This window comes from Motacilla alba, chromosome 18 (genome assembly GCF_015832195.1).
Source record: "Motacilla alba alba isolate MOTALB_02 chromosome 18, Motacilla_alba_V1.0_pri, whole genome shotgun sequence".
Taxonomy (NCBI): Eukaryota; Metazoa; Chordata; class Aves; order Passeriformes; family Motacillidae; genus Motacilla; species Motacilla alba.
The window spans coordinates 8,553,623-8,841,980 of NC_052033.1; the positions used below are offsets into that span (position 1 = coordinate 8,553,623).

The 288,358-nt window shown below is 41.2% G+C and overlaps 7 protein-coding genes and 1 non-coding gene across 28 annotated transcripts; 4 read left to right on the forward strand and 4 right to left on the reverse strand.

The window, feature by feature from the left end:
- Positions 1–7,527: 7,527 nt before the first annotated feature.
- On the reverse strand, positions 7,528–13,987 carry KPNA2 (karyopherin subunit alpha 2). 2 transcript variants are annotated; one of them, XM_038156967.1, is made up of 11 exons: positions 13,834–13,987; positions 13,040–13,155; positions 12,809–12,946; positions 11,843–11,931; positions 10,778–11,046; positions 9,814–9,908; positions 9,466–9,729; positions 8,627–8,860; positions 8,363–8,545; positions 8,105–8,254; positions 7,528–8,001 (listed from the first exon to the last, which is right to left on the reverse strand). In XM_038156967.1, the coding sequence occupies exons 1-11, from the start codon at positions 13,934–13,936 to the stop codon at positions 7,909–7,911; spliced, it is 1,734 nt and encodes a 577-aa protein (XP_038012895.1). In that variant the 5' UTR covers positions 13,937–13,987; the 3' UTR covers positions 7,528–7,908. The 2 variants fall into 2 exon arrangements, with proteins under 2 accessions (XP_038012895.1, XP_038012896.1); XM_038156968.1 differs by lacking the exon at positions 13,834–13,987 and adding an exon at positions 13,646–13,814.
- A 1,987-nt stretch (positions 13,988–15,974) lies between these two features.
- TRNAR-CCG lies at positions 15,975–16,047 on the forward strand. Its single transcript has one exon. It is a non-coding gene; the product is annotated as a tRNA-Arg (tRNA).
- Positions 16,048–16,266: 219 nt separating this feature from the next.
- Positions 16,267–23,798, forward strand: C18H17orf58 (chromosome 18 C17orf58 homolog). Of its 2 annotated transcripts, none has more exons than XM_038156972.1 (5): positions 16,267–16,404; positions 19,675–20,262; positions 20,364–20,444; positions 21,962–22,153; positions 22,713–23,798. In XM_038156972.1, exons 2-5 carry the CDS (start codon positions 19,815–19,817, stop codon positions 22,898–22,900), a joined length of 909 nt encoding a protein of 302 aa, XP_038012900.1. In that variant the 5' UTR covers positions 16,267–16,404; positions 19,675–19,814; the 3' UTR covers positions 22,901–23,798. The 2 variants fall into 2 exon arrangements, with proteins under 2 accessions (XP_038012900.1, XP_038012899.1); XM_038156971.1 differs by lacking the exon at positions 16,267–16,404 and adding an exon at positions 17,676–17,879.
- A 3,188-nt stretch (positions 23,799–26,986) lies between these two features.
- Positions 26,987–79,597, reverse strand: BPTF (bromodomain PHD finger transcription factor). Of its 12 annotated transcripts, none has more exons than XM_038156943.1 (32): positions 78,765–79,597; positions 66,563–67,385; positions 59,863–60,086; positions 59,508–59,708; positions 58,828–58,941; positions 56,055–56,219; positions 55,693–55,868; positions 54,422–54,777; positions 54,010–54,141; positions 53,344–53,473; positions 52,689–52,824; positions 51,964–52,185; positions 49,265–51,671; positions 48,932–49,056; positions 48,590–48,718; positions 48,135–48,285; positions 47,253–47,376; positions 45,603–45,855; positions 45,008–45,169; positions 43,899–44,047; positions 43,521–43,644; positions 42,763–42,986; positions 41,406–41,628; positions 40,892–41,205; positions 39,580–39,662; positions 37,545–37,770; positions 36,787–37,130; positions 33,414–33,587; positions 32,336–32,528; positions 31,343–31,427; positions 29,396–29,582; positions 26,987–27,891 (listed from the first exon to the last, which is right to left on the reverse strand). In XM_038156943.1, the coding sequence occupies exons 1-32, from the start codon at positions 79,402–79,404 to the stop codon at positions 27,855–27,857; spliced, it is 9,033 nt and encodes a 3,010-aa protein (XP_038012871.1). In that variant the 5' UTR covers positions 79,405–79,597; the 3' UTR covers positions 26,987–27,854. The 12 variants fall into 12 exon arrangements, with proteins under 12 accessions (XP_038012871.1, XP_038012869.1, XP_038012866.1 ...); XM_038156941.1 differs by having other exon boundaries at positions 43,536–43,644; positions 58,828–59,016; XM_038156938.1 differs by having other exon boundaries at positions 58,828–59,016.
- Positions 79,598–82,941: 3,344 nt separating this feature from the next.
- Positions 82,942–96,488, reverse strand: NOL11 (nucleolar protein 11). Its single transcript, XM_038156963.1, has 18 exons — positions 95,941–96,488; positions 94,421–94,534; positions 93,648–93,704; positions 92,924–93,069; positions 92,574–92,631; positions 91,945–92,083; positions 91,337–91,540; positions 90,959–91,035; positions 90,136–90,259; positions 89,341–89,444; positions 89,020–89,094; positions 86,209–86,393; positions 85,840–85,965; positions 85,469–85,684; positions 84,897–84,975; positions 83,951–84,043; positions 83,536–83,643; positions 82,942–83,235 (listed from the first exon to the last, which is right to left on the reverse strand). Exons 1-18 carry the CDS (start codon positions 96,088–96,090, stop codon positions 83,122–83,124), a joined length of 2,169 nt encoding a protein of 722 aa, XP_038012891.1. The 5' UTR covers positions 96,091–96,488; the 3' UTR covers positions 82,942–83,121.
- Positions 96,489–101,240: 4,752 nt separating this feature from the next.
- PITPNC1 (phosphatidylinositol transfer protein cytoplasmic 1) lies at positions 101,241–176,369 on the reverse strand. 4 transcript variants are annotated; one of them, XR_005259334.1, is made up of 11 exons: positions 176,239–176,363; positions 140,005–140,153; positions 136,207–136,295; positions 135,725–135,732; positions 126,644–126,715; positions 117,410–117,505; positions 109,011–109,166; positions 108,245–108,308; positions 105,349–105,358; positions 104,852–104,970; positions 101,591–102,019 (listed from the first exon to the last, which is right to left on the reverse strand). XR_005259334.1 is itself a non-coding variant. In XM_038156976.1 (10 exons), the coding sequence occupies exons 1-10, from the start codon at positions 176,284–176,286 to the stop codon at positions 102,014–102,016; spliced, it is 807 nt and encodes a 268-aa protein (XP_038012904.1). In that variant the 5' UTR covers positions 176,287–176,363; the 3' UTR covers positions 101,591–102,013. The 4 variants fall into 4 exon arrangements, 3 of the variants coding, with proteins under 3 accessions (XP_038012903.1, XP_038012902.1, XP_038012904.1); XM_038156976.1 differs by lacking the exon at positions 105,349–105,358; XM_038156975.1 differs by lacking the exons at positions 104,852–104,970; positions 105,349–105,358 and having other exon boundaries at positions 101,241–102,019; positions 140,005–140,148; positions 176,239–176,369.
- Positions 176,370–181,889: 5,520 nt separating this feature from the next.
- Positions 181,890–190,839, forward strand: PSMD12 (proteasome 26S subunit, non-ATPase 12). 2 transcript variants are annotated; one of them, XR_005259333.1, is made up of 11 exons: positions 181,890–182,088; positions 184,109–184,168; positions 184,452–184,580; positions 185,752–185,859; positions 186,793–186,897; positions 187,337–187,486; positions 187,662–187,796; positions 188,333–188,445; positions 188,775–188,949; positions 189,395–189,527; positions 190,397–190,839. XR_005259333.1 is itself a non-coding variant. In XM_038156970.1 (11 exons), exons 1-11 carry the CDS (start codon positions 181,981–181,983, stop codon positions 190,604–190,606), a joined length of 1,371 nt encoding a protein of 456 aa, XP_038012898.1. In that variant the 5' UTR covers positions 181,890–181,980; the 3' UTR covers positions 190,607–190,839. The 2 variants fall into 2 exon arrangements, 1 of the variants encoding a protein (XP_038012898.1); XM_038156970.1 differs by having other exon boundaries at positions 189,450–189,527.
- A 6,898-nt stretch (positions 190,840–197,737) lies between these two features.
- Positions 197,738–283,560, forward strand: HELZ (helicase with zinc finger). Of its 4 annotated transcripts, none has more exons than XM_038156953.1 (31): positions 197,761–197,831; positions 214,886–215,113; positions 216,863–216,899; positions 220,264–220,388; positions 222,495–222,551; positions 223,378–223,426; positions 223,840–223,915; positions 227,200–227,398; positions 228,435–228,542; positions 228,843–229,140; positions 232,299–232,566; positions 237,119–237,452; positions 241,238–241,368; positions 243,666–243,845; positions 244,362–244,466; positions 251,051–251,229; positions 252,781–252,899; positions 254,289–254,434; positions 256,898–257,045; positions 259,358–259,541; positions 260,516–260,744; positions 263,876–264,080; positions 268,069–268,120; positions 268,926–269,119; positions 271,504–271,711; positions 272,196–272,272; positions 272,476–273,052; positions 273,435–273,675; positions 274,834–275,347; positions 278,194–278,446; positions 281,946–283,560. In XM_038156953.1, exons 2-31 carry the CDS (start codon positions 214,904–214,906, stop codon positions 282,275–282,277), a joined length of 5,835 nt encoding a protein of 1,944 aa, XP_038012881.1. In that variant the 5' UTR covers positions 197,761–197,831; positions 214,886–214,903; the 3' UTR covers positions 282,278–283,560. The 4 variants fall into 4 exon arrangements, with proteins under 4 accessions (XP_038012883.1, XP_038012881.1, XP_038012882.1 ...); XM_038156954.1 differs by having other exon boundaries at positions 244,365–244,466; positions 281,946–282,277; XM_038156956.1 differs by lacking the exon at positions 214,886–215,113 and having other exon boundaries at positions 197,793–197,831.
- Positions 283,561–288,358: the final 4,798 nt, after the last annotated feature.

The following is a 288,358-nucleotide window of genomic DNA, read 5'->3' on the forward strand; positions in this document are numbered from 1 at the left end:
GCCACTGATGATCAGCAGTGATGCACTGGCAGGTGGTTGTCCTGTTAAATCAGCCCTCGGTCTGCCCAGGTAACACCCAGCTTGCACCACAACCTCTGCTTAATACTTTGGAAGAAGTAACAAATATTCTGTGATTCACCTTCCAGCCATGCAGCCATGGCAAGCAGAGAAGCTTTCCTGGCTCTCCAAAAGCCCTGGAACATTGTCTGATAAGCCTTGATAATTTGGCATAATTAGCCAGTTCTCACTGGCCATCATGACTTATCCAAAACCCAGAGATTAATGTTCCAAGCTGTACAGAATTCCACGTGTCAGGGCTTATGATGAGGTTTAAGAGGAGCAATTTATCCCATTCTAACTTGTTGTGGGGACTAGGGCTGCTAGAGACAAATGCAGCCACAGGCAGGCAAGAGGCTGGCAGCAGACTCCTCTCATGTTGGCAGGGAGAGCATCTTGGGGCAGTGTGAGCCACTTAAAACAGCCCCCACCTCATAGTTCTGATTCTCTCTGTTTCTTCAAGCAAGTGGAAATTTTTCCATGTGTGTCACTCAAGTTACTTACAAATATTTCCATTCAAGAGAAAAGATTAATTCCAGGAAATGTATCAAGTTTTAACAATATTGTTTAGTCCTACAGGTAGTTGAATGTGCAAGGTTCAAACCCAAAAATAGCTCACAAAGCCTTACCCCCATGGGATGATTATTTTCTGCCATGGGGAAGAAGGCACTAAGAGTCAGATGAGCTGTTTCTGGCTGTGCAAACCACATCTACTCACAGTTCTGGGAAAGGAGCTGAAAGGAGCCTGGGCTGTCCAGCTTTGGAAACACTCTGCTTTGTCTTACATGAAGTCTGAAGACATTTATAAACACGCTACGTGAAAACTAAATCCATAAATAAACTCAGTCATTACACAAAAGCATTTGCAGGTTCAATAAGCTCAACAATCCCTCTTTTTTAAAAGAAATCTTATTCCTAAAACCTTCTGAACTGCAGGAATACCTAACCTATCCACAGGCTCTACTGGCTTCTTTTGTGCTTGCTTTTTACAAAATCACCCGCAAGTCCACTGTGAAATCAATTTGAGAGGATTTAAGATAAAGTTATCTCTAAAAATACCTCTAAAATATTTCATTTTATAAGTTAAAAGCAGGGTTTTATACCAGATAAGAACAGCACAGATATTTAAGTAGGTTAGTGGGTCTAGTGAAGCGCTAAAAGTAACCTAAAGCAAAATCTGTCACCATGTATCTTGATCATTGCTTTATTCCACTCTTGAAACCCTTTAAAATAGAACTGGAGGAAAGGTAGTTTTCTCCTTTTCTTTTTAGCATTAATATTCAGGGGCAACATGTCTAATTAGGCAACGTGTCTAATGAAAGATGGGAGGCTTGGCTCTTCAGTCAGATACGATCACCCTGCAAGCAGACATACAGCCCCTCTCTGCACATGTTCTCATTCACTGACTGCAAAATTCAGGCTTTTTTGAGCAAATGCCATCTCTCGTTTGTCCTGCAAAGCACTGCACAGTTTGGTTGCTACAAATTCAACAAACCCTTGGATTATGTTGCTAGAAAGACATTATGTTCCAGTTTGGATCTAATACACAGTGGGTTGGCTATGAGGAAGTAAGCTTACCCTTCAGTTAAAATGGGTTTTGTTGGGTTTTTTATGTCATGTTTATTCCTGGGTTGCTTTCTTCTGTTTGTAACTACAGCACACTGAATTCTGTTGACAGCTGCAAATCCTCTGTGCAATACAGCAGATCGAATTTTGTGTCCTGCAGCAGGGTAGGATATCTGTATGAGCTCTTGGTTGTACTGAACAGAAAAGTTTTTGAAGACAGTTTGGACAAAAGCTGCAGGAGTGGGCTAATCTGAATTTTCTTAAGTAATTTCTAGGATCATTTGCTATTAAAATTGGATTTATTAAAAATTATTAGGTCCCCATTGTCAGTCTCCCTCAATCCCCTCTGTTTTGCCTTTCTGAGTTAGTTTACATCTTGCAGAGTTGTTCCATTCCCCCTTTTCCTTCCCTAATCCCTGTCTGGCCCCAGACTGCAGGTGTTGATATACACTTAAGTACAGATGGGGTAATAGCTTCAGTTTAAGGAACGATATAAAGCAGTATTTGTACACAGAAGAAAAATTCCTGCTCCATTCAAGTCAAGTTTGCAAAGCAGTTCTTCAGAAGTGGAATGTGGCTGTCCTGCCTGTCCCATCCCCCTGCCCTTATTTCCCTAGACTGGTAATGTTCTCTCTCTCACATGTTATATGAACTGCAGCAATTGGGTTTTTTTAGCCATTAGGGGAAAGGAAACGACATACGGAGAGAATTCAAGTCCCTCCTCATTCCTAGAGAGTCTGTCCAGAAAGTCAGTGTGCTGAGCTCCATCCAAGTGTCGTTTCCTGCTCAGAGTTGGGAAGGGGAGCTGGAGGTGGGAGGAGAGATGGATACGTAACATTAAATTGCTGCTTCTGATTAACAGCACATTCTGCACACGATTTCACAGTATTGCTTTGAACAGAACTGAGCCTCTGCAGCCCAAATAAGTGTAGCAATCCAATGATGAAAGGGCTATTTTTACATCTGTTTCATATAGTGGGTAAAAATGAAGTGATTGGGATGGTGGAAATGTGCTTTGGAGATTACTGAGGATTTTCTGATAACTTTGTACCTCCAATCTTCCATATGCCCACAGAGCATTATTAATACTCCTGGTGGTACAGCTATTTTACCACTGTGAAGCTGCACACAAAGCAATCTGTTACAGAGAAAAAATTAGACAGCTCTCCACTATTTTATATATTAATATATAAATGTGTGTATGACCCCGTGATTTCTATATATATAAAAAAAATCAGACCTTCAAAAGATGACCCCATGATTTTCCTTTCACATTGCAATGCAAATTGAGAAAGATATGAAATAAAGGAGAATGATTCCTCATTACAAGCTCAACAAAAGAGGCAGTGTAGTTGTGATCCAAACTCCCCCACAGTGAAGTCAGTGCCATTGATTTTGCTTCCAGTGTGTCAGTCAATTGAAACTCTGTTCCTGGTACGTGATTTACACATCACTTCTGGAGCTGGCCCATTGTTTTATTCAAATGGTCAGCCCAGTATTTTAATGTGGTCAAGCAAGTTGTGCTTGGTAAGAATTAACAGGATTTTTCTCCATCCTGCTTTATTTTTCCTCTCCTCTCCTCATCCCTTTAAATCCCAACGTCACTTCCCTCCCACGAATGACACTCCCCAGGGCAGTGGGTGACCTGCAGCCTGGAGAGGGGCCACGGCTCTTCCACGAAATCTCCCGGCTTCTGCGGAAGAGCGTCCATTTCCTGGAGCCAGTCTGAGACAGACAGTGCTCTGCAGTCAGGAGCAGGACTGCAATCCAGTGACCCTTAATCCATAGGAAGTGCTACGAAACTCACAGCAAATCAATTCTCCCTCAGCTGTCCACAGGCTGAGGTTCTGCCTGCCTCATGTCACTGCCATTCCCTGGATCAGTGAGAAGAAAGTGTTCTACAAACACAATGGACAACTGCACACTTGGGGTGGGAAGGTTCTTGTGAATGGTTTTTCCTGAAATTTCCAGTTTCAGGGGCTGCACCCCACCCAGCCTAAGGAGGGGGTCCCCTAATTCCCTCTTAGCCTTTTTTCCTAATGTTCCTCTGAAGGCCAAAGGGTTAATGTGTTTCCTGTTAGGTTTTAAGTGAAAGTCCTAACATTTTCCTCTATGGGTCAAATATAACTAAACACAATTAACCTTCATTAATTACTTCTGTTTTGACTAACAGTGACTCTTCCTGAATTTACACACTTACCAAAGTTTAGACCTGTACTTAAATCTTTATCATACCTTATTAAAACAGAGCTTCAATACTCCTGGGATAATCCCTTATTCAGCAAAAGAAAAACTGTGACCAGGGGTGCCATGGGTTAACTTACAGGGACAGACATCAGGATTCCCAGGCTCCAGGTGAATTCTGCCAGCAGCTTTCTGAATGTCTATGGATCACTTTCTTGTGTCTCAGTTTGCTCTGCTGTAAAATACATTTAGAAACAGAAGAGATCTGTGAAATATTGTTGGGTAGTGAATTCCTTTTCCTGTAGAACTACGGCTGCTTCTTGCTGCTGATACACCACTGTGGCTCTATGCAATTTAAATCATACTGGATAGAGTAGCAGGAAGCAGCTTTGCTTAAGAGGATAGTTCAGTCTAATTCACAGGAAAAGAAAAAACAGATTTCTACTGATTTAACCATTCCTAACTTTCCCAGAGTTTAAGCTGTTTTTCCTGCAGGGAAAGTGAACAGAGCTGCAGGCCTGCAAAGTCCCAGCTCTCCTTCCAGAGCCTGGCACCTTGGGGAACAGCAAATGGAACAATCAGCCAGGCAGCATCTGCTGCCATCAGAATTTCAGAGGCAGTTACGTTTGCAGAGATCTCAGACTGCAATCTTGCCATCACTCCACAGATAAAATAGCATTAGCAACAACTGCATTCCAAGCCAGTTGATGTCAGCAGGGGTCTGTTATTGTTGCTCTCAGCACAGAGGAGTTGGCAGACTGACACACAGACCACCAGACATTGATTCCAGCCCTTGTCCTGAATGAGGCATTTGACACATAAAGAGGACAAGCTCTTAAAACTGACTGGGCCGTGCACAAAAAAAAAAAAAAAAAAAAAAAAAAAAGACAAACCAAAAATCCCAAACCAAACAAACTAAAAAAACAGGAGCAATAACAATTCTCCTCTTCCTTTTTGCTCCTACCACTTTTTTGAAGCTAGAGATGTATCCTCATGGGTGACTGTGATCCTAACCTCAGAAATAGTTTGCATTTTCTTAGAATAAGGAGTGACTCACCCCAGTCACTTACTCATAATCATTGTAGATTGCTGTTGGTGGAAATACATGCTGCCAACAGGGCTCACTGGTGGATAGGCTGAACACATTTTTCTTGGATAAAAACAAAGTCTCTGGCCTCAGAAAGTTAATTATTAAGCCACTGAGCTGTTAGGCATCTGGAGATCTTGCAGTGTTCTATTATTAACTCAATATATTGGATAAATCTGAAACAAGTGATTTAGAAAAGAAGAAACCGAGAGAACACTATTGCAAAAATGTTCTGCATTTACTATATACAGAGACACAGAAGCCAAATTACCTGCCTTCGCTAAAGAGCAATTAAAGGAGTTGTGTTTTGACGTAAGAGTACTTTGATTTTAAAGGGACTTTTAAAAGGCTGTATCTTATATTCGCTATTGAACCTGGCTGCACACTCGGGAGTGCCTAGCAGCCCTGTGTCAGCTCACGGAGCGCCCGAGGCCGCAGCTCGCGGGTTTTTATTGGAGCATGGAGCGGATCCCCCCGGAGCGCTCCCGCCGGGATCATCCCGCCCCGGGCAGCGCCCTCTGCCGGCCCTGCCGCGGCACAACCGCCGCGAGTCGGAGCCCGCGAGCGCCTGGGCTCTGCCCCGCAAAGCCGCAGACGGCAGAGCCGGGCAAGGAGCGGCTCCTTGATTAAAGCTGACTTGGCATGATTGCTTTTAGAGAGATTAATTCTTTCAGTGCTCTACACTCACAAAGAAAATCATGATTTTCTGACGCTTTTAGGTCAAGGGCGGAGGTTTGACAATAGCAAAAGGACAAAGAAGCTTCACTGCAGGTGCATCAATGCCCTGCTTGGTTGCTTTTCCCCCCAGAAGAGTAAGGCTCCAGCATTGCAAGGCTGGTCCTTTCTTCTGTGCACAGGTACGGCAATACCAGACTCTGGTCCCAGGGGAGCTGTGACCTGTGGTGGCACTTTTCTCCATAGGGTGCCACCTGCAGCCTCAGCCTTCAGTCCAGGGGCAGGCAGGGCTGGGAACAGAGCACAGGCACAGCTCAGCCTCTTTAGACACCCACGGGAAGGCTTAGTACATGCTGCAGCTTTTTAAAGTTGAAAACAGTTAAAGTGGTACAGGCCAAAGTGTGAAGGTCACAATGAATCAGTTCAGGATGGTGTGGTTTTTACAAGCCAGTGTCCTTTGTGACAGGAAAATCTGCAACCCCTGCTGGTACATCAGTGACAGCAATGTGGCACCAGGACCATGTGCTGAGCTGGATGCAGGAACTGCCACAGCTCCAATAGCCCAGCAGGACAATCCTTATGGCAGTGACTCACAGAGATTGCCCTGCACAAAACAGTATTGTTGCTAACAAGATGTATAGGACGGTGGATATAGACAATTATCTGCTGCCCTTTGTAACTTTATGACAATCCAGCAATAGCCAAGCTCCAGAGATCCTGGGGATGGATGTCAGCACCAGCCTCCAGTGAGGGTGGGAACCATTTGCCAGCAAGCGTGGGAGAGGGAACAGCAGACCTGCCCCACACTAATGAAAGCAAGAGTGACATCATCTGCATTAGCAATAACACATTTAAAGAGATCTTTGTTAGCAGCACACAAGAGTGAATTCTTCACGAAGCACACCTGATCTTCTGCAGATTACCAAAGAGTTACACCCAAATCCACTTTTCTAAGCATCTGCATTTCAAAATAAACTTGGAAGCATATAAAAGGTGACTAATACAGGAGACAATACCAGATTCTATCAGGTTCACCTAGCAGAATAAAGGGATTTTTTTTTTGTTTTGTATTTGAGTTTTTTATTCCCCTCCAAATATAAAGGTGGAAGCAAAGCCAATGGGAGCTCTGGGAGAATTGCCTACCTATCAGAGGTTTCCCCATACCTTTTATTAATACAAATGACACACTGTGGTCCAATTAAGTCATGTTTATGAAACATCTAGCCCTGAACTCTGACTTCTCCTATGCCATCACTGGAGCTAGAGACACTCAGTAAGCTGAGACAATGTAGTTATTCCAGCACATTTGACTGCTGGGAGGTTCAAGTTAAATAACTCAATCCAAGTTTATCCAAAACGCTGGGAAACAGAACTACAGTTCTTCCTCTCCATGCAATACTCTTCCCTCCTGCAAAGCCCATCGTGCACAACCCCTTTGAGGGACAAAACGGGTTCCTGTAAGTAATGACTTTACAAATAAAGGAACAGCTGATTCCAAGACAAAGCCTTCATTTTTATTCTCAGGGGCAGGCAACTGCTTCAAAGCATTTCCTATGCTCTGTCAAAAGAGTACCTGAACATGTATGGAACTGCTTAAGTGCTGTACTTGCCTCTCCTCCAAACTACTACTTACAGTTAAGTAGCACTACTAGTCTTTAAATATTTCTCCAAGAGGCTGAAGCTAGTTTAGCTCAGCTATGCACAGGGCAAGATGAATCAGATTTCTATAGGAAGTACCTGGAAAGAAGCAGCAGTTCCTTGCTCCTGTAATAGAAGGCTGCTTTATGCAGAAATCAGAGCTTGGGGTGACCAAGCTGCTTTAAATTCACCATCTTCAGCATTTAATCTCTCATGGCTTGCACCTGCATTCATGCCATTATCTATTTTTGACTAAATTTTACTTACCCTCAGTCAGCTTTTAAGAGACAAGTGACACAGTTCAATTTTATGTACTGACAACACTTTATTGAACTTCAAGTAAGTGTTCCTTAAAAGCCTGTTCAGTTTATTTATTACTGCAACAGGTCATGTAGAGGGTAAGAGGGTATGGAGAGGCCTGCAGAGCAGTGGCTCAGTGTTTTGTGAGAGGCCCGAATTGCTCACATGCTCTTTCCCCAGAAAAGGACAGAAAGTATTTACAAGTATATCACAAAGAATGAGGTTTACATTTAAAAATTCACAGATACATATAGAGTTGGAACTGTTCAAGTATGTTTCAGTTGGACAAAGTGCTACAGAACACAGAAAAAACAGTAAAGGCAAGAGGAACTATTAAGACAAAGAGGTGGCAGTCATTTGTGTGCTAAACCACTTGTAGGTGGTTGCAGAATATGCAAGACCTAGAAGTTGAAAGAATTTGGGGTACTGTCCTGGATTTGGAAAGTGTAGCTGTCAGCAGTAGAGTCTGGTACAACATTTTGGTCTTCCTCTTCCTAGAAGGAAAGAAAAGAAGGTTAGAATAGCAGTAGTATTTGAATCTAGTAGTCAGTGCTGGAATAGAAAATAAAAGTGGAAGAGACCCCTGAAGCCACTTACTTCTGCTGAGAAATATTTCTCAATGATGGTGGACGAGGCTCTGTACACTTGTTCGTTTTCATGTGACTGGAGAGCTTCAATTCTGTCTAGACCCCCACACTCTTCAATCATGAGGCAAAGCTTTTCAGTCTCATTAATCTTCTCAGCAGCCTGCAACAGGAAAGTGTGGAATTACCTCTGGAAAGATATACAGCAGCAGCTACTGGAGAGCCATTAGCAACGACACGGACAACAATCAAGTATACTGCATCCACATACCAAGAAGATGTTGGAAACTGCATCCAGGATAACGAGCACAGTTTTGCTGTCTTTAGTTGAGAGAAGATTCAGTAGGGGTTCAAGAACACCAGCCTGAACAAGGTATACAATCTGGTCAATTGTTCCACCACTTGTGTAGTTTGTCACAGCCCACACAGCTTCCTTCTGAGATTTGAAATCCCCCTGTGAACGTAAAAGCAGAGAGTTTGAACACAGAGCAGTAATAGGAAAAGGCTCAACATCATAAATATAGGCTTTGTTTACCTTCCTCAGAACACCAATGAGGTAAGGCACGAGACCATGGTCTACAACTCGCTGGATCTGATCCTGACGGCCAGCAGTGATGTTGGACATTGTCCAGGCTGCTTCCTTCTGAATGTTGTTTTTGTGATGAGAAAGGAGACTTGGAAACACAGCCAGAGCTCCTGAGTCAATAACGACCTGTGTCTGCTCATCAGTACCAGTGACAATATTTCCTATGGCCCTTAGTGAAGGAGTCTGAAACAAAGATGAATGGAATACTTAAGAAAACTGTTCAAAACCAGATTAGATTATAGTAAAACACAGCTATGCTTGATGGCCACCCACTCTAACCTTCCCAGTTAGCAGCATGACCTGCTATGTACAACTGGGGTTTGTGCTCTTGTTAGCATTCCACAGGCCGACTCGTGTCTGCACGCAGAGACTGCACACCTTCCAAGGTCAGTCTGCAAACAACCACCCATGACAGAGCTTAGGGAAACTACCTGCTAAATCCTAATGCAGTTTTATTATGCTCTAATTATAGTGTGTACAGAGCATACTTGAACACTGTCCCTAGAATTTGGACATGAAACAGCAATCGAAAGGCAAGCTTTAGTGAATGTTGACTGTCGTGCTGGCCTGTGAAGTAAATTCAATGATTATATAAAGCAGCTCGATAGTCAGCAGCAGTCTGTCTCATGTAGGACAGCACCCGGGCAGGAAAGAAACTGATGTCTCACTTCACAAAAATTAGAACAGGCACCTGACTCATGTATGAAAAGAGCCATTCAGTTCCATGGACTCTCCCTACCTTGATTGATTGGAATCATGGCTAGAACTGCACAGCAGCCTGCACTTACCATTATTGGCAGTTCACTACATCCCAGGAGTCTCACAAGTTGTGGCACCAATCCAGTTTTCACAACAACTTCTATCCTGTCATTGGAACCGTCTGTGAGGTAGGAAATTGCCCAGCATGTGTCTGCCAACACCTCCGGGTCATCGTGGTGCAGGAGCCGGACAAGAGTTGGAAGGATCTGCTGGATGGCTTCTATGGGAGGTGCAGGATTCTTATTGCGACACAGGTTTGAGAGGGTCCACGTGACATTGCGTAAATATCCAGACTACAATGGTTGGAACAAATGGTTAGCAGTTGTTCAGCTAGGTTCTACTCAGTCATTGTAACTTGAATCACTCTGCACACTTACAGCCAGGGAAGAGAGGTCAGGAACAGCAAGGAGACTCAGCAGTGGCTCGATTGCACCATACTTAATAACCAGGTCTCTGTAGGTAGAACCATCCCCTGGAAAGAAACAAGAAAAAAAAGCCAGGTGAAGACCAGAAAAAAAGGAATATGTGTACACAGAACCACTGTGTGTTAGAGGATTAATTCTCCTAGTCCTTAAAAAAGGCTAGATAAAGTAAGGAGGAGTGAGAGGACAAAAGGACTACTGCCACAGTTCAGTCACATGACAAGCATGTTCAATCAAGCCACTGAGCTTCACCTTTTGTGTGGGGAGGTAATGTAGGGTGTTTTCTATACAGCTTTTCCTAAAGCTGTATAGCTCATAACCATGCAGGGTCTTGCGTGTTTCTTTGGAGACAAATCTAAGCCCTACACTAGAACAGAACTTTCCCCACTCAAGTCCCAATATAGCACTTAAAATGCATTATAATCATCAGCTGAATGATTGGGTGCTGCAGAATAATACTGATAGCATATCAGAGTTTGACTGAGACCTCAATTGCAGGGTATAATAAATACCTTATAATTGATTTTAAAACTAAGAAAATGGTAATTATTTGAGTCACTGCTTCCTGCCTTCCCCCTTTTAGTCAACACAAAGAGCAGAGCTCATTGCTGAGTCACAAAAACACTGCGATGTCTGAAAAAGGTTTGTGTTGTAGCACGATTAGAGATCCATCAAACCTGAGCTGAAATCTGGAAGCAGTGCCCACAACACAACCCACAGGTTGGGCCAGGCATTGCATGAGCTCTGAAGACAGTTTCCTGCAGCTTGCTCTGCAATGCAGGGCATGTCATGACTGGAAAGCCATTGGGGCAGAGCTTCCAAGCAGCTCAGCACAGGGCATGGCAGAGCAGGAGTGATGTCCTCCCACCTCAGACAAGGGCACAGGTCTGAATCAGAGCTGTGCAGCACGTGGACATACCTGCAATGTTCCCCAGGGCCCACACAGCCTGCTCACTGATGTGAGTGTGTGGAGAGGCCAGCAGGGAAATGAAGGCTGGAATTGCCCCTCCATCCACCACTGCCCTGGTTTGCTCTGACGTGCCAGAGGCGATGTTGGTGAGTGCCCAGGCAGATTCAAACTGGATGGGACTGCAGTCTGCTCTGCCCAGGAACGAGACGAACTTCGGAATCAAACCAGCCCGAATTATGCTGTCTATTGGGGGTTGCTTCTCTCTCGAGAGGAGTTTCCTAAGGAGGAAGACAAACAGGAAGGATTATTTTCGCCTGCAGACATCTGAACAACAAATTAAAGTCTTAAAAGCACCATATGTAAAAAGCTTAGCATTGTCTGAACATGCAGAGAAGGCAACACCACACAGCATGAAAGAGAAATGCAGACAAGCTGAACACTGGCTTGCTAGGCCTCTGTTAACACTGGGTTTGGCACATCTTCACTATGTGAGAGGTTCTGTTCAGACTCTGAACCAAAGCAGACCTGCAGGAGTCATTACACATCTGAGCTGCTAGAGGCTTCCCAGCAGAGAGGCTAGTGACTGCCAGAAGCAGCACTGCAGCAATATGCAAGCTTAAAGGATATTTTAGATTTGGAAGAAGAAACAAACTTGGCAGACTTCAAACCCCAATCATCTTACTGCTCACATTATTCTAAGGTGGATTGCCACACTCATACATATCAGACCTAAGTGTTAACACAGTTTAAAAAGTACTTTACCTTGCTATAATAAAGGGTTTACTATAATTACTCCTTCAAATCTAAGGTGACTACTATTAAATTTGCCACCACTAGAGTAAATTACTTCTACCTACTAAAATATTCAGGCACTTTAAATATTCAAAAGCCACGTGGTTTGAATAAAACTATGCCTAATCCATGGGTACCTCAACATGGTATATGAGATGGTATTTGTTGAAATACTGCTTGATAAGAAAGACATAAGCAGCCACTTAGGCTCATAAGTCAATTCTCTCACCTTGTCCAGTTATTGGCTTGCACAGCTGAGCTGGCTTCCTCTGAACTGCTTACCTGGCAGCTTGAGTAGCCTGTAGCTGAAGCTCCATATTATTACTATTAACTCCTTTGACTATTTCTTCAACTGACCAGTGTGCCAAAACCTGTACAAGAAAACATTACATGAGTGCTTCACTGGGACTGTGGTGTATTCCTGATCACAGGGCTCTTACACAACACCATGAACAGGCCCCAATTTACAGCCACTTCCCTTAGTACCACCACCATGTGATATTTCAAAACCCCATCAGCTACAGCTTCATCTACAGTTATCTACACAGCTGAAAGCTTTTTTAACCAAGTGCTTCATACTAGTTATGCTAAGCTTAAAACATAGCTGCAGCCAGTGATGCCTTGAGAAGGCTAACTTGGAACAGAGGCTAGACAGAGTTAAAGAATAAAGTAGTTATTTATTGAAAGGCCTCAATGGATATGCCTTGGGCAGTACAAGAGCCCGGCAAGGGCTACACCAAAGATGAACCCAAGATAGTCACAAAATGGACCATGGTCACAAATGGCCACAAGGTCTGACACTTTTATAAGTTTTGGTCTATTTGCATATTGGAGTTAATTGTCCAGTTATAGCTTTAGGTTATGAAGTTCCATCCTCTTTATTTTTCTCTTCAGTTCCTCATTGTTTATAATTTTTGGGCCTGGAGGTTGCAATAGTTGTCTTTGGCCAAGCTGGAAAACGATTGTTTTGTCCGCCTACCCTGGGAAGAGAACTTGCTAACACTTAATATGAAGCTCAGAGTTATACACAAAAGCAGCACAGAATCTGAAAAACATGAAAGCTATAACTTAAGGCATCCCCAGTTGTGTGCAAGAGCACTGTCCATCAGAGGTGATAATACAGGCCTGAGTTGATAATGCAGCTGTAGTAGTGCTGTCCTGCCCTCAAGAAGGGGTTCATGCTGGCCTGGCTGCAGGACCTTAGATGGTGAGACCCTCCAAGTGTGTCTATTCTGAGTACCCACTTACCTGGTTGCCTTTGTTTTCCTGAAGGGGAGAAGTAGCATCATCTGGTAAAGTGCTCACATTTCTTCTTTTAAGCATCTGGTCATCTTTCTTAGCTTTCCTCAGCTCCACATTGACTTCGATGCGCCGCCTTCTCATCTCCTGGAGGAAAAACACTCAGAGTAAGTTCTTGGCTTTCAAAACTTAGATTTAAAGGGACACTGGCTGAAGTTCTAATTGCACCAGAGTACTCACAGTGCTGTCCTTTCCTTTGTTCTTGAATCTGTTCAATCGAGCTGATGGTGTATTGGCATTCTCATTACTAGACATCTTGCTTGTTAGATTTTCGAGCGGGACAGATAAAAACAAGCCTGAAAACAGAGTAAAGGCAAATTCACTCCACAAAAGTTAAATTTTAAAAATTGGATCCATACTCAAGAATGAGAGGCATCTGATTGTATTAAAACTATAACGACATCTGACCTGATCAACAGCTGTCTCTTTAAAGAGCCAGATGTTACAATAAGCTCTAGCATCAACACAAAAGCAGAAGACACAGTCACGCGATTTTAGGACAGTTTAAACCAAATACTATTAGTTATTATTTTCAGCAGCAACATAGATTTTCCTTTCCACAGACAATACACACACGCTATTAAATACTATTTTCACTATCACATACCTGTGCTGCACAGGATCCCACCCAGGCCCACCTTTTTGGACGAGAACAGCGAGCTCTCGCAACGGGAAGGGCCCCGGGGGGCGTTTGCAGAGCGGGTGCAGCCAGCAGCACATAATAACGGCTACACGGGTAACGAAGAAAACCCCTGCAGCTCGGCCACCCCCAGCATATGTACGGACCTCGCCAGAGGCCCGCCAGAGCGACAATCCCCGCTGGGATACACCAGCCCTGCCAGCCCCAGTGCAGACAGCGGAGACGCGGGAGGCTCCGGAGAGAGGCCCCAGCAGGACTGCAGGCAGAGCACGGCTCTTTCCAAAGGGGCAGCGCAGGGCCCGCATCCCCGCCACCCCGGTCCCGGCCCCCGCACCTCGGCCGGAGACGCCGCCGGTCGCTCCGCTGCTGCCGCACGCTGCCACTGCCCACGGCCGCCCCACGCGGCGTTTAAATTTCCCGCGGCCGCGCCCTGCCATTGGCCAGTTCGAGCCAAAGCAGCCTTCTGATTGGCCCGTTTGAAAGCAGCCCGGCTCGCGATGACGGGGAATGCCCTCCCGGAAGAGCCGGTCGGACGTGACGTATTCACAAGGTCCGGTACTACAGCTCCCGGCGCGCCTCGCGCACGTAGTGCCGGCAAGCCTCGGAGGGGCGGCGCGGGGCGCGCCGGGAGCTGTAGTGCGCGGGGCCGGGCTGGAGAGACCCCGGGACGGGAGCGGGGGATCGGAGTGAGGGAATTGCATCCCCGGAGGGGTCTCGCCCTGAGCGCTTTGGGGCAGAAACAGCCATTCCTCAAGCAGAGCGCAGATTCTGCCTCAGGAACCAGCGGGGCACTACAGGCTTCCCCCGGGACAAGGGCGTGTAGTGACAGGACGAGGGGGAATGGCTTCAAACCGGAAGAGAGTGGGTTTAGACGGGATATTGGGGAAAAATTCTTTTCCTGTAAGGGGGATGAGGTCCTGGCACAGGTTCCCAGAGAAGCTGTGGCTGCCCCATTCCTGGAAGTGTCCAAGGCCAGGATGGGGCTCCAAGCAACCTGGGGTAAAGGAGGGTGTCTCTGCCCATCCCAGGGGGTGGAACAGGATCAGCTTTAAGGTCCCTTCCATTTTGTAATTCCATGATTCCACGGCTCCATGCCTCACTTATTGTCTCCTAGAAATGTGGTGCTCAGAAATGCAAAGGAAAGGGGATATTGCAGTGGAAAGCAGTTCTACAGCCATCAGGGCAGATGAAAAACAAATCATACGGAGTAACAAAAGAAAAGGATTCCTGCCCCTGTGGCATGGCCTGAAAAGGGATGAGATTGTTTCTGATGGGTTTGGCCTGCTCATGAAGGATGGAATACACAAGAACACTGATTTTCACAGGAGATATTCAAAACAAAGAACTGTAGGGAAAACATGACTCTGACAGCAACTCTGACATTTTGAGACACCTATAAGGTACAACGCAGAGAAGTGTCAGGTATGCACATCCATATGTCTGTGTGCTAAGCCATCACATTAAACCACTTATGCCAATCTGTAGGCGCACACAGGTGTGGAGGATGTTAGCTGAGGAGGAGGAATTACCAGTGACATCTCATATCGCTGGTTTTGGGCCTTCCAGTGCTAAGTTTGTAAAAAACACCCACTAATACAAGAACAGGGAAGCCAAGAGAAGAGAAAGCACATTGCTAACAAATGGAGATATTAAACAAGAGTAGTTTGACAAACAAAAAAAAAGGCAGTTCAAAAGCAGAAATGGAGGTAAAACACCTGCTTTCCTGAAGGACTGGAAGGCTGGCATGAAGAAATTCCATTGGGTCGCTGGCAGTGCATGGTCTGGAGCAGTGAAATCTGGGCGCAGGGATGGGTGTTGAGGGCACGGAGAGGGCTGGCAGTGCCTGAGATGCCCGAGGGAGTGTGTTGCGAGGTGCTGCAAGCGGTGTGGGCTGAGGGAGGGGACAGCTCCGAAGCGACAGAGAGGCGGAGGGAGACTGGGCAGTTGGGGCAGGACAGCGGCCAAGCTGCGGGTGAGGTTGTGGGGCAGCAGAAGGCGCGTGTGAGGCGGGCAGCAGGGCCGTGAGGGGTCACGGAACCCCGGGGGGGCGCGGTGGGGGGGTTCCCTGAGAAGGCCGAGTGTGGAGCCGCAGAGGCTGGATGGAGTTACCGGCCGCAGCACAGGAGCCAGGACCGCGCCCGTGAGGGGAAGTTTAAAGCCGCGGGACAGGGGGCGGCGATGGCCGGGCGGTCCCGGGACAGCGGGGCGGCCCCGGGCGGGTCCCCTCAGGCGGCCGCGCGCGGGTCTGACAGTGACGCGCTCGCGCCGAGCGCGGGAACCCGCTCTGAGGCGCGGGCGGGGCCGCGGGCACGCGCTGCGGGGCGGGGCCTGGGGGCACCACGACCAATGGTGCGAGAGGAGGGAGGGGCGGGGCCGGCCCGCCGCCAGCAGGGAGAACGCGAGGGCCCGCGGGGGGCGGAGCCGGGGCCGCCGGGCGGGGCTCTTAGGAGGCGGCGCTCACCGCCTGTGCTGGGTGACCCAGTGGCCTAATGGATAAGGCATCAGCCTCCGGAGCTGGGGATTGTGGGTTCGAGTCCCATCTGGGTCGGGCCGTAATCGTTTTGTGGCGCTCCCGCGGGGCCACCCCGCGCTGGGCTCCCCCGACTCTTTTACCCGCAGCTGCCCCGGCCCGGCCCCGAGCCCATCCTCCGTCCGGGCCCCGCGGCCGCCGCCCTCTCCGCGCTTCACACTGGTGACCTGCGAGTGGATCCCGCCCGGGGCTCCGGGACAGCCGCAGCCGGGGAACACCCGGGCCCGGACGTGGCCACGGAGCTTTCGGTCCCTGTTTTGCCCAGCGCCACTAGGAAAGCATTTCCATCTCCGCCGCTCGAGCATCCCGGGGCTGCTGGGATGCTGGGAGTACTCGAAACACCGCTACTCTGCTCGTAATGGAGATCCCGCCCAGGTAAAGAGTCTGGGGAAACAGTGCAGACACAGCCGTACGTGAATGAGGGTTGAATTGCACCGCCACCTAATTCAACAGAAAAATCTTTGGCATACAGGTCTGTGGGATGCTCGTGTGTGTACATCCATCCATCCATCCATCCATCCATCCATCCATCCATCCATCCATCCATCCATCCTCCTCCCTCCGCAGTACCAGCCCTCACACTCCAGCTCCTGCTTGCTGCAGGTACCTGCTGCTCACCAAAGCAATGGAGGAGCCCTCCTCTCCCTCATCTTCAGTTTACATTCCTATTCCTGTAATAGCTATCTTGGGATAGTTCTGGAATTAAAAATGTTTCAAATGACAGAGGAAAACAAGGATGAGTAAGTGCTGCAGTAGAAATGTAACTCCTTGAGTAATAGATGTGGTGAAATGTCATTTATTTTCCGCATTATTCTGGTGAATTTTCTTTATCTTCACCCATGGCTGCTGGAGACCAAGCCCTGAGCTTTTGGGAATCCTATTGAAATGCTTAATTAAGGCAGGACAAAACAAACTGCTTAAACTAAGCAATGCTGAATCCCATGCCACAGGCATTGCTAAGGGTTAGATTTTCTGTCAAGGGTGGGTTTCAGGAGCCTTTCAGTGCCTTTATGGAGTTTTAAATTGTTGATTGTCCCTTAAAGTCATGAGCAGCTTCCACAGCACCCAGCAGCAGCTGGTGAGTTAAACTGTCACAATGGAAATCTTGTGTAGCAATAAGGTCACTTAGAAATAAGCCTTCTTAATTCAGTAATCCAAGTCAGGGTTGGCTTGGTGTGTGAAAATTTGCAGAGTTCTTCATGATGGCAAAGAGAGATTTAAAAATAAAGCTGTGTGGGATCAGCAGAGCTTTCCCTTGGACTAGACAGTCACTACTGCATTTTTCAGTCTGAAAAGAATCACTGAAACAGGTTCCTGAAAGTAAAAGAGGAGATTAGCAGCTGTATCACTGGAGGTGGCCAGAAATCCCCAGATATGTTCCATTGTCATGCACATCCTATGCAGACCCTGCATCCCAGGGCTCTGGTGCATTCCAGCATCTCCCAGCTCCCCCAGAACTCTCTCCATAGCCAGCAATACCAGGCTTCTTCCCTATGATTTTTCCTTACAGAGTGCTAGAGGAGGGCAAGACTCTCCCCAGAATAAAAATCTGCTGCAGAACCACGTGTGGGTGTGTTATTCCCGGGACACAGGTGATGCAGCCAGGGGGCTGTTCCCTTTGGGAAGGAGCACATTCCTCCCAGGCAGGGCTGCTGGAGGCAGCAGCTTGGTCTTGCTCCAGTGGGTTGTCCAGCCAGTGATTCCCGTTTCCCCTCAGGCTGCCTCTCATTAGCATGGATCGGGGGAAGGGCATAAAAGACTCCAGCTCATTTTGAGTCTGGAAAAACTTTACTTCAAAATGACAACCCAAGTGTTCTGGCTCCTCTGCTTTGTCATTAGACCATCTTCTGGTAAGTCTGTTACCTCCGGAGCGGGGCTGGGGCGCATCTGCCTCGGGAAGCAGGGGAGGCTAAGGACATTCCTACAAGCCCTTGCCCGGGCAGCCCCCCAGCCTGCAGCCTTTGCAGCAAGCAAGGGCTCAAGAAAGAAACATTTCAACGTGTTTGTGGGATGGGAAAGTAGATTGCAATATTTAATTTGCCAGTATTGGGAAGAATTAAGAGGACCCGGCAGAAGCAGGCAGGGAGCTGGTGCTCCTCTGTCCTGCCAGCCACCAGTGGCAGGTGAAGTTGGATTTGCTTCTGCATCTGGGATGTTTATAATTTGTATGTGACCTTTCTCTTTGAGTCCCCTTCACCTGTAACTCCAGCTGTCTGACTGACTTTAACATGTTCAGTGTGCCCTGTGGCTCTGCAGCAAGCTGTCCTGAACGGATTTGTTTGGGTTTAGTGCCTCACTGACAGAACAGAAATAGCGTTTACATCTGTTCCACTGAGAGTTGGTTATGTTGCAGTCGTATTTCTTAGGTTGCAACAACCAGACAGGAATATGCTGGTACAGGAGGAGGAACCTCAAGGTCTTGAATGGATTGAGTAGAGAAAAATGAGCTATTTCTTGATACAATCTGTGACTGAGAAGGCGTGATAAAGTGGTAGAAGAGTTTATTTACACACCCAAGTCCGAGACACCTGTTCAGAGGGCACAGCTTCACACTGAACCATCTCCAAACCCCCCTTGCTCGCTGCTTTTGGCAGCTTGGACTTCTTCCACCCCTCTCTCCATGGACATTCTTTTGACTTTACGTGTGGCCAGCCCAAATATCAGGGAATCTTTCCCATGACAGCAGCTGGTGAGAGCACAGGGGGAGAATTGGCAAGGTCAGCAGTTGAGTCAGTTATAGGAGATAAACCAGGACGTTGTTCATCTGTGTATGTCAAATCTCTCTTTTCACACGAGGAGCTGGGATCAGCCTCCTACACAGGATAACCACGGCCGTGAGCTCCAGACAGAGGCTGTGTGTGGGTGAGCTGTGTGAAAACTCTGCTGGCTCACTCCAAGCCTGCAGGGAAGGTCTAAAGGAATAGGAAAATAGACTGCCAGGGGAAATTTCTCTTCTGCCTGGCTAAACACTTTGATCATTTTTCTTTGTGAGGTTCAAGAGAGCAAGGTGAAGGTATAAATGAAAGTGTAGGTGATTGCCCAGCTTGTGTGAACAGTGCCATTAAGTTATTTTTTCCCTGGATTCCCAGACACTTCCTCTCTTTCTCAAATGTCCTCTCAAATTAAACAAAGCCTTGAAATAATTGCTACTCAGCAGTACTAGTAATGCCCAAGTCAGAGATCCAAAACCGTGGATAAAAACCTTTCCGGTAGCATCCGAAGGCGCTGGAGAGTCTGGATGATGTTGTCAACAGGCATCCCATGGGTGGGAAAACCAAAGAGTTCTGCTGTCATGGTCTCTTAGACAAGCATCCCAAATGGCAACATGAACCTTGTTTCCTCGGATGCTCCCTGGAGATTCAGGGGTTTGAGAGAAGGGTTTGTTTTTAATTTGCAACAATAATAAAGTAAAAATGCAAATCTCCTGTTTTGCTCACACAGCTGCATTCCCTGTACTGGACCTTCAATATCTGAGTAGAGGAACGAGGAGCTCTGCTGTGCTTCATCTATTGAGCTATTTATTTCTTTTATATCTTATTGTTGAAGGCCCCACTTATGGATTAGAGCCTCAAATCTTCTCATTCTGAAACATTTGGAATAAAAGACTTAGAACACTGATTTTCCCTCTCTTTTTTTTGTGTGTAGGATCCCTGCCCTATGCTGAGAAACCCGGCCAGGCTCTGAGCAAAGATGTTTTCAGTCCAGCAGCTGACGTTCAGGTGAAGGTGCCAGCGCGGGGCACGGGCGGTGCCAGCGGGAATGCCAGGGAAGGGCGGCTCCCGGGAATGCCCTCGGGAATCCCCTCCCTCGCCCCCGACAAGAAGAAACGCGCGGAGCCTTCCCTGGAAAACAGCACGGGGCTGAGGAAGCGCCCGGGGCAGCTCGGGGGGCTCCGGGCCCCGGGCAGCCCGGCCCAGGGCGCTCCTCCGGACCCCGGCCGGGCCAACAGGCGGCACACGGACCGGCGGCTGGCCGGGGCCGCCAACAGCGTGGGGGCCCGAGCCCTGCGAGCCGCCCCTCCGCACCCGAAGGCCGCGTCCCTGCTGGAAACTCATCCTTTCCCAGGCTCTGGAACGGGGCAGTCCGGTGATCCCGACGCGCCGCACCGCTTCAACCGAGCGGGGAAGGGAGCGCCCCGGGAGCAGCCCGAGCGCCCCGGGAGCCGCCCCAAAGCCTCGGGGGTCACCAACCGCTGGGCGCCCGGCCCGGGGCACCGCGGCGTGCCGGGGACAGGTAGGGGACAGGCTGCCCGGAGCTTCCCGAAGCTGGGGACACAGGGCGGGGAGGGGCCCCCGGGGCCCGCGGCTGTCCCTCAGGCTGTGCTCCTGTTGCAGACGCTGACAAGGAGAAGGTGTGTCGGAGCGAGTGCGGGAAGGAGCGGGATGAAGGGGAGGCTTTCTGTGCCAGCGAGTTCGGTAGGTGGTGCCCCTCAACCCACAGGACAGAGCACCTTCTGTCCACCTGCCACTCATACTGCACTGCTACGTTTAAAATACTGTGATTAACATATGGTAAGTATGTTCAATAATTACCAAGTATTCAAAAAGGACCCATCACAGCTCTTCATAAACATATTTACATTACCCTTCCCCTACCTTGGGCTGGTACTGCCCTTTTTTCTGTTTCCTCTGGAGGAGCAGTGTCCTTGGGACTGGTCAATGGAACTGAAAAGACTAATGGTTTTAGATACTCTCAGATTAAACATTGCAGCTGGGTTGTTCATCTCGCACTATTAGAGCAAGCTTGATTTTGGAGATTGAAGTTTGAAATTAAAATAAAATGGTGAACCAAACAGAAAGGAGACTGTGATCTTCTCTCTAGAGAGGATTCTTCTTGAAGTTCCTTAAAATTCAGTGTCTTTAGTCCTTGTGTTCACATTGATGTAACTAAAGATGGCAGGAAACAGCCTGGTATTTTTGTAGACTTTGTTTAAGGACAAGCATTTTCTGACTGAAACCCTGCCTTGTGCTTACAGAGTTGTGAAACAGATACCAACTTTTTCTCACAGTATTTTAAGAGATAAAGAAAATACAAGCCCAGTGGTAACAGATGTTTCCATTTGTAGAACATAAACACGTTAGGAGACATCTGTTTTCTCTAAATGGAGAAGTCAGGAAGTGCTTTCTACAAATGCTGTCCTGCTTTGGTTTTTACCACTCTCACACATTCCTGTCCAACATGGGCTTCACAGCAACCCGACCTCTGTGTGTTTTAGCCCTTAACAAACAGCTCTGCTCCTAAATTGAAAGGACAGGTAGGAAAAAGTCTGAGCAACAGATGAGCCAAGGTTCCAAGGCAGGCATCAGAGAGAGCTTTTCCTTTCTTTATTTGTACAGTGCAGATAAAAGAATAAATGACTGAATCAGAGTTTCCCCCCTGAGGCAGGTGTAACACCAGGTGCAGTAGCCCACTGACACAGAGCTGTTTCCCAGCCCTGCACTCGGCTCAGCACTTGCCAGAGCCAGAAACTGGGAGAAGAGCATGAAGAGGCTGTCTGAGCTCCCAGCACAATCTGCTTGTGCCCCTGTCTCTTGGTATGACAAGGGCCTTTTATTTCAAAAGCAAAAGTGTTTCATTACCAGCTTGGCTTTGTACTTCATTGGCAAGTTTTAAATTTGAAGATTTTACTTTGTTAGGTAAATATGCCCGCTTTTATGAATTAGGATAGAAAATGGTAAAATGGTAAACCCATTGTTTTCCTCCCTAAGAAACATCTCAATCCTGTAAAGCACAAGGTTTGCAAAGCAGCAAAACCTCAGGCAATGACCTCACCAAATGTGATTATTTGAAGCAATTCCTACTGCCCACTCCTGAGCCAAAGGATTCCTGCTGACACTTCCTTTCCAGCATTTCAAATTACAGCCTTCACACATACCCTGAAAATTGCCATGATATAAAATCTGATCCTATTTTTCCCTCTCCCTCAAAACAGCAGTGAATGGAATTGTTTATAACCTGGAAAGCCTGGGGAATGGAGTCCAGTGGATTACCCTCCTGGCAGACAGTGATGGATTGTACAAGATGAGTCGCCTCTATGTCACTCCTGACGCCGCCTTCTTCCGAGTTCACATCTTGGTTGTGGATACTTTAAACTGCAGTAAACCATGTCCAGACTTCAAACTTGGTAAATCATTCCAGCTAAATCCATTCTGCTATTCCTCTGCATGCACTGCAATCTCAGTCTGCCCTACTTTAATAGGCTTAGCCTGGGTTGTTGGGAAAATTTGGAAGAGAAGTATTTACTCAAAGTTGAGGCCTTTTTTCCATCCCAGTTTCTCAAAACTTTCACAAGAGAACCAACTGCATGAAGAAGTCAGGTACCAGCGCAGGCCTTTCTTAATTCTGTCCTGTTCCAAAATTATGGCAAGTTTTCAAGATTCCTAAACAATACAATACAATTCCAAAACAATACAAGCAAGAGCTTGTCTTTGTAAGCCGTTCAGTTTTCCTATTAAGTGCAAGTTTACCAAATACCAGCATTATCCCCAGAGTAAATCATCATTTCCATGCCAGCCCCGCCCCAGGTCCCAGCGGAGCTCCGGGGGCCGCAGTGGAAGCCCCGCGTCCAGGATGTTTCCACAGGCACAGCTTCACGTCTGTTCCCAACCGTGGTGCCCTGGGAGCGACCCCTCCGTCACTCCCCGAGGCTCAGCAGCCTGTCTGTGTCGTTTCTGTCGTTGCAGGCAGCAGGTACATCGTGATGGGCCACATCCACCACAAGCGCCGCCAGGTGCCCGCCGAGCTGCTGCCGGCCCTGCGCGGGCGGCTGCGCCCGGGGGACGGCTGGGTCGGCAGCGGCAGCAGCTACGTGAGGAGATTCAACAGGAAAAGGGATCTCAGGGTGAGGGCAGCGCGCTCCAAGTGTCCTTAAGGCTCCGGGGGCTCCGTGCAGGACGTGGGAGCGGCGGGATTCACCCTCGGAGCGCACCCGGCCGTGGGCAGCGCTCCCGCCCGGAGCCGCAGCGCAGCAGCCGCTTTTGTGCTTCAGCGAACACCGGGGCCTCGAGCAGGCACCCCTGGCGAGGCTCAGCACAGAAGTCACTCTAGGGAATGTTAACTGGCCGGGAATTTGCTCCAGCTGCTTTCAGAGCCACAGGTTATTGTTGCTTCCCCTGCTGCAGTGTGCCCCGAGTAATCTGTAGTAACTGTAATGCAAAATTCTGGCAGTTTTGTCCTCAGTACACAACAACTGCACTTTGAACCCTTCACCTTGAACACATTAGATGATACCACAGCTTTATCTACACAGGATGTTCACTGTGCTTTCACAGTTCTGCCTAATGTGTTCGATTTCAGAGAAACCAATACCACTAAGTACTATTTGCATTGTTTTTATCTCCTCAACCATGTCCACGGTATTTCTGAAAATTACACCATTCTTCCAGCAGAGCTGCATGTTCACACAAAGCATACAGATAGAGTGTAATAATTTGAGTATATGAACACACTGATTGAAAGCAAATCAAGAACTGCAAAACACAAATGCCCAGTTGCATTTACAAGTGATGGTGCAGGGAATGCAAAATGAGCACAGGCTACACAAACCGGGTGTGCCAGGGCACTTTGTCCCGGAGCCGTGCTGAATGCCATTCCCCGGGAGAAATATTGCCAAGCTTGTACTTGCACAAGAGTAAAGTTACTTTTTAAATCAAAAAGACAATATTTTATTACCTTTAGTGTGGTGAAATTGAGATGTTTGTTGTTCCCAGTCAGTATTCGCAAGTAAGTCTGTAAAAGAAACTAATAAAATGCTCATGAGGTTCTGCTTTCACTGTCTCCTGGGTTTTGGAAGACCCAAAATGTTATGTAATGATGTTGCACAAAGGCATCTCCCTGTGTGACAAGTTGGCTGAGGATTTGATACATATTTATATTAAGAAATCTAAAAAATGCAGTACGGTTTAAACCCCCCCACATCAGCGATGTGATGTGACCTGCCACAGGAAGCAGTGGCTTCTATAGAAGCACCTTCTGTTTTGAAACAAGGTAGTTCTGACACACTGTACTTGTCACACACCTCTGCAGCTTCATTTGGTGTCACTGGAAAGCCATGGAGCAGGGGACGGGACGGGCTATGCTGCATCAAGTATTTCTTGATATGGAGCCAAATACCAAGAGCAAACATCCCCTATTTGGGACCCAAAAGGCTCTTACAAGGACAGAAATCTACTCACAGCATGAGTCTACCTGAAAAATACCATGTCTCACTTTTGATATGTGAAAGACTTTGCATGGAGCACAGCATGGATTGATGGAATTTTCCTGAGAAAATCTGAGGGGGTTTTGGTTTGGCAGAAAGACTGTTCTGGCAATGAATCAAAGCTCTGGAGTGACTGGGAGGGACAGAAGGAGGAAGGGTTACATGAGCATCTCGAGTTTCTTTGTTTCTATTTTCAGGGGAAGTCCAGGGACTAAGCAGCAACTCCTCCAGGCATCCCCCGCCCAGAGCAGTCCCGAGCCCCATTCCCGTTATCCTGCTGCAGCCCAGGGAGGCGTGGGCACAAACCCAACCTCTGCCTCCCTGGGGCCGTCTCTGGGAAGAGACAGCCACAGGACACCAGTGCCAAGGACATCCCAAGCCTGAGTTCAGTGCCCATAACAGACACTGAACACTGGGATACAGATGTTGCTCTGGGAGCCTGAAAAGTGATTTATCCCATGTTCTCTTCCTGTGTTACCAAGTCCTCTTACCTTTCCCTTCATGACAGGAAGGTCCCTTCTTAAAATGTTCCCACAGCAGCTGAGCAACAAACCCCTGTGTGTCACAGCTCCACTGAGACAGGGCTGGAGCAGGAGCAGCACTGTTGTCACCAGCTCATCACATACTAAATACACCTCCTGAACATCAACAATTCCCAGATCGAGAGGATTTCCAGTCTTGCACTTGCTATTCCAAAAGCCTCCTAGCAATAACCACACTGGGAACGGGATGGCACTCACGTTCAACAGCTGCCATGGTAATTTTGGTACCTCACAATCAGTAATTTCCTTTCCAGCAGGACAAGTATGGAAAATTCTGCTGCCACCACACAGAAATCTGGGTGTAAGGGAATAACTGTTCTCATCCTGTCTGTCCAGGAATTTACTCAAGACTTTTGGGTAAGCCCAACTTCTTACTGTACTTTAAATCTCCATTAACTTCTGCATGAACTAAACTGAGATTGAGGATAATTGCTTCAAATTGGAGGAGACAGAAAAGAAAAATCAAGCTGGCACAGCTCACATTATCAATATCTTACAACATATAACCATTTCAAAACAACTGTTGCAATAATTCATAAAATACAAAGAAGACAAGGACTGAGCAGAGATCACAAATCTGATGAACTTTATGCTTGATGGCAGGTGGGGATTAATTACAAGTGATTTATTTTCTGTAACACCATTTAACTATAAAACATCACCACTAGTAAATCCAGAGAAGTACCTTGACCTGCCCAATGGACACTGAACACATTGAAACAGGCTCTCATGGAAGCACAGAAGGGTTTGGGTTGGGTGATTAAGCAGCAGCATTCAATTGGATGTGTGGATTATCTCCCTAATCAACCTGATTCACAGTTACATATGATCTGGCAAAGCCAAGACCTATATCCAAGAGCATTATCAATGTTTCATTCGAAACACCACCAAATCCAAGTCAAACACATTACTTTATTTGTCTAGGATGATGTGTCCTATAAGGTACAAAAAAGTACTCTTCAGTTTGCCACAATTTGTTAAAAACAGCAATCTATTGCCTACAGGTAGGAAAGATTTAAACCATGTCAATACGGGTTTAGGTATGAATAAATAAGTACAGAAATGCTGAGAAGTTGGGATGAGATGCAGGATATGTCCCAGTGCTGTTGGAGGTGAGGTTTTTCCTTGTCCCATTAAAACACAATGCTTACAATATGCAGCATCTTTTTAAAACTTCAAAGGACAACATAACCTAAATGCAACTACTCTTCTTTGACTTTCAGAAGCATAAATGGATTATTGTTTCCACACTGAACAATCAGTAATTTTCACAGATTAGTTAAATGACAACATTTGTATGTACAAAAACACACGGGTTTTTAGTAGATAAAATCCCCCCAGAAGAACCTGAACACCTGAGCTGGAAGTGTAAGAAAGGGTGGTCAGTAGCAACACCTTTTTTAAGAAAAATAACAGAGGAGGTTCTTGCATAGCAAGGTGTGAGGTTAAACCCAAAAGGAGCTTATCCATAAATCAGGTAAATCCCAGACCACTGTAGAACAGAAGTTGACTGTGAGTTAGTGCAAAAGCTGGTCAGGTGGGTGAGGAGCTGCAGAGAAACCAGGGCTGGGAACTGCAGACAGGTACCAGAGCAAGTCAGTCACACACAGGGAAGGAAAAGCCTCCTCATCTGCAATTTGCATCTTCTTGGGCTCCAGTTCACCCCTCAGGGCAGTGCAGGAGCCCCCCAGGGACACAATCACAGGTGGTACTCCACATTCCCACAGCACTTGGCAAAGGTCACTGAGCTCCAGTGGGCAGGAACATATCACCAACACCTCCTGCCCTGCCCCAGCTGGACAGTCCTTCAGGCACCCTGTGGGAATGTCTGACCAGGGTAACAGGGCTGGAATCACAACCAGCTCCTGCCCTGCCCCAGCTGGAGTCAGGGCTGGAACCACAACCAGCTCCTGCCCTGCCCCAGCTGGAGTCAGGGCTGGAACCACAACCAGCTCCCGCCCTGCCCCAGCTGGAGTCAGGGCTGGAACCACAACCAGCTCCTGCCCTGTCCCAGCTGGAGTCAGGGCTGGAACCACAACCAGCTCCTGCCCTGCCCCAGCTGGACAGTCCTTCAGGCACCCTGTGGAATGTCTGATGGGGATGGGTCCCGCTCCCCAGCCATTCCCACCCCTGCTCCTGGCAATCCCTGCACTCCTGCACAGATCCCCAAAGTGTCTCACACACGTGGCAGCGCACACTCAAACACACCTACTGCTGTGGGGAGAACAATGATCTCCATTTATTTTGTTTCATATACATCCATATTTTGAATTTTAATACAAAAGAAAAAAAAATTAGAATCTGACAAATGTTTACAAACAAGATACCTTCAAATAGATTTTACTCAGTTCAGTCTGGTGCAGAGTAAATGACAAATTGTACTGTTTGTTATATTCAAGGCAACAGAGTCTGTAGTCCATGACCACTCACAGCCCAAATTTTATGCAAGCTTGTTTTTATCTACCATGAATGATAAACTCCTTGTTGATTCCCAGTCCTGTGTGTGTGCACATGTGTACATAGCAGCTCCTTTCATAGAAAGAAAAGACATCTAGAGGTCTTCTTGTACTTTTACCTACAGGAATCATGTTAAGATACAGAATGGATTACATGGAACCAGGGCTGGATTTTATAAGAAAAAATAATTAGCTGACAAATGAGGGCAGCAATAAAAAAGCGTCTTTTTTGCAACAATAAATAAATACAGTCAAAGTTTTCTGTGTGGACTTTAAACCAGCTTCTTCACTGAAGAACAGACGTGGCATTTCCATGGAGTTAAAACGTGACCCCATTTACTGTATCTTTTTTCTTGCTCTCTTTCTCCTTCAACAAAACAAAGTTTTCCTGCTTCTGCCACAATAGTACAACAATTTGATCTTGACAAGAAAGTGGTGCTGCTGATTTTTATTTCTTTGTCCTTTGGACAAAATAAGCCAAGAATATAATTTGACTGTTGTGACCAATAAAAACGCAGTTTACATCAAGTCTTGTCAGGATAACCTGACTAAAAACATCTGGCTCCTTAATTAAAAATTGTCAGACAACCAGATCCTTGCTCGTGTGTTTGGTTAACACGCTGAACTCTAAGAAGCTGTAGACTGCAGTTTGTTGTTATGGGACCTGCAGAATACAGAAGAAAGTGAAGAATTAAGCACCCTTCAGTTTGGAGAACACAGTTGCTGCAAGGTGTAGCCAAAAATAAACCACAATAAGGGAATTACTACCATGCTGCTTTCATTTATTTTTTCCCCTTTAGAAAAAACAATAATTCCTGCCCCGAATTTTAAGCCCATTTTCTCCTCCAGAATACAAATATTTCAGTACTTGTAAAATGCAGTGTGTCACTGGGATATTCCAAAATGCCTGAAATCAGTTTTACTCACATATTTACATAATAGTAGTCCATCAAAAGGAAAGCAAAAAGACATTTTTAGTTTTTAATACTTATAATAAGGTCTACTTTGCTTAAATTTATTCAGTAAGTCTTTGGATTAACTTAATAGGAAAAAAAAACTGAACAGGCATGTTAAAATCACATTTTTTCTAAGCAGAGTTCAGCAAAACTCCTTTTTGACATTCACAGTTTTATTAGTGACTTAAACTAAAACAGTAAAATACAAGGTTTCCACGATGAATTTTTCATTTTTCTCAATACAGTATTTGAGGAACAGAACAAGTTTTTTGTTAATACAATTATGTTCACCAGTGTGACTGCTGGCAACAGAAACAACATTTACTTTTTAGACAAATGATCTGGATTTTTAGGGCAGTTTAATGTCACTGGATTGTACAATAAAAGAAAGTGACCCCAACATCCAGTTCTGATTCCAGTTAAAAAGTTCAGACTAAAGATATCACAATCTGCAAGAAAAGAAAGAAGATGGATGGTATAAATGAAAAACAAGAACAAATAAGATGCAGCAGTGAAGTCAGTGTGCAAGCACAGGGAGTGCTGGGGACCCAGCTAATGGCAGTGACACAAACATGGGTTGGAAACTACCTGACAAAAATCATTATTACAGTATTGAACTGGAAAGAAAAATGTGTATTCTTTTTCAGGAATGTCTATGCAAGGGAAACACTCTGTATCAGCCCTTCTTCAAGAAAAAAAAAAATAGAAGTTTATTTTGAAAGATAAATTTTGAGCTATGTTTCATTTTCCATACCCTACTTTAAACCTTACTGACTCCCCCGTTTCAAAGGTGGTAAATGATAAAAAGAGGAGAGAAGGAGAAACACTGAAGTATTTTAATTTCTTTCACTGGATTATAAGTTTCACAGCAGGATTGTCTCTTATTTGCATGAGAAGTATTTACTGCAGAGTAGAACATCAGCACAACCCAGACACAGTATTTGCCCTGATCAGAAATTGAATTTTCTGCAGCAATGAGTTGAAGTATCACTCAAACTTTGCTAATTCACGATACCAGCCCAATTTTTAACAGCTCCTTTTGAACAAACATTCCAAAGTAACCTTCATGAAATCATATTTAAGCCTTAATTTTGACAAAATTTTTCAGGAAAGCGCATGGAGCAGCAAATCCCTGTGCAAATACAAGATAAGCTTAGAAAGGAGATTTCAGGGGCCAACACAACACCTGTGGTTAGGAACACTTCAGCTTACCTGCTTGCCTTAAATCCTTTTAGTTTCTGTACAAAGAAAGACTCGAGAACTTCTGCACACTGGTAAAAAGGGGAGTCACTTGGATTGTAGTAACGGCAGTTATCAAAAATTTTGGTCATGTCTGCCACAAACTCCGTGACCTTTTTGTAGTAGCGTTTCAGGATTCTTTCTTCCATGGTAGCAAGGTCTTTAAAGAAACCAAAGATTATTTCAATGAGAGACTTTCATCCTAAACAGAAACCTACATTGTCAAGACTGTGGGAGACAAGGCATTATCCAGATTAGAGGCTTTCCCAGGAATGCTGGTTGTGGCTGGTGACAGCAGCAGGTCTCCCTCAGAAGAGACCCTTAGGCATGGATATGTTGTGTGCAGGTAAATTCAGTAAAATGCAAGAGTCACCATGACCAGGGAAAACCTTTGCAAGGAGCTCCCACTTTTTCTGAAGAAACGAAGGGAAAAGAAGGTCAGACAATCAGGATGCAGGTACCCTGTACATGTAACAGCCATCACCTACTGATTATTCTTTGAGTTCCTGCCTGGCTTTGAATGAGCTGTCAATTGAATGAGTTGAATGAGCTATCAATTCTCATGGGCGTGTGCACATTACACATGGCACAGATGAAAGATTTCAAGTGCAGGGTCATGCAAAATGCCAGAGCTCTCATTCTTACTGACCAGACACATTAAGGAGACAGAAATGGTGACGTGAGCAGTAATTGTCCTATTCTAATGCAAATATCAATTAAAAGCAGGGTGAGGAACAAAACCTGTCAAATATAAATATAGCTGAGTAAATGTCTACTGGCACTTTTAGCCAGAAAAACAACTATCTGCCCTTGGAAAACGCCTTGAGGTGCTTATTTTGAAATACCAGTGATGCCAGAACGTGTGTAAACAACTGCAGATGGGTCTGGATTACCTGGTGTATTTTACTCAGATTTACTTGTATTACAAATGTCTTCTGCTCCTACTTAAGTCAGAAAGGGCTAAATGCACCTTTGTTTGCTCCATCAATAATACTGTTATTTGAGCTCTCCTTACAAACTTTAACCCATCCATCATGGAATAAAAGCTGTTCAGCATTGTCACAAAAGCACAGTCCAAAATTTTGGAAAAGGAAAAGGACACAATTCCTAAACACATTATTATTTTCAGTCAGCATACCACAGCATTTTGCCAAGATACTAAAGTGAACTTTCCTATTTCTAGGATGAGTAAGGAGTAGGTGGGAAAGCTCAAATGACACACTGGCTCTCATTTAGAGATCTGAAAAGGTATTGGTTCAATATTGTGAGGAAAAGAATAACATTCCCAACACCATTTCTATCAGGAGGTGGATTTTGCCAGGAGGTTTCACATGCAAGTGCTTATCCAGTTTTAACTGGTGAGCTCTAAGAAGATCAGAGTAAAGCACTGGAAAGCTGCAGCATCTCCCCTTCCACTTTGCCCACCTTCACAACATCTGAATCCTTTTTCCCCCTGCAGCTTTAAAGGCAAATTACACATAATACAAAATTTACTATACTATCAAGTCGGATGAAGATAATTTTGAACTCCATCTTCAGGTGCATGTCACACTTCCATAGCATCACCTCCTCCTCAGCCTTTGGATTACACATCCCAACCTTTGGAGGAGGAGCTCATTACAAGGACAGAAAAAACCAGTGCTATTTGAATACAGAAATTTAAAACCATGAATTCTATCCTACTGTTGCACTGACTTCCACATTTATCTGTAAGACTGGCAGAATTCAGGGTGAAGGAGTCAGTCTAAGAGTAGATAAAACAGCCCTCATGAACTTCTGAATGTATCAGTGAGAATCACAGCGTTTCACCTGCCTAACCTGTGTATTTTGCAAAATATAGCTGGAAGTGGTCAGCAGGAAATTAACTTGCTATTCCAAAGCCCAAACCCACTCACTCAGGCTGCTCTCACCAACACTTACCCATTGGCTCTTTGATGACACCATAATAATCTGGGGCATCGTTGGGATCTACTGGTTCTAGGAAGGGCCATGCCATCTTGTGAGCCTGGCAAGGAAAGAGGAGAGAATGAAAATGTACAATTAAGTTAAAGTGGGCACTACTAATAGGTAAATATTTTCATCCTTTTATCTGTTGGGGTCTGGAGTTGAATTTCAGGAAGAAGTGCAGCATTATATGAAAAGGAACCAGTTCTCATCTGATGACTGGGTAAAGTTTTAAATGTCAGTGACCCAGTAGTTGGGCTTCAAAACAGGAAACTGAAATTCAGACATAACAGGATACTGTGCTGAACAGGCTGCATGGAAAAGTATGGACTGAATTTACTGAGAGTGCTTTCAAGTACCCTGAAATTAATACACTTTCATAAATGTATGTAAAATACAGAACAGTGCAAAACATTACTTACAGGATTTCTGTTATCATAATTTTAAGAATTTTACCACAATTCTTAAAAATTCCTTATAGTTGTAGCAGAAAAGCCTATTTGGGAGTGACAGACAAACCAGAAATATCAGACACTGTACATAATTCTTCTCATGAGGATGTCATCATTTACATGCTGATAATGAACCCCTGTGAGAACACTCCTGAAATCTGGTAACACTCAATTAAAGTAAGGAAGTGTGGATCACAACCCACAGCAAACTGATCTGAGAACAGAACACTGCACCTTCCATACCCTGTGCAGCTGGGCTCCCACTCTGCCTTTTGGGATTCTAAATCTGCTTCCTTTAGAAGCCTTTCACTGAAGGGATTGTTTAGTTTCACCCACTCAGGAGCAGTGATTTACTAATTATTGTAAATACTCCTCAGCACAGTAACACCAAGCAGGTTTGCAGCTGGCAGAGCTTTACTATTCCCTCAAATCTCAGAGCTAATAAGGAGAAATCACCCCTTCCTCCCAGACCCACTGGGTCTGTCCCACTCCCTGGTGCTGCCACCCTCATCCTCACCTGCAAGGAGCGCAGGACCCTCCTCAACCCTTCATAGTCTTTATCTGTGAGTGGACTGAGCACAGTCATGGCATCCTCTGTGGACTGGCACTGGGGACACACGTACTCATCGATGAGATCTGCCTCGCTCTGCAGGATGCCCACGCAGCGCCCGTGGTACCAGTTCTGACATCGGTCACAGCCAATGTAAAATCTGCAAGAGCCAAACCAAGTGTCAGTGCCTTCATCTAGTTCAAGTCCAGCTTACATTTAACCACATAAACCTGCCGTCCCCTGCACACAAGCAGATACTTGGCATGATTAGGCAACAGGTAACGTCAGATTTCAGAGTGACAAATTCTACTCCAACTGCTTTTGTATTTACAGACCACTTCAAAACACATTCCTAGATTTTACACTTTCAAGCAATCAAGATTTCAAAAATAATTCCTCTGCTTTAGAGATGAAAGGAACAGTTTAAAGCCAGAAGCCTCACCCAGCCAGTATCCAAACCAATTCAAGATGCATTTTGCACAAACTGGACTACAACTAGGGCTTGTTTCACTCCATACAAGCATTTTTCATATGGAAGCTTCAGCCTTGTAACTGAATACAGAGGGAGTATTCTATGACACAAAGCCTTACAGTAAAAGATGTATATAATTCACACATATATGATCATGTACCAACCATATACCCCCCCATACTAAAATTATATTCTCCAACCAGATCAGATTAAAGCACAAAAAAATCCACTAAATACAGCACTTGTCTTTTAGTCTTTCTAACCATCCATTGTTAAATAAAATAAAAAAGAAAACAAATCCCAATTTAAAGCACATGGTGTTTTAGTAGTTTGTTGTTAAGAATAAAAACCACAATACATTTTGACTGCCTTGAGGGATTTGACTTTTCCTAAACATTTACTGAACAGAAACATTTGGGAGGGGGAGACAATTACTGGAAAGCAATTTGTATTACGAATGAATACAATATATGCAGAATAACTCGTTTTTTACTCTTTGCAAGGAACAGGAAAGCACAGTCAGAGCAGTTTTGCTACCTAGACATGGAATAAGAGGTTCTTATCCGAACTCACTGCGACTCATCATAAGGTGTTCTGCAGATACAGTACAACTCCTCACTGCTGCCCTCTTGTGCCCGTTTACACTCATTACAGATGTACACATCCATTTTCTTAGCCTCCTTTTCTGTGATTCCAACACATTCTCCATGATACCAGTTAGTACAAAGATCACAGCCAATATAGAACCTAAAAGTGTTCACAATGAAAATGACAATGTAATTGTCATTTCAAATGGCATGGCACTTTTCCCTGCATTTCTCTCTGATGCACTTGATGCTGGGCTACTTTCTGTCTCAGCTTCCCTGCTCCCTATTCCTTACAAACTAACAACTCATGCTGCAGCTAGACTGGCAGTAAGGTCACTTGGGTCAATTTTAATTTGACAATTCAACAAAATGCACATGTATTAATATGTACATATTAATATGTAACCAGAACTTTGACAAAGCTATGGGCTAAAAATGTACTGACTTCAACGCGTGTGTGAAAAACCGTCAAAGGCACAAAAAGACAAGGCCAAAGGAAAAGGTTTACATTTTCAAAATTGCAGCTCAAAAGCCACTGAAACATTTCCTTATGGTTTGAAAATGTAGGTCTCAGTTAATTTAAAAAACAAAAGCAAAGCGCAAACACCAACTAGGAGTTACGAGTACACTACAAGAACATGCAACCAGCAGTGTGTAGGTACGTCTTGGTGTAACATGATACGAAAGAAAATGGGGTCAGGGCATGATTGTCAATTTTAAATCTTGGTGGGATTTTTGGGGGGAGTGTGCACTGAAAAACTGATAATAAACTACTTAAAACTGTGACAAAGTGGAATTTTGAGTGAATAATGTCTCCTCTCAGACACAGCTGTGTGACAGAACCAGGTATGGTATGACACAAAGTGAAGGGAACCAGGGACAGAATCATGGGGATGGGACCTTGCACAGAATGATGTGACAAAAGTGTAAAATATTATGCCAGGATGTTTGTAACTCGTGTATGGATCTCTCAGGACACACCTATGACCAGTGACAACCAGATGGGCGACGCTCACATCCATTCTCTCTGCCTAAGCAAAAGCAAGCGCACTCAGAACCTCCATCCTCCTGGATTTTGGAGACCTCAACCCCCTGCCAGGTGCTGCTGTAGGAATTCCTGCACCCTGTCAGCCTGCAGGCAACACCCTGGGGACGCCACAGCACCAGCAGGGCAGTAGCTACCCCATGTTCCACAGGAAGCATCTCTGATTTCCTGGGCCTCTGCACACATCCTGGACACTCAGATCCTGCCTTTTCTCTTGTTTTTCAGTCAGGCAAATCCTAAAATGAATATCACACAACCCAATTTCCATAAAGAATGGCTAGACAGATTCTGACAACTATCAGCAACTCAGCCTGCACCCCTTTCCCAAGAGGGGCTGTGTCTGCTCCTGGTGATAGGGGAGCACATTTGCATCCAGGTGTAGATGCTGAACCTTGCCATTGGAATGTGGAGCAGGTGCCACATTATGATTTAACAAGTAAGTTGGAATCTTAGCAGGAATCTTAGAAAGATATCCTTACTGACCACCCTTGAAAACAGTATCAGCAAATCCCTATAATCCTGGAGTATCATGAATGAGAACTAAACATAAGAGATCTGCAATAAAATGCACAGCACAAAACAACTTACAAGGTTTTACTCAATCAAAGAAAACACACAGGGTATTCATAAAATACCACAACTTGGCTTTTCAAGTAGCACACCTATCTTTTCTGAAGTAGAAAAGAGACACCAGCACAAAGAGGATGATCCAATGCCTACATATACATGAAAAACATTTTTAAAAAATTCTCAGAAAACTGTTTTAAAACTCGACTAATTCCTTTCCAAACAGCAAAAGGATTATGTACTGCAACAGTACAGACATCATTTGTAGGAACATCAAATTTAAAATTCACAGAAAGCAAAGCAGCAGAGCTCAATCATATTGCTAAGGACACTACTGAGTTATTAACATTTCTTTTTCTTGAAGTTTTATTCAGTGCATTGAAGCACAGTTCTCAATTCAAGCTACCAAAATTCACTCTATGACCACTGGAGTCAACACAAAGCCTGACAAACAAATCCCTTTACTCACTCACTAAGTCCAGATCAGTAACACGCAGACCTCTGGTATCACAATCAGAGAACAGGGTCCCTCCTAAGTGCACTGAGTGACAGAAAACCTGACACAGACACAAAGTTAAGTGAGGCTGGGGACACCTCTCAGAGGTGACAGTGACATAACAGCCAGAGCATCATTCTGCTCTTCCTGCAGCACTGGCAGTCCAAGGAGTAGCTCCATTTCCCACACTGAAGTCATAGTGCAATGGTCAGAGCTACTCAAAACCAAGGTGAAAAAAACCTCAAATATCTCAACTTTGTTAAAAGATGTCATTAAAACCCAAAAAAGGCTAGAAGGAACCTCAGGAGGTCCCCTAGTCCCTTTGTGGAACAAAGAGCCATGACCCATGGAGTGAATGCACCACTCCAGATCTATGGTTTCCCTGTTATCAGCCCTAAAGTACTATCAAACGGTACCAGTTCTTACTTTGGGTATTGACACTTACTTGGAATTGGTCTGAAGTCAAATTTATCGTTCATACATCTCTACACAGCTCTCAGATGTGAGAAAACCATTACTAACTACTGCTGTTAGTCACCTCTAGCTTAAGAAGCAACATGTAACACTATCCCCGGGAATCCACTGGATTCTCCCCTCAGCACTTACACCATTTCTTCACAAGCACTGTACGTAGCATAAATACTTGTCCTCATTCACAGTCAGAATCAAACTAGAGAGAACTGCAGTTTTCACTTTGTCAAATGCTTGAATATTCATTTTTATCAACCCTAGCATGCAAATAATAACTCATGGAAACCATTTCTCCCTGAAACATTGTCCAAAGTGAACTGCAGTCCAGTGACTCGGAGCCCCCTTTACTGGTACTGCCTTACAAAAAAAGTCATTTATTGGAAGACGGTACCAAAGCTATTTCTGAAGAACATCAGCTACTTCTTCAGAAGAAATTGCTCAAACCAAATTGTCACTTGCTTCTGAGGCAGAGGCAAAACGGCAAAAGAAAGAGTAACAGAGTGGAGGGAAAAAAAGAAAGGAGTATGCGCATGTGAGACAGGAAGGTCACACAATGGAGACATGCAAACGAGTAAAATATAAACCACGCACAGTAACTGCATCAATCGAGTTTGTTAATATTGGTAACTTCTAGTGGAAATAGAGACTTTATTCTCTACACCTCAGTAATCCCTGCAATAACTTGCCACTAGCTCCACTTCTAGCACTACCTAGCACTAAGAGCTGACACTAACCCTTAAGCTAAGGACATGCAGGAGGGGCTGGGGCTTCGCTACTCACTTGGACTCGTCGTAAGGCGTTTTACAGATGCAGTAAAGCTTTGTGTCCTTCTTCGTTTCCTTTGAGGTAGTAGAAATCATTTTCTTTTTCTTGGACTTGGAAGCCGAGGAATCTTTCTCCTCCTCTCGTTTCCTCTTCTGGGAGGAGACTGGCACGGGGACAGTGGTGGAGGAGGAGGAGGTGACGCTGGCTGCTGGCAGCTGTGGTGGTGCTGGTGGCACTGGTGGCGGTGCTGGTGGGGCAGCGGCGGCGGCTGCGGCGGCCGCGGCTGCTGCTGCAGCAGCTGCTGCCTGGGCTCTTTCTTTTTCTTTCTTAATTTTAGTCAAGTCTTTCTTTAGCTCCTCCTGAAGTGTATTAAATGAATAAATAGAGGGAGGCACTTCATATGATTATTGCAAGACAGGGTTAAAATCTAGGCAAAAATCCCCAAGCTTAACCAAAAGAAAACAATTAAACCCATTTAAATATGCATTTTTTCATGTTCTGAACCTATAATTCATATAATATTAAGGGATGACATTCCTGGGCTACAATGGCCCACTGGCTGTAACTTATCAGAAGCTCTCTCATGAAAGAAGGTAATTTCAGTCCAGAAGAAAACCAAGAGGCTCTCAAAGGACATATGAGCAGCTTCGCAGAGATCCACAACCAGCTTCTTCCTGTAAATTCCCTTAAAATCTCACTCAGTAAACAAAGATTAACACAGAGATACCCTCCCCAGCTTAACATCAAATTAGCCTTTGAGACCCTGTCCTTACCTGCACTTCAATCTGCAGATCTTTGTCCAGAAGTGCTCTTTTTTTCAGTATTTCAGCTTTCAGCTGCTCTTTATGCTTGAAAAGCAGAGCTGAGAGCTTGGTCGCGTTCTGTTTGCTCCGCTTCTGCTCCACACTCTCTTCTCGCTTCCGTTTCTTAGCTGCCTGTTTTTCTTCTTTGTCTATCTTATCCAGAATATATTTCATCACTTGGTTGCACACAATCATTCTGGGGAAAGAATAAAGGAAAAGGACATTATGCTGACCTGCCTGTTTATTCCCAGTTGAGAATGCAGAATCAATTCTCAAGTCACTGCAAGCTCATTATTGTATTTCCTAAGATGTACAAGGTAAATTTAGCAACACCCAGTGCTTCCACTCCTGCTTATTTACTAGAGCACTGTGGGGAGAGATCAAGTCCCTTGTTAGGCTCAAGAGGGCCAATCCCAATTTCACTTAAATGATCTGAGTACTAATTGTTCCTCCCCTCCCCCATCTGATTCCCAACAAAGCTTTGGCTTTAGTAGGATGAGAGAGATTTTCGCTCAATTCAGTTTCCTCAATTTGTTTGAAAGAGCTGGATTTTTATTCTGATGCAGGATGAAAGTGAGTTGGAAGTCTGTAACTTCTTCAAAATCAGACATTTCTATGCTCCAGTGACCATGAAATACTACCAAGATTTTGTGTTTTGGCATAAGGACTGACAAGCACTCTTCACTGTATAGAATTCACTATAAACAGTTCCAAATTTCTCCACTAATGACAGCTCAAGATTAGTTTTTCGTCTGCTTGCTGTACCTTCAACTATAATCTATTTTCCTGCTCACTTGTTTTGCACCTTTCATTCGTTTTGCTTTATATTTCAATTAGAAAATGAATGTATTTTTGTTCTTCTGCATTTACTTTTCCCTTCCCCATTCTTTTCCAAAACCATTAGAAAACCAAATGCTTCTTGTTGCCAGAGTGACCATGAAAAACAACTCCCACTGAGCTGAGAGGAAACAGCAGAATAGCAATGGCCAGGACAAGCAGCTGCTGGCAACTCTGTGGTCTCAGATATTTTGTCCTTTGATAGACAGCTGGATTTTGATGACAAACAGAATATGTAGATAAATGTTTGTAGGGTGATATAATTTTGTTTAGTTTGCTCTTTATACCTGCCCTGTATCTACTTGGTTTAGTCTGGTTTTTTGCACAGACTAAAGATCCCCATATTGTATTTTCGAAGAAGAACAAATCAGTGAGATGGAAAAGCAGCTGCACCACAAACCAAGCTAGTTAGAACTATTTTTTTTCATCTTTCTCTTAAATTGGGCTTTCATCAGTCGAAACACCTATTTGGTTATCTGACACCATGAAATGAAGAGCTAACCAATACATCTTTTTCTTTATGCAACTGTGAACAGTAAAGGAGTGGCACCCAGGGATAGTGCTGTAATCAACTGAGCTTGTGATTTGATGATCAAAATTTTATAGAACATACTCTTCTTTTTCTTAGTATCTGACACACACTTGTGATTATCTAATTGGAGCAACTGCATGTGTGAAAAGGAGTCAAAATAATCCCAAGACAAATGACAAACACTCCAAATTTCTGTTTAGCAGCTTCAAGCATAAAATCTCTCAGTTTGTCAATCTGTCTTCCAACTCTTCAGCTCCTTCTGTAGAGTGGGATGTGCAGGGACAAGAATGGAAACACATGGCCACGATAAAGGACAAACAAAACCCAGGCTTTTTTTTTCAGCAGAAGCATTAATTCTCCATTCTGTGCTTCTTTACTTGAGTGTAAAAACTGTGGCCAGCTCCAAACACAATATGTAACATTACTTAAAAGCATATTATCAAAAAAAAATTGAGCTTATACAAGATGAAATGAAGATCATTATGAAAGCTACTTTTAAGTGTTACTCTAACCAATTTTATATTGGAACACTTCTTCAAGCAGGTTTTTACAAACCCACATTTCATTATGATACCATTAAAAGATGCAATAAATGAAAAATTTGGTATCTACGAATGCCCTCTGATGCACATTCACCTCTGATTTTCTTCCCTCTCAGCTGGAGTCAGTGTCTTCTTCTGTTTCAAATGTTCTATGACAGCATTCTGCTTCATAACCACCTGTAGGATGATACAGAATCCAAAATAAAAGATGAAAACTTAGCCAGTATTTCACAGTATTATGAGGAGAACCAGGACATTTCCTAAGTTAAAGTGTCATTTATTTCACTGAGTGACAAAATAAAGCTGCTTTTATCAGGGGAGCAGTGCTTGTTTAAAAAAATTATTTGAAAATTCAAAAAGAAATTGAGAAAGAACACCACCACCCCCAGAATAGGATATTTTGCTTATGTCAAGTTTGAACCCAGGGGCTAAATGTAAATTGACTGTATTTCTTCAGTGACTGGTTGCTTTATTTTAAAAGTGGTAAGAGTCCATTAGATATTTTTTAAGCCCTGCAGCCGTCCAACAGCGTCACATTTCAGATACCTCTTTGGAACCCCAGTTTTCAGGAAATGAAAGTACTGCACGTGTGTTCTGTCCATCAGCTCTCCTAGGTCTGACCTATCTTTCCTGAATTGAGAATAGAGATGGATTTGTCCCAGCAGCTAATGGTAAACTGAATCAAGGTGACAGAAGAATGCAAGCATGGTACAAGTGACTCGATGTACTGAATTAACTTGGAACATGTCATTAAATTGCCAATAGCAATCGCACACTATCTTTGAAAGAATCAAATTAACTGCCTACCAAATGTATTAACATTGTTAACAAGAACAGGCATTTGAAATTAGATTTCTTTCATTCATTAAGTGTTAATTTCCTTCTGTTAACTTTACCTGTTTCTGGATAATGTCACTTTGATTAGAAGCCTGAAGGGTGTGCTCACGTTTAATTTCTATCTGTTGCTTTTTCTTCTGCTGCTGCTCCCTGAGCTGCTGAACTCCGTGCAGCTGCTCCTGTACACTAGCTGCTTGCACTGCCACCACACTGGCCATCTGCTGAGCCTGCGCTGGGCTACTCTGCTGGACCTCAAGAGGGAACTGAAGCTGGATGTGGGGCACGCTGCCCTGCTGGGCTCGTATCTGAGCCACAACACGGGGCTGCAGCTGAGAGAGGACTTCCGCTGGCTGCTGGAGCTGAGGCACTGCAATAACACTTGTTGGAGGCTGCTGAAATTGCAGCTGAGGATAAGCTGGGCACTGCACAGGAACCTGATTTAAACTTTGAGTACTTGCAAGGGTTGTGCCCGAGGTCTCAACCTGAGGCCGTGATTGCTGCAGCCTAGCTGGAATTTGTATGGGAGTGTGGGGCCACATCAGACCGGGGTGTCGGGTTGGAGTTTGCACCTGAGCTGGATGCTGAGCCTGGGCCTGGCCTGGGGACAGGCCCGCGGGCGGTGGCTGCATCGGGCCTGGCGCTGGAGAGAGCCCCGGAGCCTGGGCTGGAGACTGAGCCGGAGATTTGGAGGGCTGAGCTTCGGGAGGGGCTGCAGAGTCACCGGGAGCCTCGGGCTGGCTCGGGGCCTCGGGCTGGGCGCCCTGGGGCTGAGCCCCCGCGGGCTGTGCCGTGGCCGAGCCGGGCTGGCCCGGGGGCTGCCCCTGCCCCGCGGGCACGGCCGGGGCCGGAGGCGCCTGCAGAGCCGGCTTCGCTTCCCCCGCAGCTGTGAACACACAAACCAGGATCCATCAATTGCAAATGGCACGGCTATGAGCCTTGCTAACCCAAACCCTCTGGAACTACTGCAAAGCTCTGCGCAGGAACTCAACAGACTGCAGCGCACTTCCAACATTTCCTGCAGTAACAGACAACCTCCCATGCAATTGAAATGAAGCTTTTTCTCCTGAACAGAACAATGCTTACCCGAGGTGGAAGTAGAAACGGTGGTGGTAGTTGTGCTAGCTGTAGTAGCAGCCGCTGGTAGTGGGGTGAACAGAAATCTCTGAATTGTACCATTCGGCATAGCTGCTTGCATAAGCTGCTGTCCTGGACCAGGTATTACAGTCACACCCTGAGGGATTAATTGTAACTGACCAGTAGTTTGACCTTGTCCCTGAATTACCACAGTTAAGCCTTGACTGCCACCCTAAAAAAAAAGTTAATATTCATGTATTAGTGATGTAATTCTTAGACAGACTTCACTGAAATCAGAACAATTAGGGGTTTGGATGTCATAATTCAGTATTTTTATCACATACCATACTCCTAAAATCTAAAACCAGCATTTGAGATCACAAAATACTCAAGGACTCTTTCAACTATTCTACTGCAACAGATGACTGGGTTGGAGTGACACATTTTGTGAACCCACAGAACATAACACAACTCTGAGTCTTGGGTGTAGAAACTCATAGAATCACAGAATGGTTTAGGCTGGGAGGGACCTTAAAACTCACCCAATTCCACCCACACCTTCCACTATCCCAGGTTGCTCTAAGCTCCATCCAACCTGGCCTTGGACACTTGCAGGGATGGGGCAGCCACAGCTACTCTGGGCAAACTGTGCCAGGGCTTCCTCACTCTCATAGGGAAGAATTTCCTCCCAACATCTAATCTAAACCTACCCTCCCCTTCAGCTTAAACTCCAAGTCTTGTTCCACCTACAAAAAACCTTATCTGGCAACGAGCAGTCTGTACATCGCAATCATTTACATGAATTATTTATAGTCTGAAGAACAGATGTTGTTCACAGACATTTATTTTTACTCAAAAATTGACTCTCAACTTATTTTTTGCCAACAGACCTTCATGATCTGAGCAGAAGTTGTAAGAACTTTTTCCTCTGCTCACAGATACTGCAACTTTTCCTCTGAGATTCTGGATAGCATGAATGAAAACTAGATCTTCACATCAAATCAAAACACAATTAATCAAAATTATGATCTGAATGTCTACAAAACAGACCATACAGAATAATTATGTCCCTTACTACTATTAAAGATTTTTTTCCTTGCTGCTGAACACTCCTGATGCCAGTCACCTTACTGGGAGGTACAACAGGAAGCGAGAGTTAAAACTTTACTATTAAAACTACTTACTTTGTATTTACTATTTATTATATTTATTTACTATTTAAGCTGCTTTCAGCCTGTAATTATGCCAATGCTCATCCTAAATGAAGCCGGACAGATGAATTTAAGGGCACAGACACTACACTGCTGAAATGCAAAGGCAGGATGGGTTAGCACACTTCCACACCCAGGGCTGTCCAGTGCTTTACCTGCCCTTGTGTGAGCTGGGTGAGCTGGGCCATTGTCAGCTTCACCTGGCCCTGCTGAGGGCGAGGGGGCGGCGCTGGGGTCTGTGGCTGAACTTGTTGAGGGGCTGTCCCAGAACTGGTGATGGTTTTCTGCCCAGTGCTGGAAGAAGCTGTGCTGGTACTAGAAACTGCTGTTGAGACAGGCTGACCCCTGATTATCTGAGTCACCACTTGCTGGGTCTGACCTGTAAGAGAAGAATTTGAGCTAAGAAACACATTTTCAGCTTTTTAACCGTAAGCACAGCAAACCTCCAAGTCACAAATTGCAATGGGGTGTGATGGTGATCAGACAGGTGAAACAAACACTGCAGTTTGCACATAAATTTTCTTTACAAACCATTTGTGTGACTGAAAAATGTCTGCAAAATATTTTAACTACAGCTGCATGCACATAAAGAACTTCAAACACTGACCTCTTTAAGAAAAAACATACAAAAAAGGGCTTTCTCAATGCACAGTTACTTTATGTGTTTTTAGGGTTTTTCAGTTTTGTGGGGCTTTTTTGTTTTGGGTTTTTTTTCCCAAATAAATGGACTTATAATTAATGTGTCAATGATAAATAACATTGACAAAGCCTCCAACAAACACATCCAAAAGCTGAAAACGTCGAGCATCAAAATGAGGGATTTTTGCATTGGGACACCATAAAACACAAGGAATTAATGAAGAAACAAACCATGGATTTCACACTGGGAATTGAAATATTAAAGTGAACCTACTGGCTGGCAGAATACCTTGTTGCACCACCACAGGTGTTCGAATGATGGCCTTGCCAAGGGTGGACTGCTGCAGCGGTGTCCGGATCACCGTCATCCCGGGGCGCAGCGGCGTCCCCTGCACCACCTGTGCACACCAGAGAGGAGACCACCTGTCAACTTGAGGAAAAAGCCCCTGGAGTATGCCCTGAATAGTCTTCCACATGTGTTTTAATTTTCCCAGCTGTTGCACCTCTTTGGAGTAAAGGATCCATACACACCATAGCTGAGATGAGCCAAAACCATTGGAAAGTGATTAGCCAGAATTTTTAATATCTGCCAATAACTTGAAGTCTACACACTTACATTTTTTTGAGTTAAATAACCAGAAAAACATCTTACTTGTGAAGTGCTTGTTGTTCCTAACGTCCCTGTGGTGTTTGGCCTAATGGTTACAGTTGCTGTCCTTGGCTGGAATGAAGTAAAGGTTTGACTTGCACCTGTAGTTGATGGAATGATACCCAATACCTTTTGCTGAACTTGAACCACACCTAATTAAAGAAAAATTGAGAATTCATTAATGACATAATGGCCAGCAAAAGAAGGAAATGCAACTCCAGGGTGGCATTTAGAACACAAGTCTGCAGGTTTCTAGTATACCTTTGAGCCTTTCAACATTTCTTGGGAAAGCCTTTGTCATATTGTAAAAAGAAGCAGCATTATACTTTGTCAATAGTCCAACTACATTTTAAGTTAAGAAACAGGTATTTTAGAAAAGATTAAGGAAAGTGTAAAACTTCACAAAGATCAGTTTGATGGTAACTGCAAAGAAGTCCTTGCATTGACAGAGTGCCACAAATTAGTGTTATACAACCATTAAAAGCTATAATCTGATTAATTTCCAATGTAGGAGAGCAGTTTAAACACCTTTCACCTACAACATTGTGGTGCTGAAGAAAATGGGTAATGCTTCTCCTGTCACCTATGAAATTTCAATAAAAAAATCTGCAGCCTTCATGATGCGCTCAGATGCTAAATATAATGGAGACAGAGAATTGAGTTTTTCTGTTCAGTATACATTCACAAATCTCAAAAAAATTAAGTCCTCTTCTTGAGGCAAGAATCAAAAATGCTAATCTTAGTCTGGAGCCAAACTCCTGCTCATCAGTGAAGAGCAGCTGTAGGCATTAATATTTTTGTGAAGAAAGTTTCTTTGTTGATTTAGATAAAAAAAAAAGCATGCTTCATTCCACATTGTTCAAAATAAAGCTCCTAATTTTGTGCTATGAAATGCAGAATAATTTAGAGGCAAAAAACTTGCATTTTTCCCCTTACAGACACAAATATGCAACACAGGGGGAACAAGCCGTTGAAACTTGTATTTTTATATATCTATATAAAATATATTTTTCCCCTTTCACATCATAGTTTACTTCACTGGGAAAATAGTGTCAAAGGAGAATTAAACAGCAAGCTGGAATACAGTTTTTATTCAGTTCCCTTTGCCCTACCTCCTTGAGTTGATGGCACATTGACGGCAACAATCTTGCTGTTTGCAGGGAGTGGCAGCTTAGTTATCACTTTCCCTGCCATCGTTACTGGGCTGCCTGAGAGCTGGAAGGTCTGCCCTGTGCTGGCAATGGTTGTGGCTGAGGTGGCAGCTGTGCTAGTGGCTATTGAGGCACACAGAACAGGCAGGTTTAGAGCAGAATCATTAGTCAATGAAATGACTGTTTTTCAAGCATGAAACAGCAAACTACAGGATTACTTTTACTTTTTTTTTTAATGTGTCATGCTTTCTTTAGTAAAGGTTCTTTTTTGGAAACAGACATCATAGAATGCTTTCACAAATGATACTGGTACAAAAACTGTCAGTAACTAATGAGACAGGTCAGAAATGAGTCTTCCTAGCAGAAGTCAGAACAAGGAAAACTAGACAGATATAATCTCAGAAATGTCCTTCCGGCATAGCAAGAGTTAAGAGCAAAGATAACCTGAAGTGTAACAATGCTGCATGTCTGGAGAAGATGTGAGGTGTATACAGGATGTGATGCATACACAGGATGAACTCCAGCAATGTTCCTTCCATGACAAATGATTCCTTACCTGTTGAAGACTGGCCTTGCTTAACCCAAGTAGCAAAAGTTTGATGGAAATTCTTGTTCTGTTGGAATGTTACTGTAGCTGGAGACCCCACTTTAGTGGTGAGCACTACTTTGGTTCCTGTGGGGACAGGGCCTGTCAGAGGGCCCACCACGACTTTTTGGGGTGTGGAGACTGTAGTTGCAGTGCTGCTGGCTGTGGTGGCTACAGGGACCACACCTCCTGCAGGGATCTGCTTCTGCTGTTCCAGCCGTTTCTATTCAGACAAAAAAAAATGGAATTAAGAGATAATTAGTATTTTCAGATTTTACAACATCAACATTGTCTCTACCCAGTATTGAGAGATAAAGGCCTCTGGTAGGATTTTAGCTCAAATTAGGATTTTAGTTCAAATGTAGAGGATTGAGGAACAGGCTCCTTGATCTCCAGAACTATAAATCTGCTTAGAATACAAAGCCAGAAATTTTCCTTTATAGCAACTTTAAAATCTTTGCCTTATGTTAATTTCACTGCACATTTTACTTTAAAAAAACCTGCACAACACATTAATTTGTCTCAGATTAATCAGAAGGATTAAAAAAAACTTTAAAAAATATCCATCTATATTTGGCTTTGACCATGTGCATGCATCTATGTCAGTAATTGATACATCATCATAAACACAGAGTTTACTATTAGCATTCCTAAATTTAGAGCTTCCCGCACTGAGATCCTGCCAGTTACAGAAAAAAACAGACTGTATCATTCTGTTTTGCCACTGAGAATACAATTTTTAAAACTATTCTTTTAGGTTTAAATCCTTCAGTGTTCAGCCTGCTTAAAAAAATTAGGTTCAAAATCCCTTACCTTACCCAGTGACCTTCTGTGCTGTAACTGTTGAAAAAGCATATTTAATCTAGAGAGCCCCTTAGTGAAGGGATGTATCAGCAGGCTCTTCTAAAATGTCAACTGATCTAACATTTTTTCCCATGTTACTGGAATTATATCTGTATTTATTTAAATTCCAGCACTACATTGCAGCAATGCCCACAAATCAGAAGCACCAGATCACTACTAATGGGTTTTTTTCAGGGCAGATGAAATGAAGAAGGAATATGTTGAGAAAAAGCACAGTTCTTAATAATGTATGTGAAATACCAACATGGCCTCAGATTTCCTAATTTTAATTGCATACATTTAAATATAAATGCATATACATATCTACATATATTTAAATAAAATTATCAATGGGCTTAACTCAGATAACTTAAGATAGAATAAAATCAAAATATTCAATTTGAGTGAAGCATGAAATGCAGTTGTATTCCCAAGTCAGCTGTATTCCAAGGCAGCTTTCCATCACACACAGAACACTGAGAAGCTTACCTGGAGATGAGTGCTTCCCAGCCTTCTAAAAATGGAAACAAACTAAACCCTTCTAAAGTGTTATAAATGATGTGGGTGAAAACCAGGCAATCCAGAACAAACCTCTGCATTAACCCTGTTTCAAAATAACAGATGTATACAGTGGCAGCAGCATTGTTTGATGGCTTAACCTGCAGTTGGAACTATTTGAGCAATGGTGTAAGCAAGGGTTAACTTCATTTCCCAGGCTATGATGCATGTGGTGAGCAGTGCAGTTGCTGACTGCTGGGACGACCAACAGCTCCCCACCTGCTGGGCAGCCAAACGTTGGTGTTTTAGCTGAGCCTCCAATTGGGCCTTGAACTCCTCTGCCTTCTTCTGTTCACTAACCTTAGCCTGTTGTTCAACTGCCTGTGCCTTTTCCTTCTCCACCCTGCCAAAGACACAACCAAAGGTAAGTTAAACCACACATAAAATCCAACCATCAAACTGCATTTTGTTTTCTTCAGTTTAACTGCTCTAGTAAGAGCAACCATCAAGACAGAAGACCATTGAAAAACTGGTCACAGCTTTAAAAATATTTAGAAATAAACTACCGAAGTTGCATGCAACATCCCTGAAATATCCTGATGCTAAACTACTGCAACACCTTCCAGGAAACTATTAATCAAAACTGGAATTTATAATTACATCTGAGACTGCAAGGAACCCATGTAATAACATACATTAAAAATTGTTCTTTCCAAGACACTAAAAAATGTTGTTCCAACTGTGAGCACATGATACTGAAAATATGCTTCTTATCACTGGATTTACTTGCACACAGTCATTTTCTTTGGATTATAGAAGTATTTAACAAATACTGTACAAAGTCATGCCAAAAGCAGCCTATAGCCTTTTGATGCATTACAATAATACTTTTTAGCATTTAACAGTAGTTAGTTCATAAGCATGCAAAAATTAATATAATATTAATTCTAACAAATCTGAAATATCTGCACACCTTAGTTTTGGTACCAGCAAACAGTTTAGCTTTGTAACTTTAAGCTTGACTATCAGTATCAAAAGGCCCAGTAAAAACACAACAGCTGTGTTTCTAGTGATCATAGTGACCAGGTTTGTGTTCTCTAGGGGAACTTTGATTAAACAATCACACAAATGAAGACTACTTTCATTAAAAGCTCACTTTACCTTTCAGCAAATGCCCTGATCTCCCACAGTTCCAACTCCTCCTCTGCTACCCAAGTTTCCATTATAACAGGGCCTGTTTGCTTGGGTGTTTCTGGCCTTTTTGGCCTGAGGGCACTTGATCGAAGTCCCTTCCTCTGGGGTGTTGGAGTTTCTTTAGAGAGCAGTCAAAACACACACATTAAGCTATACTGTAAAACGAAACTGAAGTGTAAACCAAGATTTAGTGATGTTTTCAGTCCCATTTAATAAACAGGGAGGCCTTTCAGCTTCAGATAAATCATGTCCACTTGTTAAATGCAGCATTTGTTTCCCGTAGGTAAATTAATAGTTCCTGGCAAGCTGCATTTGCTCCCTTGATGGGCTGAATTAGCATAAAGATCCAGTTACCTTAATTTCTCTAGATTACAGAGGGGTGGGGAGAATGTCTAAACAAAAAAAAAAAAAAAACAACAAACCTTTTGGAGCCTCTGGTACACCAATGGGACAAATGATTTTTCTTATACAGTACTCTGACCGGATCCCATACGGACCAACATCTCTCCGCTTGATTATTTCTGTTGTTGTAATTTCAGTTTCAGTTGTTTCTGCAACAAATTAGTCCCAGTACATTAATAACAGAAACAAATAAAGTTAAATCTCCAATCAACCCAATGTACTCAAAGCAGAGAAACAGCAAACAAAATTCAAATGCCACAGCTGACAGCAAGCCTTTATAGAAATGTTCTGAGGGAGTGTAACATTCAGATTTTACAGCAAAAGCTTTTGCAAAGAAAACCAGAAATTTAAAATAACAATACCTGTCCTTGTGGTTCCTCCCCCAGGGGGAGCTTTTGCTGCCATATCATCCCACTTGAGACATGCCCACAATAACCTCAACATCAGGCTCACTCCAGCCAATGATTTGACAGTTTGGAGTCGGTACCTAATGACAGAATATAAAATTATATTTTAAAATACCCAACCAACAGGACAAAGGTTTTCCATGCTACTTTTACTGAACAATATAGAAAACTGAATAATAAATAGCAAAATTTGCACATTTGGGAATAAACATGTATATCACTTGTATTTTAAAAATCAATTAATTTCATCACATCCTAGACTTTTTCTCAAAAATGTGAAGTATGTACCTCCAAGTGATCCCAAAAGTTGGTCTTGGGGATGGATATGGCCAGATATCCAAGGCAGGCTTTGCATTGTAATTGAAATAAGGAACCTCTCTGATCCCTCCTCTCCTGGCCAGCTTTTTTAAGTCATCATTGGGTAAAACAAATATGCTTTTTTTACTGCTTTTGGTAACAAATTTCCTGTAAGATGGCAAAGCAGTTCCAGAACGAGTCTTTTTAGGTCTTGTGAATTTCATTAACTTCACTTTGTCTTTTGTGGAATATTCTTTGCTGACAGTCATGGAAGTCACCAGTGTGCCTTCTGGGGTGGTCAGTGAATCGGTGACTGTTGTTGTAACCACTGTTTTACTGTGCTCCTGGACAGAGATGACATCAGAGTTACTCTCTGAGGCTGGAGTGGTGAGCTTGGTGACAGTGGTGGTGGTGGTGACAGTGGAGATGGCACAGTTTTCTGTAGAGGAAACAACTGTGGTCTTCTCATCACTGGCAGCTCCAGTCTCTGCAACCTTAAACACTGTTTTGGACTCTGTGGACACAGTTGAGGTTGTGGTAGTCACTTCAGTAATAACAGTTTTCATTTTACTTTCTCCATTAATATTTTCCATTTTATATGTCTGTACCCCATTCTGGTCAGCAAAGTGACTGCTCAAGCTGGATTCCTCACATGAGGTTACAGGTGATGGAGCAGCTTTCTTCTCCTCAATTGCTTCAGTTTCCATAGATTCTGTTTCACTGTTCAGGTTATTTTCTTTACAGACAGGCTGTGTTGGCAGGGAAGCACTGGCAGATCTTGCAGGAGAAAGCTGGTTTTCTTCAGTTTTCTGCACACACTTGGGCACTTCATCTATTGGCTGAAGACTCTCTCCAGACTCAGACTCGGGTGAACTCTGCAGATGTGACTTTGAGTCCATGTTATTTTTATCCTTTGTGTCCTCTCCCATGATGTCACCATTCATGAATGGTTTTACTGAAGATTCCTTAAAAGCCAATGGTTTTATTTCATGTTCTGGAATGGATTTATTAATATTATTAACTTTTGGTTCAATATCACCCCCTGCATTAGCTTCACAGGTATTTTTCATTAAGCAGTCATCATTTGATAATGTTTTAATGTCATTGTCTTTTCCATTCATTTGAAATGATGATTTTTCTTTTTCTGTCTCAGTTTCTTCATCTTTATTATTCTTTTTGTCAGTAATAGTATTTACATTTGTCTGATCAAGATATTTGTTCATGGTACCTGTCTCCACCTTCAGTTCCTGACCTTTCTTTCGACCATTAGCCTCTGTTAGTTTAGAGCTCAGTAAATCCTCGTTATCATCTTCCCCATCCATGTGTTCCAGACTTTGACTTTCAAGGTTTCTTTCAGAAATCAGCCCTGTTTTAAATGATTCTAGATCTTTGTTAGCTGATTTTTGATGAAATATCATCTTTTCAGATTTACTTTCAGTCTTTACAGGAGCAATTTCTTCCTCCATTTCACTCTCTTGAGAAGACACGGTTTCCATATGGCTTTTTATCATACAATTGTTTTCTGGATCTTTGCTTTGCTGTTCAGAATCCCCTTCTGAGTCTGGTTTTTCAAGAGTGCCCACAGCATCTCTTCTACAGCTGCTTTCAGGTACCACTGGTCCTAAGTTTTCAAGTTCTCGCTGAGACACTCTGGTAATAGGTAGCTTTTGTTTCAAGGGTTTTTCAGTTGTTTCTGAAACATCCCATTTGATTCTGCCTTCTGCACTGGTTTGTTTCAAGCCATCCACTAAAGGGCTCTTAAACTGTCCAAGAGCCTCTTGTCCTTGACACTTATCAGCAGTTGAAGGCACAGGGTTGTTTTCTCTGCCATCATTCTGAACAGAGCTGTCTCCTTCAGAGGATTGAGGGGAGTCCTCATCCAGCAGCTGCCGCTCTTTCGAGAGCCTGTTTGACAAAGGCAAAGAAGGTTCATCTTCATCCCCAGTTTTGGTACAGGAGATGCTGCTGATGGGCAAACAGTCCTGTTCTGCATCTTCGGCTTGGGTCTTGTCTGAAATGTAGCTTTGATCCTGGGAAGGAGAGCCAAACTGGCTTCCTTCTTTTCCATTCCTCGCTTGTAGCTCATCTGTGTTTTTCTGGGGGCTCACGGATCGAATGCCCCCAGTTTTAGCACCAGCCTCCAGCTTCATCTTTTCTAGACGCTGTTTTTCTTCCAGTGTAAACTGTTTTATTCGCCGCTCCAGGAGTCCGTCTAATTTTGATGATTTTACTTTCCTTTTGTAGCAAGTCCTTAAATGAAATCCCTCACTGACATTGATTATATCCCGCTTACAATGACTTTCCTCATCTTTTATGGAGGATTCAATTTTCACATCATCCACATCCATAGGTTCTTCTTTGATGACTTTATCATTTTCACCATCGATGTCTTTTTCCACTGTGAAGAAGAAGTAACTCTGAGTCAGTGAGCTCCCCAATAATGAATACAAATTATATTTTTACATTAAGTACTAAGAAATAAATGGGGCTTTTAGCATATTAAAAGATTTCAATTAAAAAAGGAACAAAAGCTTCAGACACTACTACAATGGATAACAGGCAATCATTTAACTGAGACATTTTAGATGTCTTGACAAAATCTGTTACACAGTTTTTCACTAGTTATTTCTGAGGTTCTGTGCTTTTACTCATGCAATAACACGAGTTTCACGATAACAAAAGATTATCACCTGTGTCTTTTGCATGATCTAAGTTTTCAGAAATGGTGTCAACTTCTAATTTGTCTTCACGCAACTTTTCTTCTTTTACTTGTACTTTGTCCAAGGTTTCTGAAACATCTGCTTTGTCCTTTGCTTGCAGATCTCGAGAATCCTTTGCTCTGTCCTTCTCTGGTTTCACCTTAGTTGTACCTTTTCGTTTATCCAAGTTGCATTTTTCATCTTCGCTCTTTGCTATTAACAAATTAAATTATTTCAATTATCCAGAGTATTTTTTTGTGCTCTGCCACATTTGAATGCATGTTAGTTTACCTCTCAAATCATTTGCACACCATTAGTGAAATTCAGAAAGAGAATTAATCTATGGTAACACCATAGATTAAACAGTGCACTACTGCATATACATTATATATATATATATATATATATATATATATATATATACACTCTCTCAATATTTAAGATGTTATTTTTTGGTTTTGATGCTCTACATAACTTTTATCTACACTTAATTTTAATTTAAATAAGATTATACAAAGACGCACAGTATTACACACAATATAATTGAAACAATTTAATGTAGCTATGAAATGTCTGTGACAACTGAACAGGTTACACTGACCAAGATTACCAGATATCCACAAAAGCTTTGCTGGAAAATTACTCCTAAAGTCTCCTTAAGAACTATTAACTAATAACTGCAATTAAAAAAAAATGTAAGCAATGCAGACACTTACTTGGTAGCAATTTTCTGTAATTTGCATTAGTATTTCCTGGCAGTTTGGGCATAAACCTGTGGACATGGGTTTTACTAATCCAGCTCCAGCCACCATATCCTGTTACTCTATATTCTTCTCCTTTTTGCTTCCAAACCTGCAAATATTTTTTTAAAAGTAATATTAATGATGCTATTTGCTGCATTATTAACGTTCATAGGAGTTTTTGAATCCACCTGTATGCTTGTTAAACAAGTGTGGCGCAAAGAACTACTCCAACAAATGTAATTAATATCTACTGTAAGAGAATATAAAGAGGTTTCTACAGTAGTTCCCATCATATTATACAACCTTCCAAAGGCTGGATTTTTTTGGGGAGAGGGAGTGGGACAGGGACAGACACACAGACAAGATTCCAATAACCCCCTAGCACCTTCCATTAGGAAAGGCTGCATTTGCAGACCAGTATCTGTCACTCAGGCAGTGTCAATAAGAGCATGACACAGATCAAATTCAGTTCAGACCAAGATAATGTGCTTGAATACATGGCCAAGCTTCCCACTTCCATGCAGGACTGACACAAGGACATGAACACTGTAAACTTAAACGAAAACAGAGAGTCAGAAATCAACAGTTTCTGTGCTTTCTTTGTACTTCCCACAAAAGAAACCCTCACCTGGTGTTTGACAGGAAATGTGTATTTCACCCATGTAGCTTGCTGCATTGTTTCTTCTTCTTCTTGTTTTCTCTCTTTTTTTTTCACTTTCTCCTTTTCTTCTCTTTCTATTGCTGTCATTCTGCGTAATCTAATCCATACAGATTTAAGTGCATTTAAGTACAGGATTTTGCAAGCAAATATAAGATGTTAACAGCACATAATACCCCTTTGAATTAGTTTAAATATCTCAAGTTGGCAGGAATGCCCTCTATCAGGTTTTAGGTATTACTTGCAACAGGAACATCACTTTTTTTGCTATTTCAGTGAGGCAAACACAGCTGGATGCAATTGTGTCTAACACTAGACACATCTGTTTTCTGCTCCTATGACAAAATGAGAGACAAACCCCAGACTCCACTGAACTGAGAGTGTTGAAATTTGCTCTTCTACTCTCCCAGAGTTTTAGCAGTTTTGAGACTGTGGCTCAGATAAAACAAATGCAGGAGCAATGACACTATAAAAATATTGTCATGGTTTTTCAGTGTTTCTGTTTGAGAAAATACACAAAGTGCTGAATGACTATCTCAATTTAAACATAATTGTTACAGGCTTAGAGGAACTAGCAATTGCAAGCCAAAGTAAAATTCTCATATTCAACAGTATTTTAATATTTTTTAATTTTACCTCGTATGCCCCAAGGATTCCCGCCAGATGGGCAGCATGACAACTGGTTTGATTGCACACTCCAAAATAGCCAGTGCTAGTGCAAATTCTCTGGGTTTGCTGCACATCTGAACAGCCTTAATCCAGTTAGACCTAGATTGGAAAAAACAGAACAATCTGAAACATATACATGAACTAATGTAGCTTGCCATTTTAAGAAGACTTCATGGTAAGAGAAAAACTCCTGTAGCAATACTTTACTCAAGTGTGCAACAGTTTTAGCCTCCATTATAAGCACATATTATGTTTTATTATAGTGAAGCACCCTGCTTGGACATCACAGATTTGAAAAAACAAAGACTATTGTTTATTAACACTGCTAGCAAAACCACAAGTAAAACATGAGAACATGTATTTCCATTTATTCATTTACCTGTGGGAAGCCCAATTAGGGTGAAGGAAGGATGCTGGGATATTGTTTTCTAGCTGAATAATGGTCAGCCTCAGGGTGGATATGGTGAGAACTTTGGAGCCATGCACAGACCCGTTCCACTTGAACTCCCCAGCTGGGGTCAGGCAGAATTTGTGTGAGAGGTGTCGCCTCTTGTCATGGTCCTCCCTGTGCTGGTGCTTGTTCAAAGCAAAGGAATTGGTGGCATATTGATTGTGATACACACGGTACTTCCCCTCCTGCCCCAGTTTGAAATAGTTGTTGATATTTCCTTTAATCACAACATCCTTCTTGGTGTTCACTCGGGAAACTTCGCCTTGAGAGTTGACCACCAGAACCTTTTGAAAGAAATAGTGGAAACTTTTCAGGGAATCTGTAAAGTAATTCCTTCTCTTTACTTTTTTTATGATTTAGGCTTCAAATGTCTATATATAAAAGAATAAAAATACCCTGCACCAGTGTGTAGAAACAAATAACTGTTTATCCAATACACCAATATATGTACTTCATCACTGCCTGTCTACAGAGTTAGGATATTCCCAGATCAATTTTAACATTAAAAAACACCATCCAGGCTTCTCAGACTGAACAGGAACCTGTTTTGTTGATCTGATTGTTCCTGTGGAGGGAGAGAGCTCTGGGAAAGCAGCTTTGCTGAACTCGAGTAAGCCCTCTGTGAACCTCCTCCTCGGTACATCACAGAATTCAGACATGCAGCTTAGAAACAAGTATCCTAGACTTGGAAAACATGGCATAGGGTAACATCACTGGACTAATTTGTTTTTCAGTAAGTTCACTAAGTGTTAACTAACACGGAAAATCAATCAACAAAAATAAAATTAGTATACCAAATAATCTGCAGACAATTAACTGCAAAAAGAAGTACCAATGGTTGAGTATTTCCTTCCTGGAAAAACTGGGCTACTTTAAAAAAACAGAACCAAAAACAACAAATAAACAAAACAACAAACAACCCAGTCATACAAAACAACTACACCAGTGCACTGGGTCACTGTCATCACTCTGTAGAGAGCACTCAAAGAGCAAAGGAGAGAGGGGGGGAAAAAGCTTCCTCTGATATAACAATTTCACCATTTGTTAATTTATTATTACTGCCTTTTTAAAGTACCTCTATTACCTGAAAAAAATAACTTTTAAAAACTTTTCATTAAAATTTAGTATCCTTTAAAGAAATTAACATTTTTCCAGAACATTTTTTGTACATATTTGAGTTTTCCAAGATGTGCACAAACCTCTCTGGTTTCTTTATATAACTTATTTGCTTCATTTGCTGCAGCAGCAACCTGCTGGCTTTTCATCTGGCTCAGTTTGCTATCTGGATTTCTCAATCTGGTGAGCATCCGCGTCGAGCCTGGCGTGCCCTTCCCTGCACCTGGAGAATCACTTCTGTCACCATTGGATTTCTCTCCTGCCCGGGAATAAAAAAAGGCTTTTAAAACAAATTTAAGAATTGAAAGTTTTCTATTGATGTATGGAAGTTACAAAAAGAACAGAAAGTTTAGTGAGAAGAAAAGATGCATAAAATGAAAGTTGGAGATGTCATTATCCTTATCATCCTCAATATTAATATAATTATCATCATCATTATTATTACCTATATCCTCTGAAGCCTGGGATCCCCTCTCTGCATTTTCAGCATCATCAAGATTCTTAATGGAGTCATTCTGGCCAGAGCCCAGCTCGCTGCCACTGCTGTTCTCAACATCTGCCTGTGGAGGTGCAGCTGAACCACTGCAGGGGATCATCTGACCAGTTTCTTCTACAAAAGAACAACTTCAGTTTTAGTTTTTTTCTTTGAATTGGCTCAATGCAACTTTTTAAAGTTTTTATCAAAAAAAGGCAGATGAACATGTTTTGCTGGGCTGGAGGGAAACACGTAGAAAATATTATTCCCTTCAGAGCACTTTATCCATGAAAGATTTTTTTTCTGTTTCAAGCAGTTTCAACTTCTACATCTCTGAAGAACTGAAATTCCTACCTCTATTTAAAATACATTTGTATTTCATCCCAGACAATTTTTTTCTATAGATGCACACACAGATAACCTGACTCTGTTCTGAATTTAGAATTCATAAAATTTGGTCTTCCTGAAGCATCTGATTTTCTCTCTTTTAATTTAATTTTCTTGTGCTTTAGCTGTTCCTCAGAGCACACACCTTTCCGTTTCCCTTGTTTTCCAATGAGTCTTTGATTGTCTCTTCCTCAGCACCTTAATTCTCAGGAATCCCACGGATTTCTGTTCCATTGGCACCACTCTAAGTATCAGCCAACTTAAAATATCAGCCCCTTTCTGATCTGATGGATCTTGATGTGGCTTCAAATGGGTTCCTGGTCCTCAGCTGTCCTTGTTACTGTGTTGACAGCTCTGGACTTTGCTGTCACCTCACTTGTTGCGTTGCCCCAGTAGGAATTTTTGACTAAATATCACTGAATTGCAGCTACCTTGAAATAAATCCCTCCACTCTCCCAGTAGCAACAAGCCCCCATCCCTGAAAACAGCAAACCCAGCAATGTCTTCTGGGCTTAGTGCCAAAGGGAGACAGTTCAGCTGTTTCAAATCTACAAGATCTGCCTGTTTCTAGAATTCTTCCAAAGCATCAGGGATTCCGATGTTAAGAAGAGTGACAGAACTAAACCTGTTTTTTTGTGAAATATGCATTCCTAGCAGAAGGATGGATCAGATAAATATTCTGGAATTCCTAGAGGATCCCTAATCTGAATGCATCTTGATTTCTGACTGTGCCAAATGGGTGACCACCACTGTTTGATGCACTTCCCTTCTTACTATGAGGAATAATGGACCTGTTTCCATGGCTGCTGTTTGGGGGAGAGTGGAAACACCCAAACCAGACTCTTAATAAAGATTAATATCCAAACTGCATTTAACAAGGATGGTAACAGACATTCTCATCTATCTCTGCATTTTACTCATATTTCCCCCCTCTTTTGGAGGTAACTGCCTCACTGATCCTGGTTCAGTACCTCTCTCTCTCTCTCTGAGAGTCTCAAACTGAAATTTCCTAGTAAGAACACAAACATTGCTGCGAATATAGAGAATGAGACATGAGGAAAAACCTCCACATACACTTTCCTACAAAAAAAGAGCCCATGAATATACAACTCATGCAGAAGCTTTGGAAGGAGAAGAGTACTTGTGAAAGTATAATAAATAATGATAAAGATATAAAAGAATCCTTAAAGTAAAATACAAACCCATAAAGGTGTTTGAAACAAAATTATAGTCTGTATCTTTTCCATTAAGTCTTTACACAGTTATTTTAACTTTGAAAGGGAATAAAAAATAGGAGAACTGGCAAAAATATTTGGCCATGTATCTAAAATATATGGCTTTTGTCTCGTACATCAGGACATTTTCTGTACTTAAAAAGTGTATTATGAGGCTTGCAGATTACAGATCAATCTTAGTTTTCATTTTATCCTCTTGTTCAGAAAGTTTATTATAAGGTTTGGATGCACTGACTTTCATAAGTTGAAAAGCTGCAGACTGTGACTGCATGCAGAATTATTTCTGTAGGAGAGAAAACATTTTAAAACATAACACACCTAGTATGTTCACATCACACGTGTTCAGATTTTTAAGAACTGAGAATAAAACTGAAAAAAAAATTCTGATAATTTTAACAGTGATCAGCTGTTTAGAACAACATTTGGTTATGTAGTAAATCCTGTAACAGAATATAATTCTTAACATAATATAAAGTAATTCTAGAATAGTACACTCATACTTCATGTTACACTTAATCAACTCCCACTTATTCCTAAAGCAAAAGTAAGTTTGTCTGCTTTTAAATAGTGTATATTATTACCTTTGAGTCACTGACATAGCAGAACAAAACATGTTAAAATACAATAACCCTTGTGCTTATAATTCTGAAATCTGTTTAAAATTTCCAGCATGACAATTTTAATCTTGACATTTCAGTGCAATGGTTTATTCTCGTGAATGAAAACACTTTGTTAGTAATTTACACACTAAATGAGAGGTTAAAATAATAAACAAGCCAGCAGCAAATTAGATTGGATATAAACTTTGAGAGGATGCTAACAATCATTACAGATCACTATGGAAAAATAAATATACAGAAAACAGAAAATAAAAAGCTTAGCCATAGTTGTCTTTGGAAGGCATGGAAACAAATGCTAATGTCATGGAGGACCACAAATTTCAAGCACCAGTTGCAAGAAAATTAACTTTGAAATGTTAATAATGACAACGTAGCAGTAAAGGATGGCACTGCAAGCAAACAGCATGAGTGATATACGCTGGGAATGGTTTTAGTGGAAAAATCAGAGAGAAAAACAGATTCCCCAAATTACAGAGGCATTGGTAACAGTGCCTTCTGTACCTGAGAGTTCCAGAGGGAGCTCTGATGCCACCTTCTTCTCTGCCACGTTGTTGCTATCAAGGGTTTCTGACTGACACCCCACTGCGTCCTTCCCTTCAGAGCAACTATTCTCTCCTGCAGAAGGGTTTGTGGTGCTGTCATCAGTGCTGGAGGTCACAGAGTTACTTTTATCCCCAACGACTGTTGCCTCTATAGTAAAACGCACAACAAAACTTTAGGGATGTTCTTTATTATGCCTTAGGATGTCATTTGGCATCGTCCATAGAAAGCAACTTCAGCAGCTTTGTTTGTTTGATAATGCTGAAAAACAGCGAGCTTTTTCCCTTCCTTTTTTTTGCTATGAGATGGTATTGTCTCAGAATCAAAGAACAAACCAATTGTGAGTAGGAAAAAGTTAAAAATTGTGGCTTACTACAAACATGCTGATCACAACCTGTAAGTGCCACCTGTACCTCAAGGCAGGGTATCTAGGAGCCAGCTGTATAGAAGTAGGAAAGTTGGTGAAATTACTTAACAGGAACAACTCCAATAAAGCACAAAGCACAAAGGAACTGACAAATATCACCTATTACAGAAATATCTTGGAGAATCATACAAAGAAAGTATTGCATGAACACTTAAATAAATGGGGGGTTCACTTCACTTAAATGGAGCTGTTAAAGCACAGTCAGTTTCTTTACCTTCTGTTTTCTCTTTTTCCACATCTTGCTCACTCTGTGTTTCCTCAATTTTATCCTGGTCTCCAGATTCTTCCTTGTCTCTCTCAGCATCTGTCTGGTCATTATCAACATCACTTTTGGCCTTTTCTGCTTCCTCATCTCCTGTGTTTTTATCTTCCACTATCTCTCCTTTTCTTGCTCTGATAATGTCCAAAATTTCATCTACAATATAAAGCATGTTGTCAACATGAAACAACGAACCACCCAGTGAGCCACGGAGCACAAATAACATGACATAAATCTTGCTTCTGATGTAAGATAAACTAGATCTGATTCAAAGTGCAGCATCTATTCTCATTACACAAAATATTCCTACCATTTGCTGCAGAAAGGAAAGACTTGTTGCTGCCCCTTGCTTTGTTTGTAAGGTCTTCTGTCACATCCATGTGCCGATGAACTTCTTCACGCATCTCGTCCAGGGTTTTGCATAGGTCAGCTTCCCAGTAATCCTTGTCCAGGCATTCAATTAACTCTGCCAGCTGGATCTTTGTGCTGTAGTACCAGATTTTCTTATCCTTCTCACTTTCTGAATCTTCCTCTCTGTAGGAGTATTTTAAAAATATTGATTTTAAAATATCTGGATAAATGACAAAAATTGCTATCACCTGCCTTCTGCAGAGCACTATGAAATGTCAATACCTGAGTGTGAATAAACATATCACATTGCTCATAGGAACCCAGTTTAATATCAATACTCCCTTCTTGTTTCCTTCCCTTTCTTCATCCCCTCAGTTCTCACGACAACTTCCTCAAGAAAGCTTTGAAGTCTCCTTAAAACTGGTTTGTCCAATCTGACAACAAGGTCTATTCTATTCTATTCAAGGTCTATTCTCTATACTATTTCTCTAACCAGTAATTTACTACTAAGTCTGAAATAATTTGTAAGTCCAGCATCTACAATGGTAGTTTCTGACAGCATATTCAGAAAAAACACAGTCAGAGAATTCAAAGTATAGAATGTCACATTCATAAAATATTTTATAATGGCAACCTACAGCATCCACCTGTGAGAGCACCAGTAAGGGATGAGTCATAATACAATCCCTTTGAAAAGATCAAGGGATTTCCACATTTTTAATCTGCAGCTCTCCATGACCCCACGAGCCCAGAAGTACTGGCGCCAACAGCACCTCAGCAGGGCCACAGACCCAGGGGAGCCCCATCAATACCCAGGTAACAGGCTCTCCTGGAGCCTGCAGAGCACAGGCAGAATGCTCCAAGTGGTTCTGCAGCTGCTGGGCTTCAGCTCGGCTTGGTCCATGCTGGGGGACAGCAGCAGCCAGATCCAGGCTGGCACGAGTCCATCATTTCCACAGCACATCCCAGTGCTGCCCACACCATGTGGGTGCCACTGATTGCCCAGCCTGGCCCTCACCTGGGCAGAGGAACTAAACTCCTGCTGCACTGGCACCCCCTGTTCCAGCACTGCAGGCCTGTGGCTCACACAGAGCCCTAACCCAGGGTGCTGACAGCAATGGGAAGCTGACTGTAAATCTCAAACCTCTGCCCTTGTGGGGCTCGTTGCAGGTTCCTCTCTACTAGTTCCTTCCCATGCCTTATATATTAAAAATAGCACAAATTTGCTTCAGGGATTCAGAAAGACAACCTTAAGGCAATTTGATTGTTGTTGATCTACTGCCTCCCACTCTGTATTTGTGAAACAATTAATATTTGCAACTCAAACAGAACACTGCTGAAATAAGGTGGTTGTGAAGTTAATAGAGGGAGTATTACACAAAATTCAACTACTAACTTGTCACAACCATTATTACAAGAAAGACTTTAGGTTTTGATGATAAAACCTGGTGTTTTGCAAAGAAACTTGCATCTCAATCATAAAGGCCTTTGCTCATGAAAAGCAACTAATTCTGTTTTATCCATTTATTCCTCTAAACTGCCAACATTCCATTAGTTTTAACCACACCAACCTGTTAAGTTTGAAAAGTTTTCTCAGAAAACAGCTCATTTCAGGAAGACCGTCACGTACAACACACCAAAATGTAACAGCTGCACACTGACAATCATTTGACTCTATGGAATATTGTTGGCCTGTAAACTTCCACGTTAAAGAAAAATTACTGTTTAAACCATGCTTCCTCTAAACCAAGAGTTATTTACTAACAACAGTAGGAATGACAGCACTTTCATTACTGGTGGTGAACAAAAGCCACAGAAGAGGAAGATAAAGGCAAACGCCCAAAACCCAAGATGGAGGGGGAGATGAGAATGCAAGAATGGGGCTTTACACAGTGAGAGGAAATAAAAGGATGAAGTAAAATGCTTAACTAAAAAGGACAGGGAATGGGTGCCTTCTGAGTTTTCCCTGGCAAGTGCCCAAGGGAAATGGCAAGTGCAAGACCCTGGCAGAGCAGCAGTTGTAAGGCTGCTGTGCTCCTGGCAAACATGACTGTAGAATATGATGCTGTTACTACTCTGTTTCTTAACTGACCAAAAAGGGAACTTGAATCTATCATTTTGATCCCTTCTCTTGTAGCTGTTACAGGATTATTTGCTAGAGAGATAATGCCATTTATACATCCTCTTATATGACCTAGATATGCAACAATATAAATGCTTTATATAGAATGAGTCACTTTGGCTGGAAAAGACCTTTGAGATCAAGTCTGACAATATATTCTCATATTCCTCTCCATAAGGAAAGGCTGTGCCTGCATCCATCTGCCAGACGAGCATCTTGTACACATTGCTTCTATTTTCATGGTGATCATCCATTTATTTTCTTATTTTCATGTTTCTCCCCCCATTCAGCAAATCTGAGACTGCTCCAGATGCACTAATGCAGCCAGGGTATGTGTGTCACCTGAACATCCCAAGCAGCATCTGGCTTTTCCCTTCCCATCAGCCCTCTCTACTCTAGGTTTGCAAGGTTCCATTGGACTGAAAAGCAATTAACTGCTGTTTTCAGTTTCCCTGGATAACTCAAGAAAAAGCCTTCAGCACCAGTAAAGGTTTGCTGTATTGCAGACCAGTGAGCCCTGAGGCTCAGTGTGCAGAGCTGAGACATCAGACCACCAAGAGAATTCTGCAGAAAGCACCTGGAGCTGATCCCTCCATGTGTGATTTGAGTCCTGCCCATTAAAGAACTGCTCAGATAATATTCTAGAAACAGACAAGGTTATCCAAAAGTATTTTAATACCCTTCTACTTCATTTATATCAGGGTTTGAGCATAAAGTTTGTTTTGATCTGAAAACTATCACAACCTTAAGAGAATTTCAGGAATTAAAGAGTTTTCTCTGGAAAAAGCACAGACAGAATGTGAAATGGCACAAACTGGTTGGTCTGTGTGCTTACACCAAACTCATCTCTGGCCAGACTTCTTTCCAAGACTCAGATGTGTGCCAGGGGAAGACTTGGAGCACACAGCAGCAATCATTCCACGCAATCCATTTTGGCCAACTTAGATAAGACTTAAATTAGCAACTAACTTTCCCTTAACATCTTCTTGTGTTTACTAAAGGGACATGACTGTTACCCTCTGAAGAAATCAGAGGGGCTGTCACAAAAAGATGGAAATATCCAAGGCTGCACAAGGACCAGTCCCCAACATTTTTCTCGGCCAGTCCAGATTTGCCAGCTTGGTGCTGGACAGGGGGACTCAGCTGAGTCACACACAGTATGTGAGGCCAAGGAGGGAGAAAAGAATCACATGACTATTTCCTACCTCTTTCAGCCTCCTTTGCTGCCAGGAACTATTCACTGGCAGGCTGCAGAGACAAGTTTAAAGACTGATAAAAGCAACTTAGAAGATAATCAAAACTTTCAAGTAAGGTAATAAAAAAGTATTTACTACTAGTAGTAGCAGATACTTCCTGAATTCCATGATGATACAGTTGGAAACTGAAGAATTCAGGAAATTGTTTAAAGCAATCTATTCAAATGAAGACCCAAACCCTTGTTAATTAACTAGAGAAAATAGAGAAGGACCCCCTAAGAACATAAACAGCATGACAAATCTTGCAGAAAAAAAAAGCTGAAACTGCTTTTGACTGTTGAGGAAGATCCATGCAACTCAGGAATAACAATGTGTGTCCTATTTCTGCTATCAAAATGAAAGCCAAACAGTGTTTCATTATCTGTTTTCACAGATAACTGATAAATCTAAAGCATCTCAGTATTTCTATAAGGATAAACTTGTTAAAACACCGCAGCAGTTTAGAAGGACAATGCAAGTCAAAGTCCCAAATTTCCTGAGTTAATAACTTGCAGAAATAATCTTCACAAGTGAAACAAATGCAATTGACCCAGACACATCCTCCTTAATTTGTAAACAGCTTGAAACAAAAACGTCAGGAATTAATTTGCTCTTGGCCTGTTTTTTGTTGCAATCTTGTTGATATTTGTTCATGAGGAGACTCCTTCAGTGTCCACTTTTCCATCTCTGCAAAACAGAAGAGGTGGAAAAGAGAAACAAACCCACAATGATGGGATTAAAAAAGGCAAGTGATGGAAATAAAAGCGTCAGGGAACAAGCCTACAAAACCCTTTAAAAGGTAGGAAAACCAGCAGTAGGTTGGATTTATGACATTTAAAGGGGGAGAGGGGAGAAGAAGTAAAAAGCCCTGAAAACCCTTTTAAGAAACAAAACCACCAAGAATTTAGGATTTCAGTTCTCTAATCCTTCTGGGCAGAATTTCAAATTGGTATTTGTGCAGATTATTTTTAGATCTATTAGTTTCCTCTGATACATTTGATCACATGGCATGGGGGAATACACTCTATTCATTTTAATAAAGTTGATATGATAATATAATTTCACGAATCTCAGGCTTCAGCGTTTGGCAGTTATGCCTTAAGTTACCCTTCAGTTATCCAAGATCTAGGGTGTGGTTTGATCCTGTTCAGTCTGTATATATAAATAAATAAGTAAATATATGCAAAAAGATGGGTTTGCAATACAGCATGCTTATTGAATTTAAAAACTGAAAGTACGGAGTTTAATGTCTATGTGAGTTATTAAAGTTGCATTTCCTTGGAATTAAGTTGTGTACTACTTTTGACCCCTTATATAATTTGCCCACAGAACACCTGAAAGGAATGCAAAATACTGGTTTTTAAAAACTCAATACATTTAACTTTTGAAGATGTCTCTTCTAAGTGCAGTTAAAATTACTACCAATGTGCTAGAAAGAAACAACTCTCACATGTGCAGATTTCAAAGGATCACGAAGCACCTGCATGATTCATTTTAGCTTGAAGCATGTTGAAGTATTGCCTGTATCAAAACCTTCTGAACATCAAATACTCCACTGGGAAAAAAACATTGTTTCACAGATCAGGTTTGGTTAAAAATAATTACCTATCTGCCTACATACAGGGAGGAAACAAAGTCTGCCCGTTTATCTCAAAATCAGCTCCTGAGTAATCTGGATTTTTAATGTTAATTCCCAGATCTCTGCCAGTACAGGAGAGCAGTGAAGACAAACCCATCCTTAGAAGAACCTTTTCCTCAAAAGTTTGAGGGGGAAGATACAAAACCAAGGCAGAGGTAACCCTAAGTTATTAAAGCACAAGTAACTAGAGAAAAAAAAAATCCCAGTTACGTGTCCTTCACAGCCAGGCTTTTTGTGAAAATCAAAATTTCAACACATTTTCTGAAAACAAAAGGTAGGAAATTCTGTATGAAGCAACGGAATAATTGGATATCAACAACTTCAGGTGCCCATCACATCCTGGTGAACCACCTGAATGATCCACCCCTTACTGTGGAGCATGTGACTGAGTATAAACATGGAGCATATATATAGGGGAAAAAAGAGAAGAGTATAAAAGATTCCCTGAATCCTTTCAAAGGTTACTTGGCATTACTGTGACATTTATAACCCAGAGAAACTAAAAAAGATCAAACACGGACTCTTTTTTTACGAATATGAAAGAAGAACACAGGAAACAGAGCAGAGATAATTCATACTTAAAGCATCAGCTGACAATACCCCAGAGAAACAGCCCCAAATTTTAAAGGAATACCATGAGCCCTTAGAAGTGTCTTCTTTGCAAGATGTAACACCATCAGCAGACCTCACAGTCCCTTTTAAACACACTGGCTGCTATCTTAACATTCACTGTAACGTGCTTTGTATGAAATTCAGTTAAGGTACCCAGCTGTGGTTTATTTTCTCTGTAACACTGAATGGGAAACTTTCTGGGTTTTCAGAGCTCTGCTAAAATCTCTATTTCTCCTAATTTAACAATAGCACTAATTTCACTTAAATATTGTTTCTCCTCCATTATGAGAATAATTAGATAAGAACAGTCTCTTACAGAAAACCAAACTTTAGCCATTTTCCTGTGAAAAATGAATTTCAGATTCAACTTTTCAAGTAAAATCCAGGGCACAATGCTCTCATTAGCAAGGGTTTGATTCCTATTAATATTTTGAGGTACATTTGTATCTTGAGACCAACCAGTAACAGGAAATTGTGTGAAATACACACCGTACCTCCCTCGAAGACAGGCACAACTTTCTATGGTGACTTTCTTTGCACTACAAAACAACGTTCAATGTAACATTTTCTGCATTTCTAGTAACAATGAATCCCTTTGAGCATCTCTGAAAGTTTCAGCTTCAAAGGCAGAGCATCAAACTGGTACCAGAATCTGGCAGCCAAACACTGCTTAAGTAGGTGACAGACCACAAGCAGTGTCCTACACACCATGTGATCATAAAAAGAATCAAACTTCTCTTCAGTAACTTCTACAAGAAACTGCAGAGTTCTCATTACTATTCCCTTTCTTTGCCTCACATTCATGTGTTTTAGGCACATTAATATTAAGCCTGAAGTCCTGTTTTCATGTCATTTTTGGTATAGATTATGAGAATATTAATTTTAGATAAATATGGATTATGTACATGGTGTTTAGTAATCGCCTTACAAAACAGCAAGCAACAGCCTTATCTAAAGAAAGAACAATTTTAAGATGGCAACAGCAATTTACATGATGCATTAAAGCCCCAATATATTGGTTGAGAAAGGATGCAGAGATTAGCTCACTCACATGATGATCCTCCTGTTCAGGAACCAGTATTTCCGCCTGTGCCTGTCGTATCCGATGGGCTCGTGGCGGATGTACGGTTTGTTTTTTTGGATTTCAGCCACACAGTCAGTCACTCCAGGCACCTTGTGTGCCACGCAGACCTCGCACTGCCACTCGTCTTCGGGCACCTCCTCCAGGGGGGGCTTCACACACTCCAAGTGGTACACGGCCGAGCAAGTCTCACAGCAAAGCAAATCCCCAAGTTTGTGACAAACCCTACAATGATCATCATACTGAATAACACCTTCTGACATTAACTCCTCACGTGCAATGTTTGTGGTAAGAAACTGATCCACTAAGAACTGCAGAACTTTGATTTTATTCTCTACTGGTCCATAAGGATAGTCCTCTGTCTCTTGGTAAGGAAGAACATGATGGTATTCCTTGTCACTCTCACAATATACCCGCAGAACCTCTGGCCACGTCATTCCATCTATGAAATACAAAGTGGAATTAACGCTATCTTTGAGGTCAGCAGGTCCAAAGGTAGTATTTGAAGTGTCTTCTTCACGTAAAACTGCTTTTAACAGCACTATATGCATCTCTGCCATAAGTGTGCACTGCTCTTGACTTACCAGAGCAGCACAGAAGTCCTCAAAACGAAAAGGAGAGAGGCGCAAAACAGTGCCAAAGTTCCTTAGTACCTCATAGATGGCAATAACATTCATTATATGCTCACTAGGCACCATTAAGTCCTCTGAGGATTTAGGAAACTCCAAGGGTGGGATATCTTTTTCTTCCAATATTGGAGAACGAGGACGATGTGCTCTCTGTCTTCTCCTACCTGGAATAAGAAACAACAGTAAGAATTTTGCTGCTGACAGGTCAACGTGTTTGAACATCTCTCATCAATCACTGCGTTAACATTCTGAACTAATGCAAATTTAGGCTTCACAAGCTTCACAGTTACATAAATGTGTTAACTCAGCTAATCATCTTATACTTTAACTAACAGGATGAAAATAAAACACAAGGCATCTGAAGTTTTGCTTTAGACACATACAGGAATTGCATTTCCCATACAATATAGATCTACTGAAGCATTAAAATGATATATAGAAATGTAATTGTTTAAACTACTTAAAAAGAAAGACATTTCCTGCAGCCAAAATAATAATTTTTCTCACTTTTATTCAACATGACTAGTTTAAAGCTGAAACATCACACTCCGAACAGATTTTTTCTATTAAATGATTGCAAGTTATTCTCCTATCCGGCAAGAGCATCCAGGAGAGCTCATTTCAAGCAGATGTCACAGGACATCAATTACAGTCAAAATAAAATACAAAAGTTAACCTAAAGTGCATTTTCCACTGCTTTCTAACTAGAATATTTCTCCTGACTACCTACAAACCAAAATCAGAAAGTAAATGAGATGTTTGACAAAAATATTTCAAAAATTCTCAAAACAAACAACTCTCCCCAACGCACCCCCATGCTTCAATAAAGCAGGAGCCATACCCACAGAATGAAGAGGCAAAATTACAAAAGGATGAAGTTTACTAATAAAGCTAATCTAAATAGCTGTTTTACTACCTAAAATAAGAGACAGTGAGCATAATTAATTCAGTTTCAGATGTCAATTCAGATAAGGTGCTACATTTCCTTCCCTTGGATTCCACTACCCTTGATGCCAAGCAGAAGGAAAAATAAAAGAGGAAATGTTTTTTTAAATGACACTACCTGACAGATGAAATATTTTAATCTTCTATCAAAATAACCAGCTACATGCAACTATTTCTCAGCTATCAGTTAAAAGCTTTAGATGCACTCATAGAGTTTATTTCCCTTTATAGAAAAAAACAAGTTGAGAAAACCTCATAAACCATCACCCAGGTTTAATCCAAGAACTGAGAGGAAAACTGGTCCTCTTACTAAGCATACTAAGATTCTGGTCAACAACTAAATTTCAAAATTATTCATTGTCCATAGACAAGTGTCAGCAGGACACTTCATGCACAGAGAAAATCCAAAAAAACCCTGCAGCTATCCATAGCAGCCATTTCCCACACACACTTCCTTAAAATGGGACATGTATTAAACTTTCTGTGTTCTGACACTGCAGAGTCACAACCAGTAGTCTGGAATTTTAAGATTCACATTCATAATTTCTTAACCATAATTTCTTAACTTTCTGCACGTAACAGACCTCCCCAAAAACTGGTTCAAGGAAATGAAGAGATAAAGTGAGTTCCAGTCATTAAATGGAAATGGTTCTCTGTGGCATCTGTTCAACCCACCCTACTCCATTCAATACTCCCAGAAAAACAGAAAATAAGCCTAATGTGGGAGAAAACCTGCTAAGGCAGATCCTGCTGAATCTGAAACACCATCATTAAAACATTAATGCATTGAAAAGGGGAAAAAAGTTAGCAGAAAGAAAAGCCACCTCTAAGAAACATCTTGACGCACAACAAATGATTCCAGAAAAATAAATCGGCCCCTAGACTGGTATGGCAAGAAGGCACCAGACACAGCTCTCCCTTTCCAGTGTTAAAGAATGAAATCTTGTACAACAAATTACACACCCAAACAATATAGAAGATGAACTGCAAGATGTTTCCATTACAGAAGTAACAGGTCAGCCTCATCTGTGGATAAAAATAACTTTCCAAGTTTGAGTTCTGACCGTGGAAAGTGAAGGAATGCTTCTATGACTGTCTTCCAACATGCCTCTGCACTAATCAGTGGAAAATGTTTAATCATGGCAGACACACAAAGACAAAGGAGTTTCACAGCCAGGCACAAAGCAAGTGTTCTCTAGATTAAACTCAACTTTTCTACCAACATGATCCAAAATCATATGTGCATAAGCCACAGCTGGTTTAATTAAAGGACCCCAAAACAAATGAAGGCATGCCCACACAATAAACTACTTTGGGGTCCTAAAGCTTCCTTCAACACTGCAGTCCTAGTTGGCCATGCAGGAAACCACCACAGAACAGACATTCTGAAATCACTCATGGCCCTCACAGAGTCCAAATATCACAAAAGCCAGCAGAGCTATCAACCAGGATTCTTTCTGCAGCAGAAAAATGTGTCTGTCACACAGCGATGCCATGAAACAGCCCCTCAAGAAAGAGAGCAGCAAGGACATTAACCCTGCTTTGCCTGAACTAACGAGAAGCGACAAATCCCCCCAGTAATTTTAGACAAAGATAAACCAGAGTGAAGGACCACTGCTGGAAAAAAATGGACTCCAAACACCGATTTTGCTAATGTCTCTTTAGCACGAGATAAGCATGGGATGGAATCACAAAATCATTAAAGTTGGAAACACCTTCAAGACCAAGCCAAACCATCCCAGCCCCAGCACCATGTCCTCAAGTGCCACATTCACACATCTCAGAACACCTTCAGGGATGGTGACCTACGCCAGTTTCCTGAGCAGCCTGTTCCAGTGCTTTACACCCCTTCAGCAAAACAAAGTTTCCTAATATATAGTCTAAACATTTACTGGTGCAATTTTAAGCCACTTGTAGATTTGTCACATGAAAATAATAGGGGAATAAAAAAAGAACTTTAAAACAAGGCATTCCTAATATGTTCTGAAAAAGTTAATCTCTAACACTTCCTCTTACAGAGGAAGCACATTGGTGCTATTACAGATCTAGAAGAAATGTGTTATCAGGATATAAATGTGTCATAATAGCATAATAAAGAATTGTACTTTGGTGCAAGCACAATACAACCTCTGGCTGCATTAGTCACACCATTCCATCTCCTACTTAAAGCAATTTGTGTATTTTCATGTTTGCTTTGGTAAAAAGAGCAAAAACTTCACAAGCAATAATAAAACAGACAATAGGAAAAGCAGACTGGATTATAAAATGTGTACTTCATTTGTGTTAGGCCTCACAGTTGCAGCACATTACGGTATTGTGCACCTCAACACTCCCCATCCACACTGCAAACCACACACCACAGAGCTCAAGAGCTCAAATAATTTCTCTTTTTGGACACTGAACTGCTCTGAACAATTCTCAACTAAATATAAACTGGTTTCCAGAGCTAAAAAAGGCAAGTACTCAAAGATGCAGAATATTTTAGAAAGAAACTGTATTTTTCTCAAATGACTTGATGGCACAGCATTTAAAATCTTTCTATGCTGGCTTTTTTTCTTTCCAATTTCACTTTCCATTTGTTATTAATATTCTCTGTACTGAGGATGAAGAGAATTTGAAGCTGAGAGTCACAAAGTGTGATTTGAATATTCAGAAATTCCCAGCAATTTGTGCTTAAATGTATTACTGGCCAATACATCAACTGTGATCTCAAGAAATACTCAGACACCTTTAAAAAAAAACCTCGAAAGCCCAAACCAACAAACCCAAGCAATCTAATAATCTCCAGTGAAAAGGATGGACATTCTCTGCCAAGATACTCATAAATCTTGAAGCATTGCAAGTGGCTGCTCAACTGAAATTAAAAGTGCAGGGCAATGGAATATATAATGATGTCAAAGTGCTGCAAGTCTTTTTTTTGAGCTGAAATGTTGGTATTTTACTGCTGATTTTTCAGTGTGCTGGCAACCCACACAGCTCACCCTGCTTTGGAGCATTTCCACCTCCTGTGTGAAGGTTTTTGAAGAGCACAGTCCATGTTTACCCAACTGTGCCTCATAAACACACAAAAAAAATCCCTCAAATGTTGAAAAATGTCTCCCTATAATAAACATATACAATTTTTCAAGCTCTTCACTTTCAAAGACAATCTTCTTTTTCATGAGGCAAGTGGGCCAATATTTACATTCGACATTTAGTGGCAGACACAAAAAACCCAGAGCCCCACAAAGAACTCTGGCCACTTCAAACACTTTAGTTTAAATTATTTAAGAGATACTAGGATTTTACAACCTTTTTTTTTTTTTTTTTAAACTTGTTGTCATTTGTCAAGGATTTGGGCCCCCACAGGGAAATTTTGTTTCAAATAGAAATTGCATATGTACTATTTTGTTTAACCTCAAAACCACCAAGAGGATTGCAGAGCAGGTGCACTGGCAGGTTACTTCTTTAAGCGCCACCACCTGACTGACCAGACTTTAAATTGAATTTTCATGTAACTACTCTAAATTCAAGAAATCTACTCTCAATTTACCCACACTGAAGTTTCCCAAAACATACTCAAGTTTTATTACATGCAAATTAGATACTTCTGAGATAGTTTCTGCATGTTAACTGAGTCTCTGAATCAAATTTCACCTCCAAGTTTGAGGCAGTACAAAGGCAGAAAATGTCCACTTCTACACCACTCAAATTCCATAGCTTTATTTGATGGAAAAAAATGGATTTGCCAATAGCCTCCTGCTGCCACAGCTGGAATATTGACAGGATCCAGATCCCCTGGAGTGGCTGAGCACTATATTTCTATCTAGCACAAGCTTCTTTTAAATGGCAAGTCCTTCACTGGCTGTGTCTCCCCAAGTGCTGAAGCAGTCTGCAGTGGTTACCTGTCCCTATTTTGAATTCTCTAGTTGAAGAGCTGCCTGTAATTAAGATAAAAGAGTAAACAATTCTATTTCCATGGCACATTATAATTATCAGATACTGATTATTATAGTCTACACTTAGGATAATCTACTAAAATAATTTCTATTACAAATATTTAAGCAAACACACTAATGATATTTGAAATAAAACAAAGTTACTCAAGTAATAGTCTAAACACCCAAAATCAGAATTTGCTTTAAAAACCCAAACCATTGCTTTATTTTTTTTTCATTTGCATCTACTCAACCTACTTGGTTCAAATGTTGACCCTTTCAGAATTCAGAAATGAAAGAGTTTAAAAGGACCAAAAACCTTGTCACCACTTTCATTCACAGACTGAAAGAAGAAAAGGCAAAGTCACATCTACTCTTTACCACAGGAGAAAAGAGAACTTTAAACTACTTTAACCATCCTTAACACATCTGCTGGTTTGTGTAAACACAGTGTCTGAATTAACTACAGACATCAGTGTCCAGGACACCGCTTCATGCTCTTCAGCTTTAGTTGTATCCAATCACCATACACATGTAGGCCAACAAAAATCACAAAAATCCAGTTTTGCCTTGTCTCACTGACATTAAACATCCCTCCCCTCCAGCAAACAGCCTTTCAGCCCAACATATTTCAGGTACTGGACTGGAGGATGGACGTCCTACAGAACAAATATTCTGTCAGAACCACTGTCTTGTTTAAACAGGGACAGAGTGGTGGCTGCATGGGTCGACCTAAAAAATAAACACTGCTCCCAGTCTCTCTTGATTTGAAAGTTCACAACTGGTCTCATTTCACTTGTCTCAGAACTTTCCCTTCCTCATCGTTTCTCAGCACTTGGGCTCTCCAGCTCAGAGCTCCTGCTCACAGTTGCCATGGAGAGGATAAGCTTGGTAGGAGCATTGGGGAGAGAAAAGAGACCAAGGAGTTTCAGACACTTCAGCAACCTGCCACAGGAGGGGGGGAAATACAGAACAAACCCCCACCCCTCCAGTCACACTCTGCTAACTGACCCCAGAAAAGACTTCCAATTTTCCCCCAAAAAAGATTAAAATTTTGGCTTCAAGTTCCACAAGCCAAGTCAAACCACACTACTCTTACATGAAAGTCCATCTTTAGTAAAGTACAACTGAGGTGGTTTTGTTTTCCAGATTGTGAGTCACTGCAAAAACTTCTCAACATAAAGAGCAGCTAATATACAGTGTCCCGGGAGCACGAGCACTCCTTAGAGAAGATGGCCTCTCCTACATTTTCCTTCCCTCTGAAAACTTTGCCTTTTTACTGCCCTCAAACTCCCTCCTATTTTGGTTTGGTTTTAATAAACACACACTTGCTGTCCCATATTATTGCTTTGCACCAGGCACGTTTCAAATGGAACTGCACAGCAACACAGGAGTTTTTGTTAGATATCACTGAGAAAACTGGAAACAGTTGATGACAATGTGTAAGAGAACCTTTTTCTGGTGTTCTTTCTTTCCTTTCACAGCAGAATGCAGAAACTGGATAGAGCTGCATGTTTGCCACAGCAATATCCAAACTGGTCCTTTAATTAAAAGTCAACCTCTTGGGAGAACATTTGCTCAGCTTCCACCAAAGAAAAAACGGCAGTAAAATGAATGAGTTCAACATAAAATAAGAATATATTATGAAAAGTAGTGTCAAAATAGAAAAATCTAAATATTTTTCTTGGGATGGGCTGAAATTAAAGGCTTTGACTTTCACAAAACACTTTCTTTCCTTTTAAAAATGCCACCATGATAATCATGTTTCTAATATTCACAGTCAAACAGTCTCTTCCAGAAAAATTTTCTAAAAGAATAAGATGCATTTGTAACTACCTGTAGGTGCAGCTCCAATTTGAACATTATTCTGCAGTAATCACACCTAACCCAAATTTATTTATTTAGTCTGGAGAAAAGACAAATCCAGCCATAAGTAAAATTTAAAAATTAAACAAGCACTAAAAACTAGGCATTCCAAGCACCAAAAAAAAGCTTTGGAAGTTGAAACACAAATGAAAAATTCACTGGTTATTAGACAAGATCCTGAGTGCACTCACATCACACAAATTCTCACCCATGTTCCCAAGTAAAGCTTGACTCCTGCCTTCCCTTGTACAAAAGTAGGTCTTTATGTTCTTTTAAAACTGTAAAACTTTTGGCTGCTTCCTTTTTCAGTGTGCACACCTGTCAGCATACACTTTTAAATCAAACTAGGGTTCTGGACTGATTTCACTTTTAAGAATTCAATTTCCCAACATTATGGCCATCAGCACTCCCTCAGGAGCCAGGAACACAAACCCCCCTATGTTGTATGGAAACATTTCAACATTTGGATAACTAATGCAAACGCAAGACAAGCAGCAGGTGAGATCACTCTGAGAAGGACTCAGAGGCACAACCCTTTTGTGCCTAGAACCCAGGCAAAGGAAAAAACCCAACAAAACCACAGGTAGCACAAGCGAAATGATTCTCAGGAACAGTTAGACAGTTTCTTGGGACACACTCAGGATAAGCTGTAACTAATTTAATAAGTTAGTGAGCCCTGAGAGCCAGCCTAACCTACTAAAATCCACATTTATTCACCTTACACCTGTTGTATGCAACACAATGAGCACTCACAGAATTTTACTGCAGATCTACAAAAAAGTTTGCTCAATAAAGTCACTGCAGCACACTACCCTTTACAACACACATACTTTGATAAGGGCGAGGTATTTGCTGCTCAGAGCTTCTGAGTTGACTGACAAAGCTCTCTTCAGATAAGCTGCCAATTTACAAGTCAATGCAGCAGGATCAGCCCCAGATTTACTCCTCTGGCCTTCTACACAATTTCTTTGTTAAGAATCGTCTCCTACCTTTTCCAAGACTGGCATGACAAACTAGTGATCCTTCCCTCTAGAGCACAAATCAAAGTGCAGATCACTAAATGGTAAAATAAGAGCATGCCAGGTTTAATTTAGAGAAGAGGGTAGCCCAGGTACGATGTTTGGGAGGCTGGTAAATCCTCTCCCACGGCAGACAAAGGAGGCTGCATATCTTAATGTCGTATCTCAGTGTCTCCACTTAGACAATTCTTCAAGAGCATGAAAACGTGTTCAGATAAAAAATTACTACAGACACACCAAATGCAGGGTGTGCATTGGTGGTGCATTTAGCTGGTTCCCAGCTAAATTCTTTCACTCTGAAGATAAGAGGAAACTGTGAAATAACTGTTTAACTGAAGCAATGGTCAATTCCCTGCAAATGCTCAGACAAGCAAAATCCAACTAAAATTATTATTTACTGTATTTTAAGATAAATATTTTGTCTCCCAACTCCAGTGCTGTGTATTTGTTTGTTTGACAGACTGATGATCTCAGCTGAAATCTACATGTATAGCTCTTTCTAAAACTAGTTTTATGATGAAGAAAAATCAATAAACAAAAAATTAAGGACTTCTAGGCATCCTGATTAAAGGCTTCCCTTAAAATTCTGCAACATATGAAAAATACTTAGTAACTATAATGCAACAGTGACAAGCCTCAAGTGGAATTTACATTGCACAGGGTCTGGCAAAAATGTTCAGTGATACAAGTTATACAGGATACCTGCCCCAACAGTTCATCCCCCTTGTGGGGACGCAAAGAGGCGAGAGGGAAGGGGCATTACACATACAAAATCCCTCTACCAAAAGTATATCCAGCAGAATAAAAAGAAATAATTGTTATTCACACAATATGTTTTTACTGTCCCATGACTAAGTGGTGTATTAGGCATTTTATATCTTCTAAGATTCCACTTCTCAAAATAGTTTAATAATATCATTTTATATTACAATAATATTAATTTACTACCATATTAGAGTAGAAAGTACTCCTACATCTAAGTTCAAGATAAATCATAAGCTTCCCATCAGAGCACAAAACCTGAGGCTTTCTTGGCCAGAAACACTGCTCTGTAATCTTTTAATTCATGGTTATATGTAAGTTAGAAAAAAACTGCAGCAAGTCCGTCCCCCATTTAAGTGGGATGTGATTTACGTGTAAAAGCAGAGTTTGACTGGGATGGCAATCATTCAATAGCCAGCTCTCAAAAACACTCTTCAGCCCCTAAGAGTACATCCTGGAAGTGGTTGGAGGGTAAGGGGAGAAGGACTGTTTGTCACCTCTTCTGCTAAAAACCTGCACGATTATGTCAGGAGCCAGTTCAAGCCAAGGGAGGAGACATCCCTCGGAGCCCTCCAGCTCAGCACAGGAGCTCTGTCACTGTGGTACACTTTGCATGGCTGCAAGACAAGGATATGAAATAAATCCCCTGTATCTAAACACGGCTGAGGACCAACTCCAGCTCAGGGTGCACCGAGTCCAACAGCTCTGGAGCCCCTGGAGGAGCACCGGAGACACAACTCCAGAGCCCTGCCCTGCTCTGACCTCCTCTCTGCACCGGGCAGACACAGATCCTGATGAGACAAACCCTGCCCTGCCTGTCCATGCTGCTCGGAGGGCCGGCAGCTCCTGCTGGTTGTGCCAAGAGCGAGATTTCCATCGGTGCCACCCTGCACAGCCTCGCTCCCTGAGCAGGTGTCTGTCGGGATGAGGCACTGAGCTGCCCGAAGGAAAACTTTGTACTTTCCTTGCAGAAGGGCAAGAGCATGTCTGGGAGAGAGGGAAGGAGCGAGGGAGACCTTTAGGCAAACACTGAACTAATGAGAACCACCAGTAAATTGCCAAAATAACAACACAAACGTTTTAACTCTCAAAAACTCGGAATAGAGCAAAAGCACCAAAGGATAAAAATGCCTACACTTACACTTCTCTTAAGATAGTTAACTGAAGTCATCCTGATCAAGTGAGAAATAAACATATAAACTATCAAAATGGTTTCTGATACACCTAAATACCACGTAAAACCTGTCTATGCTTGTACAACAATGCACAGAGAGCTATCTTCTGATCTGCCAAACACTTAGCACATTTGAAAAATGGCATACACCCATTCTCTGCAGAACTCATTTTAAATCTGGATGCTCATGTAAAAAATATTATCCTGACCTAGCCAGTTAAAATCATAAAAATATTATTTCCCTGACATAAGCACTCCCAAAAAAAAGTAATAAAAATGAAAGTTATCATAACTATGAAGAAAATGGAGAGCTGAAAGTCAAGAGAGTATTTTATATATTTCCTTCTGTGAACCCAGATCTCAATCTTTATCCCAAAAATTTCCACTTGATTACAGGACCCTCCTGCAACAGGTAAACGAACATCTTCTAAAAATTATCTCTAAATAAATTTACTAATGTATGTACTTATTTTGATTCATTTAGGTTCTGAAGCATATGGATATAAGTTTAAGAAAAATATATAGACAAACATCCAGAGCTTTTAAAAGTACTATTATGAAGTCACAGAATGAGCTGATATCATTAACTCAACAAAATAAAACAAATGATACATTTAGCAGCCAGTACTTCCCCCTTTTAAAAAGTCATCAGCTAACTACTCGGAACTACATTCCTTTTTTAATTAAGATGCAATGCATTCACACCAACAACCTGTTCCTCCCCCCTTCCAAACTGGCCAAATACTGGGACAACAGCAGTGTCTGCCATCCTGTAGCCCAAATTAGCTATAAGCTGAACTACTCTCCTGGATCAGAGACTTAAAAAAAAAAAAAAAGAAAAAAAGAAAAAAAGAAATAAAAATAGAAAAATAAAATAAAATATTCTAAGCTTGAATTCCATTCTGGAACAAGTTCAAATAAATCCAAAGTGCTTAAGTTTAAATAAAAGAATTTTTGAAGCTTGGTGAATGAACCAATTAAGGACAAACAGAAATGCAGGCCTGAAAATTTTCCCAAATTTTCCACTAGAATGAAAAAAAAAAAAAAATCACAATTATGTTTAACGAATTTTAACCCCAACATGAGTTTTAAAGGTTGCCATATCTTAGGATAAACGCAGTATTTAAATGCAAGACCTCTGACTCAACCTCCACCTTTTAATCTTTGTGTTGAACTCAAACTAGGTTTACATCCTTGCAATGAGGCCCTGTGCACTTTTCCCCAAACTATAACAATGCAATCTCCATTTTGAACAATGCACCTCATTTCCCTCCTTGGAAAGCTACTTTTGTCTTAAAGCCAGTAGATGCTGGATCCAGTTATAGCTCTGACCTCAAGAGCCTGAAAATTTTCGGTGTTTATAGTTTTTTGGTTTTTTTAAAGCCACTTCAACTTACATGTGCTTCCTTTCCTTTCGACATCAAGTAGTATTTGCAAGCACAAGCCAGCCTTTCCTGTATTTAATTGAAAAGACCTCTTTGCAAGGCATGTCTCTCGTTTCCCTCGTTTTTAAATTTAAAGCGAATGCCCCACAACACTTCTGACATTGTTTGCAACACGAACTGGTGGATCGCGCATTTCTGCGGTCACCAGGTTCCCCATGAATATTTGCAAAGCATCCCCTTGTTCCAGCAAGTGCCGCCCGCCCTCCCTGCTCCTCTCCGTGCACGCGTTTGTGAGCATCTTCCAATGCTCCCCGCGTCCCCGGGGTTGCCAGTGGTTATTTGCATACCCCTCTCCCCGGGAGTGCTTGCGGGCATCCCTCACATCCTCGCATGGGAGTGCGGACCGTATCTGCCAACCTAGAGGGAGCATGTGGGGTGCCCTCGACTTGTTTGAGTTCGCCCACGGACTCTCTACCTGGGGTGCTGCTGTAGGTGCTGTGGCTCCTGAAGCTGCTCTCAGTGCAATAACTGGCATCGTCTTCATCCTCCATCTCTTCGGGGTAGTCAGAGTCGTCGTCGTCCTCCTCCTCCATTATCTCCTCCTCCTCTTCCTCCTCGGAGTCCGGGTTATCATCGGGGTCTCCCTCCTCCTCCTCCTCCTCGGACACCATGCTCTCCTCCTCCTCCTCGCTCTCATGATCGTCGTACACCACTTTGCTGATGCTCCTCCTGGACGAGGCAGCCCTGCCTTGGCTGTTGCAGCTGCCTCCCGCGCCTCCTCCTCCCCCTGCTCCTGCCGCCCCGGCCCTGCCCCTGCCCTTACCGCCGCTGCCTCCCCCACCGGGGGTGCTGCTGCCGCCGCCGCCCGCCTTCCTCTTGCCGCCCCCCCTGGGCGAGGCGGCGGCGGCGGGCGACGAGGCCTGGGCAGCGCCGGCTCCCTTCTGCTTGGGCCCCGCCGTCTCCGCCTGGGCCGCGGCCGCCCACCTGCCGCGGCTGCTGCCGCGCTGCCGGGAGCGCAGCCCGCCGATGGGGCCTGCCGGGGCCGGGGCGCTCGCCGGAGCGGCGGCCGCCGCCGGCTGCTGCTGCTTGGGCGGCCTGCCGCGCCGGCCCCGCATCGCTGGGCGCTGGCCGAGGGGGAAGGGAGGGGAAGGGCGGCTCGGGAGGGCGCTCGGAGTCCGGACAGGCGGCTACGGGCAAGCTCCGCGCCCCGCGGAGGGCGCGGGGCCGGGGCGGGGGGGGGGCCGGGCCGAGCGGGCCGCGGCTCAACGCGAATCGCCGGCGCCCCGCTCCGGATCGCCGCCGGCCGCCATCTTGTTCCCCGCCTGCGCCTCGGCCGCTCCGCGCTGACTGGGGGAAGCGGCACCAGGCCCCGAGCGCCTCACGTGACCGCCGCGCCCGCCGCCGCCGCCAGGGGGCGCGCCCGCCGCGGCCGTGAGGGAGCCGCCGCGACGGGGCGGCCCCGCGACCCCCGGACCCGGCACCGAGCCCGACACCGACACCAAACCCGGACCGAACCCGAACCCGGCACCGACCCCGAATCCGAACCCGGCACCGACCGCAGGCACCGGCACTGCTCCTCGCCCCTTTTTGCTCCGCTTGCCCCTTTCCCCTTCGCCGGCACCTGGCGCGCCCCCCGCCCCAGCTCACGGTCCCGACACCGCCGCTCCCTCAGCCGACCCTGCCCCGGACTCACCCGCTCCCCACACGGGAGTCGCTGGGCCCGTGGCCGGGGTCTCTCCTAGAGCTCGACCGAGGGAGCCACCGGGCCCGTCGGGAACAGCTCTGAGCGAGCTGCGCGCCGGGCCCCGGGAAGGGGCTCCCCACGAGGGTCTTCATTCCCCGTCCAAATCAGAGCCCCGCGTGTCCCCTCGGGAGAGGCTTCCCTCCGCCATCGGCGCAGGCAGCTCCTCTGACCACTGACACTCATCTCTGGCCGTGCTTTGATTCCTCCCCCATTAAACCCTTCTCACAGCTCACCCTTACACAGCCAGAGCCCGTGTAAAGCAAACGCTGAGATCACATACGGACCCACCATCACCGTTTTTCCCATCTACTTTCTCTATTCTCTGTTTCCACAGTTCTCTGGAGCACTAGGGAAAGAGATGGGCTCCGTCTGCTTTGTATTCCCTCTGTTTGTCTCATGTGCCAGAGCCTACAAAGAGCTAAAAATCAACAAAAACCAGTTGCGCAGTTGGGTTTCCAATGCCACCCTTGAATTCAGGGTTATCAGTTTCATAAGCAAAAGCAGTACAAACTGAAAGTCAGCCCAAGGCACACAAATATCTTGTATTTCTTACAACCAGCCTTCCTTTTCATTGCAGATTGAGACAGCTTCAGGATTTCAGAGAGCCAGAAGTCTTATCATTAGAAAATCAGTCTGTTTACAAGTTAATTTCTTTCAGTCCCTTGCTTATACATCTGAGCAAGGTAAAACCCAACACTGGTCATGCCACTCACATGGCAGCGACATGTCCAATGTATCATTTATTTTGCATTCTTCAATAGTGATTTTTGAAGTCCTTTTGTTCATTAACTTGTTGCTCAGGCCGAGCACCTCATTAAACTGTAACATCAAGCACACAACAAAGGCAGCAGGGTTTAGCCCAATTTGCACTATATGTCCAGCTTTTTATCTGCAGCTCTTTTATACTCAGTGTTGCAGCCGCACAGGGCCAAAGCCCTGAACACAGGATGACACACACAGCAGCAGCCAACATTGCCCTACCCCATTTACACCTTTCTTTCTACTCAATTTGCATTCTGAACCTTTCCAAGTTACCTTTAGATTGCTTATGGGGGGCTGAATTGCTACCTCTCACAAGGTGGCAGAGGGTTGTGGTAACTCTTTAAATACATGAATATACAGACACACATTTTCCATTATCTCCTACTGGTATCATGGGAAAAACACCTGCGCATCCTGCCATCTATACACTGAGAATCTAGCAAAGGTACCTATCTGCTGCACCAATCACACAGCCTGCAGCATTCTGAGAGCATTAACACCTCCAAAATACTGTGGATTTTGTGTATTTGTGGTGGATCAAAGGTGCTGAGAATCACGTGCTTCTGAACTGTGAACCAGAGTATCTGTCTCTTAATCCCATCCCTTATCAGTTGGTGATGTGGAAGTGCTTACTGAATTTTCATTTTGTAGGTGGAGGAATGGGTGCACAGAGAGGTATGTTACCTTCAGGGACAGGATATAAATTAGTCCTTTCCAACACACAGCTCAGTAGAGAAATCAACCCCACCCCCAAAACCTGCCCCTTCCACTCAGTAGAGTGGAATATACTGACTTGGAACTTGGGAGCGCCTATTTGGAGTCTGCTGGTAATTAAATGAGCATGTTTCTAAGTGAATTGAATACAGCAGGAAGAGGAATTTTTGGGTGGAAGCTCTACCCTGCTTCCATCCTTAGGACAGATGGAGAAAAAGCTTCCTTTGACAAGGCACTTTGGAGAAGGTGAATAGCCCAGTTGTTCCAAGCTGTTGTCTGGGTGGGCTCCTTCCTCCAAGGATAAGGGAAAGAACCTACAGCTGGATGGCATTCAGAACAAGTGAGCATATGCTCTTGCTTAAATTATTGAGAGGCTTTTGTCCAGTCCTTCACTCCAAACTATTTCATAACTTGTATTGGGAATTGTATTCAGGTGTTCAGCTCTCAAATCAGTTCCATGTACAGTTTTCTAAGACACCACAATGTTGCTGAGTAACGTTACACGAGAGCTCAGCCGTAGATTGGAAGTCAGGTGTAGGAAGGAAGGGCTTACATGACTTTTGCTGAGGTAATTCAATATAATTCCAATTGTCATTTTATTTAGATGATGAAAACCAAAGTATATCAATATACTGATATGCTGAATTCTACTAATATTCCATCACATAATTAGTAAAAATAACATCATATTTGCTGGTCTGAAAATGTACTGATTATCTTGTCCCAAACAGTCCCCCTTATACCTGACTCCAGGAAATTCAGCATTATGCTTCTGTCCCATGTTTCCCTATTCCAGATGAACAGTCCCACAAGTATCTTGTAACAAGTCAGCTTTAAGTGAATGCCTCATCAGAATAATAAGTCAAAAGATACCTGTAAAATCTTCAACAAATGTTGTCTACATAAAACTTTAGTCCATCACTTCGTATTTCAAAGAGTCAAAATCAATCTAAGATATGCTTTGAAATGCTAGAATTCAAGCAGCATAGGTGACATGAACTAAGTCGAGGTGTTCAGTAGTTGAAACAGTACTTACAGAAAACAAACCTATGTAGGTAAGAATGTTCTTATTTTAAATTCAAGATAAGTTTTCTTGTCCAAAATATTGAAAGCAACTTATTACCAGTGCCAAGAAGTCCTCTCTATAAATCTTCAGCTGCTTCTGCAGAGGTTTTTTTCAGACTTGTACATACGTTTGGTACTGACAGTGTATAAATACAACTAAACATGTCACCTTCCAAAGTGACTCGAGCCTTTTAACTGTGTGTGCAGCTCTTTCCAAGCTACACAGCCCAAGACAGCAAGTTATGCCCCCAGCACTTCTGCCACAACCATCTTCTGTTCAGCCAAGAATCGTGTGGTATTCTGGGAAGTTCTCATGATCACGTATCAAAATTCTACATGAAAATATAAGCAAACATCCAGCTTCTCATCCAGTCAAAAAGAGAGATTTTAATACACAAGGTTCAAACTTACAACTCCCATGTAGCTAGAGAGTAACCAGGCTCCTCCTATGTAGAAAACAACTTTAGACAGCCCCAATATGGAGTGCTAATACATCCTTGTCATAAAAGGAATCAATACAAAATAAATGTGTTAATGAGCTTCAAATTCAAATGATTTCCAGCACTTCAATAGAATAGGTCTGAGATTCTCTCAGGTGGTTCAGTCTTTGTAATTCCCGCAAACTTCCTTCAATCTTGTTGAGTTCTGAGTAGAACCGTACCTGAAAAGAAGAAAACAGAGACATTTATAGTAAAGCACACTTTAATTCTTTTCATACATCATCATACTGTGGAACTATCTGTGGTTCTGCACAGCTGAAGATATTTAAACCAAATAAAGCAGCTTTTGAAATCCAAATGAGACAGAGACAACTGCAATTCATGCTCTGGAAGGAGCATACAGAGGAGGACATTATTTGATTCACTATATAATTTGTTGTTGTCTGTCTCCCTCTGTTCTCAACATCCATATTCTGAATCCAACTGAAAATCAAATAATTATCCCAGAAGATGCAACTTACTTGGGCTCTCACAAACTTATGCAGGTTTGAAAGCAAGTCCTTTGCTTCTGGAAGCATCACCATTACAGTGAATTGAGCATCAAGCAACAGGCACATCCAATCCATGATCTGAATACAAACAAGAAAAGTACACTTAGACTTTCCAGTCTGGAAATAACACACATTTGCCTTTAAAAGCTGAACTCTGAGACATTAACTTCTACTGCAAAATGCATGGGTTCATATGTTCAGGCACATTTTAAGGTCTATTTGTGTTTTGATAAAAGTGTTACATCTGACTTCATACAGGTTACATTGGTGGACAGGTCTTTGTAGAATGAATGCAGATGTCAGTTGATTTTAGATATTCCCAACTTCTCACAGTTACACATCCCAGAAAGAGAAGGAAGCACAGCTCTTAGAATGAGCTGCTCACCTGATTTATTGTGGGAGAGCGTATTCCAGGAAGAGTGGTGTTAACTTTTTCACTGCATTTCACATACAGGTAATACAAATACCTGAGAAATAGCTGAAAGTAGAAAAGTCAGAACATTTGTAAAGGACAAACATTTAATAAACCAAGGGGTTTTGTCCTGTACATGGTAATATTTATAAGGAATTTTAAAATTTTAATTCTTGCTTTTGAATGCAACATAGATGCCTGCATACTACACATTAAAAACAAGTTTTATGGTTCTTTTACCCTACCCATAGCTGGATGTTTGAAAATTCTCAGCAATAGTCAGTGTAAATTACATTCAGGGGTAATCACTGTTCCAGGAGATGTGTCAGAGCTGAGATCAGCTTTGTTTTGATGTGTGGGGTTTTTCTAAAATCACTGGAAAATCACACATATGCTCAGGTACACGCAGTTCTTGAAGTTGTATTTCAGATTTTGAGAAACAGGGGAGTTCAGTAGATTTTTTTCCTAAACTGAGGTGATCTAGATTTGTATTACATTTAGGATTATACAGAGTTTGCTTCTCATATTTTCTAAACTTCTTTTTCTGACAGGACTGACTAAATTACTGTTGTTTTCCTTTCTTAAAAACCATCTAAATCCAGGGAAGGTATTATTACTTGCTAACAGAATATGAACTTTTTCCAGGTATGCTGGTCATAAAGAGAGTTTCTTACTTACATCTTCTAAAATAAGCAAGGACTAGAAATATCAAGAAAATTACATAAGTATATGGAAAAATGTGATATTCCTCAATATTAAACCTTATTAGGCATCCCAACTTCATTTTTGTGCATTAGTTTGTTATTCAGACTCCTGAAAGAACGGTGAATTTCTCATATACAATAGAAAAAAATCTCTTCCCTTTCCTTCACCGCGAAATAATAAGTATTTTTACACTTTGTAATATTGAAATACTTACAATAGCTTGTTCAGCTGGAAGGTTTTTCAGGTGAGGCAAAAGAAATGTTTCAGTGTAAGGTGAATGGAGAACAGCATTTCTGTGTAGTGCTATTAAGGGAAAAACACTGCAGGAAAAATACCATGTTCTTCAAACCAGAGTGAATTCTAAAGAAAATATTTCTCCAGATTTTTAAGAGAAGTTCTATTTGAATCTTATTTCTATCATGAAATATCTACAGCAACTGAACCATTATGATAGATTTAACTTGAACAGTTGTGTCCATGCAAGAATGTAACTGCCTGATGTGTTTTAACAGGCAAATATCCAAAGCACTGATACCTTTTCTCTTAAGTAGAGAAAAATTATTGCAAAAAAGTGCAATAAAACAAAGTTTAAATTGTTGTAGATACATTCTAAAAGCTAACTGTTTCTAATTATATTTTAAACAGTTTTTCTACCGAGTAGGAACAGCTCTTGTGAGAACTCAGGAATTGTGAGCAATAACAGAGGATGTGCCTTTTGGCAATACCAAATATCAACATCCCCAGCACGTGCAATGCTCTGGCTGCCCTTCACCACGCAGAGGATACAGCAGTGCTGCCTTCTGAAGCCCAACAGGGCAGGATTCACCATCGCTCTGGCTTTCCTTTGGGATTTTGGTATCACACATGTCCTGGTCCATCTCTTCACTGAAACCATTTTCTAGAATTTCAGTCTTAACTTCCATATCGTTGAATTCAACATCAATGTAACAGATCGCGGAATCTAGATTTATATCTACATTTTTAAGATGGTCTTCACTTAGGCTGTAGAAGAAAATTTCAGACATTAACCACTTTTAATTATTAGCTTTAAAATCAGCAATGCCATCAACACATATAATGAACTCCTTGAAGCTTATTATGACAAAAACAGACTCAAATTTGATGAAGAAAAAAAGGAAAGACTGATTACAAGTTACCTTAAAAACGCTTTCAGGCAAGCATAAGTCATTTCTTCAGGAATATCTGGAAACCGTTCTAGGCAGATTTGTAAGAGATGCAGGTCTTTTTTCTCCAAAGCAACCACCATTAAATCTGGACATAAACTATAGGAATATGAAATTAATAGGTTGCCAGTCCACACTGAGAACTACACTGGCGACTAAAGCAGTAGTACCAATCTTTCTCCCCAGATGGATTTTTATGTAAAACACCAACTTCATCAGAAAATAAACACCTGTAGTACTAAATTCTGATAATTCAAGAGCAGCTGATAAAGAACTTCATTTCTATTTTTTTTTAAATTTTAAAGACTATTCCTTACACTTTAAAAAAAGCAGAGTCACTACCTGTAGGACAAGTTCCGGGTTTCAACGATCTCCTGCAGGATACTTTGAGGGTAGTACTTTGGATTTCTTTTACATCTGTCTGTAAGGGCAGTGACCACACAGCCAATGGTGGCTTGCAGATCTGGGGTCGGTGCTTTTGCCATTAGTTTTTTCAATTCATTTTCCAACACATAATTAGAAGCATCCTGGAAAAGACAAATACTGTGCAACTCAGAAGTACAAGGCACATGTTTGAGAACTACCCCGGCATTAATTAGAAGTTGGCATTAAGGAGAAGCAGACCTATTTTGGAATTCAAGTTACAAAAATTTACAGAAATCCCTCACCACTCTGTGTTTTGATAGGACAGATTCTCTCAAGCATGAAAGAACTAAATGAGGAGATTCCTCACTCTGAACTCAGGCAAGCAGTAACTGCTCATGGATTAACCACCTGTTACATCAGTGACAATACCAAGGTGTGCAGCCACAGGTGAACTGTAGATAAGTTTCCCTTCCTGTGTGACCTATCACAGCACTTGCAGCAGGTTCTAGGAAGGAACTGAAGAGCTTATTGTTGAATTTACAGTGGAATTCCTGACAATTCCTCTGACTTCCTACAGCCAAAATGCCTTCAACAAAATTAAGGCCATAAATAAGAACCTAAATTAAAGCAAAGTTCAGATGAAATATCCTCTCTTATTTACTGTGACTGTCATTAAAAATGAACAAATTTGTGCAAGTTTCCAGAACTCAGCCATTATAAGCCATGTACTTAACCTGGCAACTTCTGTTAAAAATAATAAAAAAAGTTTTTACAAATATATTAATGGTAAAAGGAAGGGTATAACCAACCTCTGCTCCTTATTGGATGAGGCAGGCAACCTAGTAACTAAAGATGAGGAAAAAGCAGAAATGCTTAATGCCTTCTTTGCCTCAGTCTTTAGAGGTAAGACAGCTTGTCCTCAAGACAACGGTCCTCAGGGATTAGTAGGTGGTGCCGGGGAGCAGAATGGTCCTCTTGTTATCCAGGAAGAGGCAGTCAGAGAACTGCTGGGACACTTGGGTATTTATAAATCAATGGGACCAGATGGGATCCACCCTAGGCTGATGAGGGAGCTGGCAGATGAGCTTGCAAAGCCGCTCTCCATCATTTATCAAGAGTCATGGCTCACTGGTGAGGTTCCAGACGATTGGAAACTGGTCAAGGTGACACCCGTTTGCAAAAAAGGTAGGAAGGAGGATCCTGGTAATTACAGGCCAGTTAGCCTGACCTCAGTACCAGGAAAGCTAATGGAACAGTTCATACTGGGTGCTATCGCACAGCACTTGCAGGATGGCCAGGGTATCAGACCCAGTCAGCATGGGTTTGTGAAGGGTAGATCATGTCTGACCAACCTGGTCTCCTTCTGTGACCAGGTGACCCTGCTGGTGGATGCAGGAAAGGTTGTGGATGTATCTATTTAGATTTCAGCAAGGCCTTTGACAGTGTCTCCCACAGCACACTCCTGGAGAAGCTGGCAGCCCACGGCTTGGACAGGAGCACTCTGTGCTGGGTTAGGAACTGGCTGCATGGCCGGGCCCAGAGAGTGGTGGTGAATGGTGCTGCATCCAGCTGGTGGCCAGTCACCAGGGGTGTCCCTCAGGGCTCTGTACTTGGACCGGTTCTATTTAATACTTTTATAGATGACATGGATGAGGGCATCGAGTCCTTCATTAGTAAATTTGCAGGCAACACTAAGCTGGGAGCTTATGTTGATCTAAGGGAAAGAGGGAGGGCTCTGCAGAGAGACTTAGATCAGTTGGATGCATGGGAAGAGTCCAACAGCATGAAGTTTAACAAGTCTAAGTGCCAAGTTCTACATTTTGGCCACAAAAATCCCCTACAACATTACAAACTGGGGACAGTGTGGCTGGACAGTGCTCAGGTGGAAAGGGACCTGGGGGTGCTGGTTGACAGCCGGTTGAACATGAGCCAGCAGTGTGCCCAGGTGGCCAAGAAGGCCAATGGCATCCTGGCCTCCATGAGGAATTGTGTGGCCAGCAGGAGCATGTAGGTAATTCTTCCCCTGTACTCGGCACTGGTGAGGCCACATCTTGAGTGCTGTGTCCAGTTCTGGGCCCCTCAGTTTAGGAGGGACATTGAGATGCTTGAGCGTGTCCAGAGGAGGCAACGAGGCTGGTGAGGGGCTGGGAACACAAACCCTGTGAGGAACCTTTGAAGGAGCTGGGGGTGTTTAGCCTTTGGAAGAGGAAGCTTAGAGGTGACCTCATTGCTCTCTACAACTTCCTGAAGGGAGGCTGTAGACAGGTGGGGTTGGTCTCCTCCACCGGGCAGCAGTTGACAGAACATGAGGACACAGTCTCCAGCTACGTCAGGGAAGGTACAGATTGGATAGAAGGAAAAAATTTTTCACCGAAAGAATAATAAAATACTGGAATTATCTTCCCAGGTAGGTGGCAGAATCACCATCTCTGGATGTGTTTAAAAAAAGATTGGACATGGCACTTGGAGCTATAGTCTAGTTGAGGTGTTAGGGCATAGGCTGGACTCGATGATCTTAGAGGTCTCTTCCAACCTCATTATTCTGTGATTCTGTGATTCTATGTACAGTTCTCAAAACACGCTCCTATGACAAAACTTAATTTCATCATGCCCAAATGCTGTTCTTGCACAATAATGATAATAACAATATCCTTCATCTCACCTGTTCAAGGTAGCTTGGTGAACCTGATATGTGCATGACGACATGGAAAGAGGTAACAGTTTAAGAGACACCTAGAATATTCTGAGAGTGTCTAAACACTACTTGAGGATATTTGGGTTACTTACTTTGAGTTTTAGTAAGAGCTGCCCAACTGATAAGGTCCCTGGTTGTCCAGCAACAGTGCTCCTTTTTGATCTTAACTGTGGTGAAGAAAAAAAATCAGAGTTATTACTCAGCTCCAAAATATTTAAGGATTCCAAGAAAGATAAAAAGACACTTCATGGGTCAACTTGCTGTCCAGACTATAATTACTAACTCTAATTCCAGAAACAGTGTTAGAAACAATCAGTAACAGACAAAATGAAATTTCTTTCTGCTGCAACACCTAAGAGTAGCAGCATGGGGAAGAGACAAGACAACAACCAACGACCCCAATGCTAACTTACATTCATGCTGGACTCTGCTTTCAGAGCTACTGACTCCTGGGACTGAAAGGAAACCACCAGCTCTTCATCTTCCAGGGTATTCCAGTTCACAAACGAGGACACATCTAGGAACACACAAATGAAACTACATGAAGATAACACTTACAGCACATTTATTGAAGTATGAATATTGCATCAACTTCTTATGCTAATAGATACTTTCTAAACTATAACGCAAGTGATTTTATGCTAAGAAAGTTGCCAGTTTTATTTCAGCAGTGGGTAATTTTATGACTTTTTTTATACTGTTTCTCCATTTTGCCTCTGGGAGCAAGAGAAGTAAGTTATTACACAATTTATCCTGAGCATTACTTGCAATGTTTTATCACTACAATGTTTAAAACCACTGTGACAGTACAATTTTTAACTGAAGTTCACAAACTAAGGTTTGACATTGCCCTATCCAACCACAAACTCTTCGAAAATACTTTTTAGGAAACAGCACTTCACTTTGTTCTCAGTATTCATCACCACCGTTCCAGTGTTCTCAGTAATTCCAGTATCTGAATGACAACCTAGGTTAAGTGAAGCCACAATAAATTCAGACATTTGTGTGCTTTGGTGTTCCCAGCACCAGTAAATTCAGCAGCCAGGAACACACTGCTTGAAGTGTGAAGTTGCTCCAAGCTGTTTAGATTCAATTGATTATAGGACTGCGTTAAAATATTTTTTATACAATGTCAGACATCTTCCTTTTACAAGATCTTTTCACTGTAATTGTAAAAAAAGATTGTAATTGTAAAAAAAAAATCTTACCAAAGGTTTGACTGTCCTTGAGCTTTCCCACAGCAGCTGCCAAGGATGATGTTTCACGCTTGTACATAATTACAGTCAGCACTTTCCCATGAATTAGAAAAAATTTTTCTTCATAACACCACAACTGCAAAATATTAAAATGTATCATAAATGAGATAAGCAGAAAAGTGAGTTCCTGCACTGATGTGTAACTCCTTACTGTAAGCTTCAACTGCAAGTCAGTGATCAGATTATTTTAAATTATTTGTGGTAGGTTTAACATTTGTTAGCAAACCTTCATTAACTGCTGATTTTATATACAGAAATTACAAGTGTTGAGTATTTTTCCAGGGATATCCTAAAATATAGTGGTTGCTCCAAGGCATTAAGTCCTCTGAAAATTTCACATTTTAAGTTTCCTCTTGTGCAATTTTAAGACAAAAGCAGTCAGCTGTTCTGGTTCCTTAGGTGTCCTTTCACCTATTTGACTCTTGAGTAGCTTGAAGTGCTACTCAGGTGTTCATAGAATCATTTAGGCCTTCAACTGCAAATTGCCTGAACAGAACAGGCACTGCTGGGTTTGTGTTCAGTCATTTTATTCACCAAACAATCATGATCATGAGAAGCGACAAAGTACTAAACGATCACAGAAATTCCTACAGGCCACCACTCTCCCAATGAATATTCTGACAGAAAGTGCTCATCAGTTGGCCAGCATTAATTTTGCTGCAGAAGCTGCAATTACTGCTCCCCCAGCAGCAGCAGAGCTCTGCAGCCCAGCAGTCCCTTCCCTGCTGGCAAATGCACAAAGCTCAAGGACCCCAAAGCCATGGCTGAGCTTTACCTGGCCGCTGGTCCCCAGGGGCAGCTCCTTTGAGGTTTGCAACGTCTGAAATTTTGTATTCCATATGGTCAGGTACTCTGAAGGAAGTAACAGATAGATGAGACCAAAAAGCAAGGTAAGCACTACGCTTGCCTTTGCTACTTTCAGTTACAAATGCTGGAGGAAACAAAAATAACTGTTTCAAAACAGCTCAGCCAGTATTTAAGCATTAGGAATTACATCACTCAGGTTAAACCTCAATTCAAAGAAAAGTTGGCTTTCCAGTGAAGAGCTTTAAACCAGAGGCTAGGACAAGAGGGACAGCACAGTTTTCACACCCAGTGCTTTGCCCAAGGAAATTTTAGACCTTACAATATCTTAGTCTGATTTTTCAATTACCTTTGGGCCTTCTCCCAGGTTCAGGCTGACCGCCCAACACTGCAATGTGGTCTTTGTCCATGACAACTAAAGATGATCCTTTCAGAACAGCTCCAGATAATGAAAGGTTTAGTAGTAGTGACTTGGACAAAATTTCTTCTTCCTCCTCTTCTTCAGTATCTTTCTGTAGAGGTATCAGAACCTGGTACACAGAATCATTGGAGCCTGTCAAAAGAAAAATAATAATCACTCTTTTAGAACTTTTTTGTGGGAAAAACCTGTTTGATATCATATGGCAAAAGGACATCCGAAAAAACCCAATACCCAGTGAATTCTGAAAGAAGAATTAATGCAGGATATTTAAAGGCCTTGTTATAATCCAAAGCAGCAAAATAAAAGTACAGCAATAAAGGTGTAGTGAGATCTGCAGGGTACAAGTGATTACAGGTAGGAACAGTTGGCCTTTGCAACCATTAAAGTATCAGGAATCTTTCATTACTACTTGTAGCTGTTTTAGAAAGTTTAAAAAACTAAAAATATTAAACAGCATTTCATAAAAATGAACACTTTATGTCCTTTCATATGATTCTTTGCTTCATTATCACAACCCATTAACAAATGTAACTTACACAAACACAGAAGTGTGACAGTTTGGTTTGTTATATGTGCTGTGAAACACCGTGGCTTGGCTGATTTCTGTTGTTCAAGCTTGTATTTGTGTAGACGACTCAGCTGAGGCTTCTGTACATAGACAAAAAATTCCCCACGCTAAAATAAAAAAAAAAAAAGAAAAGTTGCAACAGAAATTCAGATATCAGTACTGCTTAACTTTGGCTGTTGTCCAAAATTAGGAAACTGTGTTTTCTACAGGACATACAGAATTATTTGGAGTAGTCTGCAGACAAACAAGTAAAGAAAATTCTTATTTGATGCAACAAATGGATTTACAGGAAGAAGCATTTGCATAAAGACATATTTTTTTAAAAACATACATCCTATTCAACAGATCTTCACAATGAGTGATGAAGAGTCACACAATGTCTGCTGTACTTGATCTTATTAATTGTTCTCTGCAGTTCTGAGAGCCCAGCTTCTCAGCCCTGAATGCAACACAATTTCCATTTAACTGCTGTCTTGATTAAATCAAGATGATTCTACTAAAAGCTCTTAAAATCAAATGAAACCAGTGATAGATTTTGAAAAAAGCACTCCAGTCTTCTGCTATGAGAGTTTTTTAAATAAAAAGTATTTAACTCACTTTCTCAGTAGTGAAAATTAAGACAGGTTGTTGGCCTTCCATAAAAGCTCCACTCCACCTAAAACAAGAAAGCTGGATGAACATCCTCCAAATTCTCCGTTTATACATAAAGTCTTATCACTACAATGAATACCACTATACATTATAAAGTCATATCACTAGACACCTTCTAGTTTCTAGGAAATCTCTATCAATAACTCTAAGAATTTAAAAACGAAGTGTTGGAAGAAAACACTCAACCCCATGATCTTGGTTTTTCATTTTCCCCCATCTCCTCAAAAGAGGGAAGAACTTTCTTCCTTCCTTTTCTTTCTTCTGAGGAAGAATCCCCACAAAGAGGCACCACTCACTTGATGGCCTCAGCTGAGATGAGGTTCTCAATCTCCTGCTGAGGAGCTTCCAAGAGCGCATCCAGCGTCCGAACCGCCCCTCCCCTGAACAGCACCAGCGGCCCCCCCTGGGGAAGGGAGTGGATCCTGTACACCTCTGCTGAGAGCTGCAAGAACAAACACAAACCTCTGTTCTCTGCTACACTGCCCTGAAAACCGAGCGCTTTGTTCATTATTCTCACTTTTGCCAATAAACTTTAAACAGAAAAATGATGAACCTTTAAGATTCTTGATAACGTAGATCTGGTAGTTGTTGATTTGCTGAAATGCCACAAATAACGCAAATCACTACCCAAAAAAAGCCAGGAAAATGTCCTGACGAGCATCACATTCCTGAATCACATCAGAGAATACATGACAGGGTCATGAGGTCACACAACTGCTCTACAGCAACACACAAAGTGATGTTTAACACATCAACCAGCAGAACGTGAGGATCTGTAACTGAACACAATTCATCATCTTTAGAAAGCTTTCAGAAATGCTGGCCTTGGCATAAAAATCACTTTAGGAGAAATATTCTGATGATAAAGTCAGTGCAAGTGGATTCCTTGCAATAGTCCACAACATCATGAAGCACAAGTTAAGCTAAAATGTAATATGGCCAATACTATGAAAACTGGAGCAGTTTTTCCCTCCACCAGGATCCAAAACACATAGAAGAGAACACCTGAAGGGCACTTACTGTTGCTTTAAAGGCTTTGTCCAAGTTAAGGTCTTCATTCTTCCATATTCTTAAAACCTTTAGGAGAAGCATCATTTTTAGGTAAAAGAGTAACACACAGACTTCTCAGCACTCAAAATACCAGCAACTGCAACAGGAGGAAACACACAGGGAGCATTCACAGTAACCTGAGTGGGAACTGCCCCAGGGGGAGCAGAAACAGCAGGAGCAGAAACCAAGCTCAGAAATCCTGAGCTGGAAAGAAAGGACAGGAGAGAATAAAGAAAAAGACACAACAGAACTCGGAATTAAAGTAGATTAGAGTGATGGAGACAGGTGAGATACAGATGGCCTGATTTTCACAAGCAATGCAAGGCCAGGAGTGAAACTTCATCAACAACAATGAAAAGCCAAAGGCTCAGCACGATCTAAGCAAATGCTACATAAACACAAGAGAGAATTTCAACTGTGAAACAAGAACAGGAAAACACGGATGGGGGTGTGAATTATTGTAACCATTCCAGTACCACGATCATGCAGCTGTAAGTGCCACCCAGGCTGCAACAAAAGTAACTCACCCCCAGGGAGTGCACGCAGCAGGCACTGAGCATCTCCTGTGTCCAAGGGCCACCAGAGCATGGTGCTCAGCACAGACGCTGCTCATGTCACCAATGTGCCGAGGGCTCCCCACACTTTCAACCAGCAATGTCCCACTGCTGATTTTTCCCTACCTACATTCCCTCAGGAGGACCCACCAACTCCTTTTTCCCTCTACAGAAGACGAAGGCTCTCACCTTGTCATCGTGGACTGCAATGTACTCATGGGTTTCAAAGTTGCACACGACTGGACAGGTGAGAATCTGCCCATGTTTAACCGACCAACAGCCCAGGGGCTTCTGATCCGAAATCTACAGAGTCAGAACAAAGACAATGCAATTCAAATGTAACATGTGAAACGCTCTGGGGACTTCTCTCATGACAGAAAGGAAATGTGAGGCAGCCACATCTGACCTGAACTAGAATATTAAAATATGGAAACTGCTATACTCAGAAATTCCTCTTGAGCATTCCTGTTTCCACCTCTACCACCAACAACTTCAGAATATCAGGAAAGAACTCTACATTAATTCGATTTCTTTCCGTGTAAGAAAACACTTTGACCTGTAACAGTCTGAAGGGCTTGTGCTGTGAAGCACAGGTACAAGGCATGGCTATTTCAAAGAGCAAATATTCATTTTATCACTAGTGTAATTGGTTTTTACTGACTAATACAATCACACACTGACTTGTGCCCTTTCTCTTCCTATTTCCCGCGAGTTACTGAGACCAAGAGCAGTGGATCTTGCAGTCTGAACTCCTGCTCTGTGTGATTCACAGCCAAGGGCACTCGAGCCCCTCTCCTTCCTCCGGAGTGCACTGGGTGTATTTACAGCAAGTTGTGTTGTCACATATGGTCTTGGCAGTGGGAATAAACCCAAAGAAGGTTATGTCATCAACCCACTTAGATCGTGGAGTGATTTGGGTTGGAAGGAACTTCAGATCACCAGGTCTCACTCCCTGCCATGAACAGGGGCACCTTCCACTGTCCCAGGGTGCTCCAAGCCCTGTCCAGCCTGGCCTTGGGCACTGCCAAGGATCTAGGGGCAGCCCCAGCTGCTCTGGGCACCCTGTGCCTCACCACCCTCACAGGGAATGATTTCTTTCCAATATCTAAACGAAACCTACTGTCTGTCAGTTTTAACCCATTCCTGCTTGTCCCATCACTACAACCCCCAAGCGTGTGGATGTGATAATCAACTAAACACAGAAATTCAAATACTTGCCCTAAGGTTTCTTATTATGGTCTATTGAATAACAGAGACCAGAACACATTCTCATTTTCAGGTGCTGCAAACCAAAGTTTTCCTGCTGCCAGCAGGACGGCAGCTGACACTGAGCTGACAGCCCAGGACCTGGCACTGCAGGAACACGTACCTGTGGCTTCGGGGAAGTGTTTTTGGGGCGGGGAACGGACAGAGAATATCAGCAAAAGGAGAAATACCCGAACAAGCGCCCGAGCCGCCCCGCGTTCCCGAGCAGAGGGAGCGGGGGCAGCGGGGAGCGCAGGGGGCAGAGCATGGCCCGGCCGGGCCGGCGCCGTTCCCCGCCCCGCCTCCCGCCGGGGATGGCGGCCGGGGACAGCGGGGCCTGGCCCGGACAGGCCGGGACAGAGGGAATACGGGAAGCGGCGCGGCCCCGGCCCTGCCTGGGACAGCCCCCGTGCCGGGGCTGCCCGGGGCGGCGCTGCCGCCTCCCGAGCACGCGCGCGCGGTACCTTGAAGAGCGTGGCGGCCCGGCCGCGCTCGGTGAGCAGCACGAGGTCGCTGTCCGGGCCCGGCTCCAGGCACAGCCCGGGGCCGCCGCCGGGGCCGCCGCCGCCGGGGCCCGGCCCGCGCAGCGTGAAGCTCTCGCACAGCGCCGCCATCTTGGCCAGGCCCGGCTCTCGCGAGAGTTGGCGCGGCGCGCGCGCCCCCGCGTGACCCGGGGCGGGGCCGGCCGGGGTCGGGACGGGCCCGGCGCTGTCGCGACAGGGAGCGCGCGCCGCTGTCGTGCGGCGCCGCCCGGCGGGCCTCGCCTTCCCCGAGCGCGCAGGGCGGCTCCGCGGCGGCTGAGGGCTGCGAGCCCCTGCGCCGCCAAGGCGTTCGGTGCGCTAAGTACTGTGAGAGCTGAGCAGAGCGATCGCAGCTGTCCTCGGGACGGCGCCCCGCAGCGGGACGCTCAGGGGCCCGCGGGCGCTGCCCTCACTCGGGTGTCCCCGGCCCGTTCCGCGCACCGCGCCCATCGCTCCCGCGGCGTTCCCACGGCGGGGCCGGCTGCATGCTACCGAGGGCTCGGATTCGCGCTAATCAATGGGTCACGTGCACGCCAATGAGCGGGGTCACGTCTCCGGTAATGAAGGTCACGTGTATGTTAATGAGGCTGTCACGTGTGCGGTAATGTGCCCGGGGACGGGCGGTGAAGGCTTCGCTGGGGCTCGCGGTGCGCGCAGGCCCCGCTGGGTGCGGGCTGCCCGCGGCGCGGCCCGCCCGTGCGAGTCCCCTCGGCTGCGGCACGGCGGGAGATTGGCCTGAGGGCAGCGACACGGGGCGGGGATTGTCGCCGGGGCAGCGACACGGGGCGGGGATTGTCCCCTTTGCAGCACGGGAGGGGATTGTCCCCTGGGCAGTGGCATGGGGGGGAGATTGTCCCCTGGGAAGCGGCACGGGGCGGGGATTGTCCCCTGGGAAGCGGCACGGGGCGGGGATTGTCCCCTGGGAAGCGGCACGGGAGGGGATTGTCCCCTGGGCAGCGCAGCCCAGCCCCGCTGACAGCGCAGCCGGGGGTTCCCATTCGGGTTTCCACCGCTTTGTATTTTCCTGTGCAGGATTTTGAGTGCGTGCGGATTTCAGTGCAGCCCTACCCGAGAACAGGAGCCCAAGGTGTGAAAGGTCAGTGCGGGTCACTGTGGGCCTGGGCCCTGCCCCACCTGCTCGGGCACACCTGGCTCCGGCGGCAGGGCCGGGCACCGTGACCCAGCGGCTGCCGAGATGTCCCCGGGGCTGCGCGGGCTCTGTCCCCACCGAGCCGTGCGATTTCCAATTTAAAACATTTCCAGTCCCGTCTTTGTTCCCCCTGCCCTGTCCCACGCTGCCCGGAAGCTTTTCCGTCCTGAACGAGCACTGCCGTTCTCTGGAGCAGGGAAAGCTTCGTTTCTGTGGAGAAAGTCCCTGTGTAAAAGCTTATAAAGAACCGTTGTGCAAAGGGAAACTTCTGTTGACTAAAATTAACTGGCTTGGAGACAAGCCTGAGAGGATTCGAGTGGTCTCTTTTCCAGTATTTTCCAGTTACTTGGTACAACGCTGAGCTGCCAAACCCTGCATAAAGAATTAGATTCCCCAGTGAAAAACTTCCTTGTCAACCAAATGGTCATTTACAAGTGAATGGGCTAATGCCAGACCGATGGGGCACCTGCCCCGGTAAATCCTTTACAGAGCTGGGGCACAACAGAACCCAGGAGAGGCTGTAAGTGCTTTAAATTTTCCTCACGAAGTTAATTCTTTGTGCTATTTAATTTTGAGGAAGTGACTTGCAGAGCTGGGGTAGAAATGTCAATGTTACTTGTTAATGAGGAGGTTTCTGCCTACAGGAGACCCAGCAAGAGAAAACAGTCACCGTTGTAAAGAATAGTTGTTGGTAGTTTATTTACAACAAAATGCAACGAAAAATACAATATTAAAATAATAAATAACTTGGAAAAAAACAGAAACTAAGTGATATGAGAAAAATGACAGTCAAATTCTCCTGCTGAGCCTTGCACTATGGAACGTGCAAAGCAAATCAAGACTTGGTCCTTCTTTGACGGTGGTGATGCACTGCCTGATGTTGCCATCAGTGCTCTAAATAAAAGAAATTAATTACTGGATGTAACAGAATCATGTGGAATTATCACAGAAATGAAAGAAACCAATAAAACCTGCTTTAGTGACACCACAAAACTACAGGAGATCATAATTCAATGACCATGCTGTTCATTTAAAGCAAAACATTGTTAGACTTATTTAGCAATTTTAACTTACACATAGAAAACCAAGTCCAAACAATGGCAACAGAAAATCTCTTATTGACAAGATTTTGAATTCTCTCTTACTGCACTCACTAATTCATAAAAAGCATATACATTTGGCTTATTTCAAAGGATAACACATTGTTTTGAAGTTATAGTGCAGCAAGCTTCAAAGCAGTTTTAGCAAAGTATAGCGGTCTTGTTACAAACTGAAATTCAAGGAACAAATATTTCAGTTTCAAAGTCTCTACAGCAGCAATTAATGCAAATTGGCTACTAGATGTCACAAAATCACCTTCCAGAATAATCAAAAAAGCCAAAGAACAAGGTCAAATAGTTTCTTTCCATAGTATTTATCCAGTCCTTTACAAAATTAGCCATTACATTCATAAGAAATCCCATTAAGTACATGTTTCAGGAACAACTTTTGTGGGTCCCTCCCTTTTTGATTTTTTGGGAAATCGACCCTTCTGAAGCTGCACTGAATTGCCAGTTGTTTTCTAATGATTGTTCTATCCAAAATACACAAAAGTACAAGCAAAGCCTGGAGGTTTTCATAGAAACCTGAACAAACTCATCACAGTTTTTGCTCTGAACTGTATTCTCCTTGATAAAAATTTCCTTGCCAAGTGCTAGCAGAGCTGCATCACGCGATTCTTGTCACTGTGGCAGAGAAGAGGAACACAGGCTGTGTTCACCAAGCTCTCAGGCTGCACCCAGTAAATAATCACAGCGTTTCTTTTTGCAAACAAAGTGAGGAACACCTGCAAAACTCTCTATTTTAATCCTAATAAACATGTCTGAAAACACAACAGAAAGGGAAAAATCCGCACTGAAAACAACCCCTTCTCCTCAAGGTGTTACACTGAAATACTCAGACCTTCCTTCTCATTTCATTTCATGTGTGCCTGCTGGGAATATTCTAGAAAAAGCTATCTTACCCTAAATAGCAGCCAACCAAACAGAAAAAGGCATTTAAAGATCCTGTCATTGACCAGATGGGTGATGACTGCTGGGGAAAGCAAGAACTCAGCACTGGGCACTTCCACAATCAGTGAAAACCTGAGCTATTCTTATCCAAAGCAGGGACTCATTACAGAGCTGTTAATTGGGCCTTGATTGGGCAGCAGCAGAGGCAGAGCGGCCGCTCCTGACCCTGCCAGCGGTGGATCCAGGGTGGGGACACTAAAGCTGGGCACAGCAGGGAGTGTCCTGTCACTCTGACACTCCAGGATCCCTGTCTCTCTTTTACATCTTCACCAGGCGGATATTAAAATCTGTCCTGTTCAATGATTTTCACAAATGACTCATCCCCAAACCTACTTAATATCATGATCAATGTATTGGAAATCAATCAGTTAAACACGAGTAAAGATGGAACTGCTGTGGTCTAACAACCTGTGTCAAACCCAGATTCCAAAATGTGAATAGAAACAGTCGTGTGAGCACCAGCACACTGAATAGAGGTGAACAAATTAAAAATCCATTGAAACAGACTTTCAGGTGGAGCAGACCTGAACTATTTCTGTATGGGCCAAAGTCAGGCAATGAGAAAAGAACCAAACAATGTTTTATGTTTTTAAAGGTTTCCCTTTGCTGTCAATGTTCCAAACTTGATGCTAAATAAATAATAACAATAAAAATTTACACATGATTCTATGATTCCATAATGTGCACCCTTCTTAAGCTGAAATCATAAACCAATGTAGGAGAGTTTTGTTTTCGGTATTACAGTAGCTTCTTTTTAAACAAAACAGCATCACCCATCAGGTCACCAATGAGTCAGAATTACCAGCTCTGGAAAGAAAAGCAAAGCCAAGCATGGACAGGACAGGGGAGAATGCAGGAAGTCAGGCCACAGCAAACCTGCAGAGAGCTCCAGGATTTTGCTGGCTGCAGGATTTTCACTATAAGACAAATGAACACTTGTTTCAGTGCAGGTTGGCAGTGGAATTACTTCTGCTCCTAAAACCTCCCCCTAAATACCACACATTTCACAAAACTTGTGCTGCAGCTGCAGACACAGAGGAGCTCAGTGCATTTCAGCCACTGTGCCCCAGGTTTGGGCACCCTAAACTGAGTGTTCAATATTCAGGGACAGCTCAGCTCTGGAGAAGTCTCTTTTTCCCTCCATCCATGAACTGTCAATGGTGGCACAAAGTATCACCCACTGGATTCAGGTAGGAGCTGTCATTCCCTGGGAATTGAACAGTGGCTCACTGATGTCACCAAGAGAAGGAGCTGCAGCAGCCATTGAGCAGCAGCTTGTGTGGAGGAGAGCAAACTGCCCCAGACGGGGCAGCGAGGAGAGGGACTCCCCAGTTCATGCTTTGAAGAGGAAGGAAGGAAGAGAACACTCCTAAATAAAAAAAATTATTTTTCTCCTTCTTCCACCATCTACACTTCCCTCTGGGAAACATCCTTGTCTACAATTGAATTCCTGAGATTGAGGAGTGATTTCACACACACACACCAGGAAGATCACTTCTGGTTCCTCGACATCCCCCACTACCGGTTTGCTTTTTGAAGTGACTGATTTTGTCCCCCTTCCCCAAATGAGGCAGTGCTTGAACCCAGCTCTCTGTCAGATTGTTCTGTTTAGCAGAGATGTGAGGCAGGAAAGAAAAAGTCTCCTGTTTTCTTCCCTTTGCATTCAAGGTCTCCCAGCCTGACTACTGCTCTTCTTCCAGCGAGGGAAAGACAGAATTCATTGATTTTCTTTCTCAACTGGCACAATTCAGCTGCTTTTTCCAATGTCACAGAACACCACTGATGAACACCATTACTCTGAGCTCACAAAAGGACAGAGGAGAGCTAGTAAAATACATTATCTACAAGAAATAGGTGGTTCCTGTTACAAATTCTGTGCAAGGTAGAAATAGTTCAATGGCCTCAAAGTCAGTATAATTAATTACAACTGGGGCTTTGATACAGTGATATTTTAGGTTTGAAAAGATTTCTGTTTTGTGTTTTAGGCCCCAAATCCTGAGTCATATTAAGCAAAATGTGGATCTGTTGGTGTTCAAGTACAATGAGTTACAGGTCAAAGGTTTATGAACACACAGGAAAAGCCTGAGAGTGGGAAAGATTTTAAAATTGGTTATAAAAGAAGAAAATGGGAGGGGTTTTTTCTGTTAACCCTGCATTCTAGTTGGCACTAATTTGCCTCAGAAGTCCTTGGCAGATTTACTTAATACCTACTCCTAATTATAAATGCTGTGACCTAGATGAGGGTTTGCAGGCAGAGTACTGCTACAGAAAGATTGGTTTTCGTTTATAGCATCCCCTCAGACTGTTCCATTGGTGTCAGTAAGATGCACCATATGGCTTGAAACACTACTTTAGGAATATATAAACTACTTTCTCTTGCATGCACTTTTCAGAAGGTTTTAAGGATCAAGTCTGAGGAAAGGAGTCATCTTTCCACACCGGAAATATTATCTGAAACAAAAAAAACAACCAACAAACCACCACGACCTTTGTAGCAATTGAGTTATGTCAATCTTGCTGTGGCAGACATGGCTTATCAGGAGGAAACATGCAGGGTTAATTTAGAAGGTTTTTTTCGATGGATCTGGAAGAGTGAGAGTTTCTGGAGCAGACTTTTTCCGAGGCCGATCTTTGGGAACTGTTAGGAAATCAGGAGCATCTGTGGAGAGAGGGGTTGATGGAGCACTAGATGGAGCACTGCGGGTTGAGGAAGGCATGGAAATGCTAGAGATAGATATTGCCGGTGGGAAAATCCCAATCTTCTTGTTGGTAGCTTCCTGAGTGGCTCGTTCAAACTCTCGGACTTCATCCATTGTCATGTCTTCAACGAGAAGGAATGAAAGACAAAGGCATGTTAGAATAATTTCAAATAATCATTTCATTAACTCAGTTAAACTACTTCCATCCAAATCCCAAAGCAGGGAATGACTGCTTATCACGCATCTCATTAAGGGATTCTCCGCATGAATGCCTCCCCATTGTACGGCGCTGACTGGAGCACAATGCGCACAATGTAAAGGAAACAAGGTTTTAAGTACATTAATCACATGCTAATGGTTCCTCTACCTGGGTCTGAGCTGAATAACGATTGCTGCCTCTGGAATTGCTGGCAAAATCCAGCTAGTCCAAAGGCGGCTGCATTTGGATACAGTCAGCAGGTAGCATTTTTCAGAACTTCAAACAGAATACAACTGAAAGGGGTTTTAAATTTTTCATTTAGATTTTAAGCCCAAGCGGGCAAAGGGTTGTCATGGTTTGTTTATCTGCTGTAATTATCAAGGGATGAAAAATTCTCTCTCCTTCATGACTTGAGCTGCAGCTTCATGCAAGGACCGAGCCTGTTTCGCTTTTCCGCTAATGAAGCCTGAAGAATTCGCTCTCCCTTGACAAAGCCGCACCATTCAAAGCCGTGCTCCCAACCTTCCATCGGAAACTGCACTTAAACCCCGGCGGGCAGGTGACAAACGCACAGCTCAATTCCCTGCGAAACGTGGGCAGGCGAGATGAGGGACTAAAGCCAGTCGGGAACGGAAAGCCGGGCGGCCGGGCCGGGTCCGGAGGTGCCCGAGGTGTCCCGGTGCTGGCGAGCCCCGCAAGAGGGCAGCGCGATCCCAGCGCGGCCGCGCTCCGCCGGAGCCGAGCCGTGCACAACCTCCGCTAAGAGTGACATCTGCTACGAACTGGGAAGTTGAGCAGAAAATCAGCAAGGCTCTTCTGGAACCTGCTGCTCCGTGTCTGCAGTGCCTGCAAGACGCCCACCGAGCCAACTGAAGGCAGTGTTAAATTTTTTGCTGAATGTCAAGTTAAATTCATAAATTTGAAGTATTTCATTAGACCATTTATAGATTCTTTGAGCCACGAAAGCTCAAAAATGTAGAAATAAAACCAATACTCTTTTAATCAATTAAGAAGACTCAAATATTCGAGTATCTGAAGCACAGGACTGGCAGTGGGGATTACCAAATTTGTGATAAAATCCTGTCCTTCCAGGGCACGGATGCTTTTTGCCCCTACCCAGCTGCAGACGTGCAGCCTTGGCTGTGGAAGCAGCTTTCTGTAGTGCTCCAGCATCACATGAAATAAAAGCGTGCACGGTGCCGGCTGCCTTCGCTCCCCCCTGCACCACATTCCAGGGACCTCTCCAGCCCACACTGGCATCGTTAGGAGAGAGAATCTGCCTGTTGCAGATCTGACAGAAGTGCTGGCAATAAACAGATGGTCCCAGGAGAACTGTACCTACTCATGTTGGAGAGAGCTTTGAACCTGTTTTGTGGGTTTACATTTCATTTCACACCCTGTAACAGTGGGTGAGCATTTCTGCACTCAAAGTGTCCCAAATCCTGCTGAAATCACAGGGATTTTGAATGAGGAATTCTGTACAATGTGAACTAAAAGCTGTCTTGGACAAATGAACGGGACAGGAAGGTTTCCCAGTGCACTGTCCTTTGAAGTGAAGCCTTACTGAATGGAGCCTCCAGGACTCTTCATTTTCAATGCAGACATTATACACTTCAATTGACTTTTACTTTTTAGCTTATATTTGCTTTAATTTCTTTCTGCTGTAATATACACTCAAGTAAAACAGTTCTTACACTGAGCTAGGAAGACTCAGGTTCACTTTCTTTTTTTTCATTAATAACAACTTCTGTTCTGACATCAATGACAATTTTTCCACATGGAAACTACAGGTGGCAGACTTCATTCAGAACCAAATCCTGAAGTGTAGAGCCAAAATCGTATCTTAATTCTCTACTAAGGAGTAACCTTGATGTCAGTGAAGCTGCTGTGTCACGAGCACAAGAATTACCTTCCCAGGGACTATGCAGACAACATCTCCTCAGGCTGGGGCCAGCTGGCACTGAGCAAGAGCCAAGGAAAGACTTGGAGCCCTTCAAGCCTTGCCCCACACTGATTTCATGACTAAACCCAGCACTGAGTTCCACAGCACCATTAGCAGAAATAAAAGAATAAAGACATTTCAGGAGCAAAGGCCGCTGCATCTTCTCTATTTGCTGAGAGTATCAACCTCTAAATTTGGGCCTCTACTTGTGGGGCCCAAATTAGGTAATTAAGTACTTTGTGAAATCTCCAGACTTTGAACCAGAGAACTTACACAGAAACCTGCCCTTTTCCACAAACTGTTACATACTTCTGAAAATACTTCCCACCTTGTTGGTAGCTAATCAATGACAGCAACATTAAAGTTACCCTGAAAAGAGTGAATAACTCATTAGACTTTTTTTTTTTTCTGGTGAAAGAAAGAATTTTGTGAATCCCATAGAAGTTTTCCACTCCCCATGTTCTTGGCTTTTTGACTAGACCACTGTGAACTCCTGCATTTTTTAACTATTCAAAGAATAGAAAGTAAAAATCCTCTTTAACCTCCTCTTCATGCATCCAATTGAAATTTGAGCATTGTGTTTTCCTGGAAGCCAGGGAGCTGTATATGAGCCCAACCCCACCCTCCCTTACATAACTGACAGGGTTACAGTGCAAACCAATGGTAGGATTGCACTTCATTGGGAAAAATCCTGTTCTTATTGAAGCAAAACCTCCCCGAAATTCACTGACTGATCAGCAATTGGTTGTTCTTTTCTGGTCTGTGCAGATGTATTGGCCGAGGATGGGCAATATGGTTTAAAAATTGACATACTCTTGCTTTGGCATGGCTCTCTATTTCATCCACAGTAGATGAATGTTGGTTGCAAACTTTAATGTTGGTTTTTTCATGCATATTTTTCTCGTATTCTCGAACATCATCCATAGTCATATCTGTAAAAAGTTCAAAATTGTTGGCATTTTCCATTGATTCAGTGCAAACTTAATTTTTTTTCCTAAGGAGAAGGTTCTAGGAACACAGAGTCTTTCAGCAGAAGCCAACAAAGGATTTTTAAAAAAGCAAGGAGCAACTAGCTTTATGAAAATTGCCTCATAAAGGTAGTTGTGTCAGCCAAGGAAGGTGCAAGGTTAAGTCAAAGGGAGTCAGAGAACAGGAAGGAGTGGAAATTGTTTAGGAGTATCTGTGTAATGTAAGGTAGGCAGGTAGTACTGAAGTGCAGGCCTTGGCAAAGGCCAAGATCTTCTAAAGAGATTTTAGAAGATCCTTTGGAATAAAGGATAGATAGAAAAATATTATAAATACGTACTTACCTTTCCAGCACTTGCAAAAAGAGATTTTGTTAACATTGCATTGTACACCTCATAACCAGCAAAACTGTTAGTGTTAGAGCCCACACCAGTTTAGATTCCAGAAACTAACACTCAGACTGGTAAGTGAATTAATAGTGAGTATGTTAATGGTTGTGTAGCCTCAAGCAATTGAATGAATGATGAAAATTAGAAATATCCCACAAATGAGGCTGACCCCAGCAGCAGGATCACTGAGCACTGCCCAGCCTGGCTGGGGTGCCACCCAGCACAGCCTGTCAGGTGCTGTGGAACACCAGGCAATGGTTAACACCTTTAACAGGATTTGTCATCAACCACATCTCCAGCAAAACCACAAAGAATCCAGTAATCGACCTGTGACTCTTCTGAGTATTCCCATGCTTTCCATAAATGCACTGGGGAGTGAGGAGTCAGAACAGGAGCAGTTCAGAGTTTGGTCTGCTCTTTACGATGCTTTGGTAGCTTCAGAGCCTCGTAAAAACAGCCATCAACTTTCGACTCAAAACACTTAAAGAGCATTTTATTAGCACAGTCTGCTTGCAAATGGGCGTCCCTTTGGTCATGCACTGTGATCTGCTCTTGAGGCTCCCATATTCCTCAAATTTATGATGTGCCACTGGGATTTGGGAACTCCTGTGTCACACCATTCCCTGCTCTGTGCTGTGAGGCTCCTGCTGCATTTTACGAGGCAGCTTTTAAGGCAAGACACAACTTCAGCTGTTGTAGTGGCAGCATGATGTCATAATTCATCAGTAAAAAGAAATGCAGTCTAAAATTTTGATCAAGGAATTTGAAAAGGAAACATGGAATACCCCTAACTCGTACTCTTTCAGTCTTTACTGTTGTCTGGAATGAGAAACAAGCTCAGAAGCTGTGTCAGTGACATGCTGGGATGCACTCTGCCAAGCACAGAACATGCTCTTTATTAGTAAGTAACACTGAGAAAATAGAATTTCTTAATAATAAAGCTAAATAGAGTTTAGTAAATTAAATGACAAAACACATTCATACTTACAGGGTCAGTAACAGCAACCAGTCCTTAACATAACACATTGTTTATTACACTGATTATTTGATTCAGTTTCGCTGACTACCATCATCTCCAGGTCTTTCTCAAATCTTTGTTTCAAAAGGTGCTAATAGACACTTAAAAAATATATTTTGGATGCTAGATTATTATATCTATTTTATTAACCCCAGAGTTTTTAGGTTTTGTACTTAGGCTGACAATTAAGCTCTTAAAAATACGTGATATTAGTTAGTAAAAAGGCTCACTCTGACAAGGAAAAATCCACAAGATAATTGTGTATCACAATATTTCATCTGTGGAAAGAGTATTTTTGGCAGGGAGACTTAGGAGGGAAAACTCTAGAGTGAAATGTTTTTGAGCTAAACCTATTTGGTATGTTTAACTTCATGGCTATTCATTTGTCATCATTATCAGTAACTCTGCTAAAGTGCAGCTGACACTTTGCTCCTCAGTAACATTCTCCATCTCTCGCTGTATAGATATTTTGGGTAGACTGGGAGCAAATTTATGGGCTCAATTTTTACATGAAGTCAGGCTGTTTTATTTAAAGTTACCAGTTTCCCTGACTTGGTACAGGAAAAAGAATGAATTGTTCTATTTCAGGTAAAAAAAGAAACAAATCTAAAATTAAAAAAAATAGCTCTGAAGAACCCTCTCATTGGATATAAAATTCTCTCACTAGTTTACAGCTATCCCAATAGAAAAAGATATTTTTAGCAGTTTCAGTATTTTTATGACCATTACAGCACAAGATTTTCATGCAGTATTAAATTTATAAGAACACTATGATTTCAAAAGCAATTTTTTCTCTATTTCCAAACAATGAGCCCACTGAGTTGGTGGCTAAATTCCAGTACAGGGCTGTGACACCTCTGAGATGTGTTTGCAGCAGTGCCTGCTCCTGAGCAATGCACAATGGTTCTCAGCTCTGGTGAGAGGTGTCCCTCACCCACGAAATGCCCAAACTGGTGTTTCCTGAAGCTTGAGGAGGGCCTAAATAAACATTCTGAATATATTGCCAAATTCCTATGGTATTTCCATGGCCTGTCTCAGAGCCTGTTTCAAGAGTAGCTGTGATGATCGCTATGTCTTACAGAAAATGCACGTAAAAGGTGCCAACCCAGTGAGCTCACTTTAGACAGTGTGATTACTGGTTTGATATTCAGATTGCTTTCTCCTTCTGGAAGTGCCCACATTCCCACAGCTGGCTCATGGATTCCCAACACTTTTTGCATGCAGCTGCTGCTGAATCAGACCCCATAGGATTTATGCTTATCTACATCTTTTTCAGAAAAGCTCCATCTTTTTTTTGTGGCAATCCATATCAATGGCTTAAAACTTTCCTAAAAAGCTGGAAATGTGTTTGGTTAGAGGCCTTAGGAGTCTGCAGTATGGAAATGGCTGCAAGTTAAGGCAGCCTTAAGAAGCTTTATTCAAACCTGGACGAGGTTCTCCATGCTTTATTTAAAGTTAACTTATTTAAAGTTCATTATTTATTTATTTAAAGTTAATTTAAAGACAACTGCTGCCTGCAGTGCAGGTGAGGGCACTGGTGCAGGTCCATTGACATGCTGGGATGGAAAGGCATCCCTGGCTGCTGCTTAAATCCAGCATCCCTGCAAGTGTCCAAGGCCAGGCTGGATGGGGCTTGGAGCAGCCTGGTCTAGTGGAAGGTGTCCCTGCCCATGGAAGGGGGTGGAAGGAGATGATCTTTAACATGGTTCCACCTCCTCCATGAACAACTCACATTAGGACCTGATGATCCATGAAAGCAAATAGAAACCTGCTGTTAATTGTCCCAGGCTTGTCTCAGTCCCCTGAAAGGGGCTGGCTCTGGAGGACACTCACCATACCACTCATCCACCCAGGCAAACGCCTGCCGGTGACCGATCAGGAGGATGTCTCTGACCACCTGCAAACAAGGAAAGGGTTAAAGGCCTCAGAGGCAACAAAACATCTCATCTCTGTCTTTCAACAGGATTGAAAGTGAGAAACCCTCTGGCAGTTCTGTGTCTAAAATGTCATTCTGGCCCAGAAAGGCTCCTAGTCCAGCTTCCCACTGGAACTGGATCTGTTGCCAGCACTGAATCATGGCTTTGACTAGCATGGGAATCCATTTGGGAATGTGCAGAGATACAAATAATCTTTGGCCAATTAGACATTCTGGATCTCTTTTTTCCCCTCTCAGTATTTCAAACATGTAGAAGGTACATACTATGAAAAATTTTATCACCTCGTAGTCATGCCATTCATGAATTGAATTTTTAGTAGACTGATTGGAAAACTTTCCCACTGTCTGTTTCTAAGGGATTCTTCACCTCTCTGCTGTGTGTATGGGTCCCCTATGTACTCAGAAATACTTCAGCTCATACACTGGTCACAGCACTGAAAATGTTATTGATAGTTTTTCTCAACCTTAGGCCTGAGCAGCTCTGGGCTTTGTCACATTTGTACTCAGAGTGAAGTCCTGGGCTCTGCTCCAGCTCTCTGAGACCTTGTGAGAGGACTGAACCTGGGCTGAGCTCCCAGGCTTCTCCACAGCCATAGCCACATTCCTGGGAGTGCTCGAGTTCTGTTTATGTGAAGGATAAGGAACAGCTCCTGTTTCACTGACCTTGTGTACAAATTGCTCTACTCTGGTTTGAAGTCCCCAGACTTCAAATTTCACAGTCACAAGTTTGTAGGAACACATAATTGGCTGATGGGTCTCTCTCCAGCCTTCTTTCAATTGGCCTCTCCCAGTTTTCTGTGACTTGAAGTATTTGGGATCCTGTAAAACAAAGAAAACATACAGGGAAATGCAGGAGGGGAAGTTGTGTTTGTCAGTCTGCTAAAGTAAAAGTTGTGATGAGACACAAATCATGCTAATAAACATTTTGAAAAAGTAATAGGAAATTGACTTTTAAAATGCACTAGGATATCCTAAAATCCAAGCCTGGCAGTGAATCAATATTCTTGGAGATGCATTGACAGTCATATCATCCAGGACGTTTTCTGCTGTGACAAAATCTGTTATTGCAAGTCATTACAGTGCAGTGCATTCCAAGGTTATTTATGGCCTTGGGGGAAAAAAAAAAGGCTTCTTCAGAGCCTGCTTTTCCACTGGCCCTTGGTGTGAACTGCTCGTACTTTCCACCTGTGCCTGCCTCCTGAAATTGTGTCCAGTTGGAGCTTTGACACTTCAACACTGACCCTGACAATGCCTCCTTCAGTTTGAAGTGTACTTGTTCATCCTAAGCTAAGTAGGAAACTCCTGTAGTTTATCCATCTCTGGTTACAACTAAGTTATGAGCAGACACTAAGTAATCCCAACTCTGTTTCTCTTTCTGGAACTAGGAAATCAGAGAAACTACAACATTGAAATTACAACATAATTTCATAAAACCATTAAAGGCATTAGTTCATATTTTTAAAGTTTACGTTCATCTGTACAAGATACAATTTTATCTATGAAAGTGTTATTTTCCATATTGGTATCATTCTATTTCCCTTTATGTCCAATCCTGCTAATTATATCTTGTAAATAGAAATAATTTATGGTTAAGCACTGGTTGTCAGAACTTGAAAATTATGTCATTTCAGAAAATTCATAGTGGAGCTTCTAAAATCTGTCCTGAAGAGTAACCAGCAGTGCTCAGCTGTGTTCTTTCCCCAGTGCTGAGATCTGGGAAGATCCTTTGTTATAAAAGTTGTTAATAATGTACTTAAATAGTGCTTAAATTATGCATTAAATGGATGACAATCAGGAGAAAAAACACAAAAAACCTGGTAACTACTCTGATCTTAATTTTGCTTCATTCAGTGTGAGTTTATGTATCACTCAGCATTCATGTTCCCTACTGTTTAGTTATCTCTTGACTTCTGGTTTTATCCTAAACTGAAGCTCTGCCATTAAAGCTTCTCTCCAAAGCTCTAATGAGGTGACAGTATTTCCTCCCTGTGAAAGTCACTGCTTTTATTGCTGACACAGACTTTGCAAAGGGGAGACTTTGAGCTCACAGTATAATAAGGTTTCAATGTTAAATCACCATAAAAACAGTTCAGCATCATCATTTATCAGAGCAACACCCCCTGTACAGCACAGCTCATGGTCACAGGCTGCTGCCAATCTTCTCACCCAGCAAAGCTCAACCACAGATGGATCTACACATTTTCTGTTTGAAAGAGCTGTTTCATAATTGATCATTGCCCGAAGCAATCAATATAATAATAACACCAATAAAAACAAAAAAGGGAAGAAAATATAATATTCAGAAAGATATAACATTCTAGTTGGAGATTTCTTAAAAAGAGAAATCATTACAGAAAACATGATTTCAAATATGCCTGCAAAATATTTCACTGTGAAATAAGAATCTCTAAAAAGGAAAATAGTTTCCTATAAGTCAGGGTCTGCTATTTCTTACACACACACACAGTGCTGGTGTGCTGGAGCCATTGCCTTGATTCAGCATTTCAGATACACACTTTAATAATTCTGAGTGTTGTACTTTACAATCCTTCAGAGATAACCAGAACTATAATGGAATAACTTCAGCGCAGTCCAAAGGGATTTAATGTAATCAATTTGAGTCAGTATCAAATATCAAGAAATTCTAACTAAAACTGAAATAATGAATAACTGCCCTGCATCACTTCTCATTCCCAAGTTTTATGGGTTGGGTCTGTTTATGGGTTTATGTTTATGGGTTTGGTGAGTTTAACCCAGCAGACAAGGGGACACGGTGGGAATCACTCTGAACTCGGTGGCCCACAAATCACCCACCAACTGCAATGCAACTGATCCATGACATCACTCCCAGGTGCTAATTCCCTTAACAGCACCCAGAGATGGCACCTCTGCATTCCTTAAACCTGTCCCTTTTTCTTGAAGGACATGAGGATTAGTCACAAATTGGCTGGAGAGCTCCATGGGAGGAGCCAACTCACATCAAACAACTCCTGGGGAAATTCCTGCCTCTCTGGAAACATTAACATATTGATACTATAAAACTGCAGACTGATGAATGGAAGCCAGACCTCAGAGGAGCAGATTTCCAGCCGGCTGTACGAAAGATCAAGGTGTTAAAGGCTTTCCTGAGTGCTTGCTCAGGGAGCTGAGACTCACAGGCTGCACAAGAGCCAAGCAGGGGGATGCAAGGCACACGGTGACATTGGGCAAAGTCAACTTGAGAATTCCATGTCTGGGCCATCAGCTCAAAGGGCACAAACGTTTGACAGAAGTGACCTCTCTTGTAAGGAAAAATAATACCCCTGGGCTTTAACCCAGCTGCGAAAAATCACAGGTTTAACAACATCTTGACTGTTTTAGCAACACACAATTTCTGTCTCAGCAATTGCTTGTGCTATGGATCATACAAGGAAGCCTTTAAGGGAAGAATCTCTACATTCACCTCTATATTTTACACCTTTCTTAAGCCTCTGCTATTGCCCACAGCCATGGGCAGCAGGCCATGCCAGAGGGACTTTGGTGGAACCAGGACTGCTCATCTTTTGCTCTTCAATGCCTGATCCAAAGCCTACTGAAATTAATGAGAACTTGGACAAGAATGATTTTATGTGCCTTACTTGTGGGTTCAAATTGCTAAATTAAGACTCACAACCTGGAATTGTTTCTGCAATTAGGCACACAAGGTCCTTCTATAACAAAAAAAAAAAAAAAAAAAAAAAAAAGAAAAGAAAAAGAAAAAAAAAAAAGAAGCAGGGCTGATAATTTTCCATTAAAAGCAAATAGGAATTATATTGGTACCCAGCACTGCTTCTCTCAGCAGCACGCGTGGCACACGAACTTGAAGTTTTTCTTCCTGTAACTAGAAGCTGTGCAAGCTGAACTTTGCTCTGACCCCACTTTTATGTTATTATTTAGATGATTAATTTTGTGTGTTCCTTATTTTTGCTTTTAGACACCCATGCCTTTCTTCCTAGAGAAGGCATCATCCAAAGAAATACTGTGTCTAGTCACTGTTTTCCCCTTGATTTATCTACTGGCAAAATCCTCAATCTGTTTTAAATGTAATGGCATAGCTAAAATCTTTTTGTTTAAATAACCTTCTTGTCCTTTTATCAGACACAATTTATTAGGAAAGCCCATCTGGCAAATCCTTTTGCTAGAGGAGCAAAACCTACTCTGTATTTGCAATACATTATTGCCAGGTGCAGAGTGATTTAAAAATAGCACTTCTGCCAACAGAGCAGAAACATCATAACCCGTGAGCTGGGCTTAGCTGAGAATGAAATGTAAAATTACAATGAAATAAAAGCCTCTGTATGTGGGATATGGATTCAAACATAGCACTCTCCCAGGTTTTATTACTTAGACCACGAGTCAATGTGTTTATTGATGGAGTCTATTATTTATCATTTAGCATTTATTTACTTAACTTTCCTCACGGACGTCACGGGCATCAGAGGTGGAATGGTAAGGCCCTTTCCAGGAAGCAAACCCAGCCCTGGGTTGTTGCAATGCTTTTTCACAATTAATTCTGACCTGCTCCTTTGTACTCGGAGTTAAATAATGAAGTGCATTTGTTGTTTACAGAAAACCTCCAAATCTGCCTGGCACACTTGCCCTCAGCTCTGCCATGGTACCAGGCCTGACTGGGGGCTGTCACTTCACCCTGGAGCTGGCAGCACCTCCTTGTGTGTGACACAAGGGACACTCAGCAGCCTTGTCACCCTTCTGTCCCCCCTGGCTGCTTGTGTGGCCCTTCCAGCACAGGCAAAGGTGCCCAGGCTGAACCTGCTGCCAGAGGTGAAAGTGCACCCTGCCCGTGCCACGCATCCTGTCCTCTCCCTCGAAGTACCCAGATGTCCCTGAAACAGATCCTTCCTTCTCTTTAATGCCTGCATTAATTTTTCAGACTCCTGTGGCAATATCATGGTGCTTTTGAAGCGCAATCATTTCTTCCCTCTTTATGCTGAAGACCATTTTTTTTCATCTGGAATTTCAGAACCAATCATGGGTTTAATACCTGTCATCTGGCATTTCAGCATCAGCTGTAGTTGCAATGTTTTAGATTTCAGCTTTTATAGCCAGGGCTCAGGAAAGATTTATTGATGTAGAGATACTACCATAGACATTTATGTGGTGTAATTTTTTAAGGACTTTAAAAAAATTTCCATTGGATGGTATTTTCTGGAAGATCCAGCTAAATATTTAAGAACTGTAAATATTGGGACAGTTCTGAGGTGTTAAAATATGATAATCCAGCCAGCCTTCATGTTAACTCACACACCAAGTAAGTAAGGAAAAGGAAATGTTCATAGTTTTTGATATCTTTCACTGAACGCCTGTGCTGACACGGTGCCCACACTTACTGGGGGCTGAGGCAGCTGGATTATTTCAGCTCCCATCATTTAGTGATGTGACAGGGGTTTTGTTACTCTGAAAGCACTTGGACAGGCATTAGGTGGACCTAGCCCAGAGCAGCTGTGCTGAAGGAGAAGAGTCAGCAATGGAAGAAGGAAACTGCAGCAGCTGCATGGAATCTATTTAGAAGCAGCCTGGAAAGTTTACTCCATTTGTCCAGCTCTCCATTGCTTTGTTATAAACAGGAAATGAAACATTGTTAATTCTGAGAACTTGAATATGTTTGCACTGAACATTTTGCTCAGTAGCTCACAGCTACGGTAAATGTTTCATTTCATGAATGATTCACTGGAGGCTCTCACTCCTCAGCATAGCTCAGCTTTGTTCTTTTCTACATTTCAGACAAATATATCTGTCTATATAGCTAGTGATACATATTCATTGATGCTAAAGTCACAAGGAAATGACTTCACAAAATGTACAACTGCTCTTACCTGGCTGGTACATTCTCTGAGCAGAAATACAAAATTCTGTACTCAATGCAATATGTACATCCAGGTTATGAAAACACATGGCTCCTTACAGACAAACAGGTAAACTTGTTAGCTGAGATCTAGAATCAACCTTTCTCCATTTGGAACCTCACATTTAAACTTAAAACTTGAAGGATTAGACCCACGCTTGTAAAAAAGCCCTGTATTTGAGACGTGGCTGCTTCACAATGGAGTTTGTAGATGGTCATGAGGTTAAAGGGAGGTCACCTGCTTTAGGATACCTGAATTGCTGCTGTTTCACCTCCTCCAGCCCTCCAGAAAGGCAGAAATCAGCTCAGCGCCATGATAGAGCTGGACTCTGTAATGTTTGTAATAGCTCACAAAACTCCCTTCTGATTCACTATTGCCCTGGTGATTTCAGTCCCTGTGCACACTGCCAAGCCCTTCATCCTTAAGGGCACCCCAATCACCTGGATGATTCTGTTCTAGACATCCCTCAGTGTTACTGGGAGAGGCTCCCTTGAAGTGTCCTGCAATGAAGAAACAGCTCTCCTTAAGCCTCCAGCTAACTGGAGTCTTCACTTTTCAATTTTAGTTAATATTTAGAAGGAGAAAAAGCAAATATGCACAAAGTTGAATTCAATAATTTTCCCTTCAGCCAGGACATTTTTGTGGAACACATTTCCTCTCTCAGCACCGGTGAGAATGAGCTGTTCAACTGAAATGGAATATTATACATACAAGGATTATTTAAATATTTTTTTCTTTTTATGTGTGAATCACTATTATGGAAATGAAAATGGAATATGTTTTTAAGATTCATGTCAGGACAACTGAAAAACTACTTTTTAGATCACAGGTGGGAGGACACAGTGGCTTTGTCCTTCTATCATCAGGCTTATAAGTCCCAGCACAGAGCAAGCAGAGGAAGTATGTGTGAAGGCTTTAAATGATTTAAGCCACTCTCTAGTATGCAGTATTACAGCTAAATAATGACATTTGCTGTTAAATCTCAAGTATATTTTTAATTGAAGAGGAATGAGCTTTCGTCAGGATGTAAAGAAAACTAAAGCTCATTTCTAGAAGCTGCCAAACATGCTGACCCTGAAAAAGAACTTGCTTTATTTTAAGCCTGTGAAAGAGCCACTGAAATGAAGAGATTACTGACATGCCTGAAGTTAAAATTGTTCTCATTGGTCTTTCTGGGTGGGAGTCAGGACATTTATCCAGTGGGATCTAATTGTTAAATCCTAAGGATTGCACTTCACTTTTAATCTTTAAACTTCATATCAGTTCAGATTATATGATTTAAAAGCAGCCAAATTGTTGTTATTAGTGCAACTAAAATACCTTTCAAAAGCTTACACAAACTGGGTTTATCTGAAGCTGCTATTTGGGAAACACGAACCCTTTCTCATTTGCATAGAATTACTGTTCTGATTGAAAACAGATGGAAATTACGTTTATGAACATCAAAAATCTTTTTATAGTCTCTAAATTATGAAGGAGGCCTCATCAGAAATGGCAATTTGGCTTCATGTTCATCATATGGTAGCATAAAACCCCCACAGTTTGTAAACTTTGGAAGATCCAGTATTTTCAATTATTATTAATTCACTGTCAATTATGGCATGTACACAGTTAAATACTAAAGGTGTTCTTACTGCTCTGTATGAATTCCATAACAGAATTTGGTAGTCAACAGAAAAATCATCCATCAGTACAGAAAAAAACAACAGATGCAGGGCTATTTTTGTTGTTTAAACCCATATAAAATTCCATTTCGTTTGGAATCTGGTTTTTAGATTTCTCTTTGAAATAGCAACACGAAGACTCTGAAATGCTTTTCTCCTTTAAGATGAGCCTGTTTTTCTGTATCAGGAGATTAATCACAGGAAAATTATGCTTAATATTAAAACGGGCAGGAAAGTTGCAAAACTGGTTGTCACCTTTGTGTTTACAATTTCTGAAGTCCAGAGAATGAGATGAAAAATCTCACAGGATTTTTTTAAAGTACAGTCAAATGTTGACCTGTTCCATTAGCAGCTCATTCCTAAATGGAACCAGAAGCCATGGAGCTCAGATAAGATGATGGGACCAATAAGCTGTTTCATGAGGTGTTATATAATTTTTGGTACTAAACAGATAGGTTTCATTATCTAAGGAAAGTAATAAAATTACTTTTCATTCTACTGTAGGCTCAGTTTTGGTTTATGACCCATACATAACATTCAAAATAGGATCTATATAAATGAAAGATAAAAAGTACTCGATATTTCTAGTCTGAAAATCATGTCTCCTATAGTATAGAAATATATTCCTTGGCAATTCCTCACTTTCTATCCTAAAAATGATTATGTAGTCTCATTTTAGATAGTTAAACAGCTGCCATACTCACTGCCAGCTATGAATATAGACTTGGCTCCAGAGGCAAATCATATCTCCAAAATTAAATGCGAGCATAGATCTGATCATTCCTCTCTAGCTGCTTGTTGTGAACCATCATTTATCAACTCTGAGATTACAACATTGAGACCTCATCTTCATTTGCATGGTGGCTGCTGATTTCAAGCAGTGAATTGCATTGACCTAGAAGAAGCACGCTCTTCAGAGATGTGCTCCATCAAATATACATGGGAGCAATTTCCGAGGGAATTTTCAGAGTGACTCTGCCTGCTGCCATTGATGCTTTTTGGCAGATCTGCTGCAGTCTGCAGTGTGCTTCAGTCCCTCTTGGTCTTGTGACATTATTCCCTTTAAGCAATTGTGCATCAGCCCCTTGTCACTGCAGCACATCTGTCCTTTGCTGGGCTTGGACACTTTGCAGGGCTCACTGATCAGGGTGGGATGCAAGTAAGGACAGCAGGGGTGTTTAAAAGTGCTCACATCTGCAAACTCTTCACTGAGCTTCATAATGCAAGGGAAAGGCCTTTTCTAGTTTGGACTAATTCAGCTGGATATCAGAGGTCTGGTACAGGATGTGTTCTGATAAGGGTAGGAAAGCATTTCAAAGAATCATCTGCAAAAGAAAGTGTTGGGCAATCTAGACTGAGAGGCTGCTGGCTGCTTCCCCTCTGACCAAAGGCTCTTGAGATATTACTGACCAGCAAGATTTTATACAAAAATAAAACTGTTTTGATTCCTATGCAGGCTCTTCTAAAGCCTCTCACCTTCCCTTCCTCACCAGCTCACAGCCAAGTTGCCTCTTACCTCTGACTCCTTGTAATAGCGCTCGGGAATCTCATCGCTGGCAATGTCAATAAAGCAGACCTCTCGCTCCAGATCTTTAGCTTCTTTGTCAAAAATCTGCAAGAGTTAAAGAAATTCAAGGCTGTTACAGAACAACACCCTCACAAAATCCACCTGGAATAACTGTTACAAGCAGTTTCAATGACTTGTGCAACAGAATGTATTTTAGGCTTGTGCCTGAACAGCTTTGTGTAAAATACTCGAGTTTTTGCAGGAACACATTCTCCACCCTACTGCTCACATCGTGTTCAGCACCTCCTGCTCCCACTGCTGCTCTTCCTTGGATTTTTTTTGGGATGGAGATTTTGCTTACAAACAATAAGGTCAACAATTTGGATTGTTTTTACTGTATTCTCCAATCTTTGTACTAGAGTCAGTCACTGGGTAAAAAACCCAACTCTCTGGACTCGGGGGTTTTCCCCCTCTAAGGACTACAGCAATGTGCAGGTGTTTGCTGGCAGCAGTCAGTCTGAGTTGTTGTTACACTGAAAACCAAAATTTTGGTTGAACTGCCTCACTAGAGGCTGCAAGCTTCCCCAACCCATGCATGCACACACATTTCAATCCTTTAGGACCTTGTTTGGAACAGCAAGCCTCCTGTTCTATGCAAGGTGAACGATGGAGATATTTTGAAAATCCAGGTCATTTGCAGCTGCAGCACAGTATCCTCCTGTGCCTGTGTCCATAATTTAATTAATTAGTCATCCCAGTGATCCATGTGACTTACACTGTGTCTGCAATACATTTTTCTCATAATTCTGAGACTTGGAAATGGCACTGAGCTAAAAGGCTACTATGAATTAGTGCCATGAAATTCAGGGAAGTTGTGCATCCACTGTCAGGATCAGTAATAAGCTCACAATGTGCTTTTTCCTTTGGGGCACAATGTTCTATAGCTGATATTTCCAGGAAGCAAAAATATTTTTGTTTTCTTTTTTTTTTTTTTTTTTAATAAATGCACTGAATGCTCTCTTGATTCAATTAAATTCTAGAGGAACAGTTAAAAATACAAAATGCCAGCAACTCTTTAGTAACAGAAATGCTACTTGATTATTTCTGAAAGCATTGGGGCTGCCCATTTAAAGCATTCAAAAAGAGCAATGGACTCCAGGGAACACAGGAACCAGCTGGTAGGATGAAAATTGCTCAGGAAATCGTCTTTCAAATACAGGAAAAGCTGAAGTTTGACTCTACAATTTTAACTTATCTTGGTAGTGAGTAAAACAGGCAGCACTGAATGCTCACTGAGCTGGATGTAACATGTTCACACATCTGAAACTGCTGAAGAACTGAGAAACTCCAACCTGGTTTTATTTGTATTATTATCCTTCTCCAATTGTTGTTTTGCAAAAATTATATTAATTATTTGAACAAAGTGGAACTTTGAAGGGAAGCCCTTCTCCTGTAGTGCTCCTTCTCTGAATTGGGTACATTGATGTAAATCACTGCTGTGTTTATATATATAATATAGGTCATCTTTTATAAGCTCCCTTGCTTGTTTTTTTCCTAAACAAATTCAGAAATACAGAGCAGCCCCTGATGAAATCAGTTGAATATTTCCAGAATAAGATGCATTTCACCATAATCTCTCTAAAATAATGGAAATGGCACTTAAATGGGCATTACCAGGTCAGCTGAGGCTTTGAATCTGTCCACGGTTTAGGCACAAGCCCCATAAATTCAAGCACATGTAAATCTCTGCCCATTTGCAATGGCCTAAATGGAGATTATTACCCAGTATCTTATCCAAAGAAATGTGCCCTGCTCTGTCCCAGACTTGATCCACATATTTCACCTCATAGGAAAATAGTTCTAAAATCCTTTTTTCTCTTTAAACTGCTATGATGGAAGTGGGGATGACAGATGCCTTTGCCAATCTGTCAAAACCAGGAGGAATTTTTCAACCATTTCAACGATGCCTTATTTGCTGCCGAGGCTGTCTGTGACCATTTCCTTTATTCCAGAAGTTTGCTGAGTGACATTCTTACTTCCCTTTGCCAGCAGAACTTGTTGTCTAATCATTTATGCTTCTCCCTTTCTCAGATTGAACTCACAAGATTTGCAGCTAGAGATTTAATCTTCTCATTCTAACAGCAGTCGAAAATAAGAAGTCATTAGAGAACAAGACTGATTTCTTTCTTAGCTCTAATTCTCTTATTGCCTCTCTTAGCCACAGAATCTTGGATTGCCTGAAACCCTGTAGGGAGGATGGGTTTATTGTGGCTGGGATCAAAGACACTAGAGAAACTTAAAAGTTTTAAAGGAAAAGATTAAAGGCCACAAAAAGAAGCATAAGGCTCCCAATCTGTGTAACTGTATTTGCAAATGTGCAGAAACTGAATGGTGAGAACAATCTGTATCCTTAAGAAGATGATGTAGAAGACAGAATATTAAATATTATATTGGAAAGAACTGGACAGGCTTTACATTTGGAAGCCAAGTAATTAATTGAGATTAAAATACGCAACCAAATGGAAAACAAAGAGCAACATTCAGACTGAAGTGGCCTTTTTGCCATGGGTTTTGGTTTTATTTTGAGGGGAGTAACGTGACAGCTTTTTTACAACATACATTTATATACTTCCCTTTCCTAAGAGGAATTAAAACTCAGCATGATTTAGATGATTTAGGTGATGATTTAGACTACATCACCCCCAGAATGACAGAAAGTGGGAGAAAAGTTTCAACTGTGTCTTCTTTATGACTATCAATGGTTTCTTCTGGTGAAAACTAAAGTAACTAAAATAAACCCAAAAACCAAAAAACAAACCAAAACCAAACCAAAACACCCCCCCCCACCAAAACAAAACAAAAAAACCCACTCCAAAACCACTAAACTGCCCCCCCACCCCCAACCAACCAACCAACCAACCAGAAACCAAAAGAAAATACACAAAATCCCCCCAGGCAGGTGATTCCAGAACCTCAAGAATAAGAGCTCATCCAGGATAGTACAGAAGCGTATGTACTGGTGAACTCAAATTTCATTCCTTTTTTTCCCTCCTGCCCTACAAGGACATGTCCTGGCGCATGCTTTGCTAGCAGCTTCCCTTCTCCTGGTAGCCACAGTCAGAACAGAAAGTCAGGTTAGGATATGATGGGAAATTTAATATCTTCTTTTCTACAAGCATTTTTTCCTATTTGTTTATTTTTTCCTATGCTTAGGCTAAGTTGCTGGCTTCAATTTTATTCAGATGTAGTTAATGTAAAATATAACTTTATGGCCAATCTCCACAGCTAACCTGGACTGGGTATAAACAGCATAAAGGCAGTTTCTGCTGAATGCATTTATTCCATCCACACTGGCAAACTCCTCACTCATCTGCACCACCAGGACTCCAAGAGTCACATCTGTGCCTCTGGCTTGGCTTTGTTTCATAATACATGATTCTCTCCTGTGATGTTTGTTTTCCATCTTCAAGAGCAAAGGAACCATCCAAGGGATTACCAGCTGGAAAGGTGTTTGGCTCTGTCATTACTACAAAATGCTTTTTTTCCCAGCCTAAACACAAGGAGTTTGAGGTCAGAAGCCTGTAAAGAGACAGCTAATTCATGGTAGGGCTGTAATTGTGGTGAGGACTGCAAGAATAATCCTTTTCTTCCATTAGAAAAATGCACACAATATACTCTCTACCTTGAAATTCTCATCTCTGCAGATTGCCATGGCCAGAACCACTGGTTGCTCCTCAGTGTGCTGTTGCACACCTTGAGCAGGTTGTGTCACCTGCTCCTTGAGCTCTCACTTTTCTGAAGGAAAACTCCTCAGAACTCAGAACTTGACCCTTGGAGTTTATTCAGTGTGTAACTTTTCAATAAGTCACACTCCAACCTCAGCTACTTCCAAATTCCCTAGTTTCATTTTGAGATTTATTTGGGCAGAGATTACAGGAATTGACCAATTTCAAATCTGTTAATGGGATAAAACTATTCATGTGGACATGCATGACTGGGAGCAATTTTTCTATGGAAAAAGATTGAATCAGTCTTTGAGAAGAGAAAATTTGGCTCCCTGAACTGGCTGGGAATATCCCTGTGTGCCACAGAGAGGCAGTCATATATTTATCTGCAGCCTTGATCCCTGCTCCTTTTGATCTCCATGTCATGACTCCCTTATTATTCCACCTCTTATAAAATATCTCATTAAGATTTGTGCTTTCTGGACAGAGAACTGGATTTTTATGTAATTATGTCAAAGTAGCTGTGCTTCCAAGACCTCAATAGACCATCTATAATATTTACTGGGACTCGTTTTTTAAGTCACATCCAGTTCAAGTGCCAGATTTACTGACTAACTTCAGTAGTTCATTTAGAAAAATGAAAAAGTAGAGGCACAACCATATCACTTGTTCACACTCTGTCAGTGTGGGCCTCGTCATATGTTCAGTGATAGCCATATGTCCATTGGGACATAGGATCTGCAGTTCAACAAAGAGAGCTCTTCCCTCAGGAGGAATTTCAGACCAACCTTTCCACTTGTTTGCCTTTATCTTTTCAGACTTCTTAGAGGGGAGAAAAGCATCACAAAATCATTATTTTTTTCACTGTGAATGATGGGATACTCAGTACCATCATACAGGAAAAGTCCAGCTGCAGATATTTTCACCCTCAAAGTGTCCCTTGCTTTGACTTTGCCATATTTTGAGTGATGCCCAGCAATCCCTTTGCCAGTTTCCAGAATGAGATCCTGTGGTGCAGGTTAAACCAGGGCACAGCTGAATCCTTTTCAGCTGAAATCAGTGTTTCACGGCAGTTGCCTTAAATAGTGAATTTACATTTAATTTCCATGTGCTATATTCAAGTTTGTTACAACCTAGTTGCACATTACTAAGATAGGAGACAAAAATAGAGGAAAAACCACCCTAAACTCAAGCAAACTAGAAATGGATTTTCTTGTTAGCTGCTATATCTAAAATTTATTTTACTTTAGTTTCATAATCAAGATCCAGACACTGAGTTTTCCAGAGAAAAATGTTATGCTACGAAGAGCAAGGCACAGGAAATTTTACATACAGTGAATTTTCATATTGACAACCTTTGAATTTTTTGACAGGCTGTACTTTTTTTTTTGCTTTCCCCAGACACCATCAGATGGCAAAAAATCACTGCCCAAATATCAACAGCAATTAATTCTGTGACTAAAAAACAAAACAAAACAAATCAACAGAAATCAGTCAAACATAATGATCCTTGTGCAACAAATAGGAAAATGGAATGTCTCTGTGATTCAGTAATTTGCTCGAGCAGTGTCTGTCCCCAGTCTGCCTTTGCTGTACCTTCAGCTGCCTTGCAGACATTTTCCCCAGTAGCAGAGGGTGACACGCAGGGACAGTGTGGCACTGCCATGTGTGACATGGCTGGGCATTGATTGCAGCAGCCACTGCAGCCATATGGTGTGGCCCTGTAATCAACACAGCTGATTGCAATGCACAGTTGGTGCATTCCCCACGAAAAGGGAAAAACCAAAACGTGTGTCTGTAGTGCACACTGAAACAGTGGGAAAAAGAGATGGGAGAGAAAGGAGAGCAAGATGACAGTTCCACTAAATGAGTCCTTTGTGACACAAATACTGAGCAGTCAATGGACTGTTGAAAGAAAATACCTGTCCAAATAAAAAAAAGAGCTTAAGGAAGTGTTCTCATGGAAAGCACACACCCTATTTATTGACACACAAGCAGCAGCTCCCACCCTCCTGCCCGGATTTCTGCCATTTCATTCAGAGATACCTGTAAGAATTCTCTCTATAAGGATGTCCCTATGTTTTAAATATTCAGAATACAGACGTTATCTATCTATATTCAAATTCCCAGCATGTAAATTTTGCTTTGGGAGAAGGGTGTGGTTACTGTGCCCTTTTGCACTGCTCTGTGCCCACTGAGGCTCTTGGCTGCAGGCACCTGCACTTCCCCCTGCCCAGCACTGCCCCGTGGAAGCAGCTCAGGATACAAAGGAAAGCAAGATTTTCATGGACTCTACAGATGCCACCTCCCATGTCATTTACATCTCACAAAACATTCAAATTTTTAAAAATTCCATTTTGTAAATTAAAATCAAATCAAATCAAAATAAAATTTCTCTTTAAGAAGCTGACTTTTAATTTTAAAGATCTGCAAGAGGACATACTGACTGGCCAGACTCACTGGGCCAGTTTCTGACAGTGTTAATGAAGCTGTAATGCTACAAGGTAGCAGGGACAATATTTGATGTACTCACATGCTCATCCAACACTGGCTCTGTTTTTCTAAGAATAGAGTTGCCATGGAACAACTACATGGGATACATTAAAATCAGCTGCTCTGAGCACTGAAATCACAGCTCAGTGGATTTATGGTTCAGCACTACTACACAAGGTTACCTAAATAAAGACATTTATTGTCCATTGTTCTTTCTGTCAGTGTTTATATTTGTGCAAATCAACTGCAAACTTTAACAGATTGGAACAAGAATGCTTTAACACATTTAAAATAGTTTAAAATTATAATGAATTCTAAGACATAGAAAAATCAGATTCCAGCAGCATCTTTCACTAGTATTACTACTATCTTATGTCATGCCAAATGGGAAGAAAAAACAATAGGAACTTAGCATCAAGATATATTGCAATAATTAGGTAGAATTTTACCAGACAACACAACATGTTAAATGAAATAATTCTAATAACATCCCAGCCTACAAAATGACAGGAACCCAAGACCATTTATACTATTTTCTTCCATGGGTCAGTGGAATTAGTTTTAGTATCCTTATGTCTAAGTATTGCTTTTCACAATCAATATCTACCTTATCAGAGAGTAAGGAAATAAAGAATAGATCAAAGTGCAAAGATTAAAAAACCCCTGTATGATCTAAAAAAATACATTGAGAAATAGCTGAGTTAAAATCAGATTTGTATTATTGCCCTCATTACTGTAACATTAATATTCATTCAGTCTATTTTGCATTACAACTGCAAAATTTACAGAAGTATTTTTTGGATTCATTATTTCTTCATCTGACAAGGCTGATAGTTGCAATGAAGGAAAATACAGTGTATCTATGGAAATCTATAGGAATGGGTGCTATGCTTCCTATTGTTTTCTACCCAGACAAACAGTGACATTTGATCTCAACTTGTCTGACACAAAGGAGAAATGCACTTTGCAAGTTCTTAAGGGAGATTTAAGCCTGCCCATTGAGCAATGGAAATGAGGGTGATTCCTGCTCCTAGTTCCAAGGTGTTTGGATTAACAGAAGTCTCTCCATATTTAGGAACTTTCCAGCATTTCAGTGCTGCACCAGTCATGTCTGTGGTCCCAGATAAAGGTCATGGGAGCACAAAAATGTAGACCTTCCATTGGTTTACTGTGTTCACACCAGGCAACAGAACAGCTCTCAGAATTACAAAATCAGGGAAATTAGGGCTGGAGTGCAACCCTCTAATTCAGCTGCTCTTTCTCCTCCTCAGTTCAGGCAGGGGTCAGTGAAATCTCTTAATCTAGGCAAACACTGGCTTAGTCTGTGACTCAGGTGCTGCAATAGAAAGGTAATATGATATTACCCTGCTGGCAGTCTGGTAAAAATGACATTGGAAGAGCTGGATTCAAGCAGAATAGAGTTTCTTTGATTTACATCACTGGAGTATCCCACCTCTGTGCCACTTTCATCTGAATTCCCTGGCTGGATACTGTTCAGGGCTTGATTCACAGTATTTTAGCCACAAGCTGACACACTGAAAGAATTCACTCTGCTTAAATAGCTTCAGTTCTTCCTCTGTCAGACAGCAGCCCAGATCATGTCTGCTCACTGCTGACATTATAATGCACCAGAAAATTAGTCTGCAGCCTCCCAAAACCAAAGGTGTGGGCTTGCTCTGAATTAAAGTGCTGCCAAAAAGCAGAAGTGAACATTAAAAAGTGCATAAATTACACAATGTTCATCTAGCTGGTAATGTAATACACCTCTTTTTAACTCATTCCCTGATCTGGCTTAGAGAGGCAGTGACTGTGAGTGGTTGGTATCTGGTGGTTAATAGATGATCCCTGTCATGTTCCCAGTGGGAAAGTGTCTGCACGCCAAAGGCATTATTCCAAATTCCACCTTGTTCTTGTACATGTAATTATTCTGCCATAAGCAGTGCAACAGCTGTCAGCCTCATGAACAGGCAGCCCCAGGGGGCTGGGAGAAATGTACCTCCCACCCGGAGAACAGAACACCCTCCTCTTACCAAGGCTGCTGGAGGAACACCCCAAAATCCTGGAAGGCTGTGCTTAGACCCCTTAAAATCTGCTTGCCTGCTTTTTTCCTTTTCAAGAATGAGTTCAAACACCCCATCATTGGGTGTCTGTTATACAGCTCAAATTTCCAGACATTTAAACTTTGTTTCATGCCTATAAGAAACCTCTTCCCATAAGTCTGCAACCAATGCATACCAAAATGAAACAGGAAGAACCATATTTGTGTATGAACCCAAGGCTTCAATCTTTTCATGCTGGGCTTTAGTGAAAGGTTTTTTTTGTATTTTTTTCAAGGAAAAAGCAGACTCTGCTTTGCTCTCTGCCCAGCAAAGTCTGACTGACCTCCTGCCTTCTGCTCCTGAGCCTCTCTGATCAGCAGCTGCTGCTGGCTACTCACTCCCGCCCTTCCTCTGCAGAGGATTTTACATAGTTAATTGTCCTTCTCATCTCTAAGCTCTAACTCTGAAAATTTTAAACTTCGGGTAAGTGACTGAGAAAAGCATCACCTAAGTGCACAGCCATTGTTCCCCAAGCTGCTTACTGAGACCTCTCATCTCTGACCATTGTTTAGTTTCCTGTTTGTTCTTCCTGACACCTCCTTGGAATTCAACCCCCTTTATTCAGAGATAATAATGTGAAACACAGAAAGTGGAATACAAGCACACCAAAAAACCCCCAGTCATCTTTTCTTTACTTTCCATAATGTTCATCACAACTAAATTCACATCTGTAAATTATGCTGCGTTTAGAGAAGGAACAAATAGAATAGAAGAGGCAGAAAGGAAGGTGTGTACATGGATATTTCATCTCCTGGTACTTCAGAGGTAACTCCTCTGCAGCTGCTCAAGAGCAGGGCACCCAGGGAGGGGCAAAGGCACAAGTCTGATGGGGCCTTTTTCCCCAGACTGAGAGACCTCCAGGCCCCAGACAGACTGTGGTTAACAAAGAGGATTAAATCAACTTTTGCACAAGGTGCCATACTCACACTGTCATTGCTTCCTTTGTTGTCCTCATATTTTGTCTCTATATGAATGGAGAATTTAGGCAAAAACGAACACTGCAACAAAAGAAAAGTATGTTTAATACAAGAAATATGGTTTGCTTCATCAGCTGACACATCCAGTATATCCCTTTTGGTATCACCTTTCTTTTTTTTTTCAGATTACTTCAAGAAAAAGAGTAAATGTTCCCAGAATGTAAACCTGAAAGGTTTGATGATTCTATAGGGATCCAGAGATTCTATCTAAAAGCTGAAAACTATAATGAAGATATAAATAAATCAGTATAAGCAGTCTGGAATAATTAGATGCATGAGTTTTCATGTTCACTATGCCCAAGAGTACGAATGTCCTGAATGTCTTGTTAGAAATTCAATTCACTAAGATCTTGAGAGCAACTGGATATCCCTCATTATAGACCAGTCTATCCCTCATATAGAAAAACCCAAGGACACTTCACCAGATGCAGGTCCTGACCAAACAGACAGCACTGCTTTCATATGTGAGGGCTTTTTCTTAATTTTAGGGGAGAAATGAATTTTAGCATAATTTCCTATTAATGAAATTTAGATCTATTATGAGCCTCTGTGAAAATTCTTTTTCACTAAATCTTTAGATAATAATGCAAAAAAAAAGAAAAGAAAAAAGAAGACTGCACCAATGTTTTCCTATTAAAGATTAACATTCGGTATTTACATGGGAATAAATTTATTTTTCTGAGGATTGCTTAGCTTAGTTGGCTTATGAAGACTAGAATTTGTAATGCTAGGCAACATAATCTCATCATAATAAATATTTCAAATCTATTTTATTTATCATTTCAGTTCTTCTTTCAAAGCAAGTTTTCAGACAGGCAGATAGAACAGCTGTCTAACCAGCTCTGAATGACACCAGTTCAGCATCTTTCCCATTAGTCACCAAGGCTTTCCCTGCACTAACTGCCAGTTCCTTGTGTGATGCATCACTAATCCCCCATGGCAAATGACTCCTCCATGGGCTGTGCATACAGCTTATACAATGAGGGTGTTTGGACACCTCAGGGCTCACACTGCTGCTGGTCCAAGTCCTGGCTTGAACACATTCAGAGTTCCTCAAGGGAGGGGCTGGTGAGTAAGGGAAGAGGGTGTTTAGGAGGCCAGGTGTAGTGCAACTGCTGAAATGGAAGGCAGCTCCTTGGAGACTGCAGCAAATACATCCCTCCTTCAAGGGGCGTCACCCAACAAGTCATTGGTCAGTCTTCTTCTGATCACAGGATAGCCACTATCAATAAGCACATCTAGAATCAATCCTTGTCAAAAAAACAAGTGAGACAGATTCCTCAAAATAAGGTTCTGGTGCCATGGAAGCCAAAACCCCCTTCATGCTGTTGATCTGAAGCACAGCTGCAGTTTCAGAGGGAATTATGAATAAAACCAAATGCCAGATTTCCCTTTGACCTTGGTATTAAAGAAATGCCTGCTATTTTCAATCACTGTCAGGGGGTTGCCAGCAATGAGTCAGGTCATGACACCGAAATGTCACCGTTCCGTGTACCGAGCGTGAGGCTGCATTGGGCTGCCTGGAGCAGCTCAACAAGCCACTGCTGGAGTCTGGTTGTTGATTCCTGTGACCCAGAATCTAAACTCTAATTAAAACAAGAGATCTTCTAATCTATTTCAAAAAGACCAAGGTTCCTTAGACTAGCATAGAAGAATGGTGCCATTTACCTCAAGCCACCTCATTAGAGAGCCACTTTCTGTAAAGCCACCCACAGGCAGCCTCCCTGTGTGCTTAGTATGAAGGAGAGAACTGTAACAGCCTAATTTGAGATTATAAATGGCAACATGGGTTTACCCCAAATGAAAATTCAAATTCACCAGAAGTCCTCCACCGCAAAAACCTCTCTCAGAAACTCAACTGGCTGGCAACCACTGCTCCAGCAGCTGTGGGGGGTCTCACTGCCTTACAGGAACACTTAGCAGGGTCCAAATTTTTGAACATTTCACAGAATGTGTCTCATGATTCATCAGCTGCACTCTGACTAATTGGCAGAAGGCTCTGGCAGAACCAGAAAACTGTTTATGCATCATTCAAAAGACTATTATTCATCATGCAAAAAGTTGGGTTTTTCCCCTCAAGTGGCTGCATATTTACTTAACTGGGGATTAAAATTGTTATGCAACAGTCAGAAACAAACTGGGGAGTGAATAGTAGGTAATAAACCTTTTAGGAGATTCTTATTTTCTTCTGAGCACCACTCCCTTTCTGCTCTGCCTCCTCTGGGGCCCGTGTTCTTCCAGCACTGACCTGGAGGCGATCGATCCTGAGCACACACAGGAATGCACAGGGCACTGTTTCCAGCTCTCCATTTCACTGCCTCTACAGCTGGCAACGTTCCTCTTGGGAATGAAATAGTGGCAAATTCAATGTTTAACTTGAAATGAAACCTAAGTTCTACAGAATAATTCAAAATCTTCAGTCACAATGTCTTCAGTGATAAGGTATCTTTGTGAAAAGCTCTCAAGGGAGGGATCTCCAGCTATTGTCACCTCCAGATTTTTTAGACGTCTTATAAACTTCTTTAAAAATTGTTATACCCAGCACACCTGTGACAGTCAAAAACAAATAAGGGGATATTTGGAGGTTTTTGTTTGTTCGCCTAAATTTTCTATATTTGGCACCTCAATTTTGGAAGAACCAGGAGAGGTTTAAGGCTCAAGAGAGCACCAGTGCAAAAACAGGAGAGTGAACCAGTAATTACCAGCGTGAGCAGGGGTATTTCCACCTTAGAATGAAGGGAATGAAAGCAGCATATGGAAAGCACAGCCCCCAGTTGTGTTTGCAATTCCCTACATATAACCTCTTGAAAAACGCAAGGCCTATTTTTAGCACGATGATTGATTAGCGTTGCCATAGCAATAAGCAACACTTACAAGAACAGGGTAGAACCCAAGTGTGCCAAAACACTTGCCAAAGTCTTAAAGAGACAGTCAAACACACGCAGGGTGTGACAATCGTTTAATGGAGAGGGCTGCCAAATCCACCTTTGCCTAGTAATTACACCTGAGGTGGCTGTGGAATGACTGCAGCTCTCAGCAAATATGTTGGTCTGAGAGAGGCTTCTTCACCCTCTGGAACCTGCTTTGTGTGAGCAGCGCCAGTTCATCCATGCTGCTGCAGCTGGTTTCATTTTCCATGTGGTTTCTGCCTGCAGAACGTTCAAAGACCTGCTAGAGACCTCATCCTTGCTCTTCATCTCTCCTGTTCCTTGTGAATATTAATCCACAATCCTTGGCAGTTATTTCTGCACAGTAAAAATTAATCCCACTTTTTTTTTCCTTTTTTTTTTTTAAGCAGCAGAAGCGTATTTCCCTAAATCTTAACATAAAAGCCCAGCAAGGCAGACATTTCATGTAAATGTTCTCTCTCATCTTCCACCACTTCTCAGACTGATGATTTTTTATATGCATTATTTTGACAACACAGGTGGAACTGGATTCTTTAGAGAGTGATCTCTGTGGAGCCTAAAGAACAAAGTGACTGCTACAATGAGGTGAGAGTGTTCAAGCAAATGACATCTTTTCCATAGGATAACTCCCATATATCATATCCTTTAAATTCAAAATTTTTGGGCACTGTTTTGCTACTCAGGGGGTAACAACAGCATTTCTTTATTGAAGATCAAGAACCTGGGAAAGAGAAATGGAGTCCCAACTTTGTTGAGAGCAACAAAGGGGATGTGGGACTGTGGGGTGATGGAAGGTGGAATATTCAATGTTTTTTTGGAAAATGGACAATGGGGAGTTATTGACTCCCCTCAGATTGCTCCAGACAGAGCTGCTGTGGTCAGGTCACTCAGGCACAAACCAGCATCAATCAGGGTGACAAGGCTGGAAGAGAATAGACGGAAAGGGCTGGGCAGGGTGATGGCATTTGGAAGATGTGACTCAGTGAGAGGGAGGAGAATTTGGAAAGCAAGATAAGCACAGGAAGGTGGCAAACAACAAACAAAACTGCTGTTGAGTGGAAAGGAAAAGAATAATGCAAAAACAGGGCTTGAAAATAAACAAGGGAGCAAAACTCTCATAAACAAGCTGAGGAAGAAAACCACTGTTTGTATTGTATACAATAACCTGGAGATGGAATGATGAGTAACAAGTTGCCTCCAACCACCATAAAACTCTTATCTCTGGCTTTGCCTTCCCTTAGGATCTCTTTCTTTGATACATGGGAACAGTAACCTGCTTATTGAAGAAGAAATGAAGTGAAAAGCAGCGTGCACAAGTGGAAATGACAGTCCCATCCATCAGAGAGGGGGCTGGATTGCTTTGGAATAAGGCAGTACTGGAAGAAGGGGAATTCTCCCAAGCAGTTTGAGTTACTCGTTTCAATGGGATTAAGCTATTAAATGAGAATACAGGTTTGCAGCTCTCTAAAAAATGTTGGTTTTTTTCTTATTAATACTGCAGAGGTCCTTCCTTTTGCTGGAGCTTCCACTAAGAGAAATAAATCTGTGCTTTTCCAGGACAATAGCATCAGTGAGCCTGTTTTCTGAGCTGGGGGGGGGTAAGATGGGAGGATGCTGGTAGTAACTGTAGTATGGGTTCTTTGTACTGCTGTTTTGATGCAGACTCTTCAAATCCTCAAGCTGCAGAAAAGCTTCAGCCCTGAAGAGTGAGGGGTTAGATCCAAATTTCAAGGGCTGGTAATCAGATAAGGAGAACACAGGAAAAAACTCTTCAGCAATGTTTATCTGAAACAACTGTTTTCCTTCTCAAGTCATCTCATTATAAAAATAACAATACAAAAACATTCCTTCCAGATAATTTACTTCACGGATAAACCAGCAGCTAAGTGAAGCACAAAACATGCCTGTTCTCAAAAGTAATCAGAAACCAGCAGGTCAGTAATGGACCATTTAGCAACTCTCACTCTGGGGCCTTGACACATACCAGATGACATAATTTTATTTTCCTCAGTCTTTTGCTGTAGAAGAATAAATGTCATTGTGATAAATCATCAAAGGAATTGTTGTCTCCTGCTTTCTGTTCCATAACTGATTTTCATAAATATTCTGGGTTTATATTCTAGTCATGAGGATGTTTGGGACATTGGCATGGTGAAGGAATGCTCCTCCCCCTTGTACAGAGCAAACAATGCCATTTTAATGTTTGTTTTGTCTATATAATTGTGAAACCAACAATTGTCCATAAATTATGCACAAAAAAATTATCTGGCTGTTTTTAAATTTTAGCCCCAGAACTGAAATATTTCTAACACTACCAAAGCCATTCAAGTCAGGCAAATCTGTTTGAACTGATTCCCGGTAAACACTTGAACTGCACCTTCAAACCCAGAAGAGTTTGCTTAAATTCTCTTTGTATTTTTCCTAACCACTTTCTACTCCAGCTTGAGAGCTAAACTTTGGCTCATTTTCAGTGTAGTTTGATTACATGAAGATTTTCTACCATGGTTTAGTCACCAAACATGATCTGATGGTTTGTTTGCCTGAGGCTCCTCTCTATTTTTTGTCCAGAATATCTCCACTGTCACTTGAGCAGGTCGAATGGATATTTGCTCTGTGCTGTTTATTTTCTAACAATATCCCAATGCAGGTAAAGAAACTTAGTTCTATGCAATTCTTCTTCGTTTGGTTAGCAGTACACACAAGTTTGCTTTCTAGTTAATTATTTCTAATCTTGCTGGGCAACCTCAGAAATGAAAATAACAAAGCCTCCTGAAAGTTCAGTTGTTCTTGCCACTGTGAATAGCATACATTAAAGATACATATTTGCAAAGGCTGTGATAAGCTGGCACAGAAGGGATTGCTGAGATCTGCAAGGCATCTTGTCTCCATCCTCCAGGAGAAAAAGGCCCCAGCCCCTGACTAGCAAAGGAATTCTTTCCAAAGGCAGCAGCCACCAGCACCCATTCCCAGGAGCAGGTGTAGCTGGTCAGGAGGCACCTGGCCACACCCAAGTCCTGGAATTGTTTATGGAGTGGAATCCATTGGAGTTAATCCTATAGGGCTGCATTTCTGCTGCACCCTAAATATGGTATCACAGCTTTATTATCTTAACATCAACTTAATCACAATAGAAGTGGATTTGTAGATAAAACATAAATATGTATTTTAGCAAGATATCTCGTCAGGTTTTAATGACAAGATAAAAACCAAAGCAGTTCCAGTGTCTATCTTGAAGACACTTTCTCACATACAGGTCTGAAGTAACACCCCAAGCACTAAAACTTTGAACTTTACAGGAATATCTCATTCCCTAAATAGTACCCCCAATCTGGATGACTTCCTTCGCCTTCAGCTCTGACAGTATTTTTTGACTTCCTCCTCCCTCTCCATGTCAGCAGGAAGCTTTCAAGGATTAGCTCCTGCTCTGATACAGCACTTGGGACAGTCCTGATGTGTCACCTTCCTGAGAGGAAGTCTTTTGTATGGCAGCTTTAACCAGGTGCATTTGCAAATGCTCTCCTGATGTGACCCCACAGCACAAATTGCACCCCACAAAAGCATCACTTGTGCAATAGCTCTGTTAAACTCATCATCTCAAGCGTGGCTTTTGCTTTACATGTTGTTAACATGGTTGTCAATACCCAGCAGCAGATGTGGTGTTTGCTGTCAAATTTAGGGGGGTTGCTGTGTAACAAATACCATTGCTTAAAGCAGATGCCATCATAACTGGATCCAGATTACAGAGGACTAACATCATGACAGTGTAATTTCCATTCCTGTTTTCATGCATCCAATTGCTCTTGGCTTTTTTATACAACCATGGCACAGAACAATATTCTGAAAATTATTTTTCAATGCCTGATGAGCAGTTTTTCTTAGGTGTCCTAATTTCAGGTCTTTAAGAAGGTTGTATTTATGGATTCCATAATATTCACAGGAGAATCAGATTGATGAAATTATTCCATACTGCATTTCTAAATGCCAGAGTATGGGCTTGAATGCTATTTCTCAACAGCTTACACATTTTGCAACTGAAAAACCTTAAGACTGTCAGTAAGGTTCAGTCTGCTGTTCACATCCTCTTCCAAACCACTAACACACACTGAAATAACATGCTGAGCCTTTAAGGTCCTTCTCTTTATTTAGAGTGGAATTTACAAGGTTAATAAGGTGTGAACATACCACAGAGCAGTACGTACTTGACTCGATAAGATTATGCTTTATTTATCCAGTTATTGGCCTGCCTTTAGAACGAGTTTTCCTTGAAATGAGGCTTATTTGACTCTCACCATTTCCCACAGACCCTTCAGAAATAATTTATGATCTTTAAGAAGAGAGTTTCCAAGCTATCTTACATATTTTGGGCAATGTCTGTGGGCTTATTCTTTCTTTCAGAATTCTCTAATGAATACAGAAGATCAAATTTAGAGAAATATTCCAGACAAGGATAGCAATTATTCCCAGTGGTATGTTTAACATTTTTGTTCTAGATTCTACAGTTGGAGGCAAAGGCACTGTCTCTGTTTTCCATGAAGATAAATTCATAGCCTATCAGCTCCATTAATACATATTTTTGATTTTTGTCTGAAGTACAGTTTCCCTTATCTCCCCCCAGTACTTTTAGTTCTGTTCCCAGTACTTTTAGTTCTGTTTCCTTGCACCATGGGTAATTAGTCCCCAGATCCCCCAGGCAAATACACTGTCACTTAGTGGCTGTTTTGCCTACCTTCTAGATTTCTGACTGATTTAATTTTTCTTTAGATGTCTCTTCAATGCTGCAATCACTTCTGCTGATGCTCTTGAACATTTCTGTAGCTGTACCTTCCTCCAACCTGCATCAGGTGTTGTTTCACCAGATCAGACAGAGATCACCTCCTGAATCAGATTCTCTGAGTACAGCACTGCTGTTTGGCTTTAATAATGTATTGCATTTCAAATTTAGACACATATTTCTGTCTGCCACCACCCTTTGCATCATCCCCACTTGTCTCTCTCAGTTAAAGAAAAAAAATCACATTAAAAGATTCAAATTTACATTCAGTTAAAGAAAAAAATTACCATGGAGAGATATCAGTGCAACACAGCAAATGTTAACTTCCCAGCCTAAAACTAAATGTGCTATCAAAGGTAAGCCTTAATTAATGTGAACTCTGACACTCCCTACCAAAAGTTTCTTCTGGCAAAACCAGCTGAGAATCTGTCCCTCGTCACTGCTGTCCATTCTGGGACATTTGTGTTTCCTCTGCCAATCAAATGAATATTCTAAGTACCTGTGGCACATATTGGAAAGCACAGTTTGTTGCTTTGGGTTTTCAAACTTGGCTTTCACAGTTGCAACTCTTGGCCTCTAGCTTTCAGATCTGAGCCTTTAAATCCCCCTTTTTTTTTTAATCACACTAATTTTTTTTTTCTCTTTGTGCTTTATGGGCTTTTAAAAAATCTGCACAAACATTTTGAGCACTGCAGAATTAAAAGAAACATCTGCATTATGTTTTATCTGCAGTCAGAAGATCAAGCTAAATCAAAGGAGGAGTTTCTGAAAGGTCCCTTCACCTGGAACCTTCTCACCACCCACTCCTCACCTTCCAAAGGCTGCTGGAAACTTATTGCTATTATTGAGGCCAGCATATTTAAACAATTTTTCTCATGATTTATGTGCTATATTTTGCCTTAGATATGCGAGAGGGAATAGATGATTTTTCTGGGCACTGTGCCCAGATTATCTTTAATTTTGTCTACAGATTGTACAGTTTCCCAGATACTATACCAGAGATGAGCATTTTATAAATTAATAAACCAATAAATAAAATCTGTTCTTATGTCTCCATGTAACAACTGGAACCTTAAAAGCCTCACCCTTTTTAATAGAAGGTTCTTTCTTAGAGTCAGTAAGTAAAAACATATCAAATTATTTTGAAGTGATAAAGAAAAATAATTTATAGGATCCCCTTAGAATTACTTCAAATTTCCCTTTAAATTGCTTAAACAAATAACTAAAATAAGGTTTCACTATTGAATGCATTATAAATAAGATATATTAAGAAGGGATCAGGTTGGATTCCACTACTATATTTTACATCAATTTTCTATTTTTGGAATAAAAATAGGAAGAAGAACTTACTGTGTATTCTGATTTCCAATTGTCCATTTGTAAAAAAAAAAAAAAAAGAAAGAAGAGGGAAAAGAAAAAAAAGAGAAACATGAAATAAAACAATGATGCAAGATCCTTACAGTAAACACACATTAATAATAAAAATGATTGTGTCAGATAGTCTGCAGATTCATATTTGACTAAAGTCTAAGGGACAATAAAGGACACAAGTCTGACAGAATCCAAGCACCCGATGTTTTCTTTGCAAGCAAGAAATTGCACAGACACAACACTCCAGTTTTTACCTATCCTACTCCAGTTTTTACCTATCCTTACTTTATAATCTTCATTTCCTGATACCAGTAAATATAAGGTGAAAAATATATCCAGTTCAAGAGGAGTTGTTAAAGAGACTTGGTGCTTGTAGTTTGATATATAACTTGGAGCTTCTGAAGATAAACTAAACCATCCCCAAACCACAAAGCAGCAATCATTTCTGCCACATTCCTTACCTGTGATTGTGTAAGGATAATAATTCCAGGCCTTCTCTGTGACGTAAAATATTTTGGGAACAACTGCTCTAGCCCAGCTAGGCAGCTTGCTGAAAGTAAAAAGAAAATATAAAATTAGAATCTCTTATGACTTATATTATTAGAATATATTATGACTTAGACTATGCTATGACTATTTCTATGTGTATTGTAGAAATAAAGATACTTCCAAATGTGCCCATCATTTTTGAGGTGTTTGAGGGAGACAGCAACACCCAGACTTCTCAGGAGCATTTCCATTTTCTGCCTCAGCTGTGCTCCCCTCTCAGAGGGAGCAGATTGGGGCCAGAGCAACAACCTTGGAGTGGGTTGAACTGAGGCTGCTCATTTCGGGAGTTCATGGCCTGGAACCTTCGGCCACACTCAACAGGTGAGGCTGAACAAAGTGTCCCGGTGGCACCGTGTGCTCAGCCACAGGGAGGCACTCTCTAACAAGAGGTCAGGAGGAAATGTGGGATTTTAGTCCACTTCGATCCTGAGTACATTATTTCTTCTTACAGATTCTTTTTTCTTCCTTCATGTTCTCTGCCAACACTGAAACCCTCGTGCTCAGCTCACCTGGCACGCAGCTGTTCCCACACTACCAACACCAATTCCTGAGTAGGAAGCTTTTATATTAAAATTACCAGATCACTCAAAACACCTCGTGAGGCTGGTAGGCAGCATTAGTCCCATTTTGCTGATGGGAAAAGTAAATAATAAAAGTGAAGAGAATTAATGGAACTGACATTACAGCTCAGAGCTCATTCTGTCAAGAAAACTCACCAGTGCAGTGGTGCAAAGGCAGCAGATTCAGAAATCAAAGATACAGATTCACCATTTGAAGGGATCATTAAAGGGTAATTGAATAATACCATGGAAGGGTGGCAGCAGTTTTTTTACCCCAGCTCTTGAATCTCTCATTTCCAGCACTCTGGTCACACAGGGTACCAAAAACTGATGAACAAAGAAATATTCAAAAAGGCAAGTTCACTATAATTCATCTTTCAACCCTCTCTTAATGACTTCAGTTATAAGCACTGAGGCTGCCAGGAACAAAAGATGCAGAACTAGTTATTCCAAGGACAGCAGACCTTGGATACCACAAATATCCCTGTGCTTGGGGGACTCGGTTCAAATGGTGTTGGTCTGGCAAAGCATTGAGCAGAGCACCCAGGCCAAGACTGAATCTATGCTGAACTGCAGGAGATGCTTCCAAACCTCAGTTTCCCAAGTGTAAATGTTTGAAATAGCTCTGTTTAGATAACTGTGTGCAGAAAGTAAATTAACTTTCCATATTAGCAAAATTCTGAAGAAAATACATTTGGGATCATTAAGGCTTATTTAACCATGATCTGGCTACATATAAATATTTTATTTGTCCAGAGGCAAAATGCAGATGTTAGTACTTTATCTACAGATTCAAAGCCAAGTGCATTGACTTTTGCTCTTTGATGACATTGCTCAAAACTGGATTATTTTCTTTACATAAACCTTTCTTGTGTACAGATTTTAAGCAGTATTTTACATCCTGCATAATAGACTTCCCTGTATCAGATCTTCTGTTTATTTTGTCAGCCTCTGTCAGTGTTTTTACGAATGTTTCCCTTACCCCTGCTAAACTTTGCTCTGATGCCTAAATTATAAATACCAGAGGATGCAGACTTTCAGCTTCTGAAAACATTGCTCCAGCAGGAGAGAAGAGGCAATAAACAATTCTAAATATAACTAAGGTTATACTGACACTAGAAAATATACATCTGCTCATTTTGCACTTTTTTTGGTTATTGTTGTTTTTTGCCTGTCTACCTATCTTCACCAGTACAGAACATCCTGAAAAAAATAACTTTATGAGCAAAACACAGATTATACTCAGAATTGCTAGCAAGTCCCAGTCACAGACACACATGAATTCTTCCAAGGTCCACTCCAAGAAAAGATAATATCTCTATTTCAGCAGCACAGGTAAGAGGATCACATTAGATTTTTTTTCTTTTCCTTATTTCCTTATTTCTCCTCCATCCAGATGAAGTTCAGTCTCAAATTTCTTTAAGAGATATCAGTTCAGATCAAAATAGAGCAAAGCAAAGTTTGTTAGGGCAGTGGACCCAGGAAGAAGAAAAGCTGAGGGGGAGAACTGTGCTGGTGGAAGTTGTGTTCCTCAGCAAGGCAGGCAGAGGAGAAGTTTCCAGCACATCCTGTAAGGGAGCACATCTCCTTGAGTGAAAACCTCCAGAGACATCCTGGCCTCCCAGCAAAATCCACAGCAGCCTGAAAACCTCCTGATCCTTTCCACAAAGCTCCAACAGTACTGCAATATCTGGTGGCATTGTGACACCACGCCCAGATTCAAATAGCAAATCTGGTGATGGAGGATTCAGAATTATCATTAAACTCAGTGAACCTGACTTCAAACATCCACCACAGCTTTAGGTAACTGTCCTGAGTTGTTGTAGGCACAAAGATCTGCTTTGTCAAAGTTTGTACCCATCTTTGGCTAAGAAATCCTGTGTTCCATCGCCTGCCCTACCAAGAATCAAGCGCTTCCCAAGTATGGTTTGTACGTGGCTTCTAGGCTCTTGTAGTCATTCTGAATTGCCCTGAAGTGACAATTCTGAATATGCTCTTCCATGCTCAAAGCCTTGTTTTTAACATGCAGGAAAGGAATATCCAGAAACGTTTTTTAAAAACCCACAACTTGTGGGAGCTCTACTATGGGAACACATATATTGATTTTTCCCAAGTCCTGTATCGAGCCTGTGAGAGAACACTTAAAATCACAATAATATTAAATGTTGGCAAGATATAGATTATTGAACTCTCGTGTGTGTGTGTGTGCAGCAGCACTGGTGATTCAATTTGGGCTGAATTAAGATTAGATATGTCAGGTTTGCAGTGCAGGAGGAACTTGTAATATAGAAGCAATAGCCTCAATGTTTGTATGCCCACTTCAAAAATGCTGCAGAGCATAAGTTTAATACAATGAAACAGGCCCAGGGGAAAAGAAGAACTTCAGGAAAAGCAGCAGTATTCAATTAAATCAGCAGTAGTAAAAATGGGAACAGATTGTGCAATATCTCTCATATTGCACAAATATATATATATATTTATATATCTCCAGCCAGTGAGTGTGGAGACATTGATCCTCAGCAGTATCATTTCAGCAAAGGAAGACAAACACTTCACTCTAAAACGTGATGGAACTTCAGGGAGAAAACCCCCAAATTTTCCACCATGTCTTTAAGCCTAATGATCCAGAAGGCTGACATTGTACAATGGTCATTCATAATGTCAATTAACTTTGCTGAGGCAGAATACAGTCAGCAAAAATGCTGGCTTTGTGACATGATTATGAGGTGAGAGAAAATGAAACCTTTTTAATGGTTCAGTTTTGTTTTTCTTGGAGGGCAGGTCTTTGCTGATTTTGTTGTTTAGTTTTTTGTCTCCCCCTCCCCAACGATTTTGGAAAACAGGATGACAAACAATTAAGTGTAAAAGAAAACAAAAGTTCTGATTTTCAGTGTATCCTTAACTCCAAGTTATAATTCCTTCTCATGGAGAAGATGCTCTAGAAGGAATAGTAGGTAATTCCTCTATTTCAAGCCACTGATCTGTCCCACCTCCCCATGGCTGCCAGGAAGCAGCATGTATTCATGGGAACATCTTCTTTTGAAACATTCTTTTGGAACATTTTCTTTTGAAACAGAAAGGCTGTTGCCAGCCTTCCTTGCAGATTTTTCTTCCAGTCCATGCTGGGAGAAGCAGTTCTACTGCACTTGCCTGTTGAGATAGACTCGTTTTTCTGTTAGCTGACCATTGCCATGGTTGGGATCTTCATAGGGTTCATTCTGCACCACTTCCACACCCTCCCCTCGGTCACTCTGCTCATGGCTGTGCTTGCTGATCATGTACAGCTGTCCAATTCTGTACTGCAAGGCAAAACCCAGAAAAAAATATATTAGTTTTATGTTACATATGTATTCAAAAGCCAATCTTAGTCAATGATATACTGCTATGTGTAAATAAAAGGTAGTTTGAAGGTGAAAACCAGTATTTTTGGGGTCCTCCCATTGTCTCATGAAGGCCATGGCATCACTTGTGGGAAAAATAACAAAACCTGTGTGCATATAAATGTAAAGAATTAGGCCAGTCCTCTATTATTAGACTTTGTATTTGTAAGTGTATTAGTTAAGACTAAGTAAACAGTTAATCTAATGCTTCCACATGCTGAAATGTAAAGGGACTTTACCCAGCAGGTGAACTCTAAAATTCTGTAGGACACAGGGTTCTCCTGCCCTGCCAACACAACGAAGCCCTTCAATAAGATTTGGAATAACTATGGCTGGTCCACACAGAGCACCAGCCCTAAAGAAAAAAACATGAAGGCTCCAAGTCCTTTGGAAAAAGAAGTTTGAGTCACTTGGCAATATTATTGAAATGCATTTAAGCACTTTAATGATAATTTTTCTATAGACTCTCAAGTAACTTAGGAAGCCAAACACTGTGAGGATTGGCCCAACTTTGCTATCACCAAAACATAAATTGTTGCACTTAATTTTTTTCACACTATGTCTTGTAGCTGCGCCAGGGCTTTTGCCTCCAAAGAAATCTAACAAAAATACATTGTTGAACTTTCATTAACAAAGGTTTTAGAGTAAAATTGCACTTTCCCAATCATATTCTAGTCTGAAATTTTATTCTCAAGTCCTTTGCACACTTTTGAACATACCAGGGTTCTTCCAACCCTGATAGGTCTTTGGACCTATCCAGTTTTCTTGATTGGACCCCTCTCTCCCTCAGAGCAATTTGTTTAGGCATATACATGCTAATCACTTCAATCACATCAATCCCCCCTTCAAATACAAAGAACAACCTGTTAATTTAGAGAATGGCTGAGCTACCACACAAGCTGCCAAGTACCAGCTCAGCACAAGCAAACAAAAGGCTTGTGACAGTCTGTCCTCAGAAAACTCGATGAGATTCTTGTGGTTATTGCCTATTATAACAACAATCCTATCACATACTTCTAAGAGCTCAAATCAAAAGAGCAATTAGCTCAGAAAAAAACCCCAAACCATCACAAACCTTGTTAGCAACTAGCAACAAGACAGTCTTACTAAACAAAATGATAAGGAATAGGAGGATGGAGGGCACCCTATATTAGTTCCTCAATTTTGCATAATCCCGATTTTTTCCCCAACAGCAACAGGCCACAAGAAGGTAAGAAATTTGGAACTTGCATCTTGATTAAAGAGAGTAAGTCCTAACATTGTTTTACTTGCTAATCCACTTCTCTACCTTTGTCTCTACTGAATCCTTTTTCTCTGTCTCATCATATTTGAATATTTTGTCCTAATCTCAAAGGTTCTGAAGAGCAGCAGACCTCACACATAGCTTTTAACTAGACCCATGACAAATTGTTTTCTCTTTTTCTCTAACAAAAATGAATGTTTTGGTGCACAGTGAAGGCAAAGTTTGTAGTACATTTGATTTGACCAATTAGTACAGTTTGAAAAAGAGTAAATTTCAGGCACACAAAGCTGTTCTTCAGGTCTGAAATCAAAGCAACACACTTAAAAGCTGAATACAAGCTGAGAAAAAATGCTTTGCCTTTAATTAGATATGTATCAATTAGACCACCGGGGAGCACAGACTTCCTGCCTGTAGAGTGATAAGGATGGCAGAAAAGAGAAAAGGTGATAAGGTCCTTATCTTCTAATGGAAAGGAAGAGGTCAGTAATTTGTACCCTGTGGAATATGAAAAGGTTAGATGAGGAGTAGAGAGAGGAATTACAGTTTGACATAAAGTCAATATTTCGATCGTGATCTCTATTGGGATTTTTGTTATCCCATAAAGTTATGAATTTTAGTTGCCATGGACACCTCTGGAAAGTGTTTCATAATTGCACATATCAATTTCCTATGTCCACGTAGTCCTTTGCAATTTTGCTCTCAGTTTTAATGGTCAAATACAAACACCTCAGTTTCTCTTGGAGATGTTGGCTCAGAAATATCAAGATGAATGTACTTTCCCACTGACAACCAAATGTGGGGTAGTACTGATGCCTTCATTTGCTCCAGCAACATGAACCTGAGATATCCCCACAACACCACCTTTTGTTAACAGGTTGCTCTTTCATGGACCCACCCCACCATAAAATGCTTGCAAGATATCAAATCTCAAAGACTGTGAACGAATCTGAGCAGAAGTTTAAGGGGGCTAAGCCTTGTGCCCACTGCACTCTGCAAATGAGGGTCACTGCTGTCAAAGCGACTGCTTTCCAGATACTGCACAGTCAGTGCCTAAAGGAAGGTTTTTCTCTGCTGAGGCTCAAAATCACACATGTTCCAATCATACCCACGATCTCACAGAAGGTATCCAGGCAGCCCAGCGTGGTGTCTCCCATTTGGAAGATGCTGAAGGGAACAGAAGGCACCACTGCTGGACAGCTCTCCTGCAGGAACCCCACTGCTCCTCGCCTTCTGCAGGCGATGACTTTCCATAGCTGTGGATCTGACACCAGTCCAGTGGAAATATCCACCTTCAAAGCCAGCTTGAACGGGGCCCTGAGCAGCCTGGTCCAGGGAGTGACATCCTTGCCCACGGCAGGGGTTGGAACGAGAGGAGCTTTGAGGTCCCTTCCAACCCAGCCCATTCTGTGACCTTTCATAACGACTGGAGTGGCCGGGCAGTCCTGCTGGAAAGCAGCTGCATTCAGCAAAGGAAACATGTTTGTACATGTACTTTAAAGTAGCTAACTTAGCCCTTTGGTGTGCCATTCGTTTCTACCTGCTGTACAAAATGTTAAAATCATTCTAGAGCAGAATGGAAAATGTTAACTTCCAAAGTAATAGTACTTTTCTAAATCAGAGACTGCACAACTATTATTTCAGATAAAATAGCATTTTTTTCAAGTGTGTGTTTCTATTTACATGAATAAAATCCAAGGCAAAGATGTGCCTTTTAGAACTTGCTGGAATTTAAATGCCTGAATAAAAAGTCACAGCTTTTTCTTAGTTCCTATGGATGTTGTGGAGAAATAGCACTTAAGAATCGTTTCACAACAGTAATTGATACACATTATTCCTGCAAGGGTAAACTGATGTGCCACTACTATTTATGTTGCTCTATCACAGTCTGAATTTCTGTGTTCTTAGCTGTAGGATAATTTTCCAAGACCATCTACTGTTTCAAGGAATTCAGTAAAATTTCACACAATGGCACCTTATATGAATTTGGATCTGGAGCAAAACTCTTTGTAAATTCTTCAGTTTAATAGGGGAAAATTTATTCACTATCAGAGCAAGAACTTCAATAAACAAATGCACAGAATGTGGAAAAACAGCCCTGATGTTTCCCAAGCCCTAATGAGTGAGACTTTGTCTCAGTGGTGACTTGCCTGCTCCTTCAACAGGCAGATGGTGTTTGCTGTTGGGATTTAGTCATACAAGAAACAAGGTTCATGCTAGCAACAGCATAAGGATGGACAATCTGATTTTGTTTAAAATTATAAGTGAGACCAGAAGCATTTTTATCCCTCAGATGGGAGGGGGGAAAAAAAGAAAACATGAAAAAAATTTTAAAAGGGGTCCACCCCACCTGTCTTTCATTTGTAGAGCTCCCACCACCTCCAGCAGGAGCTGCACAAGAAATCTTTGTACAAACATGTCTGAAATTTTTCAGCCTGACTGCCTATTGCTCAGGTTTTGATTTAATGCAAGTCTCAGAGTACAAACTTTCAAACTTGAGGTGGAATATAAAAAATAAAACTCTCTCAAAGGAGAAATTATGCTAAAATGATCTCATATCTGAAATTTTCATATGACTCCTTGAAGTTCTTATCTGAATGCTCACAGAAAATGTAACAGATTTATCACTGACTTCGTCTTACATAATTCTCATATTCAAAAGAATGGTTGAACACTTTCATCTACATTTACTTCTCTGTAACTAGACTAAACCATCAGGGATGGTGCTGCCATTTCAATTTGTTCCGTTTTTTGTTCTAAGCCTGTAGTGAGATCCCTTCCTGCAGAGAGGAGCTGGAATCCAAAAGACACTGAGTGTCTTTTCTGCCTGCTCAAGGTAATGATTGTTTGGTGAGCTGCATTTTGACAGTGGAAAGTATTTCTCAAGTTCATGCTAAAACACGCCACTGGCTTCTAGTCCTGTTCTCAGAAAACTGTAAAGGTAAAACAGAAAAAAAGAAAAAAAGCAGCAACAACTAAAATGAAATAGATCTGTCCTCATGCACAAAGGCAGCTCTGAAGGTTCAACCCTGCCTCCACTGATGGCAATAGGTGTTTTGCCATTGATCTCAATTTATTTCTAGCAAGATACAATACAATGAATCAGCTTCATGATCAGTTATATCTGTCCAGCTACACTCAAACCAAGGGCATTGATTATGGAAAAAGAGTAGCAATTTTATTAAGGAATTCTGATTTATAGAATCATTCTGTCTCATTCACAGAAAACAATCTTAAAATTGATTGGTACATTTCTGATCTATTTTTAAGTCTTAGTCTTTGCAAGATGCTCTGTGTGCTCCTTGTGAATGTGTTCCAGGACTGAGTTTTATTTTTTTTTTATTCAAAGTATTAATTGGAATATTATTTATTCCTTTTCCACATTTTGAATTATTTAAAACAATTGCTGATTATTCCTCAAAGGACCACCATGAGACAAACATGGTGGTCCCCAGGTCAGTTACCTGCCCAAACGTGCACAGCCCATCACTCCCAGCAATCTCTTCCCAGCAGTTTTACAGAGATATTTTACCTCTGGAATAAATTGTTTGGAAATGTACTTGCTTGAGTAAATATTTTTGTTTAGGAGGATACACTGAGGTTTCCTATTGTGTTTGTTTTGATGTTGAGGGCATTGTTTTCAGGTCCTGATCAAGACCTAAGCCCTACACTGCTATAGATATGAAAAGCTTCCAGTTAGATACTGAACACAGGCAAAGAAAGTATTAACCTTATTTTATATTTAATTAATTGAAACAGAAATTAATACATCAACCTTAAAAAATATGACTGTGGTAGAGCAGGGAATTTAGCCTCCATGATTCCAGCTCAGTGTTGTTACCACAAGACACGCCTGTAATTTCTTTTTAATTCTTAATGATAATTACCTAAGGAGAAGTGGTTTCTCTAATCTCCCTCACTAACCATAAATCCTTCATGTTAGTATTATTAGACATCATTTCATCTGGAATGGGTGAATCCTGATGCATTTCATTCCCTCACGTGTGGGCAATTACAGCCCTGGCTGATGGAGCACTGAGGTTGTGCCCTCTGATCCCCAAACTCCTGTAGGTGATGATTCATGGCTATTAACAATAATTTCAGGAACTCTTTCCCATGACACAAGCTCCAGCTTCTGACAAAGTGATTTGTTTGCCTTGTTATTAACATTCCTAGATTGGTTTTAACAAGAATAGAGGAATGCGCAGTGTGCTGGTATTTGATTTTTCATGTATGGATGGGTTTGTGTTGGCTCCTCCTTGGCTGCTTTTGGAATTAGGAATTTGGTTTTGTTTGGTTTCAGTTGGGGCACAGAGCCACTACTTCACAAGCAATGGAGGTGGGTATTTCTTGATAACCACCAGCTCAAGGTTATACTGCAGGACATTGCTATGGAGAGAAATCAGTCAGACTTGTAACCAGAGTAAGAAAACTTGCCACTGAAATAATCCTTTTTTCCTAGAGAGGCAGGAAAGAAAGCAGGAAGAAAATAAATTCAATGTAAATTTGAACTTGGAAGTCTCTCTTATGTAGCACAATTTACCAGTGTGAAAGTAGTGGTTTATATTTCCAAAATAGTGATTTTCCTGGTAAAATAATAACATTGTGGGCTCGGGTCCTGTGAAAAGAGGACTGCTGGGTTTGACTGCTTGGGAAATTCTGCAAGGAAAGCATGAATAGTAAACAGAGAAGGCAGAAGGGGGGTGGTTCTTGCAGCCCAGTGCAGTGCTGTGCAGAGATTCCCAGCCGGCTGACCTGACCCTAAATCTCCTTTAGCCTGGCCACAAACAGCAGTGTGGAGTCTGCACTAATGCATTGTTTGACTTCTTGTTCCTAAGCTAAGATGTTTAGAGCAAACCAGGCACCTTCTCACTGCATTCTCTTTGTCACGTAGAAACATCTGAAGTGCAAAGAAGTTTTTATGAACAGGTATTTTAAATGGCTGTCCCTGGGGCACAAATATGAGAAAGTAGCTCCAGGAGCAAAGGTAGACTTCTAAATTATTATCCTCAAAAGGAAATCTGCTTTTATCTAAATAAAAGATCAATCAAGGAATAACACCGAACGTCTAGGTCATAAAGTCTAAGTCTTAGCATAACTCACTGCAGTGATTTGAGGCCCCAGCAAATCATGCAAATTAATTGGTGGTATAAATGTCACTCCCTGCAGTAATATATAAAGAATCTGACCAGTCAGAGTTTTGAGTTGAGTCTGAAATTTTTCTTTCAACTAATTCCTGCATGCATCTGTGAATCACAAAGCACTACACATCTGCTGACTTGCATCAGCAGTATTCTTTACTGTTGCCCAAATTCATGGGAACAGGCTTTTGTAGCCTCACAAACTAACAGTTGCAGTGGGAACAGTTGACTTTTGCATGCTGTGAAGTGCCATTCTTACTGCTTTCATGTTTGCTTTGCCTTTTCAAGGAAGAAATTACATCCTTAAGATACTTTATCTGCCTAAATTCCCGTGAATGACAGTTCAGCAATGACACACTGGATGTTGAAAGCCAGTATCTTCCTCTGGTGTTTTCAGCTGAAGCAACATAGACCACTATAAATTTACAATACCCTGGCACATAGTGGCTTACAGCTAAACAAGTGCTACTGAAACCAATAGGAGCAGGTCTAGATCTCTGCTTAATAGGTGTACAATGAAAATTAAAATAAATGAAAATTAAGTTGCAAATGTTCAGCTTTCATGCAAATGGTTTGCCAAATATAGCTCATGTCCTGTTCAAATTGTAGTCATTTTATGCTTCTACACCAGCTGTGCCATTGAGAAAAGCCAGCTGTTTATCTGGAGTGTACAAGCTCATACAATTTTTAAGAATCAGTTTTTATTAACAATATTTTACAGTGAGTCAGCTGGTTACATTCTTCAAGCATGTACACTATGTGCTTTGTACATAAATACTGATGATATTCTATTATGTAGATTGATCCATGTATTTCCTGCAAGGAATGCAGATACATTTCCGGAGGCTGTCTCAAAACTCCTCCGTGCACATAAAGAACAGCTAAAAGGGATTTACTGTGTGTCTTGAGCAGTCTGTCAGTGCTGCACCCTGACCACTCTCCACATCTTCTCAGCCCTGTTTATGAGTACCTGCTCTGATTGTCTGCAAACATGCCCTGCCTTGATTCCAGCTTCCTGCTTTTCATGCACAGTTCACTCTGCTTTACAGTGCACAATCACTTTGATAACTATCAAACATTACTGAATCTTTTTCTAAGGCAAAAGCATATTTTATTTGTTTGCCACAATTCATTCATGAGGTTGTTAATTTAAAGCCTGAAGCTCAAGGAGTTGTTCAGTAAATATCTTAAACTCTTAACTTAGAATGCAGTAAAATGAAGTAAAACAGCAACATAATTTTTGTAGAGGTTACTAAAGGTTTTTCAATGACATAAACTCTTTTTCTAATATTCCAGGAAAACACTATTTCCATTTCAGATATTCCAAGAACAGTCAGAGTGGAAAAGCATGGGCATTCTTCTTGAGCCCTGTCACCAATCTCTTCCCAGCAGCAGGCACGAGCCCTGCACATGGGGTGGCACAGGGCTCTATTTCACTCACAGTGAAATGGAACATTCTCCATGGCCCAGCGATGGTGATGGAGAAGCTTGCTCTATTAAACCTGACAGCAAAAGCTGTTACCTGTTTTTCCATTAAAACGAACAGGATTTGTTGGGGGAAGGAGAAGAACCTGGCTCACGTGCCATGAATATTAAACATATTTTAGCTGGCCAGAGCTGGGATGTGCTATGGCCAGCCAGCCACACAATGTGTCAAAGGGCTGGGCTGCAAAGCTGGCTTTGAACAGGGAGGTTGACTTCTGTGAAGTGCAGGGTTTTAAAAATTTAGTTATTTTAATTCAGTTCAGTTTAAGCTGGGAGTATTTAGAGTTTCATATGTCCTTTGACCCTTTCAAAATTCAATGAAGTGCAGAAATAGACTTGAGAGTTAGGTTTATCTTTAACTATAAATGGACCAAACACGTGTGCATCTATTCATGCTTTTAGAAATGATTTTCTCTTTTTGCATGGCTAATGGTATTTGCTTAATGTTTAAGTAGAACTTCTTTCCCCTCAGGCTCCTTTTCTCTAATTACTCTTCTTCAGTAATTACTCATTTTTATGACTTGAAAAATCTCTCTCACGCCAACACCATCAACTTTCAAGTGCAGAGAATTCAATGCTTTCAGAAAAAAAATTGAGTAAACTTTGAGTTTAGAGGCACCAAAGAGACTACAAAGGATTCCATAAACTTTGTCAGATTCACAGCAGGGAATAATTCTGCAATTACATTTTTTGGCAAGCAAGTTCCTTACAACGCATTTTAGGCAATATAATTCTGCTTATAAATATGGAAAAATGAGAACTTTCTTAGTATGCACAATCTACAATGAATAAAACAGCATCAGAATTTAGTACTTAGTAGTAACAAGCTGAACAAGACAAACCCAATCTGCTTTCTGATATTTTATTCAGAAGTAAATGAAATTTTGTTTGCTACTTACAGTGAAATAAAAATATATTCAGAGTCCAGAATATTTCATTTTATTATCAGAAATACTTCATCCTACTTTCTGATCTTCTAAAATAAAACTGACTTCCATTTAATTTTAAAAATGCACTTGTTTTTATTCCTGCATGCTGTAGATAAAAAGAATGTTATAAAGAATCCAGTGACTGCAAATAGTTGAGGTCACTCCTGCATCTCTGCATCTCACACAGGGATCAGGATGATGAAAATATTAAGGTTATCTGAAGTCATCTGATGGAAGGAAGCACACGAGAGCAATTGCATAAGAAGGAAATTAAGACATACTTTCCTCCCCAGATTTTTGAGATACACTGAAGTCTCAAAACTAACACTGAAAGAAGATATAATTTTTCCATTTTAGTTAATTAGAACAAACCTTTGATATTTGAGTACCTACTCTATATATCTGCAACAAAATCTCCCCATGCTGAAATGAATCACTACCATAGGAACTTATTACTTTTGTACCTATGCCTCTGTTACATGCATGAATCTGTAATAAATCTTGGGAGGACATTTAGGGGAGAAATCTGTTTGCTTGCTACTGACTTATGGAAAATCAAAACTGCAGCCAAACAAACTCTCGGGCAGGAACCTGGGTTTGGTGCAGAACAAAAAGCAGCTGTGACACCTGGGGGTGCACATCCTGGAGGTGTCAGGGTGCTTATGTGTTTGTCTAGAGTTAGAGGACACAACCTTTCATTTCAAACTTCTCCACCTTGAAGGGGCAAGTTCTCTGATGATGTACAGCTGAGCAGAATTGCTGCCTTCCAGCACTACGCAGAACAGAAGCCCTTACGTAAGTATAAGCAAAATTTCCAGGAAGGACCACATTCCTGACTGAAAAGCTTCCAGAGCAGACATTCTTTCCATACCACATGCAGACTAAAGGGAGGATGAAGGCAAAGAATTCCTGACAAGGGACTCTATAGGCTTAATTCAATTTTATCATAATCCAGGAATGTGAAGCTGTATGTTCTCCAGATGTTTTTGCCAGATGGGGCCACAGCATTAGGCATTGCAGCAGTGCTTATCTGGTTTTAGTGTTCTGTAAGGGAAGCCTAGAACATTACACAAACACAGCATCTCCTCAGGGACAGAACCTGGAAACAGTGCAGAGGGAGGTGCAGGAAATTAAAACCTGCAGATTCTAACCAGCACAGAAGAATGACATGGGTTCATCACACTTAGGAAGATTAGAGATGGTGATAATGTTTGGGTAAAATTGGATATAATTTCTCAAGCTTATACAACAAATATGTATCTCTGTATTCCACAGAGCAACCTGCAGTCTCATTATGCAGAGGCTGTAAGGCAAAACTGGCAATTTATCAGTGCAGATATCAGCATCTGAGAGAATCCAGTGGGACTAAGGGAGCCTTGACCACGCACCAGGGAACTAAAAAACTCTTCTAGGACAGGTATCCTTGCCTTACCCCTTTGGATACCAAAACCAGAAGTAATGATCAGCAGGAACAGCAGAGGAATGAGCAGCTCCTGGTTCTGTGCTGGACTGTGCATCCTTCTGAAGTAGCTTGTACACCACCAGTAACAGATGAATCATTTTCTCAGTATCTCTAAGTGGGAATATCTTTCTTTCCGCCATGAGAATTTTGTTTTGTGATATGGCCTTTGTGATATGGAAACTTCCAAGTACAAAGAAGTTTCCAAAAGGCCACTTCAGCTGGAACAGATCCTATTGAGTCCAATGGAAAGCCTCTCCTGTTGACTGCAGAGAGCTTTGTACGTAAGTGAACAAACAGCCTTCCTGCACTCCCTACTCCAGTTAACCACTTCCTCCTTAGCTAGAGCCAGCTGCGTCACTTGGAACCGATCCTCTGGGTATAAGAGTTCATGGTGTACTGCACCACCAGGGAAAGAGCTGAAAGCCATAACAACAAAATGTATAAATAGATAAGAATTCTGTATCGAGAACCTGGTTTTCCTCCTGCAGTCCCTCAGACCAGCACAGTGCTCTGAGACAGCCATGGGAGCACTGTTTACGTGAGTGCTGCAGGCTGGAATCTGCTAGGACACGTGGTTGAAATGGAAAACATGTAGCTCAAGGACTCAAAGTGCACATACCCTGTAAAAAGCTGGGTTTGGAAAAAGTCAGAGAATTAATGTAAAGCATTCTGCTGTAGACTTCAATAATTGACAAAACCCTAAACAAAAACCACACACAGACAAGCTGAACAAAAACCTCTCCTCACCAGTGTCTAAAAATACAGTTACAAAGAGATCATCACTTCCTTTCCTGCCACCCAGGGCCTTCTACTCCCCAAATGCTCCTGTCATTGGTTCAGACTCAGAGAGGAAGTGGTTGCTGCAGCAATGGAAACCCAATGAAAGCACTTTATCTCCTGTGTTTTTTATTTTTTTATAGCATGCAGAAAGACCAGACAGCAAGACCACAAACTTGTTGCATGGCAACACAGCTTGACCTTCTCTATTCCTTTCCATAAAAATAAAGAATTCAGACAAACTTAGAGAATTCTTTGACATATGCCATGTGCCTGTAAATTATTCCTTGGGAAACACAAAAAGGTATAATTACAGAAAAAAAGATGGAAGAAAATATTAAAACATTAATGAAACTCACAAAAAATGTCCATGCCCAAACAGGTCTCACAGGTTGGTCAGTAATCTAATTTCAGTCTAACATACTTTTAAATGCATGTGGTTCAATCAAACAGGTCTGCATTACTTTTAAGTTAAAACATTGCTTTTATAGTGGTTTCGATAATTTTTACTATTTTTACAGGCTTGTGATTGTGAAACATTTTTATGACAAAATTTTTTTAGTCTAAACACTTTATGAACTCTCAGCTTTGTTAACCAGATAATGCCATGCTTTAATGGGAACACTCAGGGATTTCTCCAGCAGCTCAAAGGCTGGGTAAACGCCAGTTGAGAATTTCCTCACTAACAAATCAAGTGCTCTTGTGGACAGTTTCTCAGATTTGTTTTAAATCTCTCTCCTTTATTTGAAAACTTTTGGGGTGGGAAGAGAGGGAGAGGATGTCACACTGCCAGGTGTTACCAAAACAGTGAAACCTCTAACATGTGGTATTTCATGCTGGGCCTGGGAGCTTGACTAGGAAGATTTTAGCAAAGTACTTCAGGGAACAGCTTTAGTGGGAGCTCATGGCAAACTGTTCCTGCAGGATTCACACTGTCACTTTCCAGACACTTGGTAATCTTTACAATATTCCATTCCTCTGTCTCTCACATTCATTCACAGAATGAATACATATAAGGAATGTTAATGGTTAATTATCCAACATGGAAAACGAAATTCTCTATTTCTCTTTTTCTTTTTTTCTGGTGGTTGTTTTGCCTTGTGCTCTGTATGGACTGCAGGGTTCTCCTGAGAGGCAGATAACCATCTGGGCACTCTGAATTCCTCACTGCCACGGCTGAGCTGTCTCCAGCACCTCAGACACAGAAATTAAAGCTACACAGTGGAACAGCAGAGCAGGGATATTCCTCAACTTCACCTTCCTTGATCCTCAGCATCTGATACACCTACATCCCAATCCTGGATTAGCAAAGCCACCACAGACAACCCGTCTAAGCAGTGCTTCTTTAATATTTTCTTCTATCCAGGCCATAGACAATAAGTTAAACCCAAGGAAATTATTGCATCTAATTCTACTCTTCGATTGAAAGGATGGTAATGAGCAGTTTGCTGCCTCAACTGGTCACAACTGTCACCGAGAGGCAGCCACCATTTTGGCTCTGTGGGAAGCTCACAGTGTCACTTCGGTTGGAGCCACGTGGTCACCTTGCTGTGAGCACAACTGCTGGCAAGTAGGGCAATATGAGGGAAGAATTCTGGCATTCCCAGTGGGATCCATCAATGCACAAGGTTTATGTATATATTCTACTATCTACTATATTCTTTAAACTCTGTATACTCTAGTTGACCATACTAAACCTGCCGTGTGCCCATTCTCCTGTGATTCTGAGTTAGCTCCACAGCCACCTGATATAATCTGGATCATCAATAACTCACACTAAATAAATAACACACAGAAATGAAGATACTTTAGAAAAGAGAAAGCACTCCAGGTGTTCAATAAAATAAAACAGATAATGCAGTGGTCTTAAGAATAATATTTAATGCAAAAAAAAAGGGGGCAGAAATGAAAAAATCAAAAGAAACTTTTTATTCCAATTTGTTTCTTAAAATTTAAATTGCAAAACCAGTAATTACTATTGAAAAAATATTTAAGGTATTTAAAGTGAGGCCTAAACACAGAAGAGAAGTTAATGTTGTAAAAAAAACTGGTTTAGGGCAAGGAAAGATGGAAGGTTGTATTCAGGGCTGCTGGATGACAAGCGCTTTCATGTCATTTTCCCATGGCACTTAGTGACATTAAAACTACAGAATCTGGCAAGCACGACTGATTATTGCTTTATTTTCTCATTCTCCCAATAATTTCTAACACACAAACACATAATGACCATCAGCAGAGAGTACAAAAGCTTAGATCCAACAACCAAACAGGGTTTCCAAAAGGGCAAACTGTGTGTTTCATTCAATTGGTTTTAGTGACGGGTCAAGGCTCTTCTTTCACAGCTCAGAGGATTCCCATTGCCCGGTTCTTCCTGAGCTACTGAGAACAAATAAAAGATTTGCATTCCAGCACCTGAATTACAGTGAGTAGAAGAAAGAAAATGAAGTGTGAGTTTCAGCCTTGGGTTCATACAATACTTCCTATATTACCTGTCGATGCTGCCTTCATGAAGGCCAGAAAATTCCACATGGAGCAAAACTGCATCACAGCTCCCCTCAAAAGTACAAATCCCAGCTCTCATTTCAGTCTTCTACCTTCCTCTATTTTTTTTTTTAATGGACAAAATAAGATAGATAGCACAAGGATGACTATGCAGCATTATGGATCATTATGGACCTGGCTCTTGGTGACCTCCTAACAAAATTCAGGAAACTGCTTGAGCAGCACCAAGCACAGGACTGGTAGAGAACACCCTGACCGCAGGTGACTCCCTGAAAGTCACTTCATTTTTGGTGCCAGAACTCACAAACTGGAGACTCAAACTCTCATGTAGCTGCCTTAACTTAGGAAGGCTCTTTTTCTTATAAATAGACCTTCCATTTTTCCTCTCAGACCTGATGTGTGCTACAGCGACACAAAATGCTGTTCTACAGTCAGAAGGTTTGAATTTGAGGCTTGCTATTTATATAGTTATTCCAGTCCTCAACTGTTCCACAAAGCCCTGACAGCCCCAGCTATTCAACAACTGACTTCCCTGACACAAAGACAGCCAGGATGGCTAAAGGTCATTCATATCAATAAATACCTATGAACAATCAAGTTTCTCTTTTTTTTTTTTAATCTGTGGACATGAAAGGATAATTCAGTAATTTCATTACAACAGGAAGATCAAACTAGCATTGGTTTTCCACTTACTATTGAAGGCAGTCTTGCAGGGCTGAAATATTACACTATCCCTTGCCATTCCATTTTTAGTCCCTTTTCTTTCCTGTCCTTTTCTATCCATTGGTGAGATTCATATCACAAAACTCTCAACCTTTACAAAATGGATGCTTTTATCTTTGCAGCTGAGGTGCCTGTGAAGTCAGAATGACGTGAAAGGTTTTCTGCATTTAGTACCTTTGCCACGTGAGTAACTGGCAGATGTCACTGTGGTGTCACTGTCCCATCTTTGTGAGGACACACATTTAGGGAAACAATGAAGCACAATATGCACTTTCACAAGTCTTGAAATGCAATCCTGAAGGGAAACTTGCAGAGACACGCTTGCCTCTCCACTCATCCACAGACCAAATGTTTCCTTAAGGCCATTTGAGTGACATTTCTTCTTCCAATGACGACAGAAGGAAAAAGTGACATTACATGAAGTCTCAGTTACCATTGCGTATCATCCTCAAAATGATTTTCTACACATCACAATGACTTTGTTGCAACTTTCTAAAATTGCAACTGCCCCTGCAAGAATTCAAAACTATGAACAAAAATGTGCTGCTTTAGAAATACAGTGAAAGATAGAAGAAATTCATCTCAGACAGTGTCCCAGAGAACACCATCAGCCTAAAGATTTGTATGAGTAGTTTTTAAGTGAGAAGCTCAAGGAAGTGGAACTGCCTTGAATTTTCTTGAAATGAAAGATTAGATGTGGTTTTGAAGGTTATATGAAAAAGATGCTGAAAGAAGATGAGTTTTAAGAGCTATCAAATAATTAACCCGTGAAACAAGATGAAAAAAAATAAAGAATAACACAGACATGGACTGCAGTGCAAGCTAAGCGTGGGCTGGCTTAGTTCAGCAGTTTGGTTGAACTGCTCTGTGCTCCCATGGTGAGATTGTTTCCAACACTCAGGTCAACCTTTGCAGGTAATCCAGGTGGAGATAACCAACCCAATACTGCCCTCAGGACTGTCCCTATTCTCTTAGCTCTCTCTTAGCTTTTCTTAACTATAGCTTCTGTTTCATTACTGGTTTTTGGGAACAAAAGATAAAGGACCTTATAACTGAAGCCAAATAACCATTCTCATCTCCTGCTGATCCGTATTTGACTTGACAACGGCCACTGTCTTGCTGAATCTGGCCTGAAATATCAAAAGCAGCTGGCAGTTTGACTTAATCCAGTCTTGCTCTGACAGTAATTCCAATGAAGGCACTTTAGTGCACGTGTTGTGTATTTACTAGCTGTCTGTTTATATTGCTAACAATGATGTTGATACTGCAGCAGGTTTTTGCCAGTTAAGTAAAACACAAGTTTATGTTATCATCAACTATTTCTTTTAACACTGGCATAATCAGTGTATTGAGTAAATATGTAGTGGCATTTTTCTGTTAACAGAATTGTATTTAAAATTCATGTTATCAGTAGCAGTAAGTGGTTCATGTAAATTAAAATGAACCACTTACATTGAAGAGATTTGTATCCTAAGTATGAGCAGAGAAAGTAACAGATGACCAGTCATTAACTGGCTAACAACTGCCAGTACAAGAGATTCTTCTCTTGCTGCTAAGAACTCCACTGAATTTTAATTGCATGATGTTTTACTGTGTCTACTTCAGGCTCAGAAAGCCACAATGAAAATGGCTCCGGAATGTTTCAGTTGCTGGTAAAAATAATAGCAATTATTAAATAAAAATGATTCATTGTATTGGAAATAAATGTCAGATTTTTTTTTCTTTGGAAGGCTCTTATGCCTACAGGGAGCTAGGAAAGGGATTTGAAATTCAACAGACATGTAGTCTTTGCATAAATACTTATGCATGAAAATCCCTTGGCTAAATAGAAACCTTTAAATTTAAGTCTTTGCAAATACAGCTCCATATTCTCAAAGAAGCTTTTTTAGGGTTTTCCAGAAGAATTATCAAAATACTCTGTTCTTATTGCACACTCACAGATCCTACTATATTTAGGATATATGTTTCTCATGTTCTTTATCACCGACTTATTTCTATTGCATATTCTCTTCTCTCATATGGCACTGTGTACATTCAAAATGCTCATTTTATCCATTACTTCCATTATCTCAAGTGCAGCAGCCTGTGCCATGCATCCCAAGGTTCCAGCACTGGTGATAAGAGCCAGCAGCTCACAGGAGGCGAGATGATCACACATCACATGATGGCCCTGCCCATGGCAAGGGGTGGGGACCAGACGACCTTTAAAGGTCCTTTCCAACCCAAACCATTCTGTGATTCTATGACAGTCAAGCTCTTTTTTTTCTCAGAAGTTTGCAATATGCACCAAGATAATTACAAAAAACCCCTCGGCTTAAGGAAATTTTACTCAGCTTGTAAAGCCAGGCAGTCAGGAGCTACAGAAAGGGATGGGTGTCTGATTGGAGCTAAATGCACTTGGGTACCTAAACACTGGCACAATTAAATAATCATGTACCACTTTTTCTCTCTATCCGAGGCAGTTGCATACTAATGTGGATGATTTTACGTAGGGCTTCTGCTCCATTTGCTGAAGTGCTGAAAAACACTCTGGGAAGGGCAAACAGTGCCAGCTCAAGGTCACATGAAGTGAGGACTCCACATGAGCGCGTATCCTCTGGGCATTGCCAGCACGAGGGCCCGGCCATGATGCAGAAGGATGAGGAATGATGACATTTAAGCACTGGAGGTAACACAAAACAAACCACTTAAACCCAAATTTTTCACAAGCAATTGCTATTCTCTTGTTTCTCGTCATCTGGGTACCCCACTTGACACAAGAGATCTGATTCACAGAAATTCTAAATATTTACCAGATTGCCAGCTGCTAAACACTATGAGAACTCTTTTTCCAATTCCACCCTGCAAAATAAAGCTCCAAAAGTTAAATACTCAAGAAAAGGTGAATATTTTTAACTATTGTCTCAATATAGACTTTCATCATCAGCAAAATTATAGAACCTGTTAATTTACAAAGTGTAATGAAAATAAATTGATTAATATTTAGTAAATATTCAGATGCTTCAGTGATAAGCATCACTCAAAACCATGGTGAACACTGGTTACAGTTTCAGAGATGTACGTTAGTGGAAAAAAAGACAAAAAAATTACACGGTGAAAACATGGTGTTCACACCAGCCACACCCAGTCTTTTCAGAAGCCATTTTATGGAAAATATATTCAAAAAGCAGGCAAGCCAAAATTTTATGGGCAACATTAATTTTGGCACCTCCTAATTCTAAGTGCCCTTGAATTCTTAAATAACAATTTTTTAATCAGTCTACATTGATACTGAAATTATAATTTCCCTGCTGTTTTGGAATCTCTGCAAAAGGATAGAGGCTACTGAAATCTTTGCAGACAGGTGAAAATGAAATGAGGTGGCTGTGAGCACAGAGTGGCAGCTTGGAGATGTGCTTTTTCCTGCTCGTGCTTTTTTTGTGGTTAAATAAAAGCACTCAGCTTTCAGTTCTTATCTCTTCAATGTGTTATATTCATGCTACAGGAAACAAACATCTGTATTTTGACCCTGTGGGTTTTTTTTTTTCCTGAAAACAAGACATTAATACAGGGTAGAGCAAGCAACAGCAAAACTTCATTTTTTAAATTGGAGAAGCAGCAAAATTAATTTTGAAAGCTTCTTCGTTCACAGCTGAAAGGCTTTGTACAAAACTTCATCCTGGAGTGATATTTTCAGCTGTAATATAGGGGTTAGTAATGGAAATGCTGACAGGCCCATAATTATGGAAGTGGAGCGGGCACCACTATAAAGTATATCAGATAGGCAACTGCTTAAATTCAGTACAAGGTATCAAAAGATGTTCCTGTCTGTCCTCATTAAAGCAGCACTTGAAATTCCTTTTAACCTCTGCGACCCAAACTATTAATTTGATGTTCATCAGGACACATACACCAGGATTAATACTTGCATGAATACACCTCATTTTGTGCTTCAAACTGAATTGCTGGATCATCCTAAATGGTTAAGCTCATAGAAACTGAAAAAATACGTGGCAAGGCTCAAATATTTTATTTTACAGGACACAAACTGATATAAAGTAACAGGAAAATGACACACACATTCCTGTGTTCTATAAGGATTTAAAGCTTCTCTTTAGATCCAGATAAGCAATGATATATTTGTGTGCAATTACACTGTGGGATGCTGAGGGGGAAAAAGTGCCATCACCTCTGTTCACTGGATCTTGTTTGACAGCCACCTCATTTACTGGCATGAAACTCTTGATGCCTACACAAATTCCATGCATGCAAAGGAAAGACAATCAAGGTCCAGGAAGGAGCTGGGTGAATAATATGCTTATAGCCTGTATAGATTTTAATTTATGTTGTTAATTCCAGCAAAAACATTCACTAAATTGGTAGCATGACTATAATGTGCACAGCATATTCTATTTCTGTAATGTATAAATTCTGGAGTATCATCTGACCGTTGTCTGCTGTAATAATGTTCTTTTCTTCAGTAGACACAAAGAGCAGCAGGAGGTTACCTTTGAATTATTTCCAACCATATACTCCATATCATGACTCCAACAAACTCCTATTTCCTTCTCTGCAATAAGGTGCATGAAAACTACAGAAAGAGTGAATTGACCTCTCTTGCATCTAGCCAGAAAATCAAATTTTCAGTGCCAGGTTCTTCTGAACAAGCCCTTTTTCAAGCATAAAGAAATAATTTTTTTAAAAAAGTATGTGTTGCATTCTGTACAAATCTAGGTCTACAGCTCTTATCAAGTGAAGTAAGGAATGTCACATTCCACAGAAGCTTGCCTCACTGGAAATGGGATTGATGGTGTTTTTGATGACTAGGTAGAGAAAGAAAACATCTCACTGAACAGAAAGTACTTTCCCATGGAAAGCTGGAATAGTACTATTTTGAGTAATGCCCTACTTAAGCACAGGGACACCCTCACTGTGTCACTCACACAAACGTGATTTGCATGTTTTGATGGTTTAAAACTCTGCCTCAGACTACAGCAATGCCTTCTACAAGATGATTCAGAAGATTATTATATTTGCATATTTCCCCCATTCCTGGCAGCAAAAGCTTCCACGGGCCATCAATTCCAGGACTGCAGCCACTACAGGAGAGCATGAGCAGCAAAACAAAAAGGTCCCAACGTCTGCTGATGTCATTCCTAATAAAATGTGGAGCACAACTGGGGCTGCCAGGATTCCTGCACTTGTAATCATGGGATGTTTCAATTTTCTGATCAGGAAAACATGTTTTCTCCTGGGGAGCACAGGATTTTAGATATCAACAGAGGACAATGCAATTTTGTAGTTCCAGAACAAGGAGCCACATGAGGATTTTTGATTATTAACTCTCTTGCTGAAGAAGATGAGGCAGCAAAGCAAGAAGTGCCAGAACAGAAAAATGTACTGGCTTACCAAGCCAGACTCATTCCTCCTAGATATCTACTGACCAGAAAAAACCTTGCTTCATCTTGTGCCCTTTTGCCTATATTATATATAATTTAGCTAATCATCAGGTTTACAATTTTATTAGGAGTCATTAGGAAACAGTTTAAATTTTCTAACATAATTTGGTCCTCTGGTAGCACAGTTTAAAGAACACAGAAATGTGAATGTCATATGCAAAAATGACTTGTGGTACTTTGTGGAGAATAAGACAAAGCACTTTATCTAAAGCCAGCAGAGTTCTACAGAGTGCAGTTCAGGACAGAATTGTCTTGCACATCACACACATGACACAGCTCCTCATTCAATGAATGCTGTCTCAGGTTCATATTTTTGCATTCTTAGTGCAAAAGAAGAGAAACTCACACTGGCTTCACTGTGCAGAAGTGGACCTGAGAAGGGCATTAATCTTGCTGAGCAGCATGTGTAGGAATGCTGTCAATTAATTACAAGCATATCAAATGCTTGACTGCAGATGGTGTACGAGGTGTGCTTTTCACGTACTGATTTACAGTCAGGGGGGAGGTTAGAGCGAAAATGTAACTACAAATCAAAGTTAAACAGGGACATAGAAATGGATCTCTCTTTTCAAGACAGTTCTATGTGTGCTGGGCATGAACCAGGGCTGTGGTGATGAAACAGCTTCAGGCCTGTGTTTGCTCCGGGCAGTGACAAAGTGGGGAATCACTCCTGGAGCACAGGACCCTGTTAGTTTAGATGCTGTGCATCCTACAAGAGCTAGGATCTAAAATAATGCAAATGTTAGCTCCTTTCAGAGATGAAACAATCAGAAGAGTTGCAGCTCCAAATAGAAACCAGGGAACATGACATCCTGCCAACCAGCACTTGGCAAAACAACTTCTAATATAATATGCAAATGCTGGTGCACTGATAAATATTACTTGCAAAAAATATTAATAAACTGCCTGAAATCCTAACTATTAGCATTACTGCTACCTCTGTGATTCTCTTTAAGAAACAGTCCCCAAATCGTTGATGATTTAAAGGAATAAGAAAAAAACAGTAATCAAAAATCCTCTATTGAAGTTTAGTGCTTACATGTAGTAAAGCAGATAGCCAAGGTAAAAAAAAATCTCAGTTATATTCTAAAGATTGCATCTTTGCATTTACAATTAATTCAGTATGTTGTGTTGGCATTAAATTATAATTCTATATTTTCACCAAGTAAGACAGGAGTTGTATTAATTTGCTTTTCATATGCTTTTCATTTGCTATCATCTATTCAATGTATTGAACAGAAAATTGAGAAAGAGAATATGAGAGTGGTTCCTATTACTCAAGAAAAAGAAAAAAAAGTGTGTGACTAGCACAGCTTGAATGCATAAACACAGAGTGAAATTTAAGACATCTTTAGTGAGGAGAAGTCATGTGTTCATCTGTGTTTAAAGAGGTCAGCAGGTACACAGCCAGAGCAGACCCAGTGGATAATGGGCAATTTAATATCAAAAGCCCATTTTGCCAAGGCCACAGAATCACAGAATATGCTCGGTTGGAAGGGACCCACCAGGATCATCAAGTCCAACTCAGCCCAGCACAGGCCATCCTCAAGAGTCACACCATGTGCCTGAGAGCACATTCCCCCATTTTCTAAAAGAAACAAATTTCCTATAAGGGAGGTCCTTGCATGGACAAATCATTGCTTACAAGGTGCAATTAAAAAGTGAAATAAATAGACAAATAATTTTTAACAGTGGAGAGAGGACTCCAGTTAACTCCCAGAGGAATTTGTGGTGGGTCTGAAACTGTTCCACTCATCATTAACGATGGTTGTAACAACTTAAGATAAGTTGAACTCAACAAAGATGGAAAGCTTCATTTGCAAAATTAACCTCCTACAAAGGATTTTAAAGCGGGAGTGGGAGGCATATTACAGAGAGTACAAAGAGAAAAGAAGGAGAGAACATAGAGGATACAGTTACAGTGATCACTTGCAGCCTGCAAGGCTCAGAGAGCAACTCTTGATTAGATGAAAAGCTCAGTAACTTTATCTCCTTGACCTTAGAGGGAATGAACACCTGGGACATCAAGCTTAAAATTCTTTAGCCCAAATTCACCACAGGGTCACCTCAGCACTGGAGATGGAAGAGTTCAGGGATGAAAACTTAGGCTTCACTGTGGTCTTCTACACACAGAGGAACCAAAGAGCTCCCAGTTTCCTGCTGGTTAGCCTGTGTCACACAGCTCTGGTACTGCTTCTGCTTCTGAAACAGAGAGGTACAGCTGAGCCCCAGGGCTGAGCAGTGTGAAATTACAGAGACACATCTCAGAAGGTCAGCTGAGAGGAAACCAAACCTCCCCTATTGGCAGTGCAGGAATATAAGGAATACAGGACATGAGCCTTCAATCCTGGGCGAGTTATTTCTCGTTCTGATGAAAATGCAATGCACATCCCAGTGCTATCCTATCTCAAGGTAATGATTAATTTGTGGAGTTGCACAGAGTCTGCCTGAAAAGGATCCCGTACTCAGGATGTCAGAATGGCTTTATGCCACCCACAGGTCTTTGCATTTTCATGACAGCCATTCCCCAAGCAGCTTCATTAGACAGATACGCTGAAACGCTGGCTTCTGTCAAGAAACCTTTCACAGAAGAGTTGGTATATTTTTTGAGTTTATAAAAATTGATAAAGATTAAACAGGAAAAAACCCCAGCAACTCGTTATTCCATCAGTATAAATGCAACATATGAAGAAATAATCAATCTTTGAAGCCTCAGAAACTGTTTTAAACTAGCATCAATATGCAGCTATGAGAAATAGTAAAAATAGTCTACAGATGCTCTACACCTTTTTGACTTTGATGATATAATTTTTCTTTCCCCGTTTTCTAGAATATCATAAGCAGATGCAGTGCACCAATTTGATACAGAAAGGACACAAGGAAACAAATTTTCTGACTTACAAAGCTGACTTACTGAGGTGAACTTTATGTGTCAACTTGCAAAGTTTGCTGTGCCTCCAAAACAGTTTTTGTTTAAATCTGACATATGCAAACAATTTGCACACATAAATCAGTGGAGTGATGAAATGTTGATAGAGCTAAAAGACCTTTTGCTTTGAAACTCTTGACTGGAGGAGTCAAAAGTCCAACAGTAAAAGAAGGATTTGCAAGATAAGACAGGCAAAAATGTTCCTCAACAGCTCTGTCATTATTTTTATGTCAGTGATTGCATGATAAAATATTTTACCAACAAATCTATTTCTTTTCCTACATGGTTTCCTTATATTTCCAGTTTCCAAAAAATGGAAAATACTTTTAAATGTCACCTGATGGAGCAAGTGAATTCTATTGCTTTAAACCATATTATTTAAATTCCTTTCTCTGAAAAAATGCATTCTGTGTCTTTCCTTTCCCCCTTACTTTTCACTTCTTTTCTTTTAACTGACAAAATGGGTAAAAAATGTTTTAAACCAAAAGCATTTTCACTGCAGTGTAACCTGTATTTAAAAAGCAAGATACCAGAGAAATGAACACTCGGCGCAGGAGCAGGGAGTATCAGGAGCCACCCTTCAACACCAAGATAAAAATTCATGCTACAATTTCACACAGAGAATCGTGACTGTTAAGAATGAATATTCATAGGTAACTGCTTGAGAAAAGTGTGGAATAACCTGATATAAACTCAACAAAATGAAGCCTGGTAAAGCACAGTGGCAAAGCTCTCAGAAACTTCAAGACTAAATTCTGGCTTGTGGCTGATGAAGACCTTGCTGAAGCAGCAGCTTGACTCCAGACTTGCTCTTGTGCCCACACAGGTAACACTGGAGAGAAGAGGGAGGTGGTTATTTCCCAGGTCAATATCGATTTAGATGAGGTATAGTCAGCTCCAAGGCACAGGTGTACACAAGAACTCTAGGACTTTGAAACTTAGTACCAGCACCAAAAGAAAGGAGAGGTCCTACATCTCCAAAAAGAGGTGAAGGGACAGCTGAACTGGGAAAACTCAGAGAGGCCAAGAAAAACTCCAACTGGAGACTGAATTTCCATTAGATCTGTGAATCCAAGACATGGTCCTTAAAACACATGATCTACTAATCTACATTAATCACCTTCAGCAATGCTTTATTTCCTTTGATCAAAACCATCTTGCAAACTCAATTTTTTTTTCCTTGACTCACTGTTCTTGTCAAAGGTTTGAATTGGCTACAATGCTGAGTTCTCTCCTTCCCTTGCCATTAAATATGCATGAATACTTCAAAGCCTAAAGCTTTACTGCGCACTTACTGTTACATGGAAGTTTGTGAGTGGCCCTGGGGAATGTCTGTAACAATAAACTCAATCAAGTGCTACCTATAACATAAGCCTGAAGTAGCCCACTTAATTTGCAAGTCTAACTTCCAAAATTGTGGAAAAGGCCTGCAAACAAAGATGTTAAGTATAACAACCCATGGAAAGGAATGCAATTGCTGTGAGCTTGTAAAAGGCCTTAAGGACCTCCTTGCAAAGCTTTAGGACAGTCTCTGACTCTTGGTCTTGTGTACAAAGCAAGTGACACTGGCTTAAACAACATGGACATTTCCAGCCAATGTAAACCAGCTCAAAAACCAAAATATGACAAAACATACCATCCATGAAAGCTATTTTGTTTGGCTTTGCTTTACAAAATGGTAAATTGTGAAAGGAAAATTGATAAACAAGAAACAACCCTGAACTGAGTTAAAGAGAAAACTCTTGTGTATGCACACATCTTCTGCTCCTGAAAATTCATTTTATATTCTATAGCTATAGAAAAAATTGGAGGATCCAATTAACCAAACTTAATAAAGACCAAAGTCTGACAGCTGCTTCTAAAAACGGCACAAAAATCCTCAACAGGAGACTGCTGTGCAGAACTCAGGCAGCAAGCTCCACGCTGCACTTCACTGCTCACACAATTGCACCAATTAGGCATCCTTGGTATGGGTCTATTAACACATATTTTATAAATGCCTTTGATAATAACCACACTATCCTGACTGAAGTATTTGCACCTGGTTACTTTATACTCCTGGGCATATTGCTTTTTGCAGTAAATACAGAGCGTGAAATTATTTTGAATTATTTAATTTTCACATGTTAAAATATTTTAGGGAGAAAAATCTACAACACCTTTTCCTCCCCACCTAAATGTTAAGAGTAATTTAGGATAGTATCTGTGTGCTTCTGTCTTTTTACTCTGAATAATGGAAAAATATGTACCTATTCACATGTGCAAACATGTATTTATATATTATGTGATTAATGTATTATGTATTGTAGATATACCATTTAACTGATTCTGTTGGAGTTGACAAAATTTAATCAAAAGCTATTCATATGGTCATGAGAGGGGGATGCTTTGAATAGTTGTGATAGTAGGATGTGTCTTGCCCACATGGATAATGTGGAAAACTTTGGTGGAAAACAGAAGGAAATGAAGAGTTGAGATGAGGTAAAGGGCTAATGTGTGGAGATCACCAGCAAACAGCAATGGCTGCTCCTCAGATGCTGGTCAGGAAGCTGAGCTTTACCCAGAGCTTTGCTCAGTCCCCAGGGCGAGGATGAGACAGAGACTTGTCCCCGTGCACCAGAGCAGCTCCTTCCCTCCTGCAGAACATTTCCTTCTCAAGTGGAGGATGCTCATTGATGGCCACTGACATTCCTTGGCCTGTCACAAGACAAATCACTCATGTTGTTTACTCCAGTCCTGGCCACTGAAGACAAACTGGCATGTCTGAAAATGTCTTGGCAAAGAGGCAGGAGTAGAGGTATCTACATTTAACTTGTAATATGCTTGCAGCATGATTAAATAAAAACATAACCACCTGTTACCCTTAATTCAGTGGGAGTATCAATTTTCAATTATAGCATTTACTATCCACCCTCAAGTATGGCAAGGAACACCATGGCAACATAAACACAGTCGTGGCTGCTTGAGAAAGTTAAATTATAAATAGCAATGTATAGCCCATGAGGTCCTGGAAATAAACTAACTAATCCATAGGCATTTGTTACTATGACATAACATTTCCACTCAAATGCTGTTTGCCTCATCTCAAACTCCCTCAGAACGGATTTAGAAGTTTGGCATCACTTGACTCCAAGCAAGTTCAAGTTCAGACATGAAAAAAAAGCAGAGATAGTGGAGAAAAGAAGCTACAGCAGAACAGGGGAGAACAAATTAACAACAAAAACAACAAAATCCCTATTTAGGCTTTATTCTGTTTCCACTGAAGTTAATGGGGGAAAAAATCCCAACATATCCCAAATGCATAACAGAATCCCCTTAATATAGACAAACATCTTTTTATACTGAATCATCCCTGAGGAGAAAAAAAGAAAAAAGAAACAAAGAAAAAGAAACAAAAAAAAAATGGGCTTAACTGAATAGCAAACCGTTTAGAAATGCAAATAAACTTAGTAACCCTTTTAAGACACTGGAGAAATTTTGGAACTTGGTGCTCACTTTAGCTTCATTCTGGGAGAAAGGGCCATGGTAGCTGCGGGAGCACAGGGATTCAACCGAGCCCAGCACTCAAGAGGGAGCTGAATTATCAATTGTTCCAGGCTGCTGGGCAGTTCCTTATTCCCTGCAAAGCCCAGGCCAAGCAAGAGCAGCAGCTTTTTGCCAGCTGGCCGCACGCCTGCTGGGGCTGGAGAGGCTTCCTCTCTTCCAAGGGACCAAGGGCTCGAAGTGGGAGAAAGGAGAGGAAATCAAAGGCTCTGTAAAACTAGGACTGAACGTTGAGAGCAAAGAGGTAACTGAGAAGTCTGTGGTGAGAGGACAGCAAGAATTTCACTTAATGTAGGCTCACAGACATTATAGAGTTTTGAAACAAATCTGGGGCCTTAATCTAAGCAGGTGAAAATGTTATTTAGGTTAGTCAAGAATAATAAAGATTCAGAGACATCAGCTTGGTCTCTTTCTTGTTCAGAACAACAGATTTGAGAAATTTACAGTTTATTTTAGTTTACAGCCATTGGTTAAAGTCCATTTTTGATCAGACTGATAAAGTCTGTAATGGATCTCCTGAGGTCGATGGAATTATTTCAGATTTACACCATGCAATTAAAATGGAATTTAAATTTTCAACATTTCTGTTCTAAAAATATGCTGTGTTTTATCACACATATTTGGTGAAATCCTGGTCTCTCTGACACCAGTGGCAGCACTCATTGGTGTTACTACGGTCTCATTTTCACTGAGTGTTTTTCCATTCACACAGAGTGAAGAAAAATAAAAGCTGTCCCACTGAAGGAAGATTTAAATCAATTTTATATCAAGTCTGTGGGATAAAAGAAGCAGGTAGGTTATTTAAGACTGTAATTATGTGTGTATTTAATGTGCTCCATTTGGCTTATAGCAAGTCATTGTACAATTAATTCATTAAATCTAGAGGTCAGCTAATTTGCACTTTTGAAGAAAACCTGACAAAATCAGAGATTTTGTCAAGCATCTGGATAAATTTGTCAAGCATTTTTCAGAAGATAAGATTATACATACTAGGACCAGTATTCAAATGGACCTAACAAGTGAGACTGTTTAAAAACATCCACGTATGACCAGGAGAGATCCAAGCTTGGCACGGGTAAGAACTTCAATAGAATTATCATTGTCTTTACCTTTCTGATAAAGACAATTTTTTAGTTCATGGTAGACTTCTGTATTTTGACAACCTTTCAAGCAAGATGGTGCCACTAGCACAAAAGCTTATTTTAATAACTTTTATATCAAAGGAGAGCAAAAACCTGAAAATATATTAAAAATTAGTTGTGTTTGTCATCAGTGGCTGATTGTTAATTGAGCACTTGAGCAACAGTGTGTGTCACACTGGAGTGTCATTATCACACAATTATTTTGTCATGCATTGTAATAACATTTTTACAGAAAAAAACCTGAACACAGTCATTAATTGGTCAACACATTAAACCTAAGATGTCATGAAGTGTGAAATGGAAAATAGGGCATTCTCAGCATGCTCACAGCAAACAATTCCCACAGAGTCTAAGTATTCCTAAATCACTTGGGCAAGACTAATCTTAGAACAGACACGTAAAAACTCCTAAAAAAAGACCATGATTTTTCTGGAGAGCATATGAAGAAGCCTTTTACTAAATCCACAAACATTCATGTCCTGTGACTCACATGACTCCTGGTGCTTTAAATTAAGTGTGTGTGCAAGTTATGGATGTGCTGGAGCTTGGAGAGTGCACAGCAAAACCAGCTTTGGAACTGCAAAAGTACAAAACCAATAGATCCCAAGACTGCTTCAGCATTTTCTAACCACAAACAAGAAAAAGATGGAAGATGCATTTTTTTTCCCCCAAAAAGAGCCATTAAAATGTCATTCCTACAATTTAGCACCCTGCATTGTACTTTAGAAAATTTAAAATAGCACTTTGATACATATCCAAGGATTCAAAATTGGCTGATCACTTATAACCAAAATTGGAAAGAAATGATGAACTTAGAAGGAAATAAACAAGACTAAGCCTAGACTAAAAGCATTATATATAAACAGGTGAAGTTCAAGTCTGGTTTCTTCCACCTACAGAGTGTAAATCCATCTGTTAATCCAACTTGAAATCTAAATTACCTTTTCTTCACTTCTTTTTTAAACACAGTCAATAATCCTGGGGAGCACCTTCCTCCTTGCTTTTTAGATGCCTGCAGACACTGGCAATTACTTAAATACATGCACAACATCCCTACAGAGAGTTCTTCAGGCTGCACTGGAGGGCTCTCATAGCAAATTTGCATGAAATGTCATTATTTGCTTTATTTGGGTATAAAGTCTCACTAAATCTAGTGCTGATCATGATAGATGCTCTATAAACCAATGACAATAGAGATAAATATAAGGAAAATTATAATTCTGTGAAAAAAAAATTAAATTCCAAGTAAGTTTTCTATTGACAAGGATACAAAGGATTATTCCTTACCCTCAATGACTGAGAATATTCCAGGGCTTGCATGTGTGTGTTATCCATCCCTACCCTCAGAGTATATAATGGTTGCTTGTGTGTTAGGTTGGACAGCCAAAATGCAAAGCCTGAGTGGATTTTAGCATCCACAACTGACTTGCTTCTATAAGAACAGCCTGAGGAACACATTTGTCAGCTCACCAGTCACACAGAAGAATTTAGTGAATGAATTATTGTTATAAACTATGGATTTTCCATTATCTGACCAGGCAGCCTTTTGTACCCGAGAACACAATCTCTAACAGATTTTAACAATGCAAATGCCTATCAGAATCAAATGAATACTCATGAAGCAAAATATAATTTGTAAACTTTCCTAATTAGTACAAAAGTCTTTGTCTTTCTCTAATCTAAAGGGCTTTACAGACTTTCAGAGCTAATAATTACCTGAATTTTTTATAATATATGCAGTCAAGCACATGAAAATCTGTATAGTTATATTATTTCTATATAGTTCTATTAGAAATATATTATTATATGCTTTTATATATCAGTTATTATTATAGTTATATATTTATATTATTTCTAACCTGAAAAGTATGAAGAATGAAGAAATCAAACAGAGTGGACTATGGGAAAATGTATTTGATATATCAGAGCTATCAAACTTCAAGACACCAATATTGACATCTACATTCATTATTAGGTACATAAACAGAAGTTGTCAGAATTTCAAAAGTCCTGATCATTCAACATTAACACCAACTCTTACAAGAACTTCATGTTCTCAGCAAGACAAAGTCCACCCCAAAATAAAAAAAAAAAAAAACAACAGAAAACTCTAAGTTTTAAAAGCCAGTATTGACATTCTGTGCTTTCCTCTCCCTGTTCTTTTGTTTCCAAACCTACATTATGCTTCAAAAACAAACACAGCTCATGGAGTTCTTGATAGCATCAAGGCTCTGTAGAGTGCTTTAGCTACAAAATGTCCTAAAGCACCAACAGGCTGCATTTGCTTTTGTGGGAAATGCAAAACTGGGCCTGTACTTTGCTAACAAAGCCCTCAAATCAAATGTGTGGTATTTTTCTCTCTCTGTATATATACAGACACACACACACATATATATATATGTGTGTATATATATATATATATATATATATATATATATATATATATATACACCTTGGAGAAAACAAGTGTTGACAAGGAAAGACAGAACAAGAGAGATGGAGAGATGGATGTCAAAGTCTGGTGTCCTTGGGTAATATATAATCATTTCCACTGAAAGATTTTTTTTAATGATTTACACTGAAGTCTGCAGAACAAAGTTTGTCTTGTTTCTTTCAGAGTTATACTGAAATGTGCAAACAGGAGTAAGGGGGAAAACTGCATATTTTTGGATTTCTATTTGCAGTGGAAGTCAGTGAAGGTTTGACATCTGCTCTGCATTGCTGTACCTTTACAGCTGACCACAACTAATGTAAGAAGGCCAAACCAAAGCAAGGTGTTTATTTTTTCCTGTGCTAAAAACCAGCCCTCACTTTCATCTGTTCCTTCTTTCAGCTAGACTGTGGACCCAAAGAAAATCAAATAGGTATTCTTCCTTGGTGCTAAGAGTTAACTTCTGGTGCTTTCTCTCCTTTATCTGTTACAGTGATTCTCCCCAGGCCATAAGATTTAAGGTGAATTTAAGGTCACACTGTGTGCAGCAAAGGCCTTGTGAGGAGAGTAGACATGACCACCCACCAAAGACCACGTCCAACCCCTTTGCTGACAAGAGACATATAGAAGGAGTTCTTTTAAAGGGTAAAAATATGCTCAGAATGGTGTAAAGAGGTTTTCTAGCTCAATAATTAACTCTGAATCCTCCTCAGACAAATGTGTCAGGGCCTCCACTGCAAAGGCAGGTAAGGCTGCTGATGTTCTCAGAAGGCATCTCCTGGCAGAATGATTAACTACAGCAAAAAGCCCTTTATGTTTCACAGCATTCAGGATATTGGAAAGGAATTGGTGTGAGATGCATTAGAGCTGTTGATAGCTTAAATTAAAATAGCACAATAAGCCTCTGTTTTTGCTGGGCAACCTCAGCTCAAAAATGCCAGATAAACATTTTCTACAGAGGTCATGGACATGACACGGTCCAACTGTAATTTCATTGACAAGTAATTAAAAGAAATAAAATTTGATAAGATGACTTCAGCTTAAGTTTGTTTATAGTCCCCTTGCTTATGACCAACATACTGCTTTTACAAGTGTCCCATACATTTATATATTCCTGAAAATATGTTCTGTGGCTATGGTTGGGAAATTAAGAAAATGGACAAAGTTGACCATTATTGAATCTGTTTGCAGGATGAGTAGATGTAGTTTGCCCTGCAGCAGATCAATGTATTTAAGAAAAAAATTATTTTACACTTTATACCCAACTAAAGGCTTTGTTGTACTACATACATATAGGTATGTCCAAATATTGTAACACCTGCTGACTCTCAGGGCATAACAACCCTTTCTCACATACTTTCAGTGAGCATAAATCTGTCTGAATAAAACATGTTATAACATGTACCCTTTGTACACAAAATGGGAGACTATGAAATCTTCTAAAGAAGAAGTGTACACAGGATTCAGAGGATACAAATGCTGTTTACACAGATGTTGTTGAAATAATTTTATGTAAATAATCCACACTGGGAGAATTCATCATGTTTGAAACAAGAACTGAACAATGGATATTTTTATAAAGCAGCAAGGATAACACCTCTAAAACCAGAATTTGTTAATGCTGAAAGGACTTTTTGTTGAAAAAGCATGATCTGCATTTACAGACATTTTGCAGGTCTCTGCTTGTTTGTATTCATGACAATACAGCTGCTCCTCCACACCTCATGCAGGCAGTGCTCCCCACAGATTCAACTTGACTTTTATTTAAAACACAGAGTGGGAGTGATTCCACCAGCCTCAGCAGAGATAATCTAGGCTGAAAGAATGAACAAAGGAAAGACAAACCTGTCAGGACTTTAGGTACTGACCATGCACATACGGTTTTCAAAACCAACAGACACCTTAATGGTCATCCCTGTTTCCAAGGTAAAAAACCCTATGACTCCTTTAGTTAGTAGTTTATTTGATGCTCAGCTTTCAAATTTACACAACCCAGCTTCACATCACTCATAGCATTTTGTAGCAGTAACAGCTCAATTTTCAACAGGATCCAGCAAAAATGTCTTTCCATCTATTTCCCTAAAGAATAACCACTTTCCTCACAAAACAAGAATTTCTCTATACTTTGCCTCTTCCAGAAGAGTTCAGTACCACACTAACCTATCACATTTGGTTTACATTTTCAGATATAGATATCACAAACCCATGTAACCCTTCCTTTGAAAAATTGTGGAATTCTGTGGAATTCTGATTGCAATGAGCTCCAAGCCTGAGAATTTTTTAGCATCTCTGCTCTTTTCAATTGCTTGGTGTTCTTTTCACTTCCTTGGGAATGTGGGTTTTTTTACTGATGATATTTAAAACCCACAATGCAGCCTATTATACTATTCTCTCATATGATGTAACAAGCTATTTGTAAGAATGAACTAACACATGAAAATGCAAGGGGAAAAATAACCAAGCAGCAGGCTTATTTATTAATTGCAGCTGGAATGAAGACTGGTAACATATCCTGTGGAATTCCTGGAACAGATTTTACTCGCTTTATGTACTAATGCAAGGAAAGGGCTTTTTCTAATTTATAAGGTCTCAGTGTTAACAAATAGATTGAATTTGCCAAAAGTACCATAAATGAGGTAAAGAATGACTTCTCATTGACAATCATATTGGTTTTGTCAACCAACAGTCCCATCCTGACCTTATTTGCAAAATTCTTACAGCAGATGTTATTGTTTTGCTTAGCAGTCAACACGGTGCATCCTTTCTCAAAATATTTTAAAGCTGATCAGGCAGCTTGTGACTATGCACACGTAAGAGACCTAAACTGCTGTCAAAACTTCAATTTACTGAGGAAGGCTCAGCTTTGAATAAGAACTGTAGTGTGGTGCCACTGCACCTCAGCAAGAACTCTTGGAACAGCCCATCTTTCCTGGTGCTCATGGACAAGGAACAAATATGCATCTCCAGCTCCTGTATCCTGGCTCAGAATACATCACAACAGTTCAGTCTGTGGCAAACAGCATTTCCTAGGAGATGTTTTCTTTGCAAGAAAGCATCTGGCCTCCAAGCAGACAGGTAGATAAACAAACCTCCTATAAATATTTGGGTATCTTATCTAATAAGGGCATCAAGGAAAGAACGCCTCAGGAACAGGATCTGCAGTAGCTAATGAAGGAATTTCCTATCCACAACAGTGCCAGAAACTCTTTAAACCTGGAGAGAGTGCTGCTGTTACACTGACATCTATCAGTTTTTAACTCTTCTCTAGAGATAATTTTAGGTTGTGATAGTCAGCCAGAGCAGCACAAACTCCTCCACTGCTGCCTGCACAAGTATTTACATGTGAGGTCACGACTTCAGTTACTTGCCTGGACATTACACAACACTTTACTGCACATTTTTTCACATCACACACAAAATCTGACTAGAGAAGATTGGATACAGGTGCTTGGCTGACAGAGCTCACACTTCATCTTCCTGCCTGTTCCAGATTATGTTCACAGGAATGATACAGAGACCACTCTGGTGTTGGTGACACCACCACAAATTAAGGACGTCCTTCTTTCTCATTCATGTTGTGAGACTTCTATGGATGGCTAACTGGCAAGGCAGTGCTAAAATAGAAATCTGCTCTAGGAAGTGCTTTTGGATGTATGTATAAAGTGCACAGGCTGAAAGGCAGAACATCCAAACAGCAGAAAAAACAGAGTTTATTAAATCTACATAAGAAAACAGCACAAAAAGGGAAGCCATGCTGTTGTATAGGAAAAAACTGCATTTTTCCCACACCTGTTGAGACAGGACCTCAAAAACTCTTGGGTGCTTAACTGCCAGTGGTGTCCATGCAGGTCAGGTAGCAAGTGCCACTGCACATCAGAGCCCAGCATCCCGACTCTGCAGGAAATTGCAGCTCCTGTGGAATCCGCCTTTCCCTCTGAGCCCACTGAACCTGAGAGTGACTTTGCACCCTGCAGAAGGCAGTTTGGGCCTCTTGGAACCAAAATGCTTTTGCCTTTTGAAGGGTGAGCATTGCCCCATGGTGTTCTCCTGACAACTGCACAATGAAGCACCTTGTTCCACACAGATGGCAAAAAATCTCACTGTGTTGGTAGTTAATGGGCAACTGGGGTTAAAAATAAGATAACACCACCTTCCTGAGACTGCAAGAAATGTCACCAAGATGAACCACTATGAGAAATACAGTGTGGGACTTCTTTAGTGTGCAAATACTGTAAGAAAGATATTTGCTAATTTCAACATTTTGTCCTGGTTCATTTTATAATAATTAAATTGATGCTAAACATCAGACATGTTCTAGGTTCCTCATTCAGCTACTGTGCTTGGACTAAATAATGGATGATTCAACATAAGAGAAATAACAAAATTGAGTATCTTTACTAATTCTCTTAACATTCTAGAGAAAAAATTACATTCAACATTGCCTTCTGCCTCATCATGAATCAACCATTCCTGTTTTGGAAGATTTTTGAACTTTTCTGCATCTGGAAATCTTGTTTAACAATAATGTTTCAAAATAAATTAGATCTGCTCCCTTCTGATGATGTAATGAACTGTTATTAACTAAGTGTGGTAGTCTAAGGACATCAGGAACTGGCTTGGAAAAAATGTTGTCTACATTAGAGTAATGCAATAAACAAAGAAAATTATGTATTAAAAGAAAAATGCCATTCAATATCACAGCATATGATACAACTTGGATGGAAACATGCTAGAATTAAACCTATGTCTATGGAACTTCATGTATATGGTGGTTTCAGCTCCTGCTCCCAGCAAAAGGAATTTCCTGAGCAGCCTGAAGTAAATATTTGGCAGCTCCAATTCTGAGTTTTAGAGAACTGTTAATTTGCCAGATCTGAAGATACGGACAAAAAAACCATTGAGACGACTACGCGGTCACATCCGCGAGGATTTCTGCACACATATTGCAAAAAATAAAACTGTGCGGCAAAACACTCGCCTGGATGGAGCCAAAAAACAAATGTGTACATTAATTAGCTAATTAATGAGCAAATTGGGGCGCTCCGCCCGGGACCCTCGGCTGGGACCCTCCAGCGGGGCCGAAGCTGGGCCGTGGCACGGTCGGAGCGGGGCCGTGGCACGGTCGGAGCGGGGCCGTGGCGGGGCCGTGGCAGGGTCGGAGCGGGGCCGTGGCACGGTCGGAGCGGGGCCGTGACGGGGCCGTGACGGGGCCGTGGCAGGGTCGGAGCGGGGCCGGAGCGGGGCCGTGGCGGGGCCGTGACGGGGCCGTGGCAGGGTCGGAGCGGGGCCGTGGCGGGGCCGTGGCACGGTCGGAGCGGGGCCGTGGCACGGCCGGAGCAGGGCCGTGGCGGGGCCGTGGCACGGCCGGAGCGGGGCCGGAGCGGGGCCGTGGCACGGTCGGAGCGGGGCCGGAGCGGGGCTGGAGCGGGCGCCCCCTGGCGGCCCCACCGCCGCCCCCGGAACCGGCGGAACTTTGCGCGCAACTCAGCGCAAAATGCGCGCTCAGAGAGGACTCGCTCCCATCCGCGATGCCCAGAAATGGCCAAATAAGACAACACCGAGGTTTTTTTTTGTACTTGCAGGACATGAAACCATGAAGCACCACCTCCTTTCCAAACGCCATCAGGCCTTTGGGCACCTAATTGCACCCACAAACATTCCATGAGCACCAGTAACACCAGAGCACGTGTACTCCGTGTAGGTATTACTGTCTTAATTAAAACAGTGAGCAGGTGAGATGCCTGCAGATAAATAAAAACATAATGTTCCTAACACAGAGTTCAGAACACCGACAAAGAGCTGTTTGACTTTCAGTGACTTCTTTAAATGACAACAAAGTTTTACTAATAAATGATCACCTCTCTACCTGTGCTGGAGTTTCAGGCCATGTTCAGCTGCGAGGGTATTTTAAGCAAAGGTGAAATATGTTTAGAATCTGGGTTTTGGACGCTTTATCAGATAGAAATTTCAGCATAAAACATTCCCTTGCAAATATGCATGAAATTCCTCTGAAAAGTCTGGTCGGAAAATCTTTATAATCAATATTTTGATGACACAATGCTTTTGGTACACTTAAGTTACCTTCGTTCCTGCAGGATTCCTATATTTTCCAATAAAAACATTCCTCTCTAACCAGTCATCTCCGACTAAGTTCATTACACGAAGAAAAAAATATTCAGCAAAACAAATATAACCTCAATTCGCCTTGCAAGAGAAAAGGCTCGGTAAGGAACAGCCTCTCCGGTACGAGCGCGGATCTTACCTCTTCAACTGTCAGAGGCATACAGATCCGGTACTCCTTCATGAGCATATTCCTGCTGCTCAGTGCGGACCGGCGAACTGGGAGAAAAGTGGTGATTTCTGCACAGAGATCACGACGGAAACCAAACACGGGGGGAAAGAATTAAGCCTCTTTTCTCTGTGCCCGTTTGACAATGCGTCCACAAGACAGTAATGCAACCATCCAGGAAGGCTGACCCAGCAAGAAGAGAAACCACCACAACCGCTTCTTTCTCCCAGTTCTTCCTCCTTCACACTGCGATCATGGGAATCTCACAGACGCTCGCACCGAGATACGCTACAAAGTCTCAAACCCCCACCGCTCTCGCCCCAGCCGAAGACATCCGTCGGAAGTGCATGGAAACGCCGAGCTCTCTCGCGGCTGTGTCAAGACATGCCTGGGGCGGCGAAAAGAACAAACGAGCCGAAAATGTGGCTTTCGCCCCCGCCGGCAGCACGTCGGGCGGCAGGAGAGATGCGATGCCGATTCCCAAGACAAAGGCTTTTTATAACGTTGCCTTCCCCGGCTGCCAAACGCGGCTCCCACCTCCCCGCCGCAACGCGGCTGCGGCCGCCGCGGCTCCCGCTGGGCTCGGGGGAGGGCACGGGGGGGCAGCGCGGCGCTCGGGCGGGCGGCCGCGGGTTCCCCGGCGCAGCCGCGGCCGGGGGTGCTCACGGGCGGGCGGGCGGACTCCGCGGGCGCGGGGCGGCTGCAGCGGCGGCGGCCCCGGCGGGGCTCGGCTGACATCAGCGGGGCGGCAGGAAGGAGGGAGGGGGCCGGCGGGGGGGCAGCGGCCGCCGCCGCTCGGGCGGGTTCAACGGGGCCGGGCCGCGGGGCTCCGGGCAGCGCCCGCCGGCGCCTCCCGGCAAGGGGACACCGGCAGCGCTGAGCCCCAGGAATTCGCGATTTCAGTTCATTCTGCCGTGAAGATTTCTCGGGTTTTGGAAGTTTATCGCCCTACGTGTGACAAGGCACCTTGCAGAGCATTTACACCCCGGTGCAGGAGCGGCGAGCCCGTGATCCTCGGGCTCGCACCCGCCTCCTGGTACAAAAGGAAAGGAAAGGACAGCGTGGGCTCGGTGCGGACATACACAGGATGTGGAGGCCTCACCCATTTCCCTTCTGGTCAACCCTCCGCTATCAGCCAGCACATTTTGCAGCACAAATAACCCCCTTTTTTCATATCGTTTTTTAACTTACAAATGACACGCACAAAGTTCAGTGAAAAAACGCCTCTTTCCTGGCTGAACTATAAAGCCAGAACCGTTTTAGGAGATCTCCCCCCCCCTTTAGTGAGGAATTTGTTAGTGAAATAGTTTTTTAATATGCTTGGGGGTTGTGTTTTTCAGAGAAATTCACCCATCATTAAGTTACAACTTGAAATGCACAGGAACCCAATTCTGAAACTACCTCAGAACCCCAAACTGTTCCACAACCTCAGCATTTCATGTCTAAAATGCTCATCCTGCTGTTTCTCCTGTTCTCCCAGTGGCTATAAAGCCACTCACTGGATTGCAGAGGAGCACTGTAAGAGCAAAATCCAAGGCACTGCACAGATAATGGTAAAATATACATCTGCACTTACATACCAGTTAATTGGAAAAAATAAAAGTGGTGAAATACTATATTTGGGACAGTTAAAGAGGAATTTAGGTCTACAATGAAATGTGTGTTTCGTAAGAAGAAAGAGCAGAAGCCCCTCAGAATGTCATTGGTTCTGGATGTACATTTCAGAGCTGTGGGTATAATTCTCAGCCCAGAGGACACAGTGCCATCTCCTGGAGCCAACAATGTCTGTTTGCCAGCCCCTTGCAATAATGGCACAATATTTCACATCCCTGCCTTCCCAGGGAAGTGCAAACACCTACTCAAAGAAATAAAAAAATCTGAGAGCTCTATTAACAGTCTGGATTTTCAACTGAGGTATGAACAATGTGTTTAATGAGACTTCTGTCTCAAATCTGACACAGCCATTTATAAATATGGAAACTGTGGCTGTAATTCATAATATTGGTACTGTATGTTCCTGGAATTCCAAGCAAAATAGCAAAACCAAGGCAATACCTTGTGATATCTCACTGCAGGAAGGACATTGAGATGCTGGAGCGTGTCCAGAGAAGGGAATGGAGCTGGGGAAGCCTGGAGCACCAGGGGGGGCTGAGGGAGCTGGAGCTGGGGCCTGGGGAAAAGGAGGCTCAGGGGGAACCTGCTGGCTCTCCACAACTCCCTGGCAGGAGGGGCTAATTGGGGGCAGAGGTCAGGCTCTTCTCCCAGGGAACAAGTGAGGAGAGGAAATGGCCTCAAGCAATGCCAGGGGATGTTTAGATTGGATATTGGAAAAATTTCCTCACAGGGTTGTGAAGCATTGGAGCAGGCTGTCTAGGGAGGTGGTGGAGTCACCATCCCCAGAAGTGTCCAAAAAATGTTGTTTGGATGTGGCACCTGGGGACATGGTTTAGTGGTGAACATAGTGGTGGTGCTGGGCTGACAGTTGGACTTGATGACCTTAAAAGTCTTTTCAGTCATAAAAAGTTCTGTGACTCTGTGGTATTACCCACAGATGAGAGGCAATCCAAATTCAGATCTAAAGCATTCTTCAGTTTTAAGTGCATTTTTAGTGGTTTCTTTCACTGGGAACAATAATTCTGGTATTTGCTGAAACATATTGTAAAAGAACCTGAACTTCTTGGCATGAGGCCTTGATGCTACCCAACTATAGGCAAGGACACTGATTTCAATAAAACCAGGAGAAAGACTTAAACTACTTTATCACCTATCATTGTGATTTCAACATAAAGCATATGTGATTTCAACATAAAGCAAACCTTACAGCTCTGTGTACACTAACAAAGCAGATCTGCAGAAAGCAGTGTGTCAAATACAGAACATGCTCAAAATGGAAACTAATTCCCATACCTGCAGCAAAACATTCTCCAGTCACGGGGAAAGCAGTGACCCCAAGGATATCCCTTACAACTCCCCGCTGGGAGTGCCCAGACTCTTTCCAAAGCACACTCCCCAAATGCTTCCCAGGGGACATGCTGAGACAGAAAACTTCCAGCTCCCACGAGCCTGGCAGTGCCTGCCAAGCATTCCTGCCTCAGTTTTGGGTTTTGATTCCCATGAATTGGCAGAAATTTTTAGTCTTACCTCTGCAACATGCTCTTGATGCTCTGTGGTGAAAATGAGACATTTTGCACTCATTGTTCATTTCTGACCTGGGGGGAAAATGCCCATATGTTAAATTATGCTGAGTATGAACTCCAGATGGACTTGTGTCAGCAAAGTGTCGCTTCAGAGGAAGAGACAGTCAGAGCCAAGCTGTTTCTTTGGGTGTTTCACTAAGGACTTTTGAATAAGAATTTAGTTTCTTTTTTAGCCACTCAGGGATTCCATATTGGAGGCAACAGCTGCTTCCTCCTTTCCCAGTGTACCCATGCAGGTAAAGGAAAACAACAATTGCAGAAGGCATTTATTTTCTTCCTCTTTCACTCATTTGTCTGAACCAAACTACTGTCTATGGGACTATGTTCAATTAGATTAGCATTTGTCTTTTAACCTTCCTGGAAGCCATAACTCCCAATCCATCACCTGTAAAAATATACTAATATTTCCATGAGCTAAAAGAATGGGATTGTAAAAATAAACTCTGTAAAAATTTGTAAATGGCCAGAGTTAGGGAAGAACAACTGATACATTCTGTTTGATACATGCATGCATTTTCAGTACTTAAGTCAACTAAAATTAAGTAAAAATGATCAAGGATAACGGATAAATTCTGTTGGCAGATTTTTCAAATCAAGTTTGTGTTCAAACAGAAAGTGATTCAAAGCCCATGATCTGTGCTGTGCTAATTGGAAGGCATGTATCAGACACAGTTGCAAATATACAGATTGGAGCTCTGTATTCACTTAATTGAATTACTCTGCATTTACACCAGTGCAGCAGATGTAGGAACTCAGTCTTAATTCTGTCAATGAAAGATTTAAAACAGTTATCTCAAATACCCCTTTGTCACGTTAACATGTTGGTCTGTGTACAGTATGATCTGAAAGTAACACAGCACAAAATGTAAATTCGTGGTAACTTCTTCTTTCTGGAAATCCTAAATACAATCCAAAGATTCCCATGGCAGGTGGTTGGAAGTAGGTGATCCTAAAGTCCCTTCCAACCTAAACCATTCTGTGACTCTGATTCAGGGTGTTTCCTGAGTATTTGAGGTGTTCGCTTGCACACATGAGGGAGTTTTTCTGGATTTCCCCAGAGAGTGAAACTTCTGTAGCATATGAAGTTGTGTTGGGAGATGATGGTGACCTGCACACAAGGCATTGCACCAACATCTCACAACCTTTCAAACACATTGATGGTACAACACTCTCTAGATCAGGATCCTTGTGCCCTTAAAAGCCATGGTGTGTCCTACCTTTCCTCCACCTCTCCAGCCAGGCTGAGTGATTAAAAGACTCAAGGCTGGAATGAGATACAGTGAAATCCCCAAGGTGAAATCAGCAGCTACCAAACCCAGAGTGCTCCACTGCAGCCACTCCGAGGTGTGCCCACACGGCCCGGCTGTCCCCAAATGTGCGAGAACACAAACCCATCATCCTCCTGCCTCACCACCCCCAGCTCCGAGCAACACCATGGCTGTGGGAGCTGTGTCCCCTCGTGGCTCTGCTGAGGGGCACACTGAGGACCGTGACTGCACTCCGGGAGATGTCACTGGGAGATGTCGCTGGGGGATGTCACCGCCACACCTGGTACCAACTCACAGCTGCCCTTCCGGGGTGCCGGGGAGTCCCCTGCCAGACTGGGGCTCAGAGGTGCGGGCTGAGGGGCAGATCCATTCAGAGGGGAACACCGCGGGCCGGGTCCCCTGAGAGGCTGGGATTGAGGGGGGAACCCCTCAGAGGAGCGGGTACGGGATCGCCCTTCTGAGCAGATCCCCTCAGCTTTGATCGCGGTCCCGGTCCTCTCAGAAGGGCCGTGGGCGGGGCGGGTCCCCTCAGAGAAACGGGTTGAGTGGTACATCTGAGGAGGGGGGTTGAAGGGCAGATGCCCTCAGAGGGGCGGGTTGAAGGGTAGATGCCCTCAGAGGAGAGGGTTGAGTGGCAGATACCCTCAGAGGAGCGACTGAGGGGCAGATGCCCTCAGAAGGGCAGATCGCGGTCCCGCTCCCCTCAGAGGAGCGACTGAGGGGCAGATGCCCTCAGAAGGGCAGATCGCGGTCCCGCTCCCCTCACAGGAGCGACTGAGGGGCAGATGCCCTCAGAAGGGCAGATCGCGGTCCCGCTCCCCTCACAGGAGCGACTGAGTGGCAGATGCCCTTAGGAGGGCAGATCGCGGTCCCGCTCCCCTCACAGGAGCGACTGAGTGGCAGATGCCCTCAGAAGGGCAGATCGCGGTCCCGCTCCCCTCACAGGAGCGACTGAGGGGCAGATGCCCTCAGGAGGGCAGATCGCGGTCCCGCTCCCCTCACAGGAGCGACTGAGGGGCAGATGCCCTCAGGAGGGCAGATCGCGGTCCCGCTCCCCTCATAGGGGCGGTGGGCAGAGGGGGTCCCCTCAGAGGTGGCCCCTCCCCCGTGCGGGTCCTGAGGCGGCCGGGGGTGGCCACGGCAGTGCCTGCTTAGCGCGGCGCGGGGCCCTTCGGCGGGCCTGCCCCCGGCGCGCCTGCGCGCGGGCCCGGCCGGTTCCGGTGAGCGCTGAGGCGGCGGAACGGGCGGACATGGCGGACGGCGGCGCGGAGCGGGCCGATGGCCGCATCGTCAAAATGGAGGTGGATTACAGCGCGACCGTGGACCAGAGGCTGCCCGAGTGCGAGCGGCTGGCGCAGGTGAGGCGGGAGAGAAGCCTGGCGGGGCGGACGGGCTGAGTCATGGCGCGCTAGGCCGCGCGTGGAGGCGGCGCGGAGCGACCCGCGGCCGCATCCTGCCCCACGATGCGGGTCCGGTCGCGGCCCCTCCGTGCCGTGCTAAGGAGGGGAAGGAGTGAACGGCTCCGCCGTTTCAGGGCTGTGTGGAAGGGTGAGCAGGAGGGAGGTTGGTGGCCGAGCACTGAAACTGCTCTCCAAGGCAGGTCACGGCCCCGACGCTGCCAGAGCTCATGGAATGCTTGGACAGCACTCTCAGGCACAGGGATTCTTAGGAGTGTCCTGTGCAGAACCCAGGCCAAGAGATGAACTCGATGATCCTTGTGGGTTCTGTCAAATGCAGCCTATTGTGTGATTTTGAGACGGGACGAGGTTTCGGGGCGCAGCCTCCCGGGGAGGGAGCCAGAGGGCCCCGGTCCACCACAAGGGCCGTGGCTCGTCCCTGCTGGCCTTGGAACGCGGAATTGCTTGTTCATCCCGGGGCTCTGTGCGCCAGAGCTGCCTTCGTCAGAGCTAACAGGTCCCGGCTCAGGTAGGACAGGCAGCGCTGGGCATCCTTTAACTCGGTTTCATGCGAGCCCCGGGGAGCTGGAGTGGAGGCACAGAGCCAGGACGGGCTCTGGCGCTGGCTCTGCCTCCTTCGGCTCAGTAAACAGCGTCTGTGCACACGCCCTCGGTGACCGCAGGGTGTGTTCCACGTGGGGTCATAGTGATGGAGCATCAGTGTTTTATAGAAAAGTTCTGTGGCCTGGAGATTCTTGTGCAGCTCAGGTCTCCAGAAAGACAGAACCACAGAACCACAGAATGGTTTGGGTTGGAAGAGCCCTTGAACTCATCTCATTCCACCTGCTGCTGTGGGCAGGGACACCTTCCACTAGTCCAGAGGGGCCTTGAACACTTCCAGGGCTGGGGCAGCCACAGGTTCACTGTTGCTGCTGTCGTTTGTTGGCCTGGTAGGATGGCCTCTGACACTTGACATGCTGCAAATGCTCTGCTTGGTCCATGTGTCTCATTGTGAAAGACACACGTTGTACAGTTCTGAAGGCAGTAGCCTTAAGATAAATAAATTACATCTTAGATTATTTTAAGATTATTATATGGAGAGCAGGCACAGGGATTTTATCCCACAGGCACAGCTCTGCAAAGGAATGGACACCGTGGCCATGTTTCATTGTGCAAAACCTATAAACTGTGTGGCAGTAAGAGCACATCCTTGACAAACCATTGTACGTAGTCTAAAATGTTTCAGCTCCGATGTTTTAGAAACAAATTTCATTTTCTTTGGTTTGTTACTAATTTTCTAACCATTTTTTGTTTCTAGTTTCTAACTTTTTTGCAGCCCCACCATTGCCACGGGCTGTTACAAACTCACCCATATTAACTTTTTTTTTTTTTTAACTAAATATTTGCTAGGATTTGTGACTTAGGACTAAAAGTACATTGTAGTATCTTACACTCCTCCAAACAAAGGCAAATACAGTTCTCAAAACCCCTCCAAAACCAGAACTATTAGAATTCCCTGCTTAGCCTGTAAAGCTTGTAATTAAAGCTTCGTGTAATACACTGTAATTAAGATATGAATATGGGTGAAAGTAATAGGAGTAGAATTTTTTTTTTGCCAAGATATTTAATTGCATATCTGATCTCACTGAAAACTCTGTTTTGGCCAGAGAAGAAATGAGTTTTCCATGCAGCTCAGTGAACGTGAGCTCACCAAACCTGTCTGAAACTTGCCAGGTTTCTCTCCCAAGGCAAACAATTTAGAGCATGTGTTACGAGAAAATGAAACTGGTACCTCTCCAGTTTTATCTCTGTGTAGAACCGTGTGTATTGAAAGTAAGTGCTATGCATACATGTTTTAAGGAAAAAAAAATAGCGTACAGGCTGGTCTGTATTTTTATTTATGTGGAAATTTGAGCTACTCTCAGTTTAAACTGAATTACGTTCCTAACTCATGGAGATAATTGTTTGCCTGTCTCATTAGGAAGGAAGATTGCAAGAAGTCATTGAAAACCTTCTCTCCCTGGAAAAACAAACACGGACGGTGAGTAGTGCATGGTGATGCTGGGATGTGCTACACACCTCACGTTCCACTGGGCTGAAGTGAAGGCACTTGGAGTATCCTTGGAGTAGCAGTCCTTTTCTTTAAAAAGCAAATTAGTGAGACCAGACACAGTGAATTTTCCCCTTTGTGCTGGAAGGCTGCAGGTTGTAATGAATTTTCCCCTTTGTGCTGGAAGGCTGCAGGTTGTAATGAATTTTCCCCTTTGTGCTGGAAGGCTGCAGGTTGTAGATCCTGTCTCTAACACGCTCTTGGTTTGTTACAGGCTTCTGACATGGTCTCCACATCCCGAATCTTAGTTGCCATAGTGAAAATGTGTTACGAAGCTAAAGACTGGGATGCTCTTAATGAAAATATTATTCTTCTATCAAAGAGAAGAAGTCAGTTAAAACAGGTGAATTTAATTGTTTGAAACAAAAAATGAAACTGTATTTTGAAGCTATATTATGTCTCTGGTTTCCCCATGTGTGTAGGGACTTTCTGTGTGAAGATGGTGGTTCATTTTTGCACTCTCCTCAGTGTGTATTGCAGGCACATTCCTTATTTATTATTATTATTCACATATTCCGTATTCCTTATTCAGATGCATATTAAACAGAGTTACTGCATTTTATTGTGCTCATATGAAATGTGTGCTTTGCATGCTTGCTTTTGAAGCTGCCATACTTTGGCATAAAGCACTTGCATTTAAGGCAGTGCAGAGTTTATTGCACTCTGTGTGTTCAGTTTGAGCAACAGGTAATTTTAATGGCATTACTGCTTTTGGAAGGAAAAGGTTACCTATCCTTTAGTGTGCAGGATCTTCACTAGTGTGTGTCAAAGTAGGAGTACAGTTTAGTTCTCTGACTTACACACACTGTAGCTGAAGTCATGGATCATTCCAGCTGAATTTTGTGGAACTTATTGAGGAAGACATTTCTACAAGTTTAACTCTGGGGTTTTTTTAGGAGTAGGTATTTTAATAATAATTTTACCAGCTTTGCCAGCATTGTTACTGGAAGTGCACATTCCCATGCCTGTGCTTGCTACTGAAGGAAGAAATCCTCCCTCTTCCTTCCTTTCCTGAGGAATCTACAGCTGTTCCAAGGAGAGAGGGTTAAGAGAAGGTACAGGTCTCTTCAGCCATGCAGGTCTTAGGGCAAGCAGAGAAGTTCTACCAGTCCGTGTGAGTCCTGTGGATTTGGCAGAAGAGGAGTTGCTTTTCAGGACAAAACTATGTGGCATGGATTATTTTCAATATTGGAAAAACTGAGATTAAAAAAATGACAGAACAGCATCACGTTTGCCTTGTAGCATCATTGTAGCATCATTGTACACCCCTTCATGAATCAAAGAGAGGAGCGGTGTCTTTGTACACCCCTTCATGAATCAAAGAGAGGAGAGGTGTCTTTGTACACCCCTTCATGAATCAAAGAGAGGAGAGGTGTCTTGTGTGCTTTTTGCTGAAATGAATCTCTTCAGTGTGATGTGAAACTATTTATTACTTACCTCTGAGTGTTACAGCTTGACTTCTTTGGGGAAATCTGAAATCACAGTATGTTTTTCCCCTCTTGTTTTCATACTAGGCAGTTGCTAAAATGGTCCAGCAGTGCTGCACTTACGTTGAAGAAATCACAGACTTACCAGTCAAACTGCGCTTAATCGACACGTTGCGTATGGTCACAGAAGGAAAAGTAAGGTTTTATTTTAAGACTCAGTGTCTAAAAGGTAGAAAAAAATGTTTGCCTTCTTTAAAAGCATAGTTTCTTAGCATTATTTCTTAATCTTGTGCAAGTAAGACTAAAACTAATTTTTAAATTACCCTGACAAGCCAAGTAGTTTATTTCCTTCCAAAACGCTGCAGATAGTTTCCATATTTAAATCATGTGCTGAAACACTGGTCATGTTGCTATGATGTAGGTATCTGGTTGTGTTATTAATATAATCAGTAATACATTTTAAAATTCTAAAATGCCATTTCCTTTTCACTTTTTAAAATGTTATGTATCTGAATTTGTTAGAAAAATGGGCAGGTTTAATTTAATTTCTCCTGCACTTAGCAAGGAGAAACATATAGTTATGATAACCAGAAGGTGATACCAAGTGAGTTACTTATATTGCATTCCTTTTGTTTTAAGAAAATAAACAATTCTGAATTAGGCAAATTTGTGTCAATTTTATGACTTCTGTCTGTTAGTCTAATGGCTAATGATCAAGTCTTGTTGATTAATGGCTGGGTAGGAGTAAGTGAAATAATTCCAATGGTAGTGCTTACTACACATTAACCATTAAAGTGTAACTTCCCAGATCTTTTGATATAGTCTAGCAGACAAAATATGCAATACTTTATTCACTGTGCATATCCCTTGTGTTTGCTGAAAGAGTCATAAGTCAGTGTAGACATTATTTTTTAGATTAATTTGGGCTGAAAGTGTTTGTGTGTCAGTTATCCATTGTTTTTCACCAGTGTATATTGTGGACAGTGCCAGTGTAGTGGTTGGATGCACAACAGATGAAGTGGTTCTATGATGACAGCATCAGGTGTATTCCCCAGTGGGGTTGCAGTCGCAGAGTTTGCGCTCCTCTTTAGAGAATTCCAATGTTGAAACTCTTCCTTCTGCCCTCAGATATACGTGGAAATCGAACGCGCTCGCCTGACAAAGACACTTGCCACAATAAAGGAACAGAACGGGGAGGTGAAAGAGGCTGCCTCGATTCTGCAGGAGTTGCAGGTAACACCTCGGAACTCAGAATTGCATCAGCAATAGCAGTTGATTCTGACTCTGCTGAGATTGTTAGAAACTGAATCAGGTACGCTTGCAGAAATTCCTGGAATGAGATGAACTGTTCTTAGTGAAAGTGCAGTTCAGCTTTAGCTGCTTTTATTAATCTCATGATTGGGTTACATAAAATATCTTCCACTTGCAAAGCAGATTTCAATTCTCTGCCTAGTGCTTTGAGTTTAGTGTTGGTGGATTCTTTGGTGTAAGTGGGGGCGATAATTAAAATGGAATAACCTTTATTCCATTTTCACTTGCTCTGTAATAGCTTTTCTTCTGTTGTTTTGTTTTGGTATGTTCCTCCTCCAGACAGCCTCCCATGCTTCTGGCGCAGTTAAGCCTTCACTTGATTTGGCTTTGACAATATTAAGTAGTTATAATTTCATTTCAGGTGGAAACCTACGGTTCAATGGAAAAGAAAGAACGTGTAGAATTTATCTTGGAGCAGATGAGACTCTGTCTAGCTGTAAAAGACTATATTCGGACTCAAATTATCAGCAAAAAAATTAATACAAAATTTTTTCAAGAAGAAAACACAGAAGTAAGTAATTGGAGGATTTCTCACTCTTTCTCCCCTCCCCCCCAAATTTTAATCTCACTCGCCTCTCTTCAGGTCCAAGTGTATTTATTTAAATCCCTCTGTTTTCGGGGGTTCAGCTGAATTTCATTTACCTGTCATGGAGCTGTGTTAATTTGACTTTTTGATACTGTTTCAGAAACTAAAATTGAAATACTACAACTTAATGATCCAGCTGGATCAACATGAAGGCTCCTACCTCTCCATCTGTAAGCACTACAGAGCCATTTATGACACTCCCTGTATCCAGGCTGAAAGTGAAAAGTGGCAACAGGTAAAAAAACTTTCCCTACAAAATCACTGTATTTCCATGGGACAAATACCTATACATCAGTGTACAGTGGATGAAATAGCTCATCAGTCTGTTTCTGTTTAAATGGCTGTATTAACAAATTGGTTAGTTGAACACAGATGATAGAGTTGATTGCAAAAGAATGTTTGTAATCAACATCTTCATTTTATTGCCTTTGAAATTGACAATGTCTGAACTGTTTCATACAAGTGTAGAGATTACAAACAGCTGTGTGAGTGTGGTCTCAGTGGTGCTGTTGTGTGTGCAGTACAGATGTCTTTCATGTTTGAAAAGTTTTTTTTCTTCATGTATTTATTTGAAATACTAGAATTTTGGTTAACCCGTGTCAATTTAAATGTATCACAGTTCATTTCGGAAAGATAACATCAATTTCACCTTAATTTCTTAATACACTGAGATTAAATCTTCTACATATTCAACTCTAAGCTCTTGATCAGTTTTGTCAATTCCTCTGTTTAATTATGGGAAAAAACCCCACACTCTTTCCTCTTAAACAGGCACTGAAGAGCGTTGTTCTTTATGTTATTCTTTCACCTTATGACAATGAACAGTCTGATTTGGTGCACAGAATTAGTAGTGACAAAAAGCTAGAAGAAATCCCCAAGTATAAGTAAGTATCCTTTCTAATAACAAATTCTTAGATTAAAAAGTGTCTCTCCCTAACAGTGCAAGTAAATCTCTTTATGCTGAGTCTGCTGTAATCAACTCTGAATTTAATGGTGCATTAGGAACACTGCAACAATGTCATGGTGTTCTATGTGAAAATAAATGTTTCCTGTAAGAGAAAGATCTTTCTTAGAAGAACAGTCTGACTTTATCTGCCCCCATTATTTATGGTAATGAGAATAAAACATTTAAAATTATGCCTTTGATGCATTTTAAGTATGAACCAGGCGTTATTAATACAGGATTGTAATCCAACTGTACTAAACCATTTAGAGACCTCCTAAAACTATTTACCACCATGGAGCTGATGAGGTGGAGTGCCCTAGTTGAAGAATATGGAAAGGAGTTGAGAGAAGGATCCCTTGACAGTCCTGCAACAGATGTTTTTGGCTGTACAGAGGAAGGGGAAAAGAGATGGAAAGATTTAAAGAACAGAGTTGTGGAACATGTAAGTATCAGTGTCTGAACCTCAGCTGTTTACTCAATGCCTCAGCTAAAAATGCTTTCTGCTTGCTATATTTTAATCACCAAGAAGACAAAAAAGTAGCTAATAAAGCAGCAGGTAAGGTGTCTTTTCTTTTGCATTGTACTTCAATTTGCTTGTATTTCTGTATTGTATGTTGATATTTGGGATAGTTGCCACCAAAAAGAGCACATTGCATTCAAATGAGATGTAGCATTCATGTTTCAATAAAGCATAAATCTGAAAGTCTTGCTTTTTATTAAATTCATAATTGGTTGATTTCTTAATAATTTATCATGCAGAGACTTTAATACCTTCCACCAGCAACAGAGCTGTTTGTTCACAACCCCTCATGTCCCCCATGCTGGACTGCCATTAGAGCACTACAGTTCCTAATCTCCTTTTAACATGGACTTTTATATTTTTGCAGCCTGCTTCAATTATTTTTTGCACATAACCCTCTACTCTGAACACTTTTATTCCAGAATATTAGAATAATGGCTAAGTATTATACCAGAATTACAATGAAGAGAATGGCACAACTCCTGGATCTGTCCGTTGATGTAAGTCTTGCTTTGCTTATCCTTCTTTCATAAGGGGCGGGTGTTTGTGGCAGAGATGTGAGTGTTCAGCAGAGTAATGTTCTTGTTTGATTTAATTTTCTGCCTTTATGGGAGTTAGAAAACTATTCATTAAACCTTAAACTCAGTTTCATGATGCACATGCCCATAAGGCAGAAGCTGCTCTTAGAAGTTCATTTATGTTCAAGGCCTCGAGTAAATGCTGGAGCTTCTTGTCTGGTGTTTCAGTGTTAAAAGGTTCTTCTCAATGAGTGGTGAAAACCAGCTGAAGAGAGGGTCCTTCACCCGTAAATGTTCCTGTTCATGAGTGGTGGCACTTCAGGAACATGGGGTGGAGGGGTCTTCCTGCCATCCCCCTTTGTGTTTTCAAGAGCTTTCCAAGTAGAATGACACATCCTGGTATTTTGAGTGCAAATGAAAAGCTTTACCCTTTCCATGGAATCTGCTTTTCCCACAAACTCAGAAAAAACCCTTTTTGACAATGGTCAGTAATTCACTGGGGTTTTCCCAAAAAAAACCCTTGCTACATGACTTGTTCTGGTATCTGTGTAGCCAAGTACTCCAAAGTGTAGAAGTCAGTTGGGGTTGTATATTAAACATTAATTTTATGAAAGATAATCAGATATAGGTCAATAGAAAATAAAAAGATTTTTTAATAGCTTGTGCCAGTACCTTGTATTGCCAGCATGTGTAATACTAAAGTATCCTGTGGTTTTTAAAGTACACTATTGTTACAGCTGTACTTGTGTATAAAGAAAATCTTCTTACAGCTTTCATGCTGTTTGGGAGGAATTCTGGTGGTTTCTAGTAAAAATGCTGTTTTCTTGACTTAGTGCTGTTTGTCTTTACAGGAATCGGAGGAGTTCTTGTCTAACCTAGTAGTTAATAAAACCATCTTTGCTAAAGTAGACAGGCTGGCAGGAATTATCAATTTCCAGAGGCCTAAGGACCCAAACAATATACTCAATGACTGGTCTCACAAGCTCAACTCCCTCATGGCCCTAGTTAACAAAACCACACATCTCATTGCCAAAGAAGAGATGATCCATAACCTGCAGTAAGGTGCCTCAATAATCTCAGTGCTTTTAAAGAAGGCATTAAATCTCCATAATAGAGACTATTATTACAAGTGTGTATATGGTTTGTTTTCTCCCTGTCAAGCCTTCCTGGTCTAAAATTTAGAACATAATTCTGAAATTCCTGTTGACAATTAAGTTCCCTTGATTATTCATTCAGTTGTTAAATGTTTTTGCTACAATTGGTGAAAGAACAGAATAAAACTGTATTGCCTGTATAATGATAGTCTCGTGATTTCTTTTTTTCAGTATGAACCCTTATCTGTCTAACAGATAATTCTGTGGTTATTTCATTACAGGACTATTTTTGAGGCTGTGGTTGAGAGGATATACTGCAAATAATAAAATCCTAGGGTTTTACAAAGAGGTAACTTAAAATTATAATAGTGTAATGTTATGTCAAGATACTCTTTGAACAAAACGATGTTTATACTTAAGAATAATGCTATTTCTTATGATTTGGTACTACAGTTAAAATTCATTAATTAATTATGAGCTGCCAGAGCAATCAATACATGAGTAAGTACCTAAACCTTTGTCTGCTTGCTGCAGATCACTAATTTTGCTTGATTTGTTGGTACAGTTTGTAAGGGCTACACTGGCAACTAAGTTAGCTGAGCTGGTACTTGGAAGCTGCTGCTTCTCATCATGAGTTTGTTATATTCTGAGCAGATAATGTTCTGTTATTTACTTTAACCTCCTTGTAATGGAGGGAAGCTGTGGACTTTCCCCCCTGCTTTGTTTTTTTAAGGAAGGAAAATAGTAGAACAAATAGTGTAGTAATAATCAGTGGAACTTCTATTGATTTGCTCTGATTTAGAATGATTTTTAATGCTAGCCATAACCATTCAGTTCATAATTAATTGAGACTGCCATTGTAAATGATGTATTGAGACATACATAAATCCCATCTCTTTACAAGCACACTGAGCTTCATTCAGACTAATGCTCTTTTCATGTGAATACACAGAAATTGGGAAGCTCCAGACAGGGATTTTGAGTGGGGGAGGTCTGAAGGGACAGGAAAAGATGGAAGCTTGTAAACAGTGATTTGCATTTGAAATGCTGACTTAGGACATAGCTGATGGGAAGTTTGGGAATGTAATTTGGAAGGCTCTTAGTGTTCAAAGCCTTACTAGTCCAGCTCACTGCATTTGAACAACAAAAAGGCAGCTGAACTATCAGTAAGGGAAGGAAGAGGAGCAGGTATTCAGAATGCACAGAATGTTTACCATCTAACTTCCTAAATTATAATCCCAGCTGTTCAAGTTGTTTAAAATTTTGTCATGACTATTTCTGAGCATGGGATGTTCTGGCCATTGGGAGGTTTCAGTAGCATGAGCAAAACCGGCTGCTGTCAGAACAATGGACAAAGTAGCTTAGAAAACAATGTATCATCTGGAAACTGAGGCAAGAGCTATCAGAGAGGGAAACAATGGGTCATCAGGGGAAGTGGGAACTTGCCTCTCCCTGTTCTTATCATAAACATTTTCTTTCCAGTTGAAGTCTGGTCTGGGCTCTTCAACCCTAAGCATTTAAACCTCTGATGCTTCTACCAGATATGTTGGATCTGTTTTTCCAGCCAGCCCTCTTTTCCGTTTTATCCTATTGTGGAATGTTTCAGTGGTTCCCTGGCTCTTCTTTCTGGATTTCTTGCAGATTCTCCTTCCTCTCTGTCCAGGCTCTATCCCTCTCTGCTGCCTTTGGCTGCATTTAGAGCACGAGTTTGTTGGAGAGGGGAAATGGTTTCTCTCCCCTCACAACCACCTTTTGCTGTCAGCATTAGAAAGAACATGGAAGAACTTCAACAGCTCAGGAATCTCCTTAAAAGTCAGTTCAGAAAGATTATGAAGGTTCACTTTCATGGTCTGTATTTGTGCCAAAGATCCACAATGATCAAGGCTTTGGATCTGAAAGAGATTTTTGTTTGCAGTTGGAACACCTTAGTCTTGGTTTGGAACATAGTGCCCAAGGCAGACTCCCTCCCTGTCCTCGGGGTGAGACTTCTGCTGCGTTCTGAGTACTTGTTGCCAGAAGCAAGAATCCCTCAGGGTTTCCTTCCCCAAACATCACCAAGTTAAAATAGAAGTTTTGAAACAAAACTCTAGAATTATTAAGCTATAGGGTAACTCCAGGTGAGTGGAAAATAATCTGTTAAGCCTGAAGTTTGGGTTTGGTGTGTTTTTTGTTGTTGTTTTTTTTTGGTTTTTTTGTTTGTTTGGGTTTTTGTCTTTTTTTTTTTTTTTTTTTTCTTTTTGCTTGCAGACTACTCTTGGTGAAAATGGAGGTGTCTCTTGAGTCTATCTTGAAAAGGTTGTCACATTCAGGTTGTTAGGAAAAAAGCTCTAAATTTTTGGTGCCAGTTCATCTCAAGAATGCAGATATATGTCAGATCTAAGTCCTCCATGAGCAATTCAAAGGTCAGCATAAAGACATGCCAGCTTCTTAAAAAAATGAACAGAGACTGAAGATCTTTGATCTTGACAGTGTGGGATCAAACCATCACATTACTCTGACCTTTGTAGTTTCTGTCTCCTCAGTGTACCCTCCACATCCCCTTGTTGCTGGTTGCTTCTCAATGCTCTCATTTTGTGGATCAAAGGAGAAATGAATTAGTTTGAATATTACTTGCTCTAGAAATTACATGTGCTTAAGGAGTCCATGTTGAAATTTACCCATGGATAATTATGAAGTAAGATTAAAGTTGAGATCATCTGTTCATTAGAGGACTCTGGAGGAATTCCAGGGGAATTTTCATGCTGGAAAATCAAAACTTGCTACTCTTCAGCCTAATAACCAGACATTAATGGCTGCTTAGAAAGAGTTTGCTTTATTGTTTACCAAGACTAAGAGCTACTGTTGCTATCTAATCCCAGGTCTGCCACTGCCTTGTTTGTGGCAGAGGCTAAACCACTTAACTTCTGTTACTTTCCCATGATTGCTGCTTCTGAGGGAGTTCAAAAATTTGTAAAGGTCCAGTGTGCTAAGACAATAAAAACATTGCTCCTGTTGCTGCAATCTGTCTGGCACTTCCATTGAGAAAGGCCTCCTGTTGTTTTGTTGCTCAGGGGTGAACGAACTGTTTGAGAAGCCTGCTGGGATGCTGGGCTGCAGGGTCAGGGAGGCAATTCCCTGCTGAATGTATTCTATTATGTCCTTATTACTCTTACATGTTAATTGTAATGTTTTTTTCCTGCATTCTGGTTAGACATCATGAGTGGAGCTGATTGAAAATGGAGATTTCTGTATTCATGAAATATTAGTTCCCAGAAATGGGAGTGAACTTGAGCATAGAATGGAAATTGATTTTCTGAATTTCCTGTGAAAGCAGAAGAGAAAGAAAAAAAGTAGCAGTATAAGTTTCAAATAATTAGAATAGTTTTGTTTTGAAAATGTAGAAAACAAGCTACAGTTGTGATTCCAAGTGTGCAGCTCATGGGTGAGTCAGAACTCCAGGGCTTTTTGGCTACCAAGTCTCCATTAGGCCTGGAGCAAGTGAGGGTTTGAGAGTTCCCAACTGTGCCAGAATCTGTGCCACACCTTTCAGCACTCTGCTCAGATCTTTGCTTCATGGCAGGGAGCCTGAATGGCCCCAGGTTTTCAAACCCCTGATTTTTGGCAAGGAGCCTGGACCAGGGCATGGCTCCTAGCTTCACAGAATAGGGGGAAGCCTTGTGAGCCAGCATCATTTACAGAATCCTGACTGAAGGGTAAGGAGACACAATGTGTTAGAGCTTCTGTACAGGGATTCCTTGCACACATGGTCCCTGGCAGGGTGGGCTTTCTAAACATCCAGTAAGAAATTGCTGCTTTCAGATTTGAAAGATTTCAAAATCCTAAAAAATGTACAGGTGGAATTGAGTTTGATATTGCTGCATTCATTGGAGGGGTTTTGAACATTTTATCATTGTGATGAGTCTGTAGAAATGTCGCTGTTAGGCTTTTGAGGATCTGAATCCTATCAAGTCTCATGATGCCGAGTGGGAATTCCTTCTCTTTGTTGGTCTCTCATGCTTTCCCATTACGGCTTTGGTATTTCTTACATTTCCAACATCCACTGTTGCTTTTCTTCTCCCCCCAGACTCCGTGTCACCCCCTGCTCCCTGTCTCTTTGGGCAGAAGTCTGGCACAGCAAGCTCTCCTCTTGCCATGAAACCCCTTTGGATTCCAGGAATTTAAGAAGTCTGGGCAGTTCTGGAAATGCAAGGCAGTAGTCAGCATGTATCACATCTGGGTCTGTGGCTGCCCAGGGCTCAGTCCCAGCCTGGCTGTCAGCACATCCTGCGGGGTTGGGAATGATGTGTTAGAGAGCAGAGGTTGGAAGGCAGAATTGCAGCTTCCACTGGGGAAACGCACATCAAGGAAAGGGAAAGAGATGTCTCATATAGATAGATACTGAGTTCCTCTCACAGTAGTAGGAATATAATAATCTTACAATAGTAAGATACAATATATAAGAATTTTATTTTGTTAAATTATCCTTTAATACTGTATTGAACCATGTCAGTGAAAGCTGCAAGAAGTCTCTTTCTTCCAAGGTAATCTGTAACCAGTTCCTGGGCCATTCTCTGCCTCCTGGGATGTTACCAGTGGCTCTAAAGTCAAGTTTAGTTTTTTTGGCCCTTTGGATTTGGGATCTCATCCCTTAAGCTAGTTGCTATGATTCTCACCTTGAGCAGAATTTCCAAGGTTAATGAACCCTTGGAGCCCCATTTGTTTTGGTCCAAATTTTGAAAGTCTTCATTTTTCTATCTGGTAACAAGGACCTTGAAAGAGCTTGGAGGGGACAGCACATGGGAACAGGAGAGTTGTTCCAGGCTTGCAGGCTCTACTTGAACAGGGCAGTGCTTGGCAGCCATCCCCATCCCGAGCTGCTGGCTCCCTGTCCAGCCTCTGGCACCTCCACTGAGGGTTCATACAATACACTTGACCAGTCTACAAAACAGACCAAAACCTCCTTCATATAGAGGCTAAAAGGGTTAAAGTATCACATCATTAAAAGCAGTGGGTGCAAGGGCACATCTCCATGTTGTGTTTTATCCATTGGGATTCCCCTGCTCCCGTGGTCCTCCCCAGCTCCTTTCTGGGCTGTTCCTACAGGGCAGAATTGCCACCTTTTCACAGCAGCCTGTGCTTCTTAGTACATGCAATCTGGAACTTTAAATCAGCAGAGACAGTGATAACCATGGGCTCTGTCACTGAACAGATCCTCCAATAACTCAGTCACTGGCACACAATTTTTTTCTTCCCACATTATAAAAAAATACCATCAGAACAAATGGTCTCAAAAAAAGCTTATGTGAAAAATAAACCAAACTAAATTTCTGTCTTCTCCAAACTGAACTTCAGAGGATATGTATTCATATCTAAAAATATGCATACATTGATAATTTTATCTTCCACTGCTTTTTCTAATTGTCATTTATTTTGAAGAAAACCTTTGCATTTTCTAACAGAAAAAAATGGCCACTAGGAACCACTAATGGTCTCTAGGAACCAAAGACAACCAGCCTCAAAAGTAAAAGGACTTACTCCATTTCAACAACCTGGACTAAATGACACAAACATAGTTGGATCCTAAACATGGGCTCAGCTTTCTTTGATGCCTGTTCCTTGCACGGTGCCCATGGAAAACACAAGTCACAGCACTAGGAAAGGTGTCAGGCTGGCAGCAGGAACAGCAGAGATGGCCTATGGCAAGTTCCACAGGAGGGTTTTATCCTGAAATGGCATCTCCTGGGTTGAGGCTGGGACCACCCACACTCTTCTCCGTGACAGCACAACTGCACTCCCAGCTAGTTATGAAGCTGAATTAAAAAGTAGACTGATTTAAGACTGTGTGGCAAATGCAAAGGATTTATTTAGATTTATTTCCTCCTGTATTTACATTGTTGCAAGGAGCTCTCTCTTTATAAATGTATTACTGATGAATATTGAAAACCTTCTTGGGCACAAGTATTTTCTTGCAGTGGCAATGCATCAGAAGCTTGGCTGGTGGTTATTCTTCAAAGAGTTATGAGGCATTAGACGTCAATTTAAATATAAATGTAAATGCATTTTACAGCAAGATCCAATTCTAAAATGATCTGGATCTTATTTCAATTAAAGGGGAAGGAAATGTTTTTAAAAAACACTGGAATCCTGTTTTGGTGATAAACTTTCCTAAGATCCAGAAGCAAGCTGCTTTTCCCCAGTTTCTTGTCCACTTTGCCCTAAAGCACAACAGCCTATGCAGAGCACAGGGCACCCATCCACAGCAGCTAAGCCGGTAACGCCTTGAAAAAGCCAGTTTGCAAAGCAGCGTAGGTATTAAGAACTGATTGCCAAAGAGTCTGAAAACACAGCTAACAGGGAAGATTACTCCATGAAAATAAAACTGTTATGCAAAGCAGGATTCGTGAGCAGCCAGCAACGCGTTACCAGCAGTCCTTCAGCACGGGCGGATGGGTTTGGAAAACACGGTGACAGCGTGAGCTGAGCTGCTCCAGCACCTGCGGCAGCCTCGGCACCCGCACCCAGCCTCCCCCGAGCTTCTTTGAGGGAAGGAACTTTTTAAAAAGCCACAGGAAAATAATAAAAAAAACCAAAACCAAACCAAATAGACAAAAAAATAAAAAAATAAAAAAAAGTAAAAAACCACTGCAACTTACGCCGTAGAAAAACCACGAGAAAAAGTACTTTCCAAGCTTTTTTCAAGGGTGGGCTCCGTGTCCGGCTCTGGCCGGCCCCGGCCCCGCCAGCGACCCTCGGGCTCCGCAGCTGCGCTCCGAACCCAGGGAAGGGGAGGGAAAAAAGAAAAAAAAAAAAAAAAAAAGAGAAAAAGAAACCACGGAAAATCTCCCGAAGCTGCCGGTTTCTAGCGCGGGCGGAGCGGAGGTGGCCCCGGACGCTGTTCCGTGAAGGGACCCCGGGCTGCGCTTCAGCGGCCGCCGGGCTGAGGGGACAGGGGGTCCCGGTCCCCATCCTCATCCCCTATGCCGGACCACGACCCTGTCGCCACCGCCGTTCCGTCCCGGTCCCCATCGCTGTCCCCGTCCCAATCCCCGCGCCGCTGCTGTTCCCATCCCCGCTCTCTTCCCCGTCCCGTCCCGTCCCGTCCCCTCACACCGCCGCCCTCCGCCTTCCGGGCCGCGGGGAGGGCCGGCCTTTCCCACAATGCTTTGTGGGACGTTGACAAGTGGATCCAAGATGGCGTAGAAAGTAATGACAGGTAAGTCGGGACTTCCCCGACCGCCCCCGCGGGCACCGAGCGCGGCCCGCACCGGCCGCCCGCGGCCCCGCCGCGCCCTCGGGGGACCCGCGGGGCTCCGCGGCCGGCGGGGCGGGCGGTGCGGGGCGCGGGGGCCGCGCGGAGCCGGCGGGAGCGGGCCCTGTGTCCGCGGAGGGCCTGCGGCGGCCGCCGCTCGCGGGGTGTTTACGGGGCGCTCGGCCGGACCCCGGCGCCGCCGCGCTCCCCGGGGCCCGCGGGCGGGCGGAGCGGCCCCGCGCCCGGCCGGGCCCGGGGGAAGGGCCGGAGAGCCGGGGATGCCTCGCACGAGCCGGGGGTGCTCCGGGGGGGATGCAGGGGGGGTGGGAGGCAGCTTTGTTTTTGTACCGGGCGGGGCGGGAGGGGATGGGAGAGACGGCCAGAAAATAACAATGGTGAAATAGAAGCGAAAAAAAAATGGGGTAGGTAGGGTTTGTGGAGCGATGGAAAAATAAATTGGAAGAATTTAACAGCTGTTGTAAAATTGCCCCCTCGGAGCGGTTGAAGGGTGGGCAGATGAGCTTATGTTTTTGTTTTCTGCAGGAGGCTTTGGCAGGGAGAGTGAACTGAAGTTGGGAAGTTTAAGACAGGTCCTAAGAGCAGCTTTTGTACCCCGGATCAGCTCTGAAACTGAAAACAGGAGAGTTTCCACTGCACGTTGCAACACAGCCCTTCCAGCAGACACTTAAATGTGCATTTTTAGGGCACATCCCCCGGCAGGAGAAGGATCTGTGTTACCCTTCCTGTGGTGGGACGTGTCCTTTTGTTAATTGCAAAAGGAGTGCAGTTGTTTTGGCTTCAGCGCTTTGTTAGGCAATTGTTGTTCGATTAGGGTAACATGATTAAACATATCATTGATGGAAATTAAGAAATAACTGCGGGGAAACAGTTGCAGGGCTGCTTCCCAGTTAATGACAAAATGAGTAAGAGTTAACAAGGTAATAGAATTTTTGCATTATCAAAGGTACAGCGAGCTTGAGAGGAAGTTTTAAAATAATACATTTCAATTTGCATTGAAAAAACAAAAGAATTCAGTTGTGAGACAGAAAAATACCCTGAAAATGGATATCCCCATTGACAGATTGAGTGTATCACCATGGCTGGTCCTGTTGGGATGGCTTGGATTGTTGACATCGTCTAATGTTGTTGTTCTTAATAATTAGTGTAATTGAAGTAAGGCAAAGGATAAAATACACCACCTGCTAGTCTTTATATAAGAAAAGGCATGTTCCTTTATAAAAAATAAAAAAAACATGCAAGTGATACTTGGCAAGTTTGCATTATTTTCCAAGACTGATGGGCAGGTCAGGGAGGCTTTAAAATCATGTGTGTTAAATTGGCTTGTTTCAGTACTTTTGAACCATAAAAAACCTCCTTTTTTTTTTTTTTTTTTAATGGCAAAGCTTTTGTGATGGGGACAGTCTGGGAGTGCTGGGCAGATCTATAGGGAGGAGCTGATTTTGAACATTCAGTTCAAACTCAGAAGAGGGGAAAGTGTATGAGGGGCCACCACATTCCTTCCACCTCCTTGGGGTGCAAACCCAGGGAATCAGACTTTGGTAGGCTTGGCTTTTACAGTGCAGAAATTGTAAGTGGCAGAAGCTGAGTTAAGCTTTTTTTTGTTGAACTTTAATTAGCAGAGCAGTTTTTCTTTATTGGTAAGTGAAGGAACATTTTATGTGTTATTACTGATAAATTGAGTTCTCTTTGTAATTTGTTCTGAAAGCAGAAATTACTTCTTTATTTTTCCTAGCTGAAATGACATTTCCTTTATCACTCTTCACCTCTGTGATTTTTTTGGACTTACGGAATGTTCAGTGTGTATTTTCCCTCTTTTAATTCATACAGGCACTGTGCCTTTTTAGGTGAGCCAGATGAATTTTTCTGTGGTAGAGGCTTGTTAAAGTCATGGCTTAAAGACTTGAAAGGTTGTAATAGCTGATTTTGTTGGGGTTTTTTCATCTTTTTTGGTATTTTTTTGTTTGCTTTTTTGGGGGCTTGTTTTTACCTCTTCCCATCAGACTTAAAATTAAAGGGAGATGTGGAAGCAGCATTTTATTCTCTTAAATTGTCCCAGTTCTGCTTCTTGATGTGCCGTGGAGGATCCTTTTCCTTTGTGAAATCTCACTGGTTTCAGAGAAGTTCCTCCTGGGCTTTGGGATCAGTGTGAGTAGATCTGGTTGTAGAAGAAGGGCTGTGGTTTGCAGAGAACTTCTGCTCAAAGGCTGGATTCGTGGAGGAATTCTCATCTCAAAAGATAGAAGTCAGAGTGCCTGGAAAGCTTGGAGAGGGGATATTCCCAGGTAGGTAAGGTACAGGTCTAGTGCTTGAGAGATGTGGAGAGCCTGATGCAAATCACTTCACCTGTTTGTGCTTCCTTTTGGAGGAATTTAAAATAGGGATGGTGACTCTTACTGCCTTGTAAGGAGTCCTGACGCCTGTGGATGAAAGAGCCCATGTAGGAGCTGGGCAATAATATTAATGATGTTTTCCAACTCTGTTAATTTAATAGTCTGATGAAATATTTTCTCCATTGTTGGCAATTATTTTTTTTTTAGTAAAATCCCATTTCCATTTATAGCTGGATATTCTTTCTGAATTTCAAGGTATTGGTTTGTTTCTCTTTTTATTTGTTATTTACTACCATCTTATATTTGCTACTGAACATTATTCTTGGTGTTTTCATTTTAGTAGTGGCAGAAACCATTGCTGGAGCAATTCAGGTTATTAAAGCCTTTGAATCTCTCACTTCACTGGCATCCCCTCCTGAAGTCAGTGGGACCTCACAGGTCTGGTAGCAGGAGTGAAATGTAAATTAAAAAAAATATTGGCAATGAATTTAAATCCATCCCCTGTGTACAGCCTGAGTAACTGGGGAAAGTCGTGGGAGCTGGCTTGGAGCAGGGGAAGGAAGGATGGTGTGCCACTGCTCCAGCCCAGGGAGAGAGTGCTTGGACAGCTGGAATTCCCCTGCCTGGGGGATCAGCAGGCCAAGAATCCCAGCAAGCCTCAGTCCTGTCCTGACGTTTCTCCTGGCATTGCTGAAGCTTTCTTCCTGGAAGGAAGCAGATCCCCAGTGTTCCTGTCTGTGCAACGCTGCCAGTGGCTCATCATGGCAGGGAAAATTCCAAATTTTGTAATCCCCACCCTCCCTCCTGTTTGTATTTCAGCTGTTGAATACTTTCTCACTTCTTTTGCTGAGATGCTGTGGCAAAATCGCATTTTCACTATGTGGTACATGTATTTTTTCCCCCCATAAATGGAAGGATTGTGGGTTAGATTTTCAGAACAAACAAGACCTTCCTTTTTCATTCTTGTTTGTCTTGCTATCTCTTCCGTGGCCTTTGGCAGCAAGGCAGCATTTGTGTTTGTATGTATCGATGACATATATTTAGGGACATGGTACTTTATGTGTTGGGTTTCTTCCTCCCCTTAGTGCAAACTTCTGTGGTTGCCATTCTTTTTCAACAAGGAAGAGAGAATGTTATCAAAGAGGCTGTTTTTTTCAAAAGTTTCCATGCAGCACTGGTATGGAATTAAAAAGAAATCTGAAGGAATGCTTGGTCTTCTCTTAGTCTTCTGGAGATACTGACTGGGAAAATAAACATTTGTTTTCCCCAAATGTTTTGGGGTGGGAGAAAATAACTAAACTTCATAGACAGGGAAATTTGGAGTCTGCAAGGTCAGAGGCTGCTCCACAGGAACAGGCCAGCTTCTGGGGATTTCATGATGGTGACACTGATATGTGACTCAGGTTCCTTATTCCAGAACAGTCTTGCTTACTGAGCTTTTCTCTTCACACGAATGTTTATGTGAGGCTTCCAACAGAAGCAATCCCTCATGTCGGAGAAACACAGAAAAGTGAATATTACTGAAGGAAAAGGGATTGGGAATTTAAGCAGGGAAATTGTAATTACCCATGGGTGAGAATTTGTTTTTCTGTAGCATTTCTGCCAGTTGAAGTTAAAGGATACTTAATGGGGCTATAACGTAATACCCAACTATTCCTCCATAATTTTATATGCAAATTCATTGTTGTAAATTAGAAATGGACTGGTTATTTATCCAGTCTTTTCTCAGAGTCTTCCATAATACCAAATTACAGCATTATTACAGGAAAGCCAGATAAGAAATGATAGATTTCAATCTTTTTCTCCTTAAATGTAATTTTACTACACTGAGAGATTCCATTTTGTTACTACAAAGTTTGAGTGGTGACTGTGGCCCCATCTTATTTCCAAATGAGTACAAACTGTCAGATTTTCTGAGTGGCATGGAGTCTTTGTCAGATGTTAGAAGGCTTGAACCTTAGCAGGAAGGTAATTTAGAATTAATAGCACTGAACTACACAGGTTTTCCAAGAAGCAGTGGATGCACAGGGCTGCTGAGCTGCTAGCAAGAAGTTTTGTAGGTGATGTTCTGTAGAGATACGTTTTGGAGATGTGACTGGGAGCTGTTTTGCCATTTCTTGCTGTTAGTCCTGGGAAATATCACTTGCATGAAGAATGATGTGTCTGAGGTGAATGTTTTGAATCTTTGGCTTATGTGTGGTTTGGGGAAATAAGTATCATGCTCCTGTTTGTAAGCAGTAGCAAGGCTAGTGATTCTTGAAGCTGTAATGATGAAATATTGGAAGAAAAAGAACAGTAGGTTTGTGTTTGGTATGAAATTTTGAATGTTGCAGCGGCAGGAAGTGAAGGATAGAAATGTGAGCACTGTGTGGACTCGTCTGAGCTGGTTTTATGGTAGTTAGGGTAAGTGTTACTTAGAAATGATCTTTCAGTCTGTGAATTTCACGGTCTGGGTTTTTTTCCCCCCATAGTTATATATAGCAAAAATACTGTATTCATCAAAACACTAAAAATTACGGTGCTTAAATATGCTTAAAAGGTCTTTCATAGCCCTTCAGACCCCACTGGCAAGAGGGAAATCTGTAACATGAGCTGTTTTTGAGAATCTTGGTTGCTAGTAATGTGGCACAAGTGTTTAATTTGCTGGAAAATGTTTAGTGGTTCAGCAAACCAAGAAGGTAACAAATCTTTGTGGACATCATAAATGGAGAATGCCACAAATGAAAAGCGTAGTGGTTTTGGCACCACCTAAAATAACACTTCTTCCCTATGTTTCTTTTCACTTAATGTAAGGTAATCTCTATTTTTTTTTAAGTGAAAATTTCATTTTATCCTGGGGTAATTTTGGGAGGACAGGGATGGGCAGTTGGCCTCTGTTCCCAAGTCATGTTCCTTCATGAATCTCAACTAGATTCCCCCTCAGCTGGGATTCCCAAATAGTGCTGGACCGGCCACAATAGCTGCCTTGCATCTATTCCTCTGCTACCTTGGGAGCCAGAATTTGTTGGATTTCTCTCATTATCTACACGGGGAGGTCGTTAAGGGGAATGTTTTTTGCATACTTGGGAATCTGTGCTAAATCAGTGCTGTGGGTCTTTTATTCCAGTGATGTTTTTGATTATAGTTGTTTGTGCGAATGGCTTTGAGGTAACTGTGCTCTGGCCATATCTTGAGACACTCACACATTTGGAATGGTGCAGGACATTTGTTTTGTCGTTTGAACTGACTGATATTACTTGGCTGTAGCTTTGTTTATATTTGTTTGGCTGGGCTAGACACCGCTCCTCTGCTTCCCAAGTTTTGTCAGGATTATGCTGTTAACCACAGCAGGATCATTGCTCATTCCTGCTGATGCAGTTCTTTAAGTGGGGTTTCAAATACGTGACTGAATCACTAATGTTCGTTTCAAAAGGAGTGAGGAGGGTGAGTTCCGTTGGGAAATGTGTTCTGGATACACGTCAGGGTGTTGCTCGTAGGGTTTGCTGTGAGGGGAGAACTTGGGAATCCATATTCTAGTCTTGAAAAAGTCTAAAAATTGAACCTGTTGGGGCTACCATGGCCAGGCATTTGAAGAGAGGAAACAAGGATGTTATAAAAGCATTATCCATATGCAGAAAGGTTAATGTAATTAAAATACAGGGTTACAAGGCAACTCCCCAAACTAGGCTTGGCTATATTATGCAGAACTATTTGAAGCACGGTCATGTAAAAATAATTTTCAAAGGTTATTTACAACAAAGATAGCAGTTTTTAGAAGTGGAGGGTTAGTTACTGCTTTGAACTTTCAAAACTGCGCACAAAAATACCATGTACAGTTACATAATAGGCATGGTTTGGGGAAAGATGTGTTTGGAGGATCTGTGGGTGGCAGGATTGTGTTATTAAATCTGTTACGGTAGGACCCTTTTGTGCTAAGCACTGTGTAAATGCGTAACAAAAAACTCAGTCACAGTATTATTCACTACTGTAATAAATTCAAGTTCATTATAAAGCTGCAATGAAGACTGAGGTATATTGAAAGACATTTTTCCTGTTTTGTGCCACAGTGTTCTGGCTGATTCCTGTGCTCGGTTTGTGACCTGTGCAATGTACCTGATACTCAGCATGAAGATTTTTTTCCAATCTTTTTGCTTTCTGAACAGATTGAAAGAGTAATTCATATTTTGCATCTCAAACAGCAAATAAACTTGGGGCTTTTATTTTTTCCCAATTTATCCAACTGAAAAACTGTGATAGATACCTGTAGCATCTGCACTTGCCCTGGGGATCAAAACTGTATTTTCAGCTAGATTTGCTCCCAGGAGGTTGTTGCCTTGCACTGTCAGGTCAGGGGTGGAGAAAGTTCTTGTGTGAAAGTGAAAGTTTGACATTTGAGGGAAGACTGTTTCAGCATTGCTACAATATCCTGCTAAGAAGAGAAAATGTGGATTGAACCACTGAGCTTTAGAGCTGCTGAGCTGCTGGGGGTGGGGAAGAGTTTGCATGGGGTTTTTGAAATGGGAATATGCTGTGATAAATAATTTCCTAGTTTAAAAACACTTATTTCTGAAATCCAAATACAGCTGTATTAGATGAAGCTGTGAATTGAACATGAGACTGAGAGTTAGGAACTGCTAATTTTGATTCTGTCTCTGATTAAATTGGTGAATTTGGCAAATGAACTGTGGTCAAGTGCTCTCTGCAGACGGTGCTGTGTGAGTGACAGGTTCAATGAGCACTGGAAAACTTTGTGACGTGTTTTTGCATTTAAACTTCTGAAATATATTTGTAAATCTAGTGATATGTGTTCTGTGTTGAAATGATGCTTGGGAATCTTCTATGAGTCCCCTTTGCATTCTTTGGGAACACAGTTTGGCACTTGCTTGGCATTTTGAAAATGAGGTGACACATGTTTAGTCACATCGACACAGATGTGACTATATCATAGAGCAGGCATTTCTCAGAGGGGACTTCTGGCACTACCCTATGACTCAGTGGAGAATAATATTAGGAATTGCAGGACTGGGTAAGTCCTTAAGATGAGTAGTGTTCATTTTTTGGTCAAAATTATTACTAAACACTAGTGCGGTGACAGGAACAAGGCTGTGTTCTGTTATTTAAGTACTGAGAAGAGAGGTTCTAACACAAGTAAGGCATAGTTTGAAAAGCTGTGGATTATGATGTTTAAATCAGCTTTTAGAATATGGATATTGTTCTGTAAATTTGAGTTTGAGGTTTGAGTCCTGTAGGTTGGTGCTGCTCCATGTAGAGCTGGCTGGTTGAGCAGTGCTGATTCTTCCCTTTGTTTTTCTCTGGCAAATTTCATTAAGAGAAGCAAAGATTAAATTACTTTTCTAATGCATTTTTTTAAAATAAGTAATTGGTGATGTTGTTATGGGGATAAAATGGTAACCATGGGACAATATTTCAATTAAAATGCCCTCGTCTTGGGTAAGTGTGAGAAACTCTATTCTCAAAAAGCAGTGTGAACACAGATGTATATGGAGTACAAATTCCTGTTGTTAACCGGTTATTATGAAAGATTGTTTACGTAAAGATTTTCTATGAAGGAGCCAAAAACTTTAGGTGGGGCAGAAGCACCACCTATTATTATGTTACCTGATGCTTACTATGACATACTCCTCATTTCACTTGGTTATTGTTTGCCAGATTTTAATTATTTGGGTTGAAATTTCCCATGGTAGGTGTCTTTCACAGTCTGACTTTTTGGGTGCTGTTGAGGAGAGAAAGGTTCTGCCACCATGATTCCATCTTTTCTAGAAATAGGGCAAAATACTTCCTTGTGTTCATGATAAATTAGAAAACAAATAATCTGATGACCTATAGTGCTGCTTTGTGCAAAGTCGAGTTTGTGTTATTGTATAATGTTTCTGCCTAGGATGTACTTGTGATCAACCTTGTGAAAATCTTCTCAGTGCTGATCAAATCAGCATTAAGTGCAAATGTAAAAGATAATCCCTGCTGTGAATATGCTTCAGCCTCAGCTAAACAGGATTTCTCTGTAATTTGAGGCTGAGGCTCCTGCATTCCTCCCTGGTGTGATTTTGGATAAAAAATGAGAGTGCAGAAAATTCCCTTTCTGTTCTCCTGATACCAAGTTCCTCTTTCTCCCAGCTCTACCTTTCTGCAGCACAGAGGAAGCAGCAACTGGATTTAAACAGAAGGCTCAAAATGCAGATTTTTGCGGTATTATGTGCAATAAATATAGACATGGGGATGGTTGAATGAGGAGAAGGAGATTGAAAAATATTAGTATTCGAAAGAAATAGAAGGGAGGCTGTGCAGTGTGGGTACATATGATTTATTTTATAATACAGTTGTTTGGTGGAATACAGTTTTGCTATCTGCATGAATTAGAAAGTGTTTCTGAAATGGAGTAGGAAATAGCAAAAAAGGAGAAGGCAAATCCCAGTTAATCCCCATCTTTGCTACACTTCATTTTCTGTATTTCTAGTGAATTTTCCCATGTTGTCATGTAGAGAAGTGTTGGATACTCCTAAGTCACTCTGCAGACACCAGGTGCTCTGTGTTGGTCATGTAAAAGGCTTGTACAGTATAGGCAGAGCATAATGGGGAGAAATCACTTCTAGATCTCTTCATGTGAATATGGGATGTTTATAGAAACTTTTGCCTTGTGTGTTCTTCTCTTAATTCTCTGTAAAGTGGGAATATTGCCAGAATGCTAAAGATACTTTCTTAATTCTTGCAAAGAATTAAGGTCACAATATTGTAGGCATTGTTGAAAAGTTAATGAAAACATTCAAATGCTGTCTTTTGCATAAGGCTTGAGTAGCATGCAGTAAATAAGGCCTCAAACCTTGTGCTGAAGTATTTCACTGGATGTCCATTAGGCAGCAGCCTCTGTTCTGCCCACTCATTCCGCCAGGTAGCCCTTGGAAAATGTGCTCCGTGACTAACAGAGTTAAAGGCAGTATCATAATAATGCAGGCACACAGAAGGCCAGCATAAGCTTGTAGAGATGCTTTTGTCCTCACACAACCTCAGAGTATCGAACTTTACAACCCAGTATTTGTTCTGTGAAGTTAATGAATGCATTATTTGTGTGTATATTTGCTTTGTTTAAACAGGAGTCTTGTACCTATTGGCTGTGAATGGCTCTCAGACAGCACCAGCACATGTCACATAGATGCTGTGCTTTGCCTTGCCAGGTATTTTGCTTAGTTTCATCAGGACAGGTGATGTTTTCAGACAGCTGTGTGAAAAAGGATCTTTTTAGATGCAGGATGGGAAGGTATTTGGGATGTGGTAGATGGATGGGGTGGTTGCAAGTGCTGAGGCCATGAATTATTTCCAGATTTTGAGCCAAAGATAGCCAGTGTCCATGTCTGAGTGTTGCTGCTGCTGGCTGCACAGATTGTCCTTTTGCTGCTATTTCCAAAATGAAAATAAAAGAGATTAGTAAAGTGTTACTAATCACTTAGTAGTCTGTACTGAAGTCATAACTGGCATGCAAAAAAATGTAACTTGTTAGTATCTGTGATGTATGTAAAGTGGTTTAAAGCCTGCAGAGGATCCAGATGCAAAAGGCATTTGCTCTTAATCTCAATTGCCTGTGTCGTTATGTGAATGATAAACCACCCACAGGCTCTTGTTCCTTTCCCAAGAAACGTGGTTGTGTTTTTTCTATACTTAAAGTTTACAGGATCAGACTCAAAGCCTCATTTATGTGGCCAGAAATCACTTGCCCTCCTCATTTATGGTGCTGTCTCTGATTTTTCATTGTGAAAGGATAGTCTGAGCATTTAATGGTTGGGGGCATCATGAGCCTCTTCTTTCCCCATTTTCCCTTCCCCAAACAGGCATATCATGTTCCTCAGAGGCCTTGGAGCGGGATTCTTCTGCTGTTCTGCTATAGAATGAAACCTTGAGATGTGCTTGCCTCATTCTGTATGCTCCATTTCAGATTTAACATCATTTTTGGAATTGAAAGTAGGGTCATTTTGCCTAGAGTTGTACAACATTAGCCAAAGTAATTCAGTTACTTCAGAAAACTGATTAGATTGTCCTCTCTCAAGGGTGGAGGCTTTTGTATTTGTTCTGTAAGGTGTGCAGTGCATTTCTGAGAACTCCTTAACTGCTATTACGGACTTCAGCCATAATTGCAATAAATGAATGCATGAGATCTCTGCTGTTATATTTTTCTAAAAAGGAAAAAAAAACCCCAAAGCACCTTTTATATAATTCTTTCTTTTACACTCTGTGTATGAAAGATGCACTGTCCTTTTTGTCTCTTACATAGGTACAGTGCACTGTCATTATCCGCTCTCATTTCATTAAATGATTTTTTAGACTGGGATTATTTATGATGTGTATGTCATGACACTGGGAAAGTGCATTTTTTTTCCTGTATGTCTTCATAAGTCATTTCTGTATTTTGTGCAGCTCTATTTTATTGCATCCTGGAGGCTTGAATAAAGAGGGTTTGGGTTTTTGTTTTATTTTTTTGTCTCAAGGCAAAGATTGGGTTATTTTACCACAGTGGGTAAGGAAAATAAATGGATATTTAATTTTATTTTACTTATCTAAAGATATTTTAGTGGTATTTGGTAATAATACTAAACCAGTTGACATGTAGAGATGCAGGCATGCCTCAAGATGGCATCACAAGAGATGCCAGAGCAACTCTCTAATATGATTCAACAGTGGAGAGATGCACTCTTCCCTATTTTAGTATGGTGACTGACAAATGCAATTTGTTTGCAGAGTTTTGAATTTTTAGTTGAATTCCAATGTCCCATGATTTCTAACGGTAATGATGGCATGTTCACAGTAGCTAATTTTTACTTCTGTCATATTCAATATATTAATTCACATTAAACCCCAGGTGTTTCCATACCTGGAATAAACTAAAGTATCTTGTAACTTTTTTCTTGATAATTTTGAGTGAGAGGGAAACTATTAATCACAGAGATTGTAGCCATACTGACCTTGGGGCTTCCCAAATATTACTTGGATATATTATGGAAATAAAAAATTTTTGATGTGTGAATTGCTTCCATCTCAGTTTACCAGTAACAGCTTTGAGAAAGGGATGGGATGTGCGCTGCTTAGGTCTGCGGTCTAAAAAGTTTGGAAACTCTGCTTAAACCTGGAGGTTATTGGATGGACCCTGGACCAGTTAAACTGACGAATGCAGCCTGTGGTGTTGACTGTTATGGGCAAGAAAAATAAATAAGACTTTTCTTTCACTGGTGAGTGACACTTTGCTACAGCTCTTGATGGTAAATGGCAGCACGTGGCAGTAATTGATGGGGTAACTGATGTCTTGGTATCAATAAGAGGCTGAGTTATAACTTAACCTTTCCCTGGGTCTGTTATCTGTCTTGTTACACATTTTTCATGAAAACTGCAGCATCCTCAAGACCCTTCAGACTTCTGGGAAATTCAGTTCCAATTGACTTGAAGCTCAGAAGTTACTGAGGAAGGACAGAGCAACCAGCCTCATAAATAAATCTAGTAGGTCTCTTCTTGCTCGTAAAAGGAGTTGCTGGGAAGTTCTGATAAACCAGCTGTCTTTTCTTGAGTATTGCCTGAATTTATTACACGTTTAAAACTTCGCTCCAGTTTGGTGGCCAGCCTTTCCAGTCTATGAGATGGGCTGAACAATCCCAAAGGATTGGGAAACAGAGTGCTTGCATTTCTGTAGAGAGGGGCAGGATGAGTAGAATTCCTTCCCTGCTCTCTCTCAGAGCCTGTGCCAGCCTGACCACAATAGGCAATGGAAGGGCAAATCCATCTCCTGCTTTCCCTTCCCGCAGGACAGAGGGCTGCTAGCAGGAGGACACGGCTCAATGGCCTTGGCAAGGAATATTTTGTGCTTATTTCCCTCAGCAGAACTGTTGGAAGGGTTATGGATTGTAATGGGAGGCAGCTGGAGAGGCTCTTCCCTGCACGTTCCCCATGGCAATGGGTCTCATTCGTTTGCTTCACTCTGCCATTCCCAGGATGGGGCTCTTGAAGTAAATTCGATTGACAGGAAATCCCTACCAGTCTCACTGTAGGACTGCAAGTTGAACATCATTGCTTTAGCATAAATCTTTACAAGAGATGTTAATGTTTAGTTAAAATATGCAAATATTTACTGACTTGTCTACTGTTTGTCAGCTTGGCATGCGAGACCTTGGATCTGATCCTTCTGTCTTGGCAGACATTGGGAATTTTGCCAGTAACATTAATAGGAACAGCATTGTGCCCTCTAATCTGTTTGTTTATGAAGTACAGCGAGAGTTATCTGGCTAGATGCTTTACAGTGAATTGAAAAAGCATCTGTTTGAAATTTTTTTAGGAACTGTCACATGCTTTAACTTATTATCTTAGTGTATGGACCCTTTGATTCCATGAAACACATCAGTAAGATGTGGAGCATGGAAGTGCACAGTCATGAGTTAAACTGCCATGAAACACTGGATTTTAGTTCATGATGTTCTCTCCTCCTACATTGATTTTAATTTGAAGTTGGACTCATCAGACTGTGGAGTAGTTCTTCAGAGCCTCCTGTGCACCAAGCAGGCGTAGTGTTTACTTGGAAATAAATGACTGTGGATCACGTTGTTTATCACTCTTCCTCCTCAAGCTGTCCCTTCTGCCTTTCCCAGCCCCCTCTGCAGCTCTGGAGGGGAAGCATACAGCTTATTTGGAGATTGGATTTTAGTTCCTCATTTCATGTTTGTTTACAAACCCCCTTTGGCAAGAAGGTGGAATACTCATTAGGAATATTGATCCTGAAAATCATTAGTTTGTAGGGGAAAAAAAAAGAATTGCCATGGTTGGTTGTAAAGGCCACCAAGGTTTAAATTACACCAGTTGGAACTAACCAGGTCTTTGAAATGATATTTTGTGGAAGGTATAGCTGAGTACAACTTGGCTTTCAATGAAATGCAAGTTCAGTAAGTTCTCTTCTACTTAAGGGCAGGAGGTTTTTTTGAGGTACAAAGTATGATGCCAGATTATATATTTATATATATAATTTCTTAGGTATGTCCACCTATTTTAATAGCTTTAAATAGTGAGAATATGCCTCTTTACTGGTTCTTCAATATTTTGAAGATGTATTAAACTTCACTAGAGGATAAATTACTTCTCAGAATTGAATTTAGAAGTCTTTTGGCATGTGGTTTTCCAGGTCTCTTTGAGAAAATGAATAATCCTGGTGTTTGTTCTGTTTCATATTAGTATTTTAATTTCAGTTTTGTAGACAGAAGTGAAGCTCATAAGTAATTTGCTCAGTTTTGCAAAGAGAGTTGGGAATATAGCACAGACCTTGTGACACTTCAGCTTTCAGTTCTAATCTGTAATAAATTCTGCTCTTAGAAATTCTAATTTTATGCCTGAGATCTTGAAAATAAAGATCTGTAGAACTGAAAATAAATTTCTTTTAACAAGTGCCTTCACTCCTTGGCTGTTAATGGTTCTGTGAATACTTTAAGGTTGGAAAAGACCTCGAACGTTGAGTCCAGCCTTTGACCAAATAACCCTGTGCCAACTAAACTGTATTGTGAAGTGCACTTGTATTTTGAGCACTTCCAGCGATGGTGACTCCATCACTTCCCTGGGCAGCCCATTCCAATGCTTAACCACTCTTCCAATGAAGAATTTTTTCTTCATATCCAACCTAAACCTCTCTTGGTGCAGCTTGAGGCCATTTTCACTTGTTTGGTCACTCGTTCCCAGGGAGCAGAGCCCGACCCCCACCTGGCCACAACCTCCTTTCAGACAATTGTAGGGATTGAGAAGGTCCCCCCTGAGCCTCCTTTTGTCCAGGCTGAGCCCTAACAGCTCCCTCAGCTGCTCCTGATCCCCCCGCTGGTGCTCCAGCCCCTTCACCAGCTCTGTTCCCTCTTTGGGCTTAATGCCCTTCTTGAAGGGAGGAGCCCAGAACTGGACACTGGACTTGAGGTGAGGCATCAGCAGTGCCCAGCAGAGGGGAGCAATCCTGGTCCTGCTGGGGCTTAGGAATCGCTCTGAATGATTTTATATGGAGATAAGTCAGGTACTTCAACAGAGCAGATTTTAAGAAATGGTGGTTGTAATTCACATTCACAACTCTCAGTTGCTGATTTAGGGTACCAAAACTAGAAAAAAAGGTTTTTGAAGTCAGCAGGAAAAGTCAGGTGTCTCCAAGGAACAGTGTAGAACACTTGGACTGGAGTCTGAAGTAGATGGCACAAATGCCTAATAAATGTGTGTTTGAATCTGCATGTATGGCTACAGATGGGATTGAAATGAAATCTGAGAGCCTGAGTGCATCATTTTCCATATGTTGTCCACATACTGGTTTTGTTTGTTATAATTTGATTTTTTTCCAAACAACTTACACTGCTGTGGCTCCTTATCTATCATTGTGTCCCATGCACTGTGATTTTGGTGGATTTTTTAAACTCTTGAAATATCATTGGTGTGACTCAGTTTAGCTAGTTATCTAGCAGCTTGGTTCTTACTGCTCTTGCTTCCACTTAATTCACAGGATTTAGCTCAATTTAGCTTCAGATTTGTCCTCTGAAGTGCTCTGGAGTCTTTAAATTGACCAGAGAAATTGTGTGGGCACTGCTCGGTGTGTAAAATGCAGCTTCTCAAATAGCTGAGCTCTGTATTTCTCCAACCAGTCAGCATAAGGCAATTGATAAGGAACATCTTGGTCTTTTACGTGGTGCCATGTTGGAGGAGAAGGGTTTCAAATCTGTCAGCTGTGCTGGCCAGGTCACTTAGGATGGGATCTGTGTTTAATCAGCTCTTTGGGAATAAACATACAGAAGCTCTGCTCAGCCTTTTGGTCAAAGGAATTTTGGTTATATGTCAGCCAGGAAGTGAGGAAATCAAAAGTACAGCAGAGTTCATGGAGTCCTCTATTTTCAGTCCCTTAGGAGGAAAACAGAATGTACATGAGAAAAACATCAATTAACTGTTGTGTCACTGTGGAAGCAGATCCTAGATTTGTTAAATACACAGTGGCCTAAAATGGTAGTGAAGTGGAAACCAGTGCAATTTTTAGTTGTATCTAGAAAAGATCCTTGCATACACAGCTTAAGAATTCCTAACGTTTATGTAATTAAAAATCCATGCTAAGAGATCCAGCAGGATCTTTAATAGAATTACCTCATGAATGAATTTACTCATATGTATGGAAATGCAAAACCTACTTGCCTCTTCCTATTGTTTGAAAGTGTGGACTTATTTTTAGCAGAAAAATAAATACCTGGATGAATGAGGTAATATTTTGTAAGGCTGTTATTAAGGAAGGAGGCTCGCGTCACAGATTTGTACCAGGATAACTGAAAAATATTCATGCTTGCATTCCTTCATTTTAGAGAAGATTTTTTTATTTGTTGTAAATGAGAAATTTTTATTTGTTGTAAATGAGAAATTAGTGTTTTAAAAGGGAAGCTGGTTTGAGTCTTGAAAAATCAATATTCATTTATGTAATTATTTTGATACTGAATGGAAATTTAAGAATAGAAGGGAACACATAGAACACTATATTGTACAATATATGAAAAGACTTGTTTACATTTCTTCTGAATGTTGGCTTAGGCATGTGTTAATGGGAAAAGTGGGATAATGGATTATTTTTCATAAGAGGAGAATGCATTTATTTTGCTTTAAATTCTTGAAGTTACATTACCTTTGGAAATCAGAAAATACTAAGTATAAATAAAGCTTTTAACAGTGAATTTTTAAAGTAAACTAAAAGTTATTTGAGACAATTGTAATAGTTGGTCTCTAATCAGAAATATTGACAGTATGCTGCTTGCTAAAAGCAAAAATGAGAACTCTTAAGATTTTTCCTCTTTCGGTTATCAGAACCCATTTTTGTGGAGTCAGCTTTAATGTGCAGTGTCTCTAGGGATGCGTGTCATGTATTTAAATATGTCAAAGAAGAGAGAATGTGGTCAGGGATTACAGAAATGCTTTGCTCTTCTGCTGGTGGTTCAGATGTGGATAACCATTTGTCTTAGTTTATTGGCAGATAATGTCTGTCTGTGGACAGAATTTTTTTTTATAACTGTCTCAATCCCCCCAAATATTTACTTTAAAATTATTTAAGAAGTTCTGCACAAAGGTGTTGGTGTGGCAGGGGTATCTAGCCTTTCTCAGCCATAAATGTAGCTAAACCAGCAGAAGGAAGAGACAAGTGGTTGGTTTGCTGTTGACCCCCTGGTCTTTCCTGTCCTTCCCTGTCCATCCTTGTTGTGCTTCACTCAGAGGAAACCTCTCCTCCTCCTGAGTGTAGGTGAGAAGTGCTTGGAAGAGAAGGTGTTGTGGAGTACATGGCTGCAGGCTCAGAGACAGCACTTAGGGGATGAGTTGTGTTCCTTCCAAAGCGAAGGTCATAGTGCCACTGAAGACCCAAAAGCCTCTCTGTAAATCCATGCTGACTTTAAAATTTGAAACCCCTACTTACATTCTTAAAATCAGTCATGGGCTTTAAGTACCTTCTTGAATTAGAGTCAAAGTCGAGAGCTGGGAGCGATGGAGAAAAGCCTGGGAAGAAATCAGTTAGTGAGAAGCTTGGTGTAGGAAATGTGACTGGCACAGCACGAGGGGGATGTGATACAGCACCTTGAGATGGGAATGGAAGTTGGTTGGCAAGTTGTCAGTGCCATTCCACAGCTAACCAACATTTTATCGTCCCCTCTGCCCCCGCTCTAGGATTTCTGTCCCTGAGTCATGGCAGACAGAAGACCAGAGAAGGCATGTGAACAAGCATGTGAATCCCTTAAGCAGCAGGATTATGAAGTGGCAGTGAAGCATTGCACAGAGGCTCTCCTTTCCCTCAGCCAGTACCCCCCAGCTCACCTCCCGGAGCCCTGCCAGGCAGAACTCGACCGCATCAAAATCGAGACTCTTCTGTATAGAATTGCTTCCTTTTTACAACTTGTGAGTGTGACTCTTTATAGTATCTAGTGAACTGGAAAGAAAAGTCAAATATCTTGTATTGTCAAGATTTAAATACCACTCAGAATTTTTGGCATGTTGCTCTGCCCACAGAATCCCTCTTGCTGTAGCATCTGTGAGGCTTCTGTCTTGTAGCTCTCCCTGATCCATTTATTTTTCAGGATTTGCACCTCTTGGTTTGGGTCTCAATCACAGTTTTCTAAACAAATAAGGAAAAATACTTTAAACATAAAAAAAAAAAAAATTCCAGGAAGGCAAAATAGCTGGGTTAAGGTGCATATGCTGAATTACATACCAGATTACCTTGTCTTTCAAGAGCATCAAATTAAAGTTTCCACAAATAAAAACACTCAAAAAACAAAGTTAAGAAATGCCAGAATCTAGGTAGTTGGTTCATACCTGCTTTAGCTACATTTTCATAGGCCTAAAATTATTCTTTTTATGCTTAATCCCAGCTTTCCAATGCTAGGCTAGAGCATATCTGGTGAAAGATGGAAGTTTTAGACTCTGGCAAGTGTTTAGTGGAAAGGTGAAAACGGTTCTTGTAAAGATTTGTAAATGCAAAGCAAGAGGCGTAGCCCTGAATTACAGGTGACCCCATTGCCAAAGTTGTGTCCTTCCTTTAAAGCATCAGAGCCACAGTTTCTTAAAGGAAAGGACATTTCAGTCCTTAAGAATAAACTTACAACGTGCTTTCCCTTACCTTTCTGAAGTGCTATTACAGATTTACAGCGGCCTTGTCCACTCCAAATCTTCATGTTTTGAGTAGGAGCAGTTTTATCCCAGGTGGAAGAAGTTTGGCCAAGTCACAAAATCTTCCTGGGCAGCTTTAAGACAAATCTTGCCCATCTGATTAAGGGAGTGTTTTTAAGCATTCTTTAAATAAATAGCTGGATTGGATTATTCAGTGTGCAAAACAAGAATTGGGAAACCTCTGAAATGAAGAAGTGACCTATCTTATGGCTCCTCAGGGGAAGAGATTCACTAATAAGTGAGGCTGGATTTTCTCACAGAAGTTATGTTACCACAGACTTGACCTCTCAAAATTATTTCTGTGTGCCAATATGCAGATTGGTGCTTGGATTATTTAATGCATTTCTGACATCACTCTTTGAAAATCCTCTGAGGCACCTATCTGGATGTTCATCATAGTAGTATTGCAGTGATTGTGCGGGGACTTTGGAAAAACACTTGAAATCAAAACCTTCTTATTAAAGACTTGAATTATATAGATACGTAAAATCTTAGAAGAGGAAAGCAATCCAAATATTCCTTCTTTTTTACTAAACAAAGTAATCTTTAAAATCACTACTGAAAAGACAGAATAAAGCAATGTACATGTCTTAAAATTTGAACATTACTATATTAGTGCAAGATTAAAAACCAAACAGTGTCTAGAAAGTTATATTTTTTCCTAGGTGTTGTGAGCCACCCACAAACATATAACACACGCACACCTTTGCCCATTCAGGCTCCACTTTTTAAATGTCCACGTGCAGAGAATTTGAGAAAAAGTCAGCATTTTAACAGAGAATTTGAGGAAAAAGTCTTAATTCTAAGAATTAATTATATTATAATTGACATATGACTTATGTTCTTTACATGTTCCACCCAGGAAAAGACAAGGTAATGGTTTCTAAAAAGTTTTTAAAAACTTGTAATTCAAGCATGTAGTTGTTTATGCTAACTGGAATAATGCTATTTTTAAACTTTTCATGTTTTACCTTTCAGAAAAAGTATGGGCAAGCAGATGAAGACTGTAGGCATGGTATGCTTATTTCTTTTTTTATTACATAGTGTTATGAATTGCAGTCAGTTGTCTGAATTTTTAAAACTGATGCCCAGATTTGTTAGTTTGCTAACAGTGGTTTTTTTCCTATTTAAAGTTATGTATCTGCTTTATAATACTTTTTCTTCTTTTTCCCCCCTTTCTTTTTCCCCCTAAAGAGAGATCTGACTGTTTTTCAGCTCTTACTCAAGTACCAGGACTCAAATACATGTCTTTGGCTCAGTGGTGCTATTTGGCTAATAGTTATTTTAGTGCACAAATGGAGGAAGAGTTGATAATGTCGGGATTCTCACAAAGACAAAGACACAAAGACTGCTGATTGTTCTGCCTTTCTTCCCAGGGACATGGTGGATATTTTGGTTTGCATTTGGGACTTAGTTCAGAGAAAATCAAGATGATGCACATTTCTTAAAGCTTCCAAATGTGCCTATGTCACGTTGAAGTCGAGCCTTTCATGTGTCACTGCCTTGTTCAATTTGGATATTTTTGAAGGAATTTCAAAAATTCCTAATCCTCTGTTGTTCATTTCTAATGCAAATTATTCAAAATTCACTGAGAACTCACTGAGTTTGCAGAATGTTGGAACAGTTTATCAGTTAGATTTGGAAAGTAAAGGTGGGTAGATCCCACCTTCTGGTTTTAATTCTTTAACTACTCCTGAATGTTAAAGGAAATTTTTTCAGATGACAGTTTTGTTGCACAGACTGTGATCTACTCTTCTGACATTCCTATGCTAGCAATGATAATCTTTAAATTGTTCCTTTCTGGGTTAGTGGATTTTATATTGTTTTGGGGTTTTTTTAATGTGCTTGTCTTCACTGATAGTCAAATCATAGTTTGGGGAATTTGTGGGGCTCTGCAGACTGCTTGTGAAGGTCCATAAAAACTGACTAAGAAAAATAAACTTGCTTTCTGTAGGCGTAAAATTAAAGCTTAACACCTTAAAAAAAGTCTGATTGTCACTTAATCAGTAGAATTCTTGAAATAGTCTGAAATCTAAAAAAAATTCTTTTACCTTATTGATGTGTGCTATAAGGGTGTGATATTCTAACTTCAGAGTTGTGTTTCATGATGGCAAATAAAAGCGAGAGACATATGGAAAGCTGAATGATGGTTAAAGGAGGTAGGAGGGAGAATGCTGTTTTTAATGAACAGCGTTCTCATCGATGAGCTCTGATGGGTTTGTCATGGGGGCAGGGGTGACTTTCATCTGTGGAACTTTCTCTTGGTGTGTGTGTCAGTTGTCAGTATCTCAAAGGAACTGTCATGGTAACTGCTTGTCATCTCTCACTGGACAGGGATAGAAGTGGGTGGAATAGGACCATTGATGTCTATCTTCTTTTTTAAAATTAAGTAGAAAAAACAGCCTTTAAATGTATATTAGTTAACAAAGAAATAGCATCCAGATTTATGTTAATTTACTTCATTCACGTCAGCATATTCTGCACATATTATTTCCCAGATCTAAAACTGAGGACAGTTTTGAACTTACTAATGCCATATTTATGTATGTATATAAAAGTATTGTGTATGTGTTTATATATATATATATGTACACATATACCATATTTTTATGAATGATTTCGTTGTGGTTCTCCATGATGTGTGGTTATCAATTGTAGCCCAGCACCTGACATTTAGAGTATCTGCATTTATGATCCCAGAAGGTCTTCGTTTTGGTTTTATGTTTGAAATATTGTTGGGAAGAAACTACCTTAGCATGGACTACTTGATACTCACACTCCTTGATACTCACAGGCTTTTTGTAATGGGCAGAGCTTTATTCAAGCTGCTGTTCTGCCTTTTTACAAGACTTGACATGTTGCACAGCTATGGTGGTTTTATTTGAACCTGAATGATCTGTGTTTTCTGGAATAGCTGGAGAAATACGTGTTCTTTATAGCTCTTCACATGTTCTTCTGTATGCTGCTTGCAGTGTTACAGGGAATAATGATAATTTAAAATCTGTTAAATTACTCCACAAATCTTTCCTAAGAGAGAGTGCTTAAAGTGTTGCAACTTTTTATGTGCAACTTTTATGTGTATGTTTTAGCTTGGTGATATTATGCAGATAATGACATGAAATTAATAATTGGAGATTTATATCTTATATCTATGGAATATATTAATTGGAGATTTAATCTTTGAGATTAAAATAGCAAACTGTCGGACATGTTAAAGCTATTTTTGGTGCTTCTGCTACTGATTTGGGAAGTAAGTTCTATTTTTGGCATTGTGGTCTGTACCATCAGAGTGGTGAATTCAGACTAATCTTTGAGGCACTTTATAAAAATGGATTTAGTTACCATTGCAGTTTGAAGAGATGCCTAGTTGGTTTTATTTAAATGTTTTGTGGGACTATTTATTGAGTCTCTCATGCAATTTCTGTTAATGACATGAATGTCTGTTGAGTGAGGAGTTTTGATTTATTATTCTAAAATGTAGTCCTGAAGTTGTGGTGAATGTGAAATTCCTGTTAGCACTAAGAGGGGCTGTTTGCATCTGCATGAGTAGCAGTAGAAACACAGATGTTGATGTTGTTTGCAATAACAGTTATTCTATAATTCCTTAATTTTAAACAACTGCCCAGCCTTCTTTTCAATTCACACACTCAGCTTGCTAAGCTTTTTAGTCACTCTGGCATTACGTTTTCTGGACAGGTAACACGTGTGATTAAGTGCTGTTGCAGCTTGTCTGAAGCACGTCTGTATGGTGAAATAAATCCTGTCCCTGCTGGAAGTGTTCAGAAAGTGTCTGCTTGGCACTGCTCGCTGCTGATCCCGTGCTAGGAAGCATTCAGAAAGTTTTCTGTTACAGGGAGCCTGTAAATTTCTGGGCTCAGACAATCGTTCCTATATGCCACACTTTGCAGCATAAGTGAATAAAAGGCCTTTTAGAGGAGCAGGAATTGCCCATGAGGAGGTTGGCTATTTTTGGAAACGACAGGGCATGTGTTTTGTGAGCATGAATGGATCTTCCTGAGCATGTTTGTGTTACTGAGAGGTTGTTGGTTGCTATTTCTTTTTTACCCTTTCTGTGAGAGGAGGTCCTTTGTGTCTGTGTCAGATATTTGCATTTACCCTTCCCATATTTAATTTAATGTCTATTTTAGCATGTAAACATGACAACCTTTTTTGAGCTCATGTGCAGCATTTATGAGCTGGTGGGAGACAAGCCTCAAGTTAATATTAGACAACAGCACATGATATTTAATTTACGTCCAACAACCATGGATTTAACCTGAGCTTCAGACTTTGTTTTCTTGTTAAGGGTGAAGGCAAACTGTGTGTATGACTTAAATGGATGGTGTGCTGAGGGTAATAGTGGCTGGTTTGTGTTGCAGTGCTGGGAGAGGGGCTGGCCAAGGGCGATGGATCTCTCCGGGCAGTGCTCTGCTGCATGCATCTCAAAGGGAAGCTGCAAATTGTGTCTAATGTTCTTTCCAAATCACTGATGGGGGAATCACTGGTAAGTGGGTTTGCTGCAATCTACATCGTTTAAAGAAACAATTTTGTATTTCCTTCTTCTAAAAAATCTGTTTAATAACAAACTTCTGAACATATGTTTCACTGGCAGCTTGCAACAAAAATGGTTTGTGTGGAAATGATAAATATATGGGCACACATATATCATCAGGATGCCAGGTTGTTGCATAACCAGTGTTTCAGAGTTGTGATTTTAAAAAGTTGTTTCATTGCTGGCCCTGAATCCTCAGGGAGTGCAAAATAAATTTGCGTATTTGTGCGATTTACAAGAATAATATAAATCTCAAACTTTTCCTTGCTTAGTCTAAATTGTACCTGACCCCATTTTGTATGGACTTCAGGAATTCTGTCCAGCAAAGCAGAAAAAATATTGATTTGACTTTTAAATAACTGGCCCATGATAACTTGTAAAACAGCTTAAAAAGCTTTTCAGGAAAAGGAAAAAAGGTTTGCATTTCAAGATGAAGGTTTGAGTTCAAAGCTTCTATTTTACCCTTGAACTGCTAAAACTTGTAAAGATGCTTTTAACCCCAGACATGTAGGTAACTTCAGACTTTTATGTGACTACTTATATGGGGAAATTAGGGACATATGTAAGCCTCTAAAGAAGTGTCCTTTTAATTTCTGTAATCTGGATTAAATAGGCAGTTCATCAGCATGAACTGCTGGAATTAATACACCCAGAAATGTGGTCATATCTTGGTCAGACTGAGGGGAACGTGTGACATCAGAAACTTACAGGAGAACCTCTTACCTTGAGATTGGATCCTGCTTAACTGAATCAGTAGGTTGTTTTTGAGAGTTCTGTTTGTCTGTCTGGTCTGTATCCTGAATTCCCTTCCCCCCAGCCATTGGCTATTTTTACATAAAGAAAGGGGTTTTTTTCTTTGTTTAGCTGTTTTCTCATGAAAAAACGTTTCACTGAAAAATTCCTGGTGAGGTTGAAGGAAACTTGCCTTCAGGAAAGATTAGTAAAATAGTCTTATTACAGGGAATGTGGAGTGCCCTTGTTTTGAGCTGTTGTTGTGCAAATAAAGGTACCTTTGTATAGAATTCCAGAGTGTCATCCCAAAGCAGGGTTTGAGAGGTTTTTACAAGCTTTAGGTTGTTAGACACAGTTATTTTCAGTAGGAATATTAAAATCAGCAGCTGATTTACTGACTGTGCCATTGTCTGAAAGAAGAAGTGTAACAAAGTTTTGGAATGAATTTATTGAAGAGTTGGAATCCATCCAGTTTCCTCCCCAGTGGCTCAAGAGAATGATTCTTGGTAATGTTTTTTTTCTCTATTACATTTAAGCTCAACAAGTTCAATTTTCAGCCTTCTGCTGAAAAAGTGAAAAATCATTTTGGAAAAAGCCTAAGTGTGAGGATTGTTTAGTGTGTAAGTTTTTAGCAAAGAGTAATTTCTCCTGCTCAGTGGCACAGTCCAAATGTGGAGAAGTCTAACAAATATAGTAGCACTTAATTAAATTTCTGCAAGAGATTATTGAAATAAACCCCACAGGTCCAGGTTCCTTTAATCAAAGTTTTGACTTACAAGAGTGTCAGATTGTTACAAATACCTATGTATTTCACATAAATTCAGTTTTGAAAGATTTTTACTTCAGTTGTACTTGACTATGCAGTTAGTCACATGGCTAATCTTTGCTTTTGAGGGAAAACTCCAGAAATTACACAGTCTACATCAGAGCAGGAAGAGTTATGGAGCTGCAGAAATTAGTGATCTGTAAAGTAGATCCTTAAAAAGAAAGGAATCCATCACTGCAACAGCAGTGAAAGGTTATTGTATTAATTCTTCAGAGCTGAAGTGTTGCAATAACCATGCTTTATTTTTTTCCCTCAAGTTCTTCTTAATATGGTGCTTTCCTGAATTGTCCTGTATTGATACTTGCTGTTAGTCTAGTGCTGGTTTGGCTAGTGAAGAATTCCCTTTTTCACCACAATGTTTACTCAGTTTTATTTAGTGTCATTTAAAATTGGTGCTGTAAGTCGAATTCATTTTTGTTTCTCCTGGTGTTGGTTGCTGTGGTTTAATGCACATAATGAAGGTGTATGTGTTCAATAATTAATATTCTTTCTGCCCCCAGAACGGGATGGTAACTAAAGATCTCACACGACTGAAAACACTTCTTGCTGAAACAGAGGTAATTATGAGGGTATTATTGCAAAAATAATGAGCAGTACCTGAAGCAGCTGAAGGGCTGCTTTCCATGTGTCCCAGGAGATCCAGGCTCACTGGGAACAGGCTGGTTCAAAAAGTATTGTTTCTGCTGTGTTGGTCTGTACCCACCAGCCTCTTCAGGAACTTTTCATCACAGTCTTGCAGGATGGATGAGAAAATAAAAATGATGCTAATAGGTTGTTGATTCCTGAAGTAGCAAGTAGAAAGAATTCCAAGCATTTAGATCTGCAGTATTTATTTATTTATCTATCACATTTTTCTCTGTTGGAAATTAGTCTGAAGTAATAAACATGACTTCAAAAAATTTTAAAGATTATAAAAACCTTCTCAACCAATTTTTTTTTTTTTTTTTTTTTTAACTGGAGGTCAAACTCATGTTTGCTGTTTATATTGTCCCCTCTCTTTTTTTTTCTTATGCTTAGTTATTTATTTGAGCTTTATTTTTGATGTAGATTAGATTGAAAGCTGAAAGACTTATCAATGTAGTTTAGTTTTTGGTGTTTCAGAAGTTCACTGCAGTCCATGTTAAGTTGATTGCAGGATGGAATTTGGTCTTGTAAAAACCTCTAAAAGTTTTTTCTTACCAGTTGACTCGGTGTTCTTGTCAGAATTCCTGTTATTATCAGAATCCCAGTTATCATATCAGCAGGGTTTGTGACTGGAAGTCATTTCAACTTACGATTGATGTTTTTGTAGTAATTGTTCTAAACCCCATTTTGACAGCAGTTCTTGTTGATGAAATTGTTTTGTGTTCCTTTGTAACTGTGGGCTTTTTTATATAATTGTAGGCAGCTGGTAAAGTACCGTCAGGATATCATGTAGAAGATTTAGAAGAAGGTATGTAACTCAATTTTAAAGCTGCATAATTTCCTAGTGAGAAGACTTGGATCCTGCTGAATGCTCAGCACTGCAGTGCAGGCAAAAAGCAAAAAAGGGGCTTGACTGTTGTGATGAGCCCCAGTGAGGTAGAATTATCTCAGTGTTGACTGAATTTGGAGGCAGAAGTTTCTGTTTATTGACCAGGGGGCTGTATCGGAGCCTGCTGAGTTCTGCAGATGGTTTGAAATCTGCCTTCACCGCCTTTGCTCTAAATGAGCTTGTCATGCATTGTAAATCAGTTCGGAGGGGGGTTAATTTTGCCCGTGTTCAGATACACCTTGGGCTGATGCTCAGAGATGTGGATCCCTGAGCAGTTGCTGTCTGACTGGAAAACTGAGAATTGAGAACTAACTGCATTTGTGTCCTGGCAGGGTCACGGGATGGTTGGCACTTCCGCCCCCCTCCCAGGGGCGTCACCAGCAGTGAGGAATACACTCTCTGTAAAAGGTAAGAGCAATGAGGAATGCACCCTCTGTAAAAGCTAAGAACAGTGAGGAATACACTCTCTGTAAAAGGTAAGAGCAATGAGGAATGCACCCTCTGTAAAAGCTAAGAACAGTGAGGAATACACTCTCTGTAAAAGGTAAGAGCAATGAGGAATGCACCCTCTGTAAAAGCTAAGAACAGTGAGGAATACACTCTCTGTAAAAGGTAAGAGCAATGAGGAATGCACCCTCTGTAAAAGCTAAGAACAGTGAGGAATACACTCTCTGTAAAAGTAACAGCAGTGAGGAGTACACACTCTGTAAAAGGTAAGAGCAATGAGGAATGCACCCTCTGTAAAAGGTAAGAACAGTGAGGAATGCACACTCTGTGAAAGGTAAGAGCAGTGAGGAGTACACACTCTGTAAAAGGAAGGAGCAGTGAAAAATACAGACTCTGTAATAAGAGTAATGAGGAATGCACACTTGGTAAAAGGTAAGAGCAGTGAGGAATACACACTCTGTAAAAGGTAACAGCAGTGAGGAATGCACACTCGGTAAAAGGTAGGAGCAGTGAGGAATGCACACTCTGTAAAAGGTAAGAGCAGTGAGGAGTACATCCTCTGTAAAAGTTAAGCTCTTTGCTTCATGTTAACTCCCTCCAAGGGAGCAGAATTGTTCCTCTTTCATTTACCTGCTGACAGAATAATGAAGAGGCCAGGAAAGTGGAGGTGCTTGTTAGAACAGGAGTTGGCCTGTTCACAGGTTTTTGGAAGGGTCAGTTTATCCAGCAGCACTTCAGTTTATGGAATGGAATCACTTAACTCAGTTTTCATAATACAGTGGTTTGAGGGGCATTTTTCTAGTGGCAGGTCAGCATTTGTCTTTCTCCCCTACCTTTTCTGATTTGGGTGATTTCAGAGGTGTGAAAAGTTCCCCAGGCAGCAGTGTAAGCAGACTGAAGCACAGTCAAGTTTCAGTGCTGCCTTCTGATAAATGAACGTTGTTGGTAGATGGGCTTTGTCTTCAGAATTTCTGTCAGATCTCATTATTTTCCCTTTTGCATAAAGTCAAACACACAGAGAAGATCCAATGGCTTGTATTGGTATTTCTCCTTGTCTTTTCCAATCATCTGGCCAATATTGCCTGTACTTTGTGTTGTTAATTGTCATTGCTCTAAATAAAACTGTATTAATATATATGGGGAGGAGCCATCATTATGCACTTGATTCTGCCATTTATGTAACTAATGCAAATTATTTTCAAAAACTCTGACCTGCTTTTTAAATGGCATGACTGAACTGCTGATTTTGAGCTACTTTTGGCATGATTTTCTAGAGATGCTAAATCTTGGCAACTCTTCTTGACTCTTAATCATATCTGGTGCTTATTCAGCAAATTAAAAAAAGCAGATATTTACAATTTTTTAGCTTGTGGTGATCTTTTGTTGAGTAACATCTATCCCATGTTTCCAACCATTGCTCTGAAACATTTTTCCACTTAAGCTGTGATGAACTTTAGGCTCAATGTTAACCCTTCCAGTAAGAAGGATGTGCCTTGCTCAGCAGTTCCCTGTGAACAGCATCATTCTGACCAGGGACTGAAGATTTTAGTTCCTTAGGAGAAGGCAGTTGCAGGTACTGAATATGAATTTTTGAAGGTCTGGTTTATTTTTTCCCCTGTGCCATAAAGCAGTAGGAGGGCAGAATATTTATTCTAGATAATGAAGCTATGGAATTGCAGGAGGTATTAAATAAGAAAGTAAAATTGAAGGGAAAAAAAGTGTTAAAAATATGAACAATAGGATCTTGGAAAACCTATATAATGATGACAAATTTTAAAGTAATATGCTTTCCTGTTAAATAATGAAAAGGAAGCTCACTTGATTTTAAATCTGCTATGTAGGTTATAAGAACAGGTCAGCAATTTTTTATGCTTGCACTCCATTTACTTTAGGAAGTGAAATTCATAATTGTACTTCAGCATTCTAATGCAGTGGTGAATTGGAAAATTGACAGAAAGAATACTGAAATTGACTGCCAAGAAAAAAACATTTTAATTTAAAATATATTAAGAATCATAGTTTGAGAAGGCCTTTAGTGACATGTTATTTATCATGTTTATTTTGTTTACAATTTGGGCATGCAAACTTTCAAGTACATTTCTTAAAGGAAAAGTGTATGCTAAATCAAATTATAGCCACTGATGCAAGTGTGACCTAGATGTGCAGGTACTTGTGCTGCAAGGTTTTCAATGTCACAGTTAGGTATGGCTTGCTTTTGTCTCACAGCTCAAAGTTCACAGTTTAATTCACATTATATAACACATGTACTGTGGAAGTAAAAAAATGTGATGTTTGCATTAACTTTTTATAGTCTCCTTTTGCAAAACAAACAGACAAAGCAGTCTCCTCGCCCAATTTTATTCTGTATAACCAGTGCTTTCCTGGTAGCTTCAGAACTTAAATCTTTCCCCCTATTTAATTTTCATTTTGTCATCTATTTTTTAAGTGCTTCAGTTTTGAAGAATGATGGAGCTGCAGCTACTGCCTTGTGGTTTATAATTTTAATACAAAGTTAAATTATAAAAATAACCCCCAAGTTATACAGGCATTTGCCCAGACCTGCAGTAAATTCTGAGAACTAGAATGCTTCAATTGTATACAGGCCTTTGGAATAGCATTAATTTGATGCATCAGCACATGCCACTAAGTGGAAATTGTATTTCTTTAAGAAATTCTTAGTGTCTGCAAGAATAGATCCTTTTAGACTAATAAACCCTTTCCAAAGAGGAGGATGAAACCTTTTCCTAGAGGTTTCTGTGTAGGTGTATTTGGTAGAAGGGACCATGTGATGTCACTGTTGCTCCAGGAAAAATTGCTGATTGAGTATTTATCAGCTAATAACATAATCACTGGTAGAAATTATGCTACATCTTTCCTTTGCCCTTGATTAACAGGGGGCTTTGTGCATATTAATATAGTGCCTAGTCATTTCAGGGATGCTCTGTGATCTCCTTGTGTTAATTGCTGTACAAACACTTGATTCTGTGGAAATTTCTTAAGACTTCCATCCCCCTGTATTTCTGAGAAATTTTATATATTTTCCTGGGCTTTGCAATGAGAGAAGCTGCTGCCTCTTTTAGAAAATGCTGTATAATTATATATATTTTCAAAGTAGTTCACATGGACTAAACTGCCTTTAGTTCTGTGAGAGAAACTTAAAGAATGTCCGAACCTCCTTTTGGCTTTACAAGTAAAATTTTTATTTTTAAATTCAAGGCATAATGTTTTTTTCCTATTTTATGTAGATTTTTAGAGCAAGGGATCTGCAGGTATGGTGCCCAGTGTACTTCAGCACATTCCCAGGAAGAGCTGACAGAATGGCAGAAACGATACGCTTCCCGCTTGATCCGCTTGAAACAGCAGAAGGAAAACAAGCAGTGCTCGGGCAGTTACATGGAAACCCTCATTGAGAAATGGATGAATTCCTTGTCTCCTGAGAAAGTGGTAAGGAAAACATCCTGCTTCTCTATGTGCTCACATTTAAAATTAACCTGAGCCTGGTTTTGGCCCTGACTGTCAGAGCTGGTCGAATCACTCCTCACCAAGAAATTGTCTGACCAATTTGCTGCCCTTTCTATCCTGCCCTGGGTCTTGCAAAGAGACTTAGGCTGATTTGTGGGTTAATCACAGCTTGTTCATTTTGCATATTCACTATTCCCAGCGTAGGATGGGTCAGCAAGTCTCATGGTATTGTTCCTGTTCCCTGACTAGATGGCAGAACTTCTTAAACTGGAGAATAAGTAGTAAAGGTTTCACAGCTTAGTGGGGAATACTTACTCCTACTCTTACTCTTAGTGGGGAATACTCTTACTTGCATGTGGCTCCTTTTCTCTGCCTGCAGCTGCAGGCCCTGCTATGAAGAAGAGCCAATCTCCCAAATGTTCCGAAGTGTTTGAGTACCAAGGAGTGTGGGATATGGATGGGATCAAAGTTAGCAGCTCTTTGGAATTAGAAAGAACATTTTTTGTGGCATTCGACCAGCTCTATTTAACACTGACCCTAAGGAGTTTTAGTCCATTTGTTGTTGATTAAAATCTGAGAAAAGTGGACTTTAGCAAAATGCATTGATGAGTAGAAAGTCTAATTATTTTTTCCTGTTGTCTCAATAGTCTCGTTTATGTCAGTGAGATCTGGGATCTCCTGGGCCTCACTGTATCACAGATCTTTTTTTCCAAATGAAATTCTGTTCTACCTTAGACATTTACAATTAAGTTGTTTATTGAAAATCAAGTCTTGTGGTTAATTGTCCCTAAATGGTTCTATTCTTCACTTACACAGTGTGGTCTGGTAGATTTAGCTTGTCTCTCTGCATTAGCACATATTTACATTAATTCCTGTGTGGGACTTGCATCAATCCTGCACAATCTGAAAAACCATTCTTTCCTCATTCTATTAAACAAAACACTACCTTTTCCTGAATGTTTGTGTTTTGATACTGCCTGTAGAAGTTTAATATTATCTTCCTTTTTTTTAAATCTAGCTTAGTGAATGTGTAGAAGGAGTGAGAGTAGAACATAATCCTGAGCTCTCAGTAACTGTCACCACCAAAAAGTCTCACCAGACATGGACATTTGCTCTCACATGTAAGGTAGGACTACTTGTTTTTTGAAAGTTATTAATAACTAGAATGCTACCTGTAACCTTTTGCAATTAAGATTTCAGTTGCATCTTCCTTAAAATAGAGAAACTTCCTAGCAGCATCCCTTCTCTCTCTCTTTTCCCAGCAGCTCTGGTGATTATGTATCAACTGCCCAGATTTCTGGAAATCAGGCAGGACCTGTACCTGCTCTGAGAAACTCATAGTTCTTGTTAACCCTTTTAATCTGATTGCAAATGAAGATATTCCTGGAATAATTTCAGTAGTTCAGCCTTTGCCTTTCTTTTCCAGCCTGCAAGAATGCTGTATCGAGTGGCATTGCTTTATGATGCCCATCGACCACACTTTAGTATCGTTGCAATATCTGCTGGAGACAGCACTACCCAGGTATCACAAGAAGTTCCAGAAAACTGTCAGGAATGGATAGGAGGAAAGATGGTCCAGAATGGAATAGATCACTATATATACAAAGTCAGTATAGCCTTTAACACAGAAATCTTTGGGACTTTTCGCCAAACTGTGGTGTTTGACTTTGGATTAGAACCAGTCCTCATGCAACGAGTGATGATTGATGCTGCTTCAACTGAAGGTAATGTTCTAAAACTTTTTGTTTAGTGGAGGTCTTTCGTGCCATCTCTTTCCTTTTCAGTTTTGGGCAGAACAGCATCTCTGTCAGCTGCTCATGAATGTTTTGTACCATATGTTGTGTTCTTCATAGATATGAGTAGAAATAGTGGGCAAAAGCTTCAGAGGGTGCAAATCAAGCAGATAATTGGAATATGACTTATTTGTGTCAGGATAGGGCTCCTAAGTATGATTAAAATGCTGGGAATTTCTAGTTTGGTGTGTGTCTGAGTGCAGCACTGGAAGTTCTGCCTTTATAAAAACATGTTTATGTTTTTATAAACATTCTTATATTGATGAAGACATTAAATATGTCAGAAAAGGTCATTAGAGAAACAAAGTGTTTCTGTATAAGAATACACAGGGTAATAAAACAGTAATTAAAACAGACTATCTGAGAAGTTGGTTTGTATTTTTTTCTTCTCTTGTAATACCTGACTAGGTTTGTCAAAGGCAAGAGGCTGAGTATAGGCTTGTGTTTTCAAGTAAAGAAATGAGCTACAAATTACTGGGTTTAATCTGTTTCTTGAACTGATCTGTGTCTCTCAGTTCAAACCTGAAATAACTCCAGTATGAGAAAAATGTCAGAAAATGGAAAGATGTTTGAAGAGGTGCAAAAAAAGAAGGAAGCACTTTGATTTATGGTGTAAGAGAGCTAAATATAGGTCACTATATCACTTGGCAGTAAGCCACTGGGTGGGATACAGGATTTTAATTTTTAATGAAAATTTGAGAGATAAAAACACCAATGAAACGGAATTGTAGCACTGGGATTTAAGCAGAAAGAAGAAGAAAAGGGAAATGGAAGGAAAAAAAGATGAAGCTGAGAAGACAGCAATTTTCTATTCCTGGCCTTGATTTCCATGTAACAGATTAACATTTGCAGCATTCATGGAACAAAGCTGTAAATAGCAAATACCAAAGATCATGATCTTTTGAGATGCCTCAAGTGCCTGCAGCCAGGGGCAGGGGGACAGTGCATGGTGTAACATCTCTGGGAGCAGAGGGAATGGCACTACCAGGGACTGGGAGCTCTTCCATGATCTCCATGGAGCATGTGGGTAATCCCAGATCTCCTAAGCCACTGGGCCTGTGGAGAACAGTCCTTGCTTTGTAAACCTGGGCAAGATCAAGGGAACCAAGCCATGAGTTACTTGCAGAGTCAGAGTTCCTGTCAAACCAATCTGTGGTCTGGGGGCTTAAACCAGGTGCTAACCACAGGGATCCCAGCAGCAGGCAGCTGAATTCCACATGGAGGTGATGGGTGAGGTGCAGGTAGCAGCCCCCAGCATTAGGTGCTGCTGTTTCCTTCACTTGTTGCCTGTCTGTGTGCACAGGAACACTGAAGTCTTCAGGCAGGTCACCACTAATACTTATTTCAAATGGAAAGAGTGTTAAGAGCTTTACAGATAATTGTAGCTATAGAATGTTGGGCTTTTTACTCTGTAAGAGATGTGTAATAGCTAAGGGAAAGGGATCACTACATTGGATCTGTGTCCAATTCCATAATTTCTTTTACTTTTTGGTATATATGAATTGAGATCTTGTGGAAATGCTTTTCTAACAGAAAGATGCCTGAGGTCTTTGTGTTTGCATGTAATTCAGGGCCCTGTTGAGATGTTTAGGCAGGAATGAAAGGTCAACATTAAAATATTTTAGTAGGGGAGCCTCCATTCTGCATGTTGGAATCTTTATTTACAGCAGAAGAAGGGAGCTGTAGGAAGTTTTCTGTGCACTGATTATGTACTAACTGCTCTTTAAGAAAGTGTCACTGTGTGTGCAATCTGTGCCAGGAGCTGTTTATGTCAGGCTTCCAGGGAAAGCCTTTCCAGTGCTGGGAATTAAATGGCTGCTGTTCCAGCAAGGAAGGAGTCAGTCCCAGCATAATTACTGAGCTTTTGGGATCTGAGGTGTGATTTGTAGCAGAGAAAGCTTCATTTATGGTGATTTTATTTCAGACACACAAACCACACAAACTTGGACTTTTTCTTGCTGTACAACTGTAGCTACTGATATGGTTCAGGCTTGAGGGATATATTTAAATGTGTCTTCTTAGTGAACACATGAGATCAGTGGGTAAGATAAGCCATGTTCCTGTAGTCATAGTCGAGCTGAACGGAGATTTCTTTTGCTAAAATGCTGTTTTTTTCTTATTTAGACTAAAGACAGTCAAGATGATGTTAAGCATTTAATTTGAATTTGAAAATGTCTTTTTTGCACATTTTCAGCGTTGGTGTGATATCCTGGATACCTATGTTAAATCTTACTCAGAGATTATACATTAAGATAGCATAGCTTGACTATAAATGCCAAATATTTTCAGCTCTGCAATTTAACTGCAATTCTGTTAACTGATTCACTGTTGTCATAGTGGTTTTGTGGTTTTAGTGGATGTATTCTGGGGGGCTGTAGGCAAGTGCTTGGTCTTCTGTTTCTCATATAAGCTATGTGGTCCCTATCAGGCACCACATCTAAACTATGTGGTCCCTAAATCAGGGTATGTTAAAAAATTAATTTCCTTTGAATTTTCTAATTTTATATTATGTTAAGTTACATTTCCCAAGTTTTTGATTAGCTGTAGCTGCTTTATGTAACTGTCTGCACCACACACAGATTAGGGGGCTGTACAACTGTTCAAAGGCTTTCACAATGTTGCAAATGCAATGATTCCTGACCAGCTGATTTATTAACTTGTTTTTATGACCTTCTAAATTTTGTAATATACATGGTAGGGTTCCACACTATTTAATGATTTTGAAATGGGGTAAGTTGCAGTTGGGTTTTAAAATGTATTGCAGTGCCAAGTCCTTCAAAGCTGTTCGAGTAGAAGTGCTTTTTTGTCTTTATTAATTATAATTGCTATCTATAGAATGATTTATTTTCTGATACTCTTGGAGAGCCTGCTTGTTCTGTGTGCTCACCTGAAAAGCAGAGATAGTATTACCAGCAGTGAACTTCCTAAAGGTGTTGTGGGCAGAGGAGACTCTGCCTATATAAAGGTATTTCTGAGGGGATTGGATTTACTAGTGGGTTTTGTTTGATTGGGGTTTTTTTTGGGAAATAAAACCAAGGCAGCTGGGGTTTGTAAAAACAAAGCACCCCTTCCCTGCTCTGTCCATGCAGACCTTGAATACCTGATGCACGCACGGCAACAGCTCCTGACCACAGCCAAGCGCTGGGATTCCACGTCCAAGACTATTGTGGAGTTTGAGCCTAATGAAACTACTGAACTGGAGAAGAGCCTTCTCACCAGATACCAAATCCCTCTGTCTGCTGACCAGCTGTTCACACAATCTGTCCTGGACAAATCCTTGACCAAGACCAACTATCAGTCACGGCTCCATGACCTCCTGTACATTGAGGAAATAGCACAGTATAAGGAAGTTAGCAAGTAAGTGGTTCCTTTATAAAAATATTCCTATTAAAATGAGGGTGACAGCTTTTTTTTTCATTAAAGCTACCTGAGGCTTCCTGTTTCTTTGAACTGAACCTGAATGAGTCTGGGAATAGTAATATTTGGTAAAGGTCATTAGCACTTAAGTGTAAATTCCTGCTAATTCATTGAAAACAAACAGTCTGTATCAGTCTGTGCTTACAGTTGCAGGCACTAAGCAGCTGTTGGATGTGGTTTTGTTAATTATTTTTGTTTCTAGTTTGTTGTATAAATATATTAAAATATATTAAAATAATAAATATATTCATAGATTATTACAAAATATTAATAAAATATATTAATAATAGTTATATTTTTGTTCTTGTGTGAAAGTAGGTTACAGCAAAGGAATATATAAAATCTTTGTAAAAAGGGTTGAATTGTGGGTGGATCAGACTGATCTTGTGATGATGTGGCAGCTGACTTTATTTATTTCCTAAATAGGTTGACACCCAGTTTCTGAATAAAAGTTCCTAATAAAAGGCATATAATATACATTATTTGGTTTGTTGTGTCTTTAGGTGTTATGTACAAATTGCCCAGCTGTTGTAGATGCTTGAAAAATACGGATTTAGGTAAAAGATGTAAAATTCACACTTACAGACCTTTATGTGGACTTTTTTTCTGTAGTTTAATATTTGTGGTCAAAAATCTTTCCTGTATTCATGGGGGTACCAAAGAGTTTTAGAGTTCTGTCACTGCTCAGAATGGAAAGTATTAAAGATACAACATCATTGTAGCCTAATTGGGTAGCAAATTTAGTTTTATCAATTACATGAAGTTCCAAATCAGGAAGTCTTCTTTAAGATGAAGAACCATTCCTGGAGCTACAGAGGTTCAGTTGAACCAACCCTCTAGAACACAGAAAATACTGTGAATAGTTGTCTTTCCATTGCTTTTAAAGCAGAAAAATGGTTCAATTTCTTTTTTAAATCCCAGCTGAAGGGCAGTATTTGAGCTGTTTCTTATCTTTTTTTTTATCACTGCTGCACTCTGCTCTTGAGCTGGATTCTAACACATGGAGCAATAATGCTTGAACATTGTTTCCAGCTTACAGAAATACTCTCCATCATACATATTTATAAACAGGTTGGCTCTTCTAAGGCCTTTTGAAATAAAAGTGGATTTAAAGTAAATATTATGAAATACCATTAAAATATGAGCAGTATTTTTACTGATAGAATTTTCGCTTTGGGAGTTACACTCTCATGCCTCATAGGAAACCAAAGAGCAGCAAACCTGGAGAAATGAAAGAAAAATAAGTGTATTCTGCATATAGTGCTTCCCCTTTTGACTATTTGGTGCAGCAGTAATTTATTGCTTGATTAAGTTAAAAGTAAGTTAATAATGTTCTTGAAATCTTCTGTTTTGATAGTGTTGATGACAAACATTCTTTTGATCTTGTAGCTGACCCACTTTATTGCAAGAAGGCTCAAACCAGCAGACATTTCCACTCCTCTGTGGCTAAGATCACACACTCGGTATTCTCTAGTGAAGTGTCAGGGTTGCAAGCCTGGAAATGGCTGAGAAATCCAGATGCAAGTGGGTTGTAACACCTCTGAAGTGGTGCCACAGTGACAGTGTTGATGAGCTGTTGCACTTTCAAGGGTTTGTGAATGTACATTGTAAAAGGAGTAGGATTGGCAGCATGGTCTTCTGACTGCACTGGAGTAACACCAGTGTCAGATTGAAGTGGCTCCTTGGGTTTGAAGAATGTTGATGGTTTCTCACTTTCTTGGAAGGTGCTGGTTCAGACTTTGTGTGGAATCACCTGGGTGGAACTGGGCAGTATTGGGTGAAAGTTGCAGTGGCTCAAACACATCTTGAATTCAGTTATGAGGGAGTTCTGGACAGTCTCAGAGAACTTTACTTTAAAATCATGTTTATTTTAATATTTCAAGAGACATTTATACAAGTTACTCCACATGAGTATCACAAAATAGAATAATAAGGGAATTACTGCTGTTGAATTTCCAAGTGCAAATACACTGTTTTTGAGGAAAACCAAAGCAATGTTCGAATCTTGATAGTAGTTGGGTTTTGGAGAGCCTAAATATCTGTTCATGGTTTTAAAACTCTTCCTTTCTCTCTTGCATATTGAGGAGAAAAGCAGTATGTAGTTCTTAGAGTGACTAGAACATTTTCTTGTATGAACATTAAAGGGTGTGAGGTGACAGACAGCTCCTTCCATGCTCCCAGAATTACAGAGCAGATTTATCCTCAAGCCTGTGAACACGTCAAGTACTGGCTCTGATGGAAAATAAATTTGCTTTTGTCATTACTGTGTGTTCCATTGATCCCCCCCTGACCAGGCAGGTGTCCCTCTGCACGCCCTGAACCCTGCAGGTGTCAGTGTCAGAGCAAATGTGCTGAATGTGCTTTTGCAAAGTGGCACCTGGGGCTTTGGCCAGGATGGGTTTGTTTGCCTTTGGGGAATTGATTGTTTGCGTTGGTACTGGATGATTAATGATTTATGAAGTCATTTTTCATACTTTTTCTGTGGTTTTAAATATGAACAACGGGCTTCCTTGTAGCTGCTTCATGAACACTGCAGGTAGGTAGGCTGGCATTTGCAGTGCTTAGGAGGAAATAAAAGTTTTTGGTTTTTCTTTATAAGCCTGACTGGAAACCTTCTTTTGTCTAATCCTGCAAAGCAAGGGCGAGAAATGGATGAATGAATTCTGATTTTTAAAAATTAAATCCTGAGAGGATTTTGTAGTTTTGTAGTTTGCCAGAAGGTGTCAGCTTGCTCAATGGAAATTGCTTGATAATCTAAACTTGAGATTCCCTTTAGCAGAGCAAAATGCATTTCAGTCATTTATGAAAACACTAACCTGTGCCTTGTCTCAGAAATGCAATAAAACTGTTTTGCAGCACGTTTTATGAATCTGAATTTCAGCTGATACATATTCAGCAGCATAGGGATCAACTTTAGGGAAGTTTCAACAAAATAAATTCACAACAGCAAATGATTGTATCTCAGTAAGAATTCCCAGCCCTTGTTACTCAGTTAAATGTTTTAGATAGTGTTTTAACAAGGAGCTGTGAGTTCTGTTTCAGATGAGGCTGACTTGCTGACACCTCCTTTGGAATAGTGCAGCACTTCAATAGAAGAAAACTTGTTTTTGTTAAGGGGTTTTTAGTGGTACGTGTGGAAATGGGAAGGATTGGGTGAACGCTTTCACTGTAGCTTGTGCTGTAACCTCTGTGGCCAGTGATAACCAAACAGATCCCTGTGAGGTGAGAAAATTTCCCTGCTTTTGGAGAGTGGAGAACTGGGAAATTCGGATCTGACAATGCCCATAGTCTGTGAAGAAGGAGCTGTTACCACATGGGGGCAAACTTGCAGTTTTTGTGCAAGATTCGTGGTTTGGCAGATCTGAAAAAATACATCTGATTGGTTTGGTAGATGTTTAATTACCAAGCTAAAATGTTGGATTTTATTGTTAGAGGCTTATGATTATTGATACTGCAGGGCTTCAATGAGCAATTACCAGTTTATTAGGTTAAAACAGAAAGTATAAGAACAGATCAAATAAAACTAGTATTAGTATAAAAAGTATTATGAGAAAAGAATGTATTTTTCCAAGAGGTTTTATTTCATTTGTGAATGGGTTTTAGTTTTTTTCTGTAATTTGTTGCAAATTTAGGAAAAAGTTGCTGATGAGAAAAGAACTGAATATTGTTACTCTACTATCAGACTTTTTTTCCCCTTTGTTCTTTTTAAAACCAGGTTGAAGCAATCTGTTCAAAAAAGCCCAACACACTAGGAAGAGATTATTTTTTATTGGTGGGAGGTCAATGAAGTGTGCTAATAAGTCACTTTAATGTGTTGTGCATGTGACTTCTGGAAAATGATAACTGCAAAGGATGAATTTGTTACACCTCTGATTACAGGAGGAAGCTGCTGCTAATAGGAATTCTGTGGATAGATGGTTTATAGGGCTGAGCCTGTGCTGCCATTCCCTCATTTCAAATAAAATGATATCATTTTAATGCCTACAGTCTGATTGTTTGAAGGCATTTTGATCAATCCCTCTGAATTATAGGTATAATACCATTTACTTTTTAAGATAGAGATTGCCCTCTTTGGTGTGCAGCCTGGAAGAGGCACATGGGATAAGTAGGAATCTTGCTCTGTTCTTTGCCTGCTTGTCTCCCCTTGCATACCTACCATAAGATTACAGGCTGTTTAAATAGAAATTTTAGTGCTTTGGGACATGTAATTCATTCACTCTAAGCTTTTATTGGTATCTAATATTTGTTTCTCTCTTGTGAGGGTTCTTTTTTTAAACTTCATAGATGTTGATTCTTTTAAATATGTATTTTATATGCTACAGTCAAAGGAAAAAGTGTGGATATTTGATAGCTGCACACTTACAAAGGGCCAGTTTGACTGTACTTGTCCATACTTAAAAATTAATTAATGAAGTGAATCTTCACTCTGAACGCCTGAAATTTCAGAATCTGAGAGCATTTTTGTGCACTGACTCGATGTTTTCTCACTTAGGTTCAACATAAAAGTGCAATTGCAGATTGTAGCAAGCTTCATGCTCACTGGTGTTTCTGGAGGTGCAAAATATGCCCAAAATGGACAACTTTTTGGCCGCTTTAAGCTCACTGAGACGCTCTCTGAAGACACTTTGGCTGGACGGCTGGTGATGACCAAAGTCAATGCTGTTTATTTATTGCCTGTCACTAAAGAAAAGTCAGCACAGACCCAAGGAACCAAAGAGAAGGTTTATGAAGCAGCTATTGAGGAGAAGACAAAGGATTATATCTTCTTGAGGGTGTCCAGGGAATGCTGCGAGGAGCTGAATCTTCGGGCAGATTGTGAGATGCAGGTAGGTCTGCCTGGAGGTGGTTGTGCTGTCAGAACTCTTTGCCTTCTGTTTGTTTTGCCTCCTTGACTGATCTGCTTACCAAACAGAAATGACCTCAGATTAAGGTCACTGGAATTGCCTGGAATGAATGCATTTTCACCCACGGTTTATCTCATCCCATTTGTTTTGTTTTGGGGAAACATATGCAAGAATCCTAATGTCTTAATTTCACATGGATAATTGGTCTGGGAAGATTTATGTCGTTCCGAGCTCTTGGTTTTGTGTTTGTTTTCTTAAAACAATAATTAAACTTACTAATTGATTGTGTTTGAAACTTGACTGGAATGCAAAATGAGCTGGGGCTTCAGGAACTGGCTAATTTTTCCTTGAGTGTTTTAATAATCTTGGCCCGAGGCAGCATATCTATTCTGCATTAAAAATTGGGTCCTAAAGTTGTTTGTAAAATCATTTAATACTTTATATGTGTATCACTCAAATGGTGGTCAGAGTCTTCAAGCATTACCTATATTTGAATGAATTTTAATTATGAGGAATTTTTTATAATTATTATTAACTGAAATTTTGGAAAGCAATCCTCAGTGTAGAACTGAAGAGGTTGTAGTTTGGATGTGCGGAGTTTTTGTTAAAGGTGCTGGAGGTTTTGCTGCTCTCTTCAGTAGAGTTGGTATTTCCTATGTGATTCTTAAACCCTGATAAAACTGCTTTGATTTCTGTGGATTTTGGATAAGTTGGGTCGTTTGTTTCCTTTTTCGTTTCCTTATAATTAGTCTCAGAAACTTAGTGGTGCCTTGTTTACCTGCTGTTCTGGCTTAACTATAATAAATACACAATTCTGCTTTTATCAGGTAAACCATTCATAAAGGTGGGGTGGAGTGAACTTTAAAGCACTGTGGCTGCTGCCACTCTTTTAGTACTTGAGTGGTTCCTCTGTTCTCTGTCCTGCTCTGTGAGCCTGGCAATGGAGTAACTTCCTTTCCCACTGATTTCTGATTGTGGAATGTATATTAAAGCAGGTTACATGCCTCTCCTTCGCAGATGGCCTCATTCAGTACTCTGCAACAGCAAATAAAACTATTTGATTCCCTCCCAGCAGCATTAAAAGCAAAACAAATCACAAGCTGTTAACAAAGTGGTGAATGCAGGTAGATAATAGGAGGTATTTAATGCCAGACACCTTGCTTGGACTCCCAGAAGGGGCTGTTAAAGTGTCACCCAGATGAGCATCACAGCTTTTCTGCATTTAAATCACCCTTGTTAGGTCGTGTGGTTTTCCGTCAGCCTTGGGTCTGCCTGGGCAAGGATATTTTCCTTGGATAGATCAAACCAGGAGTTTGGGACCATTGCCATTTGAGTGGCAGTGTTTCCCAAACATCTGCAGGATGTGCCTGGGGGACAGGTCAGTGCTGGGAGGGATGGGTAGGACAGAGCCTGGGGAGGAGCTCGAGGTGCCCATGGGGCAGGATGAGCTGTGCTGTCACTGCTGAGAAGTGCCAGCCCTGCTGTGCAGAATGGGGCTGAGGAGCTGGGTAGCACAAATTGCACAGAGTGGAAAAAGAATTCTTGAATTTTCATGTGTCCTATTAAAAAAAATAGTTCTCTTAGCAGTTCCAAACACCTCTGTGAGCTCCACGCTTAACGCTGTCAGATTTGTTGCTGCCCTTGTCTTCAGACTTATGGTTGTACATCTTGCTGTAAAATGTGGTAGTCAAAATGAATATTTAATGTCTCTATATCTGCCAGAGATAGAAAGTTAATGGCTACACTCTGCAGGGATACCAGCAAACATTGTTTATTTACAGCAAAGCTAGTGTTGATTTTGCATGCTACATAATGATATGAACGCTGTAATACTGAAATAAGAGTACAAAAAAGAAAATGCTAATTTACAAAGCCTTGTGAAGGAGATAATCTGCAAGTAGTAAACATTACTGGTACACCAGAGTGATTCCTCTGGTTGAAAAGGGGCTTTATGGGCAGATAAAGGAGTGCCAGGTACAACAAGTAGTTAAATCTAGAAGGATAAATTGTTCCTCTGTGTGGGGAATTCTCCTCTGTAGGAGAAGGTTCCTGAGAGAAGTTTATATGGCTTTGAAAAAGAAGTGATCATTTTTCTCTTCCTTCTTTCTGCCCTTTCTTTTTAACTGTCAAGGACTCCTTAAGGTTTTTATATAAGTTGTCTAAAAAGATAATTGTAAAAATATATTCTAGTATTGCTTTGTGTTTGTTGAGCTTTCTGGTTGGTAGCACTAATTACCATGAGATTAAAGTGTGATTAAGTAAGAATGGGCTAACAGCAGATCAGTGAGTGCTAGAGGAGAAAATCATTAGTTCTGAGGCCGGGTTGCTGCTATGGGCATGGGGGTACATTTGGAATGAGTGCCACCTCCATGGCTTTTCTCTGGGGTGACACGGGGGCTGCACCTTCAGCTGAGGTGCTGATGGAGCAGGTTCAGCTCATCTTTGCTCTGGGTTGTTCTTCTCATCTCCTGTTTGCTAGGACAGAGCCAGCTTCTGGCAGGTGGTTGTGGAATCTCTTGGTACAGATGGCCATAGAAATTGTTAAATAATTGATATTTCCAGGTAAATGGGGGGTGCTTCTCCAGACAGGTTGCAGTGATGTGGCTGCTGTTGGTAACGCGTTCACACTCATTGTAAATCTCAGAGACTTACTTACTCCTATTTAATCAAAAATGCTTATTAGATTTGTTACACAGTAATTACATAAATACATAATGACGGCGGTGCTTTGGAAATAAACCCAAAAAAGTGTATTAGTCTCTTGAAGTTCTTCAGCAGCTTTTGGTGATTTTATGCTGGTTTTTATTAGTTCAGATCTGTGTCAAATTTTGTCTAAAGGCTTCTGTTGTGAATGTGGAGTTCTTTGGCATAATACTGTGATCAGATTCATTTATTTCTGGAGAGATTAATTATTGCAAATTTAAATCTGTGTAAATGATAATCTGAGTGAACTGTTTTTATGAATAATTTCCTCAGGAACTGCTTTTATCCCTTGTTCAAATTTAGAATGTACTTTTCTCTTTACCCTTTCAGTGTGTGTGTATGTGTCAACTACTTTCAGTATCCATTGTTCTGTTCTGAATTGAATCAGGAATGTTAAGTGCTCTGTGTGATGCTTCTGGCTTTGCACCAGAATTTATGTTGGCAATATCTTTTATTTACTAGCATTGAAACACCTGTAATTGAGAGAACAAAACCAAGAATGTATTGGTAAGCAGCTAATTGTTAGAAATTAACTTTTGGGGAGTCCTAATAATTGAACAAAAATGACAAGTGATGCTATTCCAGAGTGTTTGACTAGAAATAATGTTTGGGGTTTATCTTTGCTGATTTATGTCGTTTGTTGATATGTAAAATTTCTGGCCTGACATTTTCTTGAGATTGTTCTTACAATAAGAGATGAAAGCTTACATTTGTAAAAACAATGTTTTAGGACAATAATATTTTCCAGGACTATTTGTTTGTATTTAAAAAAAGATTCCAAGAATGCTTTCCCTTTAATTTTTTTCCGAAAGTACAGTGGAATCTAATCTTAAACAACAAAATTAAATTAGAGAAAATGCTGTATTTATCTTTGGTTCTAAACAACAACAAAAAAGCAAGTTAATTTTATCACAGATCTTTGGATTGAATGCTGTTTGCTGTTTTCTCCTGAGAGCCAGTGGTGTGCAGGAAGATAAAAATGCATCATGTACAGCAAAGTCTAATGAGCATTTTCTAAATGAATTCTTTTTATTCACCTCTCTGTTTGTTGGTTTGTTGGGCAGGTTGAGCTTCAGTTCCAGTTGAACCGGTTACCCCTCTGTGAAATGCATTATGCCTTGGACAGGATTAAGGACAACAGCATTTTGTTTCCAGATGTCAGCATGACTCCCACCATACCCTGGAGTCCCAACAGGTACACAAACACTTTGAAATCAAAGGTTGGGTGGGAATGCAGCTCTGAATTTCTCAGAGCAGATGGCTGAAATCTGTCCTGGAACTGGAAACAAGCCTGATTAGTGGTGAAGGATTCCAAGGAGGGAGTGAAACTGTGCTGAATAAAACAAGAGGAATGATCCTCCCAGGGCCAGAACCCACTGAGTGGTTTTCCCTGGGCCTGAGCTGGGGGTGTGGAGGCATCACAGTTCTGCTGTGGCTGCAGAGAACAAACCTGCTGCTGTTCCTTTCTGTGCTGCCATCCTCCTCTGGAAACATTACACTTTATAGGAATGGCCGTGCCAGTTCCAGGAGTGCTCTGCAGGCTCCCCAGAGTGCAGAGTCCTGGTTCCAAGGGCTGATCCATCAGTACTTGTTGAGCTGCAGTGAGCCCAGATCTGGACATATCCCAGAGGGTGTGGTTATGGAAGGTGTGGCAATGACTCCTAAAGAAGCAGCCCAGAGATTCTTTTTATACACATCTCACAGGTTCCTTTATGAAATTATAAGCCCCTGTGTTATATAACTACTTCTAAAGAAACTTAAGGTTGATGCAGTGAAAATAGTTTGTCTGGAAGAGGAAGCTTAGGGAGGAGAAATGTGAGGCTGTGTGGCTCAGGGAATATGGTCAGTGTTCTTGCTCTTGGTAAAAGAGGCATGAGCTTGCTGTGCTTGGAGAGCAGGAAAATGAGAGGGATGTGGAACTGATAGTCTGCACAGCCTGGGGGGAGTCATGTGGGGTCTTGAAGGTGAGAATTAGGAGTGTGATTGTGATGCAGGAGAAATCAGGAGATAGCCTGGTGTTGAAAGGAAAGCAATCTGTCAGAAGGCTGGGACAGTGAGTAATGTATGACAAAAAACACTGGAAAAATTGTAGTTTGTCTGGAAGTGTAAGAACAGATCCAGTACAAGGGTGGCATCAGTGTTCTGGGTGGGATGATCACTGTGTGCATCAGAGCTTTGACAGCACTGAGAGGTAGAAGGGAATAGGTTCTGTTTTAGAGTTGCACTGCAAAGCTAATGGAGGTCAGTGACAATCTGTTCACTGACTTAATTAGGTTCTGAGTGAATCTTCCGAGGAAATAGTGTTTAAGAATAGTTTGGAAATAAGCAGTGATTTCAGTAAAAAGGAGGCAGGTCAAGTAGGATAGAACTTTTATGTTCTATGTACATACCAGTTGCGCGTTGGTATAATGTTTTGTATTTTTTGTATACATAAATAAAATATGTAGTGATTATAGTTCAGTTTAAATCAGTTCCATCTGGTGGCTTGATTTGTTCTTCCTTAAGAATCAAGCTAACTCCAAACTGTCTTCCCTGTTTTTCTTCTATGTCTGTTTTATGTCCCTGTTCCTTTCCTGTATTTCTTAGTCTCTTGCCAGCTTGTTTTTCATAGGCATCTTAAAAGTTAAAATTCAGTCAATTCCCTCTTGATCTTGCTCCCTGTTGCTAACTACTTCTGAACAGAAACTTTCCCAGTCTGTAAGAAGTGTGGTGCTTGTACCAAAGCAGATCACATTACTAAAGTATGGCCATATGTGCAGCAGTGACAGGTGTTTTTTACTATGCATGTCTACTTTTAAATCTGTCAGTGGGAATATTAAAAACTCTGTCTAGAAATCTTTAACTTCTTATGCTCGTTGGAATTTTCTGAAAGCATCTTCCTCCCAATGCTGGCATCACTGGCTGCTTACAACAAAACCCCTTTTTATAGACTGCTTTCCCATTAGAGGTATGTGCCTTGATGATCTTAAAAAACAAAGTAAAAAGAAGTCTGTTATTAATTGGTAGCCAGTAGTTTTTAGATTTGATTTTAGATAATTTCTGCCAAGCCCTGGGGTTGTGTAACTGGTTACTTTTAAAGTTAACAGTGTAAATGCTACAGGGAAAAAAGATAACTAATGGAACTATCATTTGCATGATAATAGTAGAAAAGTCATTTTATGTTTACCTGCTTTTGTTATCAGGAAATGGTGCAGTGTGTCCTTCTTCTAGAATGAGTGCTCTGCAGGTTAACTGTTGTTAGGTGGGATGATGTAAATTGAGAATAGATTGAAACTCCACCCCACAACTGATTTATTGCAAACAGCAAATTTTTATTATCAAAGCATGTGATTGTTTTGCTAGATTTGTTGGTTTGTTTCATGTGCCTCAGCAACACAATCCACACAGCAGCTCTGTAAAGGCTCCTCCGTTCCTTTAGCACTTTTGAAATCATCCCTGATTTAATTTCTGCCTGGCAGTGGATGGTGAGAGCTGTTTGTAACCTTTGCACAGGCAATGGGATGAGCAGTTGGACCCTCGGCTGAACGCGAAGCAGAAGGAGGCTGTTCTGGCCATCACCACCCCACTCTCCATACAGCTGCCTCCTGTTCTTATCATCGGTCCCTATGGGACAGGAAAAACCTTCACTCTGGCTCAGGCAGTCAAGCACATCCTCCAGCAGCAGGACACCAGGTGAGAGGGGGCACTGAACACAGAGCAGGGCCCCACTAGCACAGAGGATGTGATTTTTTGGCTAAAATTCAAGTCAGATGTAGAAATACAGAATTTCCACCCAGCTTAGAAACCAACAAACCCAAGCCATCCTTCATCATTTGGGATGATAAAGTAATTTTATGATCTTGGCCTGTATTTGCTATTTAGAACAAAACCAATTGAAATGGAAGTTATGTGGAATACCTGTGATTTGCGCAGCATGGGAAGTTTTGCAGCATGGTAGATAATAAAAGCTGGTCTTTAAAATCAAGTCCAGATTAATATTTACAAAATGATTATTGAAAACCTGTTTGATAATTGATAACTGAAGGATTTGAGCTGAGGGCTGAGTCATGGGAAGTGCAATAGGTCAGTGAAGTTCCATGAAGAGGAATGTGCAGGAAGATGGCCTCTGTTTCCTTTTTTTTGTATTCTACTGCTTTGAATTGTTTTCTGTTTCTTCATTGCTTTTTTATTTGCATCCATTTATTCCAGCAGGATTCTCATTTGCACCCATTCTAATAGTGCTGCTGATCTCTACATAAAGGATTATTTACATCCATATGTAGAAGCAGGCAATCCCCAGGCAAGACCTCTCAGGTATTTTTTTAAGGCTTATTATGTGTCTATAAAATACTATTCTTAAGAAAAGGTGTCTATAAAAAAAAAGTTAAAGAACTTTTAAAACATAAAAGCATATTGGCATTACCAGCAGTGCTTTTAAAAACAGCCTAAAAGGAATGTGAAATATTGTAACATAATTTTGGGTCATTTGTTAAATAAAAATAAAGACATCCTTTTTTAAGCTTTTATTATTCTGTTGATAAATGTGTCTTTCCTAATGAGCAAACTTTTGATACACTCCTCTAAAAGGTACTATGATAAAACAAAATGGACTTTAGTTGTGTTTTAATTTTTGAAAAATTTGACTCACAATTACAAGGCTAATTTGGAAACTGGGGCTCCCCACCTGACTTCTTGGAGAAACATTTTGGTGTCATAGAAATGAGTGAAAGTAGTTTGGCCTCTTCTGATAAATCAGTGTGAAGTGATTGTTTATGTGTTGCAATGTACTTACTTAATGTGTATTGGGGAAATTGGTCTAGGGAAAAAAAAAAGTGGAAATCTTAAGAGCAAGGAGGGTAAACTTGCGTGGAAATAGTTAAGGAGGATTTATTTATGGACATAAATCTGCTCCTGGGAACGTTTTGCCCAGTAATCACAATGTATACTTTATACTGCTAGCTTGGTGTATATATATATTTTAAATTATGGGCATCATTTTCTGAATGCCAGTGGGTGAATTTATAATATTACTAAGAAAATGACTCTGTGTTTACTTGCTAGCTATTAAAAGCCATCCTGGACTTATATTTTATGCAATGTCAGTAAAGCCAGTGCAGTTATGTGAAAAGGTTACGTTTGCAACAGGTGTAAATTCTCTTAGGTCTGTTGGCTTTGGTTGCCATGTGACATTTTACAGACACTGAGGGTCTGGCCAAGGGAAGGAAGGCAGTTATTTTTTAAAAGATATCTTTCAGTTATTTTTTAAAAGATATCTTTGATCTGGTTGTGTTTTAACACAGATTGTCTTAAGGTGATTTGTAAAGCACTTTGGGATGAGAAACTTCATGGAATCTTAATTTTCTGAAGGGAAAAAAATGTGTGTAATGGACCCTTTTGGGAATATTGAAGTGTGATTTAACAGTGCAAGGAGTTAAATACAGTTTTATTGTGGCCATCTTGTTGCTGCCTTGTTTTCAACTGTGTAGTCCAGTCTCAGAAATATGAAAAACATTAAAAGTGGTACTTTTCTTATGGTTAAAATTTATTTCCATATTTGCCAAGAACATCACAGCACATAATCTAAAAGTCACGGAATGTTTTAAATGAAATTTAATTGTTGTAGTATTTGTTATAAAGCCCTCAGAAAGTACTGCTGTAGATTGTCTGATGCTGTTCAAATAGTCAGGACACCTCTATAAAAAAATGAAGATTAGGAAAATGGAGGCACCTCTGGAGTTGTGTATATATGTTAATGGATCCAAAATGTATGGTTCAAATAAAAAATCTGACAGATAATGTTGTTGGAGCTCCAAGTGCATTAACTTGCTCTGGCAGGAGTTGAAGGTCAATTTTTCTGAATTCAAACTGGAGTTGTGTGAGACTCCCAGTTCAAAATTATTTATGGATGTACCTCCCTTACTGACTGTTGTAAAGGTGTATTTTCAAATTAAAATCATTACTGTTAGATTAAACAGGGGGATCTGAGCCTCTTGCAGTATTTAAAAGGAAACATCAAGTGGAGTGGAAGCAGTTAATTATTCAAGGTAGATGTGCTGCTTGCAGAGTTCATTGTGTTTCTAAATAACTGGAGACTGCTGTAGATTTTATCCCTTATTTGCTCTACAAGTGATGAGTTGGCTTAGGGGGGAGCAACATAATATTTTATAATATTTATGTTGTTTTTAAAGAAGGAAAGCTAAATTATTTAACATTTTGTACTGAAAACCATGTAGATATTTCCGTGGGTAGGATGTATATTAAATAAATTATCCTGTCAGTGACGTGACATAAAAGTTTGAAAAGTAGAGTTTGTGGAGCTTTTTGTTTAAATATCAAGTTATAAATTTGTATTATCTCTTAATAAAATAACTTCCTATGCCCTTTGGAAAAGACAGAGTCAGAGTGAACAGTGAGAATTTATGTTAAATCTAACTTCTGCACCTAAATGAAATACCAGCGAAGCCTGAAGGCCAAATTCTCATAGTCCTGATGCCCATAAACAAATTATTACCCAGAAAAAACATGTGCTCCTGGGTTTGATTAGATGAGTCAACTGTATTAGGGGCACGCTGCAAAATCTGCCTTTTACTGGAGAAACTTGACACTGAAACAATTTCATATACTTACGTAAATGAATGCAGAAATGTTTCTGAAGGAATGAAACCCAAACCCAAGCTACAGCTGGGAGGAGAGAGCCTGGATTAAGTGCTTCTGTTTGATGGTGAGCCACCTGATTTTTAGTGTGCAGGAGCAGCCAGGCACCTTTAGATGGTGAGTCAGAGCTGTAAGAGGGAGTAATTGGCTCCTGATTTGTATTTTCTTTTACTCCCTGGATGTGCCTGTCTCCATCAGCTGCTGGAACCTTCTGGAGGTGTGGCTGCTGAGGCAGGGGAGCTCTGGGGCAGGAGAATTCAGGTTATCACCCCCTCCCAAAAACTCCAGCAAGCAGATAGCAGCAATTCCTCTGTATGTTGCTGGGCAGTGGTTGAGGTATTATTATAATATGAATTTAGTATTATTTTACTTGCATATTTCAGATTTAGTTGTTTCCACGCACTGGTTTTATATGGAATACTAAAGGAGAAGGAAAGAGGTTAATCCAGCCTTTATCTGTAGATTGAGTATTTTTATTTATTCCTAAGCATGGTCTTGCTTAGGAATAAATAAAACTAATATCTTCAGTTCAGCAGTGTCAAAAAATAAGTTGGTTCTGTTAAAAATACCTCATTGAATCCCCTTCAGTTCATTTTTTTACTGCTTTCATCATAACATTCATATGTAAGCTCTGCATATATCCTGGAACCAGGTAGCTTTAGTATGTGGCTGCTAGCTAAGAATTATCCAGGTTATAAAAAATAATCTGTAGGAGCCAGAATTGAATTAAAAAAAGAAAGCAAACAGCAACCCAGACCAAAAACCCCCAGCAGGTCTTAAAATACCATTGCCCCCTTTTCCAACCAAGTTCTTGTACTGAAAATGAAGGAGATGTTTACCAAATGTTTACCAGACGTTTACCAAACATTAGTTTGGAAAATAAAATCCTCTTCTGCCAATGACTTTTTTCTCGAAACTCTAGCTTCCATCTTAAAGGGAAAAGGGATTAAAAAAAGAGAACTTTCAAGTTGTAGGGCAGGTTTTTCACATGTTTTCTGCACCTCAGGGAACATATTTGTTTGTGAGACAGCCTCTCTTTGGAGATGGATCTAAAGAAATGGAAGAGGGAAATCAGGTGCTTTTAAAGTTTCCTTTAGGCTTCTTGGGACTAGTTAGATATATTTTTTTTAGTGGTCTCCTAACAGAGACATGAAATTACTCTGCTAGATTCCTTTCCCTCTGAGTTTTTGTGCTCTTTTTACTTGAGGGATTTCAGGTGAGAAGTACCAGCACCAAAGCTGAGGAGGTGGGCTGTATCCCACAAAGGTTTATTGGAGGGCAGAGTCCTGGCCTTTCTGTTCTGAACTGAGAGGAATCAAGTTCAGAACAGGGAAAAGAAGTTTTGAAGAACTGAAGTTTACTCCCCACTGTTGTAAGGAGTCACCAGAAGAAGTCACTGTTGTAGGACAGGAGTGCAAATTAAACTCCTTTTAGCCTCCCTCAGAGGTTCGGACTCCAGACTCCCCCTTTATTACATTTTAGAAGTGTATTTTAACTGGCTAGAAGCAATCCCAGCCTGGAACTACTTGATTTGACTGACACTTAGTTGAAATAGTTGGGGAAAATGCCTTTTGTGCTGCCATGGCAGGGAAGATGATGGAAGCACAGGCAGGTCAGCTGCCAGCTTCTTGCATTCTTTGCCTCATTGGCTGGAGATGCACAGAAATTGAGGCTTCTGTTGTAGGCACCCAGATGCCACACTTAGAAATAAATTTTCACAGGAAATGCAGATTCCTTGCATGTTAACCAAGCATTAAATACAGTGGATATATTCAGTGCCTTTGTTTGCAGAAGATTGAGTCCCTAATGTATAATCTCCTGGGATTTCCCTTTTGAGGCAATGCTCCATGTATGTGCCAGTAATTTCACTGCCTGTTGTTTGGGTAAACCTTACCCTGCAAGGTTTTCATTTCTCCGGAATTAAAGCCTTGATATGAGGCACATGCTGGGAAAAAATCTCTCTTGTAAGCTGTGGCTGGGTTTGGGTTCTGTACAAAGTGGCCACAGCTTTTTCCCACTTTGTACCCAAATAATAATAAAATGTGTTGTGGGTACTAATGAGTGTTTTGATTATTAACTACCTGACTGCTGGAGTTCAGGGACTCTGCTCATGCAGAGTTAAGACTAAACATTTCAGAAGTTTAGTCTTTTGTTTAATCAGAAGTTAAGGGCATGTTGCAGGGTGACATGTTATGATTTGTGTTAAGCTGGTAAACCCCATTTTTGTAATTGGTTCTTCCAACTTTGAGGAAGAAATACCTAATAATGAAATTATGGGTGATTGTATTAGCCCAAGTTGCACCTGAGAAAGAAAATCCTTGTTCAGTGAGGCTTAACTTCTCTCATGACATTTTCGAAGTAGTCACATCTGTCAGGTGTTTTTATGCCAATGGTGAATAATAGCTCTGGGATACCTATTTGATCTCACATCAAAATAAAAGAAATTAATGGGTAAGCAGCAATGCAGTTTGAAATGCTGTCAGCCAATCTGTGAGTCACCCACAGTTGAATTTTTGTAATAAAAGACAGTGCATGGTATAATAATGTCTAATAACCATAATATTTTGCATTTCAATAGCACCTTTCATCCAAGAATCTCAAAGTGCTTTACAAACATAAACTCCCAATAAACTCAGTAATGCTCACAGTACTCCTGTGAGGTGATGGGTAAGTATAACCTCAGTTCAGGTTGGGAAAATGAAGCACACAAAAGCTGAGGATAGAAAAGCTGGGATGACTGGAGCAGGGGTTATCTTGCTCCCTTGTTGTAGCTGTTAGGCCATGACTTGGTGTAATAACAATTTATCAAATAAAGCTCATCCCTTTGATAGCTGAGAAGAAATAAATATGTGGGGGTAACATTAGAAGCCTCTTCTTCTGAGAATGACTCACGAGTGTGGGGGTTGTTCCTGCCCTGAACCCAGTTTTACCTGGAGTTACCTTTGGTCTCCAAGTGTGGATTTACCTTGGTTGTGCTGTCAAATCAAAAATCATTCAGGTTACTGAGGTGCCTTTGAATTTCATTTTGTCCAAAATGGGCAATGTATCTTCACAAACCAGATTTATTCTAATGCTGGTACTCGTTTCTCTCACATCACATGGAGCTCAGCTGTAATTTTCAGACGTGGGTGGACATGTGATATCCAGAGTCCAGCCAGTGCAATCATGCTCTGCAATTAGGTGCATAATTACACATTTCCAAACACTTTATTAATAATTTGGGATTTGAACTATGGGTGCAGGAGAAATAAAATAATGAATAGATAAACCGAATAGCATTAAATCCCATATTTAGAATTGAAATTAATTTAATTAATTCCATATTGGGAAATAAATTTAAACTTGAATTTCTGTACAATAATTTCTTGTAGTTTAAAGGTTCTACTTCAGATTTTTAGTTCTTGATAGAGATTATGTGGTGAGGAACACCTGATGGAGGTGTCACAAGGCACCTTTATCCAGCTCCTTGCTGGATGTGTTCACCCTGTGGAGTTACTTGTACCCTGTGTTCTGGGGCACAGCCTTTGTGCCTTCTGTGTTTCTCTTCCATGTAGCCAAACTGGCTGTAACAGGTCATCCCTTCCTGAGAAAAATTCATCACTGATCCCATGGGATGGTGGTTAAAATGACCTGATGTGTGAAAGGTGTCTGAAATCCAGTCAATCCAGCCTTATATTTTAGACTCCAGCCAAGCTTCTGGCACTGTTTTCTAATTCTTTTATCCAGAGTATCACAGTTGTGGCCCTGTATGATAAAAAGATGAATCCCCCTTATGTTTGGTTTGTAGAATTCAGACAACACACAGGATGGGTGGGAGGAACAACAGGATTTGAATATATTTCATATATCAGCTGCAGTGGCTGAGATGAGCAGACCACTGTCAGTTCCATACTCTGGGCTGTAGTTACATTTCAGGTCAGCCAATATTTATTTAAAATTATTTTACTGTAAGTTTAAAATTAAATAGGCATTGATGTAAGGATGACAGGACATAAGTATTTGAAGAATTTACAGATGTCTATATGTGAAATAAAACCTGCTAACTGTTCATGTATGTAAAACTGCACTGCAATAATAGAAGGTGAATCCAAGACATTTTAGCATGTAATTCTGCATAGTTGTGCCATTTTGCTTCTTGAAGATGATATTGATTTTTCAGAAAACAGAATATTAGTGTTTGAAATATTTGAGATATTAGGCAGTGCTTCAAGCTGATGGAAAGTAAGCCCCTTTTTCTTTCCTAGGGTATATTTCCGAAATCGCTGGGTAAAGACTGTTCACCCAGTTGTGCATCAGTACTGTTTGATTTCAAGCACACATTCCACCTTTCAGATGCCACAGAAAGAAGACATTCTTAAGCAACGAGTAGTAGTTGTTACTTTAAATACATCACAGTATCTATGTCAGCTGGATCTTGAACCAGGTAAGATAATTTCTAAAGAACAAGTGTTCATGCTTAAGAAATATCTTCCTCTTGCCACTGAAGGTCCCTTACCCAATTCTTGGAACTATTAAAAAATAAAGTAAACTATGATAGTCTTAAAATGCTAGTTTGTTTTTTTATGAATAAATGTTTATTACAAATTTGCTGGCATTCTAATTAACCTTTTGCTTGTTCTTTTTTTTTCCTTCTTTAAAAAAAAATTAAATTAAGAAGCAGTACGATCTATGATCTGGTGTTTCTGATATCCAAGAGGGAAAATTCTGTTTGAGATTCTGACTTTGAATATTATGCTCATTAAGGTCATTACTCAGTGGAGCATGTAAGCATAAATAACAGAGAGCTCTTTCCCCTTGTTTTGTGAATTGTTTAGCTTTGCAAGCAACTCCCACACATACAAGCCCTGTCTTTGTTAACATGATACATTTAGGGTTGTTTTCTAAACTGAAAGATATTAGACTGATCTTTTGGGGCAGAGGCTGCTTAGGGTTTATTATTTTCCTGATCTCCAAATTAAATCCGTCTGCTTTTTGGAGACATGGAATTTCTTTACATAAGTTAGGATTAGTTTTTTATGGCTCCATTTAAGCATTTGTTGCAACAGAGAAAACAAATATGGAATTTATGGTAATTATTTTTGGGTCTTTAGATAGAAATAGCTGCTTTGTTTGGCAGCGGGCTTTGTACAGTCATGCCATAGCAATGTCCGTGCCGCTGTATGAAATTCATATTTTCCAAAGAAAATTGCTGCATTTTTATGTATGTAATCTGAATTGGATGGTGCACTAAGTCCTCTAATACTTTGTTTTAAACCTTAATATATCACGGACATCAATGTATCGAACAACTTCTATACCTATCCTGAGTTTAGATTTCATAAAATATACGTCTACAGTGGCCAAGTGTTTTTTCAAGTGCATGTTCTCCAGTGCATAGATTCCCACCAAACTTTTGGTCCAATATTATCATAAGATTGAATTTAAATTTTCCTTCAACTTCTGTTCCTTTTTTCCCCCCCCAACATTCCCTTAAGCCCATAACCAGCAAAGTGCTCAGGTATGTGTGCAATTTTAATGGGAAATTTAGTATATAAAATAGTTACTAGGACTCAAGTACATGAGGAATTCCTTGTCATTGTCACTGTCTAAAGCTCTTCAGGTCTCATGGTGGCAAAATAGCTTTCAGATTTGAGAAACCTCTTGAGGGATGGTCTGCCAAGAGATATTTCCTCTTGGGGTAAGGAGGGCTCAGATAAAATGTGTTTAATTTCATGTGTATCACAAGAAAGAGGCAGACCTCGGGACTCCTGCTAATGTCAGTGGCCACCAGGTGACCACTGTTGGTCATTTGATGGGCTTGAAAATTGTGTGGTCTTCAGTAGCTGCTAGAAATTAATTTGTGTAAGCCATGCTTTTTTAAATTCTAGTTTTGGTTACTATCAGAATACAGAATGTTAAGTTCAAGTTCTTGTTTTCAATATTCATTTTATCAAATTTCAAGTTTCATTTATTTGGTGATATCTGTGTTTTACAGGGTTTTTTACACATATTCTGTTAGATGAAGCTGCTCAAGCTATGGAGTGTGAAACGATTATGCCTCTAGCTTTAGCTAATAAAAACACAAGAATTGTCTTGGCTGGAGACCATATGCAGGTAAGAGCTGTGCAATTTTTGAGTATTATATTTGTATTTATTTATTAAAGTTATTTATGTGCACCAAATCATATAGTAGATGGGGAAGCCAAGGAGAATTCCAGGGCATTATTTGACTGAGATGTGAGAATATTTGTTACAGTCAGGAGTTTATGACTGGTATTCCCTGTTGATTTTTAGAAGAATTCAAGAATATGGAGAATTAGGATTAAGAGAACTTTAAATTTTTACTAGGAGCATCTAATCTGATGAAGATTTGAACAAGTGAGAAATAGGAATCTGAAACTAGCCAGTGTTTTTATGTTGCTGCAAAGTGCCTGGGAGCTGCTTGGTTTGGAGAGTTTAAAACACTGATTATGCCTGTCATTTTTCAGCCTGTAGGCATGAGAAAGCATGCTTGGAAAAGTCAGCTTTACTTGCTTTATTGATTTAGGCCAGATTTATTTGTTTTTATAGATTTGCCTTTAATTCTCTTTGCGTCTCACAGTAGCAGTAGGGTGGATGTGTGCTTTGGTACAGTATCAAACTCAGAGTGGTGTTGCCACCCATAATTTAATACTGCTGGATAATTTCAATGGTATTAGTAATGCCAAGGACTAGGGTAGTGCTTTTTAAATACTACTCTCAAAATGCTTTTCAAGAGCTTGGAATTGTTACTTCAGGCTTTTTCTCATTAGCCCAGCTGTGTGGATGAATTCCTCCCAGGGCCTGTGTGTCTCAAGCTGCTCTGTAGCTCAGGGTCTTACAGAAGATCCTCTATCAGGTGTCCACTATTTAAATTTCAAAAACCAATATGTAGCTGAATCATATGAGTTCAGAATGACAAAATAGATTAGCCTTATTTCTACACTTGGAAATTGTATTTTAAGAATCTCATTTTCATCTTCTTTGGTTTTATTTTTCCTGCTGTAGTAGATGTTCGTTTTATTGTTAAACAAGCCCAGTAGGAGTTTAGTGTAACAGTAAATAGGTCACTGGGTTTTTGTTTTTTCAACAACATTTCTATTTAGCTTTTTAAATGGTACTAAAATTTCTTTGTTTTCTGATTTGTACTATTAGTGGTAATAACTTAATTGTAGAAGTGGTTGTCAGAATAATGGTGTAAAGTCATTTTAAACACAGTTGGGAGTGTTAAACTTAAATAGAAGGGCTCTTTGCATAGTTATTGAGTATTTTATTGTTCCTTTAAGACCATGCTGGTCTTTTGTTGCTTTTCTGGCAGGCAGGAGCATTTTTTTGGAATAACCATGGTCTGTGTCTTCCAGCGATGAATGTCCAGTGAAAGGGAGGTTTCATTTTTGGGTTGATGCACATACATATGTTGGGAGCGTGAAATTCCGAGTCCACCCATTTAGTTACATTTTCTTTGTGTGTGTGTGTCTATTACAGCTCAGTCCTTTTGTCTACAGTGAATTTGCCAGGGAGAGAAACCTTCATGTTTCCCTGCTCGACCGGCTCTACGAGCACTACCCTGCAGAGTTCCCGTGCAGGATCCTGCTCTGTGAGAACTATCGCTCCCATGAAGCAATCATCAAGTAGGTGTGAACTTTTTCACTCTATCATGTGCTTCTTCTGACTGCTGCCAGTGAGCAAAAGAGCCAAGCACAGCTGAAGTGTTTCTGGCATGAAATGTTACTTGTTTCAAGGTTAATTAGTAATTCCGTGTAGTAATTTGGACTCTTACAGCAGCTGCCTGGGCTGTGGGACAGAGCCCTCATTCAGGTGGGGATGCTTTGGCTGCTTGCACACTAAACCAAAGAAGAGCCAACTTTCCCTTTTTAACCACCCAGCAGTTTATTATGTAGGCTCTGTGCTTCTTTGAACCATTTCAGAATTTTAGATTTACTGGGGTGGATTATCTTGGAATGGTAAGCTGTGGGCAATGTAAGGAACATATGGATGTGCAACTGTGAATGGAAAAAATAGGTCAAATTTTGAGCATGTTTCTTTACTGTTGACATCTTTTATTACTTCTTTCAAGACACATTAATCAGTGGGTTTGCATTTTTATGCTATGATAAACTAATGGCTGCCAGTGTAATGAGCTCATCCATGAGCTGTGCTGGAAAGAATAAGTGCAATCATGGGGAAAAATGCTAAAGTTTAAATCCTGGCTCAAATATGTACTGAGGAATATTATGTTGGTATCCAGTCATACTAATTAGGTTATCACTGTGTTCAAAGCAAAAGCAGAAATATTTAAGTGCTCTGGGGAATCGAAAGTGAGAATGTAAAATATTTTTTTACATAGCTTGATCTGTCTTTACTTTATGGACTTTGTAGTTATAGGCTGAGTGCTGCTAAATTTCTTACCCATTTTTTGAGTTTCTGAGTTTGAAATGAGAGGACATCTGTAAAGGAAGGGATCATTTCAGCTTTTCTTTAGAGATCACTTCCATGTCATTTACCTCAGAAAGATCATGAAAATCCACTTCAGCAGCTGGAGTTCAGACAGGGAGTTCCAGGAAAGAGCCACTTTGTTGAACACCGAGGTGAGGATGCAGGAACACCACTGGGGCTGGTTCTCTGCTTGGCTCTCTGGTCAAAGTCCAGTGTGCCCAGTTCCACTGGGACATGTTGCTGTGGGAGGGGAACCAGCTGAACACTCTCATGGTGGTCCCTTTAGGAGATGTCTCAAGTCTCCTTTTTTGTGTATTGTGGAATTTCCCCTGACAAATGGGACCATGACACTTAGGACAGAAGTGTAGGAAGATGAAGGGCTCATTAATCATCTCTACCTCACTGAAGCAGAGACACCATGAGAAATAGAGGAAAGAAGGAGCCATTAGTTCAGCCTGACTTTGGAGCTGTAATTGGAAAAAACAACCCATACAGAAAAGTTTTGTTGTTTAATGAGATCTCATTACTGAAAGTTAGTTAATTTGCAGAAGAGATGGTTAGTTTTGCCCCCTGGCTGCTGTGGAGTGACTGCTGCAGCCTAACCCACAGAGGAGCCCAGTGTTCTTCAGGGTTGTCCAGGGTAAGCCAGTTCAGTCAGGGGTGGGCTGCGGTGCTTTGATGGTGATTTGGTAGCAGACAAGTTTCTGTGGCTTTTCCATGAGCAGCTGTTTCCATCTCAAGCTGCAGTAGCTGGAATCCTGGAAGAACTGGATGGACCCACCAGCTGCACAGTCTCCTGCTTTGGTTGTCTTCATGTCAGGCTCTGCTCAGATTTCTGCAGCCTCTGAGTGATATCCAAAGAAAATTAAGGTTGGAGGCTGAGCGTTGAAAGTGAGATGATACCAAAATTCACTCATTACTGGAAGCCAGTGCATTAATTTAGCTCTACTGTGCAGTAACTTTTACAACATTCTGCAGTCTCTCCTTGCTGCCTTTTTGTCTCATTCCATTCAGGCTTCCTTTTTCCCCCTCCTGCTTTTCACCATGAAGTAGTTCTTGCCTCATTTCTTTTTCAGTCAGCCAGCTGCTGGAATGGCTGCTGCCAGCAGAGGAGCTCTGCTCTGGTTGTGTTTCTGGTCTCTAGCAACATAGATCAGCCTGGAGTAGAAGTCACAGAAAAAAAGCTTGGTTGACAGCTGAACACTTGGCCTGTGTTGTGCTCAGTGCACACGAAATCTGTAGTAAATGTATCTTCCAAGTTCAATAACTCTTAACTGACACGAGCAAGCTCATTGTCCAGCCTGGGGAATAACCAGTGCCAGACAGCAAGTGTTCTTTTTGCCCAGTTTCCAGCCATCAGAACTTCTGAGTGAAACATCAGTGAGAATGCTCATAACTTTGTCGAGCTTTAGATGAGAAGAGAAAACAGCCTTTGTAGAAAAAGTGTTGGAGAAGCATATTTTTAGTGCCTTCTGCTGTGTCTGTAGAAGGGAAATACCAGTTCAGAGAAATCATTTGAAGATGCTGAATGGTAATCAGTGGTTCTGTTTTCCTTATGAAGTATTTTGTGGTTGCATATTTCATCAGGGAGATTTGCATATTTTATCAGTGAGCTCATGTGTAGACTCCACATTTTACCCTGTTTTGCCTCGTTACAGTTACACATCTGAACTTTTCTATGAAGGCAAATTGATGGCAAGTGGAAAGCAGCCAGCACACAAAGATTTCTACCCTTTGACTTTCTTCACAGCACGTGGAGAAGATGTGCAAGAAAAAAATAGTACAGCTTTTTACAATAATGCAGAGGTAACTCTTCTTTGCTTTTACTGTTGATTGTTTTTTTTAATGCTCCACTCCCCCAAATTTACTGGTTTATGCTCAGTGTGGGTGGAAGACATAAATTGTCCTCTACTAGAAGAGTGGAACATGGAGTTTGCTAAACATGATGTAATGAAAATTGCAATTGTAGTAAACATTTCCACTAATTTACCTTCTTTTTTTCTCTGCAAATTATAAGCTGCATCTCATTCTCCCAAGCTCATTCTTCAGGAGAGAAGATTTGTCTTTCCTGATAATTTATGTGACATTCGGATAGATGTATCTTAGCAACTGAGAGTAACTGCAATTTGAAGTAAAACTTAGATTTCTTTGACTGTTGTAGAAATGTTCCCACTCAGATAAGAGTCCTCAGGAGTAACATTTCACATTTCCTTTAATATGTTTAGGATCAGTGTCTAACTGATAATGTGCAGATGAGATTCTTTTAGGTGAGGACTTATTCTCTATCTGTTTGTTTCACGTAGGTTTATTGGTGTTCTTCAAAAATTACTTTCATTCTCATTCTTTCCCTTGTGTTTAGGAGAACCAAACAGCCCAAGCCCACAAAAACAAACACATGCAGCAGCACCCACCTCCCACCTTCTGACTTGATAACGCTTTTCATAGTGGAAGATGCCTTTTTCCAGTCACCTCCAGTTAGGGAGGGAGGGAAAATCAAAGAAATAGCAGTCATTTTCATAAGCTTAGGAGGAATTTCTGGGTAGTGCTTGTTAGGAAGCACTGCAGAGCTGCCTGTTTCCCCTTGTTGATTGTGGTGGGGTTCCTCTGCTGCACAATTTGAAAACTGTTTGTTGTTGTTGTGCTGCATTTGTTAAACATTCTTTGGTGTGTTAAAATATCTTCTGAAATAAGAAGCTCTGATGACTTCTGGACACCTGACTGCTTTCATTAATCTACTTGGATTGCTTTGCCATTTAAAAAAAGTTGTAAAAGACCTAAAAATATCTTCAGTGGCCAAGTAACTGTCTGAAAACTGTGAGTCATTAATGGCCACAGGCAGAAATGAAGGACAACAGCTCCTTAAACACCAGCAGGAAAAACTGGAATTAGATGATGAGGGAGATTTTTTCTGTTTGACCCTTAATGGATATTTGCATTGGGCCATCTTACGGTTCATTGATGCCTATATTAAGAATTATTCTGGGAAATGCACTTTCCTTTGTTGGTCTTCATTTTAAAATTTCCCTGTGTGGTATTAATTCTAAATACATACCTAGAAGCTATATACTTTCAGAGATTCTTGCCAAAATACCTACAATAGATCCTTATTTTCGTGCTACAGTTTTTATAGATATCAAAGTTTATTCTAATAGCCTTTGTCAGCAGAGCTGGCTTTTAAATGCAAGAATTGATGTCACAAAAACATCCAGGACTTGCTTAGAAACAGTCTCATATTTTCACTATCCTCTGAAATTGCCAAAAATAAACTATTTGTGACTTTTTAAGGATTAGCAGATTTTTTTTTCTTGAAGAGGCTGAGCTTGCATTTGTGATGCTGTAGGAAAACAGCACCATGAATTGCCATGCTTTAAATAGCTGGAGAAATATTTATTGAATGTAAATTAAAAAAAAAAAGGAATCACTAACCTTCTCTAAGGTTACTCAGAAATGCCTTGTGCAGTACCTCTGGTGTTGATGTGTTGAAATGAGCTGCTCTGGCAGGAGGCTATTTGGAGGCTGTCTCCTCACAGGGGGAGGTTTTCAGGTTTTAATACACATTAGTCTTCTCAGGTAGCACATTTTGCAGTATTTCACAGAGAGTTACTAGCAGTTGATGAATTATCTGAAACTCCCAATGGTATCCTTTGGAATGGGAGATCATTGTGCTCTGGTATAGGGATGCTGTGTCTAGAGTTATCAGACATGATAAGATGACATATATCAAATGCAGAATACAAATAAAATTACAGCTATTTGGGCAGTACATTTGCTTTCAGAAATAAGTTGAAGTATGGCAAGAGAGGTCCTAGTGCACTTGACATTTTTTTTTAAGAACCTAAGAATGAAAATTAAGATTATTCATGTAACTTTGAAGTTTGTAATTTTAACTGTGACTGTGGGAAAATTTATTTCAAGATAAAAAATGGGTGCTGTATGGTGAATACATTGTTTTACTCCAGGATACTTTGGAGTATCTCTGTGGGATGCTGTAGTATCATTGCTTGTGTAACACTGTGTCATGGAAGTGTTTCAAAGCCTTAAAGCTCAAATCCCCTTTCCGAATCAAAGAGTGCTGCTCGGTGGGACGTAACTTTTAAGAATCCTGCCTTTTTCCCAAGGTGTTTGAAGTGGTGGAGCGTGTGGAGGAGCTGAGGAGGAAGTGGCCAGTGGCCTGGGGCAAGCTGGACGACGGCAGCATCGGGGTGGTGACCCCGTACGCTGACCAGGTGTTCCGCATCCGCGCCGAGCTGCGCAAGAAGCGCCTGTCCGACGTCAGCGTGGAGAGGGTGCTCAACGTGCAGGGTGAGCAGCTGGGCTGGCCCAGGGGAAACGTGTCTGCTGCTATAATAACTTCACCAAATTACCCTGTAGTTTACTAAATGACCCTAAAGCTGTGGGAGCAAAAGGAGAGCTGTGATCCAGATGTTGCTCCAACGTTGCCCAAAAACCCAGTGGATGTGAGGTGTGGGATTGATCTCATATATCTCAGTGGATGTGAGATTTATCTTTTCTCAAAAAGATATCTTTATATTTTCTCAGAATTAAGTTCAGCCTTGCTTAAAAGTAAGTTGAGTGAAAACTGTAGAAACCGATAGGTTTTTAACAGAATTTTAATGTTTTTAACAAACTGATAAGTTTTAGAGTTCCAAATACAAATGGAATAGAGCTTTAGCCTCAAGATGTTTTACTGATTTCTTTTCCATCTGTGGAATAAACGGCAAGGAGTCTAAAAATTTAGGTGTTTCTTCCTGAAATCACATTGATAACAAGGATTTTGTGTAGGCATAGCCTGTTGCTAGGTTGCACTTCTAGTCAGTAATAAACAAAGGCAGATGATAAAGTAACTGAGTGACAGTGAGTGGTTTGCTCTGTTTTTTCATGGTGGATATTAATGCATTTGAGAAATTTAAAAATATGAATCAAGAATGTCCAGAATTTATTTTTAAGGTAGAATAAATAAATTCCAGGTTTGTTATTGACTCATAGGCAATGCTGTAAAGATAATTGACATTTCAGAAAGTTCAGGAGTGATTAATATCAAGGTGAAAAGGTAAGATTTTGAAGAGGAAATATTCTTGTAATGGAATATACTATTTATAGTGCATCTTTTAAAATTTTTAAATCTTATTATTTTTGCATAAAGCTCTTCATGTGAAGGGTAGCTATGAGTTCAGAACATCTAGGTGTGAAATCTGACTGGCAAGGGCAGTGGTCTGGCCATGGTAGGAGCAGAAATAGCAACAATTATCTCAGAGATGTTTTTTGTTTCATTTTAGGAAAACAGTTCCGAGTTTTGTTCCTCAGCACAGTACGAACACGGCACACATGCAAACATAAGCAAACTCCAATTAAAAGGAAAGAACAGTTACTGGAGGATTCAACAGAAGACTTGGATTATGGTTTTCTGTCTAATTACAAACTTCTCAACACTGCCATTACAAGAGCACAATCCTTAGTAGCTGTGGTTGGAGATCCTATTGCTTTATGTTCCATTGGAAGATGCAGGTACTTTCTCTCTGTTCCTTGGTTAATCAGGGCTAAGGGTACTGGAAAATGTGTTTATTTGTGACTGGTGGATTTAGGAAAGTGAGGGTTGTCATCATATATAACAGGGGGAAATGTGAGATGCCTACACCTGGCCACTGACAGACTGTCTTTTCATGTATTTATAATTGCTCAAATTTTCACTTAACAATTGAACATGCTTCATTTTACTTTCTACTGGGGTTTTTTGTATACCCGTTACAATTTCATGTACAAATAAAGGTAACGCATAATTTGGAGTTTAAAATTGTGATTTGAATGTTATGGCAGTCGTAGGATGGTAGAAGACTTGAAAAACATTATTTATGTTTTGATAGGTCTTCGTGACACTAGGAAAAACTCGTTAAGCTTTGAGTGAATTTACATTTTGTAGACCTAAATGAAGAAATGTGAAAAATGCTGAGATATGTAAACACTTAATGATATGTTAAAGGTTCCAAGATCTTGTTCTTCAAAGGGTTTTTTTCGATGGAAGAGCTGAAATTTTGAGATGATCAGAGATAAACCCTGCAGCTTATTCTCGAAGAGAGGAAACAGTGCACTGACTACATTATTAAAATAAAGCTAAAAATACATGTTAGTTGTTATATCTATGTTGTGTTCTACTTTCCTGAGCAATGCTTCTGCTACTGTGTTGAAAAGGGATGTGGTTTTCAAAGATTAGAGTTGAAAAAGCCAAATGGAATTCAGGCCTTTGTTTATTGTATTTATGAAATATTACCTGAATTTCACCACTTCCCTGCTGGGGCCATGTCAGGAGTGTCTGTACATGAACACAGTGATCTGCTTTAAATGGCTTCTAACATCTTACTGACAGAGAAATAATTGCTGTGGGTTTAATTCACTTTTCCCTTACCTGGTTGGGTTTTTTAGGCAAGAGGTGGTTTATGCAGTGAGCTGGTGAGAAGGAACCTCTGTGCCTCCCAACTGCTCCCTCAAAATATTTGAATTAGGGTATGCAGAAACTTAATAAAATAAAATACAGGCTGTCAGCATGGTAAATAAATTACAGGGCTGGCAGTTAAGGATTGGGTTTGCATTTTGAAGACCAGCAGCTGTTTATAGATGTAGAGTTGCTCCAAATTATAAAACTGAAAGATAATTAAGAAACAAGGAGCACTGCAACTTTATTAAGATGTATCTCGAGCTTTCCCTTTAATACACCATTGTCTTGTTTCACTGAATAATTGAACATTCACTCTTTGAAAATAGTGCTGGAGGGGCTCAGGGAGGCTGCTGGGAAGATGGTTCTTTTTTAGTCCAACAGGAGTAGAGAAGTCTGCAAGAAGTGACATTTTGTTAGGAAAAACAGACCTCAAAAAAGTTTAGAGTGTACTTGAATTTTATAAATATTCTAATACCTGTCAAAATGAGTCAAGACTGTAATGATAGTTGTAGAGAGCTTTGTGAAGTATGCCCAGGGTAATCATTACATTCCTGTGTGCTCCAGCTGGACTAGACAGAGCTGTTTTGGCAGACACCCCCTTTCAACTCCCGAGCACACTCAGAGGCAGCAGGGTTTTATTCTCTGTTCTCACACCCCAGAACAAGTGTTCCGTGTGTAGAGAGACTGCTTGGGGCATTCTCTGCATTCTCAGCAAAAGTGGATGGGTCTCAGTGGATTTGGGGTACTTGGCAGTAGGTTTGGTGACTGAATTGATTAATCAGAGGGAATTCCATCATTAAAGCATCCCGGTGATGCATTTAATTTTGGTTTTTAATTCTCATTTAAAACCTTGCAAGATCTATTTGCCTTAGAGCAAAATGCAGAAAAAGGGCCAACTTGCATCCTGAATTTTAAAAGAGCATTTCTTGCCTCTATGAAATCACAACAGAAATGGGCTTTTAGGCAAAACAATTTTGAATTCTTGAAAACATCACTAGCATCACAGCATTCTTGCAAGACACACATTTGTTCTTTCTCACGAAGTCAGCTACTCAGCAAAATGTGACCCTGCTGGTACAATTAGTGTGCTGCAATCCCTCATTTTGCAGGTTTTGGGGAAAGAACAGTGCTTGCTGGTAGGCCAGACCTTATTACTGAACAGTGAACAAGCAGGAGTTATAGTCAAGCACACGCTTACTCTTGATATTTTTGAAAGAGACAGCTCAGTCAGGTTCGTTGGGTTGTTTTTTTTTTAAGTGACATCTTCAGACCTTATTTAAATAACTTTTAAGCTTCAGTAACTTCACCCAAAAAGTTCCTTTGAGGTTAAAAAAAAAATCATAAGTGTAAAATTTTGTGTAGATCCTGCTGTGAATGTTAACAAAATAAAGACTTTTTTTAATAAAGCAGTAGAAAGACATGTCATGAGAAGGCAGAAGACAGGGAGGAATGTTCTTTTATTACAAGGTTTAAAAAACCCCTCCATCCTCCAGAAAGTTGGAAACAGAATTTTCATAGACAAGTTATGCATCATCTGATGGTTGTTTTCCTGTCTCAAAAATACTTCTGTATGTTATAGAAAATTCTGACACGCACTGAAGTTCATGCTTTTGTTTGTTTTCCACTAGAGGATCTCAAAGAATCTCTAGAAACTCCCCAAAATATTAATTTTCACATGCCTCTGAAGTGTTTCACAAGAGTGGTTTTGAGGGCATATCTCAAAACCCTTTGTATTTGTTTTTTGTTCTCTTTGGTGCTTGTTACACTGAAGGATCTGCCTAAATTCGGAGAATGTTCTTGACATCTTCTGGGACTGAGAATCCGTGAAATTCCTCTCACTATTTGAGCTTCAATAAATGCCTTAAATCGTACATTCCAGAATTTTAAGCGTGGAGTTTGCTGGTTTTGGTTTTCTAGGAAAAAGCTCTGAGTTGGAGCTGTCCATGGCATTAATATCACTTGTGGTACCCAGCCAGTGCTGTGACCTGATGCACATGGACAGAGCTGTGTGTCCATGTGGAGTGGCTGGGGAGCTTTGCACTGTGCTGTGGGGCTCAGCTGCAGGGAGCAGGTTCAGGGTGGATGGATTGGTGTGTAAAATGAGCACACACAAACAGTAAAAGTGTCCCACATTACATTCAATCTGTTCTCATTTTAATAACAGCCATTGAGCCTTCCTCACTGTTTGTAAAAATCATTTCCGTAGGAAATTCTGGGAAAGGTTCATTGCCCTGTGCCACGAGAACGAAAGTCTTCATGGCATCACGTTTGAGCAGATCAAAGCTCAGCTGGAAGCTCTGGAGTTAAAGAAAACCTACGTGTTGAACCCTCTGGCCCCCGAGTTCATCCCCCGAGCGCTGCGGCATCAGCACTCGGCCAACCCCAGCAAACAGCAGCAGTCACCTCCAAAGGTACAGTGTTCCTGGGGATGGCTTCTGTCAGCAGCTGGAAGGGAATCTAGAGAAACGGCATGAAAGGTTTATGGAACAAGCTGTTTGTTTTAAAATTGCATCAGTGCAATCAGATATGAATGCAAATTCCAGAGGGATCCTCGGCATTTTCAAGTGAAAGCTCTAGACTTGTGTTATCATGAAGTTTTCAGCAATATAGCTTGGGGTTGTCCAAGCCTTGTTTCCTTTCTGCAGCACACCTTGGCTCACTCTGGCCTGTTCAGTGGCAGTTTTGCAGTGACCCTGGAGAACTTCAGCCCTGGAAACTCAGGATTTAGATAAGCCAGATTAAACCCTCTGAGCAAGAGCCAGTCCCTGTCCCAAGCTGTGCTCTGACTGTACCCCAAGAAACAACAGGTTGATAAAGACCTGATAAAGACTCCTTTACAAGGAGTAAAAGAAGCCAACAAAATAATAGCCAAAAGGGATTTGGTTTGGTCTAAAAATCATGTTTAAAATTCAAGGACTTAAGTTATGTAAGATAATTTTTGATGTAATTAAAAATATGTTGTAAACTGGTTTATTGCATAGATTAGCTCAGTGATAATGTCCTTCAGAAGACCACATTTCATTAGCACCAAGAGGACAGAAAGATAAAATTACTTCTGAGTGGTAATTTCATCAGCTCTTTTTATAAAAGCAGGTGAGGAAGTGATGAAAATACATAGCTTCCTTAGGATGATAAAGAACAACACTAAATTGTAGAGCTTTCTTGAGGGGTGATATATTAGTAATGAATTCTGTTTTAATAATCCGTTGTAGTTTATATCAAAATCATTTGGGTTGTAATTTAATTAAATTGTGCTTAGAGATGGAACTGAAATGCAGGTTGTCAGCTTTGTGATGAACTCAGTGTACAGGAAGGAAGAACTGCACATATTTCCCATAGCTTTGCATTTTTGTTCCAGGCTGTATCTTTGAAATGAAATTTTTACGACAGGTTTTTTTAATACAAAGAGGAAAGCCTTCCCTTTGGCAGTCCTTCCCAAAAGGGAGCTTGTAAGGGAGAACATTTGGTTTCTTCATCAAGATGCACGCATTACTTTCTGAAACAAACACCAGATTTCTAAAGCTTCTAGTCATGTGTCAAAACACTGGGCCTACAGAAAACCAGAAATTACAAAATTGTCTTTAAAAGCCACTGCTGTACTCTCATTTTTCATGAGCTCTTCAGTCTTTTCCTTAATAATAGAACGTCATTTTAAATACTTCTAGTTTCCAAAATGAAAAAAAAAAAGTACTTGAGAATGCAGGTATAGTATATTTAGGAAAAAAAGGGGAGCAAGTGTTGGGGAAAGTGAGAGTCTTGTAAGTAGACAGCTCTGTTTATTTTGCTTTAGTTTGTTGGTAAACTAAGCCCTTGTGCTGTTCCAACTGCCAACACTCTATTTTCATCTTAAGATCTGAAGTGTTTGAACCACCTGTATCATAATTCTAAATAAAATCTTCCCTCTGAATGCCATTGACAGGTAGTTAGTGTGTGCAGTAACAGCACAGGTAATAATCAAATACTCTGAGAATACAGCTGGGATCAGGGGTGCATTTCCCTTTGCTCAAGTTTTAAATGCAGATGGTTGGTTTTGCTTATTTTAGACATCCTAAGCACAGTATTTAACATTAAAAATGAAGGATTAAAATGGAGTGCTGGTCGGAAAATTTTGTAGCAAATAAATAAGAACGGTTTTCAGTCATGTTTTGTGGTGAGTTTATGGACATCGTGCAAGTCAGAGCTTGTCTTTCACGTGTGCTGAAAGTGGTTTTGTACAAGCAGAACTTCTTATTCAGCAGAATTGCTCCTGGATTTATGTAGGGGCATTAAAAACCTCTTTGCTGTTTAGATTTTAAAGCAGGGAGAATGTTTCAGTCTTGTCTGAGAGGCCAGCAGCCAGCGTGGAGCTGTGAGGGCAGTGCCTTGTCCTGTGTTCTGTGGCTTGGCCAGGCATGGCAGTGGGAAGGAGGGTTGGAGCTGCATGGGGACAGCATTTATTGAAGGTGATGATGTGGAAAGGGAAAGTTTCCAGAACTCAGAGCTTCCCTCGGGGTAGTTCACATACAGCAAATTAAGCTCAGAGTTTACAACTTTCCTACCTCCCACTCGCTGCCTGCCAGCTTTTGGTCTGGGTTCAGGCACTTAAACCAGGGTGCATCATCACCCCAGACATTTCCTGCAGTCAGGGAGGGTCACAGGTCAGGATAAATCTCTGGAGAACTCTCTCTACTCCTGTTTGTTGACTGAAGGGGGATCCAAGGAATGACAAGGCTGTTAGCTGCCTGCACTCACCCAGATCTTGGTCTGGGCTTCCTTTGAGAGCCTTTATGTAATGTGGATTTTTATATTCCAAAGGTGGAGCCAGTTTTTAGAGGAAACTGAGTGTATTTGTGCTCCTGTGTTGTCAGTCACCATCAGTTCTAGGGTAGGTTTAGGTATCCTGGAGATGGGTGGGGAAATGAACCTTGGTGTGAAATCTTTGAGAAATGATAACAATTGAGTTTCATAAGAGGCTGTTATAAAATTGCTAAGCCTTCAAAACTGTGAGGAGAAGAAGAAAAAGGAAAGGCAGCAACTCCCTTCCCCAGCTTCCTGGTGGCCCCAGTTGACTTTTATTTACCAGTCTAATCCAGGGACTGAAGCTCCCAGTGAGCAGGACAGCTCCTCTTACAAACTTAGGTCATTGTTTTCTTACAAACTTATGTAAGAATGTGGTATTTCAGTTTGAAAGATATGGCACCTATAAAATACAGGTGTGACAGGTTAGAGCAGAGGTTTGTCTGACTTCTGCACATGCTGCTTGCCTCTGACATTGTAACAGATACAGAAATGCTCTGTACTGGCCAGGAGTGATTAAGGCTATAGCTCCTCCACATTTTTAGATTGAATCTTTCTCTGCTGAATAAACAGGCTTCCTTTGTTTAAGTGCTGCAATGCAAAGCAATTATTATTTTATTTTTCCATAATTCATTTTTTCAAATGAGAGGAGAATTTGGAGACCAGTTCTTTAATCTGGTTTATGCATGAGTCAACATTGTCAAACAACCTGTCTTTGTACCCTGACTAATTTGCTCAGAGTGCTGGAAAACTGCCTAGACTTATCTCCTGGGCAAGAAAAGTTTTGCAGCATCAAAGCGTTTCTAGATTTATTTTAAATTTCTGAACGTACTTAGGTCCAGATTAAGTAAAGTATTTCTGTGCTGCAAAGGACTTGAGAGCATACTGGCAATGGAATATGTGCTCACAGTTGATGAATATTAACTAATTAGTTGATGCTGCAAACTCATGAGAAAGTAGAAGGGATAACCCAGGTCTGTTAAAATCCTTTTCCAATGTTTCACCAAGGAGGAGCAGTTTCCTCCAGTGCTGGGGTTGTTTACTCTCCTGTGTTGCACTTCTGGGAGCAGGCACAGAGGAGCCACAGCCCAGAAGCTGATAAATGAGATGGGGCAGGGAGACAGTGTCTCGTGGGGCTGGGGGAACACCTGAGTAAAACTTGGGGCAGCTCCTTTGTCTCCAGCTTCTTGAGCGGGAACCTGGAGCAGAAAATGGATCGTGCTTCCACTGGAGCTGCCGTGGCAGAGGAGTAATGAGGGTTACATTGCTCCTGAGTGTTGCTCCTGAAAGATGTGGGACAGTGGGAAATAAAATGGTGAGAAAAGAAACTCAGAATATCTGCTGTAACTCTCTTTGCATCTGAAAACAGGCCTTGGGAGAGGGTTTTCCCAGAGGGAGTTGTAATGACCCACTGGTTAATTGAATAAAGGGTGTTTTATGTCCAGCTTTGTGAATTCATAGGCAGGTGGTGGAACTGGATGGTTGAATGTGTAAGAATAAACTGTTGGGTTGACTCCTTTCAAACTCTGTTTTAGGTTTAATTATCATGTTCACTTGAAATAAAAAGCTTTGGTTTGTGTAAGAATGCAAAGATCACTATTATTGGTTTTTTTTCCTTTAAAGGGCAAGGTCCATCATCATAACCAGAATGACCATTTCCCACCTGATGGAATTGGTGAGTGCCTCTGCAGTTCCTGGGGAATTCCTGAGCCCAGTGAAGCTGACAGTAGTTTGACATACATTGAGAATCTGGTCTCTTCTCTGCTTGAAAGCCATTTACTTGTTGTTTGCATGTGGGAATCAGATCATAGACTGTTAAGTGGACATTTGGTATTTCTGAGACTCATCCTTTATAGGTGTTGTGCGCACTTATTTTCAAGTTTTAACACAAACACAGTTGTTGGCCTTTAAAAAATAGCTGTGTTTGAAATTCATCATGTACAGCCCTGTACCAGGGTATTTGGACATTATTTTGCATGCACTGTTTTCTGAGGTACTTTGCAGTTAAATTGTGCTGTCATACATCCAGATATTACTGATCATACCTTTGCAAGGTAGCATGCAGCAGCTGAATAATTTTTGTTATTAATTTGGAAAAGCATTAGTTTAGAGCTTGTCTTCCGTGCTAAAGAAAGAAGGGTTATTTTAGTTTTTGATCAGTGCTTACAGCCACCCTGACTGTCAGCATATTTAATTGGTTTGGGACATTCTTTCATTAATGCACTTACCAGCTACCTGTTTCTCTGTATCTCAACTCGTATTTTCTGCCTCTTCAAATTTTTGAAATGGAATACAGGATTTGATTAATGCTTTCTCTTGGTGCATCAGACCTGTGCTGTTAGAGAGTTGCATGCATACTTTATAAAGATAGACACTGTTAGGATGAAAAAATAAATAAATGGTCATCTTCATGTTCTTTTTGTGTATAAATCTTCTTTTTTTGGTATGTATATATCTTTTATTATTATCTTTATTTTCAGTTCAGCCCAATCCTTCTGTTCTAATTGGAAATCCTATCCGAGCATATACTCCTCCCCCTCCTCCTCTGGGACCTCACCCCAATCTGGGGAAATCTCCAAGTCCTGTTCAAAGGATAGATCCACACACTGGGACAAGTATTCTATATGTACCTGCTGTCTATGGAGGAAATATGGTCATGTCTGTGCCTTTGCCTGTAAGAATTCATTTTCTGTTTCTCCCCCCTCCCCACCTCAGTTATTTTGTGCACATAAACGTATGGCAAAATCAGATAGTGAATTTCTTGCAGGTTTCTTTCAGCACTCCAAATCTCTGGGCTTTGCTGGCTTTAGGAGTGGCAGTGCAAAGGATGACCAGAAAATAAGGGCCTGAAAGCTTTTCTCCCCCAAGTAACTCCAGGCAGACTAAAAGCAATTTCTTGTTCATGTAATATGGTGTGTTTTAGGCACACCAGTGGAATCTGTCTCATCTGACTTGAGACACCTGCCTCTGAATTATTTGCCTGGTTCAGTTCTTAATCATTGGAGAGACCTCAGTGATTCGCAGCAAGTTTGTTTCTCTTTATTGGCGTCACACAGCCTAAATTACAAGTTTTGGATGTCTGCAGTGCAAGGTGTCTGAAGTGAAGTGATAAGAAAAATAAGCATAATGGGATGTTTTTCCCTTCCAGAACCTCATAGTGAACCAGTTTCCTCTCCAATCCCTTCCCTTAATGACATTTGGGAACAGAATGAAGATCTCTAAGCAGGTCTTTTAGGCTACATTTATGCATGGAATTTTGGATTACAAATAAAACTGTCCCACCAAAATTTGCACACATTAAAGAAGCAGTCTCTGCTTTATTTTTACCCTTCACAGTCAACATATTTCAGGAGGAAAATGCAAGGAAAGAACAAAGGCTGCAGAAGCTTGTGGAGTAGCATGTCTGTGTTGTACACAGCTCCTGAAGACCGTGGCAAGGATGTGGAACGCACACATGCAGATGTGTTTAATTCCATTCATAATGCTAAATGTTGGAATACAGCTAATTTGGTTTTTTTCCAATAATTATGAGTCCTCTGTTGTAATTTGGGCTATGGATGCTGAACAGGGGACTTGCTGTAGATTCAGTTTTGTGTCTTAGATCAGCTGGCAGCTGTCAATTGGTTTTCTTTGCTAGGCCAAGGAATTTTCCTTTTTCCAAGCTTACTAGAGATCTGCATTTGATGGATAAATTTAAATGCAATAAGAAGGCCAGCAGCTGTATCTTTGTCATGCTTGCTCACATTATATTAATATCAAACCAAGGTAATTTAAAAAGCTCTGTCTTATTGTTTCAAGGTTAATATATTTTTTATGTGTTTCCAATCAAAAGAAATGTATTAAAAACAAGTATTTTGAACTCACCTTCCCTGAGGATGGATTTTTAAATAATTAAGTGGGAAGACTGAGGTACTAATGAGACTGCTACTTTTGAAAAGAAGCTTGGAGGTGATTTGGGGTTGTACAGATGCAATAGTAGCCTAAAGCTGAAGTTCAAAGTGCACATTTCAAGGGCAAATAGTAATTTAAGAAAAGAATTGGATGAAAGTTGTTACACTTGAAACAAGCAGTAAGGGACTGAAGTAAAATGTGTTTATGTTCGTGGAAGATAAAATGATGTCTTTGTTTAATGCAGTTTCCATAGCCAAGGTAAAAGCTGGAGGACGTTATCTGCTGCCATCACTAAAGGATGCTTTGGCAGCCTCAGTGTTGGGGATGACCTTCCCTGCACTCTCCTCTTGTTCATAGATTTCCCTTCTTTTAATAAATTCCCTACGGGACAAGTTTGAACTCATTTGATGCAGAGCTGTCTTCCTTACAATTCCTTTTAGGAATAAAGTTGAAGCCATTCTAAAAAATCCTGATTTTGTAGCTGCTTTCAGGAGATGGATTTAGCTTTGACTCTGCAGTACACATGTCACGTAGCACAGACCCTTTGGAGTGTGGTTGCCTGTCACTGCTCACCTGTGGGCACTCTCTGGGTTCTACCAATAGTCCTGGGAACTTCACTGAGTGTCCCGTGGGTGCAGAGGTGGGCACAGCCCCTCCTGCTGTGGCCCAGAATCCACTGGGTGCTGCAAGGTCTGGTCCTCATCATTGAGGCTTCTGTCTTTGTCCCCCCTGAGCCACAGCCCAATGTCTCGTAGCTGCCAGGAGAAAGGACTTTGTATTTGCTTGAACTTCACCCATTTCTATTTAATAGAGAAGGATTTAATTTGAAGTTTATTAAACTATAATTTGTCCATCAGTCTTTTCTCTCTGGACTTCAAAACCACTGAAACAAGAATGGGTTTCGATAGAAAAATTTTTGCCCAAGGTTCTCAAAAATCTGTGCCCTTGTTTTGCCTGCCCTTACAGCTCTCCCCTCCCAGCACCAACTGTAGTTGTGTATAAGTGTGTCAGGTCATCTGGTGCTTGCAAAGCTCTTGTCACTGACCTAATATCAGCGTGCTTGCTATGACTGCCTTTAATTTAATGTATCTTAACAGATCACATCTCTCTCTTTTCTTTTTTTTTTTTAATTTTTAATTTTTATTTTAATTTTTGTTTACCACATAGGTACCGTGGACGGGGTATCAGGGTAGGTTTGCAGTCGACCCTCGCCTCATTACTCACCAAGCAGCCATGGCATATAACATGAACCTGTTACAGGCACATGGGCGAGGGTCCCCGATCCCGTATGGCCTGGGCCACCACTCCCCTGTTAGCATAGGACAGCAGCAGCTCCCACACCAGGACAAGGAGCAGCACGAACAAACTCGGAATGGTGAGTGCTTGGAGTGGCTCTGCAAACTGCTCTGCTCTGGGGGGAGTTTCTGGTTGAAATGGGGTTGGGGAAAGGACTTTCCTTCCTCCATCCTTTCTATCCTTGGTCCTTTCCTCCCTAATCGAGGGATCCACAGATGGGGGAGATAACCTGGGATTTGCCATTACAAATAGAATAACTGGGATATTGTGAGATTCAGAAGGAATGGGAGGTGGGAAGGGGTGTTGAGGGTGTAATTGTTCCATCTCCCTTCTACAGTACTGCTGATGTTATTTGCAATTAAGTTGGAAGAACTACTTACTTAGTGGTTATTAATGAACAAAGTGTAGAGATTAAAGGGAAAGTGTTATTTAGGTAGATGATATTAAATGTCTGTGGTGCTGTAAATGCCACACTAATGAGTGAATTTTCCTGTGTCTGGGGGAAAAAATCCCCAAATAATAATTTTTCTATGGAAACGAAATAATTTTGTAAATATTTTTAGGTAAAAGTGAAAACACTGCTGGACCTGAAATCAGTAAAATTCGAACACCTGAGAAGAAACCTCTGGAATCCAAGCAGGTGGGTTTCTCTTGTCTGGGTATCTGGTTTGGTTTGTTTGTTTATTTTTTGGGGATTTGGGCATTTTTGTTTGTTTATTTCATACTGTCACTTAATGAATTTAATCATTACGTTTAGTCATTCATTCATGTAGTCAAACCAACATGTCTTTATTTCGATTTTTTAAATAAGAATTCTCAAAACCTGTTACTCTCCTTTTGCAGGTCGATTTAGAAGCAAACCCTCAGCAGAGAAGCCCAGAGTCCCGTTCCAGTGCTGGTTACCCCAATGCTAAATTCCATCGCAAAGACAACCCCACCCCCAGGCAGCTGAACCTGCACCTGACCCCACCCCACTCCCAGTTCGCAGTTCCCAACCGCCACTTCCAGCACCTCTCCCAGATCCCGAGGCAGCCCTACCCTCTGCAGCAGCAGCAGCAGCAGCAAAACCTCTTAAGCCAACAGCAAAATCACTTGCCTGAACAGCCCAACCAAATGCCACCCCAGCAGAGCCAGGTAGTTCAGCAGCATAATCACTTGAATCAGCAGCCTCCACCACCTTCGCAGCTTTCCCCTGCTTTCCAGGCAGGCCCCAGCCAGTCTTTTTTTAATAATCCCATTCCCCACCGACCACATTCTCCTGCTGTAGATGCTGTGATTTCAGAGCAACACCCCCCACCTCTGTTACAAGAAGTCAATAATCCTTTGAGGCCTATTGCACAGCACAACCCAGTTCTGCCAACCCACTTGAACAACTTCATTGAAGAGAATCCATCAGGAATGCCCTTAGGGGACACTTTAGGTAGGTGACTTTTCTTTATTTAAATTCAGAGTGTGCAATTATAACTACATTGAAGTGAATATGAAGGAGGTATTTACCTTTTTCAGGCATATTGCTCTGAATTGGGTCATTGTTGGGTTAGTTTCCATAAGTAATGTCATTGAGCATAATTTGCTGCTTGAGGCATGTTTGAATATTCAGCACTTTATTAGAAGATTCATGTTTATATGATTTTCCATATGATTTAAATAACCAGGTTATGCACTGCAATGCAGTTAGTGTATAATAGACCCTGGAATAAACTGTATAAAAAGTATTCTTTCTTTTTTTTTTTTTTTTTCTGACATAAAGATCTTTAAAAAGGGGCATTAGATAAAATTTTTTTTTAAAACTATTTTTATAGATCGTATGCATGGAAATGTAGCTTTGGAAACAATAAGGCAGCAACAACAAGCCAGGTTACAGCAATGGAATGAACATAATGCCTATCTCAGTCAAGGCACTATTCCATATCAACACCATCACCATCCTCATCTACCACATCTTCCTCAGCAACCAATTGGATTACATCAACAGCAGCAAGTTAGGGCAAACTGGAAACTTGCCAGTAATACAGAAGATGAAACAGAGGCAACATATTCAAGGTATTTGTTTACTGAGTCATCAGAGCTTGTGTAAAATTAAGCAGTGGGCACCTATCTGTAACACTGTGATCAAGTGCAAGGCACTTAAAGGTATTGCTTTTTGCTGCTGTTATTATGAAGGTTAAAATAGTTGGCTGGCAGGCTGACTTACAACTATGCTTTTATTATGTGTTATGCTTTATTCTGTTAGTATATTGGGTAGTAAAGCTGTAGTGGAAAAATATTTTTATGGAGCTTTTCAGTGCTGTATTTATGGAATAAGGAATGGATAGAGAGTAACAACCTTGTGTTTTTATGAAAGAGGTGTCTGAGTGTAGTTAAGGCCTATTTAAGTTGTAAATTCTTCAATTTGAAGTAGCAGTCTGAGATTTGTGTGCTTGAAAAGAAACAAAACAGCCCCTCCCTAAACACTGCTCCCCAGTGAAACCTGAACTTTTCTTCCTTTTCAAAAAGCCTTTGCTTTAAAAGCAGATTTTAAAAAAATTGGTTGTATTTGAGATGGAGCTTTAGGCGGCCAGAAAGGAAGCTGTTGAACATCAACAGAAAAATGGTTCCAGTGGTCATCAACTTTAATCATGTATATTGTAAAGGCTGGATTTTTAAATTGCCTCTGTTTACTGTCATCTCCCACTATGCTTTCTTTTCCATCTGGTTTGTTACAGCCATGGTAAAGCATCTAAATGACCTCTTAGCTGACTCTTTGAAGTGCTGAACTGAGTTGACCTTGTGAAGAAGTTTAGAAGTATACTGTGCAAGTGAGGGGAGTCCCTGATTGTTCTGGCTTTTGCCTTGAAAGGGGTTCAAATTGTCTTTAACTATGTGAACTTTTTACTTTGTGTAGTAAAGCAGGAAATCCCTACCTTTAGTTGTCTCTTAAGAGATAACAAAAAATTGATTCTTCTGACTGGAAAGGAAATCTCAAGAGTTATTAAAACTTTGAGATGATTCAGGTGGGTATTTCATCCAATTAATCCTCTTGTGCCTAATTTCTGATTGCTCGGTCACATCCTTTGCAGTTAGGGTCAGCAAGTGCAAAGATGAGAATATTTAAATTCAGTGTTCTGTTCTCTGAGTTTTCTGCACCTCAGAAAGAGCAAGATTTCAGCAAAACTTTTTTTTTTTTCCTCTTTCCTTGCTGCATTTCTTGTGTCCGTGCAGATTCCAGGACTTGCTCCGGGAGCTGTCGCACCGCGATCCAGGCGAGAGCCGGGACGGCGCCGAGATGCCGCCCCCCCAGTCGAGACTGTTGCAATACAGACAAGTGCAGCCCCGGAGCCCACCAGCACTCCCTTCTCCTTCCTGCAACTCCAACCACAGCGCCCACTTCCCCAACTTCACTGAGAACAGCAGAGACATTGAACTGCCCACTAACCCAGCATTTCAGCAGCATTTACCCCAAATGTACAACCCCCCTTTCTCAATGCCATCCGAACACATAACCCCGTCTCCCTTGAAATACCTGCAACCTGATGGGTCCTGGACTTACGCTAACCTACAGCAGAATCACCTCCTGGGGCAGGGCTTTCACTATGGAATACCTCCATTGCCCCACAGGTCGCAGCAAAGCCCTTTTATACAAATCCAGAATCATCAGCACGCAGTCGGTCAGGAGCCATTTCATCCACTCGCATCTCGAGCAGTTTCTGCTTCTTCGCTCCACAGCTTAGAAGAGGTGGGTGTTCTGTCTGCTCTGCACTTGTCCTGTTCTTGTAATATCAAATTAGGTTGTGAAGTGGTCATGAATGCAAAACACCTCACGCATTAAAAGCTCACGGTGGGAATTTCTGTGAGGTGGAATCGTTCTCTGCGTCTCTGCTGTTCTCCCTGAGCAGATCCGTGGTTCTTGTTGCTGTAGGTGTAACGTTTTCTCTGCTCACTGGGAAGCCTTGGCTTTTGGAACGTTACTCTGAGTTTTCATGCAGTTGTTGCTGTGTGTCTGCGTGCCATTTATCTGCAGTGAAAATCAACCACAGCCCAGGTGGAAGCTCTGGTCAGTCAGCTGGGATCACCCAGCCAGTTGACTCAGTGTTGAGCTGTGAATGTGCTTGAGTTCCATCTGTAGAGCTCTGTTCCAGCTGTAGAGTTGTTCCAACATAGTCCAAAACCTGATTTCGTAATCCCACCCTGCCTGCATTAATTTGATACGAAGCCATCCCATGTTGTACTTTGAGGGCTGTGTGTTGGAAATCAGAGACATCCAGCTGTGCTGCCTGAGGCTGGCTCCAGCACACCTTGCCACACACAGCTGGCTCTGTCCCTCTCCATCTTTTCTTGTCCTGGGCTCTAAGGGTGCGTGAGACAGCACACACAGCTAGGATAGGTCATATTTTGAACAGGAGGTTTTAATCCCTGTTGGAATCCGAGGTGCTGAGGAGTGTATGATGTGCAAACACGGAGTATCCTGGAGCCAGGTTGCATTCCAGGAATGTGAGAATTAATATTCTCACTGAGTGCATGTAATCCAATATTTGTACATAAGTGGCTTGTTCTGTGATGCATTTCTGTTAAGGTTTTTACAGAAGCTGGGGAGGGAGCCTTGCTCATCGCTGTCTCACACAATACATATTTAATTTGTTTATCAACTTTTGAAAACAGAAAATATTTAGTTTATGAGCCTGAGAAAAATAACTAAAATTGAATTTCAGTGCATTTTACAAATTTCTGTCTTACCCAGATCCAGAGAGGTTAATGGAGTCCTCAGGCCCAGCCAGAGCTGTAGTAAGGTTTGAGTTTATAGACATTTAGAAATTTGCTGTCTCACTCCATTAAGTCATACCACCCTGTATAAAATCTAATACTTTGTGACAACAGTTAATGCTGTCAGTACAGCGGGACGTAGGAACAATGGCTTTTCAGCAGTAATAAACCAATAAATATTCCTATAGAGCTTGTGACAGTTCCTGCTATCTGAAGACAAATAGAGTGAGCCTTTATGTAATTAGTGCAAATTCAGTTTAGTTCTTATTTCTTCTTCCTTTCAAAATATGTGACAGAAATGCCAAATGCAGTAAAAGTGTTACAAGACAAAGACTTGCTTATAAACTTTCCAAAACTGCTTCTTCAGCTGGTAGGAAGGACTGAATGCACAAAGAAATCAAAGTGGGGTTTTAGGTGTATTTTCGACAGACATCCCTCAGACAAGGCACTTGTCAGGGCAGATTTCTTGACTTCTGGTATCCTTACTAAACTGTTTCCTCAATCACTACTTATAAAGCTGTTAATTGACTTGATACTTGAAAGCTTTTGCATGTGTTTAGTCAGACCAGATCTGCACTGCACATCAAAGGGAGTACTGGAGTTATTCTGTATGGTTCTGTACTTGCAAGTGTCCAGAACTTTGATAATTTCTTGATTGCTTACCCAAATAGCCCTTTTAAACTCAATGAATGTATACTTTTTGGGTTAATTTAGGCAGTAATTTATGAATTTTTGTTTGTTTGTTTTGTTGTTGAAGAATTTCCTTAGGGGAGTGGATTGTCAGAATATCCAAGTGTTGATCCCTTGATTGTGGCGACAGAAATAAGATACAAGATATATAATAAGAGGTTTCCTTTCATGCACTTTTTTCTCCTGTCTATATTTTGTAGATGATATAGTAACAATAGTTGGACTCTGCAAGCAAGTTATTTGATGTTTGTTTAGCTAATTTCTTGTGAAATTTCATTAGGATTTTTTCCCCCTTTACCAAGTCTAGATTACCTGCATGACTTTTCTGTTATTGGTGCCTTTGTTAGTCAGTGCACATGGGTGTAAATACTGTATTTATTGTTAAAAATAAACTATAATACAACAGACTTGCTTTGAATCTTGAGAAAGCTTAGAGGGCCCTTAAATCTGAACTCTTGAAGCCCACAGGTTAATTGATGGAGCTCCTGCCGTTTTCATCTACATGATCTACAGGGTTTATGGAAGCAAGTAATTTCTGTGGTTTCAGATAAAATTCTCTGCATTATTTCTCCTGAGGGCACTTGCTTCTCCAGAGCATTTGTTTTGTATGTACAAAATCCAGTATACAAATGTATCCTGCTTACCCAGATCCTGGTGTACGAGTCACTAATTTATCCTTTGGAAAAGGAAAAGCCATTTTTTCCCTGACTGCATTGTAAGAACATTTTTTTCTTGCTCTTCTGTGTTTCTGTGCTTCCTTTGCTTCATCTGTTAAATGCTGGGTATCTTCCTTCTCACTGTGTGATCCAACGCCCACGTAAGAGTGTGAGATATAAAGGCTGATAAGAATTAAGAAATCCCAGTTGATGTTCTTTGCACTTAAAATTTAAACTTAAATTTAAAATTCTCTATTTTGTATGATCAAAAAGCATTATCAGTGACTGCAGTATGCAACATATAACTTGAAATGTGTTAGTATTTTGGAAATGCAAAGAACTAGAGGGTTTTTGGTAAGACATTTCAGGGAAAATATTGAATGGGAAAATGGTGTCTGATACATGCAGTTGAATCAAAAGAGCAAAAGGCTATTTTATGATTTGTTTGGTTTTTTTTTTTCTTTTTTGTTCGCAGTATGAACCAAGAGGACCAGGCAGGCCGTTGTACCAAAGAAGAATTTCCTCTAGTTCAGTCCAGGCTTGTTCTGAAGAATTAAGCACTCCTCAAGACAGTCTTGGTCAGTGTAAAGAGCTTCAGGACCACAGTAACCAGTCATCCTTCAACTACTCCTCCCCTGAGCTGTGGGTGAACTCCTCCTCCTCTGCCCCGTACCCAAACATTCCATGCAACGGAGCCAGCAGAGCTGTTCCACCCCGGGAGCTGCTAGGTGGGTACAGCTGCAGCTGCTCCTTTCCCAAAGCCAGTCTAAGCAAAGATTTTTGAAATATTTATTTCAGTTGTTACAGGTTTGCTTGGAATAATCCCGTTTCTTGGTAACATGCTGCTCTGTGGTATTTTTGGGGTCCCCCATCGTTGGGAGGAATGATGAATCTGACTCCATGTTCTTAGAAGGCTAATTTATTATTTTATGATACTAGAATATATTAAAGAATACTATACTAAAACTATATTAAAGAATAAAGAATGGATACTTAAGAAGGCTAAAAGATAATAATGAAAAACTTGTGACTCCTTCCATAGTCCCAACACAGCCTGGCCATGATTGGTCATTGAGTCAAAACAATTGCTGGATAAACAATCTCCAACCACATTCCAAAGCAGCAAAACACAGGAGAAGCAAATGAGATAATATTGTTTTTCTTTTTCTCTGAGTCTTCTTAGGTTCCCAGGAGAGAAATCCTGGGCAAGGGGATTTTTCAGAAAATACGACAGTGACACTGCTCTTCAGCTAAAAAGGCATTGCTGCTTCTTAGTCTTCTCCAAAAGCTCCACTAAACCCAGAAAGTCTCTTACAGTGGCTTCAATTTGTGCTGGAGGGAGCTAAGGTGACTGGTGGGATTTATTTGCAAGATAGATTGATTGTTTCCAGAATCAGGGATATTTTGTGTTGGTATTACAGTCTGAGGGAGCAACACATAAACTGAATTAGTGCTCTCAGCGTTTCTCTAGTAAATTCTGGTACTTCATCAAAGGAGTGACGAGTTTGAATTCTCCCTCACCGTGGAAGAATCTCAGTGGAATGTGGCTTCCCTGGTGGTAGCAGCAGTGCTGATTGATTGAGCAGACAGAAACTAAATTAACTTTTCAGAGATGAAAAAAAGCTACAAGGAGAGAGCTGGAGCAGTTCTTCTGTTTTCTGTATTTCTTGTGTTTATGAAAAACAATATTACCAGGATAGTACATTTTCTTCCCTGTGATTTTGCTTTAAGAATCTCCAGTAGTAATTTAAAAACAAAATTAATAAAAATGCAAACAGTATTCCAGTGTGGATATTAAAACCACTTAATAATGTGGAAAAATATTTATAAGCTGGTTTTATTGGCCTTAAAAGATTTAATTGCTTTTCACCAAACTTTATAAACGTAAAACAACTTGTAATTTCATAGTAATTCTGAAGTAGGAACATGCAGAGTAGAATGAATGAGAAAAGCTCTTTATACCAGTGACAGCACTCAAGAATTAAATTCCTAATGTGCCTTTTAATTTCCAATATGTGAAAATGTTATTTTGCCAACCCATATTTATGGCAACATCTTTCATGCTAAGTTCAAAGCTTCAGGCTCAGGGCACCTCCTTCAATCTATTTCTATTTTTACTGAAAATCAAGGAGCTGAATGCACAATATTATGTGGCATTCATCACTGAATTGCTCACACAGAGTTGCTCTGCAGACTCTGTGGTTATCTAAGAGGATCTCAGGAACTCTGGCATGTTTGGGTTGGGGTCAGCCAGTCCCACATTTGTTTGCTTTAATGAAAAGCTTGAGAACCTGTTCATGAGTAAAGTCCTCAGAGGACAGATGTGGATGTAAAAAGTACCATATACACACATTTGCTGTCAAATACTAAATTCTAAGTGAAAATATCAAGTTCTCACTGGTAACTGCATTTGCAATGAAATGTTTTTTATTGTAGTTAAGCATGGTTTCTGTTTTGTCAATAAATTTATCTGAAACAGAGCCCTATATCTAATGGTTCATGCAAACACATCTCCATTTTATGGCTGCTGTGGCTTTCCACATTTACAGCTCACTGCCTGTGATCATATTTACAGCCCAAATGTGTTTTATAGAGCTAAGGGTTAATGACCAGTAGCTGCACTGTTCTCGTTACTGTTGGTTTTTATCCCTGAAATAAAACCCCATGAGAATGTGATGCTGTGAAAGTCCTGTGCTGCTTGAGAGGGAGTGACCCTGACTCCAGACTGTTCAAGGGCTGATCTCCTGCACACCAGCAGTGGCTGTGGCACCAGTGTTGGGCTGGGTCAGGAGGGGTTCATGCAGCATAGGAAGAGCTGCTGTCAATTCCTCTGGCTTGTTCTATTCAGGCTCTTCCCAAAATTGCAATTTGAGAGTTTGATATGCATTGCTTTTTCTGTTGGTGGAAAGAAAATTATTTAAGTTCTCATTCAAGATGTGTATTTCATATTTTTCCTTTTCTTAGACACCTCTACCACACACAGCTTTCACCTCTGGCCCTGCTTGTCATTACTTGTCTTCTCTTGAGTGCTGTGGTTATTTTGGGAGGTTTTTTGCTCATGTTCTGGGTTGTTTGTTTTTTGTTGAATCATAGCAACCCTAGCAAAATTGCTTTGCTTGTGTTCTTTCCATATCCATTCTTCTATGGGTTGGTTTTGGGGTTGTTGGGTTTTTTTGGTTTTGTTTTTGGTTTTTTATTGTTTGTTTTTTGGTTTTTTTTTTGAGTGCTCTATAAAAAACAGAAGCCTGTGTGTGACCCTTCCAGTGAGAAACTTTATGTTTTTCTACTTTTGCACTCATTTGGTGTTACGTTTTTGTAGATGCACTTTAAAAATGACATTATATGATTAAAGACTGAAACAATCACAGAATGTATCTGTTGCCCAGTTCCTAGACTGTTGCAGATAGAACATGGAGCTGTGTTTCAGTGTAGTGTCTCTCTGGCTGTGCAAGACAGCAGAATTCTCCAGACAAAAGTAAGGGACCTCATTAGGATTCAGGAAATTCATTTGAAAGCAGTTTTATACCTATGTTTTAAAGCACCATTTTTTCTGATAGTTACAGGAGTTGTTAAATGTGGAGCAAGAACATATCAATTAGCAAGAATTGCATTCAGCCTGAAATACCAATAATTAGTTGGTTGGCATTCAGGACTCTGAATTGCTGTTGGAGAATGAATTATATATGGTGCTGTAAATTTTAATTTTAGCCTATTAAGCTGTAAAGCAAGAAGAATGAAATACTCTTTGTGCTGTCTCAGTGGATAAAGTGCTTAAATTAGAGTAGATCCCATTTGGAAGCAGCTTCCCTTCAGCGCACCCGGAGAATCCGCTGTGCGGAATTGCAGGTTCGGGGTTGCAGCTGTAGGGTACAGACACACGCAGGATGTGCTCAGTAATGGCAGGCTGCTGCTGCATGCTCCAAGAGTTGGGAGTGAAGTTAGATCACTTCAAGGCCAGGCTGGATGGGGCTTGGAGCAAGCTGCTCTGGTGGAAGGTGCCTGTGGCAGGGGATGGAGCAGGATGAGCTTTGAGATCCCTTCCAACCCAGCCCATCCTGGGATTGTGTCATTCTGTGAACTCCATTTCCAGAGTGACTAAACACAGCAGATGGGTGGTGTGGGAGGAGGTTACCAGAGGGTGGTGGCAGCTCTGGCTTTGGGCTTGCTGCAGGTGGATTGGCTGAGTCAGAGCCGTTCTTTGCTCCAACTCCGGTTTCTCCTTCGCAGCTCCCCCGAAGGCGGCCAAGCCCCCGGAGGAACACCTGAAGGCTGAGAACATCCAACTCTCCAACTCCTTCAACTACAACGTGCTCCAGCATCTGGGCCAGTTCCCCCCTCTGATGCCCAACAAGCAGCTGGTGGAGTCCAACAGCAGCAGCCCCCAGCCCGCGGGCGGCACCAAACCCGTCATGTCCTACGCCAGCGCTCTGCGGGCTCCCCCCAAGCCCAAACCTCCTCCTGAGCAGACAAAAAAGAACAGCGACCCCCTGTCCTTGTTTCAGGAACTTAGCCTAGGTAGTTCATCAGGTAGCAATGGCTTTTACTCCTATTTTAAATAATCAGATTATTTTTTTTAGAGAGAATTTAATTTTTATTTGTGTCGGTAGATCTAAGATAGTTGGGGCTTCACCTGTAGTTGCAAATATTCCCTTTGTTTATATTGGTAAATATATCCTCACTTAATTGCTTTGCTGCTAGACTTGCAACTAATTTTTTTTTTTAATTATATTCCATTATTTTGCATTTTTGGATGTGGGTCGGGTTTTTGGAAGCTTTTCTGTAGGAAGACACACACGTGTTATTTTTTAATTTGTGTAATGTTAATGATATGTTGCATTAAACTAGCAGCTGAGAGATTACCTGTACAACTTGAAAAAAGGAAAAAAAAAGGAAAATGAAAAAAAAGGAAAAAAAAAAGTTTGTCTAAATTGTATTTAAGAAGATTGTAAGTAGCATTTACATTTATTCAATAACATTAGCATACTATGCTGGGTTTCTGTACCAGAAATGGCCAGTTAATGTAAAAATGTATGTTATTTCTGCTTAAATTCATTTAATTTTTTTTTTAATAAAGGTGCAGCATCTTCTAAATAATTTCAGTTTTATCAGCTTTTTTGTGAAGGGATGCTGCATTCTCAGACTTTTATAGTTTTAGATTCTGTATGATGTGGTATTGTATTTTCCATCCACTGTAGGGTAAAGTAAAGGCATTCTTTGCAGACACCTATGCCATTGTTTGGAAGCATTCAGATAAAAGTATTGGTATACTTTGAAAAAATAATAAAAAAATAGAAAAAAGAAGAAAAAAAATTAACAAAAAACCCAAAAAAACTCTACATTTTATTTTTGGACAAGCTAATAATATAAGCTTGTTTGAAAAGTTAATTTGATAGGTTTTTTAAATGAATCATGAAGCTGAAAATAAATTTTTAGGTATGTTGGTGCTTAGTAGATTTAATAACTATTTTAAAAAAATGCGTGAATTTAGTAAAATACATTTTTGTTTGTTTGTTTAATTTTTTTCCACTATGCATGTGTAAATGTTTGTAATCTGGCTTTTTCCTCCCCTCTTCTCCAGTGGTATAAAGAATTGTGCCGCTTTAATTTTTTTTTTTTTTTCCGGTAAAACTTTTGGTACATTATTTGATGTTTACATTAAAATGTGACATTATACAAGGAAATTCAGATATTTTGCTAACTGTTTTGTTTGAGGAACATCATTAAAGAAGAGATTTAATGTTTGTCAAAGCTGTATCCAAATTAATCTAAATCTTCTGGGGATCAGAGTGGTTACCCAGGTTATTTATCTCCATGAACCTGGCCCTTAAGGAATCCAGTCTGAAAAATTAATTATGGGATATTAAAAAAAATTAAAGAAACAAATGGGAATGAAAATTTAGAAGATAAAAACTTTGTAGATAAAAATTTCTGGTCTTGCACACTGTCCCTGCTTTGTGGCCGGGGAGCTCCAGAGGGGGGTTGTAGAGTTTCTCCTTTATTTCTCCTTAATCCTCCTTTTACACTTGAAGTAACTTTAAATCTGGGAACTGGTTTACAAGGATGAGCTGGGTGTAGTTCAGAATCCCTCCACTTATTACCTGTGAGAATTGAAATTTTAGAGCTGTGAGGGGGTGATTTCAGATTTTTACAGCTGTCCATGGGACACCTTACTGGGGAGCAGTGGCTCTGCTCTGTTCAATCAGATTTTTGCTCTAATTACAATCAATCGGGTTCTGTTTTTTTTGCATTTGACTTCCTGTGTTAAGACAAGGGTCATTATGTAATGAGGTTGATTTAAACTCAGTACACTGCAGAGGTTTGCATATAAATTTTTTATTATAAATCTTTGCTGGGTTATGATTCAGAAACTTATCTGAAAACTTTTTTCCTTCTTTTTGCTGTAAAGCAAAGCTCGTGTAACTCCTTAATTTATTTCCTAATGTTATACCAAACAAACAATGCTGGGGAGGGGACAGCCCCTGCCAAGTTCTGCTCAGCACTTCAGCACAGGGCATGGAACCCAGACGACCCAAAAACGAGGAGAGGCCAAATTCTGCAACCTTGAATCAAGCAAAGCTGCTGTTAAATGGGTTTTTGCCAAGCTGCTGGCTGCAGGAATGGGAAATTCACTGGCAGAGCTGAGGTGGGATCCAGTGGAGGGAGGATCAGGACTGGCAGAGCAGAGATGGATCCAAAGCACTTCACGTCCCCAAGTCAGCATTTTGTAATTTCAGGGGTTTCAAAGTCACTCAGTTCTATGGAGCAGCCTTTTGATTCTGTTCACCATTTAATATTGAATATTAAACTAATAAACATCACTTGTTAATTTACTGTTATCTGTCAATCAGTTAAGGGGGAGATGGTCGCATCTCACCACATTTTATTCTGTTTTACACTGGTATTTTATCTACACTGAAAATATTACAGATAAAATCCCATTTTCTCTCTGATTTAGAATTTCAGTTCTTTAACTTTATGAGGACCCCAGCTGGTTTTGGTGCTAAATTTTCATAAATGCTCTCACCCAGGAATTTGAGAATGATATGATAGAGATAATCTGACTTAACAGCTTTGGCATGAATCATTTGGATTTCTTAAAGTTAGTTTTTTTTCCAAAAGATTATATATTTTTGAAATGTCTTGCCTGGCCATTGTATGTCACATATACAGCCCTGAGTGAGATCTTTGGTTTTTGGAACAAATTATCCAATGTTTATTGAAGTCATGTTTAGAAAACCCCAAAACTGTATTTTCAGCTCTCTTAGGGCTCCAGTCAAAGTCCTGTTCAAATGGAATTAAGCCTTACAGATGGCTCCAGTGGGCATTGCTCAGGCTGCACTGTAAATATGGACCTGTTGCAATTACAGGGAAAATTCAAAATTGAGTTGGTGTAAATTATCTCACTTTGGGGGAGATGAGTGGGGGCTGGGCCATATGCATCCACTGGCTATTTGGCACCTTGACTTTTTTATGCTTCTGTTAGTGCCAAATCCCATGCTTTTTTGTCCAGGAATGAACCCCCCGTTGCTGTCTGTTGTAAATTTAAATGACAGATCTAAATTTAGTAAGCTTGTATTTGATATCAAGTATAATTCCTGGTTTTATTTTCTTTAATTCCAGTTTTTGCTGAGAAAAATCTGGATGCCTCATGGGAGGTTGTCAGTGAAGTAATAAGAACTAAGGAAGAATGAAGGGAAAGATTTAAAAAAAATTATTTGGATTCTAAGAAAAATAGTATTTTTTTGCAATTCAGTTAGAACCTCCACCCTTTAAAAAGCCACTTAGTGAATGCAGCAGAATGTTTTTTTTCTGTGTGTAGTTGAGGACTCAATTCTTATGAAACTCTGAGCTTTCCCCTTGGCCATCCTACGTCAGGAGCAGCCGGAGGTGATGCTGCTCTGCAGCGAGCTCAGCCTGACCTGGAGCTGCATTCTGAGGTAACATTCCCACCTCCTGATGCTGCAGCACCTGCCCGTGGTGTCCTGGTTATGCCTATGTCCTGGGTTATGCTGTGGGATGTGGCTGTGCTTGTCCCCAGCCTGGGTTGTCCTGGCCCTGGTCCTGCAGCTGCCAGTCTGTCCCGAAGGACCCAGCAGGCTCGGGAAGAGGTTTTGGGGCACGTTGCTGTCTCTCTTCATCAGTGCTCTGGCAGCTGGGGGCCCTCCATGGTGTGCTGGTGTCCCTCTGAAACACCCTGCAGGGCAGTGGGTGTCCCCAGGATGGCTTCAGTGTGTCTCAGGTGTCTCAGCAGTGCCAGCTCCTCAGAGCCCAGAGTGGGTCGCAGGGACAATTCCCCTCCTTCCCCCTTTGTGCTTACGTGGCAGCTTTCAGTGTTTCCACAGGACAGCTCTTCAATTGCCGTTTGGCATAAAGCTGGCTGCTTAGAACCAAGGCCCCAGCATCCATATTTTCTCCTGGAGGCTGTCATCTAATACAGTTTGTCCTGGATTTTTAATTGTATGGGCTGTGGTGTTGCTGACCCTTTGCAGGATGTGAGTCTGACTGCGAACCCTGCGAGTGCCATTCCCTGCTTTGATTAATTAATGTTTTGTTCCCAGATTTGTCAAGTTCAGCTGGTTTTTTTTGCAGAGATCATGCTCCATAAGCAATTCTTTTGCTATGTTTGTAGTACCTCAGTGCTATAAGTAGCACCAAGAGCGGTGTTTGACCACTCCAGATTTTCTTTTCAGACTGAGCTAAGGCATATCAGAACCTGCACATTTCCAGGGCAGTGAGCCCACGGTGCTCCACGCTCTGCCCATATCATCCTTCAACTCATTTGTTTTGTTAGTTTTTAAAGGTTCTAGTTTTCTTAGAAAAACTGCAGACAATTAACTTGTCAAGACAGATGGTGATGATCTATGGTGCCTATAAAAATTTGCACATCGTATTCCTTGACATGAAATATGGGCTATTTCTGTTGGTGTAGCAATACTTGCGCCAGTCTCTTTTTGCTGGCTGTGTCAGGGAGCAAGGGCTAAATCCTCCTAAATTTGTTTTTTTCTTTCATTCAAGAGAAGTAAAAGGATTTGCAGCAGCAGCAGCAATGGAAATGTCAGTTCGGTGTGGGGGTTTTTTGGCAACTTTAGCTGAGAAATGTTGAGGAGTTTTTACCTCATTAAGGATTAATAGATGCTTCTGACAAATTACGGAACGCTCAGTGATATGAATTATCCAAGACTGGTTAAAAGATGTTGTCAGTCCCTTTTCCAGAAGACTTGGCTTCCTGCTGGAGGCTAAATACCTCAACAAGACCAGCTGTAAAGCCACTGAGGTGCTCCCAGTGAGACTGGGGATACTGGGCACGAAGCTGAGCCACAGCCTGGAGTGCAGCCTTGCCAAACAGAATTGTGCTGCTGGTTCTGTTATGTAGAAAATAGTCCAGAAATCTGAGTTTATTCCCTTCTCTGCATTTCTTTGAAGAAAGCAGCAAAGCAGCTCAGTGTCTGATGCAGAGCGAGCACGTGTGATGTCTGCATGCCTTGAATTTATGTTCAATAGCTTCAGTGGAGCCCAAGCATCGATCAAGTGTCACAAAGCAATGACAATCTCTTCCTCTACTTCAGTCAAAACAAAGTTGTGACGCTCTTTTCTTGTCCCTTGGTGACAATGGAAAGGGGAAATAATTGGAATGGATGCTTTTAGAGCAGGTCCCACTGCTGTGTGTGTTTTATGGTACAGAGCAGCCTGATGCTCCTGTAGTTAAGTTATAAAGTAATGCAGTGTTCCAAGGGGCACTGTCCCACTGTGGACAGAGGAAGCTCGCTTTAAATTAAGTTTAGGCTGAGGTTTATTCTCTAACAGTTTCTGACTGTGGTCAGGTTCCTGGCATGTGACTGCCCAGCTCTGGACAGAGCCCAGGGGCTCCATCTGACTCCTGTATCAGATGTGTTCCTCCAGAGCTGGCAGGCCCAGGTGAGAAAGTGTCCCTCTGCAGCAGGGCCAGGGATCTCATTGGAGGGGGGAAAATTCCCAGATCTTTGGGGCTTCCTGGAAATCGTTTCTGAGTGAGGAGAAAAAGGCGATGGCCACAAGGAAGTCACAGAGTGGAAATGCCTCAGTGAAAAAATAAAGTAAATTAGTAAATACCTGTGCCTTTGTAAACAGTTTGATCAGGGTGATCAAACACCTGAGCATCCTGCATGTGCTGGCTCTTTCCAGGTTTGGACTAAAGGAGAAATGGGGGTGTGTGCCAGGATTTCTGGGTGAAATCCTCTCTCATGCACCCATCTGTGCTGCCTTGTGTGCTGAGCTCTTCTCCCCCCACCCGCTGGTGCTGGGCTGTGCCTGCAGAACCTCGTTGCAGGTGAAGGGTGTTCAAGAGCTCAGCTTGCTGCTAAACAGGCAGTTTTCTTCTTCAGGGTTGCTTGTCTGACACCTTTTCTGCACATTAAATTCACACAGCACAGCATTTAAAAACAAGGGAAGCAGATTCTCTCCACACCTCACAGCAAATCTTACATAAACAAAAACCTTCACGTCTTCTGTTGCGTTGACTGTGATTTAACACTCGGGCTGTGGCAGACTGGAGCAGCCCAAAGCTCAGCACAGTGGCTTGGGCAGTGCCCTGGGGTGGCTCTCTGGGGAGGGGACAGGCACTGGTCTTGGATTAGGGAGTGGCAAATTCCCAAGGGGCCCGT

Excerpts from the sequence above, each read along its gene's own strand:
- C18H17orf58 (XM_038156971.1), top strand. The coding sequence starts at position 17,828 with ATGACAACCCAAGTGTTCTGGCTCCTCTGCTTTGTCATTAGACCATCT. Across the intron at positions 20,445-21,961 it reads TTTCTGTGCCAGCGAGTTCG|CAGTGAATGGAATTGTTTAT; the intron begins GTAGGTGGTGCC and ends CCCTCAAAACAG. Across the intron at positions 22,154-22,712 it reads ATGTCCAGACTTCAAACTTG|GCAGCAGGTACATCGTGATG; the intron begins GTAAATCATTCC and ends CTGTCGTTGCAG.
- NOL11 (XM_038156963.1), bottom strand. The coding sequence starts at position 96,090 with ATGGCGGCGCTGTGCGAGAGCTTCACGCTGCGCGGGCCGGGCCCCGGC. Across the intron at positions 85,685-85,839 it reads TGCCTGAAAGCGTTTTTAAG|CCTAAGTGAAGACCATCTTA; the intron begins GTAACTTGTAAT and ends TTTCTTCTACAG. Across the intron at positions 84,044-84,896 it reads TTCCAGCTGAACAAGCTATT|CTATTTCTCAGGTATTTGTA; the intron begins GTAAGTATTTCA and ends TTCTACTTTCAG.
- PITPNC1 (XM_038156974.1), bottom strand. The coding sequence starts at position 176,286 with ATGCTCATGAAGGAGTACCGGATCTGTATGCCTCTGACAGTTGAAGAG. Across the intron at positions 136,296-140,004 it reads AAACGAGTCTATCTCAACAG|CAAGCTGCCTAGCTGGGCTA; the intron begins GCAAGTGCAGTA and ends TTTTACTTTCAG. Across the intron at positions 117,506-126,643 it reads ACAAAGGAAGCAATGACAGT|ATTTTTGACAAAGAAGCTAA; the intron begins GTGAGTATGGCA and ends TAACTCTTGCAG.
- PSMD12 (XM_038156970.1), top strand. The coding sequence starts at position 181,981 with ATGGCGGACGGCGGCGCGGAGCGGGCCGATGGCCGCATCGTCAAAATG. Across the intron at positions 186,898-187,336 it reads CGATTCTGCAGGAGTTGCAG|GTGGAAACCTACGGTTCAAT; the intron begins GTAACACCTCGG and ends ATTTCATTTCAG. Across the intron at positions 188,950-189,449 it reads AGAACAGAGTTGTGGAACAT|AATATTAGAATAATGGCTAA; the intron begins GTAAGTATCAGT and ends CTTTTATTCCAG.
- BPTF (XM_038156938.1), bottom strand. The coding sequence starts at position 79,404 with ATGCGGGGCCGGCGCGGCAGGCCGCCCAAGCAGCAGCAGCCGGCGGCG. Across the intron at positions 51,672-51,963 it reads AGATCATGCAAAAGACACAG|TGGAAAAAGACATCGATGGT; the intron begins GTGATAATCTTT and ends TCTTCTTCACAG. Across the intron at positions 48,286-48,589 it reads TGTACCAGAGGCTCCAAAAG|AAACTCCAACACCCCAGAGG; the intron begins GTTTGTTGTTTT and ends TGCTCTCTAAAG.
- KPNA2 (XM_038156967.1), bottom strand. The coding sequence starts at position 13,936 with ATGGCAGGGCGCGGCCGCGGGAAATTTAAACGCCGCGTGGGGCGGCCG. Across the intron at positions 9,909-10,777 it reads GGCCCTGGGGAACATTGCAG|GGGATGGTTCTACCTACAGA; the intron begins GTATGTCCACGT and ends GTTTCTTTCCAG. Across the intron at positions 9,730-9,813 it reads CTGACCTCTCTTCCCTGGCT|TCTGGATATTTACGCAATGT; the intron begins GTAAGTGTGCAG and ends CAACCATTGTAG.
- HELZ (XM_038156953.1), top strand. The coding sequence starts at position 214,904 with ATGGCAGACAGAAGACCAGAGAAGGCATGTGAACAAGCATGTGAATCC. Across the intron at positions 244,467-251,050 it reads CCCCAGGCAAGACCTCTCAG|GGTATATTTCCGAAATCGCT; the intron begins GTATTTTTTTAA and ends TTTCTTTCCTAG. Across the intron at positions 273,676-274,833 it reads ACAGAGGCAACATATTCAAG|ATTCCAGGACTTGCTCCGGG; the intron begins GTATTTGTTTAC and ends GTGTCCGTGCAG.